This window comes from Caretta caretta, chromosome 1, assembly GCF_965140235.1.
Source record: "Caretta caretta isolate rCarCar2 chromosome 1, rCarCar1.hap1, whole genome shotgun sequence".
NCBI lineage: Eukaryota > Metazoa > Chordata > Testudines > Cheloniidae > Caretta > Caretta caretta.
Genome location: NC_134206.1, coordinates 194,584,318 through 194,872,675, shown reverse-complemented (window position 1 = coordinate 194,872,675; position 288,358 = coordinate 194,584,318). Strand labels below are relative to the sequence as shown.

Here is a 288,358-nt window from a genome sequence, read left to right as displayed (position 1 = left end):
GCCTGAAATGGAGTTCCAGCTTTCCCTCAGCACAGTAAATCCTTTCCAAACGCATGCTACTGATGCTCAGAAGATAGCTTCTTGACAAGACCAGACTGAAATGGTCAAGACAAAAATCTTTTCGTACTGAAAAGGAACAGAGCATGGAAGGAGTGTTGAGAGCGGACAGCCACTGTTAGAGGCTGTTGGTTTTGCTTTCTGGTCAACATTAAGAATATAGGGAAACCACATGGACACACCTGGGTTCCAACTAATCGTATCTACTAACTATATATAAATATATAGGCCTACTGCTCGGGTGAGGTTCTGGGGTTTCCCGCAATAGAAGACAGAAATGCCCACTAGAGGCATGGCATTTAAAGGGATACATATGTCCTATTCACTACAAAGGCATAATGTGATTTGATCTGTTACCCAAGGACATGTCTAACGGGAGAAGTTTCTACCTAAGTCCCATCTGTGTATGTGTGTGTGTTTGTGAGAAATTAGCCCAGCAAATTTAGTCCAATTTTATTTAGAAGTGGAATTTTTGAACAGAAAAATATTTTGTCATTTTCTACTTTTCAAAATTTTCCAGTGGAAACTTTTAATCGAAAAGTTGAGCCCATTGGCTATTTCATGTGACGTTGTTTTTGTTTTTGCCCCCTCCCCCCCCGCTTTCATTGCCATTGTGTAGCTACTGATTAGTCAGCTTAGTGACCTGATATCCCATGGTATCTGGCTGTTCCCTGAATAGATGAGTGTAATCATAATGCAAGGGGAGGAAGGGGGGTTGCAAGCAGAGGTTGTGATCAGTTCACTGGGTCTGCAGTTCAGGGAGGGGTAGAGCACCTAGGCCAGACTCTGTAGTGGTCTAGAGTATTATCCTTCCTTGCCTGGGCCATTGATGGAGGCCGTGGCCAGTTTACATTTCCAGTATGGCAAACGGAAAATTGCACGTAGTACAACGCTACTGTTCAGATCTCCAGTGCAGTCTTGCTTTGGCTAGAAGCCAGGCAGCCTGCCAAAACCGGGCACCCCTAGAGAAACAGCATTGTCCTCTGGGGCATCTGCCAGTGGCAGGCCAAGGGCTACAGTAAGGGAACTGCAGCTTCTCTGCTGAAACCAGAAAGGAGCCCTCCACTCCCCCTCCTCCGTGGCTGGAGTGATGAGAGCTCTGCCTCCTGGTTCAGTCTGGTAATCTGCTACCAAAGAAACAGCGGTCTTTGCTACACTACGTGGCAGAGAGTAAGGAAGCCAGAGACGGAGAGGGGGAAGGGAGCCTACTGAGTGGAGAGGAAGTGGTGAGGGTCACAAGTGCTGAGAGGAGGAGTACGATCAAGCTAGCAGAGCACCTGTCAGTCAGTGAGGGGGGAGGGGGCCATGGAGGCCTGGCTATGGAGCACTCTTGCTGTGGCTCAGCAGTGTCGCACAGGAAAGTATGCCTGTTGCCTCTTGGGGAGAGGGAAGCTACCACTCACGTAGCAAAGGGGGAGGGTGCACAACGTTCCTCTGGTCCTGGGTACTTTCTTTAACCTTTCACCTATGCAGCAACCTGCCGAGCCCACTAAATAGCTGAAGCACACGTGATGGGCATGCAGTGTTTTGACCTGGGCTACAAGGATAAAACCTGAGTAATCTGTCAGCTAGGAGGAGCCACTTTACGTGAGGAAAGGGGAGAGCCAGGGCTTCTGTCACCTGATTGTTGTTGCTCTGAAGTGGCAGGTCCCAAGCCTGCCTTTCCTCTCCCAAACAGGTCGTGCCAGGGTGGCGAGAGCTTCAGTGAGGCAGGGCCTTTTGAGCTGCAAGGGTGGGAGCTATGCTTGATCACAGACAAGCTGCAGATTACAGGCCAGTGGTGTAACTTGACGTTGACTTCCATGGCGCAACACAAAGTTATGCCAGCAGAGGATCTCGTCCTACTTCTCACCCTGGATGGGCCTGGGCTGCCATAGCAGTGTGATCGTTTGCTGGCAGAACACACAGGGACTGCTGAGAAACAAGACGTTGCCAGCAGTACATTAGAGAAACCAGAGGCTGTCACTAAGGAGTGGGTGATGCCCTCCTCTCTCCCTTCCCCACTTACTTTGAGGCCCAGAGAGATTAAGTGATTTTCCCAGGATCACACAGAGAAAGAGTGGGGAGCTGAATTCAGAGCTCCCAAACCTAAAGCCAGTGCCTTAACCACAGGATCATCCTGTCACTAAACTGAGCTGGATGAATGAATTGAACCCCTCCCCCGCAATAGAAATGTCATGCTGTCTGGAGTGACTCCACTGGGAGTAGCTACCTTGGGGCAGACTGTCAGAAACAGAGCAGACACCCCAAGCTGGTGGTGTGTTCTGTAATTAGATTTCATCAAGTCAATAATCAATGTGAACGTCTGGATTACTATATCAGTCTTATCATAGAATCACAGACCGTCCCCTTAGACTCTCCAGCCTACCTTGCCACCCGGGCAAACTGAACTTTGTGGTGATGGTTATTTAAACCAAAAATCATATCAGATTGTTCCCAGTCCCAAGAGACCAGCCACTTACCCCAGATCAATTGGTACCCTAGATCTTACAGCAAAGACAACACTGACAGCCAATTCTATAGTAAACTAACAATAGAATTTATTAGCTAAGAAAAGGAAATGAAAGTTATTGAGAGGATAAAGCAGGTAAAGTATAACAACAGGTCAGTGACCGTTTGTAATTCCAAATGGTGGCAGTGCTATAATAACCTGCCAAGCTCCCAAAAATCTTTTTTAGGGTACCCAGATTGTCTCTGGGCATCTCTGCTTTGCATCTGGTGCACATCCCTGTAAGAGTCCAAACAGTCCAGAGATGAAGGATCTTTCTTGGAACCCATTCTTATAGCATCTTCTGATAGAACACAGGTTGACAGTGTCTTCCCATGTGGGCTTTTCCCTTGATGATGGTAAGTGAGGAATGCACTTAGAGACTTTGACTTCCATCATCCCAAATGCCGACCACTTGCTTTGAAATTAGTATTTTCTGTTAACGTCCCTCATTAGCATTTCACAAGATTTCTCTGATGGGGTATAGTTAAGGGGTATATAGACCATGTAAATGTTTGCTCTTACGTTGTAGCAGAAACATCAGTGAAAACAACACAAGAAACATTCCACCAGTTTTTGTGAAGTTTAAACACCTGAATACACTCTAACATTTACACTCATTTTGCTCTATCCCAATACACAAGTGAATTGTCCTGTTACCCTGATCTGACCTGGTCTGCCAGCAGCACAAGAGACATCAAACTATCAATGTGGTTTTAGGAGAGTTCTGCCAGAGGAGGGAGATGGGCAGAGCAGCAGCCTAGGAAGATGAGATCTGGGGTCTGTTCCTGCCTCTACCCCTTTATAAATTTGGGCAACTCATTTGTTCTTCGTTGTGTGTGTTGGGTTGTACCATGTTGGTGATTTGCCTCCAGATGAGGATAGGAATGTGTCTACTCGGGGGTTCTGCTAGCAGCTTTAGATTAAAGCAGAAACTCTGCAGCAACGCTGCTGGCAGAGGCTACCAAAAAAAAATCAGGGCCTCCTCTGACTGCCTTCAACATATGGCCCCAAAACCCTAGATAGCAGACTTGCTTTTTGGATGACACCTGGCTAAGGTGAGGTTGTCCGAGCACAAGGCAATGGCATCCACTTACTGGCTGCCATTGCACCTTGGTTTATGCTGGCAGTCCGTGTAAATCAGACAGAAAGCCAGCCCCTGGGTAGTCGTATTTACCCACGTCACAGGATTCAAGTTTGTGAAGCACTTGGAGATCCGTGGATAAAAACAGTGCGGAAGTACAAAATACATCATGCTGTTGTGTCTTGGCAAACACACAGCCCAGCTCTCTGTGGTGAGTACAACTGGTTGCAACTTGGAATAGCCAGTCCACAGGAAATTCCAACACTAGCAAGAAAATTGTTCTCAACTGGAACCAAATGTCAAAATTTTGAAATTCCCAGAGAAACAAACTTGCCCGGGGGGGAGGGGGTGGAATTGTTGCAGGTTGATTGAAAGGTTTCATTTCAATAAAATTGAAATTGTTTGAATTTCAGCTTTATTTTATATTTTAAATTAGGGTGTAATCATTTTTCAGTGATACAATACTATAATATAAAATAGTGATTGGTATTGTCATTTGTATTCTAAATGGGAATGGGTAATAGAGTTTGTAAGTGACAGTTGGTTTGCTCATGGCTGGTAACTGCTATTTTAACTGGGCATTCGTAATTGATATTGTAATTGGTTTGGTATTGTAACTGATGAAAAACTGAAACATTCCATTCCAAAAAAGGTCAAAATGGCATGTTTTGAACCTAACAAAATGTTTCATTTCAATTTTTTTAATGAAGTTTCATCAGAGTCAAAAGGGTCCCATGGTATGTGTAGCTTTTTGACACAATATTTTTTCTGCCAGAATAATGTTCCACTGGAAAACTTCAGAGGCGCTCTAGTGGTGAGCAGTGTCTCCCCTTTGAAGTTTTCTGACCCTCTATATTATCATGTACTAGAGATACAGGACTTCGCAACTGAACTGTGATTTGCACACAGTGTGCTATGTGGGATGACACCATCCCTCGCCCTTGCTGAAGTGCTCTTCTGAGAAACATGCAGTGGGCTTGGTGTGAACAGAACTGCATGCTGTAGAAGAGAAGACACCTGGCAAGAGCTCTATTCAGTGCAAACAAATAGTTTCTGATTTAAGTTTTCTTGCTATCGTGGGGGGGGCAGGGGGTGCGCCTGTGGGATGTAATGAAGGTTTTTGACATGGTCAGAATCCACAAATTCACCCTCCTTCTGTCCCTAGTTAGAACACACGCAAACACAGAAAATCAAGGACTTTGTACTGTGTGTGCAAACTAACTGAGATAAATGCTCCGGTGTGACCCTTTTATCTCACATAACCTTCCCCTTTTATAGTTAAGGATTAATAGCAGATGGGGAGGCGGCGAATTGGTAAGTGGGAGGTTGCTTCCTAGCAGCTCTGTGAACAAACCACGTTTGAGTACTTAAATGTCAAGTCTATCTGTTAAAAAATTTCAGCCTTTCTAGTTCTGCCAATGGAAAGGTTGTGTGATTCATTTGGCTTTAGCAAGGCATTCCCTGCAGTTATTACTTTAACATTTTTGTTGCTGGGTCCCTTGGAGGCCACCTAAACCAGGTCCCCATTATGTTAAGCGCTGTACAAATAGAGAGTGAATAACAGCTCCTGCCCCCTGGATCTTAGTCTAAAGAGGAGATTTTCAAAGGGCTGATTTTCACTGGGAGTTAGTCACCTAACTGTTGTTTGTGCCTTTGAAAATCTCCCCCTACCAGATTGAGTGTCTCAAGAAATCCAGATTGGAAGAGGAGCAATAATTAATTGAAATTGATTTATATCTGAGCACTACCATGTGGATAAGAAATTAGCCAAAGAACTGTAAACAAATAATTTGACCTCCATAGAGACTAATGAGGAAGTCATGGAGTCCCTGGAGAAGCACAGGTGCCATGCATCCTGAGGAATAGATGTTATTCAGATGAGGGCCCTGAAAGAATGCGATGCTGCCTTTTTTCTACTACATCTGTACAGTGCCTAGCACAATGAAGCCTTGATACCTGCCTGAAAGGGGCTTCTGTGCACTGCTCTAACACAAATGATAACAAGAATCATTCTAATGACTAGGCTGTGGAACTGACTTTCAAAGCAGAAACACATTCCACATAAAATAGGAGCCAAATCAGAGCACAGGCCACTGAGCCTAACCTGAAGACTGGGGAGATTGTCAGATCTTAACGACAAAGCACCTTTCGGCCAAACTTTTCCATTTCTTGCTTTCAGCCCACTTCAACTTAGCTTTAAGCAATTCTTATGAAACAGAATGGCTGACCTTTAACAAATAGCTGTTTAAGGGGAATTGAGCCCAGCCCAGCTGTGATTAATCAGTGGCCTCCCAGCTGATGCTGAGAGGCCAGGGATCAGGTAACAGCTTGAAGATCCTCAAGAAGCCAGCAACCAGGGTCAGGGAGACGAGCCAAAAGGGAGTTCCCCCACATGGACGTGGCGGAGGATACCTGCAACAGCAGAAGTCCTCTGAGGCAGGGACCATAGGAGAGGGAGGTGGCAGGACCTGGTTTACCAGTTTTGATTGATGCTGAACTCTGTGTGTGTTTGAGTAACAAATACATCCTTGGGGAGAGGGATTGAAATACCGACACCGGTAAGAGCTTCACTTGATGCACAGGCTAGTGAGTTGCCCTGTCAGCTTGTACAAGAGAGGGGAAACTGAGGTAGAAGCTGCATCCCAGGCTGGAATGGGGAGGATCAGCTACACTATTCCTCCTTGTTGTTAGTTATCAGAGGGCCAGTTCAGGGTGGATTTGATTTAAATCACTAGTCAGGAAGACTCGATTTAATCATGGTTTTCTGCATAAAAGTGTATTCTTGTTGGTTACTATAACCTTAATACATATTCTTCACAACTCAAAGATAGATGTAGGTTTTGTTTTTAGAAGGTACACTCTATATGTTTTTAAACAGTGATTTATTTTGAAAACTTTTCAGATGAGTTTTACAGCTATATCAGAAAATGAATGATTGTTTGGTTATTTCATTTACCAAAGGTAATTGAAGCAGATATTTATGAAGTCATTGGGAGGTGAACTATCTCCAGTTTAACAGGTTAATCATTAATATTTGGAGGATTTTCTTGCCATGCTGTACTAGGAGGAAAACATCACCAGAAAGACATTTAAATTGTTTTATTTAACTAAAACAATAAAGTTAAGTATTCTGGATTTTTTTCTTCAATAGCAAACATAATATTTAAAAAAAAAGAATATGTCCTTTGCTTCTCACATTTATCTCCAGACTTCTCCTTGTCCAGATCTATTCCACCCCCAGCAATCTTCTAGTCATTGAACTTTTTGAAACTTCTCACTTTTAGAGAGAGGTAAGGGATTGACTGTGTACACAAATTTGCAGAAGGACAATAGAGTTGAGGTCTGTTATTTCTCACTTCTATATATTTATTTAAAACATTTTTTGCTGTTAACAAGCATGTTACCTCTGGAGACACACATCCACAGTTTGAGAACTGCAAAACTTAGCATCTCTGATGGTATCTTCTAGACTGAGCACTGAGTCCCACTGGGTAGATAGAAAGATTAACCTAAATAATAATCTATACAGAAGCCTGTGGAACCCCATAAGATTGGGTCCCTAATCCATGAACTATTGGAACTCATTTACAAAACTTTTCTTAAACATTACATGAATATATTGTCTCATACTATAGAATTAGAATTTATAATCCCTATTCCATGATGAGATATCTTTGAGCTATAATGTATCTTAATTAAAACTATCTTTAGATAGGTCTTTTCTTCAAAAAGCATTTTATCAAAAATATCCAATTTAAATAAAATCACTGATTTTTATCCACCCTAGGCCCGTTATTTGTCAGTTAACCAAGCTACAAGGTGCAAGACAACAGCGAATCAGGTCCTCCGTGCCCACTTCTCCATTTGTAAAACAGAGCTAAGAAAACTCACCATAGTGACCTCAGAGTGATGTCCTGGGGCTTGTTAATGGATGCAAACTGATCTGAAATCTTTGCATGGCAGGTCCTCTCTGAGAGCTGAGTTGCTATTAAGAGCATAAGTACAGACTAGAGTGGACTTTCAGTAAAGCAGTCTGTATGAAGAGATGAGGTGTTCTCATTATGTGGAAGGCCTTTTCCACTAGGAGCCATTGGCATCTTAGAATGAAATCCTGCCCCCAGTGAAGTCAAAGCCGTAATTCCCATTGACTTCAGTGTGGCCAGGATTTTACCCTTCATGCAGAGGGGAAAGAGATACTGTACCATATTGGGGGCAGGTTGCTTCCTGTAAATGAAGGCAATACATTAATACTTGAGTACCTCTTGGGGGGGGTTGAAGTTTAATTAATGTTTGTATAATGCTTTGGAGATTAAAAATACTATATATTAATATTATAATGGGCTTGAATAATCCAATATGAGGCCTGACATCACTGAATCTAAATGGTTCTGTGAATTCAAGACAATTGCTCAGTTCTTACTGGTACCTCTCCAGCCCCTCTCCACAGAAGAAAGGGAAAGAAAAATGGCTCCTTTCAATCCTTCCACAAGAAGTGCCTGGGTAAGCCTCTGGCCTAAACTCCTGAAGGGGTTCAATATTTGGAGAGAACTAGAAAAGACAATATTATGCAACTCTATTTTAGGTGTCATTTTCAGTACTTTTTGTGGCTAGAAGTGTCAAAAGACTTGTAGCTAATTTTCTAAGCTTTACTTGTGGTGAACTATTTTGGACAGTGAGCTCTCTGGAAACTGGTTATTCTGTGGTTGGGTGTGCAATGGGTTTGCATTCTGCTAAGAGGCTTCCACTCCCCATACAAAGGACATTTGCTTTGCTTTGAAATCAACAGCATTTTTTTATTGTGCAAAAAACTGAACAAGAACCTTTCACTTAGAAAGATGCCACAGATGTAGTTTGTCTCATTCTTATTTTTACCTGCTGGAAGAAGAGTGAGGCTTAGACTTGTGAATGTTCAGCCCCTCTGAAGTTTTTGTTTCTCTACAGCATCTTTCCCCTGAAAACAGCCTTATGACTTGCAGGGCTCCGAGTCAAAAGCAGCACCCCAATATAATGGAAGAGTTTTGACCTGATCGAGACTATCTCCTGTTTGGCCCTCATGCAGGAATTTGGGAAAAGTCTGGTGGCGAGATGATTCCTTGTGTATTGATCTTGCTGCCACACGAGACATAGAGATCAGTTCACTTGCTGCAGAGTTTGCTTGAGATGAAAAAGAAAGTGGGGATCTAATAAGTAACTTGCTTGGTATATAACAAAGGCGGGCCCTGAGTGATGTTTATAATTGTAGCTCTAAAACTTCTTGGACTGAACTATGCCATCTCCTCCACAGTGAAGAGCTGAGGTAAGTGGTGTCCCTGAAGTATTATTTAGTTTGAAAAATTCTTGAAGAGCCTTCCAGTAGGATTTGTGGTGGCAAACAACCTAATTAGTTTTAAGATAGAGCTTGATAAATTTATCAAGTGGGATACTGTGATGGAGGTGAGGTTGGGTTCGGTGGCCCAGGGATTCCCTTTTGGTCCTATGTCTTCTGTTCCTAAATCTCATGCTTCAGGGCTTCAGACAGTCACCTGTAGGGGTCAGGAAGGAATTCTTTTCCCTCCTGATGTATTCAGGATTAATTTTTTTTTTTTGCCCTTCCTCAGAAGCATCAGAGATGGAAACAGCTGGAGATGGGACAGTGGAGGTGGGCCAGTGCTCTGATGTAGTACAAAGAATTCTCTTTCTCAGGTGCTTGGCTGGTGGGTCTTGCTCACATGCTCAGAGTTGAACTGATCAGTGTTTTCAGGATCAGGAAGGAATTTTTCCCCAGGTCAGATTGGCAGGAAATTTGGGGTGCTCATTTTTTTTTACCTTCCTCTGCAGTATGGGCTTGCTAGGATCATCTGGGTATATCTCACCAGATCAATTCCCTGCCATTGCATGGGCCTCGGGCATTGGCACATCTCAGTCACTCCTTTTCTCTGCAATCGTTTACTGTCTTGGGGGCTGTATTACTTTTGTTTAATCCAGGTTATTGGGCTCAAAACGGGTAACTGGGCAGAACTTAGAGGCCTGTGATGTGCAGGAGGTCAGTCTAGAAGATTTGGTGGTCCCTTCTGGCTTGAAACTCTGTGACTCTAGATGAATGGGAATCAGTGAGTTTCTACCAAATTTCAAACCTTGTTTTACATTGGATCCACTCCTTTCCTACGTTGGGTCTAGCACATTGTTTTTCAAACTGCAGGTCATGACCCAGTACTGGGTCGCAGAATGTAAGGCACTGGGTCACGGCAGCTCTGGTCAGCACTGCCGACCAGGCTGTTAAAAGTCCCATCGGCAGTGCTGTCTGGCTAAGGCAGACTAGTCCCCACCTGTTCTGACACTGCGCTGCACCCTGGAGGTGGCCAGCTGGTCCGGCTCCTACATGGGGGGGCACGGGGCTCCACATGCTGCCAATGGGAGCTGGAGGGGGCGGTGCCTGTGGGTGAGAGCCACGCGGAGCCGCTTGCTCACCTCCGCCTAAAAGCCAGACCTGCTGCTGACCGCTTCCAGGGTGCAGTGCGGTCCGCGGTGCCAGGACAGGCAGGAAGCCTGCCTTAGCACCTCCGCTGAGCCGCTGACCGAGAGCCACCTGAAATAAGCCTGTGCCCCAACCCCGTGCCCCAGTCCCCTGCCCCAGCCATAAGCCCCTCCCGCAACACGGAGCCCATTCCTGCACCCCAAACCCCTCATCTCCGGCACCAGCCCAGAGCCCTGACCCCCTCCTGCACCCCAACCCTCTTCCCCAGTCCTGAGCCCCTCCCACACCCCAAAGCCCACATTCCCAGCTCCGTTGGGTCATGGGCATCGACAATTTTCTTCAACTGGGTCACCAGAAAAAAGTTTGAAAACTACTGGTCTAACGGATCCCCAAGAGGGTACAGTTTCATCAGAAATGTGTGCACCAGGTTCCCTAACCTTGTGCCATGTTCCCCTGACCCATATTGATGCTGGCTGCAGCAAAGGTCATTTGGTACTGCGTGACTCCCTGAGGATGTGGAACTGCTAAACAGATGGCCGGCTACATGTGCAAGTGCAAACATTAGCAGTTAGGGGGCTACCGGGATTTGGGACACCGCTAGAGAGTTTTCCCCCTTATACTGCAACAAAGGTTGTTGCTAGATGTGACAGATGAAATCCTGCTCTCGCTTATTTCAGATGACAGGGCCTGAATCTGCTCCCATTGAAATCAAAGGCAAAATTTCTTTTGAAGGAAGTTTCCCATCTAAAGGGAAACAGTGCCATTTTCCTCAGGCCAGGCTTCTCAGTGGTGTATATTATACAGCAGTATTCTGTGGGCGGACATCACACAACTCATTTTTAGTCACCCCTGAGTGTTCAACTTACAGTCCTTTCTCTTGCTGTGCATAGATCTAGGTATTGTGAGACTCAAATTTGTCGTTTAAACTTTCCTGCCACCCCACAGTTGTTCAGCAAGGATATATTCCAGTCTCATTCAATACAAGATAATATATTCTGTGCACCCAGTGTGTACTTTACACAGTCAGCATTCAGTTGTCTGGAGAATACTTATGAAACTTAATTTGGTCTCTTACAAAACAAACACATAGATGCCAAACATGAGATTCAGATATGGGTTAACTATGGATTGAACATTCAGCTCATATTTCCGAAGTGCAGAACTGTAATTTCTTCTTGGCCAAATCTACCCTATGAAATCTACATTCAGAGACAGGGAGGATTTGCAAAGTAATGAAATGTATAAATATTCACCCAAATTCAGAAGTGACATGCAAAAGTCTCCTGGCTGGCTGAAGTCCTCATTCAAAATTCTTCAGAGGTATATGAGTAATATTGTGATCTGGGTTGCATGGAACAGATGAGCAACGCGGCTTGAAATTAAATCTTTGGAATGAAACCATTTGTACAATCATATCTTAAAATATTGAGTTTCTATTATGATTTAGCTGCCTTGAAAACGCTGGTACTGTCAAGATGAAAGCAACAGTACATCTAAATCAGGAAGTTACATATTCAGGATTCAACTTTGCAACAAGGCAAGGCTCATTCTTGTTTAATACAGTCATGCGCTAGCCACATAGGGCTCATCGGCAGGAGCTCTGCTCCCTACCGCTCTTATTCTTAGGATAATGTCAGGAATTCCAGCTCCTCTATTCCAGGTTCTGCTATATTGTAGATGTCAAAAGGTTCTAAAGGCAGGAGACCTCAAAATGCGTGATAAAAAGCTCACGATCTCAGTCATTAAACCACGGATGAGCTGAAAATAACACCCAGTTGCAAGAAAAGGTAAGTTTGCAGTCACTCATCTGTCTAATGGGGTAATTGACTCCCAGCTTGAACGGGCTGTACTTTACTTGGCTGGTGTGTCAAGTTCATTAGCAAGCCAGTGCAATTTCTACAAGAATGCTCTAGTGACTGAAAATTCATGATGGAGGACAACAGGGAATGAATACGGTGGAAATGGTACGGAGGCGTTTTCTTGCTGTGACTTTGTGCTTGGATGATAACATTAATGCTGAATCTGAATTTGGATGTGAACTATTAAGAGGGTAAGTTAGAAATCTGAATCCTGAAGTCTAACTTTAGCAGCATTTTGATCCACATTTGTTAACTGCCAGGTCCACCCAGCTCTGGTTACAATTAATTTTGGAACAAAGAGAAGTGAATGTTAAAGAGAAAAGGGAAACAAAGAAAAAGCCAAGCAGCAGGAGCAATTAGATGAAGTCCATCTGTGGCTCATAACTGAGTGAGTTAGTTCTTCATTCTCCTTCGGATTATTCATCTAGCCAGCATATTCATCTAGGTGTCACAGGTTTGGAGACAGGCTGGCAGTGACCTGTTCACTTTTCAAATTCACTAACTTTATTTTTCTTCATGTCTATGCCAGGCCATTATAACCAACTGAAAATGTTATTTGGTTGCTAAAAGGACTGAAGGATAATCTTTCTGTTAAAGTTTAATACAAACACCCAACATATGTGTCTACAGCCGATGAGACCCGGGGTCTATGCTTGGGTGGCTAGCCCTTCACATGTGGCTGTACTGTCATTTTAAGTGACCTGGCTCAGGAATGTCTACATACCTCTGACTGCTGTGTAAACATACACCTAGTTACCAGCATGAAGAAAATTGTATAATGTCTTTGGGCCAGAGCCTCAGGTTGTGTAAATCAGCGCGGCTCCATTGAGCTCAATGGGACTGCCCTGCTACACAGCCGCTGAGAAGCTGAACCTTTTATTCCCACAAGTTTCGGGTGTGTGATTTTTGAGAGAAAATTTTTTAAAAAGAAATTTCCTGTTGTCTGTGTCAAACTCGATTAACCAAACAAGAGAAGAAAAAGATATGGCAGATAATTTTGAAGCTTTAAATCCATACGCAGTTTGGGTATCCTTTGCTTTACCCAGGAGGTAAGGTGGTATTAGTATGAACAGGTATTCCCATTCTTGGAAGTAATAGAATCTCTTACAATGGGGACTACTCACATGTAAGTGTGATACTAATAGTAAAATAGATTTTGTAAAAAACCCGCTAAAGGCTCCCAGAGGATTGTAAAAATGTTCATAGGGTTACACAAGGTAAGACTCGATCCTGCACATTGTGACTAATTCTCTGAGTGGTCTCATGAACTTCACAATGCACAAAGTTAAGCAGGTGCTGAAGTCTTCAAAGGATCAGGACCTTAATGCACATTACCATTTGCTGTGGTATTGTGAGATGATAAATGGTGCAATTCAGGGCCACACAAAGACAACTTTAACAATACTAGGTTTTAAAATATTAGCTTTGTACCCTGTATGCAGAGCGGTTGTAGCTGTGTTGGTCCCAGGGTATTAGAGAGACAAGGTGGGCAAAGTAATATCTTTTATCAGACACATAGACTTTAAGGTCAGATGGGACCACTGTGATCATCTACTCTGACCTCCTGCACATTGCAGGCCACAGAACCTCACCCATCCACTCCTATAATAGACCCAACAACCTTCTGTTGTTGAGCAAGACAAACTAGAGATCACCTCGCCCACATTGTGTCTCTCAGCTTTGTATCTTTACAACAATCGGGAGGGGTCTTCTTCTTAGAATCTTTCTTTACTTAACTTTTATCTGGTTGGTTTACCTCTGTTTGTCACAGTCACAATAGGAGCACAAGACATGGATCCATCAGACCATGCTAGTTCTCAAGGAATAGGAGATAATCTGTATTAAAATTGATTTGCAAAGAAAAAGAAATTGTGGGGAAGTTTCCCCCTCTACCTCCCACAAATTTTTCTTACATTAGAAATTCAGATCTTTCCCACCCTGATTTCCTGGATCATTCTAAGGATAGCGGTGTAAATGCCAGTCCCTGAGCTTTCAAACCAAAGACAAGATGTAACTAGGGGTAGTGAAACAAATGAGTGGGTTGGTTGAGGGTGGGTGCAGACTAGAAGATGGAGTAACAGTCATAGGATGTTTTAGCATAAATGAGAGTTGTGTGCACAATTAATAAGCCAAACAGTAACAGTCATCACAACTTAACACCCACCTAAACTGTGAACTTCAGCAATTTGTATTTCTGAGCAATTGAATTTTATTTACATATGTTTCAATCATTAAAAATTCAGTACCCTACGTGCTTTCAATTAAGGGCAGAGAGAACTCAGTCTTCATCTGAAACCAACAAAAAGTCCTCTAGCAAATTTTAGGAAGATCAGATGAGACACCTGATATTTTTCTTATTTTTTTTTAAACCTGCCAGGCATCATGAAGAAGAAAAGATACAACCTCCTTTTTGTTCTTTCTGGCAGGTCACCCTTAAGTTACTACCTAAAGTCTCATGGACAATAAGACATTCATTAAGTTACAATATGCTGTTGCACATAAAATAGCCTTTTCCCCCATTTTACTTTCTCGAAAACTTGGCACACAGGCAACTTGGATACTCATCTTGGGCCCAGAAGTGATCAAGCAATGTAATCAAGTCTAGTGTTTTTCAGCATAGGTACAAAATATCCTCCTGGCAGTTAACTAAGTATATGCTAAATTATTTATACAACCAACTGCATTCCAAAGTATATATGTCATTAATTATCAAAGTTGGGATCTTGTAGAAAGGTTTGTGTGTTTGATTTACAATCACTTGATTAAGAGTGGTAGGTTAGCATGTAATACTGCAAAGTAACTATCCGAAATGAACTCAAGTTGTGTAAAGATTAATTTTAAGGGCTATGTTGATATAAGTGGCTAAGAAGGTCCCAAAAGTTGTTACCAGGATAACTTGTAGTATACATAATAGGAAGTTGAAAAATAGGGGTGCTAAATTAAACTGTACTGGAGTTGGAATATATAAGGCGGTCAGAGAACTCAAATCTGCTTGTCGTATTTCAAGGCAAAAGCCATTCTGTCAGTCTTTTAAAAAGAAATGCATTTTCTATCCTATTGGAGAAACAGTGTTGTGTGTTTTGGAATCAGGAAAGCTTCAGCTAGGAATGAAAAGAGGAACATCAAATTTAGGATGAAGTCCTTTTTTTAAGCATTTTACTTTCATAATTGCTTAACTTCCTCCTGCTAAATTGAGAACTATATGCTTCTGCAGCTGAATTATGGATGTGAACACTTCTGTTTTGACTGAGCAAATAAATCAACATTGTCATAAACATACAGCTAAGGGTAGCATAAAATCCCTCCTTTACCTGTAAAGGGTTAAGAAGCTCAGATAACCTGGTTGGCGCCTGACCAAGAGGACCAATAAGAGGAGAAGATACTTTCAAATCTGTGGGGGAAGGTTTTTGTGTGTGCTCTTTTTTTTTCTCTTCTGGACAGCGAGGAACCAGGGCAGGGAAAATACATCTCCTAAAGCGATACCTGAACTAAGCATATAAGATTACAAATTGTAAGCAATAGGAAGGAAATGCGTTACATTATCTTTTGTTTTAGCTTGTGAATTTTCCCTAGGCTAAGAGAGGTGCCTAAGGGGGAGGTTTATTCCTGGGGTTTTTTTTGTAACTTTAAAGTTTTGCCTAGAGGGGAATCCTCTGTGTTTTGAATCTGATTACCCTGTAAAAGTACCTTCCATCCTGATTTTACAGAGGTGCTGCTTTTACTTTTTCTTTATAATAAAGTTCTGCTTTTAAGAACCTGATTGGTTTTTAGTGTCTAAAAACCCAACGGGCTGGTCTGTTCTCACCTTGTTTACTGTCAAGCCTCCCCAGGAAAGGGGGTGAAAGGGCTTGGGGGGATATTTTGGGGAAACAGGAACTCCAAGTGGTCCTTTTCCTAAATCTTTGTCTAACTCACTTGGTGGTGGCAGCGATACTGTTCCAAAGACAAGGAAGAATTTGTGCCTTGGGGAAGTTTTTAACCTAAGCTGGTAGAGATAAGCTTAGGGGGTCTTTCATGTGGGTCCCCACATCTGTACCCTAGAGTTCAAAGTGGGGAGGGAACCCTGACAAACCTCAAAAACTGAAGCTATAGCATTTGTTAACCTTTTGGCCACATTGCAAAACCAATGCTTTTCTGCGGTCATGTAAGGAAAGGGGGGGAGCTGAAGAGTTACAGCATTGATGGATTATGGTGGTTGTTATTTTTGTTCCTGAGGGGACTAGCTTTATTGTTGCCTATATGACAGTTATGTGCATGACAAGTCTTTAAATTATTGTGTGAAGTATTGAATTTTTTTGTAAAGCACTTGGAGCCGCAGAAGTGTACTGGGGGAAAAAAGTCTAGTCAGAAGTATTTTCTCTCTGTGTGTTCTATATAAGTCTAGTATCTGCTAATATTAAAGGAGGAAAAAGCATGTGGTCTTCATAGTTCTAAGGTTTGTTTTACAGAGGTAAAATGTGTTTATGCAGATGTTTAATAAAGGCTTTTTCCTCATACCAAGTAAGTAAACTATCCGTGCTTCCATAACACTGGGTATGTCACTTTACCTCCATTGACACACAGAAATATGAGTTTTGACAGCTTGTCCAAACATGTCATTGTTTAAATTTAAGGCTTAAGCTATATCCATGCATAATATAAAAATAACAGGACCTCCTACTACCATGAGATTACACACACACACACACAATTTGATGCTGCACCAAGCACTGCTCCATGCAGCAGAGAACTGTCAGGGAGCTGGGAATTGTTGGTGCCCTGTTTGCTTCAGACAGGCTCCTTCCATGCACCCTCTCCTAGAGCTGGCAATAGGAATTGGTATAGGAGCTGATTAGGCTATCTCTACACCAGCTGAGGACTCTCCACAACAGAGGAATCATCATCAGGGAAGATCTATCAAGTTTCCATCCCTTTTGCACCATCAGAGGACATAGCCCAGGGGAGAGAACCTGTCCCAGTGTATTTTATTGATCAACTAGTGATGAAAAATACTTTGACAGAGCTTCGCTTTATCAGTGTTACACAATGTTGTTAGTGTGATCCAGTGGAGTTAAGGCCCAGTCTGCACTAAATCTTTTCCAGGGTTCTCAACTAGACTTGGATCCCTGGTGAAGAAGCCTTAATCAAAGGATTAGGGATAGGTTTGTTGCATGAAATCCTGACCCCATCAGAGTCAATAGGGAGTTTTGCCATTAACTTTAATAACACCAGGATTTCACCCATTAACTTCGAGAAAATTTTTCTTTTGCAGAGTCTCTTTTCCTCCGGTCTCGAGCACAGGAGATATTTTCTTCCCGTGACTAAATTAGAGTTTACTTTGGTAGATGTCTTGTTTCTCCCTCTCCATCCCCTTAATAACCATGCTCAGATTCAAATGCCCCCTGGTACGTCTCCATGACAGCTGCCAGCTTGGCTACATGCTGTAGACCTCCAGAGCTAAAAGCGTGAGCTGCTAGAGCTTGAGCTAAAGAGCCAAGGTTCTTCACTGGGGCTGTAACAACTCATCTCCTCTGTAGAATGGTGCAGATGGCCACCTGGAGCACATGTGCATAAGCAGGAGTCACTTCAGTTTGTTGTTGTTATAATTCTTATTTATTTGTATTGTGCTAGCATCTAGAGGCTCCAGTCGGGCATCATAGCCTTGCTGCCATAATGTCAGTTGGGCATAACAAATTTGGCAAGCATAAAATGAATGCATCAAATTTAGGTACTAATCCTGCAAGCACTCAGTGGGGGTGAGTGACATTACTCTGATGAAGAGTCCTGTTAAAGTCAAAGGGACTATTTATGTGGGTCAAATTACTCATGTATCTGTTTCCTCTTAGAGAAAATTCAAGGTAACATAATCTGCTATTACAGAATTAAATAAGATCTGCAAATGGAAGCCTTCTGGGTGTATTTAATACTATGAGACCTGAAAAGCTTTTGATTTGGTCAATTATATATATTTCATCACTTATCAATGTAGTTACCTCCTTTATTGAACATTAGTACCTTTTTATTCTCTATTGCACCAGCCAACCAAAGTGGTTTGAGGGATTGTCTACACACAGAGTTGCATCAGGTTAACTTAAGAAGTGATTTCAAACTGGTTTAGTTAAACTGGTACAATAGGCTGTACAGACACACTTATTTTGGTTAAACCCATCTTTAGTTTGTTTCGATTATGTTAGTTAGAAACAGGCTTAAGCTAAACTGAAATAAAAAGATTGTGTGTCAGATAGTGCGTCTCAACCTTAACCGCAGCAGAGTTGCTGCTCCATGAGAATAAGCCATTCTGAAACCAAACCAAACAGGAGTGGTGTACCTGTCTGTCTAAACAGGTGCAAGTTTGTGTGAACACAGCTCCCCAGCCTCTCAATGGAAGCTTTCTAACAGCATTCCAGTTATCCCATGGTCTCATAGATCATTAATTATGTTGTCCATAGAAAAACTTACCAGGATTATAATAAAACTTACACCTATCATTTAGATACATGACTCCTTTCAATCAGAGAGATGAACAATATCTGCAATATGCAGAAGCATGCACTCTGCTCCTTATTAGAGCTATTCATAAAATCTACCATTATCTCATGTCATTTTAATGTATTATATCAGTTTTTTGAGCATTTTTTGGAAATACTTGCTACCCAAACATACGAACTTGTGCTTACTTTCATAAAGTTCATTTTAAAGAAAAATAATACAGAATGGGTCACACACAGGCCCAGATCCTGCCATCAGTTTCACACAGGAAGGCCCCTCTCTCTGCACAGAGCTGACACATTTCATCTGGGCTCCACAGGTGTGCAGGAGTTCACCTCAGCAAGCTCACTGCAATACCAGGGCCTTAGTTAAAACAAGCAGTAAGTTCAGTTGAGCTTGTCCAAACCATTAGGACAGCTGCCCCACACCAGTAGAGGTACTGAGGGAAGCTGTGTCTGACATGCCCCTCCCCAGTTATTGGTTTCTTCATTGCTAATTGTGATTGATTGTATATAACTAACCAGACCAATCTTTTCATTTTTGAAAATTTTCATTTGGTTGAAGATAAATAAGTTTAAGGCTACCCTAGACTGGTGTTTCTCAACCTTTTGGATACCAGGGACTGGCTTGCTGCCTTCCTAAACTGTGTCAGGGAGATCTCTGGGAGCAGCACCAGTCAACAGCCCGGTCATTGAGAAATACTGCTTAGACCGGGGTGGGAAAAATTTTTGGCCTGAGGGCCACATCAGGAAATGGAAATTGTATGGCAGGCCACGAAGACTCACAAAATTGGGGTGGGGGTGAGGGCTCTGGTTAGGGTGTGGACTCTGGGGCGGGGCTGGGGATGAGGCGTTTGGGGTATAGGGGGGTGCTCTGGGCTGGGATCGAGGGGTTTGGAGAGTGGGATCAAGGCTGGGGCAGACATAATGTCTGACATTATGTATGTGAGAAAAATCAAACCAGTTACACCCACCATCCAAATGCTCTTTCCACGGCCTGTCTTAATGAAATCCTCCTCCGTGCTGGGCTCTAATTGGTGTTTTAAAGTAGCCAAGACTTTTTTTTAATTTACTTTTGACTGTAGCTAGTGATTGACAAGCACAATTACATTATTTTCCTCCTTGTGAAGGGAGAGGAAGTAAAACAGATGTTTGGGGTGGATAATCGAGGCACTCTCTTTTGAACTATGTCCATCTGTATGAAGAAGAATACTTAAATATCTCCTTAATTTCTTCCTTGCAACCTGACACTCACCTAGGAAAAATTATTACTGAACCAACCAGTTCAAAATGAAAAGGAGTACTTGTGGCACCTTAGAGACTAACCAATTTATTTGAGCATGAGCTTTCGTGAGCCACAGCTCACTTCATCAGATGTGTACCGTGGAAACTGCAGCAGACTTTATATACACACAGAGAATATGAAACAATACCTCCTCCCACCCCACTGTCCTGCTGGTAATAGCTTATCTAAAGTGATCAGCAGGTGGGCCATTTCCAGCACAAATCCAGGTTTTCTCACCCTCCACCCCCCCACACAAATTCACTCTCCTGCTGGTGCTAGCCCATCCAAAGTGACAACTCTTTACATAATCAAGTCGGGCTATTTCCTGCATAGATCCAGGTTCTCTCACTTCCCCCCCACCCCCATACACACACAAACTCACTCTCCTGCTGGTCTAAACTGACCACTCTCCAAGTTTAAATCCAAGTTAAACCAGAATATCTGGGGGGGGGGGGGTAGGAAAAAACAAGAGGAAACAGGCTACCTTGCATAATGACTTAGCCACTCCCAGTCTCTATTTAAGCCTAAATTAATAGTATCCAATTTGCAAATGAATTCCAATTCAGCAGTTTCTCGCTGGAGTCTGGATTTGAAGTTTTTTTGTTTTAAGATAGCGACCTTCATGTCTGTGATTGCATGACCAGAGAGATTGAAGTGTTCTCCGACTGGTTTATGAATGTTATAATTCTTGACATCTGATTTGTGCTGCCCCTCACTGGAGGGTGAGGCATGGAGCTGCCCCTTGCCCAGCATGGGGCAGGAGAGGTGACTGCAGGTGAGGGGGCCCTGTGCTGGTGGAGGGTTCTGCTGGAAAAGGGAAGAGTCCTTCCATCCGAGGCAGAAGGGCAGAGTCAGGGTCAGCCTGCCCTGGCACTAGTGGTTGGGGGGGCTCTAGGACCCTGCGGTGGCAGTTGACGCCAGGAGCCGGCAGAGTGGAGTGCAGGCAGGGCAGTGGGGTGGGAGGAGGTATTGTTTCATATTCTCTGTGTGTATATAAAGTCTGCTGCAGTTTCCACGGTACACATCTGATGAAGTGAGCTGTGGCTCACGAAAGCTCATGCTCAAATAAATTGGTTAGTCTCTAAGGTGCCACAAGTACTCCTTTTCTTTTTGCGAATACAGACTAACACGGCTGTTCCTCTGAAACCAGTTCAAAATGGATCCTATGGTTCGGCTTCTATGACCATACCTAGGTGCCTAATGAAGTGGCTGGATTTCCAAAAGTGCTGAGTATGCCCTGGCTGCTTTGACACCCAGCAGCATCCATTTAGGCTTTTTGAAAGTCTTGGGGCCTAAAGTAACAGGCAGGAGGAACTAAAAAAACATGCTCAAAACTCTGTGAAAGCATCTCCCAGAGACAAATGCCAAATCCCCCAAAATAAGATTTCCAGATAAGGGTGAATATAAATGAAGAGCAAAATAAGGAGAGCCCCACAAAGCTCACCCAAGCCTGTTCCAAATAAACAGGTGTAATCTAGGGCTACCATGTTATGGGGGGAACCCCCAGGGAGAAGAGGAAAAAATCATGGAATGAGGAGGATAAAATACGCCCTGTAAGCCCAACGTCATATGGACCAAATGAAAAAGACTGTATTACTTTGTCTTTTGCTCTATACACAACAAATGTAATATGAAGGGAGCACATGGGTGTAGTGGGGTCCAGGCTCCAGCAATATTCAGGGCCCGGGGGCCCAGCTCCACCAATGTTCAGGGCTGCGGGTCTCTCCCCCAGGCCTGCCTGCCGCCCCCGAGCATCCCTGCCTGCACTCCACTCTGCCGGCTCCTGGCGTCAACTGCCACCGCAGGGTCCTAGAGCCCCCCCAACCACTAGTGCCAGGGCAGGCTGACCCTGACTCTGCCCTTCTGCCTCGGATGGAAGGACTCTTCCCTTTTCCAGCAGAACCCTCCACCAGCACAGGGCCCCCTCACCTGCAGTCACCTCTCCTGCCCCATGCTGGGCAAGGGGCAGCTCCATGCCTCACCCTCCAGTGAGGGGCAGCACAGCAGCAGGGGAAGAAGCACACACATGATGGCAGCCCCCTGCCTCACCCACCACATGGGAGGCGAGGGGGCTTCCTGGACCTGAGAGGGACCCTAGGAGCATGTGCAGTGACAGTGGTGCGAGGTGAGTGTGCTGCTGGGGGGCAGAGAGACTCCCTCCCCCAGAGCTCGCTGCTGCCGGCAGGGAGAGGGCTGGGGAAGTCCTCCTCTCTTGCCCCAGCCCCGGGTCAGCCTGTCTGCACCCCAAACTTCTCATCCCAGCCCGCACCCCGCCCCAACCCCAACCCTCTACCCCAGCCCTGAGCCCACCCCAACCCTCTGCCCGAGCCCCTCCCACACCCCTTATCATCAGCCCCACCCCAGAGCCCTCACAGTTTTACATTATTTTAAAAAATAAGTATCTTCTTACAAGGCAGGTTTTGGGGGGCAGGACTTGGACCTGTTCTGGGCACCACCAAAAATTATACAACCCTGCGGTGGGGTCCAATTAACCACGTTTATTAAACATATGCAACAGGCCAGGCCTAACTACATACACACAGTGCTGTTCTGGCAGGGCTCTGGTGGCTTCTGAAGCCTAGAGGGCAGAGAGGGCCACTAGAGTGCTCACATTCCTATACACTAGGCTATATGGCTGCTCAGAGGCTGCCTATCATATTCCTGCTCCTTTGCTAAGCGGCAGCAAATTTCAGGGCTTTGTATGTCAGACCAGAAATCGATGATGCAGAGGCAGGTATTTTCTTAGTGTAATTTGTCTTTGTATAAAGTATACGCAAGTCTCTTCATTGAACCCATCTGAAGATGACTGCCTTGGTAGTACAAAGCAGCTGTCATGGGCTCCTGTCTCTGTGACGCCCCAGAATCTCAGAACTTAAACACGCTGTTCTCTGTCCCTCCCTTAAACCCTGGGTCTTCTATCTAGGAAGCTTCCTAATTCGCACTCCTCACCGAGGATCACATGGCCTTAATGAGTAGCCTGGCTTTTGTGTAGCTGGTCTGCAACCCAAAGGGACCTCGGAAGGGGGGAACTTGCCCATCAGAGATACACACAGTCCCTTTAACATCTGTCTGGATTCAGTTGCCACGTGGCATTTTTAACTCTTTCTGTGGGGAGTGTCATCCTAGGTCTTTGTGTGCCTCAGTGATGCATGATGACAGAACCTCTTGTCAATATCTGAATATTAGCAGGTGGAGATTGGTGTTTGACTAGTTGTCCTAATATTCATTTCTATATTAATCATTCCTTTCTAGGTTCTTAATAATGATGGCCTCCCGCTGGCTTGGCTGTGCAAAGATCAGCATGCAAATTGCTCAGCTCCACCAAAATCCTCTACACTTGTTATTCTTTATATTACCCACTTAACTTTGAAATTTCCTTGGAACTTGCCCTGTGGCCTCTGAAATACTAACATGTCTGAGATCCAAAGAGATGCTTTTAATGATGATAAAGACTAGCACCTTGCAGGCAGGCGCTGGTTAACTCAACAGTGTTTTGCAGATGCTGCCCACGGAACTTCAGCTGCCCAGAAGAGAGACTAAATTACTGGTGTTTCTAATATTCATATTTCGTCTTTGGCACTCAGGTAGGCACACAGATTTGTAGTTCTGTTCAATATCCTTGTTCCCAGAGCTGTGTGTGTTCTCCCTGGGATGGTGGTTGGGGTGAGGTAGGGGCATATCTTCTCCTATATTTATTATAAAAATGAAGGGCCAAATAGATCCCTGGATTTATCCCCACTGACTTCAGTGGAGTTTGATTGAGAATGAAATTGGCCATCTAGACAGAACTCTCTTGTCACCTCAATATTTTGAAAACACTCCTGCCTCTTTCCAACTGGCTTATTTTAAAGCACTACGGATTCCATTATTTTCCTGTGTGGAATTGGTCATGATGTGAACCCTTCAGAAATGTCAGTGCTCTTATGGTTGACTCTGCTTCTCTGAAGAGGTGAATCATTGAAAGCTGCTGTTACTCAGTTTCTTCACTGATTAATGCTGAAACCAAACTGTTCTGACTTTCCTTCACCATTTTCCACTCCATCTACCGAAGCTCAAATAAGGGATAAAAACTCAAAATAAGAGACTTGAAAAAATTATAAATGCAGGAAGTTCCAAGTGAAGGAAAAATAACTTCTTTAATATAGCTTCTGTTTCAGGTATTCTCACTTTTCATACTTTACAGCAATAAAATCAAGATGTAGAGTATGAAATTTGGGCTGAGTTTTGCAGGTAGTTACCTGACTGTAAATACAGAGTAACTACTCTAAAGCCAGTGGAGTTACTCTGGATTCATTCCAAAAGAACTGAGATCAGAATTTGGTTTTTGTGTGCCTAAAGCAAAACTAAGGGACAGCTGAAAGGTATGTCCCTAACCTCAGATGTCTGCTACCTGATCTTACAGTATAGAGGTATAGAAATAATCCACAGCCACTTACAGTATTCACGAGCAGATTTAAACCCAGACATGTAAGGGGCTTCTATCCACTTATAAAAGAACAATCATTTGCCTCTTAAAGGTGAAGTAGATTTGCCAAAAATGACTCTAATAAATCCAACTTAAGATGCAAAACTATTTATGAACACTCTTAGTGTAATAAAAGGTTAACATTTTCCCCAGATCCGCAGGCATAATCCTAAATGAAGACCTCCATTCCTGTAATGGAGCCCACATGTGGCCTAACCTCCCTCCCCACTCATCTCTATTTACAGAATGTGAAGAAGCTGTCTTATTCTTTAATATATGTGTAACTTACCTGTTCCATTTTCCTTTCCCATTTAGGGTCAATGATCCAAACCACATCCATTGTACTGAGTCCAAAGATGGTCTCAGCATTACAGGGTGAAACAGTGAGAGCAGTCTGTGCACAGAAAATTGAAGAAACGGAAGGGTTGGCTATAACTCTGAGAAGACACAGCAGCTCTGCTGAGCTGTGTTACATACAGCTTGGAAATTTCACCATTTGGAGCAGAAATTGCACAGACCGTATAAACCTAGAATATAATAAGCCAACAAAAGAGGGCTATGTTGTTATGGAGAGAGTCTCTGTCAAAGATTCTGGTGTTTACAGCTGCACCTTGGACAAGACAATCCCTCCTCCTGTGAGAACGCTAAGCCAGTCTCACATTTGCCTCACAGTGTCAGGTGAGCCAGGACTTCTCGGTGTTCCACATATCCTAAACGCTGCAGTGCTCTGATATGTGGGTGAAAGGACGGGTTGAAATGCTTGTGTGACGTTCACGGCTGTGGAGTGTGGGCTGCTTTGTGATGACTAAGCTCTGTAGTGACAATCTGAGCCAGTGTGGTTACTGGGCTGGCTTTCCATTTATCATAGCCCTTGTGGGGGTGCATCAAAGGCTCCCTCAGCTCCTGTTTAACAGATAACACCTCATTCCCTGGTGCTCCCCATGAACACAGACACCAGTTCTGTGCACATGACCTATTTCCCCCACTCCCACCCCTGAGACTGAGCTGCTCTCGCTGGTATGGCAGAGCATTTCAGGGCTGTTGAGGAGGAAGAGGTGGCAGAGCTCTGACCCTTGAGCCACGCCACTGGACCCCAGTTGAATGGGTTCACAGGGGACCCCCTGATTTATGGAACCCAGCCCTGGGCTATCCTGCAATGTCCCAATTCACAGTGACCAGTAACACCTATGGGGCATTGTACAGGTAAAGCGTTACAGCGAGCAGTGACTAGCCACCTTCCCTCTCTTTCAGCTCTTCCAGTGGTTGAGGTTTCTTTGGCCTCTTCTTCACCCGTTGACAAGGAGACTACGTTAACTTGCAGTGCTTGGGACTTCTATCCTGGAGACATCCAGCTCTCCTGGAGTAAGGACAGCCATTTGTTCACTAACTCAACAAGGAATGACTCTCTGTTCCACAATAGCAACGGGTCTTATTCCTATAGAAGTAACCTTGTTGTTTCCAAAGATGACTGGAATGAATTTGCCCAGTTTTCCTGCCAAGTGAATCACTCTACACTGAAAATGCCTGTTGTGAAAAACCTCACCCTGACCCAGTCTGGTAAAGGTAAATGTGTACTGTGCATTTTCAGGTTGTTTAGTAGCACTGGCTATTCAAGATGTTCATCCATGTTTGTGTTAGGAAACGTATTAGGATTCGTTTGTATACAGTGAAATAAGCCCTTTATTTTTATTGTTTACGCTGAGTGTGCTGAAGTTGACACTTGTTGGGAGAGCTCACAGAGATGGAGTAATAAGACCAAGGCCCACATATTTAAAGATACTTCCACATTATGGTGCTCTGCCTTGCAACAAATAACTGATTTAGGAGCCTAACTCTCAATTTCAAAAGGGATATAGGCATTTAGAAGCCAAGATTCCATTGACAGTCCATGGGATTCACAGTCAAATGCAATTTAAGTTTTAGGACAATACTCTGCCTCTAAATAGCAACATCTTTTAGTTGTTTAAGTTGCTATTATTTGTAAATGAATAGAAGCTGGGTCTCCTGAGTCCTACTCCAATGCTTTCTCCAGCAGGCCCTTGTGAAATTAAGGTCCTCAGTGTTTATCATTAGTGATCCGACTTTTTGTAAAGAGTAGCAATGATAACATTTAACTGGGTAATTACTAAATCTGATTGAAAAATTTTAGCTAAAAAGTTTTCTTGATCAAATATGAGATTTTATCCTAATGAAAATGTGTTTGCAGGAAAATGTCAATTTCAGTAAAATTTTCCAATTTTTTGAAGGGGAAAATTCTAAATCAAATGTTTTAAATTGACATTTTGCAATGTCAACACTTTCAATGTTTCAAAACAAAATATTCTTGTTTTGATTCAAAATTTCAAAACATTTTGTTTCAACATCATGGAATCTATTTTTTTCTGAACTTTTGTTCCCCTAGAATTTCTGATATTTTGATTTTCATCCCAATTGAGGATGAAAACAAACATCAAACTATCAGAATTTCTCACAGGACAGAAATTTCTTTTCCCTACCAACTCTAGCAAATACATCCTGCCTTCCTAAATTCCCCTTGTAATTTTCTTCAAAAAAGTAGTGTTTGTTTCCTGAGGTGGAACATCAATGTGCACTCTTGAATAGCTTCTGAGCTTCCTATTGTGTAATTTACCTGAGTTTTGTTTTCTAAAGCATCTTCAGATTACAACCTGTACTGGATCCCTGTCCCACTGTTTGGTCTCTTAGCAATATTGGCAGCAATATTTGTGGCAAAGTCTGTGAAATTAAGTGAGTATTCAGTTGTTTGTTTAGTCTTTTTTATTTACAGTTAATGTGATATATGCTGATTAATTCTAACACCATATAGGTGGCACCGTTGCCTTCTGTTTGAGGGAATCAAACAACTTTAGTGTTTGTGGTTATGTAGCCTTCTAATGACTTGAGGCCTACCAAGTTGATGTAAGCCTTAATACTGATGCAAAGTCTTGCTTAACTCAAGTGATAGATATCTGTGTATTTAGAGCTGAAGAACTGAAATAGAAAGAAGGTAAAAAATAAATAAAGATAATATCATTTTTGTTAGAATGGTGGTTATTGGTACTCCTTGGTGCTCTCCTGCTCTGAAGGACTGAATTATCACTTTTTCACTTCAGCAGTCGGCTGCCTGCTAAATACCGGAAATACCATTTCCGCAAACGTCCCCTAAAGGCTTCCAAAGCCAACAGGCTGCTGTAGAGCTTTAAGCTGGGAAAAGCTTGGTTATTATGAAACTAAGGATGTAATACCAAAATTTAAAGAAACATATATAATATACAGGGAATGAGGTGGATAATGGGATATAGAGAACCTTTCACCTCTAGGTCACCAGTCTCAATTCATCCTTGGCCCAAAGGGACCCAGAGTTTTTTCCAACTGAAAGGTGACCTGTGTGAAATGAGTTGTTGGTCTCAGTTCAGTTCCCAGTGGGTAAGTGTTCAGATAATAAAAACGTGGAGTACTTGTGGCACGTTAGAGACTAACAAATTTAGTTGGGCATAAGCTTTCGTGGGCTAAAACCCACTTCGTCGGATGCATGCAGTGGAAAATACAGTAGGAAGGTATATATACACAGAGAACATGAAAAAATGGGTGTTGCCATACCAACTGTAACTAGACCAACACCTTAATTGATTGGTCTCGTTAGAGTTGGTATGGCAACACCCATTTTTTCATGTTCTCTGTGTATATATACCTTCCTACTGTATTTTCCACTGCATGCATCTGATGAAGTGGGTTTTAGCCCACAAAAACTTTTGCCCAAATAAATTTGTTAGTCTCTAAGGTGCCACAAGTACTCCTTGTTGTTTTTTTTTGTTTTTTTTTTGCTGACACAGACTAACATGGCTACCACTCTGAAACCTGTTCAGATAATGAAAATCTTCCCTACAGTTGGTCTAATTGATACCATTGTTGTCAGTCTGAGCAGAGAGGCCAAGGTCTGAGTAAGCATGGAAACTCAATTACCCTTTCCCTGCAAGGTCGGCATGGAGGTTCATTGACAGGGTAGTGTAGGGAAGTTTGCACTGCTGATGTCCCTGGTGTCTGGTTGAACAAGGGACTCCATGCCTTGGGCTGCCAGCCTTGCACATTTTATCATCGCTAAATTTGGGTGCTAATTTTAAAAGAAAAAATTGACAATGTATCCACGATATGCTATACAATCGCAGCACACATCAAGTGTTAGTGCAATAGCTTTCCCAGCTGTGTGTCACTTATGCATTATAAAGACATACACGTGCACAATGGGTGGAATACAAATTGATGTTGAATAAAACAGTCCCCTCAAAAGTGCTTGATGCAAAAAGATATCTTCTGCTGGGGGCGAAGTACGAGCTTTAGTTCCATCTAATAGGGGGACTTAATTGTAGAGTTAAGGTTTTGCTTCGCATTAACATTAGTGAGTGATGAAATTATACAACCTTATAAAAATAAAACTGTGTTCCTATCCCAATAAGAGGATGTGTATTATCCCTCTGTGCAAAAAGCTACTGTATGCATTGTGTTTTATGAAATATACTCTCTCTTGTGAGCAAATATAACCCAACATTAACACAAATGTATCTCTGTTCTGGATAAATTAGAATATAATTTGTTAAAATACCAGTGACACTTAGATCAATAATCAGTTCCACATTCCAAAACTGTGTTTTATGTGTATAAAATGTGCTGTCTCTTTTGGAGCTAAGCCCAGTATTATCCACTGTTTTAGGATTCAAGTCCACATCACAGAGCTCCGCAGGAAGAGGATTGCCAGAGACAGCTGAGACACATGCTCCGCAAGAAAGCCAGAGCGATACAACCTATTCATTGCTTACTCATTATCCAGGATCTGCTTTATGAGCTGCTGTCAAGTGTAGTACGTGGGCTCTGAAATATAGAAGAAGACAATATTGCATTCCACTGCATTCTTCAGTGTCGGATGTGCCTATCGGATTATTACAGACAGGCGCGTCTAGAGAAACAAATAATGACTTGCTCCTGGTAATACTGAAACCTAGAGCTGTTAAACAAATGGAATAAAAGCAGGGGCAGAGCAGTTTGCTGGACACTCGTTGGAATTCTCAGAGATAAGACAGTATTATGAAACAAGAAGACAGACATGTAATCTGGCACATAAAAGAAATTAAAACACCCAAAGGATTTTTTAAAAGGTGCCCAATCTGAGTGCCAGGTTACTGTCTGCCTTGGGGAGATGATGCACTTGTCTGGTGGTGGAGCATTATGGGCATGACCATGGGGTTAGGTAATTGTATTCATCCAACAGGACTTGATACTCTTCCTCTTGAGTCAGTATTGAACCAATATTCCATCAGAACAGTAAGGGGATGTTTTTGTTCAAGGTTCTGCTTTTCAGTTGTCATGTTAAACTTAGGTACCAATCACTTTTGATCATTACTTACCAAATACATCATATGTAAGATAATGAGTGTTCTGGCTATATTCCTGTGTAACAGCAGTCTGTCGAAAATTCCGCATCTAGTTTAATTCAGATACAGCATGATGCGTGCTGTCACACATCTGCCTTATTCCACCACAGAGGTGGAGGCATTTCAGTAGCTGGCGAAGTGATCCTGCATGCAGTATGTAGTTTGCAAACCGCTTTGTGAGGTGCTTGGGAAGCTTTTTGGATGAAAGAAACGCTAAATAAATGCAACGTTTTATCACTGAGTGAAATCACCCTGCACTTATTGTCTTTACCAATGTTACACAAATCCTTCCTCTCACCATATCTGAGTGTATTACTCTTTGCTTCCTCAGCCATAGGGACTTTATGAAAGACACTGATGATCTAAGTTGTTGACTTTCATAGAAAAAACTATCACCATGCAGCAATAACAATAGCTATATTTTTTTACTATATTCTTACTAATCCTCAGTTCCCTGTGTTTTTACCCAGGACACTGGAGTATATTAATGTATTGAAATGACAATATCTGACATTTCTAAACGTGAGATCAAAATGGAGGTGCTATTCGGAAGAAAATGGTGTTGAGGGTGAGGGCTTTCTGTTAAGTGTGCTCACTTGTCCATAGTTTTGTTCTCATGTGTCAATTGTATAACAGTTTAAAAATCATTAAAGATATTTAACAATGAAAGATAGCTAGAAGGATGGATAGGGAGCCTAGATATCTGTTTGTGTCAGACCCGATTGTTTCAATTTTGTTTTTAGTAGGTTTTCCAAAGACCACTACAGCTGAAGTATTAATTCAGGTATGAGAAAGAAAAAATGGAAAGAGGGTGAAAAGAGCTAATCAAAAGTGAGGGGGTTTTGTAGGCAAATTGTTAGCTGCTCATAAGGTTCTGAATTAACAATAGAGCTGGGTCAAATTTTGAAAGCTTCCTTTTAAACCATAATGGATGGGATTTTAACAGCTGACTTGACATCCACTCCTGTTACTTATAATGGGATTTAGGTATCCATGTCTCTCAGGCAGCTTCAAAAATCTCAGCTTTAATATTGTTTTCAAATGAAAGCTTAGAGCTTGGCCCTACAAATACTTACCATCAAACGTAGTTCTTATCTCTGTGTTTAGTTCCATTGGTGCTAGTTGATTTAACACCAGGGTAACTAAGATCAGAATCAGGTCCCAGAGAAATAACACAAGGAACACTATTGACTGTATTGTTAATTTTCAGCTATATCTCCATTAAAAAACACCCTCCTTTTTTCGATTTATTTGGCACTGTCGCTGAAATTTCAATGTACCACAGAATTCAGAATCAACTGCACTACACAAACCATGGGCCCAAGAACACAGTTTAGATCCAGCAGGGTACATGGGGTGGGGGGGCCTTAATTAAGCATAATTTCATAGAAGCCAATGAATTGTCTTAGATGTAGTGACTCTCAAGCAGCCAGGGCTGAATTGGAACCAACCAGCACTCTAGTGGGGAAAGTGTGTTCGTAATAGCAATTTTTTATGCCACCCATTTCCCCTGAGTTTCTTTCTTTACAATCAGGAGGCACAGAACGCATTCAGTTGGCAAGCTATTCAGTAAAGAAACATTTCTAACTTACTTAGAGATCAAAACTAATTCTAACTGGCCCACTATCCCATGGTACCAGTGCTTTCAAGTTCAGCATTATGTTTCTCAACTTTCTAGAAACAGAAAGCTAACTTTAATGGGAGTCATAGGGATTGGTCAATTAGGAAACAAACAAATAAAAAAAAACCCCTAATCTATATCCATCTTTGCAGACAACTTCCCTAACAAAAGGTACGGGGGAAAGGACCAGGGTAGACAAATTACCCCCAGAGGAATGGGGTTTGATCAGGAAAACAGAACCATCAACCTCAGTCTATAACCTATAAAAAGAAAAGTTCTTTAAGATTCTGTTTCAATGGTAGCTCACACCAGTCAGGTTAAAAAAAAAAAAGATTGAATGGGGGGAAATAGTGGAGAAATTGCAGTGAAAGAGGACATTTTATGCATGTTTCGTGGACGGGTCCAGTCACTAGAGAATACTGGGATGCAGTTCATGACCAAATATAATTTATTGGATATTTATTACCAAATGACCCTTTGCTAATCTTCTTGGGGCTTCTTGGTAGAAATGTCACACAAAAGGAGGTGAAGAATTGATCTCTCGCTGTTAGTAGTTGCTCAGCTAATGACAGCTTTTCATAGGAAAAAGAAAAAATAGTCCAGCCAGAGAGGAATGGTTCTAAAGTATATTGGAGGTGGTTGTTAATGCACCAAATCTGTACTCGGCAAAATACCCAGATGACAAATAGATACTTAGATATTTGGTTACCATTTATTTAATATTCGGACAAAATACGCTCATCTGTTTAAAACAAAAAATCAACACATCTGTCCAATTTTTTTTATATTAACATGTGATAGACATACCTGGACTGTTTAAATACGGGTAATCAGAGATTTCACTCAATTTAATAAAATCACTAGAAATGACATATCATTGACATTGTAATGATGCTCATGCTGTACTAATACCCTGTTAAACAGAGAGATCTGATTACTATATTCCTGTAAAATGTGTCTCTAACCAAAAACTCACTGTTGTAATGACTATCATTTTGTTTCTGATATTTACATGGCAAGGATTTGTAAACCTGCCAATACTTCCTAAATATAAAAGTTAAAAAAAAAAAAATTCAAGGGGCTCAGAGTTCAGCCTTGGCCAGTCTGCACAAGGACAGTCATCTTTTTCCCTGACAAAGGTGACTTAAAGACAAAACAAGACAGAGTCTTGTGGGGACCACAAGATCTAGTGATGTGTACCTCAATTTCTTGTTTCACATTTGAGAGCAGAGCTCACCCCATGCAGAGGACCATGCACTCCTTAAGTACTTGAGAAGGGGGAAGGACTTTTGGATTGGACCTCAGCACAATGGTAAAATTCATTGCAAAGCGGCAGCAAACAGGTGAGGGGAGGAGTCATTGCTGGAGGTCTCATAAGGCCAGACTGAATATTTATTCCCTGAAAGGTTGAGTGCAAGATTTCATACCAGTATTAAGGGTGACCTGTTATTTCTTAAATATGTTGATCTACCTGCTCCCCAAAGGAACATATTTTTGTGTCTCAAATGGCAGCACTATGTCAGCAAAACCTTACATGACCCTTACATGTAGGAAGCTGTTAACCTGCAACAATGTTCTGTACATGATACTTATAAAACATAAGGTTTAAAAAGTGTTGACAATGCCCCTTCGCTTGTAATCTGTGTGATGTACCTGCCCCCGGGTTTCTAGGATGGCTGGCCAAAAAGATTCTGCTAAAAATATTTATGACAAAACACTGGGTTTTTGGCAATATGAAAATTTTTGTGAAAACCCAAAACTTTTCAGGCAAAGACTCAAACTGTTTTGGGCATTTTCTGATTTGTTCATTTTTTCACAGTGTGCAGGGCAATGGGGAATCAGGCCCTCCATCTTTTTTCAGACTGTATCTGCAAACCTATCTTTTCATGCCTGTCAAGAACTGAAAGGGAAGGACACAGCCCAATCTGCTTGGAGTGGGTCTTCTGGTTCATGGTTTGTGTTATGAATCATGTTTGTGGTATTTCCCCAACATAATGCCGCATTGTTTTCTCTCTGTTATTAAAAGGCTTTTGCTTAAAAAAAAAAAATCTTTTAATTGCTCTTTCCCTCTGCTATTTATCATATTATTCCTTAGCTCTATAGGTCTGCTATTTAATTCTGAAGCATACTTTTATTGGCAAGACCATAACCAGTGTTGGGCTCTGATCTTGTAATAGGATCTGTGCGGGTGGTCTCGCACACCTGCACAAAGTCCCATTGAGATTAATGGGGTGCCTCACAGGCATGACGGGCCACCCATGAGAGCTGGATTGAGGAATCAGAGGCCTGAAATTGTCTTGTAGCCTCACACTGTACATCAAGGAGGTTTATTTTATCATCACTTTCAAGAACAAGAGGCATTATGTTACAATCTGTAGAATAAGTGAAGTTCTTGAGCCTAAAAATTACAGTAATTTCACACCGGAAGAATGAATATTGGGCATGGGAAGATCTTGGCTTATGCACAGGGGCTACTCAGATGTTACAGAGTTGATGTTAACAACAGGTGGTGGTGTTGTGTTGGTATTTTGCAGAGCATTTGCTATTCTTCTCTCTCTTTCTCTCTCTCTGTCAGATCTCTCTCTTTGGTCAGTGTCTCGGTCACAGGGCTCACTCCATCTCTGTACCTTCTCTGGGCTCTCTGAGCCTACCCCTTGAGGCCTCAAGCCTCATGCCTTTACCTTGCCTGGGCTGGAGTCTCACAATTCTCCCACTCCTTAGAAGAGGCCCTGAGCTATGGCACCAGGCCCAACAGAGTTCTGCCACCTGAGGTTCTTCCCTTTGGGAGTCTGTGACCAGTGCTGAATGCAGTAACAGGGCAGCCTTCTCAACCCCAAGTATTGTTTGATTTTAAGAGTGGGAACAAAGCTTTTGGAGAAAAAAAGATTTAAAAAACAACAGTCAGCCTACACATATCTATCTTACCTAAAGGTTACCATCCCTTGATGGCTATGTAGGCAGATCTACCACCTTCAGACAGGCTTCAGTGTCTCATTTTGGTTCCCGCAAACAACTCCCCCTCCAGTCCCTTGAGAGTGTGTTCCTTTTTAAACCTGCCAGGGTTCTTTTGAGCTCCTTTGTTCTCAGGCTTTTTCTCATCCTGGCATTGTTTCTTAACAGCCCTCAAGTGTTTGAGGGGAGGCTTATCTTCAGTCATGTTTTCCTTTTCTGCTTGTTTTTCCTGTCAGCCACCTATTACACTAAACCAATATTTTCATACCACAAACATCCCAGTAACCAGGTCAACATACACTATCCATAGATATTTCAGCACAGCTCCACAGCCATCACCTTGTGTCAACTCTGCACTCTTTATAGTTTTGGAGGTAATCGTTGACAGATGTCTATTTCACAGAAATAACGCGGAGTCCTTGTGGCACCTTAGAGACTAACAAATTTATTTGGGCATAAGCTTTCGTGGGTTAGAATATGCCCAAATAAATTTGTTAGTCTCTAAGGTGCCACAAGGACTCCTCGTTTTTTTTGCTGATAAGACTAACATGGCTACCCCTCTGAAACCTGTCTCTTTCACAGACACTGCACTTGGAGGACAATGTTATCGGTAAGCATTTCAACTTCCGCCTTTTTACAGTACATTGAACACCAGCTGGAGACTCCATACTCCTACCCAAGCCAATATGAATCTGCCATGAGGTGATGTGTTTCTTAGGGCTTGTCTATAAAGAAATTGCACTGGTTTAACTAAATGTGGCATGTTAAACTCATGCGACTTTGTGTGTGAATACTCCTATTTTGCTTTAAACCTAGCTTATCAGTTTAGCTTGCGCTTATGGCCTTATCTACATGACCAAGATGCACAGGTTTAACTAAAGGTGTGATTTTTAAACGGATTTAGTTAAACAGGTGCAAACCCCTGTGTAGACATTCTTATTTTGGTTTAATAATATCTTAGCTTAAATCGATTAGGAATCCCTTTAAATTAAATCACAATAAGTCATTCTTAAACTGAAATCAGTGTCTACACTGGGGTTTATTCTGGTTTAATTAAAATTAGTTGAAAAATTGATTATAGGTTTAACCAGTCACATAGAGTTAGATAAGGCCATAAATTACATGTGCAAGCTAAACCCATGTAAGCCAGGTTTAGTAGCATCTACACAGCAAGTTGCAACGGTTTAACTAAACCAGTTTAATGTCACACCTCTATTAAACTGGTGCGACTTTGTAGACCAAGCCATAGAAAGAGCTAATGGGCCAATTCCTGTCTTCGTACCTCATGACATGCCATTGACTTCAACAGAGTTGCAGCAGACTGAGACCAGTTCTGGAGTTTCATGATAAGGGCTGTATTGTGGCACCTACGTGAGATTCACACATCTCAAATACACAAAGCGCTTTAAACCAAAATTGGTGCTATATTGCTCATTTGCTCAAATTATGTGAATTAAGTGGGAACCCTTCCCAAGTGTTTGGTGTGGATTTCAGGAAGCTTGCTGTACAGCAGGAGGGGAGGTGCCAACAATTATCTATCAGCAGGAAACCAGGATCCAGTGACAGCTTTCTATGCATAACATGAAAGCTAAAATAAAAGGAGTACTTGTGGCACCTCAGAGACTAACAAATATAAGTGAGCATAAGCTTTCGTGAGCTACAGCTCACTTCATCGGATGCATGCAGTGGAAAATACAGTGGGGAGATTTTATATACACAGAACATGAAACAATGGGTGTTACCATACACACTGTAACAAGAGTGATCAGGTAAGGTGAGCTATTACCAGCAGGAGAGAAAAAAAACCTTTTGTAGTGATAATCAAGGTGGGCCATTTCCAGCAGTTGACAAGAATGTGTGAGGAACAGTGGGGGGGAATAAACATGTGGAAATAGTTTTACTTTGTGTAATGACACATCAACTCCCAGTCTTTATTCAAGCCTAATGTAATGGTGTCCAGTTTGCAAATTAATTCCAATTCAGCAGTCTCTTGTTGGAGTCTGTTTTTGAAGTTTTCTTGTTGAAGAATTGCGACTTTTAGGACTGTAATCGAGTGACCAGAGAGATTGAAGTGTTCTCCGACTGGTTTTTGAATGTTATAATTCTTGACGTCTGATTTGTTCCATTTATTCTTTTACGTAGAGACTGTCCAGTTTGAGCAATGTATATGGCAGAGGGGCATTGCTGGCACACGATGGCATATATCACATTTGTAGATGTGCAGATGAATGAACCTCTGATAGTGTGGCTGATGTGATTGGGCCCTATATGGTGTCCCCTGAATAGGCATGTGGACACACTTGGCAACGGGCTTTGTTGCAAGGATAGGTTCCTGGGTTAGTGTTTTTGTTGTGTGGTGTGTGGTTGCTGGTGAGTATTTGCTTCAGGTTTGGGGGCTATCTGTAAGCAAGGACTGGCCTGTCTCCCAAGATCTGTGAGAGTGATGGGTCGTCCTTCAGGATAGGTTGTAGATCCTTGATGATGCGCTGGAGAGGTTTTAGTTGGGGGCTGAAGGTGATGGCTAGTGGCGTTCTGTTATTTTCTTTGTTAGGCCTGTCCTGTAGTAGGTAACTTCTGGGTACTCTTCTGGCTCTGTCAATCTGTTTCTTCACTTCAGCAGGTGGGTATTGTAGTTGTAAGAATGCTTGACAGAGATATTGTAGGTGTTTGTCTCTGTCTGAGGGGTTGGAGCAAATGTGGTTGTATTGTATAGCTTGGCTGTAGTCGATGGATCGTGTGGTGTGGTCTGGATGAAAGCTGGAGGCATGTAGGTAAATATAGTGGACAGTAGGTTTCTGGTTTAGGGTGGTGTTTATGTGACCATCGTTTATTAGCACTGTAGTGTCTAGGAAGTGGATCTCTTGTGTGGACTGGTCCAGGCTGAGGTTGATGTTGGGATGGAAATTGTTGAACTCATGGTGGAATTCCTCAAGGGCTTCTTTTCCATGGGTCCAGATGATGAAGATGTCATCAATGTAGCGCAAGTAGAGTAGGGGCGTTAGGGGACAAGAGCTGAGGAAGCGTTGTTCTAAGTCAGCCATAAAAATGTTGGCATACTGTGGGGCCATGCGGGTACCCATAGCAGTGCCGCTAATTTGAAGGTATACATTGTCCCCAAATGTGAAATAGTTATGGGTGAGGACAAAGTCACAAAGTTCAGCCACCAGGATTGCTATGACATTATTGGGGATACTGTTCCTGACGGCTTGTAGTCCATCTTTGGGTGGAATGTTGGTGTAGAGGGCTTCTACATCCACAGTGGCCAGGATGGTGTTTTCAGGAAGATCACTGATGGATTGTAGTTTCCTCAGGAAGTCAGTGGTGTCTCGAAGATAGCTGGGAGTGCTGGTAGCGTAGGGCCTGAGGAGGAAGTCTACATAGCCAGACAATCCTGCTGTCAGGGTGCCAATGCCTGAAATGATGGGGCGTCCAGGATTTCCAGGTTTATGGATCTTGGGTAGCAGATAGAATACCCCTGCTCAGGTTCTAGGGGTGTGTCTGTGCAGATTTGTTCTTGTGCTTTTTCAGGGAGTTTCTTGAGCAGATGGTGTCGTTTCTTTTGGTAACCCTCAGTGGAATCAGAGGGGAATGGCTGACACCATTTCTGCTAGCAGCACTTAGTTACTGATTTCATGACAAAAGGTTTCGCTGAAGTTAGCAGCACCGTGCTGTTCCCTTTCAAATTCTAAATGCTGCTTTAAAATGGTTGTTTTGTGGCAACCCACTTTCTGTCCCTGCTAGAAACTATTACTTTGACATGTACATGGGAGCTCCCGCACTGGGAAGAGAGACGGCCGGTTTAGCCCTAACTGCATGATGTCTAATGTGGCTATTGAAACATCTACTCCTTATTTAGGTTGTAAGCTCTTTGGGTCTTTTTTTGCCCTGTGTTTGTACAGTGCCTGGTCCATGACTAGGGCTCCTAGGTGCAGAGCCGTCCCTTGGGTTCAGCGAATCAGGGCGACTGCCCCAGGCCCCACGCTTTGGGAGGCCCTGCACTTCGATAAAATCTTGAGGAGGCAGGCAGGGAGGGGAGGCGGGTGGGTGAGCAGGGTGAGGTGGCAAATGGGGAGGCAAGCGGAAGGTGGGCAAGGGGGTGAGGAGGAGCCCCCCTACCAGAACCTCCCCTCCCCCAAGCACCTCCTGCCCGCTGGCAGGCCCCGCCGATCAGCACCTCTCCCTCCCTCTCAGAGCCGACTGTGGATCAGATGTTTTGTGGCATCAGGAGGCGCTGGCAGGGAGGGGAGAGGAGCGAGGGAGCAGAACTGCGCTAGGAGGAGGTGTGGCGGGAAGGGGAGGAATGGGGGTAGGAAGAAGCGGGGTGGGGCTTTGGGGGAAGGGGTGGAGTGGGGGTGGGGCCTAGGCGGAGCCGGAGGGGGAGCCACCCGCCCTCCCCCCGCAGATTAGAAACTTGGCGCTTCTGTCCCGGGGCCCCACATCCCCCTAGGGGCAGCCCTGCCTAGGTGTTAAGATAATGCATATTTAAATAATATTACTGACCTCAACGAAAACCAAGGAGCTCAGTACTGGAACTTCAGCATAATTCTGATCCAGATGTCAATTTAATGGCTCAGGTTCATTTCTACTAAACACTGATCATTCCATATTTCAGCTTGTTGAAGGGACACAGTGAAGGGTTAGAAAGGCCCCAAATTTGACCAGCTTTGTTATTCCTGTTTTGTTGTTGTGTGATTTTAAATGTATCTTTATTAAAATCATTGAAATAATAACAAAGAAGTTTCTTTCCAAGGACAAATTGCAGGAGTCAAATAATACTTCCAATAAAGAGACATTATATAGAGGGGAATACATGACAATCCCTGCTCAGGAGATACAACAAAAGAGGTTTATGCTTTGAATTTTAGTTGGGAGAGGATGAGGAGTGTTATCACTATTTTGTTTATTAAAAAACGTTTCCATCTGATTTCCTGTTAAGAAAAAGATTCGTATTAATCAGAGACAAGAGACAACCCAGCTCTCAAGAGAAACCCTACAAAAACAAACCTGTATTCAGGCAAGAGGAAAAGAAAAATTTGCGGAGGGAAAAAGTTTGTTTCCAGGCTTTTAAGGGGCTTTTCTAAGCAGGTGAGATAATCTACCTCAATATGAGGAGAAATATTTTAAATTAATAACCCTTTTGATACACTGAGATCCTTCCCTGTGGATTCTCAGATAGGATGGGCAGCTTCAATAAAACTGTCATTAAGAGAACAAGGATATAGGAGGGAGAAGATAGTCTTGTGATAGTTGCCTTTTTTAGTTATACAGTCATATTCAAATGCAAAATCCCTCCTTGCTCTGCTTACTGCAGTTTGCTTTGTTCATATTCATGTGTTAGTATACTGGTCATAACCAGTGGCTCATACTATAAACCACAAACTATGTCATTAACTTAGTCAGGAACTTGGTTCTTCTTCCTGTAGACTCTCTAATGTGCAAATATCTTTAAGGTGCTCACTCTTTGTTGCATTTTGGGAACTTTTTTCTTGATAAATTTTGTTTTTACAGTTTAAAGGGAAAGAAACCCCAGTTTGTCTATTATTTGTTTGCTGAATTTTTTGACTGATGAATGGATGGAAGGGCAAAATACAATGGAAAATCATCCATGAAATGAAATCTAATTAATAGAATGAAAGCTTGAAACACAAAAAACAGCTGTCACCAGAGAGTCTGGAGGCCGTAGAAGCCAAGACACCAATTATTTGGGGGACCTATTGTGTAAGGAAATTAAATTGTGGTGCTTTTTCTGTGCTAAATTTGTAATAGGTGTTGGTCATGATATTGGAAAACCACACAAACTAGAGAGTTTGATGAAGCTTGTATCGTAAATGTTTGCTTTCATCCTAGACCATCAAAGTTTTTGAAGTTTATTTTCTTTTAGATGTTCAGGCAGCGAGAGGTTTTAAAAGGCCTCAAAACATAGCCTTGATCCCAAATTGCAATTTGTAATGTGTGGGCCTTTTTCCATCTATGACTCCACTGGGACTCTGCACGAGCACATGGGTTTGCCCTAGTGATCTTGATGAAGGATCAGGGTTCATATGCACATCTGAGCAACCCTATTAATGTCATCAGTTTATTCAGTCCATACACAGCAGATTAAACGTGAGAATTCTATTAACCCTGTTTTGGTGTAGCCGGTTTTCAATACACCTTCTCTGTTTGAAATCCCCACTCCCCAGTACACATACACAACACACACTTTCTCTCTTCTGGTATAATCACCTTCTAGTTTAAACGCAGCTATGTGCGACCACTTGAAAAGTGACACGCCCGGTTGATGTGAATAGCTTGATGAACTCCTGAGGGAAGAGTTCATTTGGAGAATCTAATAAAAAAATGGAACTGGCTGCAGTTCTGAGTGTTCCACAGCAACTTGCCTTCTACACTGCAAGACCGTGGGTGGGTGAGTTTTTTCCTAGGTGAATTTATGTAGTTGTAAGTCTCTAGAGCACCATCCTACAGCTGTGCAAAAGTGCTGAATGTTTTATATGAAAATGTTCAGAATTTTGATTTCGGTGATTTTTGTGCTCCCCTAAAATGTCATTCTTTTCTTGAAATTCAGGGAAACAACTCTTTTCAAATTGAAAACGATAGCTTTCAGCTTTTTGAAGCAAAGCCGCCTGCTCTTAACCAAAAATCAAATTTCACTCAAAAGGTAAAATTCACAATTGTTGAATTTTTTCATTAAAATAGCACAATTTTCATTGTTGTAATAAATGGGGGGGGGACCCTCAAATTCTGTGTGGTTTTCATTTTGTTGCCAATATTTCAGAAAGTTCTAATTACCTTGATTGAAACTTTAAAAAAAAAAAAAAAAAGAGCAAGAGCACCTCACACGAATCTGGTAGCTCATTTCCATCATGTTGAACGGGGTGCTTTAACTTCCCTTCACATTCACTTCATTGATTTTGCGTTAGACACAAGCTATTGGTGATACAGCAAATGGCATGTTTACTGCTGAGGTCTAGCCTATATTAGAAAGGGTTTGCCAGTATAGCTCTACCTCCTAATGAAAGCACAGCTTATACTAGCAAAAGTGCTTTTGCCTGAGTAGTTAAAACCACTTTCCCAAACAAAATAAGCTACACCATCAAAAGGGCTTTTTGCTGGTATAACAGTATCTACAATTAGGGCTTCTGCCAGCATAGTCTGGTCAGAGTTATGTGATTTTTTTCCCTATTCCTAACAAACATAACCTATGCTTTGAAACATTTTAAGTGTAGATTCAGCCTTCGTCAGCACTGAACCAACGCCCATGTCACATCAGCAGTAGCTTTGCTCAGATAAGCCTGGTCTACAGTTAAAAGCTCTATTGGTAAAAGCAGTGACTTTTCCTGGTGTCTCAACTATACCAGCAAATCCTTTCTACCTAGGGTAGACAAGACCTAAGAACCGTTGAATTTGGCCTGATGTTAACACAATGTTAAAGCTGAGATCTGAATTGACAGGAGAGTCAAAGCTATCACTCCTACAGGACTTGTAACACAGTCACATTGCACATACATGTTGAAAAAGAAGAGTTATTACCTCAAGCACTCTGTAGCCAGCTCTACCCTGGGAGATGTCTGCGTTTACGAGGAGCCCTACTGAAGATTCACTTTGTTGTTCAAGCATGTGAAACAATGCGTAAATCAGTGGGGCTCCCCCCCAGTGCAGGCCTGATTGCAGAATGAGACCCAGAGACAGTAGCAGAAAGTGCAACGTATGTGCAGGGGGAATGGAAATCAGAACTTTAAATTTCATAAATTTGTATAGGTCTAAAACTCAGTCATGAATTTCTATTAAACATGATCTGCAATGGGGAAAATATATTTCTGACTTTGTTTCTTTATGAAGTAGAAAGAAGGCCTAACAAGGTGTTTTGGGGGTTGTACTGGGGATTTTATTTTGTTTTTTTGTTTTTCTTGTAGGGGAGTTTCTACTTGTTTGGGGTTTTTTAACTTAGAGAAATAGCAGGAATATCAAGTCTTTTCTTTTCCTGTTTTGCTGGAGGTTTCCCTTAAAGGTCTCAGAGAAGTGGATTAGGATTTTTCTGAGACCTAGTCTACACTAAAAATGTAGGTCGACCTAGCTGTCGCACTCCAGGGTGAGAAGTTCACCCTCCCAACCCCGCGCATTGCAGCTGTGCAACCTAAGTCCCTGTGTAGGTGTGACTAGGTTGATGCAAGAATGCTTCAGTCACCATAACTAGCGCCACTCAGGGTGGTACATTGCACACATGATGGAAAAAATCCTTCTTTTGCTGTAGGTGCTACAGAGGCATAGCTATGGCCTCAGCCTTTAATTGAAGGTACTGTAGTGTTGAATTATTAATAAGAACTTTTATGTTAATTGTTAGACATCCATGTTAAGTAGCTGTTAGCACAAAATAAAGGGCCTGATTCTTCACTACATTACTGCAGTTTTACACTGGTTTAACGCCCCTGAAGCTTTGTCAACACATACAATTTGTATCACTTTAACTATCATACCCACATAAAGTGGTACAATCTTTTTTGGGCATTATAGTGTGCCACCTATAAATGTACTTATACCAGTACAGTATATATCTGTGCACAAAGTGCTTTATACAGGTATCGTTTAACTGCATTTACACTAGGAGTTATGCAATATAATTATACTGGTAAAAAAAAACACCCCAGACCCTGCAGAGACTACTTATACTTACTGGTACGCACACTCAGAGGTGAATCAGGCCCAAAGAGTTTTAATAATTGACTAAAGATAACTTTCTTTCTCATTTAATTAGGTTTCACTTGTTTGGTGTCTGTGACATCATAACCCTACCAGTTCTCCAGTCATCCAGAGAGTTCCATGAAAACAGGGTAGGCAGCACCTGAATTTCTAATGTAAAAAAAGGCAAGAAAAAATTAAAACAAAACAAGAGCTTGTGGCTGGAATTTTTCACAGCACACTAAGAGAGATAGGCAACTGACTTTCAATGAGATTCAGCAGTCACTGAGCTCTGAACTCGCTTAAGTACCTTTGGAAATCTCAGTATGCAACCCTAAACTACCAGTGAAATTAATTTCATTTAATACATTGAAATAACATTTTAATTTAAAGTGAAACTACCTCTTCCAAATTTTAATGAAAATTATAATTGAAATAAAGGCTAAATTTCTGCATAAATAGATGGTCCAAGTGGTTAGTGCTCTTGGGAGACCCCTGGGTTCAAGTCCCTGCTCTGTCACAGATTTCCTGTGTGGCCTTGGGCAAGTCACTTAGTGTCTCTGGGCCAAATATGCAAAGGTCTTTAGACACTCAAAGATGCAGATAGGCACTTACTGGGATTTTAAAAAGTACCAAGGGACTTAACTCTCATTGCCTAAGCACTTTTGGAAATGCCAGTTGATACCTATCTTCCCCTTCAGGTGACTAAATGCCTTTAAAAATCTGGACTTCTGTGCCTCAGTTTCCCAGCTGTAAAATGGGGATGATAATAAATGAAATCTCCACAGGAGTGTTGAGAGGCTAAATACATTTAAGATGGTGAGGCACTCAGATGCTATAGGGATGGGGGGGGGCATATAGTACCTACGATACCTACTTAGGACATCAGCTAAAGTGTTATTTTTACAAAAGCAAAGATCTGTGGAATCACAGAAAGGCCTTGTCCTCATTAGAGAGCTGTAGCAAAAAATCTCAACCAAATCAGCTATAGGTACAATTAGTATAGTGATAAACATGCTGGAAGCCACCAGAGCCCAGCTTACTAATGCTATCACTGGTGCAACTGAATCAGTGGGAATGTCCGTGGAAATTGCAGACAAGGCCACTGGGCAAATTCTGCTCTGCGTTACATTGGTGTGACTTCAGCTGAGTTACACTGAATGTACACCAATTTAACTGGCAGCAGAATTTGTCCCCAGAAGAATGGTTCTAATGCTTGATATTGTCATAGCCAATAACCCACATTCCCCTCAAGCTCAATCTTGACTAGACAGTAATGTTTGTGCTTTTTCTTTCTGTGTCACTACTCGGACTGTCAAGTATTTGTGAAAAAGAAGAGTTGGGAAGAGGGTTTATGGAAGGAGATTATCAAGCACTGTAAAATGCTACTTTGTGTCTGTTTTACAGAAGCAGGCCCTGGCAATGTAGTTTCACAACAAAGATGATATTATGCTTCATGTACTTGCTTTGGATATCAGGTAAATATGCAGGGTTTATTCCAGTTCATTTCTCCTTAGTGTACAGAAATGGAATTTCTTCAGCTTAATTAATGAATTTCATCTTAATAAAAAGTATTGGAGTATTGGTTGATCATAGGATGACTATGAGCCGCCAATGTGATATGGCCGTGAAAAAAGCTAATGCGGTCTTGGGATGCCTCAGGAGAGGTATTTCCAGTAGGGATAAGGAGGTTTTAGTACCGTTATACAAGGCACTGGTGAGACCTCACCTGGAATACTGTGTGCAGTTCTGGTCTCCCATGTTTAAGAAGGATGAATTCAAACTGGAACAGGTACAGAGAAGGGCTACTAGGATGATCCGAGGAATGGAAAACTTGTTTTATGAAAGGAGACTCAAGGAGCTTGGCTTGTTTAGCCTAACTAAAAGAAGGTTGAGGGGAGATATGATTGCTCCCTATAAATATATCAGAGGGATAAATACCGGAGAGGGAGAGGAATTATTTAAACTCGGTACCAATGTGGACACAAGAACAAATGGATATACACTGGCCACCAGGAAATTTAGACTAGAAATTAGATGAAGGTTTCTAACCATCAGAGGAGTGAAGTTTTGGAATAGCCTTCCAAGAGAAGCAGTGGGGGCAAAAGATCTATCTGGCTTTAAGATTAAACTCAATAAGTTTATGGAGAAGATGGTATGACGGGATAACATGGTTTTGGTAATTAAATATTCATGGTAAATAGGCCCAATGGCCTGTGATGGGATGTTAGATCGGGTGGGATCTGAGTTACCTGGGAAAGAATTTTCTGTAGTATCTGGCTGATGAATCTTGCCCATATGCTCAGGGTTTAGCTGATCACCATATTTGGGGTCGGGAAGGAATTTTCCTCCAGGGCAGATTGGAAGAGGCCCTGGAGGTTTTTTGCCTTCCTCTGTAGCATGGGGCACGGGTCACTTGCTGGAGGATTCTCTGCTCCTTGAAGTCTTTAAATTAGGATTTGAGGACTCCAATAGCACAGATATAGGTGTGAGATTTTTTGCAGGAGTGGTGGGTGAAATTCTGTGGCCTGCATTGTGCAGGAGGTCAGACTAGATGATCATAATGGTCCCTTCTGACCTTAGTATCTACGAATCTATGAATCTATAATAAAAATACATCCATCCACTGCAGTAGGTGCATGTACTCCTAACGCCCTAACCTATAGTCTGATTAGCAGTTTTGCTTATATAGGACAGCGTCCTTTTAAATAGTCTGTGAGCCCTCTAGTGGTACTCACTGTGTTATATGTTCTAGCAGCCACCAGAAATCAGTCATAGCAGCAGTATGTAGGTAACTTGTCCTTTCATGTGTGCGTGTAGTTCATAAGCATGGTTATTTATCACCCAGCTGTGTCTGTGTGGTTTCTTCATATTAATTTTTTTGTGTGTAGAACAAAAACCACAACAACTGTGAATTCAAGAAAGGTAGAAATGTGTGTCTGGAAAGGGAATGAGAGTCAAATGGAAGGAGATTTGGGGGGTATTTAAAGGTTCTTGAGTTTTTGTTGGAACAGCCTATCTTAACCTGTTATTTTAAGCAAGTTGGGTTAAAAGGACACAGCAATTTTGAAGCAAATTTTTTTTTAGTATCTTCTTGAAAGCAATTGACTCAAACGCACTGCTCTATTTACCATGGTGTAGTGTTTTTTGTTTTTTTTTTTTTGAGGAAATGGTAGCATAAGAGCAAAGTGCTTCCGTTCAAGTGACTCATTCTAAATGACGACAGGTTTCAGAGTAGCAGCCGTGTTAGTCTGTATTCGCAAAAAGAAAAGGAGTACTAGTGGCACCTTAGAGACTAATCAATTTATTTGTTAGTCTCTAAGGTGCCACAAGTCCTCCTTTTCTTCATTCTAAATACACTTCCATAGTAATTCGTGGAAACAAAGCATAGCTAAACTCACTGAGAGGTAATTAACCACAAAGAAAAGCAGGGGACCCTAGTATGAACAACATTGAAATACATTCTATATTGCTCTTTTACGAGCTTATCTGCTTTAGTACTGATAAGCAGATACAATCCATGTGCATGACTTGGGGGGCTGGGAAACTGTCCACTTGTTTCAGCTCATTCAAGAAAATTGTCTCCTCAAGGAAGAGAGGTTCTCACTCTTATAAGACTATGGCCAAGATTAATTGAATTGTAATTCGCACCAGCCTGCTCCTCAGGGCAGCATGACCCTGTATTCCTGGAAATGGGAAATGTCCTTGTTTTCAGGGCCAGACCCAATGTCCATATCAGTTTCACAAAGGGAGTGTTTTGTCTCTGTTTTTGTGAGCCCTGCAGATAAGGACCATGTGTTTGCTGAGCTGTTACAAAACCCAAAAGACTGACCTAGGCACAGGTATGTCCTTGGGAAACACCACTCATTGGGCCATCACAGGTTGGCACCCTACCTGCCCCACCCCTATCAGACTTCCTAGTGAGCTCTTCCCCATCCCATCTGCATGAGTACTCAAGTCAGTCTTCCTACACACAGTCAAATCCACATGGAGGGAGAAGGACAGGCAGGCAACCATTTTTTTCCCCCTCTTTCATGAACCTCAGCTGCCAAAACCTTACCTCTCTGACCCCTTAGGTCTCACCTCTCTGACCCCTACCAAAATGGTCTTCCTTTCCGGTCTTAGCATGACAGAAAGTTTTTCTTGCAGCATGAGGCCCAAAAATTACAAAACACTTCCTCAAAATTTGACAAGCATCTTTTTTGCAGATCTCTTCAAATGTCTTCTAGGTAGAGATGAGCAATGAGGCTGTATTTTGGCTTTGCAAAAAAAAAAAAAACCTCAGACCAGCGGAGACTTGGATCCATATTCTTCATCATCCAAAGCCTCAGGAGAGCTCAGGTGAAAAGTTCTTGTCGTGGCCCATCTCTACTTAGTTGCCATTTACTCTGTTGGGCAGCTAAGTCTATGAACACACTAATGTGACATCCAAACGTTTTTCCTTTATGATCTCATTTCCACTTTCATGAGTCAGGCCCCCACCCAAAATCATGAGATTTTAAAAATAACATTTCTATCTTTTTATTCTGCCATTAGCCAGCCTACTAGCTTTTAGGGGTCATATTTTCAAGTGTTTCTCCACAACCCTATGGGAAGAAACTTTTTTTTTTAATAAAAACGAAGAATCTCACATAATCGCGTGACTCCAGGAGCTGGGGCTTTAGGAAAATATATCAAATACTATGAAACTTCTGAGAAAATTGTGAGAGTTGACAATGCTGCAGTTCCAACACTTTTTTTTTTTCTCAGACCAGCAACCACCAGTTTCTTACACTCTGCTTTACATTCCTTGGGAATGAGATCAAGCAATAGCCTTTCTCTGAAGAGAGAGGAAAGCACATTTAATGTTACACAATACGAGTACATGCATCTAGATAAGGTCAGATTTGACAGTGGATAAACAGACAAATAAAAGTTTAAATAGTACATTACACCACAGCTTGTCTTGATAAACAGAAGTAAGTTAGCACTGCATTCCGCAGGCAAGAAAAGACAAGACATGATATAGAGGAAGTGATTTTGCCTATTAAAATCATGACCAAACTGTAATTCTCACTATTGCCAACCTCAAGCTTTCAAACATCACAGGTCAGACACCAAACAGTCATGGGATTATTTTAAAAATACAGGATTTTTTCAAAAAACAATACATTTGGGGGTGGGGGGGTTGTCTTTTGTGGGGCTTGCCTTCTGGTTTCTGAGCCATTAAGCTGCACTGTGGCTATTAGGCTGCACTTTTTCAAGCTTTTCTCCACAACTATGAGGGCTAGAACTCATTTTTTTTAAAAAAATGAAAGCTGAAAGTCTCAAGAAATCTCTTGCTTCCAGCCATTAGTGGGGGGGTTTTTTTCTTCTTTTTAAAGCCCCAAATATCAGGAAAGTTGACAACATTGAATTCGCTCTTCTGTAGTGCTTTGCAGCTCTACTCCTGCTTTTCTTAACAATTTAACTGACGGTTCAATCCATTTTATAGTCTTAAAATTTGCCGATCTTTTCATTTGAGTTATCATTACATATTATTTGATGGTGATTACAGGTATGCTCGGAACTACACAGAAAACACAAAGACCAAATCTTGGTGCTGTTCTGCCAGGAAACAGGAGGAGGAGATAATGCTGAGGGCCCAAACCCAGCAAAGGGCCCCTATGCAAATGGCCCTGGCCTCCCTTATCCCTGATTTGGGGGCCAGCGTGAGAGAGAGAGAGAGAGCAACCCCCACTTCCCAACAGCAAAACTGGATTTCACTGCATGAGAAAATTTAATTAAGAAATTCTTCAGCCACTTGGAGATTTCCTTTCTGTTTGTTTTCTCACAGAAGTGGGTGGTCAGGCCCGCAAGTCATCACAGCATCTGTGTCATTTGTAGCAATTCAAACAAAGTAGAGTGGTCAATCCTGAGACAGGAGTACCTCATTAGTGCTTGTGCTTCTTCATGGAATAGTTCTCTCATGTGCTTTCTCTCTTCTGTGCATTAGACTTAATGAGACTTCATCAGGGGACTGGTAATGCAAACAACCTTGGACCTAGGCTCACATAGCTTTTAGGTAACATTTGAATGTAAGAACTAAGCTGTGCCAGGACAATGCCACTGTAATCTTACCTCTCCTGACCCACGGAGATCCCAGAGCAGAGATAGGCGTCTTCCTACTTCCCCCTCCACAAGCGTGTTGGTGACTGGGCGGAGCTACCATCAAGACTAGCAGAATGGCTTTCAGTAACTAATACACCATTGGACTGATTCCTCCTTTCCTCCTCCCCTCCAGCACACCCATACATAACTATTTTTGTGAGGTGGGTAGGGTGGAAGAGAAACATTTGGTCCGTACTGGTGGAGATTGTTGGCTGAGGAACCTAGACTGAGGGATGGAGTAGAGGACTATTTCAGAGAACTATATAGCAAATGTAACTAACAAGATATGTACCTTGGGTATGTTGTTTCTTGGTTGTCTGTCTTTCATATGTCTGTGTCCTCTACTTGGAGTGTAAGATCTATTTAGACTGTAAGCTGTTTGGGGCAGACAGTCTCGCTTTTTACATGTTTGTACAGCACTTACCACAACGGGGTCCTAATATTGACTGAAGAATCTAGGTGCTAGTACGATACAAATAATGAATAACAGTAATGATGATGATAAAAAACAACAATTGTGTAAATCATCTGTTCTGTTTTCCTTTTCCCATTTAGTGCCAGTGATCCAAACCACACCCATTGCACTGAGTCCAAAGATGGTCTCAGTGTTGCAGGATAAAACAGTGAGAGCAATCTGTGTGCAGAACGTTGAAGAAACAGAAGGGTTGGCTATAGCTCTCAGTAGACAGAGCAGCTCTGCTGAGCTGTGTAACATACAGCTTGGAAATTTCACCATTTGGCGCAGAAATTGCACAAACCATATAAACCTAGACTACAATAAGCCGACAACAGGGGTTTGTGTTGTTATGGAGAGAGTCTCTGTCAAAGATTCTGGTGTTTACAGCTGCACCTTGGACAAGACAATCCCTCCTCCTGTGAGAACACTAAGCCAATCTCACATTTGCCTCACAGTGTCAGGTGAGTCAGGACTTCTTGGTGTTCCACATATCCTAAACGCTGCAGTGCTCTGATATGTGGGTGAAAGGACGGGTTGAAATGCTTGTGTGACGTTCACTGCTGTGGAGTGTGGGCTGCTTTGTGATGACTAAGCTCTGTAGTGACAATCTGAGCCAGTGTGGTTACTGGGCTGGCTTTCCATTTATCATAGTCCTTGTGGGGGTACATCAAAGGCTCCCTCAGCTCCTGTTTAACAGGTAACACCTTGTTCCCTGGTGCTCCCCATGAACACAGACACCAGTTCTGTGCACATGACCTATTTCCCCCACTCCCACCCCTGAGACTGAGCTGCTCTCGCTGGTATGGCAGAGCATTTCAGGGCTGTTGAGGAGGAAGAGGTGGCAGAGCTCTGACCCTTGAGCCATGCCACTGGACCCCAGTTGAATGGGTTCACAGGGGACCCCCTGATTTATGGAACCCAGCCCTGGGCTATCCTGCAATGTCCCAATTCACAGTGACTAGTAACACCTATAGGGCATTGTACAGGTAAAGAGTTACAGCGAGCAGTGACTAGCCACCTTCCCTCTCTTTCAGCTCTTCCAGTGGTTGAGGTTTCTTTGGCCTCTTCTTCACCCGTTGACAAGGAGACCACGTTAACTTGCAGTGCTTGGGACTTCTATCCTGAAGACATCCAACTCTCCTAGAGTAAGGACAGCCATTTGTTCACTAACTCAACAAGGAATGACTCTCTGTTCCACAATAGCAATGGGTCTTATTCCTATAGAAGTAACCTTGTTGTTTCCAAAGATGACTGGAATGAATTTGTCCAGTTTTCCTGCCAAGTGAATCACTCTACACTGAAAATGCCTGTTGTGAAAAACCTCACCCTGACCCAGTCTGGTAAAGGTAAATGTGTACTGTGCATTATGACCTTCTTAGGTGGTACAATCTACTCACTACGGTCACCTGTATCCAACAGAAAATATGGGTGTAAGATAAAAAACATGACAGAAAACAAGTGGAACATTTTTATATTTTGGCTTCAGTACCTTGTTTTAAAGACTCATACAGATCACCATTGGGTCTTTTCTTGTGGGAATCCTGACTGAGAATATGAAGCAGTACACAGTGCAGAATAGCTCAGAGATACAGAAAGATTATTGTTGAACTGATCAATGAAATTGTTTTTAATTGTTCACTTTATTAATATAACTTCATAAGCAAAGTTTTATGAATGAAACAACATTCATTCATAAAACCGGTTACCTCAATAACTGGCTAATTAAGTTTCACTTTCAATCCAATTGCTGCTTAAATCCCTGAAATTTACACTGTTTCAACAGTGTAACTTCTGCTCACTGTTTGTCATTCATTATACTTGTCTGTATTGTAACTCAAACTCCATTTTAACTTGTCCCAAACTCCATTTTAAAATGCTCACTTCATTTTGTAAAAGCTTGCTGTAACCTTCATTTTTGCAAAACCTTGTTGTAATCTTAGTTTAGTTTAGTTCAGATGTGTGAATGAGGTACATATGTATGGATGATGGAATCAACCTCCAGCCCCAGCCTGTCCTGATGAAATAAAGCGTAAACACCCAAGGGCTGAAGATGCAGACAACAGCCCTTACAAAGTAAGAGGAGTCCACCCCCAAAAGAAAAGAACAAAAGTACAATTGAAGAAACATCAAAGCCAGGTCCTAGGCTGAAAGTCATGTCTGCAATTGATGGGTGATCAATCACACTGGACCCAGAGGCAGCGTGACACAGCCAGACCTATAGACTCTGGATTCTACAAAAAGCCTACAAAAAGGATGGGTGAGATGGAAGTCTTTGGAGGGTAACATTCTGCTGCCAACATGGAAGGGCATCGGTGCATGCCCAACAGAAACCCAGCTCTTTCCTTGTGCCCGGCTTTCCTGGCCAGTTAGCCACCACAAGCTACGAACCCAAGCCATGAACTCCAGCTACATTTGGGACTGCTAACTATACAGCAGCTGCAGAACCTGTGTGTGTGTGTGTACATGAATGAACGTGTGAATGAACGTGAAATTGAGTGGAATGTTATAGCTATAACTGACTGCCTACTATGATTCTTTTTGTATTCACAATAAATGTGACATTTTGTCTTATCCCCTTTAATAAGATCCTGCTGGTTTTTCTTTTATTGGTATAACATTATTACGTCTTATTATTTATTCTTAAGACAGTGTAATAGGAATTGTACAGCCATAGAACCAGATAGGACTCTGCTCCAAGAACATACTATGTTAGGGAAGATTTTGAAAGTCAATGGGAGCTGGGTGCCTCTTGTGCTTTGTAAATCTTCCCCAAAATAGACATTCCAAAGGGAAAGAGTTATAAATTAATGCTTTGTACTGCTCTATAGCAGCATATTCCATGCAGGACTCATTTCCCACTCAGCACCGATGTCTTTTTTTTTTAAATGCGAAGTGAAATTGTAGAACGGTCCTCTAGTATCATTGAGTTCAATATGTAAAGTTACTTGAATTCATGAAGGTTTTTGAAGGACTGGAGTCATGGCTGTGAGCACTGATCTCCCTAATGAGCTGAAGATTTCTTACCTTGGGAGATTTCAATAATCTACTAAACCAAAAAGAGAAATGCAAGGACAGTTCTTATTTGGGGCTTATATAGTTGCTGTAATGTTGATTGATTAGAGGTAAAAGTGTCTCAGCTTTATGGAATGGAGCATAGATGCTCAGCACTTGTTAATCTGGAGAAGTTAATGTGGAAAAATAAGGAACATTAAAATTCATAAATTTAATTGTTTATAGTTTGGTTAAAGGAAAGTAAATGTGCCACTTGTCTGCATGTACTTCTCTTCTGTATTCACAAGAGAAGTTTTTCTTTTTAAAAAAATAGTAACTTTGCTGTTTTAAAATAACACTTTAGTAAAATGATATTTTCTATCACAGCAAATTCTGAAATGTCAAGGCCATACCTATGGGCTTTTATCATACCTAGTATGATGCTGATGCTAATATCATATGTTGTTCTGAAGAAGTATACGAAGCCATGTAAGTTCATCAATTTTACTTTACTATTCCAGTGTTTGTATAGCATCTTGCACTAAATATTTGATGCTCAGTTTTCATTGGTAAATTTGTGATTTCTCTTTGCAGATGGTTGTGTAATTTCAGGTGACAATTTGTTCATCCAGTGCAGTTCTAGGACTCAGTCCTGCAATGTGCTGAGCACTCTGGTTCTGATCCCTCAAAGCCTTCATGCTTAACTTTAAAGATGTGATAATCCCAGTGAAGTCAATTAAACTATTCACATGCGTAGTGTTTGGTGCATAATTAAGTACATGAGTCTACTGGGACCTAGTTGAGGGAGATGAAGATGCTGGGCAAGCCCCAGGAGATGTGCAGCACCTCACACGATCAGACCCTAACTCTTCAAAACCAGTGAAAAAACCTATTTAGAGGAAATGAACATCATACAGGACCATCTGTCCTATTTTCCATTGTCACTTTAGCTCCTTAAGTTCAAGGAGACCTTCTTATCTTTGCTCCCTTATCCATTTGTTTGTGCTTATGTACCCATTAAGCAGACACCTTTCCACTTGTGCTATGCAGATCTTCGCACATGTTCCATCTCCTATGGCATGTCCCTGTACGGCTCTCTTTCTCTCCTTGTGGGCTCTCTCATGGCTAAAGATTTCTTTTTTAAAAAAGTTGGTCACTCTTCCAAGGCTTCCCGTGCTGCCTTTTCACTTTCATAAACTCCATTCTTCTGATTTCAAGTATATGTATTTGAAGGCAATGAACGACTCAGAAGGAACCCTATCTATGTCAAGTGGCCCAGGTCAACTTACTCATTAACATCTCCTAAACCTTTCCCATATACTGACTTTTATCTTTTGGACACTTGGATTGAAGAACATTTCTGTACATAGTCTGCATTCTTTATTCATTGCTTACTTCTGTGTCCTACCAGTGGGCTTATATGCTTAACTTGTATTCCAAAAATGCTGATGGATGCTGAAATGCCTAATACAAACAATGTTTGTGTTTGTATAGACAGTGTCTTTGCTGATTCCATAAGCCTATTCATGCACCTGCTACAAATGTTACTGAAAGGGAAATGCATGTGATTAAATCAAAAGCACTGAAATTTATGATGATTGTGCACAGCTGTAATAATTTGAGATGCATTAATCAATATTTCAGAAGCAAGCTGTACTTCCCAGCTTGGCAAAGTAATGAGGTAGTGGAAAAGTGCCAGTGGGGAACATCAGAACACTCAGCAAATAATCAGCTGAAGACTACAAACCCAAGGCTGTAGAGGAGTTATTTAGGGCGGTATGTGAGGGTATAAGTAGGAATAATGGAGCAAAGTTAAGAAAGGGAAAATATAGACTGAACAGCAAGGCTTCCTGACAGAGAGATGCATTAGGCTGTGACACAGTCTCCAAGTGAAGTGGTAGAAACCCTATCGCTTCAGACATTTTGAAGTAGACTGGGTAAAACACTGGAAAATACATTGTAAGAACATTCCTAGACTATCAGGGATATGGACTGGATATCTTTAATAGGTCTTTTGCATCTCTAGCTTCTATGATTCTTGAGACTGACTCCAACCAGACGTCATTCCAGGTCTTTTCAGGTAATCCCTTGGAACAGCTCCTCACCATCAGCATGATGTAGTGGAAATAGATTTCAAAGAGTTAAGTTTTCTTTTAAGTGTATCTTTGGTGATCTTTGAAAATCTAATAAAGCTACATTTCTAGGGATGATGGTAATTACCACAAAGTGCGGTGAGAGCATGTGAAAATTATCATGGTGCCGTGAGGTATGCAGTCTGTCGTTGTTGCACACAATTGCTGTGCTCCTACCTTATGTTACGCTGGCCACTATCGTACTACTTTAGAAGAATGGGTTTTAGTGAATTTCTAGAGAGCTCAATGTCGTGTTTATGGAAGACATGATGAGGTTGGGGACCAGAGTCATTGGTACATTCCAGCTATTTTGTGCTGCTTCAGTGATATAACACAGCCTTTACCCATCTTAACTAGCTGGTTAAGCCAGTTTTATTATTGCTTTTGGCCACTCAAGCATCACAAAATAGCCAGAGTACACTGGTGAGTCTGGTTCTGTATTTTTAAGAGACTTCTGTAGTGTCACATTAGAAGATTTACCTCTAAAAGACCAGAGGCAAGAATTCATAGGCCAGATTTTTAAACGTATTTAGGTACCTAAAAATGCCCTAGATGCTTTTGAAAATCACACTAATCTGTGTCTTTAGGTGCCTTTGAAAATCTGGGCCAACAAACTGAGAGCTTGTCAACATGAACATTTAGTTCATAATGTGCTTTGATCTAATCCCATTTCAAAGAGGACTAGGACTCTAACACTCTAACAAACTTAGTGAACATCAGCAAGGTCAACGAGGACAGTTGGTGTGCAGAGGTGATATAGTACAGGGTGAATTCACATCCCAGTCTGCCACGACACTCAATGTTCTAATTCTCCTCTCACTTCAGTGGAGTTGCTCTTCTCTTCAGCTGACTTTTACTAGCATGAGTTCAGAATCAAACTCTGATTCACCACTTGTGTACAGCAAACTATCTGTTCTGATAATGAACAGTTAAAGAAATGCTCATACATCTGTGGCATAAAACCCAGCCATAGATTAACTGGCACAGAAGAGAGTAAGTAAATATTTAGTAACACTAGGAACATGTTGCTGCTTCTTTAGTTCATTCATACAGCATTAAAGAGCAATAATTTCTAGAACAAAATATCAAAAATTCTTCTTGGGATCAGGCAACACCCAAGTGAACGGCTGCCAGGTCTGCTAATTATTATATGACTATTATTCAACTTTCATATTTTGCAATTTTGGGGTGTAATTCACCTCTGTGCATAGGTTTATTTACCACTTAAATCCTCAGTATAGGACTACAGTGGGATTCAACTGACGCCCAGTCCTTGTGTTCACCCTCTGCATAGGGCTGACTTACACCCTCAGTATATTGCTCTACTCAACCAAAAACACCAAAGTGATTTAGAAGCACTAGTTCCACAAAGTGAATGAGATTTGTGCTCCTAAATCACATAGGGTTTCCGAAAAGCCCACCCCTAGTCCGTAGTTGGAAGGGATAGGCCCTTCTTAAGGGTAAGAATGATCATTTTATGGTGAAATTGTGGTTCTCAAGGACAAAGCTTTAATGTAAATGAAGATTAAGGTTTTTCTCACTGTAACTAAGAGGCTTGAGTCACCACTGTATTATGCTGCTGTATCTTCAGTGAAATAAATGGAGTTATACCAGTGTAAAACTGGAACAATGAAGTGATGAATGAGGCCCATAGTCTGTGAATGGTGAAATACATCACCCCTTAAGAGCTGTCTCAAACGCACATGGAAAATCCATCTTTGCCCAGAGAATATGCATTCTAGGAAAATTTCAGTTCCCGTGACTCTTTTTGGGGCTTTCCAGCAAAACACTGTGAGATTCTGTTTTTTGTCCAATGTCTTCTCTTCGCTACACTCCTGGGGCCAGATTCTGCTGTTCCACTGGTGAATAGCTTGTCACATCATTCACAAGCTTCAGTGGATTTACTCTGGATGTAGACCAGTAGAACCAAGAGCAGAATTTAGTCTTTGATTAATTGGCTCAAGTATGTGGGGTTGGAAAAGTGTCTTATTTTTTCAGGTAAATAGCAGAGAGGTGTCTTGTGTCTCAAACTTTTTTATTACAGTGAGTTGATTGACCTACATTTTTATTCTTTACAATTTTCCTCCTGCCTTTTTTACTTGCATCATTAAATCCTGGAGGCCGTCCAGCAGTCATCATCTTGCAGTCACCCATGTGATAACATTTAACTGCATCACAAATGCTCCTAGTTAGGATAGACAGAAAGCACCTTCAGAGTAGGGACCATTTCCCCTCTGTTCAGTACCGTGATGGGCACAATGATGGCCCATAATAGTTCTTCAACCATAATTTGCTCACTGTTGCTATGGTTAGTTTCTTTCACACTCAGTGTGTTATTAAAAGCCATTCACTTCCTGATGTAGAGTACCAGCCTTTCATTGTTGTGCCAAGATTAGTAGCCCAGAACTCAGGGTGAGCTGTTTATTCCCTTTTTGCTGATTATCACTCAATTTTTCTTAATATACTCCCAAAAGTCTGCTAGGAACATTAGAGATTGTGTAGGAACCAGGACAGCACAGAATCTAGGTAGTTCAGGGTGGAGGAAGTGGTCAGGCACGGGCAGAAGAGTAAATAGATTGGGAAATTAGACTGGTGAAAAGGACAAGGGCCAGGAAATGCTCATAGGTGACTTTGGTAACAGTAGTTTTAGTTGCATGTAGATGGCTGATGCCAGACTGGAGAGGATGAGGGGAGATACAGGGAAAGAAGGCACGTAGGTGAAGGGGCCACAAACACAAATATTTTGGGTAAAATTGCAAATGCACCTAAGTCACTCTGGTCCAGATCCTCATCAGGATTTAGTCACCTAACACCTATTGATGGGCCAAGCTGTTATTAAAAACAAGGATGGATCAGTGGAATCTCTCCACAGCTACTCTATCCCCTTTAGAAATCCTGTTGTAACCACAGCACCAACTAATTCACTCCATACCTGACTATTCCCAGCTTTGGGAACTGGTGGGAAGAAAGGGAAAATGGGGCTGTGGAAAACATCTATATTCAAAAAGATGCCTGTGAAATTTCTGGCCTTGCACCAAATTCCAAGATACATTTTAGGACAACACTAAGGTTCTCATTGCGACTGTGAAACCTGAAAGCATTTGATGCAAACTTTCCATTTTATTAATACCAATAACTTGTTCTAGCCTGAAGAAAGCCTCTAAGGTGTTCATTGTTGTACTGACCATGGGTGGCGGGTATCAAAGGCCAGGCTATGGCCCTGCCCATTTTCTACCCCAAGGCCTCTCTCCCTTGAAGCCGGTGGGGGCTCAGGCCTGCCAGTGGCCAGGGGCTTGGGCAGCTCGGGCCAGCCTGGGAGGGGTTGGGACAGCAGCCTGAGGTGGTGCTTGGCCCATGGCCAGTGGCTCAGCGCTGGGGCTAGGCCGGCCAGAGTCCCTCCAGCTGAGGGGTTAGGGAGGACTCAGGGATCTTATGGGCAGGGCCTCAGGTAGAATGTTTAGGGCCGGCGGGCTAGCCTCCCCAAAGAGGGGGGTTCACCTACTGCCCATGGTATTGACACAGCACTTGCATCTATTGCAAGTTGTACTTTAATGCTTAAATTTTCCATGTTTTGGAAGGATTTAATTGACCCTTTGGCAAACAAATCCATCAAACCCCATTCTCAAAAAATAAGGGTTCAGCTTCCATTGACTGCAGCAGGAGCTGTGTGCACTTAGCCAACAGCAGACTTGAGCCAACTGTGATTATACCCTCATTTGCCATTCATGCCGGATAGAACCCATTTTTATATTCTCATTAACCCACAGTGGTAGAAGCATAAACCTGGCAGTAAACGTTTGAAAGGAGTTCATGATTTATTTTTGATAGTCTTTTAAATGGCTGAATTCTCTCCTTTCTGTGCAGCTCAAGAAATCATGGAGGAGGAATGGCATCTTTAGTTTTGAGTCAACTCCACTCACCTTGTTGTGCTCAACCTTGTACTGGCACCCTGACGAGATAAAGGAAACACCTTAATAGGTCTCTTTGAACAGCTGATCTTTTTTGTCTGGGGACATGACGAATTACCAGCGTGTACTTCTGCTGCTGCTTTGTTCTTGAGTAAATTTAACCAACAACAAACAGAGAGAAAAATTGGGCTTCCCTCAACATTAAAAGCTGCCGTTGGTAAAGGCCAAATTATGCCATTGGTTCTGTAACTCCCAATGCCTTCAAGGCGGGTCACGCGCATGTAACTGAAGGGTGAATTTAGCCTCGAGACTTTGTTCATGCTAAACTGAGATCAGTTAAACTGACCATATATAACTGCTTGTTTTCTTAGCTGCATTTTTTTTTATTACTTACAAGGGTGGCCAGAAACTTGAAAGAACAGAGTCAATTTTTTCCAGACTAAGACATGAACTCAAAACCTTTCCGTGGGATTCAGTGCAGGTAAGGAGTATACACCAGATAGACCTTCTAAATTGAGATGTTTTACCATCTCATTCTACAAGATTCCTAAAAGGGAAACGAGCCTTTTCCAGATTAGACCATTGTACTGATCCCCTCTAACCAGTCAAATGGGAATAGATACAGCCATTTCTGAAAGTACTAAATTTGCCTAGTCCAGCACTAACAAGGATGATTGAACCTTTGCTTCTCCTGATCTTGGGTTATACAATTCAGCGAGCAGGTTTGGAACAGTGCATGAACCAAGACCCAGTCCTGCTGTAGATACGGCCTTTATGCCCATGGAACAGAGGTGGGCAAACTATGGCCTGCAGGCCACATCCAGTCTACGGGACCGTCCTGCCCAGCCCTTGTTTGGGGAGGCACAGACTTCCCTATCTGGCCCTTCATACAGTTTCGCAACCCTGCTGTGGCCCTCGGGCCAAAAAGTTTGCCCACCCCTGCCATGGAATGTAACACTTCACAATTCCAAAAAAATTCCAATTTTATCCTCTCAGATCTCCTGCGAGGTCGGGAAGGGTTGTTACCCACCCTGGAGATGAAGAATCTCCTCAGAAAGATTGCCTCAGACAGCACAGGAATCACATGGCAGACAGGGTGACTGAATCCAGCTCTCCCAAATCCCACTTAATACTTTAATCACAGGAGAAGACCTTCCTTCCTCTGATATCAAAACTGCCATGCCAGCATAGACCAATTGTTTATCTAGGTTGGTATCCTGGGTTTAGGATGTTTCAGAGGAAAGTCACAAGGAAAAACAGGCAGTTTGGATTGAATCAAGTCAGAAGCACAGAGGATGGGAGGGAGCAAGAGAGAAATTTGAAATAGCTAGGAAAGCTTGAGAAAAGACATTTGAGTAATGACAGCAAGTTTAAAAATTAAATGAAACTAAAGTCCTCAGAGCTGACTGCCATCATGTTAAAGCCTCAGAAGATTCAGCTAAGAGCTTTCTGTCCTGGATAAATTTCAGTTATAATTTACCGACCTAAAATTTTCACTGCATACAGGTATTAGCCAGTCTTCCATGATGAACTGGCCTGTTAATTGCAGGATGCTCTTAAATTACTGCTATTTTCCATACCACTGGGCTGTTTCTCTGGTGAGTGAAGAGATTTCCAGATCTATTTTACGAAGATAGTGAAATCTTTGCAAGAAAAGTGCTATAACAATGTCTATTGCCATTATTAATGCTTGAATAACTGTCCTTATGAAGAGATGAAATAAAGCTTTTCTATCAGTTAATGAAAATTTAAAGAGTACCTGTTTTTTAAAAAAAGGGGTTAAGCAGCTTGCAGGCAAAATGACCCAGATTCAACCTTTAGAATGGCCCTGATTACCATTTACATACTTTTCTAACATGTCTCTATGTTCGAAAAGTATGAACTTTGAAATGTAAACAGGTATTGTTAAAGAACTGAAAGAAGACAGTGATTGTAGTAGTTTGTTTACCTATAGCTTGTTAGAGGTTAACAGTATAACCAAACAGTTCCTGTCAATTCAGAGATCAAAAGGAAATATTAACATTTAGATGAAACTTGTGTGTAATAACTTCAATGTCTCTATGTCTCTTTAAAGTTAAACAGATAAATTACCTTATATTAAGCCATATAGTTAATGTTTGAGAAACAGGTTATTTCCAAGGACTCTGTGCTGAACTGTATAAAGGACTCTTGGGACCTGATCCTTTCATCTCACATCTGCTTGAACTTTATTCGGGGGAAGTTGGAGATATCAGTCTTAGGACTCAAATTTAATTTGGATCACCCTGGTATAGAACATTGAACTGAACCTATTGACTAATTCTAAGAACTCTTTGCAACTCCAAAGCTCACTGTCTCTATTATGACACTGATTCAGAACTGTACTCATGTCTGTATGCATAATCTTTTAACCAATACTCTCTTTTTTCTAATAAATTTTAGTTTAGTTAGTAAGAATTGGCTGTAGCATGTATTTGGGTAAGGTCTGGAATATTCATTAGCCTGGGTGGTAATGTGTCTGATACTTTGGGACTGCTAGAACTTTCATATTTGACTTGACTGTCTGGGAGGGAACCTAAAGGCTGGGTTGCAGCTTCTGTGTAACCAGTAAGATATGGTGGAAGCAGCTTTGGGAATTGTCTGCCACATTCTTTGCAGTTTCCCTAATTGTATAACCTCAGTGTGCCCCCCTGCAACTCCAGTCACAGGTTGTTTTGAGAAACGTGTACCTTTGGCTCTAATCAGGATGATCGGGGAGCGGCCCAATAATGTCCAAATGATTTCACTCACCTCTCAATTTCAATATTGTATGTAGCATAGTATGACTTTAATGATAGTTATGAGCACTCAGCACCAGGTACTTTCAGGTTGTGAAAGCTTTGCCAGTGCAGAGGGCAGGACAGTTTACACTGTGAATTCTGCAGCAGAAGTCGTTGTAGCTACAAGATAATTAAATTGCTTACCCAGGCATGGCTTAAGACTTTAAAGGGCACGAGACTGTGGTATCAAAAGTGCTACTAACTTTTCCTGTTATGATTTCAATATAAAATAGGTTTTGTTAGGGTATACTGGAATTACTTACTTGATTCAACAGTGTTTTTCACAATTTACATAGCTGCTGTTATGGAAAAAGCAGGCCAACATTCCCTGAAATTATGTCTTTAAAAAGCAGTTACACCAGTAGTTAATTGTGGCAGGAATAAAGACTCACAGAAACAGTTTAACATAGTTTTATTTTAAGTATAATAGTACACTATTTACAAAGTTATGTTAATAAATAACACTTGGGTAAAGACTGCAGAAATCCAAAATGCCAAATCATGAAAATCTGGTTTATATATATACACACACACACAAATCAGTAATTTAAACAACTTTGGTTTTTACTGGCGGGAAGGTAGTATTAAGTGACTTTAAGAAATTAACTAACCCACTTTTAACTGGTGCCCAAGAGAAACCCAAAGCAGAGCCTTTGCATACAGCAGTATGATTAACAGACAAGTACTGGGTACTGAATTTTTTGGGTAATATTTTATTAAAGGAATTTGACTTCACAACAGTGGCTGCTAAATTCCAGTTTGCTGGCAATTGATTATAAAGCTATATTAAGAGTAAGGCAAAACAGAATTTCAAAGCCTGCTACTTCGTGGAGCTGCTATAAACTACTAGAGGGTATCAGTAACTAGAGGTGTGTAGATGAGGAGCCCCATGCATAAATGCTAGGGAAGTTCTGGATTGCCTCTTATTACTGATTCATACTATCTCCCACACCTTACTTGGGCTATTTTGATCAGTCCTTTGGTTAAGTCTCCCCCATTAATCTATATGGATTTCAACTCTCTAGGAATACCCTTGTTGAGATACCACATTCCAAAACCATACATCTTTAAAAAAATAAAGCAATACTAATTAGGTCCTTACAAAGCAGACAGGTTTCAGAGTAACAGCCGTGTTAGTCTGTATTCGCAAAAATAAAGGAGTACTTGTGGCACCTTAGAGACTAACCCATTTATTTGAGCATCAGCTTTCGTGAGCTACAGCTCACTTCATCCAATGAAGTGAGCTGTAGCTCACGAAAGCTGATGCTCAAATAAATGGGTTAGTCTCTAAGGTGCCACAAGTACTCCTTTTCTTTTTACAAAGCAGATACAAACTTATGGTCCTCAACATTTACACATCTGAATATCCCATTGTCTTCTGTAAGAGGGCAGCTTGGGTTAGCTGAGGCGCTCAGCCCTGCAGTCCTCACATGGGGCCTAATCATGTGAGTGTAGGCTGTAGGCTCAGACCCCTCCCCCTCCCCCAAGTTAATTCCAAGGTTCCTATATCAACCTGCATCATGGCCCTGGCTGTCTAAAGGAGAACATTGCTTTCTTACTAGTTACAGTGGGTGAACCCTCAAAGTACAGCTGTTAAAAGCACAGACAAGGCCTCACAGACTACACAAGCATGAAGAAATTATTCTAATTAGATTTTAATAAATTTTTATATGTAAAACTTCAATACACGCAGCACCTGCATTTACTTATTCCCTGTTTGAAAAAGCCTGAGACTGGTTTCAGTATGACAGACTGAATTTGGCTGAGGGGTAAGTAATTTTTAATCAAGACTACAAAGAGGCAAAAAGCCCAGACTAAAATATCAGTAATCAAAGCACACCACACAACTACCATATATACAAGGAGCCTATTTAGTATGGGGGGGGGGGGAAGAGGGGGGATGGGACGGGCCATGGGTAACCATTAAAAAAAGCATGAGAATCAAGGTTTTGTTTATGCAGTTTTTTTCAATGTGGTAAGTGCCTCTGTTTTCGATAATACATACATTGAAAGTGGAAAGAGGAACATTTGTACAACATCCACTTCCTTTTCATACCATTTAGGCATTAACATATTTTGCCCATGCAAACACAAAACCCCACCAATCTAAATGTAATTACAACTTATATCATATTTAACTTCATAGTAGTGACAGTGGATTTTTTTTTTAATATTTGAGGGGAGAGAGGGTGAGTCAGGAGAGAACAGTGTGGCATGTTTTATGCAATACCAATTTGTTTAAGTTATCACAAAGGCCTGTTCCAGTAGCACAGTGCTAGTATCATTTGGTCACGGACCTAGCCCAGTTTCCAAGCGATGACTGATGTTTTTTGAAAAGGGTACCACTACTAGTGACACTATAACGAAATTGTGTGGTCGATAAACAGTGCTTTTTTATGCTCTCACTCACAACCTTCTCCAGGAAAAAACCTCTCTCTCTTGAATGGAACTACCGCAGCTGTGACTATAAAATTACATGTAAATCATTTTAGCATTTTTTTTTCCAAACGTGCAAAACAGCTAAGTTCCTGATTTTCTTCTCTTTGACTAGCGCACCATCAAAGGCCACAGTGTATAAACAAATGTATTTCTTTTCACCATCTCTGTAGCAGATTCTATCACTCTCACCAGTTAGTTACCCTGGAAAATTACAAAACAAAACTATTATTCAAGAATGTTTTGATTAACATCACCCACATCCACCTACACTTTGTGCTGCATAACTACATTCAAACATTACAATTTTTTTAAAATGTAGACAAATTCTCTCATAAAAGCAAGAGTGGCTAGTATTGGCTTGAGCCAGGTACAGTAAAAACAACTGTTGTATAATTTCTCTACACAGCTTTGGCACCATATCTCAGTTTTGATGTTAAAACCCTTTACTCTAGGAGGTGATTTTTAAAGGTACAAATAGCAGGTGCCTAACTGACCTATGTGTTTTTAAAAGTCTTCACACAGTATCTACAAATACAGATATGATGTGAAGAATTTTGATAAAACAGGGCCCAGGAAAACATTGAATAATTCATTTAAAATTGTCAAAGCAGAATTCACCTTCAGAAGTGAAAGGTTGTTGCACTGCCCCATTTTGCTGTCTGACTTTATTGACATTTAAAAAAATGTAGATGACACAGTACAATGATCTGCTTGTGTTAATCATTGCTGAGGGAAAAAGAGTTTTGATTTCCAAAGTAGAAGCTATAGACACTTCCTCTGAAAGAGCCTTCCCCCACAGTCTTTATTTCAGTTATACCAAATGACTAACATATTTTATCACTCTGGATGCTGGTAAAGTTATTCATTGTATCATATGAGCACATACATTCCTTCTGGTTTAGAAAGCAGTCCTTATGTGTACTCAGATGAATCACAACAGCTTAACCATGAGTTACATAAATTCGGCAGTACACTGTACTTACTTACAAACTGGAATATTAAATTATCAATAAATTAGCATCAGCCAATAATCTACTGGCTGCCTCTAGTTCCATTTGTGCTCTCCACAAGTGGCACAACATAAAATTGGTTGGAACACCCCCGAGCCTCTAAAAATTTAGAGTTCTCAGGGTCTGGCAGTTTCCTTGAACTGGCATTCTCAGTATCCAGGGGCAGTGAAAGTAGAGTTAGTGTCTTCTAGCACTTATGTGGATGGCATGTGAGAACAGGAAATATGACATACTAGCGGGAAGGAGAAATACAAGGAGAAAAATATGTAGTCTACATGCAAGATTAGAACACAGACCATTAAAACAATAACTGAAAAGGGTGACAAACCCACAGAGCCAAGGAAATTCTCTACTGGACGAAGTCAAACAGTGCAGACACACTACGGAATGTCTGGTTTGCTATTACAAGTTTCTACAACAATGGGTGAGCATACATACTCAGGGTAGTATTTAATTGTGGAGCTCCTCCTCTAGTAGGGGTGTGTATTTCTTTCTTAAAGTGTTTGGTGGCTGCCTTAGCTCAAAATTTCTTTGCTAAAATGTGCACCTCATAAAACTAAACCAAAAAAAAAAAAAAGCTATTACCTGTATTAAAGCAATTTTGTCATTCTACAAGCAAGTTCATATTGTAACACAGCTATTCTCAAACTGCTACCATGACCACACTGGGTAAAGTTGCTAGATTCACCAGTGTGTAGGCATTAAGATATTCGTGTGCAACTAATGTATTGGGAGAACTGTAGCAATACCAGTCAAAGCAGATAAAATATATAGCCACCAGACTAGCTTAGTATTTAAAGTTAAATACTGTAACTATTTCAAAGCTAGTTTTTCAAATATATACATCAGTGAACAGAAAACTAAATGCACCATTAAATATTAATGTGAAATATTTTTTTAAAAATTATAATTGGTCAAAAGGCAGACATGAATATATTTTTTTAGTTTGACAAATTTAGTTTGATTATTACAATTGCTAGAGATTTTAAAATGACTTTAATAATTTTTTATTTAACTTCTTGGACATCATGCTGTTTGGATAGTCCATAGTAACCTTTCTGGATCTAATATACTATTAAAAAGTGATTGTTTTCATTTTAAGCATTCTCCTGTTTTGCTGGAAACCCAAAGTAGTTTTTCATTTCACTTTGTATATTCTTGAAAAAATATTCTGTTTTTAAAAAAGAAAAATCTTCAAAGCCTAAAAGTTGGGCCCACACTACTTGACAATGTCCCTTCAAATATAATCAGCAAAAGAGAGGAAAATCTGTGTGTGTGTGTCTGTCTGTCTGTCTGTGTCTTCTTTTTGGTGCATTATAGTCCATAAAGGAGACTGAAAGGTCTACACACATGGTTTCCCTCACAACCAGGGGAAAAAAGTAAGAACTCTGCTTGTTTTTTACATTATAAATGCTGTTCTTGGTTACCCTCTTTTTACTGGAAGACTCCATAGATGATAGGAGTGTTAGGAAGCTTATGACATCACAAAGTGGTAACAAAAAACACTTTCCCTTTCAGTTAATCAGGTAACACCTATTTAATTCACACACCTACCAACTGGTGGGGGGTCAGGGGAGCTCTTTTTTGTTCATGATTCAATACCTCTAGCCCTTTTGGTAAGAGATAAGAGAGGTTCCAGTTTGCATCTCTGATTGTTACAAAGGAAACCTACAACTGAACAAAGATGATAATACTTGACATTTCTGCTTTTTCCAAAATAAAAAATAGCAGAAATAATCCAGTATTTAAACAATCCTACACACATTTCACAGTCCTTCTTTATATCATAAAAAAAGGATACAAACACATCTGTCTTCAGGTCACCTCTAACATTCCAGTACAATGCAATATAACTTAAAGATTGCACCTTCCATGCAATCTGTATCCTATGCTGTATCATATATTAGCAGCTTCCTCGGTACAGGTGATTTTTAATTTCAAAATCCCAGAGTAAATGTTAATTAATTGATCAAAATCTACAGCGGCAGGCAACATTCGACTCACCATCATTCTAACATCACTCCTTTTGCATCTTTAAAAGTCAAGCAGAGGATTAGTAATTAACCAAGCAAATAATTAGAAATGTTACAAGATTAGCATTCTGATTAGTTTTAAAATTAGGTGTTGAGACATCACTACTTCCCAGTATGCCAACTAGTGAATTTCTGAACAGCCTAAGGAAGACAGGTTTCAGGGCCACCCTTCTTCCACTGTAAAAATCCCCCACACCAGGCATTAACAGTGTTTCCTTCCCATATAGTTTTACACCACCACCATGGGTCTTCCCAAACCCAAGAGACCACAGAGAAGAGGAGTTAGATTTTGCCTTACCCCACTGTGAAAGTCCCTTATCCCACTTAAATGCACCGCATAAAGAAGACTGGCTCAACAACGGCCTTACAGAGGAGCGCCCCTTTTCCTCAGTAAGAGGTCTATTTTTGAAAAGCGGACAGGAATATTGTTCCAACTGTGAAGCTACTTTTGTTCTAAAGCAGTCAGCAATCAATGGCTAGCAGGTGTAGACAGTACACAATACTCCCTTATGCCCATAGTTGCAGGCATCAAACCTCGGTGATACATCAAACTTTTAGTGGCTTAGGGAGCTGGATAATTTGAGACACCTTACGCAAAGCAACAGCACTCAGTGCTAAGCTAAATTTTGACCTATCTCTAAAAGGCTTTGTATAATCCCTTAAGTAAAAACATAAGATTTTGATTACCACCTACCATTGAGTGGTTCTTCTACAGCTTTCTGTAAAATATTTAAAAATATTTATATACATATATATGTATATATTAAAAAATCCTTCATGTCTATTTTTGGCTCCCCACAGTTAAATTACTCTAATTGACATATACAGTAAGTAGTGATTCTACAAAAATGAAAGAAGCTGAAGATTAGTAACTACGGCTATGAAAAACAAATCCATCAATAATTGCACTCTCTTCATGTTATCTCCAACCGCATCAGGAATCTAATTTTCCTAGTGAAATGTGTAGAGGCGGAAAGAGATACACAAGACACACTACTTGTAAGTGAAGCAGCAACGGCTTTTCTCCGCAATCTGATCACTGGTGCAGGAAACAAACAGCACCAAGATTAAAAAGCACGAGTTAATAGCTCTACAGAAGACATCCCAAATATTTATGCATTTTATCTGGTAGGGAACTAAGCAGAGGCAGAGTAATATGGACAAACAAGAAACTTGATAGATTTTAAAAGGAAATTGATTAAGGTTGACAGTCTCAAAAACACGCCCTTTTCCCCTGGGCCTCAAGAAAGTGTCAAGAGTTATTTTAGAAATATGCCCCTAATAAAAATAAATCACAGGTCTCTGAGTGCAAGGTTACCATAGCCCTTCGGTTATAAAGAATTAAAAAAAACCTTTTAATTTTAAAGGGAACTGTACATCTTTTTATAAACCCCTTTAACACACAGCAATATGTGCTGAATTTCTCTTGATGGAGGCAGGCAACCCTAAACCTGATTTTCAGACCAGAATTTCGTTGGGCCTCTAGACTCCTGTGTACTTTACTGCACCCACAAAACAATCTGTCTGTCTCTCTCTTTGGAATCATCCAGTGGCCAAATGCTGGGGTACCTAGCCACAAGTCCATCCAGTAATTAGACATCCAAAATTATAGGGATTCTGATTGCAGTTGTAAAAAGGGCCAGTTTGCATTTGATTACCCTTTGGAAAACAGGGTAACCACAATTTTAGGAAGCAACTGCACTTAGTATATTTTTTTAAAAAAAGGGCAGGCTGCAAAACCAGGATTACCTTCCTTAGAAAGATTAAAAAACATACACTTATTCTGCATGACCTAAAGATAACAGCCACTCTGCTTTCAGATGGCCTCTTCAATATTAGGGGGATTGTAAAGAAAATTATAAAGGGTATAACATTTGTGTACCTGGGAACCCAAAAAAGTGTTAGACCTTCAGTGTGAAAGAGACTGACAAAGAAAAAAAATTTGGGGGTGTGTGTGGGGGAATAATTTATTAAAGACAGACTGAAATCTTGTTTATTAAATGTTTACACATCTATTAGTGCCAACAAAGGGTGCACTGTCAACTGAAGGTATCCATTCGGCCACACAAAATATGCAGCATGGTCAGTAGAACAGCAAGCTTCCTTACACAGCCTGACCACCCAATGGCCCTTCCAACTCGAGTTGGATAGGGTAGCTCTGTTTCCATGTCCATTCAAATCCTTGGCCTGTCAGAAAAATTAGCCAGCAAGGGGACCAATTACAGAGATCTGGAAGTACATAATCAGGAACTAGACTAAGGCCACCAATTCAATTAACACAGACTACTGGACAGCTACCATATAGCAGTGACTTTTGCTTGCTACCAACCTGGTCTGAATTCAAACTAGTGGTGAAAGGCTCAGTATCTCATTACCATTCCTCATCTAATCACCCCAAATTTATTATTTCTAAGCTTACCTTTGGAGGTTGATCTTTCTTGCAGGAACCTAAAAATATTACAGAACATAAAAATGAGCACATTATTAGCTATACAAAAGAATTCAACTTTTAACTGAAGAAAAAGACAAAAGTTGGAGGAAAGCAACAACAGTCAGAAGGAATCACATCCTTGGTTATTTATCCCAAACTACTTTGTGCGATCTATACATTCTAGGAGACTGCATCACTCTTCTGTAGAGGGGATAAATGTTCCAAGCACAAGTGCTCCATGTATTAATTCAGCTAAAGCACTTCCAGATCTATGAATGAAAAACATTACACAAGAGCATTATTATTGTTACTATGGCACTCTTGTGCTGGGTGGGTTGGGAGCTATTGTTTCAACAATGATACATTTGCTAGGCCAGCTCACCGCATAAAAATCTACCACATGAATACTGATCTTGTAATGGGATTTCACTGTAATAACATCTACTTCCTATCTCCCAAAATCATATCTAATAAGACTGTAGCAGCATAATCTCATAATATAAAAACCACAAAAGTGAAGCTAAATAGTTTAGATCATTAGCATGTTGTACCAAAACCAAACTCTGCCCTGAGATACACACAGTGCCCATCAAAATCAATGGAAGTCGTGTTCGCGTTACTCTGTTGCCTAGTCTGGTCTCTCTCAGTTCACCCCCTCAGATGTCAAGCTCCATGCCTTTACACCTCCTGGGATGGAATTCTCTGATTCTCCTATTATTAGGCCAGGTCCAGAGTAGTATGAACCATGATAATATGGTTTTTGATACAGGTGACCAGATCAAACCATTGTTTAATCTTAGCAGCACAGTATACTATAAGAGTCAAAGAATTTTAACACAACAAAGGGGCTACATGTATTTCTGTTTTACCCTAATCCCCACCACCCTATGTTAATAGGCCAGGCATGTTTGCTTCTTCAGACCCCATCATGCAGAATGTCTGTCTGTCAGTCTTCTCTCAGCAAACAACTGCCTGGCAACTGCCTCCCCCTCTAGAGAATAACTTTTTACAGTTTAGTGTCCTTTTGAACCATTCTGGCTTCTAGCCTGAGCAAATTTGTAACTTTGGCTGGAGCCTTGAAGTAGTATCTTCCTAGTTCACAGCTCAGGCAATGTCACTTAATAACCTCCACCTTGCTTATGGGGAAGTGGTGTATCTAGAGTCAAACTGTGTTGCCTTCCTTCTAGTTTCCTAACAGCCTTGCTATTAAACTAAATCACCATCTGAATACAATAAACAGTTCAATAATCACATATAGCCATACAGTATCTATCCCAATAACCAAGTCACAAACAAAATAAAGAACATATTACAGATCAGCCCCACAACTTCCAGTCTGCACATATCCAGAAGCAGAATTTGTCCCATAACAACATCTGATACATAGGAATATAAAAATTTTTCTCCCAAATTAATCCCTCACACCTACCTCAATTCTCCTTCTGCATTTAAGTTTCCCTCCTGCCTGGGTCATTTTACCTACTCACTTTTTGGTCACCCCCTTGGGTCCACTTCCTAAAGTAGTTTGTTTTTTACACGTAATTTATTGTATATTCCAAAAGCACATCATTAGATTTTATACTTTTCTGATTACTTTATTCTGATGCCAGTACTGGATGAGGAGACCAGTTCATGGAATGAGACTGAAACACAAATCAGGCTATGTTAATAAGACCCATTCTAGAGTTATCTTGCTAGCCAGAGACCTTCCCGGAACTTTGGCTTTGAAAAAGCGTAAATGGGCCTCACTGTTCACTCCAGGAGTTCCCCTCATAAAATATCTACTAGATGTTCTACCCACTCATCATTTAAAAGGGTTTTTGGGGACAAGAGTTCACATGAGGGAGGGGAATATGTCATAGATCAATGAAGAAAAGGAAACTGGTGTCTGGAGTTAAGAGACCTGTATTTTTTTTAAAAAAACAACAACATAACATATCAGATCACATGCTATTTTAAAATACAATTATATTCACCTCCAAAAAAAATGAATTCAGGGAACAGTTCTTCTGAATATTCAGATTAAAACACCAGAAAAAAAGTAATAAAAATTACTAGGTGCTACTTACCCAAAGCAATCATATAAATTAGGCCAACAACTGCCATAAGAGCCATAATGGCTAACCCAGCAATCACGACAGCACCATTTTTCGGAGGGCATGCTGTTGAAAACAAATTAAACATTTATATTATTTTAAGCAGGTAAAGGAACATATAAAATGTATTTCAGAGTAGCAGCCATGTTAATCTGTATCCGCAAAAAGAAAAGGAGTACTTGTGGCACCTTAGAGACTAACAAATTTATTTGAGCATAAGCTTTCGTGAGCTACAGCTCACTTCATAGCCGATGAAGTGAGCTGTAGCTCACGAAAGCTTATGCTCAAATAAATTTGTTAGTCTCTAAGGTGCCACAAGTACTCCTTTTCTTTTTATAAGATGTAATTTCTCATTGAAATTTTTCTGTTCATAGCATGAGCATTCATTTTCAACTAGTAAGGGACAATAGCCTAATTTATCTGTTTTAACAATATGCAGAAAAAAAATCCTTGCAATTTTTGAAATGTCATTTAACATATAAAATTATACTAATCTGTTGCATTCTAAGGGCATTTTTAATTATTCAGTGTTTTTCTCCTTTAGAGCAGAACTTCTACTCCCTACTCCTTTACAATATTGCGCAAATTTAATAAAAAATAATTTTGGTGAGAGACATACTTAAGTACATAGTAAATGTTTTGGGCCAAATTCTGCTCTCCATTACATAAGTCTAAATCTGGAGTGGCTCCAAAATATCCCCCAGATTCTCCAAATATACATCAATAGAGCTGAGAAGAGAAGTTGGCTGTTAAAATCTAACCCAGTCCCCCACCAAAATGCCCACTCACCCTGGCCCCAATAAGAAAAGAACTTTAGTTTAACTTCAGTAGGGGCTACTCTAATCTGCTCAGAGTTAGGCATAGGCTTAGACTCAAGGCCTCTAATTTCTACTGAAATATTTAAATGTTGAATTTTTAAAAGATGTTGAACATAACATTCGGAAATATACACAAAGTCGGTCTTATGCTGTAAATGGGTACTGTGAAAGGGACACAGTTTGGGAAAATATCACTTCTGTTTGAAAATGTTGCACCTACTATAATAAAAACATCACCTAAGACTACGATAAATGAAAAAGATAAGCAAAAAAGTTATCAGGTTATTTAATTGCTGCATGACAGCATTTAGGCCATGATCCTGCAAACACTTACTTAAATGCTTAACTTCATGTATTTGTGTAAGTGTTGGAAAGATCAGGATCATAGTGTAGTCAGATTGACTCTTTCACCTCTATAGTCCGTTTTTCCTTTGCTAAAAGACCCTTTGAAAAACAGAGCAACAGAAAACCCTTATTTTTCCTCAAAGGAGTTTTTTGTTTGTGATATTTTTAAAATCAAGACAGTATTTAAAGGATGCTCTATCAGAAGCAGGATTTTTTTAAAATTAGGCAATTAAAAAAATCCAAGTTAACACAGCTTTAAGAACCTGCTTTCAAAAATTATTTGTAAACAGTTTTTGAGGCCAGTGCAAAGACAGTATTTTTTTCCTTTTTAAAGAAGATCAGTTATTGAAAACTCTCCATAACTTTTCTTCCCAACCCCCAAACACCATTTAAAAATAGTTACACCCTGTTCACACTGGCCAAAACAGCAAAGCTACTTGACACCATTTTCAAGATAAGTTTTTGAAACCGTTTCTTAACATGGTGCATTTAGTAGAACAGAGGCATAATTCTCTCAAGTCAAATTCACATTTATGCTTTCTAGGATAAGTCACTTCAAGACATCTACAAGAGAAAGTATTCTGTATGAACACAGTTCAGTGTTTTACCATTATTAGAGTCCTGCATGGATACAAAATTTGTATCTGCATCTGATCCGGGAGCTGCAAAAATGGTCCGCTGATAAAAAGCAGGTATCTGCGGATTTGCAGGGCTCTAACCATTATTCGCAAACACACTGCCAAGCTTGGCCAGCCCTAAATTTGTCCTCTCTTTCTTCTGAGATTACTTTGCTCTGTGTTTTACTCTTGAAGAAAAAAAGCTTCCATTTTTTGCTGGCCCACGAGAAAATAAAAATCAAATTTTAATCAGTACTGTATCAGAACACTGCAGGCATTCTTCCAAGTTTACTATTTAATGAATTCGCATTCTTGCTGAAGCTCTTGTGATTCATTTGCCTCAACGATACTGTTAAAACATACACAGCAAAAGCAAAGGTTTGACAATACACTCTACTGATTTATTCATTTAAACATCAGAAATGGATTCTGCCTCTGTGCATGTGTTCTTTTTAAGATTGTTGAACACAATCAAAACAACACACTAATGAGGGTCAATGCTGGTTGTAGGTGACTCTTTAGGGTATGCAGTACTGCAAAATAAGTAGTAAATTAAAGCAATCCTTTTTTTAGGCAACTGCTTGCAGGATGCAGCCATGCTGGATAGTCATACAAATGAAACTATAATATGTAACATAATGCCTTAAGGTTATTTTTCCTTCACCAGATACAACAGTAGTAACACAGCAGTTCTAGAATATATTTATAGCAATTCTATTGCTAAATCATGAGGCAGAAAAGTTACTTTACAAAATATTCCAGTGTTAATGTGCAAATAAACTGGTCCCACTAGGTACAGACAAAGGTAAAAAGAACAGATACAAAAAAGTATTTTGTGCAAAAGATTCTCATTATTAAACCAAATTGCTAAAATTAAGTATATTTTCTTTTAAAAGAAGGTATGTTGCTTACCTGTGATGCACAGGGCAAAGCCGATGACAGCAATCAAATAACCAAGTGATTCCAGAACTACCACAAGAATTTCAAACAGTAGTAGATTATTCTTAAAAACTGGAGGGAAAAAGCCAAATATTTTACTGTAGCTTTTGAAAGGACAACAAAAGAAAACATGTGAGGTTTGTGATCCAAACTGGACTAGGAACCAGAATCTTCTGAATACTAGTCCTGGCCAGCTTGTGTGATGACTAAAGAAATCCTGAGACAAACAGCTAGGCCTTTCCCTTAAAGGACAAGGGACACAATAAAAGCAAACAACGTAAGTGGAAAAGTAAACAAAAAATCCCTGAAGGTTGTGATTCAATCCAATCCTATGACCCTGGATGAGGAGTCTGAGCTACCCAAAGACATTCTACCCCCAACTCCATCTCCCAAGCAGACAATTCACAGTTCTTTTCTTGATCACCTAAGCCAGGTGATCTCAGGTTATTCCCTTGTTCACAGGACATTAGGAAGACCAGGACCGCAGCACACTGTCATAGTGCCTATTTATGAATGACAAACATGTAGGTTATGAGTAAAAAAAAAAATTGTGTTTCTAATATTAGACTGAGATGCTTTTAATGAGACAGTAAATAAATGAATCCTCACCTATCTTAAGCAGAAAATACTGAAGTGGCACTAAAATCACAGCAGGGAGTACAATTAAGCCAAGTCCAGCTTGATTCTTTGGCTCAAACCCATCTGTAAACAGTTGTACAAATTAGTAAAACAGAAAATCATGGCTGACATTAAGCACATGCAAAGCAAGTAACCTCTTGGGATCCTCACACTTTTAGGGGTCTGGAAATCCCAAGCACGCTCTGCAACTCACTTCCTGACCTTTGATCTCTTCAAGCAGTAGAACAGGAGGAAGAAATCAGTTTTTGGCCTAATTCTCCCCTTCTGCAGTTTGGAGCTCTACAAATCACAAGGCTGCCCTGGAGCAAATCCAAATGCAGTAATACATTTTAAATAAACACCCAGTAATTATATAACCCATTGAACCCTGGTGAAGATTTTGTACTCTTTTCTTTCACCTGGCCATGTTCAACCTGGAGGTCTGGACTTCTGCTGGGACTGTAAATGTTTGTTCTGTACATAAGGGAGTCTTTGCCCGAACTTGTTTAAATACCAGGTTCTGGAGAAAATAACATTCCTGGATGGGATATTCCAAGCCCAAGGTATAGGAGTTTTGTTTAATATACTGTGTTGTTTACAGTGATAAGGTTTGGTTCAGTTCTTTTCTCAGTCCTGTTCATTCCTCCTTAAAGAAAGTTTTCATTGCCTATATGTTGTATATTTAATACTACCTTGTCTCCCGATTCTTCCTTCTATGATAGTGGATTATCTTGGTAGTGAGATACACTAAGGTTTCGGAGTACTCCACACTCAGATCCTATTGAACTTCACTTAGATTAAAGACATTCTTCTATTTTGGTAAAGTTTGTGGCCCGGCCCGGCCCAGTCAAGTACTGGACCAGACCAGTTATGGGTTAGTCTCATAAGAGGAGGAGAGAGAATCTCTTCTAAGACAGCTCCATATATATTACCACATATGGGGCCAGATCCTCAGCTTCATCAATTTACAACAGCTCAGGATCTGATCCATTGTGTTGGATACTGATATTAATATGTTTTGATATTGCTTTGTACAGATTTGCATGTTGAACAGAGGTCTTCAGAAGGATACCTTGTGAATTTGATTGCAAATATGGACAAAGATTAAACTACTTTTTGAGCCACAGCTTATCAAAACTGAACTCCAGATATGAAATTTAAGCAAGCACCTCTTATGAGCTCAGAATTACCCATTAGGAAATCAAAATAGAAAGAGTACACATTTGAAATGGCATCATTACCAAGAATCAATAACTCCAAACTAAGTGTTGCTTTTATGTTTACTAGATTTGTTACTTAAAAAAAAAAAATCCAGTAAACAATAATACATTAACACTATACAATCTATACCACGTCAACGCATTTTAACAGATTTTTACATGTTTTTGGACTCAATCCTGCAGCTGCTCCTCATTCAGAAGTCCCACTGACATCAATTGGAATTCTTGGTGAGCGTGGAACAGGAATTAAAAAGCCCTTTAATTAAATCTTTTAATCTGCATATGAAATTGATTCTCTTTCTTTTTGCAGTTTAAAAATAAAAAGATTATTTTAAACAGAGGCAAGCCTCTACAGTATGTTTAAAGAATTAGAAATACTCTTATCCAATATTCCATAGTTTCTTAATGTGTAACTTTAATAACTTCCATAATGTGTAAGTTTAATCTAACTTTAACAAGTAGTCTTATGTGACAATTACCCTTGACTTTAATGAATAACTTTGTTCACATGCATCAGTGTTTGCAAAACCCAGGCTTCAGTCAGCACTTTGTAGCTGTGGAAGTTATACAAGCATTTTTTTCCTCCAGGATCTACATGGTCGCACTCAAATTTGGCATTCTCCTCTCATGAGACATATGGAGGTTGCTTTTACATTAATGGGAAAGACACACTAATAGCCTGAATTTACACAACTAAAGTCAATAGGAGGGCTATCATTGACTTTAATGGGAGTTCTGATTGGCTCAGTTCTTAAATTATGAATATTTTGACTGCACCCTCCAAGGAAACTTACTCTGCAGCTGATGGAATAACACTGCTCTACCCTGATCAGCCCTTGCTTCTGGATAGCACTGGGCACGTCAAGTAAATTGCCTTGCTCTGTCTCCCTGCATATGTGCACAGACAGCGATACAAAAACAGAAATCCATTAATTTCTCAACTGCCTTTCTCTCTAACCAAATTGAATACTGCAGAGCAAACACATATGGGTTACACAAGCAGAAGTCTTGGATTGTTGTTAGTTCTTTTATTTTGGGGGGGAATTCTGTAACAAGGGAAAAAGAGCAGAGCGTGCAACCAGAAAGGACGACACTGTGGGAAGAAGAGAGAACATTCTTCAGAGTGCAGCCTCTACTGCTGATTTCAACACCTGGTAACTGGAGCAAAAACTGCCATGCACGCAGGTCGTAAAAAATGCACTACTTGGGAATATTTTCACGAAATTCCTGTACCTCTGGATTAAAAAAAAAAAATGAACACATGCCAAATGCAAACAATACAACAAAAAGATGTAAGGCCTGGTTGCCAGAATGAAACATTATGAAAAATAATCCTCAGAAAGCAAAGACTTTGAAGATGATGATGTAAACATGTCTGAACCATCAGGATCAAATGGTTAATAAACTTATTTTTCCACCATTCTATGGACTGCCTATGATATCTTAGTATGCTAGTGAACGATAACTTAAATTACTGTCATAAATTTGTGTTTTGGGTGGATTACTTATGAATTTCAAAATGTTTATGTTTAAAATATAATTGATGTTAGTTATGGGAGTATTTATCAATTAAATTTTTATGGTTACCGCTGCACTTTTGAAATATTTTTTTATTGCTCAAAATAATCAAATATACTAGGCGACGATTTTCTGTTTAAAAGTAGTTTTATCAGGCATTTATTAATTTTAACATTTAATTTTTTTTTCAAGCTGTTTGGTATTTTTGAGATAAGCATTTAAATAGATATAGATAATCCTTATAACTTATTTTTACTATACAACTGCGTTTAGAATAAATTGTATAATTTAAACAGTGGTACAAACAGCAGCAGTAGGAGAAATCTTTCATTTACAATCTTCTATTTTTTAAGCAGGGCCCTGAATCACAGGGAGTGAGAGTGGCTTTTTTTTTTTACCATTTTATTTCAGGATCCAACTTATACACAAGGGGTTAAAGAACATCCATCATCTGAATGTCTACAACTTCACAGCCATCTGCTGGTAGCACCAGCAGTGCTGCAACTAAACATACATCAGACTATAAATTACCTATATTAAAAAAAAACCAAAAAAACGCCTTCTCTTCATCATCCAGTAAACATCATGGATGAGTTTGTAATCAGGACCAGCTAGTTCCATCAAGACTTCATCGATGAAAAGACTGCTCAGTTCATTTTTGCAACAAATTCTCCCTTTTGTCTTGTTAAGAATAACCATTTCAATGACATGGTTCGATGATTACGATGAGGTTCCACTCAGCAGAGCAGACATTACTGAAAGGTTGCTGGATGCAGTGTATGAGAAGGAAACTGAACAGCGTGCAAAAACATTGACAAGAAATTATTTAATCTGGGTCTTGATAGAGAAAGCAATGTGTACACTGATCCAATAATATGTGCTTGTGCGGCAACAAAAGATGGGGATGTCTACCTTATAGAAACAACTGGTACCGCCGAGTACTTAAAAGTAGCAGCAGCAAAAGCTATAACAAACTGATCAAAAATTCAAGTGTCAAGTGCATAGCTTTTCATAGACAATGCTGCAAATGTAGCACAAATGAGAAGAAATCTAGAAGAAGATAATGATAGGAACATGAAACTTATAATGTATGGGTGCATTGCTCAGTTGATGCATCTTCTATCTAGCCACAGACTTACGGACAATTCCAGCATAAAGGAAAATGTTGCTGAAAATTGCAAAATACTTCCATAACAAGCACGCCGCTTCAGCTTCACTGAAGAGAGAAAGAGAGCCAAACTAATTCTGCCCCAAGACGTACAACAGAATTCACTGGTTGACTTTTTTGAGCTATTTATCAAGAATTGGCCTATTCTGATGACAATTTATGAAGAAAATCATGACAAAATAGATGGAACTATCACAGTCAAAGAAAAATGTAGAAGATATGCTAGTTCTGTAGCCTTGGACAAACTGCAGAAAGATAGCTGCTGTATTGCTAATGCTGTTGAAATCTGGAAAGTCAAGAGACATGGTAGAAAGAAATACTCAGCAACAAAGTTAAATTTCATGCAGCAAAGAAACAGATGGATCAAGCACTTACTCCACCTCATTTTCTTACCAATATTCTCAATTAAAAAATGAGGAGGGAGTGTTCTGAAAGTTTGAAGGACAGTCGCAGTAACTTAGCCCTGGTCTACACTATGAGTTTAGGTCGAATTTAGCAGCGTTCAATCCATCTAACCCTGCACCCGTCCACATGACGAAGCCATTTTTGTCCACTTAAAGGGCTCTTAAAATCGATTTCTGTACTCCTCCCTGAAAAGGGGATTAGCACTAAAATCGACATCGCCGGGTCAAATTTGGGGTAGTGTGGATGCAATTGGACAGTATTGGCCTCTGGGAGCTATCCCAGAGTGCTCCATTGTGACCGCTCTGGACAGCACTTTGAACTCAGATGCACTTGCGATCCTGCGCGAGCCAGGTCGCTGTGTCACATGCACTCTGTGCTGTGTCAGCCTTGGGCGGGGGCATGACTGCTTTGTGAGCAGGAAGGCCATAGATATAGACATTGCATTAGGTAGCTTCTGTAGCTAGAGAAAACATTCCTGTGCATTCGGCAAAGTCTGTGGCAAAAAAAAAAAACAGAAGCCCCGTGACACATCAAAGTATTAATAATACACAACCACACGTTACATAAAGTATAACAGGGACCACGCGAGGGATACATTCAAGTTGGGTTTCTGTAGTGTAGTGGTTATCATGTTCACCTAACACATGAAAGGTCCCCGGTTTGAAACTGGGCAGAAACAGGTCACTGTTCCTTTTTCTGACTCCCCTCCTGCATTTTTAGCCTTAGAACAGACCGCGCTGTGAAATTTTACTTTGAATTATATCAATTATGAGTTAAATAATATGGAAGCTCTAATTTATAGTCCCGGGTTCCTTTCCCTTTCAGCTGCTCTGATAAATTAACATTTTTGTTGGGGGCGGGGGAAAATTTTCATGAAGCCTTTTATAGGGACTAAATGATATCTAGGACTCTGAAATAATCTTAATGTGGCCCACAGAGTGCAATCCTTCATTCTGGATTTGTCATTCCACAAATTGAACTGCTCCTTATTACTGTCCAGGCTTCACGAGTCTGGGGCAGGCTGGGGTAGGTGTGACCGCGCCATGCTGCTGGCTGGGAGAGCAGCCTGAGGCAGAAGCCTCCAGCTCGCATGATATTCCAGGCTGGACTGAATCTTCATGAGACGAAACTTAAAGAAGAGAATGACCTGGAGTCACTCCCATTAGGTGCTCTAAGAGGAGGATAGCCATGTCTGTCCAGGCACCCCTGATCGACCTCACAGAGGTCTGCCAGGACCACCCAGGAGATGTACAATGGCTATCAGTCCTACTGCACCGTCTGCCACGAAGGCAAGGAGCTGCTGTTGTGTAGCAATGCAGTACAGCTTTTGCCAGCAGCATCCAGGAGACGTACGGCGATGGTAAGCTGAGTGAGCTCCATGCTTGCCTTGGTATGGCAAGCATGGCAGCAGGCTGAGTGGGAGTCGGCGGCCGGGACCCCGGCTGGCAGGAGTTGGCGGACGGAGCCCCAGACCGGCAGCGGGCTGAGCAGCTCAGCCCGCTGCCGGTCTGGGGCTCCGTCCGTCGGCCCCACTCAGCCCCCTGCCTGCTTGGGGTTCCGATCATCCAGGATGGCAGTGGGCTGAGCGGGGCCGGGACCCCGGAAAAAAGGCGCAAAATGATTGTCTGCCCTTGCTTTCATGGAAGGAGGGGGGCCTGACGACATGCACCCAAAACCACCCGCAACAAAGATTTTGTCCCATCAGGCATTGGGAGCTTAACCCAGAATTCCAATGGGCAGTGGAGACTGCGGGAACTGTGGGATAGCTACCCACAGTGCACCGCTCTGTAAGTCGATGCTAGCCACAGTACTGAGGATGCACTCCGCCAACTTAATGTGCTTAGTGTGGACATACGCAATTGACTGTATAAAATCGACTTCTAAAAATCGACTTCTATAAAATCGACCTAATTTCGTAGTGTAGACATATAAGGAAACTACTGTCTCATTTTCATGAGACTTAGCCAAGTAGGAACTTAAGCTTCACTCACTTGGTCATATTTGAACATTTTTCCAGGCTGACCTGAAATAATCAGTTTAATTCACCGATTACAGTTAATCTCTTTGTTCCTTTAATAATTCATTTAGTTGTAAGTGTGAAACATGTTTTGATAAAAGATGTTTATGTATCCAAAACATTTAAGGTTGCTTTGTTAAATAAAAGTAATTTTATATGCTGTTTTTTGTTTAATTAAATTCCAGTTACCATCCTAATGCAGCTTGTCACAAATCATGAACAAAAAGTTAATTTAACTAGTAAATAAGCAATATATCATTCATCATTTTCTAACATACTCAAAATGTACAATTAATAAAGAATCTGAAAATAGTAAGCTATATAACTGCTTAAATCAATGTATATTGGTATAGCATACCCTAGGCAGCAAAAAGAACCAAATCTAGTGTAAATGCTCTATTTAGTTGTAAATCAACATGTTTAATGGTTATATGACCTAATGGGAATGCACCTTTCTTTAGAGAATAACTGAAGTACAAATGGAAAAACTGATTAAAATCAATTCTTTAAATTGAGACTTTCCATTTGGTGATTAAATTGTCTTGATTTAAATCAATCCACCCTGAATCAAAGAGTAATTATCAATGTTTCACTGTGAAACTGGGGGTATATGTCTAGTGGGTCCTCACAGGGGTCTGTCCTGAGTCCAGTACTATTTTATATTTTCATTAATGACATGGGTAGTGGAGTGGAGAGTATGCTTTTAAAATTTGTGGAGGATACCAAGCTAGGAGGGGTTGCTAGTACTTTGGAGGACAGTATTAGAATTCAAAATGACCTTGATGAATTGGAGAATTGGTCTGAAATCAACAAGATGAAATTCAATAAAAACAAGTGCAAAGTACTACATTTAGGAAGAACTAAAAAATGGGCAATAACTGGCTAGGCAGTAGTACTGCTGAAAAGGAATTGGGGGGGTTATTGTGGATCACAAATTAAACATGAGCTAACAATGTGATGCAGTTGCAAAAAGGATAATATCATTCTGGGCTGTATTAACAGGAGTATTGTATGTACAATACGGGAGGGGCAATTGCCCAGCTCTATTCTTCACTGGTGATGCCTTAGCTGAAGTATTGTATCCAGTTCTGGGGTGGCACACTTTAACAAAGATATGGACGAACTGAAGAGAGTCCAGAGGAGGGCAACAAAAATTATAAAAGATTTAGAAAGCCTGACCTATGAGGAGAGGTTAAAAGAACTGGGCAATTTCTGTCTTGAGAAAAGATGACTGAAGGGGGGCCCAATACCAGTCTTCAAATATGTTAAGGGCTATTATAAAGAGGACAGTGATCAATTGTTCTCCATGTCCACTGAAGGTAGGACAAGAACTAATCACTTTAATCTGCAGCAAGGGAGATATGGATTGGACATTAGGAAAAGCTTTCTAACTATAAGGATAGTTAAGAACTGGATTAGGACTTCCAAGGGAGGCTGTGGAATCCCCATCATTGGAGGTTTTTAAGAACAGGTCAGGGATATCACCTGTCACTATCACTATCACCTGTCAGGGATAGTCTAGGTTTACTTGGTCCTGCCTCAACGCATCAGACTAGACTAAACGACCTAAATTTCTATGGTTCTATAAGACACTTGAAAGATAAGCAGACTGGTTTTTTTACTGAGAAAATTTAAACATAAACTTTGAAATAGAAGGTAAAGAGGCTCCTTTGTGGTATACAACTTTAATTTATGATCCTCTATTTCAAGTAATTTTGGCTGTACTGGCAAAGGAAAATAGGTAAAACATTGTTGAGCAAGTGATCTCTCTTTCAGTTCACCGACTCCATATGAAATTCCTAGGGAACTCTAGTGAGTTCCACCTTTTCACAGCTATTGCTATGGCTCCTTTACCAGTCAACCTACAGAAACCTTGAAACATTGATTCTATCAAGAAATTTCAACTCCTCCTACCTTCCCATCACAAATTACCCATCTTCCCTTTAACCATTTTTACTGATGGTGCACAGAAATTCAGCATTATACCAACTAAAACACAGAAGAGTGAACTTCTGGCCTGATTTTCAGAGGTGCTGACAACATGCATTTCTCAATGAAATCAACCTTCCGTATGTTTATCACTTCCGGCCACTGATATGTTAGACGACAAATAATTATTACACTTACCTAGAACTAAAAGGATAAAACCAACAACAGCAACAACTGAGATGATGATTCCTGCAAGAATTAAGCCAATGTTCTCCTGAAATGTAGTTCCCTTTGATACTAAAGGAAAATGAAAGTAAGAGAGATAATTTGTTTAGCAATGAAGCATCATTTACAAGAATACACATCTTTTAAATTATGATCATGGTCAGAAAAAGGATCCCTTCAAGAATGGCATCTTGACGTTGTACATCTTTCCAGTTGTCCCTACAGTACTGACAGCAATAAAACTTGAGATCAGTATCCTAGATAAATTCCTAATTACAAATTAATTTACATCCTGCCTACCACAGGGCACAAGTCAACTTCCATAGATTTCACTGCAAGCTGGATCAGTTCCATAAAACCCTTTTGCCATTTCAATTAGATATGGTTAGTCTTCATTTATTTTTTTTTTTTAGTGCGTTATGAACTGTTTGTTCAGGTGATTAGGATGCTAGCCAAGGACATGGAAAACCTGCATTCGATTCTCTGTTCAGCCACAGACTTCCCGTGTGACCTAGGACATCTGACAGATTCATAAATTCCAAGGCCAGAAGGGACCACTGTGATCATCTACAGTCTGACCTCTTGTATAAAACAGGTCTTAGAACTTCCCCAACATAATTCCTAGAGCAGATCTTTCAGAAAAACATTCAATCTTGATTTAAAAATTGGCAGTGATGGAAAGTCCATCATGACCGTTGGTAAATTGTTCCTTTGATTAATTACTCTCACTGTTTAAAATGTACACCTTATTTCAACTCTCCATTTGTCTAGCTTCAACTTCCAACCATTGGATTGTGTTATACCTTTCCCCACTAGACTGAACAGCCCATTATTAAATATTTATTCCGCATAGGAGGTACTTCTAGACTATAATCAAGTCACCCTTTAACCTTCTTCTTCTAAAAGGTCTACACAAACTGGCTTCTACTTTCCATCTGATTTTTTAAAACACTAGATTCCATTTTCTGTTGCTCCATTTTACCCTGCTGCTTCATTTATGAAAATGATATTCGCACTAACATTTAGCATTTGTAAAGAACTGAAACAAAATTTAATACTTACCAGTAACGCCTAACTGAATCCAATAAAACAAAATAGCGCAGACCAGGAAGAGTATGATGAAAATAGATTCTACTTGTGGGAACCACGGCTCTGAATTGACACACAAAAAGAGGGAAAGGGAACAGTGGGGGACATAAAATTTGAAGTTATTGGGTTTACATTATAAGTGCTCATTTTAGCCTAGTCTGTAGGCTGCTTAACACTCTCTCTGCTACCAATTTTAAAACCTATAACTACAACCTTTGATCTTCTGATGTAATTGGGTAAAATATGACAGGCTGTTCCCTACTCATTCAAGATTCCAATTACTGTAACTCCCAATTCCAGAAATGTATTTTTCCCCCCCATGTTCCTTATCCACATCTAGACTAAGGAAGGCATTAGCAAGGTTTTTGTTCTTGTTTCACGCATTTTACCACCACTACACATACTGGTATCTCTGCATTGATTTCTACTCATCAATACGCTCTGATTTCACCTGTCTCTTGGTTGCCTTTCTCTCACTAATCTCTCATACCAGGTTACCAGCCCTTCCTCAACGGCTCTGGATGGGATCAGAGCCAACTGAAAGTTACATTACTTTTGTCAAGTGCATGCTGCTGTACATGGGCATAACATGCAAAACAGCAAGGAACAGAAGCAGAAGAGATTATATCCAGGTAAATTCATATGTCTTTGTATGACACCTTCTGGCATTCATGCATGCCAAGGGTTGCCTCCCAGTTACAGGACACAGCAATTTCGAAAATACCACTACTTTGCTAAAAGGCATGCATAAATTCTGGATTTCTGCACTCGGCCTTCTTGGTTTAAATTCATTCACCAAAGACCAAAGTCTACCTTTTCTATATTGCCCCGACACTTGTTCCTCTATTCACGCCTCTCCACTCAATGGAATTTTGCACTTTCAGCTACTACTGCTAAAAAAAGTTCACACCTTCAGCTAGATTTACACTGCTCACACACATCCCTGACAACACAACTCAACAGCCAGATTCCCAGCCCCAGAAGCAAATTGTTAAGTACAACTACACCAGCATTTTGTGGTGGGACAAGCTGCCACACTCTTAACACCATGCATTGGACTCCTCGTGGTTAGCACGATGCTCAGCACTTCACATGTATGCCAGTTTGGAGTTGCTAGAACCATTGCTGCACGGAAATAGCATAGTAGCAGGCTTGGTGCCTGATGTTCCCTGGAGGTATGGGGAGGGATGCTAGGAGAAGGGCCAGGATGAGGAAATCACAAAAGGGTTGAAGGACATGAGAAGAGAGTGTGTGGGGATCAGGGGAAGTATATCAACTTCCCTATCACAGCAAGAGGCCTGACATAGTAGGTGGTTTTATTGATGGCCCTTTGTTTTATCAATGACCATACGGCAGTGGGACAATCACAAGTGATACACCTTGGGATTTTTGTGGAGAGCAGTACAGTAGGGAGCGTGATGAAATACAAGGGTAATGTATTGTTCCACATGATCTCTCTGCCAAGAAATGTTGGACTGTCTTTTCCATGTAGCCAAGCACACAGGCTAGTGGATCTCAGAAGCCATTCCAATTTATCTGCCTTCCCATTTTGCCCCACAAATGCACACCGGGGGCTGCCCATTAAAATGTCTATCAGGAACAGGGCTACGAAGTCCTTCAAAAAAAAATCATAGCCAAAAAAACTTTTTTGTCAGTGAATATAACTGAGCACCAGACTCAGGTATCCACAAACATTCCCAGACACACAAAACATATCAACAAACCCAGGTACCGGGATTTATTCATTCGGTCATTCTATCTGTACTGCATGAGAGAGCATTACACTATTCTATCAAGAAAGTGTGGCCCAAAGGTCAGGAGTCAGGACACCCTGGCTCTGTCACTGACTTCCTGCGTGACCCTGGGGAAGTCACTTCATCTCTCTGTTGAACAATTTCCACCACTGTAAAATGAGGATAAGTACACTTTTCTATATAAAGTATTTTGAGATCTACCAACGGAGAGCACTATATGTAGAGATCTGAAGACAGAAGGGCCTGATCATAGTCTTCAAATGTGTTATGAAGAGGAAAGTGATCAATTGTTCTCCATGTACACTGAAGGTAGACAAAAAGTAATCTGTTTAATCTACAGGAAGGGTGATTTAGGTTAGATATTAGGAAAAACTTTCTAACGGTAAGGATATTTAAGTACTGGCTTTCAAGAGACGTCGTCGAATCCCAGTCACTGGAAATTTTAAAGAACAGCTTAGATAAACACTTGTCAGGGATGGTCTAGAGCAGTGGTCTCCAACCTTTTTAAGCACAAGATCGCCTTTTGAATTTAAGTACAACCCAGGATCCACCTCAAAGAAAATGTAGAAATAACAGTTTATTATGTTATATAAAGCTGAGATCAATTGCTTAATATACATAATTATACATTTTCCCTGCTTACTAAGTCTGACACTTGTGACTGCACATTACCAACCAGTGTCTTGAAATTCGGGTTGTAATTTGAAATAGTTAGTCGGAGGCAGTCCTGCAGATGTGCATCTGTGATGTGGGTGCGATACTTGGACTTGATAATCTTCATTTGTGAGAACGCCATCTCACACAGATTGGTGGAACCAAAGTAAGCTTTCACTTTTAAAGCACAGGACAACAGAAGGGGATACTTTTCTCGGTTTACGAGTCCCCAAAAATCGCTGTCCCTTGATCTGGCTTTCAGCTCAAAGTTATTCTGCATGATAATTAGCTCCATATAAACTCCATTACTTTGTAAATCAAACACCTGATGGAATGTCAGGGCCAACCCACCAATGTCTGCTGGAAGGAACGGATTTGAGATCTACATGATGACTGGCTCCATCATGTCTAATTCTTGAAATCGCCTCTTGAATTCCTCTGCTAATTTGGTCAGCTGTGCACAGAACTTTTCAGGGTGGAACCATTTTTCTTTGTCTTCAATTTTTTCTAGTATTTTCTCCATACTGGGAAGTGCTGCAGCATTTTATCCTTTAACTGGAAGGATTACAGACTCAGTTTCAATTTGAATGCATTCACCGCTCTGATTGTATGTGGTAAGTTTCTGCCCTTTCCCTGCAGTTCACAGTTCAGCTCATTCAATGTGGACGTTACATCAGTAAGTCCAGCAGCCATACATTATCTGAGAGCTCATTACACACTTCATTCCTTGATTTTAGAAAAGTGATGATTTCTGGCATTAGATCCAAAAATCTTTGCAGGACTTTCCCCCTGCTTAACCACCTCACATCTGCATGGAGGAGCAGCTCACCGTAAGTAGCATCCACTTCGTCAAGTAAAGATTTAAACAGGCAGTGCTGGAGGGCTCTTGCTCGAATTGAGATTACAATTCTGACAACGATTTTCATTACATGTGAGAAGTCCATAACTTTATTTGCTAGTGCTTGCTGGTGGATTATACAGTGGTAATTCACAAATGAAGGAAAATCTGTATCATTTCTGCAAAATGAAACAAAGTCTGCATGTGCGCCAAGCATGCCGGATGCACCATCCGTTGAGACTGAAACAAGTTTCTTGATTAGAATGATTTTCTCAAGAATGTACTTTTTGAATTCATTATAGATATCTTCACCTCTTGTTCTCTCTTTAAGGGACAAAACAGTCAGAAGGTCCTCTTTAGTTTTGTCATCCTTAAAAACCATTTGAACAAAAACAACTACCTGGGCTGTGTCGGTCATGTTGATCAATTCATCAAACTGCAGTGAAAAGCATTTGCAGTCATTCAAATCCTGCTGTAGTTGCTGAAAGTCGTCGTCGGGCAAAGATTCCACCCACCTTGCTACTGTGGAAGCACCAACTTATATGCTCTGGATTGCTGTCATCATTTCCTCTTTGTTTTGAAAGTCTTTAAATAAGGAGTCTGCTGCCACAGTCACTGCCTCTTTAAATACTTCTCCATCCGTAAGTGATTTATTGTGTTTTGCCAGCAGATGGCAAACACTAAACGATGCTTCAGTAGAGGCCTTCCCTTTTGCTGCTGGTTTAGTAAAACATGACTGTTGAGCTTTCAAAACAGCCTTTAATTCATTAACTTTCTTTGTACATAGTGGGCTAATCAAGGGGAAACTGTTCTTGAATTTGCTATGAATTGTTTAGTGGTGCTTTTCTAAATTCTCCTTTTTACTTATTTAAATACTTGTGTGACACAGAAGACACATGCACTTATCTTTCACTGTCGCGAGCAGAAATTTATTTTCCCATTCCGAATAAAAGTTGTAGGTTTTCGGTTTCTTTTTAGATGGCCCGGGTTTGTCACTCATTATTAATGCTAGCTAGCTAGGTATGTATTTTTTAGTATAAAAAGAGAAAAGAGGAGAGCACTAGCTACAACTATAGTCTAACACTTCTGAGTGGTAGACATGCGTGCCACGCATGATAAGCTTTTTTTCTTTTCTTTTTTTCCAATTCTGCACTTGCAACCAAAGGTGCCAAGAGTTATGGCGCCTCCTGGTTATTAGGAAAGAAGAAGAGAGCACCCCTGTACTTTGTGGAGATAAGACTGGTCATGCTGGAGCCTGTCTCTACCCCTGGCTCATGTGCAAAGAAGAAATAAAGTTTCAGGAAATTTAACAGAGATCTAAAACCCAACGACCTTCAATTAAAGGGCCCTCAAGCTTGGCTGTTTCTTTGCATTCATCTGTCAGGTCCAAGTGCTCAGATCTGACCAGCGCTGCGTGCAGGCTGCCCAACTCCAGAAGGAGAAAGAAGTCAGCTCTTTTGCTTCCCCCATGAACGCCTTCCTTCCTGAGCAAGCACCCAGGCCAAGGAGAAACCCCCTGCAGGGCCTGTGGGAAGCAGGGCTTTGCATTTTCCCCCTCAGCTCCCTCTAGCATGTAGGACAGCTGTCCCATGGGCTGGAGGCCCAGGGGAAAAGCCTGTGAGGGTTGGTGCGCCATGGGGCTTGGTGGAGATTGTTTGCTTGACCACAAGCCCTGTAACAGGGGGTGGTCTGGGCTGTCGCCTAACTGCGTCTGTGCTCCTAGCCGAGGAAGCACTTTCTCCTCAAGGCTCGCAGGCACCAGCCCCAACTTCCCATGGCAGCTGGTGAGCTGATTGTTTTAATCCTCCACCAGGGAGCTCCCTGCTGAATGCACACGGGCAATCAATGCCAGCAGCCTCGTCTCCCCTCCTGAGTCTGGGGGCATGGGGGGGGATGGGGGGCGGAAGGGGGAGGCCGTACTCAGAGAAATACCTTCTTGTGGGCTAGATCCACCACTTTCCACGGCAGCTGGACCAGCTCTTTCTCATGGAATCCCAGCTTAGCCCCCTGAGCACCAGCAGTCTTCCCGAACAAGATCACCAGGTAGTCAGGAGGAGAGGAGGCAGCAACGGTCAGGGGTAGCAGCAGGCGAATTGGTGGCAGGGGCAGCAAAAAGTGGGAGGAAGCAACAACAAAAGGATGAAAGGACAGAGGTAGGTTGGATAAGAGGCGGGAATACCAAACTGGGGTTGAGGCAGCTGCAGGAAGGACGAAAAGTAGAGGGGTTCCACAAGGGGTAGCAAAAACTGGGGATAAGTGGGTGAGAGGCAGCAGGAGACAGAGGAGCCAACAGCACAGGGAAAGGGAAGCCATATCCCAAAGGTAACGGGGCAGGAGGAGAAGCCACTTCCTAGCAAATGACAAAGTTGCCTATGACATCAACATATCCTCTAGAGCCCAAAGGAACTCAGCTGAGACCTGGCTGTTCAACCCCTCACTTGCTCTGCATGGTTATTGCATCGGCCCTTCTCCCTGCTGGTGACGTGTAAAACCAAAGAAATGTGAATAGCTATGACACCGCTTCACGATCACTAGAGTCCCAGTGCCATTCTCTCCTGGAGCTCCATGAAAGAAGGGAGGGTGCCCTGGTTTGTAGTGCAGAGAGAGGTTCAAGGGACATCGTGTCCACTGCCTATCCACCCCACTGCAGGAAGAAGAAACTCCATCACGCGCCACATTTTAAAGAAGCTCAAATCAACTCCACAGGGAAACCGGCTCTGCTGAAGCTTTGAATGTGGGGGAGGTTAGATGGGGAGTAGGGTCCAAGATGGGAAGGTGGATTGGCGGGGGGGGGGGGGGGGGGGGAGGGGGGTTGTGGAGCCAGGCTCCTAGGGAAGAGGAAGGAGATGATGACGAGCAGGTGAGGTGTCTTCTCCGCTGGGAATGGAAGGAAAGCGGCGATCATGTGGAGCGGAGGGATAGGATTGGGGCTGGGAGCGGAAGGGAGGCAAATGTGGGGTTTGCCAGTATAGCTTATTTTGCTCATAGGTGCTGGATAAGATACTGATAAAAGCGCAGTTTGGCTGGGATAAGCTAGTTTGGCTAAGAACTGCCATACTGTATAGCAGTGCTCTAGCTTCTAGCTAAGTGCTCCTATCATAGGTCTGGCCTCCGTTCCTTACACACCCACCTCTCCTGGCCAGTCATGCACCCTGCATGTGTACACAGCGTGCAAACCCCAGTCCATTAGCACCAACAGGTATCCCAGATACACTAGCACTGACATGCTGGTTGTGACGGTCCCACAGACAGCTCACCATGGTACAAACACATGCACACAGCTGTCCACATAATAACAATCCCAGTCACATGCTCTCCTTGCTCAAGGCCCCAGGTAGTGACTGGATTTTCTTCTGGAAGCAGAGGCACTGTCCCTCCTGCCTGAGGTTAGTGGAGCCTCTTCCCTGCCAGTCCCTTCCCGCCCTTCCTTCTCCTTATTCAGCATTAATGTCACCCCCAACAGCTCATTCATCCTCCCAAATTAGCCAAATGAATTGTGTTGTTATTCCAGTTACGACACTGAATGACCTGACATCAAAAACCATTCTGAATTCGCAGCGAGAAGGCAATCTATTATTTCGTTCCCCTGCCCGGCTGGGAGCACCAGGTTTTGGGCTGGAAACAGGCTCTGCTCCATTAATGGTATTTCAAAGCCCCAGTCAGGAGACTAGAGTATTTCATTTCATGCCATGGCAATTACCAAGGTGGCTGTTGTTGTTAACCCCCTGCAGCCTCTGACAGGCTAAGGCTGCTCTTTTGTTTGGGATGGGGTTGGTATACGCCTTGCATGTGTGTGGTTTAACCTGTGTGGGGCTGCTTGTTTAATCAGGGCTGTTCTCAAGCTGGGGCTTCCTTTGACTGGCAACACTGATTTCCTGCTCCTGCCCCCCCCCCCCCCGCCACTATTGAGTGACTGGGGATTTCCTCTCTGCTGGTTTCCCCCAGATGTAGTGTCTTCTGGCTGGGTGTGGCAAGGGAGCACCCATCGGCAGTTGCTGGAACTTGTTCTGTGCAGAAGCAGAAGCAGCAGCGCTGCGTTTCTGCCCAGGTTAGGAAATGGGTGATGGGCAGTTTTCTGCTGATGCCTTTTCAGGATCAGAGGAGAGAGCCTAGCAGCAATTCAAGGCAGTAAGCCCAGCCCTCTCAACACCTTCCTGTCCCTTTAAGCATGTTTCAAGGGTAAGAAGAAGGCAACACCACCCGCTGAGAATGCATCCACCAAATCAGCGCTGCAGCTACGCCAGCAGCATTGCAGCCTGTGGTTCGGGCAGAGAGCTGCATTTCAGCTGTACTGTGAGTTCTGCGGGCGCATCTGGGCTGCCCTGTTCCTGCAGCGTGCGCTTTGTTAAAGTGCCATCTGCTACTGGAAAACCACCACCTCTTTGGCTGAGAGTGCGATTGGGTGGGATGTACTCCCCTAGCTGGCTGCGATGCTGAAGGAGGTGACGGGACAAGATGGAGGACTGAGACTGGGATCGATGCTCAAAGGCTCCAGGATCGACCAGTTGGTGACCACTGGTCTAGAGCAGTGGTTTTCAAACTGTGGGTCACGACTGGAATGTAAGGCACTGGGTCAGGGCGGCTCTGGTCAGCACCGCCGTCCGGGCCGTTAAGAAGTCCCATTGACGGTGCTGCCCAGCTAAGGCAGGCTAGTCCCTACCTGTTCTGACACTGCACTGCGCCCTGGAAGTGGCCAGTAGCAGGTCCAGCTCCTAGGCAGGGTGGCCACATGGCTCTGCGCGCTACCCTGCCCCAAGCACTGGAGCTGGAGGGGAGGCAGTGCCTGTGGGCAAGAGCCGCTTGCACACCTCTGCCAAGGAGCTGGACCTGCTGCTGGCGGCTTCCAAGATTCAGTGCAGGCCGCAGTGCCAGGACAGGCAGGAAGCCTGCCTTAGCACCTCCGCTGCGCCGCTGACCGGGAGCCGCCCGAGGTAAGCCTGTGCCCCAACCCTGCGCCCCAATCCCCTGCCCCAGCTATAAGCCCTGCAAATCCAGAGCCCGTTCCTGCACCCCAAACCCCTCATCCCTGGCCCCACCCCAGAGTCTGCACCCCCAGTCCAGAGCCGTGACCCCCTCCCATACCCCAACCTCCTGACCTACTCCAGAGGCCTCCACACACCCTGAATCCCTCATTCCCAGCCCCACCCCGCAGCCCTTACCCCTGCACTCCAACCCTCTGGTTCGGTCCTGAGCCCCTCATCCCCAGCTCCAATGGGTCGTGGGCATTAACAATTTTCTTCAACTGGGTTGCCAGAAAAAATGTTTGAAAACCACTGATATATATTTGGATATATATTTGGTCCTGCCTCAGCTCAGGGGCTCAAGGAGGATGTGTGGACCACATGATCTCTCGAGTTCCCTTCCAGCTCTGTATTTCTATGATCTAGAAAATGGATCAGAATATACATAAACTAAAATGAGTGTGGCACAAATACCATATAGTCTGTAAAATCTAAATCAGGTGAAAAAGCCTCAGCATCCTTAAAAGTTAACAGAGACAATGCCAGCCGGCAGGCCCAACTCTTACTCATAGAAATATTCCCCTGGACTTTGATATAACTATGCTCACAAGGACTGCTCAGGTGAGTAAAGACTGGGCTTTATGTTCTAGGTATTTTTAATGGTTCATTTTCACATTTGTTATTTTATGTCCTCTCTCTCAAGACCTGGTTTGTTTCATTTCATAGCAGGCTTACAAAATCACATGACATCAACTTACCTACACGGTATATAAGTTCAATTACAGTTTCTCCTTCCCTATTCGATTCTGTCACTTCACAACTGTAGTTTCCTGGAACTGCTTGCGTTTTTGAAATTGACAAGGAGGCACTGCCCAGACTTAAATTTTGTACAGATTCTAACACAGCAGATGAAAAATTCTTGTTTCTGTGGGTCTCTTCTGTAGATCCGTCAAAACTGAAAAATTCATTTTTTTCTAGTTTCCATTTAACAAACATGGCTCTAATACCCTTCTGTGCTAGATTAGTCACTATGCAAGGTAGGATGACTGTTTTATTACAAATGGTTTTTTCAACAGACTTGATTGCATTGAACTGCAACTGGGCAGAACCTGGAAGAAAAAAAAAGTTTGATTAGACAGTCTTCCACAATTAATTTACCCAACACCTGAGCAACAAGAAAGCTATTGAAATATTGAAAAGTTCAATGGATGGCCAGACCTGATCATACACTTGAAACAAGCACAGATTAATGTTCTTCATTAGAGACAACAAGAGGGAAAACAAGAGATAAGAAGAAGAAAGAGAGGAAGGATGGATGGATTTAAAAAAAAATATTCCCCAAGAAGGCTATGCTTGGAAAGAGAGAGGAAGAGGCAAGAGGAGATTACAGCCCTTTTTTAGACATATTTACTGCTTCTTGATTCTTACATGATGTTTGGGAACCACCACAACTGGTGTCTTAGAAGTACCTAACATACATAAGTAAACATTAATACAACATTCTCAGTGCTGCATCTAACCAGACAATTCTTCTGGGATATTTTCTGTGTCTAGGGCCACATGGAGAAAACATCTGCACTAAGGCCCAATTTCAGCAAAGCACATGTTTAACTAAGTATATGAGCAGCCCCACTAAAGTTCGACTTTGACTTAAGGCAGACATGCATGTGCCTGTACCATCAGTTACTGTTGAGGGAATTGTGTGTGCAGAATTTTTAATTTTTTGGCACAATATTTTAAAATTCTGCAAATTTTATTTGTTAATAAATGTGGAGGCTCCAGCATGGCAGTGGGGAACACAGGCCACTTGGAGGTGGGAGATCACTATGCAGCTCCCCTCCCCTGGGACAGGGGCTTGGCGGTGAAGCTTCACCTGACCCTAACACACTGAAAGGGCCGGGTCTGAGCCAGAAACACGCCGGGGCCCTGCCCCACTGTGCCAGGCACATCAAGTGCGGGCAGGCCGACTCAACCCAGCAGGATCCAAGTGCAGAGGGCCTTAGTAGGGGGGATCCAGGTGTAGGGCAAGCTGGATGCAGATGACTCAGTAGGGGATCTCGATGCGGGGGGCTCCAAGTGCAGGGGCAATAGAACTCTGCAGGGGGGTCTGGCTCAGCAGGGGGAAGTTGCGGTGCTCAGCAGGGGGATCCGGCTGGGGCTTGTTGGGGTGAGGGTCTGGGTGTAGCTGGTTGGGGCTGAATGGGGTGAGGGTCTGGGGGGCACATCGGGATGGTCCAGGTGCAGGGGAGATGGGGCCAGTTGGGGTGGGGGTTTGATGGGCCTTCTTAACAAGGGAGCCCCAGCGGCAGCTGCTGCCAAGGGGACACCAGATGCTGGGCTCCTGCTTCCTCTATGCCCTTCTCTTCCCCATCCCATCGCCATTCCCTAATGCCTCTTGCCCCATCCCCGCCCCATTCCTCTCCCCACTGTCCCCTCTCTCTATCCCCCTCACACCAATATCCACCTCCCCCACCCTGTCCCACCCCCTTCCTTCCCCACTGCCTCTTCCCCCCACCCCACCAGCCTTTCCCATTTACCCCCGTCACCATTCCTGCCTTCCCCCACCGCAGGCACTCACTGTTGTACAGAAAACAGGATGGTTCCCAGTACACAGAAGGGGAACATGACAAGCACTAGGACTCAGGAGGCGGTGTTCAAACAGCACCCTCCTTCAGCCAGGCAGCTTTGCGCTTGCAGAAATGGGGGGGGGGGGGGAATGGAGAATTGCAGTGGCAGGTGACCCCGTGTGGCTCCCACCTCACCTCTGTTTGGAGGGACAATGCCCTCCCAAACTATGTCCATGGGCATCCCCAGCCCCTCCCCACGTGGCTTCCCTGTCACTTTCTGCAGGGAAGCAAAGAAATCTGCAAGGGGGGGGGGGGGTTTGGAGGAACGACGACATGTTTTCCATATACACGCATTGGCACAGAATTCCTCCGGGGAGTAATCAGTAAGGGACAAGCTCTTCTTCTGTAGAATTTTTCTTTGCAGCTGAAAGGGGGCTAAGGAGGGAAACAAACACCACTGTTGTTTCTGCTTCCATGCTCCCTAGAGAAGCATGGAAAGAATGAGTGATGGTTTGTACAAAAGTTATGTTTGTTATTTGTACCTCCTGTACTCGGAAGGTGGAGCCAAATCCCCTGAGGTTTAGAATTTACTTTGCAAATTATGACTTATTTTTGTATAGAGGGATTGCTCACCCCAAAAATATGTAGATCAAATAAGAGCATATCTTCTCATTTATTTAGCTGTATCTGGTCAGTAGGTCAGATAATTCAGAAATTTCAGGTGGTATTTTCCTACACTATGAACCAAAATTTATCAGAATTTTTAAAAACAGAAGGCTAAATTCTCTCCACATATCCATCTAAAGGTTATCTTATAGCATTTATTGCCATAGTATCTAGACGCTTCCCAGGTAAATGAGATCTGCATGGCAATGATGCCATTGGGAGGCAGGGCCAGGAGTGGGGCCACAGTCAGGGCTGGGGCCGCAGCTGGGCAATGGGTGGAGCTGGGGCCACAGCTGGGAGTGGGGCCATGGTCAGGGCCTGGAGATGTGGCTGGAGCTGCAGCCAGGCCGGGCCAGAAGCCAGGGGCTGAGGCCGCAGCTGGGGGCAAATCTGGGGCTTGGAGCAGAGCCGTGGCCAGGGGCTGAGGCCACCAGCAGTGGGAGCCATGGCTGGGCCAGCAGCCCAGGCCCAGCTGGGTGTGGGGCCTGGAGTGGGCACCAGAGCCGTAGCCAGAGCAGAGCTCGGCGGTGCTCCTTCCCTGCCCCCCATGGGGGAATGCCTGACCCCACTGTCCCCCCCAAACATTCCTCTATGCCCCGCTAGGGGGTGCACCCACAGTTTGAGGACCATTGATCTAAAAGCTTGGGGTGCAAGTTTTCTAATAGCATAAAACATTCCTTTTCAACCCTAAGTTCTCAAGAATATTGGCTGCTATAATGTCAGAAGTTTAAGTCAAATAGGGTGCCAGGAGAAGCAAGATGATAATCAAAATAATCTGATTTTACAGCACGAGTGTCTATGTTCAGTATTTTTGTTAGTTATCTACAGCTCAACAACTATAGTGGTTTTTTGTTTGTTTGTTTTTTTTTATTAAAGATTCACAATATCCAATTGCCTTCATGCCCAGAAGCCTCAAACTGGATCAAGAACTTCAATGTGCTAGACACCATATCAAGACCCGCAAATCCTGCGAACACTTGTGTGTGAAGTTAACCGTGTACATGAGTTACTGGGCATTCTGCACAAAAAATATAAAAAATTCTGTGCCAAAAAAAAAATTCTGCATACAATACTTTAAAATTCTGCAAATTTTATTTGTCAAAACAACACTACATAATCACACCAGTTTCAATTATTTTGATAATTTATTTCAAAATACCTGTCAGCAAGTCTGTAACAATACAGACAGACACACACGAATTCTCCCAGGAACAGAGATAAAGAAACCCCTATGACAACCCAGATTTCTGTTTCTCTGCCTCCTTCCCCCCAGGAGCCCAGCCAGAGGCCAGAAACATACAACCCCCCCATCTCCCGAGCCAGCCACGGTTGCCCCCCCCAGCCAACCTCTCCTCTGAGATACCCAACACCCCCTCTGAGCCCAGTCACGCGGCCCCACCGGCACAGATACCCACACCATCTCCTCCATGAGCCCAGCCGCGGCCGTCCCCCTTGCCCAGATACCTGCATCCCCTATCCCCAGAGCCCAACACCTGTCCCCCTTTCCCCCAAAGCTCAACCATGGCCCCCCCAGCCCAGACAGACACCCCCAGCCCAGGGATCCAGAGGGAGAAACAGCCTGATGCTTGGCCCCAGGCTTGCATGGAGTTTCTTGCATGCCACCACCTCCCTCTCTCAGGGAGTGCTGGGAATTGCAGCTGCTAGGAACCCTCTAGATCACTCCCCCTCTCCCCAGCAGCATCTTCTGTGTGCAAGCTGGGCTCTGCCGGGTCCAGTGGCCCCTAGTGGCAGCCAGCAGCACTGCAGCCCATCTCTGTGGGGGAAAGGAAATTCTGCATTGCGCAGTGGTGCAGAATTTCCCCAGGAGTAAGAGTAGTTCCAATTCCACTGACTTCAGTTAGATTACTAACATGTGTAAGTGCCTGCAGAATCATGACATGTATCTGACAACCAGCCATAGCTCGTAAAGCTTTTTTTCCAACTGGTACAGCTATTTGTAGTTCCAGTAAGCTTTTCAAAGCACTGGCCCTTGATCAATGATCACCTCCACCCCAAAAGCAGCTGATCCTTGAACTGTATTACTGTTATACACTGCCACTAATCACTGGGTTGGCCATTAATATAACAAGCATAAACAAAAACTTTATATATACTACAGTATTAGTTGGCACCTTGTAATGAAAACACGCACACACACACATATTGCTTTGGTCAAATAAAACAATCACTTAGCTTACTCACTGAACTTTCTTGACTATACCCTGAGAAAACCAAAACATAGTAAAACTGTACATAGAGCTATACACTATCAGATTGTATAAACTTTATTTTAAGAAGTCTAAGTTTATATTAAGCAAATACACACCATTAAAAAATGACATTGGTGCCCTAATAAAGTGAACAAATGACTCATAACTAAAATTTGTAATATTTCAGCTTAAGATTCAGATTTTTTTTTTAAAAAAGGTTCAACAGAGTTCACTGCACAAGGACAAGTTACAGCTTATGGGATGAGTTTGGGAAAAACATTATATGGGAAAAGCTAAACTCATACCAAAGAATGTAAATATTTTCCATTCTGACTTTAAAACTACAGTATAGGAAAGTAGGCTATTTACCAAGACTCATGAAACACACAAAATCATCTAAACCACTCAAAATAAAAAGTACAGTAGAACCTCAGAGTTACGAACACCTCGGGAAAGGAGATTGTTTGTAACTCTGAAATGTTCGCAACTCTGCACAAAATGTTATGGTTGTTCTTTCAAAACTTTAGAACTGAACATTGACTTTATAGAGCTTTGAAACTTTACAATGCAGAAGAAAAAAGCTGCTTTTAAGCACCTTAATTTAAATGAAACAAATACAAAAACAGTTTCCTTACCTTATCAAATATTTTTTTATCTTTTTTTTTTTTAGTAGTTTGTGTTTAACACAGTACTGTACTGTATTTGCTCTTTTATTGGTCTCCGCTGCTGCCTGATCTCATACTTCTGGTTCCAAATGAGGCATGTGGTTGACTGGTCAGTTCGTAACTCTGAGGTTATACTGTATTAACTTAAATGTTCCTTTAAATTAACTAACATAAAAGTCTTGAGAGTTATCACTTTGTCCCAAATTCAGCAAGGTATTCCAGCACAAGACAGTCCTATTAAGCTAAAAGGAATACTCATATGTTTAGATTTAGGCACGTTACTGAACTGGTCCCGTCTGTTGACTTCATATAGCTGATTCCTGGTTTCAGCTTTGAGATTTCTTTTCGTGATCCAAGGAAGATATACATAGAATCATAGAACTGGAAGGGACCTCAAGAGGTCATCTAGTCCAGTCCCCTGCATCAAGGCAGGACTAAGTATTATCTAGACCATCCCTGACAGGTGTTTGTCTAACCTGCTCTTAAAAATCTCCAATGATGGAGATTCCACAACCTCCCTAGGCAATTTATTCCAGTACTCAACCACCCTGACAGTTAGGAAGTTTTCCCTAATGTCCAACCCAAACCACCCTTGCTGCAATTTAAGCCCATTGCTTCTTGTCCTATCCTCAGACGTTAAGAAAAAAAATTTCTCCCTCCTCCTGGTAACAACCTTTTACATACTTGAAAACTGTTATCATGTCCTCGCTGTCTTCTCTTTTCCAGACTAAACAAGCCCAATTTTTTCAATCTTCCCTTGTAAGTCATGTTTTCTAAACCTTTAATCATTTTTGTTACTCCTCTCTGGACTCTCTCCAATTTGTCCACATCCTTCCTGAAATGTGGTGCCCAGAACTGGACACAATACTCCAGTTGAGGCCTAATCAGCATGGAGTAGAGCAGAAGAATTACTTCTCATGTCTAGTTTAGGACACTCTTGATAATACATCCCAGAAGAATGTTTGCTTTTTTGGCAACAGCATTACAAGGTTGACTCATATTTAGCCTGTGGTCCACTATGACCCCCAGGTCCCTTCCTGCAGTCATTTCCCTTTTGGTATGTGTGCAATGCACTGTTCCTTCCTAAATGGAGTACTTAGAATGAAATTTAATCAGGACAAATGCAATTTACTTCAGACCATTTCTCCAGTTTGTCCAGATCATTTTGAATTTTACTCCTATCCTCCAAAGCACTTGCAACCCCTCCCAGCTTGGTACCATCTGCAAACTTTTTAAGTGTACTCTCTATGCCTTTATATAAATCACTGATGAGGATATTGAATAGAACTGGACCCAGAACTGATCCCTGCAGGACCCCACTCATTACGCCTTTCCAGCATGACTGTGAACCACCGATAACTACTCTCTAGGAATGGTTTTCCAACCAGTTTTGCAACCACCTTATAGTGGCTCCATTTAGTTTGCATTTCCCGAGTTTGTTTATGAGAAGGTCATGCAAGACAGTATCAAAAGCTTTACTAAAGTCAAGATACACCACATCTATGGCTTCCTCCCTATCCACAAGGCTTATTACCCTGTCAAAGAAAGCTATCAGGTTGGCTTGACATGATTTGTTTTTGACAAATCCAAGCTGACTGCCACTTATCACCTTATTATCTTCAAGTTGTTTGCAAATCGATTGCATAATTATTTGCTCTACTGTCTTTCCAGGTACAGAAGTTAAGATGACTGGTCTGTAATTCTCCAGATTGTTCTTATTTCCCTTTTTACAGATTGATATGACAAGAGAATGTATTTATTTACGCAATTATATAATTAAGTAGTAGGGGGCCTCTGTGCATACACACGTCTAACAACCTACAAAGGGCTAGAACATGCCCGAAAACATTAAACATCGACGTTAAAAGCTAGCTTGATTTCTAACCGCCAGTGGCCTGCTCTTTGGGGGTCCCGAGCACCTGCTGCTCCCACGGCCTGCAAGAGAACCTGTGGGTGCTCAGCACCGGCCGGCCGGACCCCCTCCCATGCAGGAGCCTAACACACAGGTGGCGACATTTAACTTTGCACCCACAGAGGCTTGGGAAGATGGCTTACACTGCGCCTAAGGCAGAGCCTGGCACTGGGCTCGGAAGGAGCAGCCCCCCCCCCGGCTTGGTTCCCAAGACACAGACCCACACTCAGACACACCCAGACCCCCCCCCCCGGCCTCCTCCCCCGGACCTTTGCTGGGACCGGCGCCTTCAGCACAGCCCCGGGCCCCGCCCAGCCACGCGGCGCCCGGGTGCGAGGAGCCACCCCGGGCTGGCGGAGGGGCCCGGAGCCCCGCACCCGGTCCCGCCGCTCAGTGACAGCGCCAGGCCCCGCCCTTCCCGCCCGGGTGCCGCTGCCAGCGCCGGGGCTGCCGGATGCGCCGGGCCGGGGGCTCCAGGCCCGGGGGGGACGGGGACGGACTCACCCGCGCACACGGCGCCCAGCAGCACCCAGGCCCCCAGCGCCCACATAGTCCCCGTCCGCAAGGCGCCACTCGGCCTGGGGAAGCCGCGCTGCCTCCGCCTCGCCGCGAACCGCGCCGGCCACGGACCCGCCCGAACTGACGCGCTTCCGCCGCCAGCAGGGCGGGGCCGGCGGGTTTCGCTTTCGGTTACCCCGGGCGGGGGAGGGGGGAATCGGGGCGCGCGCGCGGACGTTCGCGGGGCGGGGTTGGGATCCCGGCGCGGGGGCGCGGAGGTGGGCGGGAGAATCCCAGTGCGAGGAGGGGCGGGGGCGGGGGCGCGTGCTGCGCAGTTCCATGTGTTTTGTCGGGTCCTGGGCTCGGTTCGGGGTCCTGGACCCTGTGGGGGAGGCGCTATCGTACTTGCAAGACACTGTATTGCCAGCCGCAAGCGTTAAACCCGTGAAGCAGCCCCTTCCCCCGCCAAAGAGAATGGGCTTAACATCACAAGTCAAAATTCACTTGGGGGACCTTTTTATTTGGCATCTGGTGTTTGAGGCCTTCGGCTGAACGCGGGGCACTTTCTAGCTTTTCTCCACACACTCAGAGACCTGAAGTCTTCCTTTTTCTTAAAAAGAGAAGGCTGGGATTCTCCTCGAATAACATGCCCCAACAAACAAGCATGCTCTGCTCAGGCTATGTCTACGCCGCCCACCTTTTAGCGACACAGCTGTGGCCACTACAGCCCTGCCACTAAAAGGTGCGCCGTGGGGCCGCTCTTTGTTGGCGGGAGAGAGCTCTCCTGCCAACCAAAAAACTCCACCCCCAGCGAGAGGCAGCAGCAGCAGCTTTGTGGCCGAGAGAGCTCTCCCGCTGACAAAGCACTGTTCACACCGGCGCTGTTCGTCGGTAAAACTTTTGTCCTTCAGGGGTGTGTGTTATCCTTGCTCCTTATCCTATTCCTTCATCCTCTGAATGCCCTCTCCTCCACCTCGCCTCAGCCCTGCAAAGCCTGTAAGACATCCCCTGTAGCTTGCAAGCGCTGCAGGGGCTCTTGTCATGGAGTCATTCACCAATGTTTTAAAACTAGACGGTCACCCGCTTTGTTGCTCATGCAGGCCGATCTGTGTATGTGTTATCCAACTTTTTAAGTGCAAATAGAGGCCTGGCTGGGGAGGAACTTGTCAGGGGGAGTGGTGAGGGACCCGGTTAGAGGCTAGCCTGAATGGCTGTCAGGAGCCCAGCGAGGGTGCAGGAAAGAGGAGGCAAGGACCCTGCTAGTAAGGGAGGGAGCTGGCTGCAGTGGGATGGGAGGAGTAAGAGACCCAACCGGGTGTACAGCTCACCCCACATAAGCAGTGATGTGCATGGCCCTCTAATAAGTGAATAGGCTGCTGCAGAGAGCAACAGGGAACTTTCTCTGCCTGCAGCACTCTGTAAGCCAGATAGTGGAAATCATGCTTTTCCTGTTTTCTGATTATTACCAGAATCAATAGGCTTCTGTCCATTGATACCTAGAACATTCCCTGATATGCTGGAATTGATTAGCTGCAGTTTTCAAAAGTAATTATGCTACATACATACAAATGCCACAGAGTTGAGAGTAGGGCCTCACTTCACTCCACCCACTAATTAAATACCTTAACTGGTAAACTTTATTAAATTGGAGTTAAGGTTGTAAATAGGGAGTGTAAGTTAATTGCAAGTTCACAGTTATTTTAAGGGGGGGAAAAAACCTTTATACTGTCATTTTTTTTAAAAACAAAACCTGGAACTTAGCCCGGAAAATCATCCTGCAAAAAGAGTTAGGAAGTATGGAATGGCAGAGCTGAATTCATCCAAGCAGCCTTAACTCTGTCCCTGTGTCACCTCCCACAAAACAATTAAAAACAGGAGAGAAAAAACGTGATCTTCAAACATCACTCAACATCATAACCAGTCCTACCTGCTTTAGGATAATACACAGCTGTCAGTAAAACAAATGCTCTGCCACGGGCCTGCTAGGTGACCTTGGGCAAGTCACTTCACTGCCCTGTGCCTCAGTTTCCCCCATCTGTAAAAGGGGGATGATGATAGTAACGTTCTTTGAAAAGCACTTTGAGATCTACTAATGAAATGTGTTACTGAAGAGCTAGATATTATTTTTATTAATTATTATTATTTTATTTTTATTATTGTTGGTGTTGTTTATTTGATGTCTCTTCACCAAAAGTGACCATATCCCGGACTATTTTTCAGGACAATTCCCTCCAAAAGTATATGCCATTTCCAGTCTAAAGATGTTCTATCCTGGGCACAGAGAGCTGCAGACTGGTGTTCTGGAACAACATCAGATTTGTGTACAGTTGTATAGTATGCTGCCAGTGAGAGAAAACTGTGTGCGCATTCCCTTTCTGCTGCAGAGTCCAGAGGGGTACAGCTGCAACACACCCACTCATCCCTATTGCCAAGGCAGCATATATAGCACACCCACACCCTGCTGCAAAGCCAGTGTATATAGTACACCCAAAACCCTGCTGCCAATGCACCATATAGAGCACACACTCTTCCAGCTGCCAGGAGGCCTGTTATTGCCTGTGGGAGTGATCCATGCTCTTAGTGTCGGATGTTTATCTGTAAACTACAATAGTAGTCTGTGTTGCTGAATCCCAAGGAAGATGCTGTGTGTACAGCTTCCCTGTGCCATTAAGCTGGGTGTGGATCTGCAACATGCACTACTGCCAGTCTGTACCAGAAGTCTGCAGTACTCCTCCTCCCTTCTAAGTTCTTGGGGCTTGGTATGCAGCATCCTCCTTTTCTGGTGCCGGTGCTTGTGGTTCCTACCACAGAAATGATCTACTGTTGTGCTGTCACTCCCTGCTGCAGGCTGTCAAGCACACTGCTTGTTACCAACAAGGCTGTGTGCCTGTTACCAAGTCCTCTTCCATCATCAGGGCACTGGATGCTAGTGTGACCACTCTCCACCGCTGTTGTCATGGGATACCATGTGCTTATGCTCAATTGGTTCCTGAGGCCCGTGGGGCACATGCAGCAGCAGTTCTCAAATGTGGAGACAGAACTGCACTGTCTATGATTTACATATTTAATGCACGGTTCTATAATAATGGATTAACATACCCATGTATGGTTGTAAAAGTGTACCTTACATACACCCTGCTTAGGAGGCACAATAACTTTCAATAGGCTATCTAATCTAGTCTTGAGTATAGCTACCAGTAGGTACTAATCTGCAATTTCAGATTCTCATTCCCTAGAGTGAAGCTGACCATTATATGTGGTCACATTGGAAATGGGTGGAGATAAGTGTCACAGACACAGAGAACTGTCAAGGAGGCAGCTGACTGCTGTAGCTGGTAGGAAAATTCAGAAGAGTAGCATAAATAGGCCTGCATGCCTGAAGCCTCTTCAAAGGCTACCCGGAATAACAATTTGTCAGACTGACAGGGTATGAGTGCCATTTCATTCAGCGACAAGAGAGCAGCCAGACCTCCATCTGTACACTTGGCATCTCCGCAATACATTAACCATAAACACTGTCAATTAGTAGAACACTCACATTAAAAGCACCATGTCCAGAAGCCATGGCACAGCATTATAATAATAAATAACACTTTGCACTCATCTGTAAATCTCATTGTCCTTTACAAAAGTGGATATCGTTAGCTCCATTTTATTGATTGGGAATCAGAGGCACAGAGAAGTTAAATAATTTGAACAAAGATACATAATGAGCCAATAGCAGAGCTAGGAACAGAACCCAGCTCTCCTGATTTTCAGTCTTCTGAGCTAACCACTGTCCAAGACCTGGGGCTATAGCCTAGCTATGTGACTATGCATCACAGCTCTATAGACTATGACTATAGTCTACAGAAATCTGATGAGGTTCAACAAGGACAAGTGCAGAGTCCTGCACTTAGGACGGAAGAATCCCAGGCACCGCTACAGACTAGGGACCAAATGGCTCGGCAGCAGTTCTGCAGAAAAGGACCTAGGGGTTACAGCGGACGAGAAGCTGGATATGAGTCAACAGTGTGCCCTTGTTGCCAAGAAGGCCGATGGCATTTTGGGATGTATAAGTAGGGGCATTGCCAGCAGATCGAGGGACGTGATCGTTCCCCTCTATTTGACATTGGTGAGGCCTCATCTGGAGTACTGTGTCCCGTTTTCGGCCCCACACTACAAGAAGGATGTGGAAAAATTGGAAAGCATCCAGTGGAGGGCAACAAAAATGATTAGGGGACTGGAACACATGACTTATGAGGAGAGGCTGAGGGAACTGGGATTGTTTAGTCTGCGGAAGAGAAGAATGAGGGGGGATTTGATAGCTGCTTTCAACTACCTGAAAGGGGGTTCCAAAGAGGATGGATCTAGACTGTTCTCAGTGGTAGCAGATGACAGAACAAGGAGTAATGGTCTCTAGTTGCAGTGGAGGAGGTTTAGGTTGGCTATTAGGAAAAGCTTTTTCACTAGGAGGCTGGTGAAATACTGGAATGTATTACCTAGGGAGGTGGTAGAATCTCCTTTCTTTGAGGTTTTTAAGGTCAGGCTTGACAAAGCCCTGGCTGGGATGATTTAGTTGGGGATTGGTCCTGCTTTGAGCAGGGGGTTGGACTAGATGACCTCCTGAGGTCCCTTTTAACCCTGATATTCTATGATTCTATTATTTTGTTTAGTGGAAAACTCAACCCCGCACCCTTATTATTGCTCTCAAACAAAGTTTGAGAACAGACAATTTTTTCTTACTCCTGTATAAGTGATTATAAGACGGGTCGTGTCTTGAGCAAGAGGTGGGTAAATAGGATCAAGGTCAAGACAGAGTATTCATAAATAATTACAGTCACACCATGATTTCCAAAAGAGAAACATTGCGGAGTAGGCAATGCTAACCAGAGATACAGGTTCTGCTTGGGCTTAGACTTGGCCTCTCCTGGTGAGCCCCTCTGTCTGCTAGCCTTGAGAGAGGACAAAGGGATACATCTATTTCAGTTTCAATTGACATATTTCATTAACGTTGACGTTGACATATTTCATTGACGTCTGTAAATATGTGTGCAACTCTGAGCACCAACATATAAAAGGTTCCATGAGCAGGTCAAGCCAGGTTCAAAATCCAACAACATTTCTAGAAGAACAGGTCAAAAATAGAAAAACAATTTGGCAGAAAAAATATTCACTTTCAAAATTGTTTCTGTTTCACAGGGATTGAAATGGAATAATGTTGAGTTTTTTTCCAGACCTTTTGCAAAATATTTGTTTGAAAAATTGAAATTTCAAAATTTTGTTTTCCTCTTTTATTCCCTTTTTCTACTTAGTACAATACAATGAATAGTGTCCAGTTTTTTAATTCCATTTTTTTATTATTATTTTTCTTTCAGATACTCCTCTCGGGGTTTGTCAAACATCTTTTTCCTTCAGTGGCTTCAGAGCCCACGGCAAACCTATACAATTAAAAGTCACCCATGTTCATAGGGCCACTGAATTCACTGAGAATTTTGCTATTGAGTTCATTGGATGCCTAATCAGATCCTTAATTAACTACTCATTTTTACATTGCAGAGCACGTGGGGGGGTTGTTTGAGGCTCAGCTTAAATAAAAAAAGACCTTTATGTCTGCCGGGGGAGTCTGACATCTTCTTCTTGGGTATCACTTAATCCCTGATCCAGCACGAGAGCTTTGGAATTATGGCACTGACAAAGGGCTCAGCCAAGCAACAATAGACTAGGCTTGACAAGCAGTTGTGGGCTGATGGAGATAGGCCAACATTCCTGAGTCTTACTTGGGACTGGTCTCCCCTTATACACAATTCCTATGGAATTTAAAAGGGATGAAACATGTAGGGTTCTATAAAAATTACCATATTATTATGGAAGTTTGCAATAGAAGATGATTGCCTCTCTATAGATGTTTTGAACCATTCTATAGAATTCTGTAGCATGGAAACAATCTTGTGTTCAGGTCTATAGCATGGTTAAAAAAAAAAAAAACTAAGGAAGGAAAGGAAAGTTAGAATTTTCTATTAAATTCACTCCAGCCAGAGAGGCAGTTTAAAATGAAGCACTGGCTGCTGTCTGAGCATACCTACAGCATTCACTGCCTGCTGCAGTGTGTTCGCCACGCAGCATTCACTAGTCACGCACATACTTATGCATGTTGTTACAATTTGGAGCATACTCTCTGCACATCTTGCACTTAGCAAGTCAGCCCTCCCTAGAGGCCCTTCGCAAGCCAGCCTATTCTGCCACTACAGGTTTTACAACCTGTCTATACAAGCCCTGGGCAACGCAGTGCCGTTGCCTCCTCTGTACTAATGAAATACGTAAAATGAAACAGAAAAGTAAATTTCTCTCTCTCCTACATCATGGCCAGCTGACTGAAGGGCTCTCAGGAGAGCCATGGTATAGCAGTAGCAGAACCTATGCCTCTCCTAGGTTAGAATCTCCTCTTCAGAAATTCAGAGTAGCAGCCGTGTTAGTCCATATCCGTAAAAAGAAAAGGAGGACTTGTGGCACCTTAGAGACTAACCAATTTATTTGAGCATAAGCTTTCGTGAGCTACAGCTTATGCTCTAATAAATTTGTTAGTCTCTAAGGTGCCACAAGTACTCCTTTTCTGTTCAGAAATGTTATCTTTTGGGAAGCCCAGTGTTCTACTAGGATTTCTCACAGGACAGGTACTCAAAATATGCAGGAAGGACAATCTGACCTCCTTTTAAGAGATTGTCTTAAAAGTCTTGAGTTTTTAAAAAAAATTAAAAATTGGGGTTTTTTTCCTTTGCCTTCTGGTTTGAGCCTTTATGGTTCACATTTTCAAGCTTTTTTCCCATACCACGAGGGCTAGAAATAATGTACTCGTTTTTTCTTAATGGGAGCTGAGACCTTCATATAATCACACTACTCCTGGCACTCAGGTTTTAACATAAACACCAAATATCGCAAGAGTGGATGACATTGGATCTCTGCTCTGAGGTACTCACAAGGTAAGGCAAGAGAACCTGAAAACTCCTTCCTCAGGGCTTGTGAAAGCAACACCATTCATATGAGCAAAAGAATGTTACACACTAGGTATAAATATGATGTGGATAACAAATGAAATCAAAAGCAGTCCCTTGAGGAATGACAGAATAACGATCACATTTGGCATCTGTAGCACTCCCCTTCATCTGAGGAACCCACAGGCAGGGGAGTATTATTATTACCACTTTCCAGAGGTAGAAACTGAGCCACAAAGAGGTTAAGTAACTTTCCCAAAGTCACGCAAGGCTAGACTGTGACTTGGACTACAGGACTGCAGAAGGGAGTAAGACTCTTCCTTAGTCCTTAAGCATATACCTACGCCACAGCAGCCTTGAGGGTGCTTCTCAGCATGGGTAGAAGATAGACATGCATTAGCTCTGCTTGAGCTAGCCCGCTAAAAATAGGAGTGCAAAGTCAAGAGTGGCAGCCTGAGCTAGTTTCCAAACTACAATCCCTCCTGACCCCCTGGGTGTGTACTCTGGTGGCTAGCCTTAGCCGCTGCCATGGCGCTGCAGCCACACTGCTATTTTTAGCGCCCTAACTTCTGCATGTGTCTATCTACTCAGACTGGGACGTACCCTCTCAACTGCTCTGTAGACAGACAGTGTATGGGCTACCCAGATCAGGGGTCCAGAGTAGCTGAGCCAGAGCGGGGTCAGTAGTAGTGTGTTCCTGTTAGAGGTCATAAGTTACTACCCCCCAGGAGTAAGCAGGAGGGTAGGAATTTTGACTCAAACATGTGTCTCTGAGCCACAATGCCTACTCCTTCCATGCTACAATTTACACAATGTAGCTCACAGAAAGTAGCTGAGTCACGAATTGAATTCCATAGCCTTTTACTCCCAGTCTCCTGCGCTAACCAATAGACCATGCTGTCCATGTGCTATGAGTTAATTGTCTGTTAAATAGGATTACGATGAAAACCCATTATCAGAACACATTTAATCTGAAATGCCCTTTTAGCTAAATATAGCTAAATATATTCCCCCCGTATGAATTACTCATTTACTTCTCCTGTTATCTGAACATGTCACTTCTGCATCCAAATGTTTTTGATACCCCCTTTTGAATGAATTGATTCTACCAGTATGTGTACTCGGAAAATCACTTAAGACTTCAAGCTTTTAAATAATAAATACGAAGCCAGACACATAAAGAGAAACAAAGAGGTGCAGGTGGGATAGCTGTTCCTTTTCTCCTAAAGTAGTTACTGATTAAATGTTGCATGGTACTAAGTTAAGGAAGGAATGGTAGCCTCAGGTTCATGGCATCCATGGAACGTGCATAAAAATAAAGGCAAATATTGCAGACATGATCACTGGTAGGTGGGGGGAAGAAAAGAGTTTAGAGATGTCAGGGAAAGCACTGCAAAAAATATTTCCCAATTATCTAGCTTTAAGGATTGCACACAGTTTCATAAACCATGCACGTATAGCTCCACAGTAACACGGCTGCTTCAGGGATGAAGTGTAGCAACCAAACCAACAGAACAGTGTGGTGAAAAGAGAAAAATTTGGCCAAGAAGCCCATAGCAAGTCCCCTACTCTTAAGAAAAGTGTCAAGAGATGTTTTACATCCATGCAGAGGAAAGGTTTTGAAGTGGGGGTATACATATAGAATGTTATTCAAACATACACACTTTTAACAAGCCTGCAACACTAACCTAAATGCTCTGAAGCAAAGACAATAGGTGTAGCTGCATTGATTTCAACTAACTCCATCAGTAAATTTGGCCCAGTGCATTAGTTTAATTGGCCGCCTGTTTTGATCTTTGAATGAGATTTTGGCTTATTCCAGCTTGATTTTTTTTAAGGAATGTCTTTCTTGGCTCCAAAGAGCTTTTACTGGTTAAGATTCCCCCTCTGGTTAAAAAAAGAAACTAGACTGATCTCTTTTGGCAGCTGTGAAAAGGTTGCATATTGTGTGTGTTTTGCTGGTTAGCTTGCTTGAAAGTGATTTTATTTCCCTTCCAGCTACTTTTAGAGCAATTTCCACACACAAGTATGTATCTCATTCTTACACGTCTGTGCAGTGCTGTTCATACCATTTTGTACATAATTTTCAATAATAATTATAGCTGGTTGAACAGTAAAGTTGATTGAAGAATATATTCACAGCTAAAGGCATAATGCTTTACTATGATTTTCATTAGTTATGAGTATTCATGGTCTCTCTCTTATCCCGTCCAGTGTGTTGAAAACTGTATTGAAATTGTGAGCTTTCACTTTAAATACTCAGAAGGGTTTTCTAGTCCTGCTTGCAGGCTAGGGGGCTTTGCAGGGATGTGTGCAATCTGGGCCTAACACTGCAGCAGTAGTCAGTCCACAGCCAGCAAGTTTAGAATAAGGTGGTGTGAGTTGTGACTCTCTGTTTTTTAGGGAGCAGCCTGTTTTCTCTCTTTCTCTCTCTCCCTGTTTTGGGTTCTTTTGTATTACTATTCTGAAGTCTAAGAACTAGTGTTATATTGCAACATTCTAGTAAGAGTATGTTTTAATCTAACTTCTCAGTGTGTATGCTGTGAACATAACACATCTCAGAGCCAAATTCAGGTTCTCTGTATAGACGTGCAGTTCCCACTGTAGATAATGTGAGGGTCACCAAATTATTACTTAGATGAATTTGATCATTACATTATTATTAGTCCAAAAATCATCCCAGAAGTGCATTATTCACCATTAGCTATTCTGATGTTTTAAAAGCTTCATTACCTAACCAGGGAGCAGCACAACCTTATATGTGACTTAAGTAGTTAGCCCCACTTCCCCAATAATAAATAACAAAAAAGTTGAAGTGAACAGTTCTTGAACAACTTATAGGCTGAACATTATATGTCCCGCTATTTAGTGAATACTTAGAAGTACGGAATATATTTGAAGATGATCAGGATCAATTTGTAAAAAATTCACGGACCATAAAAAATGGGATGGGGTAGGTGGGTGGGCTCATGCCCCCATCCTGCAAACACATATGCTGAACTTCACTCACAGAACGTAAGAATGGCCATACTGAGTCAGATCAATGGTCAATCTAGCCCAGTATTCTCTCTTCTGACAGTGGCCAACGCCAGATGCTTCAAAGGAAATGAACAGAACAGGGCAATCATCAAGTGATCCATCCCCTATCATCCAGTCCCAGCATCTGACTGTCAGAGGCTTACGGACACCCAGAGCATGGGGTTGCATTTCCAACTATCTTGGCTAATAGCCACTGATGGACCTATCCTCCATAAACTTATCTAATTATTTTTTAAATCCATTTATAGTCTGGACTTTCACCACATTCCTTGGTAACGAGTTCCACAGGTTGACTTTGCGTTGTGTGAAGAAGTACTTTCTTTTGTTTGTTTTATACCTGCTGCCTATTAATTTAATTGGATGACCCCTGGTTCTTGTGTTATGTGAAGGGGTAAATAACACTTCCTTATTCACTTTCTCCATAGCTGTCATGATTTTATAGACCTCTATCAATCCTTGCCCCGCTTCAGGTGTCTCTTTTCCAAGCTGAATAGTCCCAGTCTTTTAAATCTCTCCTTAAATGGAAGCTGTTCCACACCTTTAATAATTTTTGTTCCCCTTCTCTCTACCTTTCCTGTTTCTAATATATCTTTTCTGAGATGGGTTGACCAGAACTGAACACAGTATTCAAGGTATGAACATACCATGGATTTATATAGTGGCATTATGATATTTACTGTCTTATTATCTATCTCTTTCCTAATGGTTCCTAACAATCTATTCGCTTTTTTGACTGCTGCTGCACTTTGAGCAGATATTTTCAGAGAACTATTCACAATGACTCCAAGATCTTTCTTCAGTGCTAAGAGCTAATTTAGATCCCATTGTTTTGTATTCAGTTGTGATTATGTTTTTCAATGTGCATTATTTTGCATTTATCAACCTTGCATTTCATCTGCCATTTTGTTGCCCAGTCACGGAGTTTTGTGAGATCACTTTGTAATTATCTGCCGTGTGCTTTAACTATCTTGAGTAATTTTGTATCACTGCAAACTTTGCCACCTCAGGGTTACCCCCTTTTTCCAGATCATTTATGAACACGTTGAACAGTACTTGTCCCAGTACAGAGCCCTGGGGGACACCACTATTTACCTCTCTCCATTCTGAAAACTGACTATGAGTTCCTACCCTTTGTTTCCTGTCTTTTAACCAGTTACTGGACCTTCCCTCTTATCCCATGACTGCTTAGTTTGTTTAAGAGCCTTTGGCGAGGGACCCTTGTCAAAGGCTTTCTGAAAGTCTAGGTATATTCTATCCACTGGATCTCCCTTATCCATGTGTTTGTTGGCCCCCTCAGAGAATTCTAATAGATTGGTGGGGCATGATTTCCCTTTACAAAAGCCATATTGACTCATACTCAGCAATCGTGTTAATCTATGTATCTGATAATTCTGTTCTTTACTATAGTTTCAGCCAGTTTGCCTGGTACTGAAGTTAGGCTTACTGCCCTGTACTTGCTGGGATCATCTGAGAAGCCTTTATAAAAACTTGGTATCACATTAGATATCCTCTAGTCATCTGGTACAGAAGCTGGTTCAAGTGGTAGGTTACATATCACAGTTAGTAATTCTGAAATTTCATATTTGAGTTCCTTCAGAACTCCTGGGTGAATACCATCTTATCCTGGTGGCTTTTTATTCTTTAATTTAACAGTTTGTTACAAAACCTCCTCTATTGACACCTCAATCTGGGACAGTTCCTCAGATTTGTCACTTAAAAAGAATGGCAAGGGTATGGGCATCTCCCTCACTTACTCTGATGCAAAGAATTCATTTAGCTTCTCTACAATGGCCATATCTTCCTCGAGTGTTGCTTTAGCACCTAGATCATGTCCCCAGTGATTGTTTGGCAGGCTTCCTGCTTCTGATGTACTAAATAACTTTTTTTTTCTGCAGTTAGTTTTTGTGTCTTTTGCTAGTTACTTTTCAAATTTGTTTTTGGCCTGCCTAGTTATACTTTTACACTTGACTTGCCACAGTTTATACTCCTTTCTATTTTCCTCAGTAGGATTTGACTTCAAAATTTTAAAGGAGGCCTTTTTGTCCTCTAACTGCTTCTTTTATTCTGTTGTTTAGCCATGGTGGCATTTTTTGGTCCTCTTACTGTTCATTTTAATTTGGGGTATACATTTAATTTGAGCCTCAATTATGATGTTTTAAAAAAGTTTCCATGCAGCTTGCAGGCATTTCACATTTCCTCTTAATTTCCATTCAACTAGCTTCCTCATTTTTATGTAGTTCCCCTTTCTGAAGTTAAATGCTATAATGGTGGGCTTTTATGGTATTTTCCCCCCACAAGGATATTCAATTTAATTATATTATGGTAGCTATTATCGAGCAGCTCAGCTATATTCCCCTCTTGGACCATATCCTGTGCTCCACTTAGGACTAAATCAAGAATTGAGCATTTCATTCATTCATTCATTTCATAATCACCATCCTAGTCAGGTGGTCGGCAGTATATTCCCACTCCTATACTCTCATTATTCAAGCATTGAATTTCTATCCATGGAGATTCATTTAAGATTTTTTACTATATTTGACTCTATGCCTTCATTCACCTCTAGTGCCACTCCCTTACCAGCATGACCTATTCTGTCATTCCTATATATTTTTTATCCTAGTATTACAGTGTCCCATTGTTTGTCATCATTCCACCAAGTTTCTGTGATGCCTAGTTATCAATATCTTCATTTAATAGCAGGCATTCAAGTTCACTCATCTTAGTATTTAGATTTCTAGAATTTGTATTGGTTTCAGAGTAGAGCTCACGAAAGCTTATGCTCAAATAAATTGGTTAGTCTGTAAGGTGCCACAAGTACTCCTTTTCTTTTAGCATTTATATACACAGTCATTCAGATAAGAAGGAATATATTGCAGCATGTACCTAAATGTTTGCAGTATTGGGGCCTACATTTGTAATGAATACTAGCTACATAGAAAGGATGGGTCTAGAGCAGAGGTGGGCAAACTCCGGCCTGCGGGACCCTCCTGCCCTGCCCCTGAGCTCCTGGCCCGGGAGGCTAGCCGCCAGCCCCTCCCCCGCTGTCCCCCCTTCTGTGCAGCCTCAACTTGCTGTGCCGCTGCTGCAACGCTCTGGGCGGCCGGGCAGCGCAGTTGCAGAGCCGCGGCCTGACCCGGTTCTCTGGCAGGTGCAGGTGTAGCGCCGCCAGCCACCGGTGCTCCAGGCAGCACAGTAACGGGGCAGGGAGCAGTGGGGGTTGGAGGACAGGGGAGTTGGGGGTGGTGTCTGGGGGCGGGGGTGGGGATAAGGGGCGGGGAGGTCAGAGGGCAGGGAACAGGGGGGTTGGATGGGGCAGGGGTCCTGGGGGGGCAGTCAGGGGAGAGGGAGAAGGGGGTGGTGGATTGGGTAGGAGTCCCGGGGGGCCGTCAGGGGACGGGGTGGGGGTTGGATGAGGCAGGAGTCCCAGGGGGCGAGAAGCAGGGGAGGGCAGGGGTCAGTTACGAGAAGCAGGGGAGGGCTGGGCCACTCCTGGCTGTTTGGGGAGACACAGCCTCCCCTAACTGGCCCACCATACAATTTTGGAAACCCGCTGTGGCCCTCAGGCCAAAAAGTTTGCCTGCCCTTGGTCTAGAGAATAAGAGACTGGACTGGGACTCAAGAGACCTGAAACCAGTTCCTGGCTTAGTCACAGACTTCCTATACAACATTGCCTAAAGGGCTTAATCTATCCTGTGCCTCAGTTCCCCAATGGAAAAATGGGATACTGTACAGTTTTAAGCTAGACACTTCTCTTTTGGGGCGGTTTGTCCTCTGTCCAGTAATAAGAAAAAAACAGATGTGGTTTTGTCCACGGTTACAGCTGGGAGATGCTATTTTGAAGAGTATGCTGCTCCACCGCTGCTGGTGTGACCTTGCCCACCATGCATGCTCTTCAAAATGGTGTCCTCTGTGAGGCGTGACTTGGTCACACTGGAGAAGGTGGGGTCATGCAGGAGGGGACAGGCCCACTCTGTTCCTCCAAGTACCATAGTGTCCCGTGTTCTGGGGATGCATGAGTGACCACCCTGCAAGTAGATCTTTCGCACCTCACTGGCATTGTAAGAATAAAATCAGTTAATCAGTCTGAGGTGCTCAGATCCTATGGTAAAGAAGTACACTGTTAGATAATAATACTGCAAGATAAAGTAGCTGGAATTTTGCCATTTTCTTGTCCATAGCTTCACTGTTGGTAGTGACATTTTTGACTACCATAAGTCTAAGGGTTCTGTTTCCTCCTGAGATCAAAAGCCTTGGGGGAGGAGGGAGTCTCCTGGCAAGTCTCTTTCATTTTCCTCCCACAAGTCCCAAGGTCACAAGTCACCAAACTGGCATGCTGCTTAAGATGAAATAGGAGGAAGAACTTTTTTGAATGCAGTAACTTAATTTTGATTATTGCCTTTCATCCAGGAGAGTTGTATTTCCCGGGTGCTTTCCAGATTATCAGCCAAATTCCGTCCTGGTATAGCTGACTTCAGTGGAATTACTCCTGTTTACACCAGATCTGAACATTTACTCTGCAAGCTGAAGTCCAGAAGAATCAGGAAAATATCTACATTGCTATTAACGTTTGTGAATTGGAAAACATAAAATGAAGCCCTTTTTAAAAAAATTGTATTTATTGCCCAGGAAAGTTGCTGAACATGCAGCCCTGAACACTGAAAGCCTCTCTTTCCCAACGGAACAAGTAACACAGAGGCATAAAACACAGCTTGTGCCTCAGAATAAATATCCATTGCACTGGAAAGAACTATTGTAGACATTTTTTTGCCCTTTCCCCTTAGGTAAAAGGCAATAGGCAGGCATACAATGACAATGTTATTCTGGCTTGTAGACATTACAAATAGGGTCTTGCTTGTACGCTTGCATCAGCTTGCACTTCTCTTCACTGGTTCTTTGTGGTTGCAGCAGATATGTAATATCTCTCTGCATAATAACTGGAAGAGCTCCAGCTATTCAGGGAACAGAACTGAAAGAGCTACTAACAACTGAAGACTATGTGAAACACAGCATTATTACAGTGTCTTTAGCTCTCCAGGCCCTGCTTTCCTCTCTTTCCACCCCCTCTTCTCCTTCCTCCTTAGATATCCTTTGCTTGTGTGTCCAACTCTGATGTCTCCTAGCTTTCATCTTCATCTAACGCCCTGATGTAAACCATCTCGCTGCCCTAGTCCTGGCCTCTCTTGTGCTTTCTTTTTTCTTCTCCTGGGACCACATTCACTTCTGGCACACAGGGATGATGAGAGTCGCATCAGTGTGCAGAAGGGCTCAATTTGACTCTCACTTATCATTAATCTCTCTCTCCGCTGCCTCCTTTCACATCCTCCGTTAAGCAGGCTGTTTCCTCTTTCCTGGAGACCACACTCAACTACATTCCCCTCTTGGTCACTGAGACTTCTTCATCTCAAAGCAGATGTTCTAGTCCCTGTGCCAGGGCTTCTTCTCCGACTTCCTCCTTGATTCCTGCCCCTCTGGCTTCCACAATCTCCACTCCACAAGAACAGCCGCACTAAAGATACCAGAGGATTCTTCTTGCCATGGGTAAAGGCCACTTCTGAACAGTGAATCTTCTTGAGCTCTCTGCCAACTTTCACATGGCAAATTGCCCACTTCTGGAGATCCTCTTTTCCTTGGGCTTCTAGGTCTATCTTTTCTCCATGCTCTTACTTCTCCAATAGCTCCACGAGCGCTGCTTTTTTATCTGCACCTCACCCTGTTGGTGATTCCAGTTGGCCTTATTTCCTCCTTTTTTCACTCTGCATGGTCAGGTGACTTCAAGTTGCTCCTGTGGTCTGTTTCCACCTTCAAGTCCCTTTAAATTGTCTCAGAATGGGCAAGAAAAATTAATGAATCCAAAAACATGATGCTCTTGGCCATTTTACTAACACACTTTACTGTAAAACTAAATGACTCAGTATGAAAACATATCTGCTTAACATGAGAAGGTAAAATCAGTGCTGGAATTATTCCAGAGTGGACCCCAAGTAGCTGAGTAGAAAATCTGCTGGTATACCTCTTGGAAGTCAGACTTAACTGAAAGGAGACCTTGAGTTCTGGCAGCTGTATTGCAATGTGGGGTGAAAAGCTCCAGTGTGTGAACTCTAGTACTAACCTGACCAGCTACTGGAAACAGGAGGCTTTTTATTTTCACATGGCCAGTAAGAACAGATGAGCAATGTCACCATTGTCTGTAATAAATGTGTTTTTGCCCAGAGGAAACAATTAAACTACTGATTAGACAATAATCAATCACAAAAGGGCAACACAGACAATCTAAAGGGAATGGTATACGAAGCAAGGTTAAAAGATCAAAGTATGTATAGTGGAGCTAGATATATAAGACAGCTTGGAGAGGATAAGACCACTTTTTAGGATAAAATGTAAAAGTGAGGTCCTTACCATTGTATCCATGGCACCTTTTGCAATCTCAGTGTTTGGCAAAATTCCAGTTTGGATAATTATATTCTGCCCACCTCAATTCCTTTGTAATCCACTTGGATAGAGTATTATTCACTGTCCTGTCCTGAATGACACAAACTGATGTCTCATCTGAGAGATAGACCTGATTCACTGCTTGGTTACTGCGGTTCTATGCTGGGCTAACTTCACTGAAATGAAGGCAGTAATGCAGGGGGGAAACCAGACTACACACACCCATGCACTCAGGGGCACATTGCGGCAATCTGAAGGCCTAGTCACACCCTGACATGGGGCCCCTTGTAACTCCAAACTCATAGCTTTGCCACCCATGCTGTGGCCCTGCCCCACCTGGAGTGACAGTAGCAGGATACCCCACTTCCTTCCCAGAGAGGTAGTGATGTAGGAATTCCCCATTCCCTTTACTCCCAAGGAGTGGCAGCACGGGCCCTCCTTCCTTTAAGAGAAGTAATGGTGGCTGTATGGGTTCTCTGGTCTCAAGAGGCTGTGGTAGAACAGGGACGGCTCTCCTGTACTAAGCCCAGCAGCCACAATGTATCTGGTTCGGTCAGTGGGCTGGACCTGCTGCACTCTTCTCCTCCTGCCTTCATTGGAGTAGTGTTGGCAACTCCCGCCCAGCAGTGGGTCTTGGAGTTAACACCGCACTCAGATGCATAGGGTAGGTCAGAGCTATTGTTTAAGGTTGGCTGCAGACTCAGGCAGACCCATTGCAGCAGTTACATGCGGGTCCTGTTTTCAAGTTTTTCTTCACAACCATATGAGCTAGAAATTTACATGTTTTAATGAAAGCTGAGAGTCTGGTGTAATCATATGACTCCAGGAGCTGAGGCTATAGACATGGGACTTAATCTGGCTCTGCACATTATAGTATATCATATTCTTCCACTGAATTTGATAAGAATTTTGCCTGAGCATGGAATGCAGATATGGCCCATAAATTGTACTAACTGCCTTCTGGTTTGTAAAATGCTTTTGGATCCATTTGCAAAGAAGGCTTTCTATAGAAATGCAAGATCATTGTCATTAACTGCCTGTAATAATAGTATTTCTATAGCACTCGACATCTTCAAAGCGCTTTTTACAAACATTATCTGAAGGGAGTCAAACTCAGAGAGGGGAAAAAAATGTATTTCTGTAAAGATGTGATAAATAGAGGAATACCAGAAGAGATGAGTGGGATAATAATCCCTCAAGGAAAAGCTGTAGTAGTAAAGTCAACTGGACTATGGAATAATCTTTCAAAGGAAGTTTCTTGGGCTCCAGCAGTTGAGTCTATAATCCAGAAATCAATCTTGTACACAGAGTGAAGAACTAGGTGACCTACAATTGTCTCTCTTGTAACACAAGCATCTGTAAGTGTGTTATTCAACAGAAATTTGAGAAAATTCACACTTGCATAAATCCATTTGTATTAAGTAGAAATTATCAGAGGATTAAAGTACTTGTAAGCAACTAAACTATCAATCTGCTCATCTAGAGTTAGACCTTGCATTTTCAGTACAACAGCTTTTTTCCCTGTTGCTTACCTCCAAGAATAACATGAAAACAAGGGTGTTTTATCTTGGAACGCAGGTCACAGCATAGGTATTCAGCTGAAAGCTGTAATGCAATGGCTGCCAGACAGAGTACCGCAAACTAGTGAACAACTCTCTCAAGGTCACGAACTTAAAAGCTGTTGTGTGACATCATCTGTCAAGCAGGAAAGTCCCTCCCATCTAGAGCTGAGTGAACAATGGAACTTTCCAATTCAGTGGCTGCAGTCGAAATTAAAAAAAAAAAAAAAAGTTTTGGATCAACCCAAAATGGAAATTTTTAATTTTTTCTTGCTGAAAAGAAAAATCATTTTGGGTCAAAGAAAACATCTTGTCCAACTTAAAACATTTTTTTTTCCATTTCATTAATTAGGGTGGTTTTTTTTTTTTTTTACCTTTTTGTTATTTTTTAAATACATCTACATTTTTAAATGAAACACAGTTTTCAAAAAAAAAAAAAAGGTTGAAATATTTCATTTAGAAAATGTCAAAACAGAACATTTTGCCTTTTTCTAATTTTTTTTTCCATCTTAAACTATTCGCTGTATTTGATCTGAATTCCCAAATCGTTTCAGCTGACCTGAATTACTCCATTCTTTGGCAAATAAACTCTACATCTGAAAAATGTCACACAGCTGTAGTCCCGCCCCCACTCACAAGCTGCTGTTGGAAACTGTTTTCCCTTTGCAGTAGACAAGGGAAACTATGCTCACCACCAGTTATAAGAAAACTTGGCTGACACTTCTACACTGTTTTCAACACTGGAGTGGAGGCGAGCTGAGAACTTCCATGTTTCCCCCACAAATGTCAACGTCAGCGTCTCTCTCTCAGCCTACCGGACAGACTCCACACTCTGCCTAATGGTCTCTTTGTTCGCAAGGCTGAATGTGCTCATCAGCAATGTTCAGAGAGGGAGAGAAACACCTACAGTTTAAAAAACCTGAACCCCAGCGACATGGCAAGAAACTTGAACTACGCCAGTGGCAGAAGCTGCAGAAATAAACAAAAAATGTTTTGAATGAGATCACAAGGGTGGTCTCATTCTGAGGATATTTTGCTAAATGATTACTTTGTGCCTCTACAGCATCTTGCACCTGATAGCCTTAAAGTATTCCCATTCAGCAACCTTCACAATAGCTAGCTAAGTGGTATATAGAAATTACCACCAAATTTCAGCCACCTCTGGAGTAGAACACAGTAACTGTGCAAAACCACACTGTACAACAACTTAAGGCAGGCAGTGAAAAAAGAATACTGTATCCAGTAGAAACCATAGGAGTATTATGTAAGAGAAAAAAAAAGTAATTATCCAAGACGTGTCTGCCTAAGAGAAAAAAAACTCAAAACTCTGCTCATGTAAAAATTGTCCAGGGATAGTTTACCACTACACGTGATCAGGGCTGCTATTTTGCAGCTAAAAGGTAATACCTCCAGCAGCACAGCATCCTTAATACTCTCCTGAAATACTAACTTGATATCAACTGATATTGGAGAAGAGAAAGGGGATGGGGATTAGATGAAGGAAAGAACATATCTGGGAGAGGGGAGAAAGAACCAGGCTGAGGCAAAATGCAATATTTTGTTATATGAAGACACTATTTGGGCATGACCCACCATTGTGTGGGTGTCAAGACAACACATTTAAGGGCTTCCCGTCTTGTCCTCTGCTTCCTTGAACTACATGGTTCTGGTGTTGTTTGGGGACTTCCCAGAAATAAATGAACACAGGCAGTTTCTACTCACTTTGCAATCCTTCCTGGGGAAAGGCAAAGCGGATCAATCAGAATTACTATAATTGAAACACTGATGAGGAAGTGAATGGCCCAGAGGCTGCAGGAGTCAGGACACACGGTATTCACAGTCATGTTCTAAGCTGCCAAAGCACAAACTCCCCCTTCGCTAGTCTCAGCAGAACGGCAGGCGGGAGTATGTGCAGTGTGTGGGGGCATGCACGTGCACCTGCATTGTGCAGAAACATTGCAGCATTGACAGCCTGGAAGTGGGACCTGAGCCAGAACGAAAAGAAACAGCATCTCACTTATTTATTCATCTTAGATAACGTTTGTCACATTTGGAAACAGACCAGAGCTTCAAAATTTGGATTCAGATTTCAAACAGCCCAGAGTCTGGAAATGTTTACATCTAGGATTTTGATTCAGGCCCATCTCTGTTCAGATCCTTTACATGATACACTGTCATGATCTCTTAATTGCTCCCACCTTACCTTTTACTTAGCAATGTGCATGGTGACTTTTTTGGAGGCCATATAGAAAGGCAGTGGCAGAGTTGGGAGTACTCTTATAAAAATATGACTGTTTTATAGTCTATAGCTTTTGGGGGCTTTCTTAAGAAGGAATTTTTGCAAGGCCTCCTCTTACTAGGAAAAGCTTTTTATGCAGCAAGGAGAAAGAGAAGGAAGGCTTTGACCAGACCTGGGAGGTGTTTGTAACACTCTTTATGGGTTACATGGAATCACTTGAACTTGTGACATGCCTCCTTGCAGAACCCTGTATGTAAGAACCGAGAAAACACAAACTCTCAGTCAACAAATCCTGAGATACCTCAGTGCTAAGGGCCTATATTCACAGCTTAGAGTAACTCCTTTGCCCTCAAAGGATTTACATTCCAGTGTAACTGAGATCAGAATCTGTCCCCTGTAGTGCAGTTACTCTGCCACCCAACACGGAATGTATTACTCACACGCCGCTGTGGACATGAGAAGGTGTTTTAGCAAGAAGGAGAATATTGGCCGGGGCGTTGCAGTTATTGCCTACTCACTTTGAAAGCTGTTATCCCACCTACATAGTCACCAGAGACATGCTGAAGAGGCAGAAGCTTAACGGTGTATTCAGAAGAATGCATCTCCACTACCCTGACAGCAAGGGGAATGAGCCCAGATCCTGGTCTGACACTTGCACTCACAACATTCTAGCGTGGAACTGAGTGTAACCAGCTGAACCAAAGAGATGCTGTACACCGGATCATGCCAAAGACACTGAATCAGGTATTTGATGGGGCCCAGCAGGGCTTCAGAGCAGAAAGGAGCTCTAGGAGGATTACTGGCTAAGCCAGAATTGCTCCTGAGGCTTAGGGGAACAAATGCTGGGTTGTCAGCTCCACCACATGTACATCTCCCAGGGCACAACTCACAGATTCGTCAAGTTGTGATGGCTGGGCCTTGTCTGTTGGTGCAACTAGGGCCATTAGCGGCACTAGTCTGCAGAATGCTCATGATCACAAGGAAAGGATTTTGGCTCCCCTATCAGAGCACCCAAAGTGCGGTCTCTTTGTACCTCTCCTGCACCCCTTGCTCACTACTGCAAGTCTAAACACAATCTGTCCCTAGACCCAACATTCATTTCAGATCCTGATTATTCTAATTACACATTTTCTACATTCTGTTCTATTTCATGCAGCTGACGTTCATAACACGTTTGGGAAGAGGCGAGCTCTGCGTAAATGCTAAATATTAATGCTATTAATTATGCTTCTGCCCCCACAGTTATAAAAATCCCTGGAACATGGATAAATTGTATCCCTTTCCAGGACAACTGCTGCAGCTTCACAGAATGGTGCATTATTTGAGAGTGGAAAACGCCACCACCACATCTTAATTTTATTAGCTATAAGCACTGAATCTTTTGTGTTGGATACATGAACCTCATGTGAAGGGACTGATTTAGCTTTAATGGTGCTTCTGCTTCCTGCATTGATCCATCAGTAGAATAAATTACATGGCTAATTGCTTTTTTTAAGAGCAGGCTTTCAAGCTGCCAAAGGCAGAACTCCATCGCTATCCTTGTGCTTTTAGGAAGGGTGCAGTGACTACTCACTGACTCAATAAGAATGCCTTTAAAGCAACATTGTGCTCTCATTGTTATGCAGGCTTGGGCAGCTGTCTGCGCTGATCAGATGGTGATGTTGGGCCACATATCACCCGTGAAATATCAACGGAATTTCACATATAGACCAAAGGGCAAAAATAGGGCCCTAATTTTCATTTGTGAAGACACAAAAAAACAAACACAACCCACCTACACACAACAGTTATATTTTCTAGTTACTTTAGTATACGGATATTTTCTTGGCCCAAAGTGAGAGACACTCATTTTTCGTTTGTTTAAATGAAAACATCCTCACCAACATCCTTTCACCAAGATGTTGAGCTTTGCTTGTGGTGACAGGTTTCAGAGGGGTAGCCATGTTAGTCTGTATCAGCAAAAAGAACGATGAGTACTTGTGGCTCCTTAGAGACTAACAAATGTATTTGAGCATAAGCTTTCGTGGGCTAAAACCCACTTCATCAGATGCATGCAGGGGAAAATACAGTAGGAAGAGACACACACACAGAACTTGAAAAAATGGGTGTTGCCATACCCACTATAATGAGAGTGATCAGTTAAGGTGAGCTATTATCAGCAGGAGAAAAAAACCCTTTTGTAATGATAATCAGGATGGCCCATTTCCAACAGTTGACAAGAAGGTGTGAGTAATAGTAGGGGAAAAATTAGCATGGGGAAATAGTTTTACTTTGTGTAATGACTCATCCACTCCCAGTCTTTATTCAAGCCTAACTTAGAATCATAGAATCATAGAATATCAGGGTTGGAAGGGACCCCAGAAGGTCATCTAGTCCAACCCCCTGCTCAAAGCAGGACCAATTCCCAGTTAAATCATCCCAGCCAGGGCTCTGTCAAGCCTGACCTTAAAAACCTCTAAGGAAGGAGATTCTACCACCTCCCTAGGTAATGCATTCCAGTGTTTCACCACCCTCTTAGTGAAAAAGTTTTTCCTAATATCCAACCTAAACCTCCCCCACTGCAACTTGAGACCATTACTCCTCGTTCTGTCATCTGCTACCATTGAGAACAGTCTAGAGCCATCCTCTTTGGAACCCCCTTTCAGGTAGTTGAAAGCAGCTATCAAATCCCCCCTCATTCTTCTCTTCTGCAGGCTAAACAATCCCAGCTCCCTCAGCCTCTCCTCATAACTCATGTGTTCCAGTCCCCTAATCATTTTTGTTGCCCTTTGCTGGACTCTCTCCAATTTATCCACATCCTTCTTGAAGTGTGGGGCCCAAAACTGGACACAGTACTCCAGATGAGGCCTCACCAATGTCGAATAGAGGGGAACGATCACGTCCCTCGATCTGCTTGCTATGCCCCTACTTATACATCCCAAAATGCCATTGGCCTTCTTGGCAACAAGGGCACACTGCTGACTCATATCCAGCTTTTCGTCCGCTGTAACCCCTAGGTCCTTTTCCGCAGAACTGCTGCCTAGCCATTCGGTCCCTAGTCTGTAGCTGTGCAGACTAATGGTGTCCAGTTTTCAAACTAACTTAATGGGGTCCAGTTTTCAAATTAATTCCAATTCAGCAGTTTCTCGTTGGAGTCTGTTTTTGAAGTTTTTTTGTTGTAGTATTGCCTCTTTTAGGTCTGTAATTGAGTGACCAGGGAGATTGAAGTGGTTCTCCAACTGGTTTTTGAATGTTACAATTCTTGACGTCTGACTTGTGTCCATTTATTCTTTTACGTACAGACTGTGGTGTTTATCTCGCTCATCCAGCCTTCCAGCAGAAGCTACTGAGACCACCGAACCTTGTTTCATGGAGGTTTTCTCCATCACCCTTTGTTCATAAATGCAAGCTGGTTAATGTCAGCACAACGGGGGGGAGGGGTTGCGGGAGAGAAAGGGATGTGTGCTCACCCACCCACCCACCCCCTTTATGCAGTACAGCACATTCAACCCAAAAAGGATCTCAATGTGCTTTGCAGACTGCATAGAATGTGATTATCCACCAGTGAGATATAGACTTTTGAGGCATCATATGCAGCAGCAGCACTATACAGCAGTGGATTCAGGAGGGAAAATGAATGACAACTTTTCTAAATTAAGAAGAAACTGGGAAGATTTTGTAGGCAGCAAAAGAGGTTGGAAATTGGTTTCCAGTGTGACTCAATGGATTTCTGTGCAGTTATTTGCACAGCTAAATTATAATACTTAGCATTTGTATGGTGCTTTTCATCCATAAAACTACTCTGCAAGAATGATGATCCTTATCTGAATTTTTATAAATGGGAAAACTGAGGCACAGCATAGGTAAGCAACTTGACAAAGGATCCCATAGCAAACGTTCTGACTGACTCATGTGACCATACCACTGGATCATGCAAATATTATTAAACTGACAAGGTCACTTTTATGCTATCCTAACGATTGTGAAGGACACTGAATCATGAACATACTCATTGGCTGTATTTAATAACACTCTAACACCAGTAAAATCATTGGAATTATACCAGGGATGTACATGGTGCATACTCAGTACACAATTAACATTACATTATAGTGTACTTAAGAACGGGTAGTTATTTACTAAAGGGCAAGGCTTCTTTCATCACCTCTGCCATCAATTCCACTGTCCACCTCAAGCCCAACTTAGAGAAGGGGCATCTCTGCCGCTATGTTGGTTTACTCTGCATTTACTCCCTGCATTTCTCTTTCTGCTCCACACCCCCTAATTGGACATTGAACATTTCTGCCAATCAAGGGGCTTGATTCCAATCTCAATTACAATGACGTATATCAGGAATAGCTACTGAGGTAAATAGAGTTAGTCTGCATTTATGATGGTGTAACAGAGAGCAGCATCCAGCCTCATGCGTATTAAGGGAAAGCAGTGGTAAATGAGGGTGATCACATTTAAGAAAAAACACTACAAAACCAAGTGTTGTGTTTAATTCAGATGTAGCTGCTAAACAGTCCTTTGGGTGTTCTGAAATTTCAAAGGGGATGTGTGTTGGCCTTCTTTATGTTTTTTGAATGAGCCTCCAAAAAAGGATAAAGAACTGGAGAACAAGGTATATGCAAACCACAGAGGAGCACTCATGGAACAATCATAGTAAAAAGGAAGGGGTCATGTATCCACACACTCATTTAGGGCTCCATTGTGGCTTTGCCACTAGCCCAAAGTAATAGCAGTATATAGCTGGGCTGCCCCAGGATTAGGCTATGACTATCTCAGTCCAGTCCTTGCTTCCCCCATTGTTCCATGGAAGGAGTAATCTGTACTAGTCCTATACCTGACACACATTACTTCCTCCTCTGCAACAGCGAGGCTGTGCAGGACTGCATGTTGGGGGGTGGAGCCAAGGCTCTACCACAACCCACCCCTCTGAATGGAGGAAGCAGCAGCAACCCTGCATAAGGTGCTCCTCTCCCCGCCAGCCAAAAGCTACTACTGGCTACACTCTACTATATGGGTGTATAGCCAGGGTAATATTATGTCCTTATAGAAATAAACTAGGGGAAGTACTTATTTCAAGAACGAGTGCATTAGGAATATGCACCTGATCAAGACATCAAGGTCACAGGTTAAACTACTACAAATGTAGAGAAAAATAACTTTTCCAATGACATATGGCATAACGTTCAACCCTTAATCTAGGAAGGCACATCAAATTCAGAATTCCCCCAAATGGTGACTGACTACACACAGATTCGGTCTCTCAGAAATATCACCAATATGTTTCTTGAATTAAACAAACGTTAGCACTTTTCATCCACAGATCTCAACCACAATTGTAAGGAGACTTAGCCATTGTTATCACAGTTTTATAGATAAATGTTACTGATGCATGGAGAAGTTACAAGAACAATGCTCGGTCTCACACAGCAAATCATAGAATCATAGAATATCAGGTTTGGAAGGGACCTCAGGAGGTCATCTAGTCCAACCCCCTGCTCAAAGCAGGACCGATCCCCAAAGCAGGAAATCAATGGCAGAGTTGGGAAAAGAAGCAAGGTCTTATGCATTTTTCAGGTGCACTTGCAAGATGATACTGCCATGCTTATCAAAGTGAGGGACGTGTAGGTCCTGATGGAGTCATGACACTAACAGCTGCCTTGCAAAGTACTGAGATTTTGATTTACAACAGCCCTTCTAATCTCATCAAAACCTCCTCAGAAGAGTCTATCAATCATCCCCAATTGTGTCAAACATGGAGGTTATTTTGTTCTATACATAAAATTCAAATAGGGGCTGGGAGGGGACCAAACAATTTACTTTCACTTGTAGCCAGAATCAGATCTGACCCAGGTCTCTAGCAAGGGTAGGCGTTGTATTATTCCGATGTCAGCAATTAAATACTAATGTTAATCATATGAAAATGGGAATAAATAGCAGACATTTTAAAATTCCTTTCAAGCCTTCCACAAGTAATTTTCTTTCACCACACAATATCTAATCAAGACTTGAAGATTATAGGCTGTGTCAATAGACTTTTATACTACTTAACATACTACAGTGCAGTAGAAGAGACAAGTTAGTTAATGAGAATTTATTAATGTATTTATAAAATAAGTTTGAAAGCCTTTAAGTCAAAAAATTCAGCATGGCTCCATTTATAGAGCCTAAAGTGCTATGTACACATCTGCAACACCCTAAAATGCATGACAAGCATATTGTAAAAAAAACAAGTTATAAAAAAATTTGATTTGTCTGAAATACAAGTAAATTCCAAGCAACTTTAATAGGCACCTATTGTAGTTTCAGGAATCATAGTTGCATGCATATCTCTAGTCATATTTGATTTCTCCTTCAGCTTTGACTGGAGTAATGTGTGTTCCACTACACCAATCCGTATGTCCATCTGAACTGTTTCCTGCTTCAGTTTGGTTAAGGCCTGCTTAATTTTTACTAAAGGAGCTGTTTAAAAAAAAAAAAAGAAAAAAAAAAAGGGCAAACAGTACATGTGTTAGTCTCCTGTACATGAAAAGCATTACTTTTTCCTATAATTCACTCCCTTTGCTAACTGGAGAATGAACAAAAGGATGTTATATTCTGGAGACACGATTTGCCTGAGACATCATTTTTAACACACAAGACATATTAAAAATAGAAATAAGCAGTGATAATTTTGCTGCCTTCTTGACATGTTGGATCCGATAATGTGCATAAAAATGAGAAAAGGTTTTCCAATTTCATATTTTTTTGCACAGCAATAAGGCTCACCTGTCTACCTGAGGTGGAGTTTGGTGGAACAGGGAACAGTGAAGACACTGTCATCAACTCGCAGTGGAAGATCTCAGCTAGGAGAGGCTACGGCAGTGTTCCACATACCCCATTTCTTTTCCTCCCACCCCCTTTCACCTCTGCAAAGCAGACGCTGCTTCTTCACCCCTCCACACCACTCTTTGTGGAGCAAGGCATGTGGGGAAGGGCAGGGGGCAGCACAAGCTGCAGGTTCCAGGCTCTGGAGCTTGTTCTACCCATCACCACTGTCACTGGGCAGGAAGGGTAGTATGAGGCCAGGTGATTAACTCTGTATGGTGAGGGGAGGGTGTATACATTTTGCTTCCAGGGTGAGATAGCTATTGCAGCTGGTTTATCCCAGTTAGGCATCAGTAATTAAATAAAGTTGCAGCCCCTGTGTTTAACTCTATTAGGGTGTCTGCCTGATTCTCTCCATGTCTGCATCACAATTCCTTTTACATTTGAAACAGAGCAGGTTTCTCAGCTAAAAGAGACTTTAAGACAGCAAAACATATAGGCTTTTATGACTTTTAGAATTAATTTAAAATAGAAACAGTACAACCATCACAAGTACTAGAATGAATTTTTCTACTGGCTATAGGCCCAAACCTGTGAACACTTGCCACCAAACACAATGTTTACTGCCATGAGCAATCTGATGGTAGTAAGTGTTTGCAGTATCAGGCCCTACATCACCAGCAGTGTGTTAGTTATTTAGTTATTCAAATTAGAGAACCCATGAATTTTCTGAGATTTTTATGGTAAAATTCTCAAAAACCAAAATTTTGGAACCCAATGGGATTTAGACTCCTAAATGCCTAAGTCACTTTTGAAAGCAGGTCTTAGACTCCTAAATCACTTAGGCGCCTTTGAAAATTTTACCCCAATGTTTTCACTTATTTAGTAACTCATTTCTGCTTTTGTTTTGTTTATTTTTCATGTACCAGATTATTTTTCCATAACCTAGGCCTGAATGTGCACTTGTTTCTCAGGGAATGGGAGGTTTTTCCTGAGGAAGGCATGTACATACCTCCATCGGTCATACTGCTTCCCTTCTCTTCCATTTCCTGCTTTACTTTTTCTAACACTTCAGTAATCTGAAATTGATATTAAGTGTGCATTTTTGAACTTCAATTAAAAAAAATTCCGAATAACTACATTAATTTTACAAAAATGACTAATCTGTGCTCAGCACTGTAAATAGAGTAACAATATTTCTCAATGCCAAACTACTAATCCCAAACTGGATTTTTAATGTGAAAAAAAGAACAATACAAGTCATGCAACATGAATAACATTTTGGCAGTGACCTGGGTTTACTGTTTTGAAGAGTCTTTCATCATACAGTAATAATAATAAAAGTGATGCATTTCAGTAACTGATGGAAGACAAGAACCACTATTCTCTTAGGCCTGGTCTACACTAGTCTGTGGGGGTGGGGGGGAAATCAATCTAAACTTCAGCTACGAGAATAGTGTAGCTACAAGAATAGCATAGCCGAAGTCGACGTACTTAGATCTACTTACCGCGGCGTCTTCACAGTGGTGAGTCGACTGCTGCCGCTCCCCCGTCAACTCCGCTTGCGCCTCTCATGGCGGTGGAGTACAGAAGTTGACGGGAGAGCGCTTGGGGATCAATTTATCGAGTCTAGACTAGACACGATAAATCGACCCCCGACAGATCGATCGCTACCTGGCGATCTGGAGGGTAGTGTAGACCTGGCCTTAGAGAATGGTTGATGGACTAGCACTCCTGTCTGCATTACAACAGATTAAGGATCGCGTTTTCTGAGCTAGAAGGTGGTTTGCCAGGTGATGGTGGTTACCACAAAAAACAGGTTGGTTAAGGAATCCAGAGGGATGGTACCAGAATAAAAACATAGACAATGAAAGTTCCTGGGATGTGTACATAAAGTTCATTGGGATAGGTCTGTGTATAGAAGTAAGAAAAACTTCAGCACTGATACTGTATATTGAAAGGTCTGCATGTACAGTAGTATTGTGTCTGTAGCATGAATCGTGAAAAGGGAGCAATCCGGTTCGCTAATAAAGCACTTGGACCATAATATGGAAATGAATGGGTTGGAACCATTAAGCCACATTTACCTCCCTATTTCAATATGTTCAGAGAGAGAAAAACATTTTCACTACACACTTAGGGTGTATAGGTATGTCCCAATGGGCCAAGTGCTGATCACAGCTATACCAGCAAAAATCTGTAGTAGCACCAAATGTATCTGGCTTTACTTCAGATATGCACCAGTGTAGCTGAGATTAGAATTGTGTCCAATATCCACACACTTAGTCATGCATTATTCTTTATTAGTCACACACTAATTACCAAAGCATAAAAACATTATAAAGACTTCAAGTTCATACAGTGTTCTATTTTTAAAAATTACTTCTGCTTTTAGGATGGAGCAGTATTAAATGCAAGGTTAAATTATATAGTACAGTTTATTATTATTTTAAAACAGGCATAATTCTGCAGAGGTCCTACACTTCAGTAGACAGATTTGTACTATGAGAGATACAAGGTGGGTGAGATAATATTTTTTATTTGACCAACTTGTTAGTGAAAGAGAGTTGCTTTCAAGCTCCACAGAGCTTTTAGCTTGAAAGCATGTCTCTTTCACCAAGAAAAGCTGGACGAATAGAAGATATTATGTCATCCACCTTGTGTCTCTAACATTAAAAAAAAATCTTAATAAATGTTGTGATGATGGTTTGTGGTGTATTCTAGTAGTGTGATGAGATAGGGCTATTACAGAAGTTTAGTCTCTTAGTGGATAAGGTTTTTGTAACCTACATAGTAAAGTTAGTAAGTGAATGAAATTTCCATAAATTATTTGATTAGGAGTGTTGAAACAAAAGACTGACATTTGCAATCAAAACAAATTGATATTTTGAAACAAAACGTTTTGATTTTCCACATCAACATTGTCATAGAATCATAAAATCATAGAATACTAGGGTTGGAAGGGACATCCAATCCAACCCCCTGCTCAAAGCACGGCCAATCCCCAACTAAATCATCCCAGCCAGCGCTTTGTCAAGCCTGACCTTAAAAACCTCTAAGGAAGGAGATTCCAGCACCTCCCTAGGTAATTCCAGTGCTTCACCACCCTCCTAGTGAAAAAGAAAAGGAGTACTTGTGGCACCTTAGAGACTAGCCAATTTATTTGAGCATAAGCTTTCGTGAGCTACAGCTCACTTCATCGGATGCATACTGTGGAAAGTGTAGAAGATCTTTTTATATACACACAAAGCATGAAAAAATATCTCCTCCCACCCCACTCTCCTACTGGTAATAGCTTATCTTAAGTGATCACTCTCCTTACAATGTGTATGATAATCAAGGTGGGCCATTTCCAGCACAAATCCAGGGTTTAACAAGAACGTCGGGGGGAGGGGGAGGTAGGAAAAAACAAGGGGAAATAGGCTTGAATAGAGACTGGGAATGATTAAGTCATTATGCAAGGTAACCTAAGTTAATTGTATCCAATTTGCAAATGAATTCCAATTCAACAGTTTCTCGCTGGAGTCTGGATTTGAAGTTTTTTTGTTGTAATATAGCAACTTTCATGTCTGTAATCGCGTGACCAGAGAGATTGAAGTGTTCTCCGACTGGTTTATGAATGTTATAATTCTTGACATCTGATTTGTGTCCATTTATTCTTTTACGTAGAGACTGTCCAGTTTGAGCAATGTACATGGCAGAGGGGCATTGCTGGCACATGATGGCATATATCACAATGGTGGATGGGCAGGTGAACGAGCCTCTGATAGTGTGGCTGATGTTATTTGGCCCTGTGATGGTGTCCCCTGAATAGATATGTGGGCACAGTTGGCAATGGGCTTTGTTGTTCAATCTGTTTCTTCACTTCCGCAGGTGGGTATTGTAGTTGTAAGAATGCTTGATAGAGATCTTGTAGGTGTTTGTCTCTGTCTGAGGGGTTGGAGCAAATGCAGTGAAGAAACAGATTGATAGAGCCAGAAGAGTTCCCAGAAGTCGCCTACTACAGGACAGGCCTAACAAAGAAAATAACAGAACGCCACTAGCCGTCACCTTCAGCCCCCAACTAAAACCCCTCCAACGGATTATTAAGGATCTACAACCTATCCTGAAGGATGACCCAACACTCTCACAAATCTTGGGAGACAGGACAGTCCTTGCCTACAGACAGCCCCCCAAACTGAAGCAAATACTCACCAGCAACCACGTACCACACAACAGAACCACTAACCCAGGAACCTATCCTTGCAACAAAGCCCGTTGCCAACTGTGCCCACATATCTATTCAGGGGACACCATCACAGGGCCTAATAACATCAGCCACGCTATCAGAGACTCGTTCACCTGCACATCCACCAATGTGATATATGCCATCATGTGCCAGCAATGCCCCTCGGCCATGTACATTGCTCAAACTGGACAGTCTCTACGTAAAAGAATAAATGGACACAAATCAGATGTCAAGAATTATAACATTCATAAACCAGTCGGAGAACACTTCAATCTCTCTGGTCACGCGATTACGGACATGAAAGTTGCGATAATTCAACAAAAAAACTTCAAATCCAGACTCCAGCAAGAAACTGTTGAATTGGAATTCATTTGCAAATTGGATACAATTAACTTAGACTTGAATAGAGACTGGGAATGGCTAAGTCATTATGCAAGGTAACCTATTTCCCCTTGTTTTTTCCTACACCCTCCCCCCCCCAGACGTTCTTGTTAAACCCTGGATTTGTGCTGGAAATGGCCCACCTTGATTATCATACACACTGTAAGGAGAGTGATCACTTTAGATAAGCTATTACCAGCAGGAGAGTGGGGTGGGAGGAGGTATTTTTTCATGCTTTGTGTGTTTATAAAAAGATCTTCTACACTTTCCACAGTATGCATCCGATGAAGTGAGCTGTAGCTCACGAAAGCTTATGCTCAAATAAATTGGTTAGTCTCTAAGGTGCCACAAGTACTCCTTTTCTTTTTGCGAATACAGACTAACACGGCTGTTACTCTGAAACTTAGTGAAAAAGGTTTTCCTAATATCCAACCTAAACCTCCCCCACTGCAACTTGAGACTATTACTCCTTGTTCTGTCATCTGCTACCATTGAGAACAGTCTAGATCCATCCTCTTCGGAACCCCCTTTCAGGTAGTTGAAAGCAGCTATCAAATCCCCCCTCATTCTTCTCTTCCGCAGACTAAACAATCCCAGTTCCCTCAGCCTCTCCTCATAAGTCATGTGTTCCAGTCCCCTAATCATTTTTGTTGCCCTTTGCTGGACTCTCTCCAATTTATCCACATCCTTCTTGTAGTGTGGGGCCGAAAACGGGACACAGTACTCCAGATGAGGCCTCAACAATGTTGAATAGAGGGGAACGATCATGTCCCTCGATCTGCTGGCAATGCCCCTACTTATGCAGCCCAAAATGCCATTGGCCTTCTTGATAACAAGGGCACACTGTTGACTCATATCCAGCTTCTCGTCCACTATAACCCCTAGATCCTTTTCTGCAGAACTGCTGCCAAGCCATTCGGTCCCTAGTCTGTAGCGGTGCATGGAATTCTTCCGTCCTAAGTGCAGGACTCTGCACTTGTCCTGGTTGAACCTCATCAGATTTCTTTTGGCCCAGTCCTCTAATTTGTCTAGGTCCCTCTGTATCCTATCCCTACCCTCCAGCGTATCTACCACTCCTCCCAGTTTAGTGTCATCTGCAAACTTGCTGAGGGTGCAATCCACACCATCCTCCAGATTATTTATGAAGATATTGAACAAAACCAGCCCCAGGACTGACCCTTGGGGCACTCCACTTGATACCGGTTTTAAAATACTTGGTTTCAAAATAGTGCTTCAGATAAATAATAAAAAGTCACTGAAATTGACATTTTCCATCAGAAAAATTCAAGAAAAAACCAGGTCTTCTGACAAAAACCTTTTTATTGGAAATTTTTTAGCCCACTGTACCAAATATTAATTTTTTAAATAAATATAAATAATAAAATTTAGGATTTTCTCATCTTCAAAGCACTTTACAAACATTGACTGATTAATCCTCAATAGCCCTAATGAGACAGGTAAAATCCATATTTTATTTTATATATTTATATATTATTCTCCTTAGAGATGAGGAAAACTACGGGGGAGATCTTTAGTAGCTTGCCCACCTCACAGATAGAATCAGTAGCAGAGCTGGGATTAAAATTTTGGAATCTCTCTCTCAATCCTGGGCTCACAGTTCTAAACCACTTTCACAAAATGAACAAATTCTAAACGTTGATATGAAAAGTACTTCATATGAAAAAGTTTATTTCATACAATGGTAAACCCCAGTGTCAAATGACTATGCACAGTGGACTATTTTAAAAGTTAGAAAACAATGCATGAAAGATTGGAGCTCTTTTGAGAATTAAGACCATAACACAAATTATGTGAAAATATATTCTACCTCAGAAAGAGTTCTAGTCCTTTCTGTTACTCCTCCACTTCCCTGCTGGTATTTCTCTTTGGCCTGGAAGAGAGAACACTTTCTGTATTATTGACAAAACAGAAGCACACATACTGATTAGAGAATTTATTATAATAGTTGCTCTTTTAGATCCCAATTCTGGAAATCCTCATTCATGCATGCAGTGCCAATGAAATCAATGGAGTGTGAGGGAGAGTTTGCAATGTCTATCATTCAAGAATCTCAAAGCACCTTAACAAATGGCAATTAAAGATCACAACACTCATGTGAGGGAAGTAAGTTTTATCAGTTATTAACAGGTGTGTAAACAGAATCACAGAGAGTGCAAGTGCCTTATCCAGACCACAGTGAGTTTGTCAGAATTGGGATGGAACTCAGCAGTCCTGAACCCCAGGCCCTCTTTCTCAAAAGAGGAAATTAACCTGTCACCATTCTGGGTTTAACTGCACCTCTACCACATCCATGTGCTGGATTGGGCCCCGCAGGCAAGTTCACACAAACCACCCAGGGGAGGCAGGGATGAGGAGGAGGAGCTCTCTCATAACTTTAAGCCCTGTAGTTAGGGTACTCACCTGGAATGTGGGAGACCTCAGTTTGAGTCCCATCTCTGCCTGAGGGGGAGAAGGGGTTTTAACAGGTATGACACCCCCTACCCCAGGTGAGTGCCCTAACTATTGCACTATGGGATGTGTGGCTGCCTCTCCTGTTGAAACTGTAGCTTTGGATACAAATAATTAAAGAATAATTTGGGCTAGAGAAAGAGAGGGAATACACATAACATGACAGCATAAGCATAATGATGACTCTGTAGCCTGGTGGTGAGAGCACTGACCTGGGATGTGGGAGAGCCAGGGTTCAATCCCCCTGCTCCGGTTACTCTAATCATTGATTGAAAGACTGAGAGCCCCCCACCAGATTAGCCCAGAGCCCAATGGTCAGGGCACCCACCTAAGAGCCAACAGATTCCTGTTTAAATCCCTTCTCACCCTCCTCAGATGGAGGGAGGGGAACTTGAACAGGGGGCCTCCCACATCCTAGGTGAGTACCCTAACCACTGAGCTAAAATTTATGAGGGAAGTTCTAGTCCTCCCCTGGCTTCTTGCTAAAATGGCACAGGTGCCTAACTCTGGAAGATGGAGAATCATTAGGCACCTCTCTGTAACTTGGATTTGGGTGCCTATATTTATATGATGGGTAGGGCTTAGCATACATCGGCATCTACCATTAGTTAACATACTAGTTTTTATGGTTCAGTCTAAGATGACCCCTTTTCCCCCAGTCATTGCATAGGAACTCAGGCTTTGTTATCACACTGATTTTCTAGGTGCCTAAAAGTTAGATGTGATGCTCAGAATCACCATATCCAACTCCTTTTGTGCATCCAGGCCTTTGTCTTCTACCTACAGTCAGAGGGAGAAAGTAGATGTAGACTCTGCAGGCTGCACTTGATCCTTGGGCCATACTGTAGACAACTCAGCCCGACAAAAAGCAACAGCAATGGGTCAGTGCATTACCTCACTCAGCTGGGCTTGTGCTGTACGATATTCCTGAACCAAATGCTCCAACTGATTGTTGAGGTACTTTTCCCGACTGTTGACCTTTTCAAGGGTCCTACTGATTTCATTATGAAGTTTGTCAAGGTAACCCTAGAAAACGATATTCTGTGGGTAAGATTATATTTTGTATGTAATGTATGAACACAGTTAAAACTCCTCTAATTCAGAAAGGATATTGAAACATAGGAGTCTGAGATGGAACAGAATTACAAGATCACTTGGTCTATGGCTAATGCGGGACTGCACCTATGATAAGGTTTTCTAGTGTTTAGTTTAGCCCAGATTCAAATTTCTCTAGAAATGGTGCTTCTACCATTTCCCCTAAGATTATTCCAGTCTAATAAGTCTCACTGTCAGAAAGTTATTCTGACTACAGTATTTAGCTAATTTTTCCTTTTTAAAATTCTTTCTGATTATTAAGAAGCACCCACCACAGTATAGTCTTTAATAATTCCTCTCCATTTTCAGGATGTACCCACTTCAAATACTTGTTGTCAGCTATGTCCCCCATTACTTATCGTTGGACAAATTATACAACTTTACAATAATTTGTCCTTTGTCAATCCTGCCAGCCCTTAATCACATTTGTTGCATTTCTTCATAGTGCTGTAAAACAATCCCAAGAAAACTGAATCAAACAATTAATATATATATCAAAGGGTATGTCTAACACTACGAAATTAGGTCGAATTTATAGAAGTCGATTTTTTAGGAAGCAATTTTATACAGTCGATTGTGTGTCCCCTCACTAAGCGCATTAAGTCGACGGAGTGTGTCCACAGTACTGTGGCTAGTGTTGACTTTCAGAGCATTGCACTCTGGGTAGCTATCCCACAGCTCCCGCAGTCTCCACCGCCCATTGGAATTCTGGGTTAAGCTCCCAATGCCTGATGGGGCAAAAACATTGTGGCGGGTGGTTTTGGGTACATGTCATCAGTCACCTCTCCCTCTGTGAAAGCAACGGCAGACAATTGTTTCGCGCCTTTTTTCCGTGCGGACGCCATACTGCTTTAAGCAGATGGTGCAGTAGTACTGCTAACCGCCACCATCGAACCACTGCTTCCGCTTTAACTCTGCTCTCCTGCTTTCATGAATCCACCTCGCAGGTCCTCTTGTCGTTCTCTAGAAATATCTATTCTCGTGGCATCCGTCATCAGCCACTGCTTCTGCTGCAACTCTGCTCTCCTGCAGATACCATACCACGGCAAGCATGGAGCCCGCTCAGATCACAGCAGCAGTTATGAGCATTGTAAACACCTCGTGCATTATCCTGCAGTATGTTCAGAACCAGAACCTGCAAAAGCAGGCGAGGAGGCGACGGCAGCGCGGTGACGAGAGTGATGAGGACATGGACACAGACTTCTCTCAAAGCATGAGCCCCATGCAAATTGGACATCCTGGTGGCAATGGGACAGGCTCATGCTGTGGAATGCCGATTCTGAGCCCGGGAAACAAGCACAGATTGGTGGGACCGCATAGTGTTGCGGGTCTGGGATGATTCTCAGTGGCTGCAAAACTTTTGCATGCGTAAGGACACTTTCATAGAACTGAAGCGCAAGAATACCAAGATGAGAGCAACCGTTACAGTTCACAAGCGAGTGGTGATCACCTTCTAGAACCTTGCAATGCCAGACAGCTACCAGTCAGTCGGGAATCAATTTGGAGTTGGCAAATCCACTGTGGGGGCTGCTGTGATCCAAGCAGCCAACACAATCACTGAGCTGCTGCTATCAAGGTTAGTGACTCTGGGAAAAGTGCAGGTCATAGTGGATGGCTTTGCTGCAATGGGATTCCCTAACTGTGGTGGGGCGATAGACGGAACCCATATCCCTATCTTGGGACTGGACCACCTTGGCAGCCAGTACATAAACCGAAAGGGGTACTTTTCAGTGGTGCTGCACGCACTGGTGGATCACAAGGGACGTTTCACCAGCATCAGTGTGGGATGGCCGGGAAAGGTACATGACGCTCGCATCTTCAGGAACTCTGGTCTGTTTCAACAGCTGCAGCAAGGGACTTACTTTCCAGACCAGAAAATAACCATTGGGGATGTTGAAATGCCTACAGTTATCCTTGGGGACACAGCCTACCCCTTAATGCCATGGCTCATGAAGCCATACACAGGCACCCTGGACAGTAGTCAGGAGCTGTTCAACTATGGGCTGAGCAAGTGCAGAATGGTGGTAGAATGTGCATTTGGACATTTAAAAGCGTGTTGGCGCAGTTTACTGATTCAGTTAGACCTCAGCGAAACCAGTATTCCCATTGTTATTACTGCTTGCTGCGTGCTCCACAATATCTGTAAGAGTAAGGGGAAGACGTTTATGGTGAGGTGGGAGGTTGAGGCAAATCACCTGGCCGCTGATTATGCGCAGCCAGACACCAGGGCGGTTAAAAGAGCACAGCAGGGCGCGCTATGCATCAGAGAAGCTTTGAAAACCAGTTTCATGGCTGACCAGGATACGATGTGACAGTTCTGTTTCTTTCTCCTTGATGGAAACCCGCCCCCTTGGTTCACTCTACTTCCCTGTAAGCCAGTTGACCTCCCCACTTCGATCACCGCTTGCAGAGGCAATAAGTCATTGTTGTTTCAAATTCATGCATTCTTTATTAATTCATCACACAAATGGGGGATAACTGCCAGGGTAGTCCAGGAGGGCTGGGGAAGGAGGGAAGCACTGGGTGGGGTGGTGGAGGAGGAAAGAACAAGGCCACATTGCACTTCAAAACTTATTGAATGCCAGCCTTCTGTTGCTTGGTCAGTCCCCTGGGGTGGAGTGGTTGGGTGCCCAGAGGCCCCCCCCGCAACGTTCTTGGGTGTCTGGGTGAGGAGGCTATGGAACTTGAGGAGGAGGGCAGTTGGTTACACAGGGGCTGCAGCGGTGGTCTGTGCTGCTGCTGCCTTTTCTGCAGCTCAACCATACGCAGGAGCATATCAGTTTGATCCTCCAGTAGCCTCAGCATTGCATCCTGCCTCCTCTCATCACGCTGCCGCCACCTATCATCTTGATCCCGCCACCTCTCCTCACGTTCATTTTGTGCTTTCCTGGACTCTGACATTGCTTCCTCCGCGCATTCTGCTGAGCTCTTTCAGTGCGGGAAGACTGCATGATCTCAGAGAATATTTCATCGCGAGTGCGGTTTTTTCAACTTCTTATCTGCGCTAGCCTCTGGGACGGAGATGATAGGGGGAGTGTTGAAATATTTGCAGCTGCGGGAGGAAAAAAAAGGGAGAGTAGTATTTAAAAAGACATTTTAGAGAACAATGGGTAGACTCTTTCATGGTGAACCAAGCTGTTAACATGACACAGTACATGTGCTTTTGGTACAAGGTCGCCTCCTACCCCTCCCAATTCTCTGGGATGATCGCTTCACCCCTCCCCCCACCGCGTGGCTAACAGTGGGGAGGATTTCTTTTCAGCCACAGGCAAACAGCCCAGCAGGAATGGCCACCTCTGAATGTCCCCTTAATAAAATTCCCCTATTTCAACCAGGTGACCATGAATGATATCACTCTCCTGAGGATAACACAGAGAGATAAAGATCGGGTGTTGCTTGAATGCCAGCAAAACACCGGGACCATATGTTGCCATGCTTTGTTATGCAAGATTCCAGACTACATGCTACTGGCCTGGCATGGTTAAGTGTCCTACCATGGAGGATGGAATAAGGCTGCCCTCCCCAGAAACCTTTTGCAAAGGCTTTGGGAGTACCTCCAGGAGAGCTTCATGGAGATGTCCCTGGAGGATTTCTGCTCCATCCCCAGACACGTTAACAGACTTTTCCAGTAGCTGTACAGGCCGCAAACGCATCCCAAGTCTTCAGGGCAAATTAATCATTAAACACGCTTGCTTTTAAACCATGTATTATATTTACAAAGGTACACTCACCAGAGGTGCCTTCTCCACCTTCCAAGGTCCAGGAGCCCACCTTGGGAGAGTTGGGAGGGTATTGGCTCCAGGGTGATGAACAGTTCCTGGCTATCAGGGAGAATGGTTTCATCCTCATCTTCCTCATCCCCAAAATCCTCATCCCTGTTGAGTCAGACTCCCCCCTTGCAGGAGTCCACATACTGGGGTGGGATAGTGGTAGGGGCATCCCTAGAATTGCATGCAGCTCATCATAGAAGCGGCATGTCTGTGGGTCTGACCTGGAGCGTCCGTTTGCCTCTTTGGATTTTTGGTAGGCTTGCCTGAGCTCCTTAAGTTTCACGCGGCACTGCTGCAGGTCCCTGTTATAGCCTCTGTCCTTCATGCCCTTGGAGATTTTTTCAAATATTTTGACATTTCATCTTTTGGAACGGAGTTCTGATAGCACGGATTAGTCTCCCCATACAGCGATCAGATCCAGTACCTCCCGTTTGGTCCATGCTGGAGCTCTTTTGCGATTCTGGGACTGCATGGTCACCTCTGCTGATGACCTCGCCACGCTGACCAAACAGGAAATGAAATTCAAAAGTTCCCGGTGCTGTTCCTGTGTACCTGGCTAGGGCATCTGAGTTGAAATTGCTGTCCAGAGCGGTCACAATGGAACACTCTGGGATAGCTCCTGGAGGCCAATACTGTCAAATTGCGTCCACACTAACCCAAGTTCGACCCGGCAATGTCGATTTCAGCGCTAATCCCCTCATCAGGGAGGAGTACAGAAATCGATTTTAAGAGCCCTTTAAGTCGACAAAAATGGCTTCATTGTGTGGACGGGTGCAGGGTTAAATCCATCTAACGCTGCTAAATTCGACCTAAACTCGTAGTGTAGACCAGGGCAAAGAAGGCAGTTAAAAAAATGCTGGAAGACCAGTAGAGTACTCTGAATGTACAAGACATACCCTCGTCTCTTTTAAAGCAGATTCGATTCCATCTTTGTGCTGATGCATTTGATCTATGTGGATTCTCCAATCCTAACAATACATCAGAAAGATAATAAAATGCCTAGATTATAAATTCAGATAACAGCATAAGCATGAAAGAGCTAAAGAGGCTTGTATGTGACTCAAAGCTATTGTCCTACCTGCCCATATCCATTGAGTACTGTTGCTGTGTGCAGTTGCACAGCTGCCATATTCCATCCCTTCAGGCAGCTGCTTTATGCTGAAGTAATTTATCAGACTCTTAAATGTCACACTGTGACATTCATGTCCAAAACCAAATACTGAACATGTCTGAGGCCATACTCTCTGGAGTGTATTTGATCTTCATTAAAGTTCTTCTGCTACAAAACATTGTGATGGGGCCTTCCAGGCACAAATATTGAGACTATTGATTACAACTCCATGAACTCTGCTAGGTCTCCGGCAGAGAAAGAGGGCATAGCTAAAATGTCAAAAGACCTGCCAATGTTCAAATGGTCAGATCTTCCCTTTCCAATTCACCTCCAGAGTCATCAGGAGAAGAGAGGAAGGAAATGAAAAAGCAAGACTACCTAACCCCCTTCTTTGTAAGGGCAGGGGAAAGAAAGGGGGGGGGGGGGAAGAAAAACGTACGGATGACAGCAAACATACATAAGCGACATATAGATTTGAGAAAAATACCTTATAAAATATTACTCCGTTTTCTAAAATCCGCACACCAAACCATGGCCCAATGTGGCAAAATACTTTAAGCATGAGTAGCTGCACTAACTTCAATGAGAATACACGTGTGCTTCAGTGTTTTGCTAGATTGGTGCCTATATGAGATGAGACCAGCACAGATCACAGCTCTAGCAGCTGTTACACCTCTGAGGCTTATTGCCTATAATCTTGCTCATGTCCAACACAATCTGTTCAGAAATTAGGCAAAGGCTGCAAAAAGAAAAGATGAATTTTACACTGGCAGGTAGTAGAGGCTTAAAGTTTGGCAGCAGACCTTAGGTTACACATGTGTCTTTTTGTTGGTTTGGTGAAAATTGGTTGTGATGTCAAATTTACAGGATTGGGTTGTTTTAGTTTTTTGTTAAGAAGTACTTTGGATTTGCACATACAGTAACTCCTCACTTAACGTTGTAGTCATGTTCCTGAAAAATGCAACTTTATGCGAAACAATGTTAAGCGAATCCAATTTCCTCATAAGAATTAATGTAAATGGGGGGTGGACGGGAATTTAGGTCCAGGGACATTTTTTTCACCAGACAAAAGATATTATGTACAGTATAAGTTTTAAACAAATTTAAACAAACTGTTTCATATTGTACACAGCAATGAATGATTATGAAGCTTGGTTGAGGTGGTGGAGTAAGAGGGTGGGATATTTCCCAGGGAATGCCTTGCTGCTAAATGATGAACTAGCACTCGGCTGAGCCCTCAAAGGTCAACCACCCCCTGCTCCCTGACTGGCCCCCGGAACCCCTTACCCAGCCCTCCCCACTGCTGCCCCCTTACAATGCCTCTCAGAGCAGCAGGAGCTCGCAGCCCCACTGCCGGGATGGAGCCAGCCATCCTGGCCGTGCGCAGCGTCACTACAGGAGAAGGGGGACAGAGGAGGAGGGGCCGGGGGTGAGCCTCCCCGGCCAGGAGCTCAAGGGCCAGGCAGGACGGTCCCGCAGGCCGTAGTTTGCCCACCTCTGAACTAGAATCTACATCTCTCATGTGGCTGACACAAACATACCATCCAATAGCACTCCATGTGTTTGCTGTATTTCTGTAACTGTCCCAAAAAAAACTTTTATTACAAGCTAAATTAAAGGTTCAATCTGAAAAGTGTTTTCCATGTTTTAAAAGTTTCCACTGGAATTAAATTACACATTAGCAAATGACTGAAATGCTCTGATATTAGTACAGTATAAATTACTGTAGAATGTTAGAAAAACATTAAAACAAACAATTCTCTCTCTCTCAGATCTCTTACCGGGGACAGCAAGCTACAGGTAGTTTTGGAACATCTCACTGTAAACTATTCAGTGTTTTTTAAAGACTGGGATATATAAAAATGGCAGATATTCATCATAAACTGCTTATTCAATTCATTTATACCAAAACATACACATGCTCTTACACACCTTATTGTCAGTTCTGATTGTAACTTTCAGTTGTGGAAGAACACGTTCCACTTCCAGGTTCCACTCTGCTGCATCTGTTGTGGACTCTAAAATCTCTTCTTGTTTTGTGGATTCATTCATATCCTAAACAAACATTTCAATAGAAAACAATTGCTAGGTTATCAAGTTACAATGGCTTAAGACATTCAGAACAGGGAGAAATATTCATGGTTAGGAAAATTTACAACTATTTGATTTATATTATTTTATGATTTATTGTTGTTTCTTTGCACCTGTAAGTATTAGGATTTAAAACATCTTATCTGATTTTACTAAGTATTAAAATGAATGAGTAAAGCATTACCAGTAAGATAACAGACATGAAACTATTTTAGACCCAATTAAAAAAAAATACGTACATAGAAACAAGGTGCTATTTAAGTTCTTGGAAGCTGATTCTTCAAGATTTGTATAACTTTAAGAGATTCTGCAGTTTAGAAACCGGATGTATTTGTGTCTTTTAAAATAAGTTGGTCCTCTATAGTTAGTATGTTTTTGCTATTTATATTATATTAATATTTTCAGATGAAAATCAAGTGACAGACTTTATTCATAATAAATTGTAAAACCGATGTAAATAAGTTGTGGTTTAAGATGTTAAGATCTGCCATACTTTATCAGGGTGTTAATAGGTAATAACTTACTGATCTATAGGTTTGTGCCTTTAGAACGTTCAGATCAATAAAGTTCTCTTCATTGTCTGTCTCTTCTTCCTTAAAAGAAACGTTGCAAAACATTTCATTAGTAAATATTGCATTATTTTCCTTCAGCTTTTCCTGAACTGAAGCAGAACAAATAATATTTTTCAAGTTTTTGTAAAATATCATGTAGTTTTTGAAAGTACAGCTTGTGTTTATCAAAATTCATATAAGCACATGCAGCATCTTTGGGTAGTATGTTTCTTTTATAGAAGTTAGATTTTAGCTGGGATTTTAAGGGGAAAATAAGGGAGCTGGGTGTTCAGTTCCCAAGACTCTTGAAAAACCACAGCCTTAATTCATTTGTCAAACGGAAGTTACATTCCATTCAGCTCAACAAGTGACACAATATCTTACATTAACATACACAAGGCAGATCTACTCCAAGGATCAGTTTCATATTGGTGCAAATGACTAAATCTACACTTCACACCAGTGCAAAATTTGGTCCTTAGGCACAATCCAGTTACCTTTAAGCTCTGCCAGGCAGGGACTGTTTTTTGACATATATTTGTACAGCATGTAACACAGCGAGGGTCTGGTCTGTGACTGAGCACTACCATAATATAAATAATAAAAAATAAATAATAATAGTTGTGAGACCCAAAGGCTAAACTGGGGTTTTAGGATCGACCAGCTAATATTCCCCAAGGAGTCTTCACCCTTGTTACTTATTAAAAGAAATATGATTCAGTACCAGTTTTATAAATTTTATTAAAACGATTACACTTAAAATCAAGAAAGCATATCACTAAAACTAAACTATTAACACTACTAAACTGAATTAAAAGTTAAAGTATATTGGATTGGAATTAAATCATTACATTAATACAACAAATATTCCTTATAATTCCAAAAAGGAATCAAAGGAGGTGGTTTTCCATTGGTAAAAACCCCAACTAAGGAGTTTTACCATTGGCAATGAAATCAAAATTTAGAGCTGGCTGAATATTTTATAACTGAAACCAAATTATTGATTAAAGTCTTCTAAACCACAACCTCAAAGTCAAATATAAGATTCCTCCTTAGATTTCAACTGTGTGGTATTCCTCGCCACCAACATAGATCACACAACCTCAACAAAATACTCTAGTGAGTAGAAGTCTGACAATTCTTAACAGTTTACAGCTGGCAGGTTAAGTTTCTTAGGATTCTCAGACACAGAACACACTTTTACTGAACACTTAGGAGACTGAGTTTAGGATTTTTTAAAATCTGGGGAACTTTCTTTCTTGTGCCTTCCCTGTGTAGATTTTATGGATACTCATACACACATGCACCTATACAACCACACTTTCCCACCTTAAGATTAAAAGAAGGTAAGGCTAGGATGTCTCCCAGCTAATAAAAACAAAAGGAAAAAAGAAAGAAAAAAAAGCCATACATAAGACAACGGGGGTTTGCAAACTCTTCAACTCTTGCAGTCCTCTAGACTCTTCTGCCATAGGAGCTGGGACTGCAGTCAGTCAAAGAGCCATATGACATTACTAACACAGTACTTCTCACTAGTTGGACCTTGTCCTCCGGGGGCAGGGAGACTGGCCAAAAGGCTTCCATAACACATTAGTCAATATCTTGACTTCCTCTCCCTAAACTGCCTGGCCTTACGTCTCAAGAACACAAGTCTTCCCTCAGGTGGTTTGTTGACCCAACAGGGAAGGCTTTTTTACTTTACCCTTAATTATTTTGGCTTGTGAATTGCGCTTACTCAGCCTAGCCTGGCCTCACCTCCCTCCAATGCCTTTTGACAAATCAGGTGCCAGGCTAACACATGTTTGAGTTAGGTCATGTTTAGCTAGCATCATATTTGGGAAAAGTACTCCTTAAGCCAGCAATTAAAAAAAATATTCAATGTTTGCATGCCACAGAGGCTGCATATCCATGACTCCGAGAAAATCAAAAACACAGACTGGAGGCCACTTTTGAAGATGCTGACATGATCTCATCCAGATGAAAAGATCCTGTGATGATGTCATACCACCAGTTTATGGAAAATTAGACTCAAGTCCTATAAAAATATCTGAGTGAAAAAGACCTTTAGCAACCAAACAGCCACTCAACATCCATCCATCAGAAGAAATTAAAAATACATTTGTACATCTTAAGTCCAGGTGTCACAATCTTTTGTTAACAATGCAGCCTTACAATAATCTTTATATTTAGGAACTAGGCGATAGGAATTTTCCATCTTAACCGAAAAAGAAACACCAAAGTAAATCAGCATAGAAACTATTTACAACAGAAATAATTAAAATGTACAAGGCCTACCTCTGTATGCACTGTTTTTCTTTTTGAGTACTACTAATAATTCAAGTCTGTGGAAAGACTTCATTTGGAGTTGGATTGGACTCAGGTTGCAAATGCTTCATTCAAGAAATATATCTTGTTCCGTAACTCACATTTAGGTTCTAGACTATTTGTGTAAATAAGGGTTTTAGGATTGGGCCCTGCATTTGTGAAGTGGTGTGTGACTTTTTAGCAATAGGCCAGTTCCTGAAGTCCTTGCTCAAACAAAAACTCCAATTAACATCAATAAGAGTTTGCCTCAGTAGAAAAAAAGCACCTCAGGATTCAGTCCCATAGTAAATAATGTATTTATTTCTATACCACAATAAATGTCTATGATGCTTTACAATACTTGTACATGCAGATAAAGACAGATGCTCTGCCAGGTTTACAGTCTAGAGCACTATGCTCTAAATTAAATTAAATTAAATTAAAATGAGAACAAGAGGAAGTAAAGAGGAGCTGACAACACAGGAAAGTCTAGGGAAAAAAAAAGATGAGGGTGTGGACAATATCAAAACAATAAAATAAAGAACACTAGAATAAAAAGCTCACCGTTGAGAAGTATAACTGGAAAAAATCACATGGACCTACCTCAATTTCTTCCTCCAGTTTATTAAGTGTCAATTCTGCATCATCTTCTGTTATTGCTTCTTCTTCTAGCTCCTCTGTTGGGTATGCTGGTCTGAAACAACATACATGTTCTCAGAACATTACAGCTTTCAAAACAAACAATAAATGTACTTCTCAAGAAGAATTATAAACAAACAAAATTATTAGGAGAGAGTTATGGATGCTGACTATGCCCAGGTATAATGAAGCACAGTGATGAGGAATTTACATAGACAACACATTACAGACTTGACCTGAAAAATTTTCACTAGTCTAGCCTTAGAACTCAATACATGGATTCACTATTGTGCCAAACAGTACAGTTTCTCTCTTGTGAAGACACCTAGGGATTAGGTTCAGATTCATTTTCACTTGTGACTTAATCTTACAAGCTTCAAGCATGAGTCACTACAGATTAATTTTTGTCTTATTGACAATAAATTTAAGCGATACATAATAGTAAACAGTATATGTTAGTCATTAAATTCATTTCCTCTGTACCATTTCAGAGCCAAACTAAGGATTTTTTTTTAAGTGTTTTTAAACAAAATTTCACTTCTTGGAAATTCCTCTCTGCTCACCTTTCTCCCAAATTTTCCTTCTCATCACAATATGTACTGATCTTATTGTTTAATTGCATCTAGACACTAAAGTTTACTTTACTTACCATTGAAAGAGTCAGAAATTAGGTATTGAGAGGTTATAACAAGACATCAATCAATAGGTCACTACCCAAGTGTTTGACTAGCAAAAGATAATACTATAGAGGAAGATAAACGAGAGCATTTAAACTAACCCAGCTAATCTAATCTAGTTAAATGAAAGGAAAAAAAAATTGTCCAAATTCAGCTCTGGTGTAACTCCACCAAATTGAGTGGTAGTGCATTTGGAATTCATTTGTCCTACTGTTACAAGCTTGACTGAACTAATCTTTTGAACCTGTGTAACTACAAATAAAGATTTAACACTTATTTGTTCTGGCTTCATTAATGTACACGAGGTCTGTCATCCTGTACAATTAGCATTTGTTCATTTGAAAACAAGTCATACAGGGGGATTCTTATAAGTACACTATACCTTTTCCAGCTAAAGTCAGTATGTTTCAAGGCTTCTTCAGCTAAACAATCAAGAACATAACATGCTTGCTCTCCATAACCTGCCTTTAACTTTGAAGGAGGAAAATCCACAGACCTCCCCTAAAACAAACAAATACAAGATCACTGGCCAGCAATTATGAATGTTTTCTTTCAGACAGGTAACCAGATTTTCTTGACTATTACCAAAGTGTTCACAGCATATGGTGCTTCTACAAATTTCTACCCACTTTTATTTAACTATTTCTTTATTTAGGAAGTTTTAACAGGTTTACAAATTCTTGTCATGTAAATATCAGAGACAAAACAATAATTATAATAAATGTGCTTTTGTTTAGAGAAACATTATTCTGTAATACAATCATCAGATCTTTCTATTTAACAGGGTATTACCACATTACAGAGTGAGCATATTTACAGTACTCCACACTGTTTCTAGTGATTTTATTAAATGATGTGAAATCTCTAATTACATATATTTCAAAAATTAGGCATGTCTATTGAAAAAATTGGCCAGGTATACTGGGGTTTTTTTTGGCAGATGAACACACGGAGTATTGAATAAATCTAAATAGCTATGTACCCTCTGTTTTGAGGGGTACATAATTCATACATTAATTTTTCCATATTTTTTGAACAATTCCTCTAGAGTTGGACGCACTATTTTTCTTTTTCCAATGAGAGGCTATCAACAGCTGAGCAGCTACTAGCAGATGAGAAATTAATTCATTCCCTTTTGTGTGACCATTTCCACCAGAAAGCCACAGGAGCATTAAGTATCCAACAAGTTGTAATATTTGATTATGAATCACATCCCAATACTCTCTAATGACTGGACATAAAATCTCTTTCACCACAATTTCTCCAATATAGATATAAAGATGGAATGGGGATAAATTTTTAACCTGACTGGCATGTGGTACCATTCAAACAGTATCTTAAGAAACTTTCTTTTATGCAACAGAGCGAGAGTGACAGTCCTCTTTTCCAGCTCAAATCTCATTCCTCTGGGGTAATTTGTCTTTCCAGGCCCTTTCCCCAACAGATCATATATGGACATGTTTTTGTTAGGAAAGTTGTCTGCAAAGACTCATGTAAAATTACCGGTAGTTATTTTTATGTTTCCTAACTGGCCTGACTCCATCACTTCTATTCAAGTTAGCTTTCTGTACATGACAGTTTTTCTAGAAAGTTGGGACAAATAATGTCACACTTGAAAGTAGTGGTACCATTGGAGAGTAGGATGGTTAAAGTTAGTTTCGATCTCTAAATAAGTTAGAAAAGTTTCTTTGCTGAATAGCTGGCCAACCATATGAAGTCAATGGCTTCCCCATTCTTTAAAACTCTCTGCAAATATCCAGATCTTGAACCAATGGGTGTCATTGGTGAGCGAAAATAATTTATTTATAGTTCTATCCCCAACCCACAGAATAACTGTTGCTATTTTTGAAGGGAAAGAGGATATTATTTATTAATTAATTATTATTAATTAATAATAACAACCACCATAATCTGTGGTACTCTAGAAATATTTATAGTGCTACAATTTTCTTGTTCCATAAAGATCCTGTGTTTGGCTGAGTTTGAGCATCCCCAACCCATTATTGCTTTGAGATGGCTGGCTTGACAGTACCATCAGAGAGTATTTGGAACAGCTAGGCCACTCTGTTCAATGAATTTGCACAAAGTATCTGCGCTCACTCTTGGTCGTTTCTTATTCCATATAAATACTAACATTCTTTATATTTCTGTAATCTTGAAACAGGAAAGAAATCTTTGGCAAAATATTCATTTTGATTGTGATTATTTTTCCCAAACAAGAAACTGCATACTTCCCCAAGCACTGCAGATCTTTTTTATTTGCTGAAATAGTGGTTTGACATTTAAATCATAGTGCTCTAGGTTGTTTGAGATTTGAATTCCCAGGTATTTTATAGATATTTTATAGAATTTGTTGTCCATTTGTACCCAAATATCTTCTGGAAGGACTTCAGAGTCTGGCAAATATATAGATAGCTAGCATTTCAGATGTGACAATTTCCTTTGAGTCCAGACGCTTTCCCGAAGTCATGAATTTCTTTAAATACGAGTTTTAGGGAAATGTTTGGGTTAGATAAAAATAATTTCATATCATCAGCAAATAAAGCTATTTTCTGATGTGTTCCTTCAAATTCTATTCCTGTGATAGGAACAATAATCTATCTCCTGTTTAAACAGCTCCATGGCCAGCGAAAAAAGTAAAGAAGACAATGGACACCCCTGCCTAGGCCGTCTGTGTAATTCAAAGAGGGGAGATTTAGTCCTATTAACTCGCACAGTTCCTTTTGGGCTTGTGTAAATAGCATTTATCCATTTAAGGAACTGGAGGGCCAACTTCTATACAGGACATGGCTTAGAATAGAGTGTAACCGTCCGTTTCTAAAGCTCGCTCTCTGTGTCAAGTGATAACAAAACAAATGGGGGATCTTGTTTTGATCTGGAATTACGGATTATTCCAAGGACTCACTGAATAGCATCTGAATTTGTTTATCTTTAATGAATCCAGTTTGATCTGGGTTTACATAAACTGAGAGCATGGACTGCAATCAGCTAGCTAGTATTTTTGCTAAAATATTTACGTCATGATTCAGCAGTGATACATGGGCCTCTAAGAGCTGCATAAGGTAAGGCTGTTGCCAATTTTAGGGAGAACAATGATAGGAACTTCCACAACTTATGAAAGAAACTAACAGAATGGTACAGAAGGAACCCCTCAAGTGACCACACCACCCCCCACATCCTTGGGGAAAAAAATCTGCAGCCAAATGGGGAGGGAGAAATCAATAGCTAATGAGAGGTGGGAGTCCTGGGAGTATCTCTGAGAAGGTAACAACGATTGTGGAGAATCAAGAGCAGCAAGGCAGCTAAATGGGCAAGGAGGCAGGTAAGGGTAAATGAGAAACAGGCAAGGAACAAACAAACAGAGCAGAAAATAGGGTATGGGAGGAGAAGCAGCAGGTTCTCACCAGCATACTGTCTGCTCATGTTCTTGTTTATAATTTTTCTGTTTATTACTGTCCTTTTTGTTTATGGAAGAACATCCTTACCATTCCAAGGAGATGCTCCATTATTAGACGTTTCCATAAGATGTCGTCACTTTAAATATTTTAAAACAGAGTATTCATTATATAGTTTCTCTTTTTACAATAGGTTTTGAATAGCTGTTGGTTGTGGAGTATTGTCTGGTTGTAACCCTCCTGTAGTTGCTGTCCATGGAATATCTATCCTCATCAGTTTTCTTTTAATTCAATTTTAATTCTTTTAATTTAATTCCAACTTTGTTGGAAAAACATTTGCCTATAGTTCCTGTTAACAGAGCAGTTTGTGTCAGACTTTTATTCCTTAATAGAAAAATAAAGAACTCCAAAGTATGAGCCTAATTCTGAATCACTAACATCAATGGGAATTTTAACCATTGATTTCAACAGGAGTAGGAACATTAACATTTGTACAACATTTTTTAAGAGAAAAATCTTCAGTGTGTATATAACAGTGTATTTCCCAGGCATCTTTTGTAGCAATGAAAAAAGTAAGTCTGATTTAACCCATTTTACAGAATGCTAAACTCAACTATTTTTGCGGAACACTGGTTCCTCTTCTACTGAGGTGGAGGCCATCCAAACTTCAGCCCTCTCTCCCCTTAGAAGATTGGCTAATCTCCTGAGGGACAAACTGTCTAGCAGGGGGGCGTTAAACTAAAAACAAAAGGGGAAGGTTAAAAAGAGGGATGATATAAACACTCACTTAACACAAAGAGAGAGTTTGACAACAAAATTTTTCAAGGAAGCAAAGAACATGAAGAGAAGAAATTCCTGAATTGCCTATACACCAATACTAAGAGCCTAGGTAACAAATAAGAGCAATTGGAATCACTCATTTAATTATCATAAATTTATTCTAGCTGGTATTACTGAAACCTGGTGCAGTGATTCACATGACTGCAATGTTAAAATCAATGGTTATTGTGATGCTTGCAGACCAGGTGCCAGCTTGTGCCATGGCCCCAGGCCTCCCTGAACAGTTACAGATGCATAGCTGGAAACCAGTCTTGCTTACCTGCGTGTTAGCATTACTAAAATAGATATTAGATGTTAAATTGCTATGGATGTGTTTAGACTTTATAAGTGATATATATCTATATATATATGCATAGCATTTCATAATCTTTATGGCCCATGGTATAAAGTTATCTTGAGTATTTGCACTGTAAACCTCTGTAATTGTGTAACTCACCAAACAGGAAAAGGAGCACTGATTAAGGTAAAGTGCTCATCCATTGCCCACTGAAGGCACATGACGTATCATGTAGCATCAAAGGACAGAGACTTTGCTGATTGCATTCCATACTCCCTCCAGGAAGGAGAGACCTACGCATGAACTCATCTCATCAGTTTGGATAAAAGTCCCTGACAAGGAGAAATTGAATCTCTCTTTGCTGCTTGAGCTCTCACAGGGGTTGAGCTAAGAAACAAAAAGCAGAGACCCCCACAGGGTCATTCTGGGTTAGCCCTAAAAACATTCAGTGGATAGATTACTGCATCTCTGTCACCTTTTGGAACCATAGACTGTGACTCATTTGTGCTTATATGTTGCCTGCTTTAAGCTGTAAATAACTCTCTCTCTCTTTTTCCTACTTAATAAATCCTTAATTAGTTTACTATAGAAATGGCTACCAGTGTTGTCTTTGGTGTGAGATCTAAGGTACAAACTGATCTGAGGTAAGCGATCGGTCTCTTGGGACTGGGAGCAACCTGAATATTTTGTTTTGGTTTAAGTGACCATTTATCATTAAGTCCAGTTCGCCTGGATGGCAAGATAGACTAGAGTGCTCAAGGGGCTGTCTGTGACTCCATGATAAGACTGTTACAGTGATCCAGGAGTTCACATTTGTAACTGGGTTGGTGAAACCTAATTACAATGCACACCATCAGTTTGCTGTGTCTGTCCGGCTTTGACAGTCTGTTCTGAGGATGGCAATCACGGCTGTGAACCACTCCAGACAGCATGACAGTTGCAAACTATTTAGGAAGGACATATATAAAAGGGGAGGGAGAGAGGCATTCTAGGTAAAAAATGGCATTAGCTGTTTCCCAGTCACTGATAACTTGGAAGAAAATGATAGTGAATGCAGATAAAACATGAGATGGGGTATTAGTTGGTGTCCGCTAGAGAACACCATATCACACAACGGAACAGAATGACCAGCTTCTTACGTGCCTAACTATAATGTCTTGGGGAAAAAACCCTATGTGATCATGGGAACTTCAATCAGAGTGACATATACTGTCCTGGTAATAGAATATCCTTGGAATTTCTGATTCAAAAAGTGTTGCATCCAACATGCAACCAAAGACAAACACTGGTAGCCAATTCTATAGTAAACTAATTAAGGGTTTATTAAGTAGGAAAAAGAGAGAGAGTTATTTACAGCTTAAAGCAGGCAACATATAAGCACAAATGAGTAGTGGACCTTGTCTTGACAGATAAAGAGGAACTGATCATAGAACTAAAAAATTAGTGGTAACTTAGGTACCAACTAACTTAATGTATCTTTTTGATGAGATTACAAGTTTGATGGATAAAGGTCATAGCACTGATAATATACTTAGGCTGATGACCGCTCTGCCTCTTTGGCGACAGTGACCTTAATAATTTGTGTGTGTTTACAGTGAGGGACTGGAAACTGCAGGGAAATGTTTCTGGGGAACAGAGAAACTGGGGTTCACTGATTGTTACCTGCAAGGCAAGGTTTGGACTGGCAGAGTCTCGCGGAGTTTGCTGGCAAGGCAGATAGACTGGAGTGTCAAAAGGGAGCTGAGACACAGTTTAGCAACAGCACAGCTCTCAGTTGCTGTGGCAGAGGAGTAACACAGGATATGTTTACACTGTAATAAAACACTCCCGGCTGGCCCACGTCAGTTGACTCTGGCTTGAGGGCCTTGGGCTGTGGGGCTATAAAACTGCAGTGTAGACATTCAAGCTCCAGCTTGAACCAACAGTTGCTTACAGTTCTGGGTATCCTGAGGAGAGCAACAGATGTATAACAAGACCTAGTGTCTGGAAGCTGAAGCTAGACAAATTCAGACTGGAAAAAAAGGCATTAATTTTTAACAGTGAGGGCAATTAACCATTGGAACAATTTACCAAGAGTCGTGGTGAATTCTCCATCACTGGCAATTGTTAAACCAAGATTGAAGGTTCTTCTAAAAGTTATGATCTAGGAATTATTTTGGGGAAGTTCTATGGCCGGTGTTATACAGGCACTCAGACTCACTAGATGATCGTAACAGTCTCTTCTGGCCTTGGAATCTATGAACTACTCAGAGCTGCGTGTGTGTGATAATAGCAATCAAGGTTAAGAGAAAGCTTACTGTAGAATGAAGCCATTTTTGCAGTTCACTACAGGGAATTAGCGGCCCCAGACTTTATAAGCTTCATGTTAAGTTTCATGGTATGAAACTTACAACTAACAAGAGTCTGTCAAGTCTTCAGAATTGTAAGCATAGAGATTGAAGAAGCAATTACTACCATTTCTAAAGTTTATAAGCACATCTAACACACCTTTGAAAACACAAAAATATTTTCAACACTTACAAATGATCGCAACTCTGAGAGTATGTTTGATATTGTTGCGTTGGGGTCATCATATTCTTGTGGCTGTTCGAAGGGATGTCCTGCTTTAGTAATCAGCCAAGCAGCAAGAGTGCAAAACATGTAGAACTGCTCGCCAGGATTAATGGGCAATGCAAAGTAGTGCCTGTTTAAAAAGGGAAAAAAGTTAAATATGGGATTCTCTGAACCTTAGAAGCCTCAGTTACAGGGCAACACAGCATTGGAAAGCAGTTTCCTTAACAAGTTAGTTTGTGATAAGCTATTCACTTTTAGTAGCTTCCACTATAAATAAGGTCACAAAATTAGACCACCCAAGCCACTAGTATCTATCATGTATGTGACACACATAGAAAGAAAGACTACAGGTTTTACATGCAGTTCACATCTCCTGCCTTTAGTGAATGAGCAACCAACAAGTATGTCTTAATGAGCAAATAATTTGAGAGTGTTTTTGGAGTCCTCTGTGGAACCAAACAGACCTTGGTCCTCCTTCTCCACCTGGCTCATGCAGTTTCAATTACTCTGAATTGAGCTAGCCTCTTGCTTTTTATAAAACCCCAAATAACTCTTCTACAGCACTCTCAGACCCTTAAAATAGTGGGCTCAATTCTCTTCCCCCTTCCTGCTGACTTCCATGAAATCAGAATCTGGCCCTATTATTCCAAAGACATCACCATCAAGTGATTACCTTGAAAGGGTCTATGCAAAATGTTCCTTCCAACAAATTGTACACAGAATAACATTAATTTGACTGATGGTAGATTTCTAATGTTTCACTAAAGGAAAAAAATGCAGTGTGAAAATAATTAGTTTCAATTCCCACGAGTGGCCAAATGAAAAAAATTGGTAATAAATCTATAGAAAAACAATAAGCAAAATAAATAAATAATCAATATCAAAGGGCTGTTAACCCTAATTTAAAAAAAAAAAAAAAAAGTCAGGAAAGAATTAATTCCAAATTTAAATATAAACCCATCTAGGAGAATACTAAAACAAATGGCTAATTTTCAAAACTTACATTCCTTAAAAAGACTTCCTTACATTTATCAGGAAAGCTCATTAGATGAAATATTAGACATTTGGAAGAACTGTTCGTAGAGGGGCCAAGGAAGAAGCCCAAAGAGGAAGAGGCAATGCAGAAGGACCCAGTGCCTGGCAAGTGGAAGTCACATTCTTTGTTATTATAATAAATGGGAGGCATTTTGGGCTATGATCCATTTAACTGTTATTTCAGAAGATATTACATGCAGGAGGTTTATTTAGCTTCTGTTGAGAAGAGAAGCAATGCCATTTCTGTGGCGCCATTTCCCTGCTCCCCAACACCACATGGGATCCAAGATAGAGTCCCAGAGAGGAAAAACAACTGAGATGCAACTAGCTTTGTTTAGATTAGCATTTACTAAAGCATGCTTATTTTACAAGATGCTTATTGTTACAAAAAGGGATCTGGGTAGCAGGCACAAGTGCATATTTCAGGAAGCTACCTGTCTGTTTGTAACGGTCATGCTGGAGCGCTGTTTTGAGTTTCACTGCTGTTGGCGTTGCTGTAGTGTCCTAGGCTGCTTTCATTACAAGTCCCAATGGCAACAAAGCTCCCTGAGGACGGCTATATTTTCTTAGGCCCCTGTTTAGTCGCAGTATGCTGTCTGCGGTGCGAGAGGGAGGCTGTCAATTCTACAGCTATATAGCACGCACACCCTAGCTCAGCATATTATCGATTTTTTTGCCCAACTTTTCATCCACGCCAGGCTGGTCAAGCTTGAAAACCAGGTGGTAGAAACTCCAAATGATCAGCCAGATTCTGGAGCAGGGCATAGTTGTAGTGCCCACCTCTGTAATTCACTAGCCGTCTCCATTCATTGTTATGCTGTTCAGTCACAAGCCTCTTAAAAAAATAAATCTATCTATGCAAAGGAGGTTTTTCAATGTTACTGTAGTATGCTTTGTTCTTAAACTGTTTTGGTTGTAACATAGGACAAGTCCAAGTTTTAGAAAAAGTTTCATATGGATTCAGATTCTCTAATAAAACCTATCTCCATATTTAAGCTCAACCGCCTACAAAAAATATAACTGGGAAACATTCTTAGGGCTTCCAATTTTAGGTTTTAACTAGGGCTGCCAAGCGATTAAAAATTTAATCACGATTAACTGCACGATTAAACGACAATAAAACATTTGTTTAAATATTTTTGAATGTTTTCTACATTTTTTAATATATTGATTTCAATTTCAACACAGAATACAAAGTGTACAGTGCTCCCTTTATATTTATTTTTGATTACAAATATTTGCACTGCAAAACACAAAATAATATTTTTCAGGTCACCTAAGTACAGTAGTGCCATCTCTGTATCATGAAAGTTGAACTTAAAACTGTAGAATTATGTACAAAAAATAACTGCATTCAAAAATAAAAGAATGTAAAACTGTAGAGCCTATGAGTCCACTCAGTCTTGTTCAGCCCATCACTCAGACAAACAAGTTTTTTTACATTTGCAAGAGATAATGTTGCCTGCTTCTTGTTCACAATGTCACTGAAAGTGAGAACAGGTGTTCATATTGCACGGTTGCAGCCAGCGTTGCAAGGTATTTACATGCCAGATGTGCTAAAGATTCATATGTCCCTTCATGCTTCGTCAACCATTCCAGAGGACATGTGTCCATGCTGATGACAGGTTCTGCTCGATAACGATCCAAAACAATGCGGACCGATGCATGTTCATTTTCATCATCTGAGTCAGATGCTACCAGCAGAAGGTAGATTTTCTTTTTTGGTGGTTCGGGTTCTGTAGTTTCTGCACTGGAGTGTTGCTCTTTTAAGACTTCTGAAAGCATGCTCCACACTTCATCCCTCTCAGATTTTGGAAGGCACTTCAGATTCTTAAACCTTGGGTTGAATGATGTACACATTGGTACCTGCTTTGTGTTTTGTCAAATCTGCAGTGAAAGAGTTCTTAAAATTAAAATGTGCTGAGTCATCTGAGACTACTAGAACATTAAATATATTGCAGAAATTGGGTAAAACAGAGCCGGAGACATACAATTCTCCCCCCAAGGAGTTCGGTCACAAATTCAATTAACGCATTATTTTTTTTAACTGGTGTCATCAGCATGGAAGCATGTCCTCTGGAATGGCAGCCGAAGCATGAAGGGGCATACGAACGTTTAGCATATCTGGCACGTACATACCTTGCAATGCATGGGACTTTTGTAGCCAGCATTGATTTGTTTTTGAGTGCAGTTATGTAACACACACACAGAAATCTACATTTGTATGTTGCACTTTCACGATAAAGAGATTGCACTACAGTATTTGTATGAGGTAAACTGAAAAAATACTATGTCTTTTATCATTTTTATAGTGCAAATATTTGTAATAAAAAATAATCATAAAAAGTGAACAGTGTATACTTTGTATTCTGTGTTGTAATTGAAATCTGTATATTTGAAAACGTAGAAAAACATCCAAACTATTTAATAAATTTCAATTGGTATTTTACAGATTAACAGTGTGATTAAAATAGCGATTATAATTAATTTTTTTAATCACAATAATTTGAGTTAATCGTGTGAGTTAACTGCGATTAATCGACAGCACTGGTTTCAACTGTTTAGACGCCCTCCAATACCCCCCCCCCAAATAAATGCATTGTTTATTCAACCACCACCGCAAAACCACCAGAAATGGTTACTCAATTCATGCTGACTTCACCCCTTGTCCAGGGCAGTATGTTTATACAAGCAACCGAAACCTCAGTATACTGCCAAGCCCACATAAAATATAGCAATGGCACATACATTTCAAGGCTCATAACAGTTTACAAACATCACACCCCCTCATCTACATCACCACGTGAACCTAGCATGAGGTTACACAAGGCGTGTCTGATATCCTTTGCCTACCTGGATCCAGCCCCACTAAAGACAGGTGCACTTTCTGGTTGCTGTATTGGGCCTGCAAACCAGCAACATTTACAGTCCACTCCAAGCAAAGATGCTCTCCTCGTGCCTCATAGGTGTTGTGCAGTGTGCAGCACGCCACAATGATATTGGCAACACTGGGAAGGCAGCACAGTCTTTCCCTGAGTCTTCTGCCAAATGTGCACTCCATCCTCATCCTACAATCACTAAGCCTGAAACTGAACCTTCTTTTGCCAGAGCTTCTGAAGTCAGGGTATGGTTTAATGAGCCATGTCAGAAAAGGGTAAGAAGGATCCCCTAAAATTAGTGGGCACAGAGACCCTGTCACTTGGAGGGACTTGTGCATGCTTGTCCAAAAAGGGACCAAAGTCACAAAACTGCATTAAAAATAATAAGATTTAAAACCAAACCAAAACAAAAACAGAGTTCTTTTTATTTACCTTCTGTGTTTTGAATGTTTGCAATGTACTAGGATCACATTTTCATACTTTATGCCTGAACAATAAGGGCTAGATTATTTTTATATAAAAACAAATGAAGAATCTCATATTCCCATGACTCCAAAGCTAGGGCTTTAAGGAACACACCAATTTTCATGGGACTTCTGACAAAAATCACGAGAGCTGACAACACTGCAATCTGCCAATGTACAACAAGTTGTAGGATTGAGACCTTAGATTGTAAACTCTTCAGGGCAGGAACTGGCACATCCTCTTAGATGCAATTACTTCACACAACAGTATGGGTCCCTGATCCCACTGGAAGCCTTTGGGCGCTAATACGGTATAAGTAATAATTTCACTAGTTCTCCAGTCTCTGTAGTTATCCAAGGCAGATGAAACCTGAATATCTCATAATACTTATCTTTAAAAATAGACACAAACTTCAAAGAAAAAGAAACAAGACTTTTGGGAAGTTAATAAACTTGACAAGAGTTAGGGCTTGTCTACACTTAGGCTATGTCTACACTAGCACTTTTGTTGGTAAAATTTTTGTCGGTCAGGGGTGCAAAAAAACCCACACCCCGACTGCCAAAAGCGCCAGTGTGGACAGAGCTGAGTCGGCAGGAGACACATAGCTACTGCCACTTGATGGGGGTGGTTTAATTATGTCCTTGGGAGAGCTCTCTCCTGCTGGCATAGGGCGGCTACACAGGAGACCTTACAGCAGCACAGCTGCAGCAGTTCAGTTGTTGTGTCATAAGGTCCCTAGTGTAGACATAGTTTTATAGTGCTGCAGCTGCAGCACTATAGGGCTTAATGAAGATGCTACCTATGACAATGGGAAAGTATAGCTAGATTGGTATAACTATGTTGCTCAGGGTGGTGGATTTTCCACACTGCTGAGCGATGTAGTTCTACCAACTTAAGGTTGTAGCATAGACCAGGGCATAAGTAGACAGCTTGCGTACTGCAACCAGTGCCAATCCTGCTAACGAATATCTTGCCCTTTCCTTGTGCACCCCGTTCTGTCTGAACCCGTTCTTTCCCACCTCATGCTTAGATTGTCAGCTCTTTGGGAAAGGGACCATCTTTCTTTTCCTGGGCTGTACAGGGCCTGGCACAACAGGGTCCTGGTCCACGACAAAACCCACTCCCGTCCAAGAAGCGAGCAACAAACCACTCCTACTCTCCCCGGTGTGTGTGTGTGTGTGTGTGGTGCGGGGGGGGGGGCAGTTGCTACCAAGAGGCCCACATACATCCCCATGCCCCACGCACCCAGACTGTGGAGGGGTCAGACCCAGCAGCCCCCGTGCCCAGCACGGAGAAGAGGGTGAGAGACAACCAGGCCCCCCCCCCGACGCTGGCAGAGCATAGCCCGTCCCAGTGCTGAGCTGCGGCTGCCGGGGGCGGGCGCCGCCCCTTCAATCCCAGCAGGCCCCGCTCCCGGGGACACCGTCCCCTGCCCCTCCCCCGCGTGTGGGTGGGGCGGGAGAAGAATGGGCCCGAGTCCCGGGGCGGCAGCGGGGGTCAGGGGTCACCGGCCGGGTCAGGGGTCACCTGGACAGGGGCCGCAAATGGTGGCGCCGCAGCGCCGCCTCCTCCTCGTAGTTCAGCAGCTTCAGCTTCTCCAGCAGATCCTCCATCATCGCAAACATGTGATAGGCCGCGCCCGGGCCCCGCTCCGCCGCCGCCGCCTCCAGCTCCTCCCCGCCGCGGCGGGCGCCCCCGGCGGCCTCGTCCGCCATCAGCAGCCCCCCACCGCAGAGTCGGACCCGCAGCCCAGCCGCGTCACCGGGGAAACAAACACCACCCCCTGACCAATCACCGCTTCGCCACGCCTCTCCCAGCGGCTGCCGCTACTCTGAGCTACCAATCATTTCCCTGCTGTGGCTCAGGCCGCGCCATGGAATATTTTTCACCAATCATCTTCCCAGACTCTGGCACAGGCCCGCCCCCCCCGCTCACTCATCCAATCACCTCTCAGAGCCCCGCCCCCTCATCCTGTGATGAAACGGGCTTCAGGCTCGGCTACGCATTTTGCGTGCGTCACTTCCGCTCGAACACTAGAGCAAAACTCTGGAGACTGGGCTGCACGGATAGGTTGCAGAGCAGTCACTCCCCTGTCTTCCGGTGGGGGCAGGCTTCGCTTCATCTCCCCCGCCCACTGATTGGCTGAGCGCAAAAAGGGGAGGGAGGAGCCGTAGGAGCGCACAAGGGGGCGGGGCTGAGTGCCAGAGCCGAGAGGTGATTGGAGGAACGGCCAGAGGGCCGCCCCCGCCCCTACTCCTACTTCGCAGTCTGGCCGGTGGGCGGGTGACGCCTCACCCTTAGCCGGGAGGCTGGGGCGCTGGCAGCGCCACGGGCCCCCACCGTGGGGAGCAGGCGGGGGACCCGCAGCAGCCGCCCCGCCCACCCACGGAGGAGCGGGCGGGAAGCGACCCCCATACGCCGTCCCTGCTGCCCACGCTCCGGGGAGGGGGCGGCGGACGCCTTGGGGGCGCCGCCCCTTGGCTGCAGGGCGGAGCGGAATATGGCTGAGCTGAAGCCCGAGCCGTGGCGTGGTGACGCGACTGGCTGCGGCTGGGGGGCAGCTCGCGCCCTTGCTGTGCCTGTGGAAAGAACAGGAGGACTTGTGGCACCTTAGAGACTAACCAGTTTATTTGAGCATGAGCTTTCCTGAGCTACAGCTCACTACATTGGATGCATAAAGTGCAACGTACAGTGAGGAGACTTTATATACACACAGACGGTGAAAAAATACACATTGTAAGGAGCGTGATCACTTAAGATGCGCCATTACCAGCAGGAGCCTGGGGTGGGGGGAGAGAAAACCTTTTGAAGTGATAATCAAGGTGGGCCATTTCCAGGAGTTAACAAGAACGTCTGAGGAATGGGGTGGGGGGAGGAATAAACAAGGGGAAACAACCTCAGCCTGGACCAGTCCATACAAGAGATCCACTTCCTGGACACTATGGTGCTAATAAGCGATGGTCACATAAACACCACCCTATACCGGAAACCTACTGACCGCTATGCCTACCTACATGCCTCCAGCTTTCACCCAGACCCCACCACACGATCCATTGTCTACAGCCAAGGTCTCCGATACAACCGCATTTGCTCCAACCCCTCAGACAGAGACAAACACCTACAAGATCTCTAGCAAGCATTCTTACAACTACAATACCCACCTACTGAGCCAGAAGAGTATCCAGAAGTCACCTACTACAGGACAGGCCCAACAAAGAAAATAACAGAACGCCACTAGCTGTCACCTTCAGCCCCCAACTAAAACCTCTTCAATGCATTATCAAGGATCTACAACCTATCCTGAAGGACGACCCATCACTCTCACAGATCTTGGGAGACAGGCCAGTCCTTGCCTACAGACAGCCCCCCAACCTGAAGCAAATACCAGCACAGATGTCAAGAATTATAACATAACCAGTCGGAGAACACTTCAATCTCTCTAGTCACTCGATTTCTGATCTCAAAGTGACTACCCTTCAACAAAAAAACTTCGAAAACAGACTCCAACGAGAGACTGCTGAATTGGAATTAATTTGCACATTGGATACAATTAACTTAGGCTTGAATAGAGACTGGGAGTGGTTGAGTCATTATACTAAGTAAAACTATTTCCCCTTGTTTATTCCTCCCCCCTCCCCACTGTTCCTCAGATGTTCTTGTTAACTCCTGGAAATGTGCTGGAAATGGCCCATCTTGATTATCACTTCAAAAGGTTTTCTCTCCCCCACCCCACTCTCCTGCTGATAATAGCTCATCTTAAGTGATCACTCTCCTTATAATGTGTATTTTTTCATGGTCTGTGTGTATATAAAATCTCCTCACTGTACTTTCCACTTTATGCATCTGATGAAGTGAGCTGTAGCTCATGAAAGCTTATGCTCAAATAAATTGGTTAGTCTCTAAGGTGCCACAAGTACTCCTTTTCTTTTTGCGAATACAGACTAACATGGCTGCTACTCTGAAACCTGTCTCTCTGTGACGCATGGAGTTAGTTTCCCAGACCTGAACCAGAGCTGTGGGTAAGCTGGAAAGCTTTGGCTCTCTCACCAGCAGAAGTGGGTCCAATAAAAGAGGTTACCTCACCCCCCCATCATCTCTGGGGTCTGGCAGGGTTTCGGTGTTGAGAGTTGGTAGAGTTTTAAGAACAAGGATGTGTGAAGGCTCCACCCCTGTGTTTTTGGGAGGGTAAGTCTAGGGGTTTGGGAAGTGGGATGGTTTCCACTTGCTCCTGAGGATAAATTTGGCCTGAGCCTGTGCGTTTCCCATTGTCAGTGTCAGCTTGGTAGCACCTCGCTTTTAGAGGATGAAATTCATCTGCTGCTCCATGAAAGGCACAAACCCAGCTGCATACAAGGGTACTACCAAATACCTACTGGGAACAGATTTCTCCTGTCCCCAAAACCTTTCAGCTGCAGTAAATGAGTTTGGTAATTTTAGGTTTCAGAGTAGCAGCCATGTTAGTCTGTATCCACAAAAAGAACAGGAGTACTTGTGGCACCTTAGAGATTAACCAATTTATTTGAGCATAAGCTTTCGTGAGCTACAGCTCACTTCATCGGATGCATACTGTGGAAAATACAGAAGATGTTTTTATACACACAAATCATGAAAAAATGGGTGTTTTATCACTACAAAAGGTTTTCTCTCCCCCCACCCCACTCTCCTGCTGGTAATAGCTTATGTAAAGTGATCACTCTCCTTACAATGTGTATGATAATCAAGGAGGGCCATTTCCAGCACCTGTGGCACCTTAGAGATTAATGCATTTATTTGAGCATAAGCTTTCATGAGCTACAGCCCACTTCATTGGATGCATAGAATGGAACATATAGTAAGAAGATAGATAGATATGTACATACATAGAACATGAAAAAGTGGAGTAAGAGGCTAATTAATTAAGATGAGCTATTATCAGCAGGAGAAAAAAAACTTTTGTAGCGATAATCAAGATGGCCCATTTGGACAGTTGACAAGAAGTTGTGATGATATTTAACATAGGGAAATCGATTCAATGTGTGTAATGACCCAGCCACTCCCAGTCTCTATTCAAACCCAAGTTAATGGTATCTAGTTTGCATATTATAAGAACAACAAACTTTCAGTCCTAAAGTCTTAATGGTATGGTTCAATAGACTTTTGACCTCCAAGGAATGTGGCTTACCCCACCCACCTCTTTTTATAGAGAGACATAGTTCAGTTTTGAACAACTGACTTTGTGCTTCAAGGGGCAGCACTGATTTCGTTTACTGTGAGTACCATTTCTGTAATTTAGACCAAATGCTTAACAAAAATAAAAGTACAAATATGATTAACTGCTGTTAAAGATGAGGAAATGTGAGTTGTGCTATTTTTAGAATGGATTTGTTTGGTCAGTAATTTAACTATGTTTGACTTCTTAAAGTACTTTCAAAACTAAAATGCCATAGTTATTGTCATATTTATTCCTTTAATACATTTGTTTATGGGTTTCGTACTACTTAGTCTGTTGCCTGAACTCAGGCTCACAATTCTTTGTCTAAATTTCAACACTGAATCTGATTTTTTTATTTACTACCATTAAGTTTGACTTGCTAACAACTTTTCAAAGCTAATGTGAATTCAAATATCAGTCAGTCATTAAGAATATATGCAGTGTAGTTGTAACTCTGTCAGTCCTATTCTTAATATACAGTCTTAATGGAGAGACAAGGTGGATGAGGTAATATCTTTTATGGGACCAGCTTCTGTTGTGTTTTTGTTTTCATTTCAGGTGGCTAAATTTAGGAACTTCCATTGTTCTATACAGTGTAGTTGTAGTGGTGTCTGCTGCAGAATATTAGAGGGACAAGGTGGCTGAGGTCCAAAAAAAATAGACCTCACCCTCTTTGTCTCTCCATTAAGATATACTCACAAAATGTTTAGAACCTCTAACAATTTGAAGAATATTACACTAGGTCAAACATGGCTTTGTTCTATAGATCCATCTCAGCCAGTATACCCACTGATTTTTATCGAGTCTATCTTTTATTTGGGCTAAATGGCAGGAGCAGTTAAATGCCCCTTTGTGTAGTGATAGCTGAAGCAAGAGGAAGCCAGCACACAAGGCAGGGTGCCACAGGGCAAGCCCAATCAGAAGCTAAGCCATGTAAGTAGAAGGGTTTACCTGGGGACTGACTGGAAAAGCAGAGACTGGGGGATTGATTGGTTTCATTTCTGTTGTGTGTTTGAGAGAGTGAGTGAGGCAGGAAGCTAAGAGACAGAGCTTCTTTTGAACACAGAACTCACTAGAGAGGCAGGTTCAGATTTCTGGGTACGGAAAACGCCTCTTGTTTAATTGGCACAGTTCAAGGCATCGGCACCTGTACTCCCTCTCTGTGGTCCAGCAAGTGCACCTGCTCGAGGCTTCTGGCTTCCTAGCTGTTGCCGCTGTTTGGTGGAGATAGGAGTCTGTTTTTCCGACTGCGGTATTTCCATGCTGAACAGTTTCCTGACTATACTGCAACCTCCCCAGCATCAGCCAGACTACCTAAGCAGGCTTACTTCATTTCTCTCCTTATAGATGTATACTGTGTAATTGCCACTGTTAACTTACCACACAGCTCTTTATAGCAAGCACATTTATTCTTAAGGTGAAAGCATTATAGAAAACATTAAAAACAACAAAAGAACAACATGCATGCTAATATGCTTATCAGAGATCACCCCATCACTCCCAAAAGGGCTCTGGTTGGTGATTAGTTCTTCAAACCCCACATAGGGATCTCTCCTGTGGTCACAAAATCATCACAACTTCAGCTCAGAATCAGCACATTCGCTCTTTTGGGGCCTCAGTAAGCCAAAGCCATTCCAACAGTTTCCTAAGGAATAGGGCCCTCTGTGAGTGGGAGATCCTGCCTGTTTGCTGGATCAGGTAGAAGGCCTTGAGTCAGTTTAAACTGAGGCTATTTATCCCAAAATCCTTTGTCTATTCGTCCCTGGAGAATCCAGTTTCAACCAGTATATGCAAGCCTCTCTCTAGGTGGTGGCAGCCAATCATCATGGCAAATTCCAAAGGAACGTAGCCTCCTTTCACATTGAAAGCCAGCCAGGTTGGTCTCTAGCTCGGTCTTTAAGACAGTCTGACTGGATGTTCAGTCTGTCTGTCATTGGTGATCTTACTCTGCCACCAAAACTTTTGCTGACCCCCTGATTACTGACCATGTCGTGGCATTCCTTAGTAAATGCATTCTGTAATTTGTTGGTCTTCCATCCTAATAATATGTCCATACCAAGAAAGCCACTGAAATTGAACTAATGCTGATGGAGGAAGTTGCTGGGTTCAGCTAGCAATACCCTCATGCTGAGGTTATCCTGCCACTTAATATGGAGCAGCTGGTGAAGACAAGGAGAATCAAAAATGTCAGTCTGCTACTCTTCATCTTTCCTCACTGCCCACAATACAGTTGGTATAACCATGGTTCTGTAGAGCCACAGCTTTATAGTAATGTTGGTGGCCCAATGTCTCCCGTGATGCCACTGAAGGGCCTGACACGCAGCAGCAACCATGTAAGAGCACCCCCATCTTTTGAGCATCCTCCAGCACTGTCTGTTGCTTCCCAAGTACAGTATTTGACATTTACTAGCTGCTCGATATCATGTCTGCACAGGTTAATACTGCACTGGTGGTAATCTGGAGCTGGAGGCTACTTGATGGTAATAACCAGTGACTTAGTTGTATCTGGATTAATAACCAGACCAACGTGTGCTGCATATTGCCTGACCAGACTGGCCATCAGCTACAGCAATTCACCAAATTGAGCCAACACAAAATAAAAATGGAAAGAGAATGGTGAGGGGAAGAAGGTGCCCCTGACACGAGGGGACGGGAGGAGAGGCCACACAGACACTCTGCCATGGTGTGGAAGGTGGGAGCATAGAGAACCCCTGAAATAGAGGGAAAGTGGGCATGCAGTTCAGTGTTCATTGTTATCAATTCTACTCCATATCATCTGAATTAGGGATATGAGTTCCAGGTTGTAAGGTCTAGCTGACATTTAAGTTTTGCTGCTATGCTGGCAAAACCCTTCTAAGTGTAGATGCAGCTTATACCTCCAAAAAAAGTGCTTTTGATTGTATAGTTTATGCTACTTTGGCGAGCAAGATAAAATATAGTGGCAAAAGCCCTTTTATGCCAGGGTAACTGCTTCTACTAGGGCTTTTGCTGGTTTAGAAATGTAAAACACACACACAAAAAAATCACACCCTTAACCAACATTGCTATACCGGCAACATTTTCTAGCATAGACCTGGCTTCATTCTAGGATGACCAGATGTCCCATTTTTATACGGACAGTCCCAATATTCAGTGCCTATTACTCCCCACCCCCTGTCTTGATTTTTTTACACTTGCTATCTGGTCACCATACTTCTTTCTGACTTTTAAGCCACTTCTGCCTTTTTATTAAAGGAAAAAAATTGCAGTGTTGGCATATAATTCTTTATGAAAAAACTCAGTTCCCAGTTAAGTAAAGTGCCCCCCAAGAAGAATGGCGCCAAAAGAAATCGCACAAAGAACATATTACAGGATCCCATAAGACTTCTCAACTTTTGGCTACTTCTGCTGAGTTGCTACATACATGCTGGTTTCTGATAATTTCTGAAGTAACCCATATAAGAATCCACCATTGTAAACTGAAATTATTGAGTTCTGGAACACACAGCAGCATCACGTTGCCCCCTTTCAATGCCGGCTTCTGAAATAAAGAGACAGCATACAAGATAAGGGGCTTCGAACATGTAAAATAGGCCCTGGATTTCAAAGTTGGAGGTGGAAAACATCTAGGGTTTGGCCTCCTTGAGCTAATGCAGGTATTTAACAGTTTATAGACTGTAGTCATGTATTCATTTTTGTGCAACAAAAGTCATCTGGACTAATATGGTGCTTTGGCTATCTGCTGCTTTCCAAGTTCGCTTTACTTCCTTATTGGTAGAAGCATTAAGAGCTTTAATTCTTGTAAGCACTTACACATACTTTTAAATCAGCTGTTGCCAGGTTACAATCATAAAGAGAGAGTAAATGATCATCTGAAATGCTGTATGCTAAGGAATAAATAAATCCTTGTTCTGAAACCAGACAAGTTTTATAGGGTCAAAATCTGCTTTTATTTGTAAAAAATAAGAGTTACTCCACTAGGAGTGTCACAGATAAACTATCTGTTCAATCTTGTATTCAGTGGTGGTGCTTGTAGTACCTTTCCCAGAACTGAAGAAGAGCTCTGGATGGGTCAAAAGCTTGTCTCTCACACCAACAGATGTTGATCCAATAAAATATATTACCTCATTCACCTTCTCCCTTTAATATCCAGGGACCGATCCAGTGGTGGATCCTTATACAGCGACACTGCATGAGCAACAAAACGGCAGATGTAATTAAACAGGGATAAATGCAAGTAATGCATCTTGGAAAACAACTACACATATATAATGATGAGTTTGAAATTAGCTGTTACTACTCTAGAAAGAGATCTTGGGGTCTTTGAATAGTTTTCTGAAAACTTCAGCTCAATGCACAGCAGCAGTCAAAAACGCTAATGGTATGTTAGGAACTATTAGGAAAGGGATAGAAAATATCACAATGTCACTAATCCAGTCAGTTCAGTTCCCTGGGCTACATGGCCACAATTTCAAACCAGCCTTCTAAGATCCAGTTTAGCTGTGAGTGCCATAGTTTTGATAAGGGGTGGGTTATTGTGTTTTAATAGCTCTATAAAGAGTCCTACTGGCTTGATGCTAGGTTATTTTCAGGTGTTTACCATGGGCAGCCAGTGAGCTGGCTGCCTGGTAGAGGCTAGTCCCCAGCCCCTCCACTTCTGCCCTCCCTCCCCCTCAGTAGCCCAGTGCACTCCCACTGTGGTCTCTAGCCCCAGCGTTGGGTGGCCGGGCGGTGCAGCGGCAGCACGTCAGCCCCAGTGCACCGGGCGGGGTGGTCCGAGGGCCAGGTGGGCAGCGTGGCCCCAGCACCAGCTGCCCTGAGTCCCCTTGGCAGCAGGGCCGGCCCACGACATTTTGGCACCTGAGACGGGGAGCTCAAATGATGCCCCCATGCCCCCTCGCTTGGGCCAAAGCTGTCTTCTTCCTGTTCTACTCCTCTCATGGTACTGCTCTGCTACCTACCCCAATAGAGGAGAACTTAAAATGCCTTGCTCAAAAATTTTAAGTAACACTTAACTTTAAAATGCCTGAACAGCAAATGTAACTTTTCTTGCCTGCATAGTAAACACTGGCATTTTTATCTGTTTGAATGATCAAAGTGGTGCTTTCCATGCCTTCTTGGTTGCAAAGATTTGAACTGCTTCCTGAAGGTCCAGTCTGGGCCAGCTCATGGTCAATTGAGATGGCTGTAAGGCTGACCAGCCTCTCCTGTGTCATTTTGGAGCATAGATGTGTTTTTATTAACTTCAGCTTGGAGAAGCTGCGTTCTCCACTGGCAACTGTTATAGGAAGTGTTAGAAGTATGTGCAGAGCAACAAAAGCATTTGGAAAGAAGGTGGTCATCTTATTTGTGAACATATATTCCAGAACAGCCTTTGGAGTTGATCCTGCTGAAATGTATCTTGAAAGGGCTTTCAGTTCAGCACCTAAATCACTCGCATCAATATCATGCATGTCATCATGTGTCAACATTGTCTCTAGTGCCCTGCATTGCTGGTGTCGGTCTTCTTCAGGTATAGTGAGGAGTTTTGGAATATCATACAACATCCCAACTATACTGTTGTGTTCCTTGAGCTTCATGAAATGTTCTTCAACTGCCTGTATTGCACAATCTAGCACCTGGTTAAAGAATTCAACTTTGAATTGTTGTTTGGGGTCTCTTATGGGATTATCCCGTGTCTTGTAATCAAAATGTCTTCTTCAGTGGTTCTTGTATTCTTGAATGGGTGGGAAAATAGCTTCAGTGTGAAGTTCCTCTGCCAACTTCTGTGCGCTCTTCAGAACATTTTGAAATCCCTCATCTGACTGGTAAGACTGTAGATATGACTTTGCTTCGTCCAGTTGTTCCATTGCTCCAGATATATCAAGGTCAACACCTTGGAGTCTCTTGCTTACAACATTTATTTCAAACGGTATGTCATGCCACAGCACTAAGCCACACAGAAATTGAAGTTATGTATGGTTCTGGTGATTTCATTTCCCTCTGCCACTGTTCTCCCACAAACAGTTCCTGTCATAGCATTATCCTCCATAATGGCAACTATGGCATCATCTCTCTTCCCAATTTGGTGTTTGAGAGGCTTAATCGCCTCCACTCGACTTTCCCATTGTGTGGCACTCAGTGGTTTCAGGGTCAGAGAGGATGTTCCCAGATGTTGCTTCAAAATTTGCCATCAATGAGTTGATGCACAGAAAAATACATAGATGCTTTGAATTACATTAAAAAATTCAGCAGCCTCACTAGAAGCTGATGCTGCATCACTGACTGAGTTCAATGAATGAGAACTGCATGGGACAAAAAAAACTCGAGGGTTTAACTCCCAGATCTGTGTTTGCACTCCTCTGTTCTTTCCTCTCATGTTGGCACCATTATCGTAGCCCTGACCTCTCAGGTCGGCTATTGCAATTCCCGTATCTTCCAGCTTCTTAAGAAGCACATTTATCATACCAGCTCCTGTTGTATCATCAATGTCAATACATTCTAGAAAATGCTCTCTGACAGTCACCATTGCAGGGACATTTTCACAAGGTTCTGTTGTTGTTACAAAACGTACCATTAAAGTCATTTGTTCCCTATGGCTGATGTCAGGTGTGCAGTCCAGAATAACAGAGTAATATCTTGCTGACTTCAGATCTGCCACAATCTTCTGTTTAACTTTTGTTGCCAGTAACTGTATGATCTCATTTTGAATTATTTTTCCAAGGTAGTGATGTGTGTACGTTTCTTGGGTGGTGACTCTTCTGAGATGCTCCTGGAGTACAGCATCAAACTCAGCCATCAGCTCCACAATTTTAAGGAAGTTTCCACTGTTCAGCACATACAGCTGATCTGAAGTGCCACGCAGTGCTAGGTTTTGGTAGCAAGCATTCTCACAATGGCAATGAGCCTTTTCAGAACATTTTGCCAGTAAAGACTCTGATGCAGTCTTCTCTTGATGCTGATCATCTAGGGTGGCCTTTAACCTTAGTCTCATCTGAAGCACTTTCCACCTATGGAATGCTCTCTGGTGATTTGCTGCCTTCTCATGGCATGCCAGATTTCCAGCCTTATTTTTCCAGTCCTTTATTCCTGTAGAACCCAATGTGGCTGGAACATTAGACTGGAAGAGTTTGCAACAAAAACAGTATGCAGCATTCTGGGTTTCTGAGTACATAAGCCATGGCTTCTCCACTTTGTCACCATTGGGCACTTCACACCAGTAATGTGTTGGATGGAAACTTCTATTTTCATTGTCTTTGGGGAACTTGACGTTTTTCACTTGTTGTGGCCGATGCAGTACAAGGAAGTCCCTCAGGCTTCTGCTCAAGTGGCTCCACAGTCCTAGATCATCTAGACTTAACGAACTAAACTCAGCAGCGGCTGTTTCTTGCACCTCCACCACACTCTTCTGTGATCTACGCTTTTCTTCAGGAATGTGTATGGTTACATCCATTTGAGATGGAGATATGGATGTTAAAGTAGCTGCCAGGTCACTGGCACTCTGACTAACTGGAAGATGAGGCATCTCCTCACCACTCATATCCTCACTGTGGCCGGAAGTCTCACCCGTGAACATTTGTGCCTATGTATCTCAGAAGAGCTCCTTTCTGCTTAGATAGAAAAGCTTCCTTTTGCTTTCTTTCTTTTTCTGAATGTTGCCACAGAGGGACGTTTTCTTCTTTCACTCATGACTGCTGTTCTGTGCCAGCTATAGTGGCTCTCAACACTCAATTGAAGGGACAAATAAGCAGGCTGGTAGCAGGGGGTGGAGCCACCCTCTTTCTCTGTGTCTTGGGTGGACCAGTCCACCTTACTACAAGGGGTTAAAAGCCTTTGTTATGCTGCAAGATGTTAATGGCTGCCATCAAGCAGATCTTTGATCTGTAGACCATCAGAGACCTTGTTAAAGTTGATGGATGTACTAAGTACTTTTCTTTCAAGCTAAATGGAAGGAGGAATTAAATACCCCTTAATGTAGTGATAGATAGCCACTGCCTAAGGCAATGAGCCACATGGTAAGGCTGAATAGAAGTTAAACTATGTGGACTGAGGGGTTTCCCTGGGACTGATTATGAAACACGGTGGTTTGACAATTGATTGGTTGTAGCTGTGTGTATGAGAGGCAGAACGCAGAAGAAACAAGTGTGAGCAGGGCTCCTGGGGAGGAAGCCAAGAGACAGGGCTTCTTTTGGGCTAAAAGGGTACACTTGGATTTCCGAGTGAAAACTACCTGCTGTTAGGTCCTACTGTGTTCAGGAAAACAGGACTTTGTGTACATTGTATGTAAATAAACAGGATTGCTCTGAAGAAATACCTGACTTCTCTCACCAATTTCTCCTCCTAAGAGAAACAATCCAGCAAAGGCCCAAGCATTAGCGAGCAAAGGGGTAACAGCCATAACAGTAGTGACTAATGGAGGATGATTTTCCTTTGGCTCAAATGATAGAGGTCTGTGTTCCTAAAAAAGGAGGCTCTAGCTTCTATAGCTCCCCTGCACCTCCACATCTGTATGGGCAGTTTAATTGGCAACCTTGATTTCGGTATACACGTGGCCATGAATTAATTTCAGTTATTCTCTATATAATCAAAGTTGACTTGCGAACTTTCTGGATGAAAGATGCTGCAGCACTGTAAATTATAACATGGAAGCAAATGAGATTAAAATTGGCTGGAACTCTCCAAGGGTCAGTTTTTCAGGTTCTACAACCTGGACTTTAAAGGATCTGTTCACATACATTGGCAACAGGCTGACACCTGACCGTTTTGCTTGGGATTATCAACTCTATAGCTTTAATTTCTAAGGGGAGCTCCCCTGCCTTCCCTCTTGCTGCTTCTCAAGGCCCCAGCCAAACTCCTAACTTAACCTTTGCTGTCTAATCATTTTATATGTGATTTCAGGAAGTGTTGGATGGCTGCTTCGGGTGTCTTCAGAGGTGACTTCCAGGTAGGGACACACTGTTCTACCGCAAATCCATCAGGGTCTTTCTGATGGCAGGAAACACCTGCCCCCAGCCATAAAGGAAAGGGTAGTAGGAAAACACTTCCATTCCAGCAGCTTCTATAAAAGCAGCAGTCAGATAGTGCATCGCATTGTATGTGGCTACAGAACCAACTATTTTAAAAACGTTGACAGTATTGGACTCTGAAACTTAAATACAGTGCTTAATTTGTAATGAAAGAGATGCTGGGGCTCAGGCAATCTTTTTTTTACCTTTTAACGGATGTAGCAAGGCAGAGGTGCCAGGGCTGTGAACTGCCACGCCTGGAAGTGCTGGGGCTCAGCCCTGGCACAAATTAAGCCCTGCTTAACTACGGGCTGTATTGATATCACAAACACCTCAACTAAGGGAGAGATCGTTCAAGCCATCAAATCCTTAAAAAATGGGAAAGCTCCTGGCAAGGATAACTTGAGTGCAGAAATGTTCAAGGTAAATCCGGATTTAGCAGCATCTGTCCTGGCCCATCTATTTACATCAGTCTGGGAAAGAGAAAAAGTGCCCGAAGAGTGGACCAATAGGGTTATAGTGAAGATACCAAAGAAAGGAACTCTTGGTGATTGAAATAACTGGTGTGGTATCGCACTTTTATCTGTGCCAAGCAAAGTATTGTATAAGATCATAGTCCAGCGTCTATCAGAGGCAGTTGATAGTGTTCTCAGAAAAGAGCGAGCAGGTTTTCAGAAAGGGCATGGATGAACAGACCAGATCTTCACTCTGTTAGGTAAGAAAAACTAAATAGGAGGCAGTTATGCCAACTGAACCTAAGTCAGGCTAAGAGAGGCTGCTGAAAAAGTCTCTGAAAGTAGAATGAAGGAATATTTGTTTAAGTTACAGAGAGTGGGAAAAAAAGGGGAGGCCTGCATTCTGCATTTTTGTATCAGATGTGCTGGGAACAGTCCTTGAAATATAGAGGCGCTGTTTTCTACTCCCTACTCTCTGCTCTTGTGTTATGTCTGTTTTAACTCCTCGTCTCCTGGTTGACACCCATACCGATAAGAAAGTTAGTAAAGCACTACAATTTGCTAAAAGTTATCTACAATAAGGGGGGTAGATGTGCATGCATATAGAGAAAGAGGATTTTAACTAATATAGAGGAGGGGTGGGCTGCTTTATAAATAAATCTGTGACGCGATGGGACTGTCTATAAAAACCTATGAGTTTTACTTAGAGGCTGGCTGGTTCTCTTTGGAGATGGGCTGCTCTCTATTGTTGTGTGCACTCTTCAATAAAGAGCTTTGAGTTCGGACCTTGCTGGTGTTGCTTGTCTCTCTCCGGTCAGACAACGAACCATGCCCGTCTGGGGTTCGAGACCTCGACAACTCTATGAAACATAATAGAACAATGCTTAGAATGGCAAGAGCAGCTCTACATAAATTCATAGACTTTGAGAAGGCTTTTTTGATAGCATTCACAGGGCCAGCCTATGGTGCATTCTGGAATGGAATTCCCTCTCCATATAATCATCATCGAAAGCTTTTATTCCTACTTTACGTGTAGTGTTGATCACAGTGAGCTCAGGTTTGAAGTCAAAAGAGGAGTACATCAGGGGTGTGTCATGTCTGCAATCCTCTTCAACACTACCATCAACTGGGTAATGTGGCGTACAAGATCATAAGACATGCCAAGAGGCATTAAATGAACACCTTTCTCATCCCTTGAAGACCTGGATTTTGCAGATGATGTCTCTCTCCTGTCACATTCGCAACACCATATACAAGGAAAAACAACTTAACTCAATGCATTCAGCCAGCAAATTGGACTGAAAATCAATTGAAATAAGACAAATGATATGACCTTTAATATTGCCTCACCATCACGGATAGAGGATTATGTTCTCACGAATGTAGAAACATTCACATACTTGGGCAGCACCATCAGCCAGGATGGTGGAAGAAACCAGGACATACAGAACAAAAATAAAGCCAGTAACACCTTCAGGAGCTTAAGTACAGTCTAGAAATCATCAAAAATACAACTCCAAAACCAAACTCAAGATTTATCAGAGCTATGTACTTTCAACATTACTTTACAGTGCAGAATACTGGGAAATGAGAAAGTATGACATGTCCAAACTGTCTTCATCCATACAGCCTGCCTCAGAAAAATCCTCCGTATCTTTTGAACAATCTCAAACCAAGATCTAGTGACACAATGCAGCCAAGAGAATATGAGCACCATCGTTGCCAGGAGGCATTGGAGATGGATTGGCCATGTGCTTCAGATGGAAACTGATTCCATCACCAGAGTAGCAATAAGATGAACACCTGAAGGCAAGCGAAAATGAGGCTGCCCGAAAACAACATTGTGAAGAGCTGTGGAAACCGAGCTGAAAAACCTGGGGCACAGATGGGGACCACTCAAAGACTTGCCAGAAACAGACAGGAGTGGAGGAGCTTTGTCGCTGCCCTAAATGTCAGAAGTGTAATGGGAACATGATGATGATGATGATGATGATGAATAGGGGCAGAATTGAGCTGTTAGTTTAAATCTCACTGTTCTCTGAAGTACAAAGACAACCTGTTAATTGCATAACTTTGCTGCATACAATAATTATTCTTATCACATTTGTTTAAAATCAGTTTTTCTTTAATGGATCCTCACAACAGATTAAAGACTGGTAATTTTCTTTTATGTGATATTATCAGTTTTCATTTTTGTTAAATCAAGTTTCTAGCCCTCAAAGTTGCAGAGAAAATCTTGAAAAGTTAAGCGCCGAAGGCCCAGAAACCAGAAGACAATTTTTTTCCCGTTTAAATTGTGATTTTTAAGCCCCTTATGATTTTGGGGGCCTGTCTCCTGATTTTTGAACGCTTGGGATTAGCAGTGGAGTTCTCTGTACATTTCCTATTTAGGTCCATGATTGGAAAGCTGATCGCTGTGGGCACACCCCTGCATTAGCCTGGAGCCCTGTTAAAGTCAATGGGGCTTCGCAATGGTGCAAGAGTTCACACACTTGCAATGTTGCAGAATCAGGACTTTAAACTCTTGATAACAGACCTGTACTATGTCTAGAAAGGCCCCTCCACATCTAGAGGTATATAAAAAACATTATAATAATTGTTGATTGATACAGTACAATAGGATAAGCATTTTACAGGCCGTAAACTGTTTTTTTTCTCCTCTATGTTATCAGTTAGAAATGAAACTACTGTGAATCAAAGAAGGCATGAAGGTTCAGAAAATACTCATCTTTCTGTTTCATTTGTATGCTGTAGTTTCAGGTAAGTTTGAGCTGTGTGTTCATGGACATGATAAAGAAGTTTTTTTTTTTTTTCAAGAGGTGAATTACTTAAAAGAGGCATTGTCGAGATAATACTCACGGTAAGGAATCAACTTAAGGCACTCAATTGATATAAGGCACTCAAAGCAAAATAAGGATGTCCTTGTAAATGGATTGCATTGCAGCAAAGGAAAAACAAACTCAGCAGTGCTCTTTTTTCCTTTGATATATGAAGGTAGCTTGAAGCACAAGAAAGCACCAGACTAAGAACAACAGGGTTTCTTGGGTAGGTAGGTCTTTGTATGCTGGAACTTTCTGTTCTAAAGCATCAGCCCCTCCCACTTGAGAATCTTCATTATCTGTAGCAGGTCTGTTCTCCTCTGTACGCTGTAGCCCTTGGAGTACAACATGATGATGATATACTCTTGAGCAGGCATGATGTTCCATTCAATAGCCGTGGTTAACATACAGTCACCCTAGTTAAAGGCAACGTTGGTCGCAATTCCAAATATATCAGTGAGGCACCAATTTGTAACAATTCTCTGGTTATACTGACAGTATCAATTATTAGCTATTCGACCCAGTGTTGCTCCCCAGGTCTTCAGGGTAACAGCAAAGAGAGCACAAGGAACTTTAGCTCCAAATCAACAGGCTCCCTACCATGTGAGATAAAAGAACCTCAAGTAATGCTATGTTTAGTCTATAAATGATAGAACAATATAAAGGGCTATGGTTAATTAGCTAATGTTGGTACAGCGTACTGGAGCTGTAAAGCTCTATAGTAACTCCTTGCTTAACATTGTAGTTATGTTCCTGAAAAATGCTACTTTCAGTGAAACGATGTTAAGCAAATCCAGTTTCCCCATAAGAATTAATATAAGTAGAGGGAGTTAGGTTCCAGGGAAATTTCTCACACACACACACACCCCACTCTATAAATTTTAAACAAACAATTTAATACTGTACACAGCAGTGATGATTGTGAAGCTTGGTTGAAGTGGTGGAGTCAGGGGATTGATCTAAGTTACACCACTTCAGCTAACTGAATAAGTTGATGTACTTAGATCTACTTACTGCGGTGTTATCACCGTTGAATCAGTGGGTAATGTAGACAAGCCCTCAGAAAGTGGGATATTTCCCAGGGAATGCTTTGCTGCTAAATGATGAACTAGCATTCGGCTGAGCCCTCAACGATTAACACACTGTTGTTAACATAGCCTCACACTCTATAAGGCAGCACGAGTGGAGGGAGGAGACACAATAGATGCATGACAGTGGCTGCAAACATTCCCTGCAGAAACTGAATGTGAAGATGAACCCACGCTATCCCACTCAAGCGCACCACTCCCTCCACTTTCCAAAGTGTGGAGGGGTGCATGTGTGTGTGCATGTGAGAGATAGAGAGAGAGAGACACACACACACACACACACAGAGTGTGTGTGTGAGAGAGAGACGGAGACACAAATTGTGTGTGTGTGTGTGTGAGAGAGAGAGAGAGATGCACTGCCCCTTTAAGTATGCTGACCCTACTCTAAATACATTGCCCTTTTAAATAGATCAGCAAGTTGAGACAGCAGCTGCTGCCAGGAAGTTCCCTCAGTCCTGAGCCTTGTTGTGTCCCGCCCGCTCTGTGGAGTTGGGGTACAGAAGCGGGGAGAGGGGGACACCCTGACATCAGAACCCCTCTTCCCCCCCACCCCATGCACAGCAAGCAGGAGGTTCCCAGGAGCAGCACGGGGCAGTGTGGGAGGGACAGCTGAACTGCCCGGCAATTGATAGCCTGCTGGGCGGCTGCTGCACAGGGAACTTAGGGGAGCGGATGGGAGGCTGCTGGTCCACCCTGGTTCCAAGCCCCCACCCACTAGCTCCAACCGGCTGCTCTTCCTGCAAGCAGTGGACAAAGCAGGCAGCTGCCAAACAACGTTATTAGAGAGCATTGCACAACTTTAAATGAGCTTGTTCTCTAATAGATCAGGAACTAAACAACGTTAACAGGGACGACGTTAAGTGAGGAGTTCCTCTATATATATCCCAATTATTTGGGCACTGGAAGACTGCAGTCTAGAATGTTAGTGATGCAGAGTTGAGTATGTCTGAACATGAGTGTCATGTATTAGAATACTGGTGTACTGGAGTAAGGATTATGTGACTCTCATCCCACCCTCTCTGCTCAGGGAGGTATGAGGGTGACATGAAATTATAACAATGGGCATATGTTTAAACAAATGGTGGGAGATGTGCACCTGTTAGGGCCGGAAGATCAATTCAGCTGGACTGCAGTTGTGATCTTATTTGAGGGTGGAGGTGGGGGAAGGAACCTAATGGACTTACCTAATTTATTTTTAGTAACCCATTCAGAAATGTTCATGCATTTATAGTATGTGCATTGTGTTTTCAAGGTCTTGAAGAGGTAACAGGGCGATTTTTCGAAGATTGTATCCTTCCTTGCTCTTTTGCACGTGCTGAAGGTGAAGTAATTTACTGGAAGAAAGGGAACAAAAATGTGCACAGCTACTACTATGGGAAGGATCAGCTAGAACGTCAAGACTCTGAATACAAGGGGAGAACATCCCTTTTTCATGAGCAAATTCCCAATGGAAATGCCTCCTTAAAACTGAGTAAACTGAGCCTGAGTGATGACGGCTCCTACAGCTGCTATGTGGGGACAAATCAAGATAAAACAGATGTGAAAGTCAGGCTGCACGTAACAGGTCAGAAGGATATTTAAAATACCTGAACTGCACAGGTAGCAGATCTTATTCTCTTCCCTGTCAGCTGAAATTGAAATACCTCAGACCAGTAGTAGCACCAATATCTTTCCAGTCTATCAGCGCTAAAAGGCAACTCTATACTTCACTGTTGCATTTCAGCTGTAAATAGGGTGACCAGACAGCAAGTGTGAAAAATCGGGACAGCGGGTGGGGGGGAGGTGTAATAGGAGCCTATATAAGTAAAAGACCCAAAAATCAGGTCTGTCCCTGTAAAATCGGGACATCTGGTCACCCTAGCTGTAAAAGAAATAACCTGGTTCCAGCAGAGGATGAAAAGCTACAGTGCAGTGATTTCAGGTTAAAAATCACTGCAGGTCTGTGGAATGCAATTGGGTAGTGGGTGAACTTAAATAGTAAGTGGGAAGGGTGGATTCTGACAGAAGTTTGGAAACTGATCACTGATAATGGGGCAAATGCAACACTGTAGTCTGAAATAAACACAAATAATTGGATGTGACTTCTTCTGTGTTCCACAGATTTTCTCCTGTATTATTCCAGAAGACAAATCACGCCAAGTTAAGCAGAATGTTGAAAGTACCAGACTTTTTTTTTTTCTTTGTCTTTACAGTTTCCCCATCTTATGCAATGGAATATGAAAAACGAGACACAGAGAGACTGTTGAAATGTCTTGCCTTTCATATTTATCCCGAGCCAAACATAACGTGGTCAAATGATAATACATCTGTGCAAAACACACAAATGGAAGTAACCCAAGATGGCCCTCTCTATTCAGTTAGAAGTGAGAAGAACATTGCAAACAAAGTTTCTTCTTACCAGTGTCATGTTCAATTTCACAACCAAAACTGGACTGCTGAATGGAAAGTGGAAGGTAGGATTGAACTATGCTCCATCCCTTAAACATGTATAAAGTCCAGGACAGCTGAGCCATAATGAGTGCATGCATCTACATTGTGCTGAATTGGTAGAGAGACAATAGATAAGGTTACATAACCTTCCGTAGAACTCAGTTGATTATAAAACTAGCTAGGCTGAGATGAGTGAAAACCCCTCAACATTCACCCCCAAATTTCAGAACTGTGAAGTGCATTTATTTTGTGTGTGGTAGCTTCATACTTAGGTTTTGACCATGTGGGTTTTGCACCTCCCAAGTTGCACAACAATGAATTTAGAACTATTTCAAACTCACGGAGGTTTCCTCAATAGGTTTGTGAACCTTATGACCCTGGCTGGAGTTTTTAAACACAACCATAATGTGGTTTGGAGTGTCATTGCAAACCTATCGCACAGCACCACCCAATAGTAAGACTTGCCTATAGCCAACTCTAGATGGCTGTGGCTCGGCTTGTGCCCATTTAATACACTGGGGCAGCTAACTTTGTTTGGTACACATATTAATTTTATATTACAGTAGCACTCATATAGCACCCAATAGCCTCAGTCTGGATTTGGGATCCATTGTACATATTACTGTAAAGATCACTTAGTAAGAGATGCTCCCGGCTGCGAAGATCTTAAAATATAAATATTGTTCATATGTTATGCCTAGACAGACAATGTAAGATTATGTCCTTTTGTCATTTTGTTTTTTAAATTGTCCCAATCCATCCCCCACCTCTTTCTCTCCCGTTGTCCAGGTGACCCAGCCAGACATTACCTGTGGCTGACCTAAAGCATTCTCCTTTCACCCTGCCTGCGCTGCACCAGTAGCAGCACGCAGATGGGAGAGGGGAGGAAACTGTTCCTCCTCTAGTGTTCTAGACCAATCTGTCCCTAGCTCAGTCCATTCCCTGTTGTTTCCTTGAGTCTATTCACTACCATTTGTCTTCCCTGTCTCCTTTCCGCCCCAACCCCTTCCCCAGATCACATCTCCTTACCTCTACCCAAACCCAAGGGGCCTAGGGGAAGGGGAGCGGAGCAGCAGCCAAACAGACTGTCCAGATTCAAATAACAAAATACACTTGGGCAGAAAATAGATGGTATCACTGCATAAGGAAAACAGGGCCACTGAAATTTAGCTCTCCCCTATGGTCTATTTACTCCTGCTGCTTCAGGCTTTTTTTTGCATTTGCTAGAAATCCATTTCAGCAAATAGCCATTGCTTTCCTGAGACTCTTTATCTCTTCAGAAATATTTCTTAATTGAAGCAACAGCAATGAAAGAGCAAAGTTTCCTGTCAGATCTGCGTGATTGACCTTGACTCCACTACTCTGTGCTCCCTACAGCCCATGCACAGGGCTCATAGTTCTCAATCCACTGTGCACTCCGCAGAGCAGCATTTTGTTCTGAATGTGTGTACAGTAGCATATTAACGTAGCTCATTAATGGAATCCCACATCTCCCCATCATTAAAGGTCACCTGGTGCTGAGTGTTATAAATGCCTCACACTGGCTAGAACTATATTTCTGGCTGCTTACCTGAACCTTTTGAGATCATGCAGCCTTCTGCTAGCCAGACGAGAGGCAATGTGGGGTGCAGTTCCCTCCCCCCCCTCCATTGGCCCTCAGAATCACTCTCCGTATCCCCTCACTTCAGCCACATTTACACTATGAGCTGGAGATGCAAGACCCAGCTTGTGAAGACATACTTGTACTAGCTCTCACCTGAGTAGTGTAGTGTAGTCGCACGGGCAGCGATGACATGGGCTAGCTGCCCCAAGTCTGTACTCAGGGATCAGGTGGGTTTGTACTCAGGTCAACTAGCCTGTGTCACTTCCACCCGTGCTATCATGGTTACGCTACTGTTTTTAGCATGCTAGTGTGAATGTGTGTACACGAGCTGGGAATCATGCCCCTTGCTCATCGTGTAGACCTAGCCCCACACACCAGGCATACTAATGTAGTGTAGAAATGTTATGGCTTCCTGCCCCTAATACAAGTTGCCAGACATCCCTCTCCATTCATTTGTGCCTATTGAGGTGAGTCACTATTCTCAGTCATAAACTCTACACCTAGCACTGGTTGCAATATTTCATCCCAAGGCACTGTGAATTTGTGTGAGTGTGTGAGAATTTCTGTCCTATTTAACACCTTCCTTTGACCACTACTAATCTGTAAGTGTCCTTTAGGAAGCCTTTTTTCTCCCTTAAATAAAAGAGGGGAAAAAAAACAGTAACACTCTCTGAATGTTAATATTTTCCCTCTTCTAATCCTTATAGTTGAGGACTCTGTTCCACCACTGTTGTTTACTTTAGGAGCTGTGTGGTAGTACTAGATTTTATTTTAGGCAATTAACTAAGATGAAATGTTAGGCACCGAACAATTGTGGTGTCCAGATATTTTCCTCCCTTAAAGGTAAAAAAAGAAAATGATATCTAAATGTAATTTCATATTTTAAACTAGTACATTAATGATGAAATTTATTTCGAACCTGTGTTCTAAAAACCTTAGATCTTTAACCAAAAATAAATGGAGTCTAATTTTGCACCTTTTATGCTCTTTACTTTTTGGACTTCATGCAGCTTAGGTAGTAAAAATAAACTAGGTGGTGCCTTTTGTTTGCCTAAGAGTCAGAAAGCAAAGCTAACACAAGGTTACAGAGTTAGTAGAGATGACTCAGTAGGAAAATGTTCACATCAATGCAAAGAGGGTTTTTTCTTTGGCATAAACAAAAACTCATTTAATATAAAGCAATTGCCACCTCTCCGCACCTTCACCCCTTTTTGTTTGTTTGCTTAAACCAACTACTAAGGCTGAACTACAGTGTCTGAAATGGCTCTTTCAAGAAGTGGTTTCTGCAGTCGGATGTCTTGCGAAGCTTATAGTGAAGTATCAGTACAATTATATCAAAAGATTGCTTCAAAAGTAGTGCACAAAAAGTCTGAGCATCCTTCACACTAGCTTGTTCAAACCATTGCTTTCCCATTAATTGTTGCTTTTTAAATTGTATATTTCAGATCAGATTTTTAAAAAGGAAGGAGATACCGTTTCAATCCCATGTGAATTTATGGCTCAAGGATCTCCATATACTAAAGACTTCATAGTTACTTGGACAATAATCAGAAATGCATCTACCTTGGTTCTGGCATCCTCTGCTAACTCATCACAACCCCCTGAACAGTTTAAAACTCGATTCTCTTGGGAGAAAATCAATGAACAGGACTACTCAGTAATCATAAGGGATCTTACTCTGGCAGACAGTGGAGAATACATGTGCAATATTTCAACACCACACTATACACAACTCACTGTAAGAATTTTGCAAGTTGGTAAGTTGCTGCAATTTCTACACTGCAGGCTGGGGAGAAAAAGGTCAATTCAAATCTGCAAAATGTCAGGAACAATGACTTCAAGTCCTCTGAGAGAAAAGTTGAAATTAATTTAACCATAAATTCCTTTATTAAACCCAAAGACGTAATGCTATTTATACAACTGCTCTAAACATGCCTAAAAAGCTGTTTACTACATCCAAACAGTAACAAAACATTTATAGGCATTTGATCAAGAGAATTACAAATTGGCTAATCCCAAGGTTGTTTAAACCCATATTGGTTGGCTCCAACTTGGTCAGACAGATAGTAACAATGAACCCTTTAACTCTTTTATACCCTTTAACAAACAAGTGATGTCATTATCAATTGTCAGATCTTAGCTAAGGGCAGATGGAGTTTTGTATACTGTATAGCCAATTCTTTACTGCATCTGGTACCCTATTAATTATATTTTATTTCTATTATTTTAGGCCAAACCTTAAATAAGATAACACTGGTATTTTGAAGGGTTGCTACAAGTGTAACACAATTACTCTTCCTTATTATGGTTTCATTCTTTTTGGTTCCATGCTTTGGACCAATTGTTCATGCTAATATCCCAACTCATTTTAAAATCATAGTTCACCCAAATCTAGTGTGGGCCTATATTCATACAGAGGTAGGTAGAATATTGTGGTATTTTATTAGAGAAATATTGATCTGGACGAGAAAAAAAGCAAGTTTAGACTTTTCTGAATATTGAGATTTATTTACTTGAGAGATTTGGACTTTTTTTCTTATATCTAAAGCTGATTCTGTACACAACCTTGTGAGGTGCTGAGTGTCGTCAGTTCCCGCTGACTTCAGCTGGAACTGAGTGTTCAGCAATTCGCAGGTTCAGGCCCTAAATACTGTCTGTTGTTGAAGACATCTCGGCACCAACTGCTTTCAGACATATGGTAAACTCACAAACCGCACTGGTGGAAAAAAGATTCTCTACAGTGCCAGCAGATAAAGAAAATTAATTGGAGATCAACACAGTTACGTTGTATTTTTTTTTTAGTGTTATGCCAAATAGAAGACTTTTATTTAGACTTACAAAAGTGAATTTTTATATGCATGGCTAAACTTTGAGAACTGTAGTGGATATTTAGCTGTGAGACTTCTTGGCTATATTTATCATTGTAGTCCCTCCATTTTCCTGGGGACTCAATGAATAGCTTATCCATCTCTTTCTAATTCTCTTTCAGTGAAGATCAAATATACTCACCAACTAATTCAGTAATCAGACTGACAGAGCCAACCGCACAGGGTCAGTTCTTACAAATGGTAATTGCAAGATTAAAGGAGGCAGTTGTCTGTTTTGCTCTAAACCCCAATTGTAGGATCTTGCTCCTGGCAACTACACTGGCTGAACGTCTCAGGGCATGGCTACACTTGCAGTTGTAGAGCACTGGGAGTTAAACCAGATTTCGGAGACTGCAGCAGGGAAAACGCTGCCCGGTGTTTACACTCTCAGCTGGAAGTGCACTGGCATGGCCACATTAGCAGCTCTTGCAACACCACAAAGAGCAGTGCATTGTGATAGCTATCCCAGCATGCAAGTGGCTGCAACATGCTTTTCAAATGCAGGGGGTGGGGTGGAATGGAGTGTGACAGGGAGTGTGTTGTGTGTATGTGGGGGGAGAGAGAGTGGGGTTTGGGGGGGGGGGCTGAGAGCATGTCACCGTGCTGTCTTGTAAGTTCAGACAGCAGCAGCTCCCACTGTCCCCCGCCTCTCTCTCATACTCACAGCAGCAACATTCCTCAGTAATGGCTGCTTTGTCCCGGAGCAGATAAGCATGCCCGCTGTCGGAAACGGAGCTTTCAAAGGGCATATCCACATTCCTACAGCCAAGTTCAAAACAATGACAAGAGTGGCCACTTAATTTAAGGAGATTATGGGATGTTTCCGGAGGCCGATCGCAGAGCAGTAATGCAACACCCGGGCGTTTCAGCCGAGGCGCAGCAAGCTTTATGCTTCTCGTGGAGGTGGATGACCAGGAGCACTCCAGTTGCAGAGTCCAGGCGCTCTAAGTGCCTTGTCAGTGTCGATGGGTCGGGAGTTAGGGCACCCGGGGTTGCTTTAATGCGCTCTAACTCGCAAGTGTAGCCAAGCCCTTAGATTGAGAATCAAACTTGTTTGCCTCTTGGCACTCAAAGAAATATTTAGCCTCCTCCCAACATTCCTATGTGGTTAGTGACTTACTGTTGGCTTTTCCCTAGTCTGTTTACCCCACTTGGATAACATAGCAGCTCTTACTTCCATTTTATAGAGCAGTGGGGTTTTGCTGTCCTCTTTGACTACCTGGCATCAGGGCCACCCAGAAGAGGGGGCAAAATGGGCAGAGTGTGCCCTCACTGAGTGGCACTGCAACCCCAGGTGCCAGATCACAATGCTACTTGATGAAATTTGACTCTGTGGTTCCTCTGTCACAATTATAAACCAGGAAAAAAAGGTTGCTTAAGGAAAAACAAAGATTCACTATTTGCTTGTGTGGTCTTCAGAGTCAAGAATGCAGCTTGTGGTCTCTGGTTAGTACCTCTCACCATCATGGTCTTCTGGGCAACTTGGCTGGTCAGGCTTGTGTAGCCTGTGGTTGTCTTTGTCCCCTCTTTCTGTAGGACCAGCTTTTGAAAGCAGGGATATTAGCCTTTGTTGGTGTTGTGGTGGTCCAAGAACACACATTCTTCCACCCGTAACCTTCAAGATTGCAGTTCTAGCTTACTGCACCCTATGGCACTTCCCTAGAGGTTTTCCGAGCAACTCAGGGCACCGTTGCATGTCTTGGACCCTCATGATGTGGTCCAATCTTGAGCAAGCTTGATCCTTGGTCAGTTTGGACATCCTCCCTTTAACTGGCAGTTTTTACAATAACCCATCATTAGGCCACAAGCATGTGTACTACAAACATATACAGAAAGTGAGGTAAGCAGGAGATGATTCTAAAGAAGCGATCTCACCCTGAAGGAGGAGAGGAGGGGCTACAGTTGGAGGATGCAGATGGCCCCAAGTTCCTTAAAAGGCCGTAACACGTTCATGAATATAGCTAATGGCCCAACAAACATCTCCTTCTCCTTTCAGGCAGGCAGCTGGGAGACCGACAATTCTGTTTTGGGGCTCCTGAAACAATTTCTTTTCTTTAAAACCCTTCCTGCAAAATCAATCAATCATGGTTTGAGGTTTCATCCTGATCTGAGACTGTTCTTCTTACAGAAATGCAAAATGTGTCATGGGAAGGGATTTCCATTTCCCAGCCATCTGTACTACCAGGTATAACATTTACTGCTGAGAGGTCCCGTTGCAAAGCAGTGGGGCTACTCATGCTAGTGAGCACTATATCTGAAGACAGTGTTTACAGGATGGGGCCAGTTGACCTTGTTTTTAATTAGACTGTTGTGGAAGTAACCAAGCCTTACCCCGCCGCCCCATAAAGCCACACATACAGGTCTGCCTTGAGACTGTGGCAGTAAGCAAAGGAGCATTTTCAGCGATTTGGGTTTCAAATGTACTTACCGTTTGAAAACTTATATTCTCTTAAAATTGCAGGATCTTAAAGCTTTTATTTAAAATTAAATTTCAATTTGGCGTTAAGATTACAATCATGTTAATTGAAAGAAAAGATTAGTTCCCAGCTCAGTTAGAAGTTTATGAATTATAAACGGGAAAGAAGTAATAGACTGATGCCCATTGTGGACTGTTGTGAGTATTAAGTCAAGCTTGCACTGCTGTGTATTTCACTTAGAAGGAGCACATAGGCTTTAAACCTTCTGAGACACTTGAGAAATGTTAACATCTTCTGTTTGTTTGAAATTAATATGAACTATGTATTTTTAGAAAAATCCTCACATTACTACTGGATAGCTATAGTGCTGCTGATCCTTATCATTGCCTTTGTATGCTGGGCTGTGAAGGTATGTATTGCTTTAATAGCTGTTTTTGTAAAATCCCCAAGAACAAGATGTGTGTAAAAATATAATTACTACTACTAAGGTCAGAATTTGGATGCTTGACACGCATATTTAATTTGGTTTAGTTAAGAAGCTGGCGAAAGACTGAAAATATAAAATCATAGGTTGTAACTAATATTCCCTGTTTCTGCTACTCCTTGTGGTTTATAGGCGGCCCCAGTGCCCCTATAGATTGCAAGCAGTGTCTGTGTTGCTCTGTCTTTTAGATGGTGGTGTTGTTGTCGTTGGTGGCTGAGTGATCCGGGGTAGGTCCCTTTTGCTCCACATATACCTAAGGTGTTTTTCTTTTCAAGAGCACACTGCAGCAAGCAGATCTAAAAAACAATCCCCACGTAGTCTCTACATTGAAAGAGAAGCTGCATGCAAGTATATCTAGCCTTAAACCTGGTAAAAACTAATCTAGATCCATCCAAGCTCTGTTACTGAAATGAAAAACCAATTGCTTGCATGCACCTCTACAGAGCTTCTCTTCCCCCGAACTCTTTCAAACCTTTCCTCACCCACAGATCCAAAGCTTTTAGGGATCCATAGGGATTGGGTTTGGTTTGCTGCAGATCCCAAGCCATCTAAGGTTATAGGCCCCTTCTCAGGGTATGTCCGTGCTACAGTGGTATAGCTATAGGTAGCTATTGGTACAGCTGCTGTAGTGTAGACATTTCCTACATAGATGGAAGGAGGTTCTTTGTCATTGCAGGTAATCCATCTCCCTGAGAGGTGGTAGCTATGTTGATGGAAGAATTCTTCCACCATCCTAGCTGCATCTACAGAAGGGGTTAAGTCAACCTAACTAAGTCACAGGATGCAAAATTTTTCACAGTGCTAAGTGATGTAGGTCGACTTAAGTTATAGGTGTAGACCCCGGGCCTCACTGTTTTTGTATTGCTTTATTCCTTTCCATGTGTTTAGTGCAATAAAGGAACCTGCAGGCTTCAATCCCTAACTCTCACCTAAACCAAATTCCCTTTAATATGGAATTCTGCTGGCCTATCAGGGAAAGATATCTTCTTATTACCTTAATTCCTTTTGTAAACCTTGTCTAACACAATCACTCTGCATTTCCTCCATGACAATAACTGTGGTGTATTGAGGACTGCATTAGAATGGTAAGCAATCACTTCAGGAGCCTGCTTGCAGGCTAGGGAAGGTCTGTAACAAAGTATGTGATGGGAATCAGTTTGAAAAGAGCCAGTTTAAAGCAAGAAGGGGTGATTTGTGCCTCCCTGTCTTAGAGTGCAGCCTGTTTTTTCCCTCTCTGGTTTCGGTTCTTGTGTATTATTTTGAATTCTGTGAAATAGAGCAGTGTTATGTTGCAACCTTCCAGCAAGATTATTTATGTTTTTATCTAATTTCTCTGTGTATCCTGTAACATAGTGGAGAAGAACGGTGTGCAGAAGATCGGGGGGGAGCCTATAAGAGAGCAAAGATTAAATGGCTGCATATGGACAGTTTACAGTGTAATGAAGGAGAAGATTTTGCAACATATGCTCAGAGTCTTGAACAGTATTTTTATGCACATGCTATTTCTTAACATTGTTTGTGTAAAACCACTTTTGTAACGCTTAAAAGTTTTCCTCAAGAACCTGATGAACTGGAATATAAGGACATAAAAGAGATTCTAAGAAGCATTTTGAGCCTCTCAATGTTTTTAATAAAAGGATATGTTTCACTTCAGAAACCAGATAGAAGGGGAAAGTATCTCTGAATTTTTGGCAACCCTGAAAAAAACTGTCCACTACTCATTGTTTTGGTAATGTTCTGAAGGAGCTCTCAGATGAGTCTGAATTAAGAGAGGTTGTTGGATGTTGTGTGTCACAAGGAACTGCCACTAGATGAAGACTGCTCTATTTGAATCCACACAAAAAAGTGCACTGAAATTTGAAAATAAATTGGCCTCATCATGCCAGGCTGGAAACATGGCCTCAGCAGTGGATTAAAGAAACACCACCACCAGTTCAAACCTCTCACAGGAGCCAAACAGAACAGAGGGAACCCTATTTCTGCTGTTTAGTGACACCACACCTGCAGGAGCAGCATTTCCTTAATAAGCTGCAGAGCAAGAAGTGTTTGAAGAAGGGACATGCCAATGGGCAGGCCACAGTGCACCAGACCCAAAAGGAAGCCACCAGTGTCTACATGTAGGAGCTACCATCCTAGTTAGGTGCCTGTCAGCTTCGAATGAAAGGATGCGTGAGCTATACCATTTCACAGAACTGTATGCGGTGGGAAAGGACAGACATATTATCCCCTATATTATGTTAATGTAAAGGTAAATGACGTGATATACAGGAGTGGCCATGTCTGTGATCTCTGGGGGTGGGAAGGTGGTTAGCAAAAAAAAAAAAAAAAATTCCTGGGTTAAGAGCAAGAGAAACTAATGTGCTTTGATAGCTTTACAATTAGGGGCAGAAAGGAGTGTTAGGCAGCCTCCCTGTCACTGTAGTTTAGATAGATATCTGTTCACCATTAGAGTTAATAGTGAGTGAAGGAAATGCCCCCTCCCCACCCCCCCATTGATGGGCATAAACTGGCTATACAGATTTAAATTGGATTGGAGTGTGATGCACCACATGCCAGAAAGAGTGAGGGAACTGAAAAATACAAAGCTGTGGGCTCAGAAAGAGGCATAACCGTGAGGCTGGTTGTGACAAGGCCTACGTTTCTGAATGTTAGACATGTGCCATATGCCCTGTGCAGGAGCCTGTGGAGAAACAAACAGTGACAAGCCCCCAACATAAACTTCCCAGTTTTTTATGCCAAGGGCAGTGATGGTACAAAATTACAGGGGAGGGATGAAGTGAGGGGGAAAACGTGGTAAAGAAGATATTGGACCTAATGGCACATTTACTCGAGATAATGAAGAGGTACATTGACTAACTCAGTATGATTACAGAATGTGGCCCCTGAAGCAAGAAGAGATTGTTTGGGTTTTTGTTGGCTGGAAGAGGAAGAATTGGTGCTGGAAGATGGTGGCCAAAAGAGGAAAAGTGCTCCTGCTGGCACGAGGACAAAGTTTGGATGGCCCTTTCTTTCCCTGACAGGTACCACTGGCCACAGCCTGCAGCAAAATGGCAGACCCTGCTGTAAGGTTAAACTTGTAATTTGGTTTTTATGGTTGTGTTTATTAATTAAGGAATTTACAGGGGAGGACTGTGGTGTTTTGAGGACTGTGTTGGAATTGCAAACTATTGGTTTAAGAGCAGGGTGAGGGTGATGCTCTTGTCCTGCCTTACCGTATAAGGGGGCTCTGTAGCAAAGCATGAGAGTGGCTTGGAGTCACTTTGAAAAGAGCTAGCTTAAAGCAAGGTGGGGAGAGTTGGGCCTCCCTGCTTTAGGGAGCAGCCTGTTTTCCTTCCTCTCAGTGTTTGGGTTTTTGTGTTGTCGTTCAGGGTTCTACAAAACACTGTTATGCTGCAACCTTTCAGCAACAGGATCTGTGTGTTTTAGCTACTTCCCTGTGCGTAGGCTGTGCACATAACAGAAATCAGGCTTGGATTTCTGAGCAAGAAAACTGTCTGCTGCTGTTTGCTCCTACTATATTCAGGGAAACAGGACGTTGGACCACACTGCTTAGAATTCAGAATGATAGCACATAAACTGCAAACCAACCCTAGTATCAATAGCAGTGTGGCTGTGGAAGCAGCGGAGTAGAAACACTCCTGAAATTGAAGGGTACATGCTCAGCTGTCCACTCTACCCCAGCTACACTGCTATTTATAGTGGCACTAGCTCTCTTTTAAGCTACTGCAAGGATGTATATGTGAGCAGGGGAATCACACCCCTAACTTGTAGTGTAGATTAGCCAGAGAAAGAGAAAACAGGCGGCTTGCCGAGGGCAGGTCTACACTTAAAACGGTGCAGCTGCACCGCTGTAGTGCTTTAGTGAAGAGAGTTCTTCTGTTGGTGTAGTTAATCCACTTTCCCGAGAGGGCAGTAGCTATGTTGGTGAGAGAAGCCCTCTCGCTGACCGAATGCTGTCTACAATGGCACTATGTCGCTAACGTAGTTCTACCAAAGTAATTCTGCAGTGTAGACCCGACCTTGCTTTAAGGTGGTGCTTTCCAGACTGCCTGTGGGAAGGTTGCCATGCATTGCTAAAGAGCCCCTTAGCCTGTAAACAGGACAAGGGAACCACTCAGCCCTATCCCCCACGCTCCCACTTTTACACTGATCGTTTACAATTCGAACACTGTCATCAATATAACCCTGTCAGGCCTGTGCCCCAAAGAAGGTCTCTTTCTTAGCTTCCTCCCAGGGCCACGTTCACTGCTTCATTCACTTTCTGGGCCAATCTGCTTCTGACACACACACACACACACTGGCAGCTCCATCACTCAATCCCCTGATTTTTGTAATCAGTCCCAGGGGAACCCCTCTTGTTCTGCCTGAGTTACTTCTTTCTCAGGCCTTCCCATGAAGTCTAATGCCTTGGGAGGTGGCTTGTATTGTTTCAGCTCTCCCTAAACCAAGGGACATTTAATTGTTCCCTCATTTAATGGGGAGGTGGGTGGACGAGAAGACCCCAGAGTGTTTCTCCATCCTTGTCATCTATGATTTTACTGCACTTGGCTAATAACAGTGGAGAATGCTTGCTTCTTCAATGAGACCTATATGGGCATTTTTGTTGTCGTTCCCATGCCAATTGACTAATTTTATATATCACGAAGTGTGGTAAACATTGTATTTGTTTTGACTTTCAGGACACAAATAATCAAGGAAAGAGTCTCTTGGAAGACTGTGTAAAGCAAACTTGCTCAGGAGAGGCAGAATAGTTGTCTGAGGTTTCAAATAAATAGAAACTTAGAACCAAGGCGAATTCTTTGCATTCACTTTTAGGTACGATGTGTACAGTTGCACTAGGAAACAAAAACAAGGAAGCACTTTAGCTGCACTGAACTATTAGCAACAGAACAAAACATAAAAAGATGGTTGAAAAGAGAGGAGTAGCTTGTGAGTGTTTTCATACAGACTCACTCTGGCATGCAGAAAATGTGACTGTAGTAGGTGTACTCAAAAACTGGCGCAGTTCTCAGGAAAAATGTTTGTCCATGCAGCAAAACAGCAAGAGAAGGCTGTGTCATGGTACACTGTATATTTGTAAATACTGACATTAACTAAGCCCCTTGTGGTAAATCTGTCTTAAAAATAGTTGTTAATTAGTGCTAATTAAATGTACTAGGACTGACAGCTTTGAAGACATCTACAATTGTATAGTTTAGGTATGCAAAGAATGACCATTAATTTTCTGAAGACCTACTAAATACAGCCATACATTTACACCTTACCTATTACTGGCTTAAAAAAGCCCAAAGAGGTGATGGAGACACAAATTATCTGACCTAGTCTCCCTGAAAAGGGGTATAGGCATCTCCTCAGTCACTGAAAATCCTTACCTGTATACTGAATTAATAATACTTTTGATGTTTTTAAGGGTGTACAGGTGGGGTCCTGTTTGTGATGCCTGTGACACAGAAATGGGAAACTATTGTCTTGAAATTAAGAGAGCCCACATTTTTAAGTCAGTTGTTGGCACCAGCACCATGTTGCCTTTACCAGCACCATTTTTTTAACACATTAGCATTTGGTAACTGATGTTGGTGACCCTGTATATTATTGTAATTCTGCACAAATCCAGAGCTAGGAGAGGCTGGAAATCATGACTTTTGCACATTTGATAAGGTACACTTTCCAGTGTTGGAGGCTAGGCTTGTTTCAGTTTATTTAATTTCTTGGGAATCTACCAGTAGTAGGAACTCATTTGTACATAATACTGCCAGTAATATCTTGTCATGAAAAAGTCAGAGGTTCCGTGCCTGGCACGTATATAATAGTGTAACATCAGAACCAGGTTTAACCCAAGATACCACTTTCCTGAAAGGCTTTTTGAACCCTGTTAATATTTAAATGAAAAACACACTCTGAGGATTGCCCCATATGCATCAGCACACACAAAGGAAAGTTTTCTGACATGCAGGGCTGCCTGAGTGAATATGGGAAGCAAAAGTAAATTATAACCTGGTAAAGGAAAACATTAATGGAAACCTAGAATTGGGTTTAAAGTCGAAACCTTAAAAAAAGCCACAAATAAAATTTGGTATATTACCCTAACTGAGGAATTAAAACCCAATTTTTTAATTTTAGATTTTTCTGTCTGCCAGCTAATTTTCAATGCACAGATGACACCAAAACCCCTCTCTCATTCTTCCTAAAACAAGTCCAGCTGAGGAGTCACATTGCCTTTTTTCCACGGTACACATCTGATGAAGTGAGCTGTGGCTCACGAAAGCTCATGCTCAAATAAATTGGTTAGTCTCTAAGGTGCCACAAGTACTCCTTTTCTTTTTGCGAATACAGACTAACACGGCTGTTCCTCTGAAACATTGCCTTTTTTCTGTCTGCTATCACTGTAGACTGTTCTAAAAAATGCAGGCCAATCTTAGTTTTGGAGCCATAGGTGAATTGCCCTATATAGGTTCCCATACAGTTTCTTCCTCACCTCTTCCCAAGATCCCACCACCTCTGTATACCCATGGATGCTTCCCTAGCTCAATTACCTTCTGTCCGCAGTCAGTTCATGGTGGTTTCCCATCACAGCTATGGTGAGCCAAGCCTCTAGTGGCCCATATTCCAGACATGGGAAGTCAACATGGTGAGCTGTAGCTCAGCTTTCCAAGAGGAGAGCAGGGGAGGGAGGGTTAGGAGGTTGTCAGTCTCTGCTCCGACATGAAACTAGTATGGGACTGCGGCTGACAGGCTGGATGTGAGTAAGTGGCTTAGGGCCATAAATGTGGAAGGCTGACCCCTGCACATGGGTAGTCTTGGTCACTTTAAAACTCTCTGTATGAAGAATGTTAACTTCAGAAATGTGAATGACTTTGTGTGTGTGTGTGTGTGTGTAGTTGCATTACTGACAATTAGGCTTTGTTCCAAGATAATGAGCAGGGCAGTCAGCAGGATTCAAGCAGTTTTTTTTTTTTGTTTTTTTTTTTTGAGCTCTGGGACCAGGCCTCAACAAGTGTAAGGGAAAGAAAAACACTGCAAAATCTGGTTTGGGTTTTCGTTTCATTTTTATTTCTTAAGGTGCCTATTCTACTGCTGCTTTCAACTGTGTAGCTCATCAATTAATATGAAGCATCAAACACTGTTCGGTCTTCAGTTACTCAGCGCACAGTGTATTTACTCCTCTTCATGAACCTGAAATGTGATTTTTGTGAGAAAGACAGTATAATTCAATTAAGAATGAAAACATTTACATCATTTCTTAAAGAGTAAATTCTCAAGTATCAGACAAAAGCTTCTATTCCCTTTTACCTATTGTATTAACAAATTCTCACTGGCATAAACATAAACTGGTTTCGCTTTCTTGAAGTCAGTGGTGCTATTACTGATTTTCACCAGCTGAGAATACTGCTCAGTTTCTTGTCCTGATACTATGTGTATGTTATTAACAGCTTATGAGTTTCATGCAGCACTGTTAGGAGGTACACCACAGTTCTGTGGTAATATAGCCCATTCTTTTGAAACTGTTCTCGCTAAGGGCTTGTCTATATGAACACTTAATTTGCAGCAAGCCGGGCTGTATATGTATCCATCACTACCTTCCTGGGCACTAAGTGTTTGTGTGGACCCTGCTGCTGTGCACTGAAAGGTCCCTAGTGCTTTTTGATCTTTCCCGCTGTGAAATGGGAGTAGGTCAAAGTGCACTAGGGAACTTTAGTGCAGGTAGGGGCACCAGTCATTTCAACCATGTCACTCCCCTCTTAGAATCCCTCTACTGCTACTGCATATAACTCAAGCTTAGCAGCTTCAGTGTTCCACATAACGCTGCCCTGTCCTACTTATCTGAGCTTGTCTTGCTGCACGGTGCCCTGCTGTTCTACGAAGGTTCTTATGGTGCACGGCATTCATCACAGGTGCTCAGATGCTACAATCAGTAGTTCAGTAAGCAACGTGACTACTGGCTGTCACATGTTTCTCTCATCCTCTCCTGAGGGAGAGAAGCATGCGCAAGTGGAAGCATACACTGCCTCTCTTCTGCTGGTGTTCCCACCCTCAGCCACCCATCTGTCAACTTCTCATATGAGCACCACCATGCCTTTTTCCACATTGCCTCGCTGCATGGCACAGACTTTCTGAGCTTATCTATAAGGCCTTTACCCTCTCAGCATTTAAGTTCCGCTTGAAGATCCACATTTGCCATGTGCCTTACAGTGAATTGGCTCACAAGGAAAACTGTGTACCCCATTCTCCCAAACCTCTATTTTAGACTGAGCTGCTTAAGGCAGGAACAAGGTACTTGTCTGTCAGTGGCTGATGAATGCAAACAATGGATGCTGCTATTAATAATTAAATTAAAATGTATTTGAGTTGTATTAAGAGAAGTTAGGTGTAAAAGTGTAAATTATAATAATTTATAGGATTAAATGAAATACAAGATGGCGTTTAATAAATCTATGCAACAGCTTGGCTTTGTGTGTAACATGAATTCATGGGACTGGAAGAACTTGGACATTCACCAGAAAAATGCACTTTCAGAAACTAGCAAGGGAATAAAAAAACCCCAAAGTTTAATTTTTTAAAAAAAGCTACACAACATTGAGGGAGCCACATTTTCACCCATAGTTCCAGCACCAGTACAGGGCCTAAAGGTATAGAAGGCCAAATCCTTAGCTGGCGTAAGGCAGTGTGGCTTCATCATCAAGAAAGGTATATCAATTTACACCACTGGAGGACCTAGCCCCGTATGATTTATTCTGGTGTGGGCAGGCAAAGGAAATTGGAAAAATCTTGCCATACAATGGATGTCATAACAGAAAGGAGAGGGTGATTGGATAAAGTCTCCTTTTTAAGTTCTGGGGAGAGAGAGAGAGAGGTTTTCTTTGTGCCATCATGGCTGGGGTTGGTCACCCGACACATGCATTTCTAAAATCTTGAGCCTCAGAGTTTAGATTATGCCTCTAAGTCAAGTGGACAAAGATCATTCCAACTCCTTGTTCAATGCCTCATATGTGGATGAGGAGCATACTTGCACCTGTTACGATTTGGGTAATCAAAGGCTCTCTCACTCTTTCAACTGCAGGTCACACCACATCCCCAAAGGTAAGAAATTTGGAACCTTTATTCAACAGCTTGGTGGTAAGTTCCCTTTACTCCAAATGCAAACCCACATACAAATATTAATAAAATATGAATGACGTAGAGTGCCTATACAGCCAATCACTAACACCCCAAACTGCAAAAGCTATCACCCTGCACTGAAAGCGCAGTTTCAAGATGAGGGTGAAATTGTGTGTAACCAAAAAATCTGCCAGTGCCATAATCCTCAGGCTGCACTGTGTTGTGGAAGAGGCCCTACAGGACAGGTAGAAATCCATGGTACATTGCAAGAGACGATGCTTTTGAATACCCACTATCAAAGAATAATATTTGATTATGTATTGGCAAAAACTCTCTTCGAGTTACAGCTGCTCAAGTAACAAAGTTTGTATTGGGATATATTAAGGACATGTTTCTTTGGCAGGTTATAAGGTTCAGGTCACTCTCCCAAAGTTTTTCTGTAATGTAAAAAAATAGAAGGCTGCAATAAAAGCTCACATTTCAATCTGGTTCAGATTTATGATATGGAATAATTTTCCTATCTCGTATAGTACTGATGTAGAGCTGTGCTGATCAGTTCTCCTTCCTCTGCGTGTATGTGTGCACATGTGTCAGTGTGCAGAGACTCACTTATTCTGCAGAATAACACCATACCTTTTTTATCCCAATATCTCTTGTCTTGGTCCTCAGTTTATTAACTTGAGATTCAGCTATTTCAGCCCGTTCTTCAGCATCATCCAGCTCATGTTGCTGCTTCCTGTACTTTGCAAGATACTGATTGGATTGTGCTTCCTGGTAAAACAAAGGATTAGACAAATTTTTCCCTTGTAGATTTGAAAACGGTGATCTTCAGTACCAGGCAAGGTTCAAGTGTGTGAGACTAAGCGGCAAATATCTGTGGGGCTTAACCAACCTTTGCGATGCAAACATTGAGTCAAATGCTTTGCTGGTTCCACCATTACTCCCCATTTTAAGGGAAACTTTCAGGATGGGGAAAAAACCCTTCTAACGTGGAACTACGTTATAGTCATTTTTCAGTAATCACCGACTTAGTGGGTTAACAGAATGTCATGAAAAGTTTCACTCTGGTTGATCCAAACCCCTTGCCCAGGATACACAGAAAGACAGCTCCGGAAAACTATATCCATACACAACACCAAGTGCAAGCTGCTTAAGATGGAACGGGTAGGGAGTGTACAGTGTAAATCAGTACTACATAGATCTTCAGCTAAGCTGAATATATTTAATAAAACTGCTAAATGATTTTTAGTATATGAAGGCCCTGAGACCCAGATCCTCAAAGGTATTTAGGTACCTAGATCTCATTGGTTTCAATGGGAGGTGCCTAAATGCCTCTGAGGATGTGAGCTCAAATGACCAAGGATGCAATTGTCAGTGAGGGCATTACTTGATTAAATTTAAAAAAAAAAAAAATCCATGTCACAACTGTTCCTGTCACTTACAGCTTCCTCAGCTTGATGCTTATAGCTTTTCACTTTTAACTGCAGCTTATCGATCAGCTCCTGCATCCTGGTCAGATTCTTCTTATCTTCCTCTGCCTACATCAAGCAAACAGAAAAAATGCTTTAATGGTATGTATAGGCAGAAGGTATGAGTATGTCACAAACTGAGTAAGTTTTGTGAGGCAATTATTTCTATCACATTGGAAATTTAGGACTTTGAAACAAAACAGTTCAACTAGTATCACTATGTATAGAGATAAGAAAAATATTCTAGTGGACTGACCAAGGGTATGTATTTGTTTCAACGGTAAAAGCAACACAGAGCAGTGGAAGGAACTATCAGGAAATATATTTAGAAAGTATCAAGCATAGTGATACAGACTCCCTAACGAATAATGCAGAGATGATGAAGGACATTTCTACTCTATAGAGTAAAAATGGTACCCCAGTGCATATCTTCTCCCTGTGCGTGTGGAAGTTTATCTTTTTATTCCAGTGACAAAAGTAAATTTAATCTATTTTATTCTGGTTAGTAGGGTCAATACCTGAGTGAGAGAGCTGGAGTCTCCTTCTCATGCATCAAGAAAAATGGTACCTACGGATGCTCCTTGACAGGTTTAAATAGCACCGTGTTAAAAATGCTAAAGCTCCAACTCCACTAGATTAACAATTGTTTAGGTTAATTGAGGGTAGCATTGGAAAGTGTTTTTCTAAAATTCACTAGCACAGACAAAGCTTTTGGCAGTGCTCATTTCCACTGGGAGAAGGATGCAGCTCAACACTGTATTTGAAAGAAAACATTTCCTCCAGGGACCCACAGTTTAGTATAATACTTAGAAGGACTGGGGTTTTTGCTACAGTACCTGATAAGTCAGCTCCTTTATGCGTCTCTCATATTTGCGGACTCCTTTCTGGGCTTCTGTATTGCGACGAAGTTCATTCTCTAGATCATTTTCCAGCTCACGTACCTGCAAGAGAAGAAACATTATGCAATTCCACATGTTTAAACATCAAATAGTTTAATTTACAGTTTAAGTGATGTTCATCTTTGCAGGACCCTTTGTCACATATCTCCAAGTATGTGCTTCAGCAGTAGACCAAAATTTCCATGTAGATGTTGGTTTTCTACCCAGTTTATTATGCATTTTTATTACATAATGTTTATATTGCACTAGCAGTTCCAATCAGGACTGTAACCCCAGCATACTAGAAACTGTACAAACATACAAATACTCCAAAGAGGTCACAAGCTAAGCTGGAAGCATAGAGGCTTTTCCATTTTCAGACTTTATGCCTTATTTTAAGCATGGACTTCATCATATACTTGGTGTTGGCTACAACAACCACATTGCTATGCCAACCAAGTCAGGTGATAAAAGGGAAAGATGGGTCCATGTGGACCTCACACCTGGCCTAGGTGTAACTCTTAAAAGAGTTTACGCTTAATATAATCTCTAAAGAGTTCTTTCTACTTTATAGATGGTCCCTAAGCCAAGGTCAGAAGTGACTGTGTCCAGAGCAACCATATTGTCTGAGTTTTATGAAGTATCTTCTTCTTTGGCAGGCCTATAAACAGGACAGAAAACCTACCCTGGACTCCAGCTTTTGGATCTGCTTCTTGCCACCTTTCAGTGCTATTTGCTCTGCTTCATCCAGTCTTTTCTGTAGATCTTTAATAGTCTGTTCCATGTTCTTTTTCATTCTCTCCAAGTGGGCACTAGTATCTTGCTCCTTTTTAAGCTCCTCAGCCATCATTGCTGCCTAAAATACAGATAAAACATCACAGTGAGGCCTGTTGGACTGTGGAAGAGGCTTGTAAGAGAAGTGAGGGAAGCCCCACTGCTTGTATCATTTACACTAGACTGAACAAAGTACCAGAGAGTACTCTGTAGAGAGTTGTCCTTCACAAGCAGATTTGATGGACAGACAATGTGACCTTGTCATAAATATAAAGGGAAGGGTAACCACCTCTCTGTATACAGAACTATAAAATCCCTCCTGGCCAGAGGCAAAACCCTTTCACCTGTAAAGGGTTAAGAAGCTTGGATAACCTCCCTGGCACCAGACCAAAATGACTAGTGAGGAGACAAGCTACTTTCAAAGCTGGTGGGTGGGGACAAAGGGTCTGTCTGTCTGTGTGATGCTTTTGCCGGGACCAGGTCAGGAATGCTCTTCAGAACTTCTGTTAAGTTAGTAAGCAATCTAGCTAGAAATGTGTTAGATTTTCTTTTGTTTAATGGCTGGTAAAATAGCTGTGCTGAATGGGATGTATATTCCTGTTTTTGTGTCTTTTTGTAACTTAAGGTTTTGCCTAGAGGGATTCTCTATGTTTTGAATCTGATTACCCTGTAAGGTATTTACCATCCTGATTTTACAGAGGTGATTTTTTACTTTTTCTTTAATTAAAATTCTTCTTTTAAGATCCTGATTGCTTTTTCATTGTCCTTAAGATCCAAGGGTTTGGGTCTGTGTTCACCCATGCAAATTGGTTAGGATTGTTATCAAGCCTTCCCCAGGAAAGGGGGTGTAGGGCTTGGGGGGATATTTTGGGGGGAAGACGTCTCCAAGTGGACTCTTTCCCTGTTCTTTGTTTAACACGCTTGGTCGTGGCAGCATAGGGTTCAAGGACAAGGCAAAGTTTGTACCTTGAGGAAGTTTTTAACCTAAGCTGGTAACAGTAAGCTTAGGGGGCCTTTCATGCAGGTCCCCACATCTGTACCCTAGAGTTCAGAGTGGAAGGAACCTTGACAGACCTAATAGGTCTTTTCCATCTCTCTCTTCTAATTCTGTGATTTAAGATCTAGCTTCCTACTTCAATACCTGTATATGGCTTTTCTGTTGAGTAAAACTGTGCCATTTGTTACACACATTTTATACAGGCTGTACTAAAAATGGTCTAGATGCAATGCTTGTGAAAGTTGCTGGGCTAACAGGCCTGAAAGACCAATTCTCTATTTATCCATAGAATAGGTAGAGTCTGGGCAGTGTTAGGGAAGCTTCCCCAGTCTGTGCCGGCAGTGACTGTGAGGTACCACATCTAGGGACGAAGAGTTCAGAGGCCATGCCCTATTGTGTCTTGGGTCTTTCTGCTGACATTGCTAACAGCGGTGCAATGAGTCTATTTCTGAACAGACAGATATGATAACACCAAGGTCCAGCTACATATTTTGGATAGGTCACTGTACAGCCATCAGAAGATAAGTACTGTGCTGGAGTTGAACTGGTGACATCTCCCACCTCCGAAGGAGATAGACCAGCTGAAGAACAGTTGGGAAAAAAATACAGGAAGAACTTCCTCCAGGAATTCTGGGTGTACAACACATAGGGATTCAACACTGTGAAACCTGGGTCCCTGAATTTCACATTGTTTGCTGATATAACCCTTCTGGCAACATTGATTTCTCCACTTCTGCTGGAGCTGAAACAACACTAGCTTGACTCCTCTGCTCTCCAAGAGAGGTCTTCGATCTCTCTTCTCTTGACCATAGTCTTGTGCTGAGAGTAGTGTCATGTGGATCCCACATCTCTGGCCGGCATCTGACTTTAAAATTACTCTTTTGGGAATCTGGAATGTCCCCCCTCCAATCAGAGCCTTTCTTGTGATCTACGCAGCTGCCAAGTGGAACTTGGAGGGTGGGCTCCCAACTGTCTCAGCTTGTCCAGATGCAAAGATCTATTTGGAGGTGACATGACCCAACCCAGAGTTTCAGGATCAGCAGATGTGCCCCTTCTTGGAGAAGAGAAATTGACCAAGGAGAAAATGTTTCTCTTTTCCTCCCTCCAACCTTTTCTGCACCAGGGCAGCATTAACCCCTTTCAGCCAGCTCTGGAGCCCACTGAATAAACCGTTCCCCCTCCACCCCACCCCATAGCCACAGAAATGGAAATTCAGGGGGCACGAAGTGTTGTCAGAATATAGTGCTATACCTGCAAAAAGGGAACAAGCAGCCAATCTACTTACATCGGTGATAGCTTTCTTGGCTTTTTCTTCAGCATTCCTGCACTCCTGTATAGCCTCCTCTACTTCATTCTGCATCTGAGAGATGTCAGTCTCCAGCTTCTTCTTCTGATTGATAAGGCTTGTGTTCTTTTTGTTAAAAAAAGGAGGGGAAAGATTATTAGGGACATAGATAAATTGTTGAAGTCCTACAACAAACCTATGACCACACGTCTATTTTTGCAGCTCCCTAGACTTCACAGGATACAGTATCTATTAACATGGTATGGGCCTGACTTTATTTTTTAGACCATCTTTAGATTGTGTGTATTTTATCTTTTTTAAAAAAGTTCCCAGAGCTCTGAATATCCGTATTTAACAAACAAAATGGAACTAAACAAAATAATTCAGCCAAACACTGAAATAGGGGACTGGTGCAGTGTTTTCAGCTCTGGTCAATGAAGGTCCCATATTCAGTTATTCTAAAAGGTGATTAAAGTGGAAATCCAATATTGTGGCTGCAGTTCAGGAGGTAGCACATAATGTGTTAGCAGCACAAGTTTTGCTAATGCATGACAAGCTTTCATAGCCTGCTGGTATTTAATTATTTAGAGATGGGCTCATAGGGGTTTGGAGTGGACATCCTAGTCTGTGAAGACACAGCCTCCTAGAACCTGCTAAGAACTACAGTCTCCACTTAAGGAGGTAACAAGCAACAAGGGCAAATCACTTATTTTATCTGCTCTCCCCATCCCAGCCCTCATCAGCCTACCATTTGATGGCCCTATATTGATGAAGATCTTTGATGTGGTATGGAGCCACTTGCTGCCAGTTAAAATGTACTGTCTTGCTCAATGTAGCTATACATAATGAATGGATTTTGCATGTTTTACTGAAGGCTTCTCTAAGCAGCTTGCATAAAAAGGTCACACATACCACTTCCCCTGACCCCCCCATCAAAATAGCGTCCATACAATCCACAAACCCAACTGGGTTTTAACATTGCTGCGTGTAAACACTAGTAGTAAGATAGTCTGAAATTCTATGACACCCTGTGAAGAAGGTAAAGACCCAATTATCATCTGACTTCCATCTTTACCCTTTCTAGGAAGTGTTTATTATAGCAGGCTAGATCACTTCTGCACTGATATCATGATGGGAATGAAGTATAATATGGGGAGAGAGAGAGAGAGACTGACTGACTCATTTTCTTTAGTGGAATGAATGAAACTTCTCTGACAAATGATGGTCGGTGGTTATGGCATTCATATCCTTCTGGCATGTGCAATCCTTAGGTTTCACTACTGCTGCTTGTTGAGACTAGTGTACACAGCGCTTAGGAAACCGCTCCCCTCCCACTCCTTGAAATCCAACCTGGGTGTGGAGAAGGTTCACACGTTCAGTGGCTTCCAGTAGCTCTTGCTCCGCCAGCTTACGCCCACGTTCAGTCTGGTCTAGCACGGCCCTCAGCTCATCAAGCTCTGATTGGAGAAGATTGTTCCGCCTGTCAGTGACTGCCAGCTGCTCCTTCAGGTCTTCATTCAGGTGTGCTGAATCATCCATCTGCACTTGCAGGTCCTGGAGCAGAAAGAGCAGCATTCTCACACACTCGCGTGACAGGACTTGAGCGTAGGGTGACCAGATGTCCCGATTTTATAGGGCCAGTCCCAATATTCGGAGCTTTTTCTTATATAAGCTTCTGTTATGCCCCACACCCTGTCCTGATTTTTCACCCTTGCTGTCTGGTCACCCTACTTGAACTCAAGTCTTTGCTGTTCAATGCCAAAGCCTCTGAAAGTCTGTCTGAACAATGCGGAATGGAGGCTCATCCAGGAGGTCTCGAAGCTGGTTTAGCTCCTGCTTAGAAAAGTACTGCAAAGACCTTCCTCCCTCCATGTTGTGATTCACCCCGGCCTGCTGTGTTGGGGGCATGAACTGAATCTTCCAAGTCAGTGGTGGTTTCAAGTGGGGGTATTTTGTGGATTCATCCTCTGGGGAGCGCAGGTGAGGGATTAAGGAGTCTCCAGGAAATCTGACTTTATGCCCTGACTAGGAAACTATGTGGCAGAGGCTTCTGGAGAATTAAGTTAAATGAAGCTACACAGATAATCTGGCCATTCTGACTCCCTGTCAAATGGCTCCTCCTTTCAAGGACCCATCAGCTGGGGACAGGAAGTCCCTTGTACTGCTGCTTTTCCCCCTCACAGAGGGCTGTCTGTTCATCAGGACCCTGTGACCCCAGGGAAGAATCTGATTAAATTTTTATCAAGCTCTTTGAAGATGTTATAGGCTAAGAAGTACTTTATAGCAGACACACACCCAGGACTGGCCATGCGCTGCATGGCACGCGAACTGCACCTAGTCTTTTGGAACACAGTCTCAGTTTGTACTAATAATAATTGCTGTAAAAGCACTTGCTCTGTGTGTGTGTGTGTGTTTTCTGTTTGAATTGCTACATATTAATAAAACCCAGCCCTTGCTTGTGGTTGGGTAGTTCTGAGTAGCAGCTCGATGGGGTACCTTTATTTGTGCCTGCAGGATACGTGCAGTCTTTGTTGCCTCTGAGGCATGCCTGTTGGCATGGCTGAGCTGGATTTCCATCTCGTTGAGGTCCCCTTCCATCTTCTTCTTCAGCCGGATGGCCTCATTTCTGCTCTTGGCTTCAGAATCAAGGGTGGACTGCAGCGAGTCTATGGTACGCTGCTGGTTTCTCCTAATTTTGGAGTAATATTCAGAAGACATTATAGGGGTAAGGAAATCTTTCCCCTCCCTCCCCAGAAGTTTTAATTACCTCCAGTAACATTTTATTTCCTGAAAGAGTTGCATTTTCAGGAATGAAATCATATATGGATGAGTGTATACAGCAGTAGTACATAATGACCCATTGTGATCACTAGTTCGGTCTGCTCCCCTCAAAAAGCTCCTGATCATAGTCAGAGTTTAAGGCCAGAAGAGACCACCAGATCCTCTAGTCTGTCCTCCTCTATATCACAGGCCACCTATACCAATCAGCACCCACACACTAAACCCAACATCCAAAATTAGACCAAAGTATTACAGCCCAGAGGAGGCTAGACTATTATGTGCCACATAGCAAGCCACATCATTCCCCTCTTCTTCCTCCCATAAATGTCCAAATAGCACCTTTGAGGCTATTACACTGGGGAGGGTCACAAATTCTTTCTTCTGGGTTTGAACGCAACAAACAATACTTAATTCTTGGCACTACTTCAGTGCTTTACATCTGAAGCTCTAGACGAATTTTGTACCATTTTGTACAGGCATTAACCATCAATCAATACTCACACCTCTGAGAGGTAGGCAAGTATTCCTATTTTATATATGGGGAAACAGATACTGAGAGGTATGTAGTTTGTCCCTTGCAATACAGTGAGTCATTAGAACTCAGGAATTCCTGATTCTGAGCCATATGCTTTGAGGTTTTGGCAGGTTCTTCATTATCCCCTCTCTCTACCAGGAAATGATTCAAGGAATTGTAAGTGTCTGATATTTGCTGAATTTTTTTAAAGGGCTTTTGGCAGTTACTATATTGACCCATAGTTGGTCTGTTTCCTGTCCTTTGTTATACAAAATAAGTGCTGAGATTCATATCACTCACAACAACCCCAGAGTTCTCAGGAACAGCCCAGCATGTCTGGGAATTGTTCCAAGTCTCACATAATCAAAACACCAAACCATTATTCAGACATATCAGGGATGGAAAGCACCTGTCAGAGACCTCGGAGACATTGCAGGACTGTTCCCTATAGCACATTTTCTAGAATTTTGCCCAATTTACTTCTAAAGGAGAGGTTTCAAAGTAGCAGCCGTGTTAGTCTGTATTCACAAAAAGAAAAGGAGTACTTGTGGCACCTTAGAGACAAACAAATTTATTTGAGCATAAGCTTTCATGAGCTTCATGCATCCGATGAAGTGAGCTGTAGCTCATGAAAGTTTATGCTCAAATAAATTTGTTAGTCTCTAAGGTGCCACAAGTACTCCTTTTCTTTTTTCTAAAGGAGAGTAATTCCTCAGTCTAATAGGGCTCACTCAAAGGGGAAAAAAATAACCCAAGGAACAAGAAAACCCTTGCTTTCATCTCCTTGCTTCCTGTTACATCCCCCTCAATTCTCAGATAATCCCTTGTCCCCCTTGATAAATCTTCCCCGTTCTGTCTCTGCTGAGCCAAACTGCACACCTTTGCTGGTAGCTCTTCATCTGCCCTCAAAAGTCAATTCAGCATTTTTAGTGCTTTTTGTATAAACTCACGACACATGGATCTACGTGTTGCTGGCAGCGGGCTGCCCAGAACTAAAGGTAGTGTTGCAGGTGTGGGCATCATGGGGACCTAAAAAGCACAGGCTACAGTAAGGGAGAGTGGGATGAGTGCAGCTCCCCTCCCCCCCTTCCGCTAACAGCAGAGGGAGAACTCCCCGTCCAGTGCTCCTCTCTGGCGGCTTTGTCTAGAGCTCTGGCTCCTGTCTCAATCTATTTTAACCACTGACAGAGGAACTGTCACCTGCCTACTCTGCAGTGTGATGCCTCTGTGTGACCTGTCCAAAAATCACTCTCTAATGTCCATATCACACAGCTGACTCAGTCACGCCCACACTTCTAAGGTTTCTTCCACTAGAACTGCTTTCCAGGCTTCTCCTGCCCACTGAATATGTATTGCTGATGATAGCTCTTCTATAGCGCTTTTCCTCAGTAGATCTCAGAGCACGTCACAAAGGGCAATGTCATTACCCCCATTTTACTCATAGGGAGACTGAGACTTACAAAGGTGAAGCAGTCCAATGGCAGATCTGGATACAGACCCCAGATCTTCTGAGTCCCACTGTGGTGCACTATCCACTAGGCCACCCTGCCTAGTAGTAGCTTTTTATTGCACACCACATCATTTCTGTTTTCATTTACTAGCTATGTTCCTTGATTTAGTGCCCTCCGGTTGCTCCCTGCTCTCTTTTTTCCTAGTAGTCCATCCAGCTCACCAACCACATTCAGATCCTTATGTCATTATTTCCCCTCCAAGACAAGGTCCCTGATTCTATTCATTTGTGGGCCGTACTTTTAGGAATGTTCCTCAGAACCCTGTAGTGCTGCTTCCAGGCATGTACCTGGGGAGCCAGCACAAAGATTTCCAGGGTGCGTTTTGCAACTTTAAGGGCCTGCTGCTTACAATGGAGTAGAACCCCATGGGGAGGGGAGGCTGCGATGGCAGACACTCCACAGGCAGAACAGTAATTCAGTGTAGGCCTATTGGTGAACATGTCCACAGGGATCTTAGTTAGAACCGAACAAAATTTTTTCAACAAAAAATGACCGGTTTTCAAAATCAACCACTTTTTGTGAAAAGCTTATACTTTCTCACAGTTTTTTGGTTTTTAATCAAATGCTGAATTTTCAACTCTTCCCCCCCACCCCCCGGTTTCTTCCTTCATTCCTCTTTGCTCCCAAATATGACAGAAAGAATGATTTCTAGATGGATTTTTTCCCCCTTTTGCCACTAACTTTTCAGAACGTCTTTAACTTTGGGAAAATTACAGAATTACAGGAAAAATGAAACTAACTCTAATTTCTAATTTCCCAAAAGGGTGGAGAAGCTTTTAGAAGTTGCAGGGTGGCAAAAGGAAAAATGAAAGCAAAAAGTCGAAAAAAACGGAAAGAAATCTGGATATCAGACACTTTCTATTGCACTGAGTGGCAAAAAAGAAACAGGGAAAACACTTTAAACATGTCAGAAAAACTTTTAAAAAAACCCAAATTGTTCCATTTTGAATCCTGCAAAAAGGAAACAATTTAGAAGTTTTGAAATGGTTTTTCCATTTTTCAACCAGCTTTAGTCTCAGTGTTGTAGCATCTTCTCAGATGTGGCACCATAAGCAGCTGCCTACTGTGGGGCAGTTCTTGGGCGGAGTGTTGGAAGGCATTAGTGTAATAGCAGCCCTTGATGCTAGTGTTGGAAACAGACTAGTGATGCACACTACAGATTCTTTGACTTAGTGGCTCTCAAGGTCTGCCTTATACCCCCGCTGAGTTGTGTTATTACCACCACTACACACACAAATGATGGATTTGTGTCTGTGGGCAGGTGTCAGGGAGCTTTACCTTGTGTTAAGTTGCTAGTGAAGATAAGCCTTTGGCCTATCACTAGGCATGCCCTTATATCTATCAGGAGAATGTGTCGTCTTTGTTTGGCTAATCTACCTGGTTTTCATATGCTCTCTTACTGCATTCTGAGTCATGATACTGCAGCCAGGATTAATCCCTCTATGGAACACCCTTCCCTTTTAGGTAAACGGAAGAAACTGTAAGTATTTTTAGGGATGGCCAAACTGGTTAGAAAAAGTGGACTGCATCCAACTCTGACCCACACATGACCCATTTAACAGAACAACTGTTCAACGGTTGGTTTTGTTTTTAGCTTTGCACATCTCTGTGCTTCCTTCTTTGGCCAGAGATGAAAATACCGAAAGCTTGCAAGAAACTTTATTCCAGCCAGATTTCCAGGATGATCAGAAAAGCTGGCAGAAGCCTTGAAGAAACGTCAGAACTTCTGAGTTTCACCAATTACAAACCATTTTCTCACTGTATAGTACCTAATGTTTTCCATTTCCTCCTCCTTTTCTGCCAGTTTTCTTTCAAACTCTGCTTTAATCTGAGAAATTTCAAGTTGAAAACGAAGGCTCTTGCTTTCTTCATGCTCCAGGGCTCCCTGAAATAAAAGGCACACAACTGAACAAGTCTCTTAGGCCAGAGATCCTTAGACTTTTTCAAAGTATGAATTGCAACATTGAGATTGACCCTGGACACCACCTCCTCGTTCCTGACTGTCTCCTCACCCATCACCATCTACCTGTGGCAACTACAGTTGCTTCTTGAGAAAAGTAACCTGGCTTTCCTAATGTGTTTACCTATCTTTTAATGCCATTTGGCAGCTGAAAACATGAGCAGTCACCTCTTCAGACTACACATGGTCAAACAGTTTGAGAACTGATGTCTTAGGCCTTGTCTACTCAGTTTTTGTACCAATACAAAAACTGTATACAGACAAGCTTTACACAGTAATGGTAAAAGGGCTCCATCCTGCTCCCACTGAAGTGAGTGGCAAAACTCCCAAAGACTTCAGTGGTAGCAGAACTCAGCCACAGGATTGTTTGCAAAACCTCTCTAAATCTGTCTTTCCCCCCCACCTCCCCATCAGCCTTACATCAATAGGTACATGTGTTTGCTGAAATTAACTATCCTCATTCACATGATCATCAATACTATACTCCTTGCCAAATCTTGTTCTAGAAGCATGCATGGCTCCCATTGATGGCAGTGGGATCTGTGTAAGTGAATCTCTAACCTGACACCAAAAGGAAGGGAAGGATGAAAAGTATCAGGTTTTCATGACAAAATATGTAGCTATCAAGATCTTCCCCTTTTCCATTAAAACCTGTAAGGAAACTATCTGGTAACCTCCTATTTTAAATCCCATGACTTTTGTTTTTGTTTCCCCCCCATAAATTGCGATCAAGAGACTTTACGTAATATGGTTAAATACTAAGGCCCCAGACTTGCAGGTCTTACTTAAGCAGAACTCCCATTGAAGTCAGTGGGAGTTCAGACTGATTCCTGACTGAGCCAAAACTTCCTCTGATTTAAACAGGCAGATTAGCTGGGTAAGGATTGGGTACTTGTGAAGAGAGTAGTCACTCATTGATCTACATTTGTCTCAAGAGATATCATCAATAGAATAATGACATACAAAAGACACAGATAAGCAAATTATTCCTTATTTCTGGTCACCATGCACCATCTATATTCATTTTAACAAACACGCCACACTAATAAACCACCAATGGTAACAGCACACAAAAGTACTGCACATTAAAGCAACAGCCAGCAGCCGAGATTCACAAGAAAAAACCTTATTAAAAAATATTGCACTCCACAACTGATTTTTAAATAAGATACATCATCATTTTGGGGATGTAACACAAACTTTCCTTGCACTCATTAGCCTGATCTGCTCGCAGACTTAGAATTCTGGGATGTATTCCACATAATTCATGAAAGTCAGGTGTGTCATTATAACCCCAAGAACGGATGTATTCTCTCTCATGAGATAAATATGTACACTGCACATATAATCACTCTCAGCACCCCAGAGCTCTGGAAAAGGATGCTATTTTCTCCGCTCTGATTTTAACACCTGTCTACATGGCCATGAAATCCCTGCCAAGTATAAAACATCCTGTAACAGACCAAAAAAAGTTACACATATTTAGTGTATTAACATTTTACAGTTATTTGGTTAATTTCATTTTTGCAAACATTGTTAAGAGGAGGGCAAAAAAAATATTGACACAAAAAATTCAACACTTGACTTTAATGAAAAATCCCCCGCCACATGCTATATTAGCCATCAGACACTGATGCACCAACCTAGCCCCACAGTGTACCAAAACCTCAAGAAATCTACAAGCTGACCTTTTAAATGAATAACCAGGAGCTGATTTCCACCTGGCCTGTAATGAATTTTGTAGTGCTGGTTCACTCTCAGAAATTGAGGTGGGTCCTCCATGTATGTATGCATGCCTGTCACTGCAGAAAATTACTGTGATTTTTACCAGACTCCTTTGGGATTTAAAGATTTTCTAAATGGCCTCTTTTCATTTGGGTTTATGAGACTGCTACTCTTGCTTAGCAGACTATCATTGTAGGAAGAAAGCAGGGCACTAATCTCAGTGCAATCCACAGTGAGACATTATTTACAATAAAACTTCATAAAGTTTATAGCTTTTAATGCTCAAAGAGGAAGATGAGAGTTACGAATTTGCTGATGAATACAAGATATTTGGCATACTCAGTAAGGTGTTAAATTGGATGAACAAAACCACCACTCGTGGCAGCTTGCATTTTAAAAAGTGACTGGGAATTTGGATGCTCCAAGCTGAGCTGCTTTGAAGAGGCCTGATTTTCAGAGGAAGGGTTTCTTGCAGTTTCTGAAAATCAGGTCACTATAGAGGTGTCTCAGTTTGGACACCCAAAAATTGAAGCTGCCAAAATCATGTTACTTTTGAAAATTTAGGCCAGCAAGATTGGTGTGTAAATACAGAGGAGCAGAGAAAGATCTCCTAATAATAAGCAGTAAATTTTTGCTGTGTGACTGAGAAAGTGATGCAGCAACAGACAAACCTCCTTCCCTCCCTTCCTTCCTCTTACCTCAGCTTCTTCCAGGGCTAACTGAACTTCTGACTTTTCTTGTTCAACCTGTTTCTTGATTTTTTCTATCTCATGAAGGCTCTTGTTTCCTTCACTAATCTGATCAGTCAGATCAGAAATCTCCTCTGAAATGACAAGAAGAAGAATTTAGTATCAGAAAGTCCCAGAAACATAGTACTGTACATACAAGTGTAACATTATGATTTTACCACCTGGCACAGAGAGTGATTACAAAAATCACCTTCCAAATAACTTGCTAAAGGTTTGTCTATACACAGAAGTTGCACTGATTTCACTTAAATCTGTTTAATTAAAGCAGTGCATCTTTTGTGTGGGGACTCTCCACAACTCGTTTTAAACTGGTTGTAGCAGTTTAGCAAACTTGCTAGTTTCTGGAAGGGCTCTATGGTGGCAGATGACAGAACAAGGAGCAATGGTTTCAAGTTGCAGTGGGGGAGGTCTAGGTTGGATATTAGGAAACACTATTTCACTAGGAGGGTGGTGAAGCACTGGAATAGGTTACCTAGGGAGGTGGTGGAATCTCCATCCTTAGGGGTTTTTAAGGCCCTGCTTGATGAAGCCCTGGCTGGGATGATTTAGTTGGTGTTGGTCCTGCTTTGAGCAGGGCGTTGGACTAGACGACCTCCTGAGGTTTCTTCCAACCCTAATCTTCTATGATTCTGTTCACCAAACTTCAAATGTCCCATGCAGCAGTCCATCTACATTCCTCACTCCTATTCCAAGTAGCACCTCTAAACAATGACAGAGTACGTTAACTCTCCACCCCCATTCAATACTTGTGCTCACTCAAGTGATTGCCAAGAAGGACAACAGTGATGATTGGGGTTATTTTGTGATGTGAACTCCTCTGGGCCTGTATGAAGAACTGGTTGGATTTCCTGTGAGTAACATACACCCGAGAGTTCCTTTATGATTCCATGATCTTTTGAAATAGGACCTACTATTTTAAGACTTTAACTCTGGTCATAAGTGTCAGATGGATGGTACAGCTCAAAACAAAATTCTAGACAACAAGCCAATAAAGTTGAAGAACTTAGTACAGTTCCATTAAAATTTTTCTAATTACATGGGACTGGATATTTCAAAATATTTGCTAAGGGATTGTGGCCAAAAATCTATCACAAAATGGCTGTTCAGAGGCCTCAGTGAAACTATTTGTCTCTCATACACTAGTGGAGAAGTGTTCCATGTTACAAAAAGCACCATAACTGGTACCAGTTAGGTCCTTTGTCGGCAGGCTCAGCAGTTGGCCAGTGATGGAAAGGGTTTGATTTCTTCTTTATCCCATGAAGATAGACCCTGCTACAGGGTACAATTGGGGTACTTTGGCAGGTTAGTGTAGAAAAGCATGCACTAACTGCCTGTATGTTGCTCCTGTTCCTGTGGATAAATGCTGTTAATTCAGCATTTTTCACCAGCACCAAATTCGTTTAAAAACTGGATGTAGAGAAGGAAAATAGAACAGATTTCAGTGACAGAGGGAACATCCACTGCTCCAGTGCAGTAGTGAGACTAATTTTATCCCACTTCTACAGGGGCACCACATCTCAAGACAACCAGGTTCTCTCTTAACTACTGCTGAGCCTGTTATGCATGGCCTACCTTGGAGGTTCTTGTTTTCCCTTTTCACTGTCTCCAGATTGTCCAGAGTTTCTTCGTAGGCATTCTTCAGTTTAAACAGCTCTGTGCTCAGGCTACGGGCTTCCTTCTGGGAAGCTTCAAGCTCTGCTTGCGTCTCCTCGTACTTCTGCTTCCAGTCACTGATGAGCTTGTCAAAATTGCGCTGCTTCTTGTCCAGGGCTGCCGCTGCTGAGTTAGCCCTTTCTAAGTCAATCATGATGTCCTCCAGCTCGTTCTGCAGCCTGTGCTTTGTCTTCTCCAGGGAAGAGCACTTGGCATTGGCTGCCTCAATTGCTTCCTCAGCTTCCTGTAGGCGAGCCGCTAGCTTTTTTCTAACATGGGGAAAAATGGGGCAGAGCAGTAAGACAACCATGAACAGGCCTGATTAGGCCTCAGCTGGAGTATTGTGTCCAGTTCTGGGTGCCAAATTTCAGGGAAGATGTGGACAAATTAGAGAAAGTCCAGAGGAGAGCAACAAACATGATTAAAGGTCTAGAAAACATGACCTATGAGGAAAGATTGAAGAGGTCTGTTTAGTCTGGAGAAAGAGAAGACTGAGGGGGGACAACATAACAGTTTTCAAGTACATAAAAGGTTGTTACAGGAGGGGGGAGAAAAATTGTTCTTCTTAACTGCTAAGGATAGGACATCAAGCAATGGGCTTAAATTGAAGCAAGGGAGGTTTAGGTTGAACATTAGGAAAAACTTCCTAACTGTCAGAGTTGTTAAGCACTGGAATAAATTTTGCTTAGGGAGGTTGTGGAATCTCTGTCACTGGAGATTTTTAAGATCGGCTCAGACAAACACCCGTCAGGGATGGTCTAGATAATACTTAGACCTGTCTTGAGTGTAGGGGACTGGACTAGATGACCTCTCAAGGTCCCTTCCGGTTCTACGATTCTATGAATAGCTCCCAAACAAGTTATCAAGTAAGTGTGGCTCCTGATTAATGGCAAGAGCCACTTGGAGATGGCAAACACAACACAGACAGAGCGTACATTCATCTGACAGTGTGGAAACTACTAGCACTGTAATCCTCTTATTCTGTATATTTCAGTGTGGTTAAAAAATGCTATGGAGTGCAGTTCTCCCAGTGGAGTACAGGAAGAAGGCAACGATAATAGAAACCACTTACTTGGCTTCTTCTAGCTCCTCAGTTCTTTGAATGGCATCAGTTTCATATTTAGTCCTCCACTGTGCCACTTCTGCATTTCCCTTGGACAGAGCCCGCTGCAGCTCTGCCTTGGCTTCTTGCTCCTCTTCAAACTGCTCCCGCAGAAGATCGCAGTCGTGCCTTGCAGCTTGCAGTGCATGAGCAAGGGCGTTCTTGGACTGCAGGATTAATAGGTTACATCGTTATAGTCAAGGATGGCAAACCAGTCTGGGACACAATAAGCCCCAACCAACAGGTCCCCAACAATCCAAACTGAGCCTTTCTAGGTTACAAAAAGTTCAGTTCCTTTTCCTCTTTGTCTTCGAGTGTCTGGCCACAGCTGAGGGGAGGGGAAGAGAACAAGAAAGGACATTCTCAAGGTATTTCTGGTCCAAATGGAAGTAAGAAACACCCTAAATGCCACGAGAAAGCCCGTTTCCCGTGTCATGTCCAGCCCAGCATTGAGACCAAACATGTTCTAATTCATTCGCATAAGCATCCAAACATTCAAATTAAAATTCTAAGATTTATCAAACACTTTTTACTGCTTGGAGCCCCTGTTAGAATGATTCTTTCTAGAAAGAGAGAGTATAACTAACTCCTCTTCCCCACCTCTCTGACTTGTCCTGGTCAGATGCAGAAATTCCTATTAGTACTGCCATCAGAATGTTTAGGCTCAAATGTCTGGTTTTAGTTTTCCTCCTTGTTAAAAGTAAACAAATCCATTCCCATTCATCTCAGTCAACAAGCATTCCAGCCATCTCACCCTTTTTTTTTTTAAACTATAGCTAGTGAAATGTATCATTGTCAAAAGCTGACACATAAGCAAATGGGGTGAAAGAGCCAAAGCATTACCTTTGTTTCCTCTTCCAGCCGTCTTCTAAGTTCTTCAATCTGCTGAGTGAATGACGTCTTCCCTCTGGAAAGCTGACTTATCAGTGACTCTTTTTCTTCTAGCTGCCTTGCAAATTCACCTGCCATGGGATTTTAACCAAGCAAGATTGGAACATTAGTTGCTTGCTATCCCACTGGGCCAAATTCAAGGTTTAGTTACAACCCTCCAAAGAGAAACCCCACCCCTCCCCAGTGAATATGGCTGATCTCTTGTTAAGAAAAGCATCTGAGTCAGCCTTCTCAGATATATGCAAGGTTTCTTTTAGTTTATTTACACATGGCATGTACAGTGGTACATTAATTTTAGTTGGACTCTTGCATCATTCACTGAAGTAGACATACACTAGCTTCCATGTGCAATTACTGTTTTTTTCCTTCATACTTTTTATTACTGTACATTGTACTTCTATAGACCTTTTCCCCAATGTTGCAAAGCAGTTTAGAAATATCAACTTCACAACTCCTACGAGGCAGGTCAGGAGAATACATGGGAACACATTAGCCACCACGTGAATACAGCCAGTGTAGAGATGGTATGCAGCAGCCATTTAACAGTGCACAGCAATGCTGCACACTAGTTTAGGACAGGAAATGAAAAACATAACACCCAAGTGAAAATACATAGGAATGTTGGTTAACAAAACAGTGATCAGAGTTGGAATTTGGTCAAGATGCAGAGATTAAAACTCTGACTCTGGCAAAAAGTGGCATAGGATCGTGAATTATCACTAATAAAACACTGGTTTCATGTCTCACTGCAAAGAATGCCTGTCCAGAAGCACAATGCCCTAACACCATGTTGGGGCATAGCACACTCACAAACAATAATGCCGCCTACGTGAGGTGTTCCTTGTTCAGGGTCTTCACAGCTGAACCTTGCTCAGCATTGCCCTGTTTAGCTGAGATGATATGATGGCAGCATGGCTCAAGGGTAGCCTTAGGGTAAGCTTATTCTTTTTAAAAAGCCAGGTGTATTTGAGTGAGCTTCTACTTGCACACATAGGTGTCACTACTAAATGAGACCTGTGAAAGGCAGGGGGGATGCTCTTTGATTAAAAAAAGATCCATCTGGACTTGTTTATAACCCAGATGAAAGGATGTGAGGCAAGGCTCACCTGTGGTACCACACAGGTAGTATCTAACTAGGTGTTTACTCTTCACTCAGCTACCTGTATGCAACAGAATTCCAATTCCCTGCAGGGTCGAGCACATTCCTGCAATGAACTCAAAGAAGCTCACTGATGCTGCATATGCCTACCATTCTCAGTTTGCAGCTTTCCTTTTTGGGTGGTGAGGTCATTCATTAAGCGAGTCATTTCATCCAGTTTAGTCTTTGTCTCATTGAGGTTGTCTTCATATGTGCGACAAAGTTTTTCTGCATTCGACTAATGGAATTGAGAGAAAAGATACACAAAGCTGCAAACTTCCCAGCCCAGGTACATAACTATCTGCTTTACCCTACAATACAAGCCTTCACAATAAAAACACTAATGATATTTTCACCCCAGACAAGTAGAATTTTGGAAGGCAGAAGTTAAATCTTCTGTTCAATGAGCTTTGGAGTGAGAAGACTTGCATTGCATTTTGTTAATATTATGCTTATAAGCAAGGAGTTTACTTAGTAAGATTTTTATGCTGTTTGCCAGTTTTATACATTCTGCCTCCGGTTTTCTTCAATAAAAGTTTGCCTGAGTAAAACTTGAATAATGACTTTAGGATTTAGCTCAGATTTTAAGGTGACCCAGAAGAAATGATCTCCCCACAGACTTTTTAAAAAATTAAACTCTTAAAAATAAAGTTAGTGCAAGGTGGTGATGCAAGAGGGCAGAAAAATAGTTATTTTCTTTAATGGGAGCCTTGGATTCTGAATGGAAATAATGCAGTAGTAAGCTCCTGCAATGATTTCAAAAGGTATCATATGCACAGGTGAAAGTTTCTTCAAACGTCTTCTGAATTGCTGGATAGGATTAACCACCCAGAAGACTACACCCACAATTTATCTACCCACAGTAACAGTCCAGGCAATGGCTGTGTAAGCTACCTCCCCCCTCCACACTTCCCTGCTGAGACTCAAACCAGTGATCCAGAGGGACTTCTTTGTGAGGCGGAGGAATAGTTCAGTCTCCATCACCCCCCAGCTCTTGGGTGCTCTTCAGAGAATGCTAAGAGGGACCCCTTATCACAGTACTACTTTGTGAGATAAGGGCCTATGACTGGTAAGGCCTGAGCTGCAGGACAAACTCATTTCAAATAAGCCACACAATAGCTATCAGAAGGTTGTCACCAGCCTGGGATGGAGTGAAACAAATGACCTAGATGTGAAAGTCTCCAAACCCTTTCTGCAAAAAGAACAGGAGTACTTGTAGCACCTTAGAGACTAACAAATTTATTTGAGCATAAGCTTTCGTGAGCTACAGCTCACTTCATTGGATGCAACTTTGAGACAAACCCTTTCTATTGCTCTCATAAATCACCCAACCCCCCTCTGCCTCTCTGGAAACTTTAAAACGAGCCCCTGTTTGCGTGTTTGTGTACGTAGTCTCAGAAGCCCTACTTTTCCTTTGACCATCTGCTCCATGTTGGATGACAGGTCGTCCACCTCCAGCTTCAGCTCGCTCTTCTCTTTCTCTAGTTTCTGCTTGACACGCTGCAGGTTGTCCACTTGCTCCCCCAGCTCCGCCATGCTGTCTGCATGCTTCTTCCTAAGGGTGGCAGCTGTCGCCTCATAGTGCAGCGTGGCCTCCTCGAGGTCCCGCCGCAGCTTCAGGAACTCAGCCTCCCGCTTCTTGTTCATCTCCAGCTGCGCTGCAGTGGCTCCTCCAGCCTCTTCCAGCCGCTCACTCAGCTCCTCCAGCTCTCGAGCCAGATCCGATCTTTGCTTTTCCACCTTGGCTCGGGCAGCTCTTTCTGCTTCCAGCTCCTCTTCTAGCTCCTCTATACGAGCCTACGAGGCAAAGACACACATGCACGTAACACCCTTCACCTTCATAGCAATTGCCATAGGAGCTCAAAGCACTTCATAAATAAATGACCCTTCACAACAGCTCCATGTTATATGTACTGCAATTTATAAATAGCAAAACCAGGCCACAGCAGTGTTGGAGCTGGAATAGGACTTAGCATTGTATCTCCTACTAAAACCACTCAGTGCTTTCTCTACAAACTTTAGTCCAAAGTCTGCAGACCAGGAATATAAGAAAAGCAATTTATTTGGAAGTGGAACGGAAGAGTATCTCTTCCCCTCCCAATCACTGTTCAAGAAAACTGTAAGAGGCTCTTTCCGGTTATTGTAATAGCCATTGTGTAGCAAGTACTCTTCAACCTCTGCCTGGGATGTGAGAGACTGAGGAGTGCCTGGGTAATGAGCTGGCCGCATGGCCTCTTTCTTCAACTCCCTCTCTCACCTCTGAACTGGGACAATCAGAGCTATTCAGTCACAAATTTTTCCCTGGGAAGGAGCCAATGCATAATTAGTGCAGCATCTTGTAAACTCCAGAGAAGCACAGGAAACAACCTTGGCAGATACAGAAAGCAGGAGAGTAATGGAGCTTCCATAGATCAGCAGCATTTATTCTGGAATGGACTCTGGGTTTTATGTCTTAGTGATCATTAGTGACAAATTCTAGCTATATCACATATCACTGCAGTTTGTATCTCTCCTTTCCTTTATGACACAGTGTGTCATTTCATGAACATGCAGGGCTGTGACAGCCTGTAACTCAAGATCTGTGAGCCAGATTCACAGTCTAATTCTTCAGTTTGCACCAGTGGAATCCAGGCTTTGAGCCTTCTGATGCCCAATTTCCCTTTTTATGTTCTCCTGCACCCACTCTCATGTAGATTTCCTTCTCAGTCTCCCTCCTCATTGCCTTTCCTGAACCCCCATGTCATTAGTTAACCCGGGGTCCCTCTAGTTAAGCCTGGGCTTCTCTGTCCCCTGTGCTTGAGGGTGGCCTCCCAAAATTGCTTCTTCTTCGTCAAACTAGCCTCAGGCTCCTTCTCCTTGCTCCAGGCTTGGGGATGGTCTTCTAAGCATAAATTCTTCTCAGATGGCTCAGTCTCCTTTATTACGGTCCATGCTTCAGAGTAGTCTGCCACAGCATTTGTGCTTCAGGCCTACCAGCTCACCCTCTTCCTTCTCTGTGCCATGTATCCAGGGCAGAAACATCTGAGATCACACCACTTCCTCTCTCTTCCCCTCACTCTCCATGCTTCTCTATCCCCCGCCAGGGTTCATTCCTGACACAGAAGAAGTGAAGACAGAAAAATTACCTGCAACTCCTTGATCTTCTTCTGGAGTTGCATCACTATGGTTTGTTCATCCTCAAGCTTGGAGTTCAGCTGACTTATTTCAAATTCTTTCCTGTCAAGGAAAATAAAGTTCTGCAGTGATAGATTTACCCTACCAGCTGAAGCAAAGATTTTCTAAAGCAAATTTTTATAGTCTGCTTATAAAGACCTGGGAATAAAAGTGCTGACTCAGTCAGAGCTGAAATGGGAAGAATGCTGCTGTTGTAATATCACTAAAACTCCCAAACTCACCACCACTGGTTTGGAAAAAATACAGTCTTCTATCAGAATAGTATTGTCCAAGCTAAGACCATCCAGACACTCATATGTTGTGCTACTATATGTAAAGTGTCCTTACCTTGTACAATATCAGTGCTGGCCGGACTTCTGATATTATGAATAACTATAGGTGAGAACTTCTTACCTCTGTTATTTGCAAAAGGTCACACAGAAATAAAATTGCTTGTCAAACTCAGTGGATAGGTACATTTAACAGAGCTGAGGTCTTACAACTGTACTGTTAGCAGATTCGATGGGATAGACACCTTTTTTAGATTTCTGTAAGCCTTTTTCTCTGGACAGCTAAAGGGCTCACAAATATTCATCTTATGCATATGAAGATGGGGATCAATCAAATCTCATGCTTCAGGGTACATACTGCAGGCACCAGGAAGGAATTCTCTTATCCCTATTCAGCACTGGACAATATTCTTGAGTCACCTTCCTCTGAACTGGCATTCAGTGTCTGCCACTGTAGCAGGCAGGATTCTGGGGTTAATGGGCCTGGAATGGCAAATCCCAGGTTCCTGTATTATTCTGTACAATACAAACAGTATCTTACTTCTTCAACTTTTCATCCAACTGCAGCTTATCATTTTCCAAATCCATGAGACTCTCCTGGGTCAGCTTCAAGTCCCCTTCCAGTTTCCGTTTGACCCTTTCCAGGTCCATCCTTATTTTCTTCTCTTGTTCTAGTGAGCCCTCAAGCTATGGGAATGAGAAACCAGTCGTTAAACATAAGGTCCAGTTTTGTGCTACACTCTAATGAACGCTGAAGCAGAAGAGTTAAAGTACCAGTATCCTGTTTTCCATTTTTTCTTTCTAGCTGCCATCAGCCCAGTCAAGAACACAAACTGGGATTAATATGATGTAAGGGCCACTCCATGCTTCCTGTTTGTGCAGGCATTACAGCCCTTTCTCTCCAAGACAGCTCTGTTGGATTACAGGTTAATTACACTGCAAATACAAACCAAACGGATTTTCTCTTGTTATTGTTATGTAACTCACACACTTCCTGGGTGTGGTGTTCTGTCCCATCTAGTGGCACCGAGACCACTTAGAGAGAAAGAGATTTGTCAGTTGGCTTTTGGCTCATGCACTAAGCTCCAGAGGTCCCAGGTTTGATACTGCCTGCCCATGACCGGGGTCTGTCAGCATTACAAGTGGGGGGCTCGTCTGGGATTTCAACTGGGAAGTCCTCTGAAGCTTGGGATGCACTGCCTCAGCTAGGAGAAGTATGTAACCCACACACCTTCTGGGTGTGGTGTTCTGTCCCATCTAGTGGCACCGAGACCACTTAAAGAGAGAAAAAATGAGTCTGCTCTAGAGCCTTAGCTAATAGCCAGCTTGTTTTTAGCTCATGCTGTAGAGACTCATGCACTAAGCTCCAGAGGTCCCAGGTTCAATCCCACCCACTGACGAGCGGGGTCTGTCGGCGTTACAGTTGTACTTTATAAAAGGTTAACTGTAGAGGAAAATAATACACCCTCCCCCTTGTGGTTTGCACTTTTACATCCAAGTTAGTCTAGCTTCCCAAAAGCCATAAGCAATGGAGAAATAAGTATTATGTAAATGAAGAGAAGGATAAACTCACATCATCTACTTGCTGTTCTAGTTTCAGTTTAGTTTTGCTCAGTGTGTTGACCTTGTCTTCCTCTGCCTGTAGGTCATCCAGAGCTTGCTGGTGAGCTTCCTGCAAAGATTTCTTCTCTTTAGTAAGTTTGCTAATGGTCTCATCCAGAGATGCCATTTCTTCTGTCAGATTTTTGACCTGTGTGGTAGAAGAAATGCAATAGCAGTGACAGATGTGCTTGTAAGTAATTTCAGCCGAGGATTATTGTAACCTGGCCTGAGGGAACTGCCTAGACCGTACTCATATTGGAGAATTAGAAAGTAGTTTATACTAAATCAGTTGGAGATGGATATTTTGTAAAAGCAGTTAACCTGGCTATTAGGATGATACAGTGAAGGGGGAGTTCATTTTAATTCTGGGTTCTCAGCTGACACTGCCAATTAATGCCCGTTCTTGCAGTGGCTTTGTTATGGGGACATCTGCTTTCCAACTCCACCAATTTTTTTTTCAGCATCACTGGGGAAGGTTCTAGTTTTTTGTTCTCTCTGGGGAAAAAGGAGAGGAGAAGTTTTGACTGTGCAAGAGGAAGAGTTTAAAGAACTCTGGTTAGTTACAAGCTGGTTATTTATTAGGGTAAAACCAGACACTATTCTCTGGTTTAGTAGCAGCAAAACTCACTTGGGAAAGTGGAGATCCAGGCTCAACCTCAACTGTGTATATATTCTGATCTTGCAGGGTGGCCTTTACTATACATGCCTTTCAATTAGCAGAACTCCAACATCTCCTCCATAAAGTAGCCCACCCTATGTATAAATTCTCTGTGGAGATGTATGGCCAAGTTCTAATGGTACCTTATTTTCAGTAGCATGTTTTTCTTTCTCTACTTTTGCCAATGTTATTTCAAGGTCATCAATGTCTTTCTTCAATTCAGAGCACTCATCTTCCAGTTTTCTCTTCTTGGAGGTCAGCTCAGAGTTCATCTCCTCTTCATCCTCCACCCGCTCTGTCAGTTCTTTGACTTTTGCCTCCATCTGGATCTTGGATTTAATCAGCATGTCGCATCGTTCTTCTGCATCTGCCAGTGTGTCTTGCTCCTGGCATAATATAGAAAAGATGACAACAATGCCTGGGAGTTACCAACTTAATTATTTGCATTTATTCCCCACTCATTTAGTTCTCGCAGAACCCAGACAAATACACGTTAGTACAGCAGATCACAAGTGTGTACCAGAACAGCTCTGGAAATGTTTCAGAGTAACAGCCGTGTTAGTCTGTATTCGCAAAAAGAAAAGGAGTACTTGTGGCACCTTAGAGACTAACCAATTTATTTGAGCATAAGCTTTCGTGAGCTACAGCTCCATCCGATGAAGTGAGCTGTAGCTCACGAAAGCTCTGGAAATAAGGTTAATATGGGCTAACTCTGGGTCTACTCCTTCTCTCATTTGATGTCAAAGACAAAACTCCTGATAAATTCAGTGGAAGCAGGATGGAGCCTTTAACGTTGGGCATGCCCACTCATGCATGCAATCTGATTAAATATAATTCACAATATTAATTAGGACATTAATATTTCCTTGAACACCAGAATTTTTGCATTGGCAAACCATCAGCTTGCGCTCTCAAACATGTGAATTTATATCCATTGTAAATTTAACCTAATTTCCTAGCCAGAGCAGCTACATAATTTAAAACTGCTTGTGTAAATACCTAAAGCCAAGTCCCCTTTGACTGCTTGGTTTGCAAGATGTCATGTCTGAAAGAACATTAAATAAAACACGAACCAAAAATAGCTTTGCCTACTCACTGCCTGCAGCTGAAGGAGCAAGTCATTCTTCTCCTGAACCAGAGAGACTTGCTTTTCTTCCAGTTCCTTCCTCCTGGCTTCAGATTTTTCCAAGGCCTCCTTCAGCTTCAAGAATTCCTCTTTCATATTGGCCATTTCCTTTTCAGTTTCTGCGGACTTCAGAAGGGGCTTGATTTTGAAGAAAAGCTTCATCCAGGGCCAGTTCTTCACAGCCATGAAAGCTCGAATGTTCCACTGGATCACGAGAAGGGCATCCCTGGTTTATAAAAATTTAAAAAAAACAAAGTAAACCCAGCCTGCATTGAGGGAGCTATATACATTCTTTGAGCTTGTCCTCAGATCAGTCATACTTTTGTGCTCTGAACAGCATTAGGAACTTGTGCTAACACAGGCAAAACATTTGATTATGGCTGGACTGCCAGAGACACTGAGCATCTACAACTGACTGATTTTAGTTGAAATTGTGGGTGATCAATATGGAACTACTGTTGTTGTAAATCTATATTAAAACTACTCTGTGTAATCCTTCATTTATGTCTAGCTAGAGACTTAAGTACTACTGTAAGGGCTCTATTTAGTCATCAAGTGAGACAGGAGTGGTTTCATCCCCCAGACTGAAGGGAATAATCCAAGATTGCCTGTACCTTCGCTCCACTATTTTTTGGAACTCAATACGCATCAGTTTGCCTCGTACTCTTGCTTGGATCATTGTTAGGATCTTGGATAGTCTCTGATCCCTCATTTCTTCCAGATGACCCAGGAGACCAGCCTTAAAGAATACCTAAAATATAGGCAGATGTCATTTAGGAACAAGCTCAGAATAATCCCATCTTCACGAAACATGGAGCAATGTAAGTCCATTTTTATTGTAACAGCAGTGGTCAAGGGAAGACTGGTAACAGAAGCAGAGTGATGGCTAGGTAATAGAAAAGTCTGTGTCAGGGGATTGTGTTATAACATTATAATGACCCAATCACAGTACGCATCATAGTTTGATCTCACCTTTTTCAAATGTGCCAACCTCATGTAATAACCATGCTACTAATCGGTGTTAGACCCCGGGAATGTTTTTAACTTTTTTACTTGGGCGCACAAAATAGGAACCAATCTGTTGTGGTATCATTGTTAGTCTCCTGAGCCTTTTCAAGCTAGAAAATCAACCACCCCTTGGTAAAAATGGGTGCGTCTGAACTGCTGCTAGTATCCATTTCACTGCCAGTGTAGACAGGACAGAGTTAGTGTTTAGCACCATTTCACAAACTGTAATCAAGACTTGCTCTGTGTAAATAAGACAGCTGAAATGGTGCTGATCATGGTTTGGTCCTGTCTACACTGGCAGTTAAAGCGTTAGCAGCATTGGTTCAGCTACACCTGTTGTTGGTAGCATTATTCCTGTAGAAAACAATATGCAGTGCTTGAGCCACCTCTGTTGGCTTATAAAGCAGAACTCCTCTGTTTTATTTTTTGTACTGGTACCTTAAGATTAGAATTACTTGTGCTGCTAGGTCTCTCATTTTAATCGCACTCAGGTTCTAGTAACCATAACCACCGACAGCTGCGTGGTGATTTACATGCAAAAAGATTTTAGTATCATCCAGGAATTAGATGGACTAACAAGTGTCCCCACAATGCCACCACAGACCAACTGCACTACTCCATCTATCTTACAATGAATATATACTGCCATTAGAAAGCACGTTTAAAATGGTTGCATCAATATATAGACTACTTCCTGATGGAAATGTCAATATTTATGACAGGAATTTACAGCTGGGTTTTTCTATTTTATTAAGCAGTACCTTTGTTTATTCTCTGTTTTCAAATGTGGGCTTTGGTATGGTCATATATCTCTGTATAAAACATTATCTTCAGCAACATTTAGATCTAGATCTGAACCCTGCAACTCTGAAATCTTTGCTTTCAAAAAGGAATTACATGCTCTTTTCTGGTTACCTTTGTGTGTCCAAAACGATACTGGGTTTGGTCAATATCTAAAGAACTGAGCAGTTTTTCAGAAGCTTTTCTGCTGTCCACAAACTTATCTTCTGGAATGGCAGCTGGATTCAGAATACGGTACCTGTTAACAACAGGTGAAGAATGAGTAAAGGGGACCAGGATGCTGGGCCAGAGTCTGCTCCCATTAAACTGTAATAAGTGTGGTGTAACCGCAGTGGAACTACTTCAGATTAAAACCAAGGGTAGAATACTGCCCTCCAATTCCAGGCGTTTTGAACTGAAAATTAACCTGAGGAAAACAAAGAGGGGAGAAAGTACCCTGGCTCATTTTTATAGAGAAGGCTACGATGATTCTGACTGGAATTGGATCATGAGAAGAAACGTGACCTGTGTCTGGGACTGGTCTCTGTGTTACCTTTGTTTAAAGTCAGCGTAAAGCACTCTGTTTGGAAATCCCTTACGGCAAATACGGATTCCTTCCAGGACACCGTTACAGCGAAGCTGGTGGAGGACAAGGTAAGCATCCATTGCACCTTAAAAAAATTCAAGAACTTAATTAAAATCAGATCGTTCCATGAGGATTTAACCTTCATTTTGCTCAGTAGGTGAGAAGAGTTGGAAGTAATGTCTCGAAACGACAGCTAGTATTGGAGGAAGAGTACAATCAAATTGCTTTTAAGTGTGGGCTGATGACTTAGAAATGGCTTCTGGGATAAAAATAACAGGATTAAAATGCAGATAGAACAACAAATTGCTGGATTTTCCATACCTGGAGTTTTAGTTTCATTGGGGATAATACAGCGCACAAAGTGAGGAGCTGTAGATCTCAGGTTAGTCATCAGTTTATTTAAATTTTCCTAAAAAGGGTATAATAAAAAACAGAATTAGCTAAATCATTAGAACTTAATATTGTACTAAATGTATATGAGCAGCAATGCTATAAAATATATATTGTCTAATAAGCAGAAAATAAGGCAGATGTACAGGTGGATATTAGCACCAACCCTGCAGACTATTCAGAGTGAATACTCTGCATATGTCAGTGCAATCATGTCTTCATAATGACTGTGTTGGGGGAGATTCTCAAAGGCACAATGGGCATTTAGGTGCCCACCTAAAGAGAGCTTGGCTGCAGGGGGATAAGTCTGAGGGACTATAACAATTAGAAAGTCACCAAGTTGCCAAGGAAGGTAATTGACAGAATAAAGAAAAGCCAATACACCTCACCAACATAACCTAAACTTAGGTGACATTAAAAAGCCACAAGAATAAAAAATTGCAGACAGAAGTCCAGCAGCAGGATTTGGGCTACCCAGTTTATTACACCGAGTGCAACAAATATGATTACCTGCCTCATGGGAAGGTGGCATATGTGTCGTGCTGTGCAAGCAATCCAGGGCCCTCAGAGACAGAGTATGGGCTCTGGAGACCAGAGTGGCTGAACTGGCGGAGCTAAAGGAGACAGAGGTACATGAGGAGACTTTCAGGGACATAGAGCGGTCCCACCTCCTGTCCAACAGCCCTTGTGCTGCTAAGGAGGATGAAAGTCCCGGGGCAGGAACCAACAAGCTGGAGTAGATGGAAATGTTCCCATAGTTGGGACCCACCTTCTAGATGATGTCCTGATATTCTCTTGCACCTAGGGGATATCCCTCTGGAGGAAAAGACCCCCGTTATTAGGAAGAGACAGACAATACTACTGGAGGATTTGATTATTAGAAATATAGATAGCTGGGGGTGTGATGCGTGGGAGAACCGCATGGTGAATTGCCTACTAGGTGCAAAGGTAGCGGATCTCACAAAACATACAGACAGACTTATGTGCAGTGTTGGGGAGGAGCCAGTGGTTGTGGTACCTGTACATACCAATGACATAGGGAAAGGTAGGAGAGAGTCCTGGAGGCCAAATTTAGTCCGCTAGGTGTAAAACTAAAGTCCAGGACCTCCATTGTAGCATTCTCTGAAATGTTTCCAGTTCCATGGGCCAGGCCAGAAAGACAGGCAGAACTGCAGGGTTTCAATGCATGAATGAGAAGATGGAGTAGGGAGGAGAGAATTAAGTGTATTAGGAATTGGGGAACCGTTTGGAGAACGAGTGGACTATACAGGAGGGAATGGGCTCCACCTAGATCAAAATGGAAACAGACTGCTGGCACACAAAGTCAAAAAGGTTGTAGGGCATTTTTTAACTAAAGGCTGGGGAAGACCAAGAGGGGTGGAGGAGCACATGGTTTGGGCAGAGATGTCCCTTAGGGATGAATTTATTAAAGGGGGAACTCTATATCCTAGTAAAGAGGATAGCAAAGAAGTTGATGTAGTACAGGTAGGAGATAGTCAAATGAACAGGCAAATGAAACAGAGTCCCAATTAAATATAATACATGAAGGCAAACAACGGAATATTGACAAAATGTACGAGTGCTCATATACAAATGCTAGAAGTCTGAATGCTAAGATGGGTGAACTAGAGTGCTTGGCATTAAATGAGGATATAAGAGGCATCACAGAAACTTGGTGGAATGAAGATAATCCATGGGATACAGTTATACCAAAGTATAAAATACATAGGAATGACAGAGTAGGAGTGGGTAGTGCTAGTGGGGGAGTGGCATTAGATGTTAAAGGAAGCATGGAGTCAAACCAGGTAAAAATCTTACACGAAACAATACTACACAACCCCTATGGATAGAAATTCCATGCTTGATTAAACAGAGTATAACAGGAGGAATGTACGACCAACCACCTGACAAGGATGATGACAGTGTTTGGGAAATGTTAAGGGAGGCTAGAGAAGCTACAAAAGCAGAAATAACGGGTGATTTAAACTATCCTCATATTAGCTGGGTAAATGTCACCTCAAGATGTGATACAGAGATACAATTTCTAGTCACCTTAAATGACTGCTTCTTGGAGCAGCTAGTCCTGGAACCCACAAAGGAAGAGGCAGTCCTTCATTTAGTCTTAAGTTCAGCATGGGATCTGGTCCAAGAGGTAACTGTAGCTGAACTGCTTGGTAATAGTGACCATAATGTAATTAAATTTAACATTCTTGTGTGGGGATACTATCAAACCGTCCCTTCACCTACTGTAACATTTAACTTTAAAAAAGAGAATTACACAAGAATGAGGTTGCTTGTTAGATAGAAATTAAAAGGAGTTGTCACAAGGGCTAGTTAAATGCCTGCAAACATGAGGACTATTTAAAAACACCATAACAGAGGCTCAGACTATATCCCAAATCCAAAAAGACAGTAAGACAACCAAAAGAATGCCATTAAGGCTCAACAGCAAAGTAGAGGAGGTTTGTTAGAGGCCAAAGGCATACTTTAAATTTTGGAAGTCAAATCCTTATAAGGATAGTAAGAAGACGCACAAACACTGGCAGAGTACGTGTAAAAGTATAATAAGGCGGGCCAAGAAAGAATTTGAGAAGCAAGTTGCTAAAGATGCAAACACTACCAGTAAGAATTCTTTTAAGTACATCAGAAACAAGAAGCCTGCCAAACAGGCAATGGGGCCACTAGACAACAAAGATGTTAAAGGTACACTTAGGGAAGACAAGGCCATTGCAGAGAAGCTAAGTGAATTCTTTGCATTGGTCTTCACTGCAGAGGATATGGGGGGACATACCCACACCAGAGCTATTCTTTTTGGGTGACGAATCTAAGAAAATGTCCAGCACTGAGGTGTCAATAGAAGAGGTTTTAGAGTTCAGAGTTAAACAGTAATAAGTCACCAGGATCAGATGGTATTTACCCAAGCGTTCTGAAGGAACTCATATATGAAATTGCAGGACTACTAACTATGGTATGTAACCTATCATTTAAATCAGCTGCTGTACCAGATGACTGGAGGATAGCTAATGTGATACTAATTTTTAAAAAGGGCTCCAGAGGCGATCCTGGCAATTACAGGCCAGTGAGCCCTACTTCAGTACCAGTCAAATTGGTAGAAATACAGTAAAGAACAGAATTATCAGACACATAGATGAACATGATTGGTCGGGGAAGAGTCAACACAGCTTTTATAAAGGGAAATCATGCCTCACCAGTCTATTAGAATTCTTTGAGGGGGGCAACATGTGGATAAGATTGAGCCAACTGATATAGTGTACTTAGATTTTCAGAAAGGCTTTGACAAGGTCCTTCACCAAAGGCTCTTAAGGAAACTGAAAAGTCATGGGATAAGAGGGAAGATCCTCTCATGGATCTGGGCAAATGACAGGAAACAAAGGGTAGGAATAAATGGTTAGTTTTCACAAGGGAGAGAGATAAATAGCTGTGTCCCCCAAGGATCTCTACTGGGGGACACAGTCCAACATATGCATTAATGATCTGGAAAAGTGAATGAACAATGAAGCAGCAAAGTTTGCAGATGATACAAAATTATTCAAGGTAAGTAAGTCCAAAGTTGATTGTGAAGCGTTAGAGGGATCTCACTAAACTATGTGACAGGGCAACAAAATGGAAGATGAAATTCAGATGTGATAAGCGCGAAGTATCACACATTGGAAAAAATAATCCCAACTATACATATATAACGATGGGTTCTAATTTAGCTGTTACCACTCAAGAAAGGGATCTTGGAGTCACCATGGATAGTTCTCTGAAAATTTCAGCTCAATGAGCAGCAGCAGTCAAAAAGGCTAACAAATTGTTAGGAACTAGTCAGAGAGGGATAGACCATAAGACAGAAAACATATTAATGCCACTATATAAATCTGTAATGCACTTACACCTTGAATACTGTGTTTAGTTCTGGTTACCCTTTTCCAAAAAGAATATAGTGGAACTAGAAAAGGTGCAAAGAAGAGCAATAAAGATGGTCATGGGTATGGAACGGCTTCCATATGAGGAGAGACTAAAAAGATAAAGGGCTGTTTGGCTTAGAAAAGAGGCAACTAATAGAGGATATGTTAGAGGTCTATAAAATCATGAATGGAATGGAAAAAGTGCATAGAGAAGTATTATTTACCCTTTCCCACAATCCAAAAAACAGGGGTCACCCAAAGAAATTGATAGGCAGCAGGTTTAATACCAACAAAGTGAAGTACTTTTTCATACAACATACAATTAACCTGTGGAACTCATTGCCATGGGATGTTGTGATGGCCAAAGCATAACTGAGTTAAAAAAAAAGAACTGGATAAATTAATGGAGGAGAGGTTCATTAGTGGCTATTAGCCAATATAGTCAGGGATGTAATCCCATACCTGGGGTAATCCAAAGCCTCCACTGTCAGAAGACAGAGTACTAGGCTAGATGGAACATTGGTCTGACCCAGTATGGCAGTCCTTATGTTCTTAACTCCAAGAGAAAGTCAATGAAATTGGGCACCTTGCTGCCCTTTGTGAGTTCTTATCAATTATCAAGCTGCAGTCTGTGGAAATTTGCTTCAGCTATCTTCACACTTCTTTCACCTTTGTCTACACTGGCCAAAATAGGACTCAGTTCACCACTGATTTCGCTCTACTGGCAGTAGCTCTAAGCAAGATTAGATGACATGGCGGGTAAAAACCACTCAAAGCTTGCTTACATTACAGCTTCCTCCATTGTTATCCCAGGTGGAGTTGCTCCAGTGGTGAATAACTGGTCCTATTTTTGCCAGTGAAGATATGGTCTTTCTGTCCACCTTCCACAAATAATACAAATGTATTTCAGTTTTATGAGCATGGATGGTTGCAGAAAATGAGTTTTAAGCTCCAGTACTCACGTAAAGCAAATTTTACATTGGGTTTCCATGAACATTCTAACCATGGAGCCTGATTATAAGTAGTACACTCATCCAATCAGGGAATAGAAACAATGTCATGTGACCATCTCCATTTTCAAATGAGTATGAAACAATAACCAGAGAGTAAACAAAAATAAAAAAAGTTCAAAAATTGTGAATAGTCTGTTCAAAACGATTAAAAAAACCCAAATTTGTTCAATGAACATTGAATGAACAGAAGAAGAGAAATTAAACAAATAAATAATTTGCTATGCATTAGTCAGTTTTAGCCCTTATCAACACCTAAACCCAGACCCAAATTCAAACATTCAATTTCAGTTTGATTTGGTCTACTAAAGCACTTGTGGTTCTTCTTTTTGATTACAATGGAGCCTCATAGTTGAAATTACACGGAAACATTATGAGCCATTTAAATAAAAAAATTAAAATTACTTTGTGTAGCGATGACACTGTTTGGAAGGAAGCTCCTTTCTTGCGTTTCTTTTCTGTACTGTGATCAACTAAAAAAATTAAAATAAATGAAACACATAAAGAACAGCTCAATCAAATGTAGTATTCAGGTAAGAAACAAAGTCAGTAAAAATATTTCCAGAAGTACAATGTAATTAATATTTGGAATCAAGGTAAAATTAAAGTCATGTGAGTCTCTTTGGTCCTCAAGTGTTGTAGAAAAGAAATCCAGTATTCTCACACTTTAAATATTATAAAGGATATAGTTCTGTGTTAGGCTTTTGGTGACTCGTGCTAAAGCACTCTCTTCCTTTCTGTGGTTTTCATCAGAAACCTTCATAAATTTACTGCATTATAGTTCCTCTACAGTTGTATATGGTGTTAACTATTCATTTCTGTAACCATGCCTCATAATAAGGGCATAAAAATGAATTTCTGACAAAATATTAAGTAGTTTGGGATTCATTTATTTTTATTTCATACAATCAGATATATCCAGAAAAACATCAGACGAAAGAAAATGACTAACCTGGTTACATAGCATGTGAACTGTAGAGAGTATATGGCCTGGAATTTGTCTCCTGAGAACAGCACAGCCATGTCAAGGAAAGTGAAAAGTACCATGTGTTTGATGTTATTCTCAAAAATACGTCTCTCCTGACGGTGACAGTGCCAAGAATGGCTATTTCTTTTGACTGGCACGGTTTGCAAGACAAGGTAGCACTCCTGGGACTGATGCTCTGTGGCAGATAGGCACTTAGCTACCTGCAACAGTTTGCTAGAGGCAGGCTTTTTGTTATTTTTATTCTGCTCCATCTCTAATCCACATTATGAAGTCTGCAGTTTCTAATTCTTTCATAAGGGATCTTATGATTCATGACAACTACATCTACATAAATGAGGTTTGTAATAAATAGGCTATAAGTGATTGTGACTTTAGGACACAACAGCTACATCTCTGTAATGAGTGCCAGTCCTATTTCCTTAACATCAATTTTATGGAAGCTTGTGACTTGCCTTACCTCAAATAAAACGGCTCAGTAAAAGAGAGAGAGTTTATTTCAGAACTACTAGAATCCTCATGAAAACCTATTCTTGCAAGTTTTTCCTACCTAATTTTGCAGACTTTAGAGGTTTGGAGAAGCACTAGACAGGTATCATTCAGTTTGTCCATCACTAATCCAATAACATTTTGATCATATGAACTTTTCTTATCACAGCAAGTGCATTCTCCTAAATGTTAAGTGTCACTTTAGTTTAGACACTGTTTGGAAGCTTTGTAATTCAGCTAGAGAGAGGGCCATAATTTGGAGACATGACCTGTTTTTGTTGATAAACAATCATTTATACATTTTTGTGTGCATCACTTGCACACACAAGTGAGACTTTGCACAGTTCAATCCCCATTGGCATGCTCAAACGGAGTGCCAATATACATATAGGATATGCATGCAGAGCTTCCAGCATTTGTGCACACAAAATAGTGTGCCAAATTTGCTCAAAGGAATACACATACAAAATGGCAGGCACACAGACAAACAGGGATAAGGCTCCTTTGAAAATATTGTGGCACACTAGTATAGATGCCATGCCCATTTAATTAATGAGAAAATGCCTGATTTAATGTCAGTCAGTGGATGCCTATAGTATTCTTTTGTTTTTTAAATTCCTTTCCAAGCATGTGCCCTGGAAGTGAAGGAAAATCCTTGTAAGCTTATTCTACTTACCAGAGTCAGCACTGACGTAGTTTTCAAATAGGCTTCCCAGCAGTTTGTTGGCAGATTTTTGAAAAATGCCGACCACAGTTTCATTAAGTGGGTCTTTGTTTTTCTCAAGCCAGCCAATGATGTTATAGGGCACCTAAGAAAGAACCATGTGGTCCAAAATGTAAGAAAAATAAACCATGTCAAACACTTTCCCCAGTAGTCTATGTCTCACACTTTCTTCCTCACAAGCAGCTACAGTTCTTTACAGCTTGGTTTGAAACTAATGGCACAAGCTTTATCCTGTAAAACACTTCATAGGGACTCACTCTCATGAGCCATACCTGCCGTTTAGTCTCCAATTCTCTGCTTTCTGATCCCTGGCTCCCACTCCCAACAATTCCCCATCTGAATCCTCTATATCCCTTCCCAATCTTGCAATTCCCTCATCTTTCCTGGGTCTCAATGTGTTCTGTGGCCCCGCAGGCCACTAGAAAGAACCCCATGTGCCCCGGGTGGGTATATCTTGAACCATACCTTGAGAACTGCTAATAGAGCAGACAAGTTATGGTTTTATATTACAATAGGCCCTTTACTATTCCACAGCTCTCGATTGGATTTTCTGATGTAAATCTCTTAACTGAAGGCTCTTAAAGATACAATTCCTGGCTCTGCCAATGGCCTACAGGGTGACGTTAAGCAACCCACAGCCACCCGTGCCTCAGTTTCCCCACCTGTAAAATGGGGATAATGATATTGACTCCTTTGTAAACCGCTTTGAGCTCTCCAGATGAAAAGTGCTATATTAAAGCTAGATATTAATTATATTATTATTAAATATACAAGTAGGTTAAAGTTCAATGGCACTCTGAATAGTGAGTCTAAAAGTGGCCTCATGGGGTGCCTACATTTTCTCAATGACTCCATATCAGATTTGCTCCATTTGAGTAAAAGATGCTTTTTCTTCTGCCATTTCTGCAAACTCAATTCAGAATGAGAAACCGGGTTCATTCTGATTCATGTATCACCTTCACCACCCATCCACAACAGATTCTGAAGTTAGACCTTAGAATAATCCGGTTGATTGTGCAAGGGGGAGAACAGAATTCATCTTACTTTTAGCTGTGTTGGCTCTGCAGCACTAACAGGAGTAAAAAGCAGTAAAACCTTGGTTTGGTTGCCAACATAGCCACATATGACTGAATTCATACAGGGAATCCATATGTCAACTAAGATGGTAGCATTTTTATATGGTCACTTTTCTGAAGGTAGGTAACTTAGGGTGATTTCACAGACAAGACTAGAAACACCTTGGCAAATCTTCACTAAACCACCATGCGCCCTCCTTAACATGATCTGTTCTATCCACAGGTTTCAGAGGAACAGCCGTGTTAGTCTGTATTCGCAAAAAGAAAAGGAGTACTTGTGGCACCTTAGAGACTAACCAATTTATTTGAGCATGAGCTTTCGTGAGCCACAGCTCACTTCATCAGATGTGTACCGTGGAAACTGCAGCAGACTTTATATACACACAGAGAATATGAAACAATACCTCCTCCCACCCCACTGTCCTGCTGGTAATAGCTTATCTAAAGTGATCAACAGGTGGGCCATTTCCAGCACAAATCCAGGTTTTCTCACCCTCCACCCCCCCACACAAATTCACTCTCCTGCTGGTGCTAGCCCATCCAAAGTGACAACTCTTTACATAATCAAGTCGGGCTATTTCCTGCATAGATCCAGGTTTTCTCACTTCCCCCCCACCCCCATACACACACAAACTCACTCTCCTGCTGGTAATAGCTCATCTAAACTGACCACTCTCCAAGTTTAAATCCAAGTTAAACCAGAATATCTGGGGGGGGGGTAGGAAAAAACAAGAGGAAACAGGCTACCTTGCATAATGACTTAGCCACTCCCAGTCTCTATTTAAGCCTAAATTAATAGTATCCAATTTGCAAATGAATTCCAATTCAGCGGTTTCTCGCTGGAGTCTGGATTTGAAGTTTTTTTGTTTTAAGATAGCGACCTTCATGTCTGTGATTGCGTGACCAGAGAGATTGAAGTGTTCTCCGACTGGTTTATGAATGTTATAATTCTTGACATCTGATTTGTGTCCATTTATTCTTTTACGTAGAGACTGTCCAGTTTGACCAATGTACATGGCAGAGGGGCATTGCTGGCACATGATGGCATATATCACATTGGTGGATGTGCAGGTGAACGAGCCTCTGATAGTGTGGCTGATGTTATTAGGCCCTGTGATGGTGTCCCCTGAATAGATATGTGGGCACAATTGGCAACGGGCTTTGTTGCAAGGATAAGTTCCTGGGTTAGTGGTTCTGTTGTGTGGTATGTGGTTGTTGGTGAGTATTTGCTTCAGGTTGCGGGGCTGTCTGTAGGCAAGGACTGGCCTGTCTCCCAAGACTTGTGAGAGTGTTGGGTCATCCTTTAGGATAGGTTGTAGATCCTTAATAATGCGTTGGAGGGGTTTTAGTTGGGGGCTGAAGGTGACCGCTAGTGGCGTTCTGTTATTTTCTTTGTTAGGCCTGTCCTGTAGTAGGTAACTTCTGGGAACTCTTCTGGCTCTATCAATCTGTTTCTTTACTTCTGCAGGTGGGTATTGTAGTTGTAAGAAAGCTTGACAGAGATCTTGTAGGTGTTCGTCTCTGTCTGAGGGGTTGGAGCAAATGCGGTTGTATCGCAGAGCTTGGCTGTAGACGATGGATCGTGTGGTGTGGTCAGGGTGAAAGCTGGAGGCATGCAGGTAGGAACAGCGGTCAGTAGGTTTCCGGTATAGGGTGGTGTTTATGTGGCCATTGTTTATTAGCACTGTAGTGTCCAGGAAGTGGATCTCTTGTGTGGACTGGACCAGGCTGAGGTTGGTGGTGGGATGGAAATTGTTGAAATCATGGTGGAATTCCTCAAGGGCTTCTTTTCCATGGGTCCAGATGATGAAGATGTCATCAATATAGCGCAAGTAGAGTAGGGGCTTTAGGGGACGAGAGCTGAGGAAGCGTTGTTCTAAATCAGCCATAAAAATGTTGGCATACTGTGGGGCCATGTGGGTACCCATAGCAGTGCCGCTGATCTGAAGGTATACATTGTCCCCAAGCACAAGATCAAATCCGCACAGATACACCCCTGGAACCCCGACCTGGGATATTCTATCTACTACCCAAGATCCATAAACCTGGAAATCCTGGGCGCCCCATCATCTCAGGCATTGGCACCCTGACAGCAGGATTGTCTGGCTATGTAGACTCCCTCCTCAGGCCCTACGCTACCAGCACTCCCAGCTACCTTCGAGACACCACTGACTTCCTGAGGAAACTTCAATCCATCGGTGATCTTCCTGATAACACCATCCTGGCTACTATGGATGTAGAAGCCCTCTACACCAACATTCCACACAAAGATGGACTACAGGCCGTCAGGAACACTATCCCCGATAATGTCACGGCTAACCTGGTGGCTGAACTTTGTGACTTTGTCCTTACCCATAACTATTTCACATTTGGGGACAATGTATACCTTCAGATCAGCGGCACTGCTATGGGTACCCACATGGCCCCACAGTATGCCAACATTTTTATGGCTGATTTAGAACAACGCTTCCTCAGCTCTCGTCCCCTAAAGCCCCTACTCTACTTGCGCTATATTGATGACATCTTCATCATCTGGACCCATGGAAAAGAAGCCCTTGAGGAATTCCACCATGATTTCAACAATTTCCATCCCACCACCAACCTCAGCCTGGTCCAGTCCACACAAGAGATCCACTTCCTGGACACTACAGTGCTAATAAACAATGGCCACATAAACACCACCCTATACCGGAAACCTACTGACCGCTGTTCCTACCTGCATGCCTCCAGCTTTCACCCTGACCACACCACACGATCCATCGTCTACAGCCAAGCTCTGCGATACAACCGCATTTGCTCCAACCCCTCAGACAGAGACGAACACCTACAAGATCTCTGTCAAGCTTTCTTACAACTACAATACCCACCTGCAGAAGTAAAGAAACAGATTGATAGAGCCAGAAGAGTTCCCAGAAGTTACCTACTACAGGACAGGCCTAACAAAGAAAATAACAGAACGCCACTAGCGGTCACCTTCAGCCCCCAACTAAAACCCCTCCAACGCATTATTAAGGATCTACAACCTATCCTAAAGGATGACCCAACACTCTCACAAGTCTTGGGAGACAGGCCAGTCCTTGCCTACAGACAGCCCCGCAACCTGAAGCAAATACTCACCAACAACCACATACCACACAACAGAACCACTAACCCAGGAACTTATCCTTGCAACAAAGCCCGTTGCCAATTGTGCCCACATATCTATTCAGGGGACACCATCACAGGGCCTAATAACATCAGCCACACTATCAGAGGCTCGTTCACCTGCACATCCACCAATGTGATATATGCCATCATGTGCCAGCAATGCCCCTCTGCCATGTACATTGGTCAAACTGGACAGTCTCTACGTAAAAGAATAAATGGACACAAATCAGATGTCAAGAATTCTAACATTCATAAACCAGTCGGAGAACACTTCAATCTCTCTGGTCATGCAATCACAGACATGAAGGTCGCTATCTTAAAACAAAAAAACTTCAAATCCAGACTCCAGCGAGAAACCGCTGAATTGGAATTCATTTGCAAATTGGATACTATTAATTTAGGCTTAAATAGAGACTGGGAGTGGCTAAGTCATTATGCAAGGTAGCCTGTTTCCTCTTGTTTTTTCCTACCCCCCCCCCCCCCAGATATTCTGGTTTAACTTGGATTTAAACTTGGAGAGTGGTCAGTTTAGATGAGCTATTACCAGCAGGAGAGTGAGTTTGTGTGTGTATGGGGGTGGGGGGGAAGTGAGAAAACCTGGATCTATGCAGGAAATAGCCCGACTTGATTATGTAAAGAGTTGTCACTTTGGATGGGCTAGCACCAGCAGGAGAGTGAATTTGTGTGGGGGGGTGGAGGGTGAGAAAACCTGGATTTGTGCTGGAAATGGCCCACCTGTTGATCACTTTAGATAAGCTATTACCAGCAGGACAGTGGGGTGGGAGGAGGTATTGTTTCATATTCTCTGTGTGTATATAAAGTCTGCTGCAGTTTCCACGGTACACATCTGATGAAGTGAGCTGTGGCTCACGAAAGCTCATGCTCAAATAAATTGGTTAGTCTCTAAGGTGCCACAAGTACTCCTTTTCTTTTTGTTCTATCCACGTTTCGATGCACCTGGATCCCTATATCTCAATGTGCTGTAATACCTAGGGCACAGGGGTTGATGTTATCCTTATTTCTGACCAGTCCTGTTTTTTTAAAATTTTAAGTATAACCTTTATTTTTTTGGTGGCTCTCGGATGAATCCATTTGTAGGAATTCTAGTACAATGTCCATCTCTGATGATACTAGAAACTTACCACACCAGCATAATGAAGAAGTTCAAAGTGAGCTTCATATTTCCTTTTCTTGTCAATCCGAGGTTTCTGAAGGTTGGGTGACTTGCCAAGATGGTTGTCATAAAGTTTGGCTTTGAATGTCATGTCCGTAGCCTTTGGGAACATGCACTCCTCTTCCAGGATAGACAGGATGCCCAGTGGCTATTGATCCAAAGAGATTTTAATTAGAAAATCTTTAGGATTCCATTTTTATGATTAAGCAGATTTTAGTAGCTGTGTCACAGCTAGGCTTGACTTGATGGAATTCCATATTCACAGGGTTCCTTGTCATAATGACTGGGCAACTCATGTTTATTCTGTTAAATCAGCAAGCAGACTTTTGACAGCTCACTATGACACTTCTGCTTTGGGAGGTTTTACACTGACTTCTAATAGCATTTCATACAGACTTTCAGATTTCGCTTTATTAACTTCCAAGGCATTTGACTGATATTTTAAAGTTGGTCATTCTGGACCTGATCCAACTCAAGCTAGCTATTGTGTAACTTGATAATTTCTGTTGGTTCCATCTCTCTCTCTCTCTTATTTAGGCATTCGAAGCATCACACAAATTAATCTTCCTTAGATTTTGCTTATACTGCAGCAAGGAGAAGAACTAGAGCTTTTGTTTGTTTTGCTACTCACACTAAGCCTACTTTAATGTTGGAAATAAAAACTCTCCAACGAGAGCATTATGCATGAAAACAGGTCTGAACATACATGCCTTTGTGCTCCTGTACGTACCTTTTCAATTAGGTCAATGCAGGCCTGCAAGTCCAAGCCAAAATCAATGAATACCCATTCGATGCCTTCCTTTTTGTATTCTTCTTGCTCCAAGACAAACATGTGGTGATTGAAAAACTGTTGCAGTTTTTCATTTGTGTAATTGATGCAAAGTTGCTCAAAGCTGTTATACTATGATGCAGAAGGGGAAAAGAGAAACAGTCAACAAAATTAAATATGAAGGGGTCAGGCATGGAAGAAATAGTCTAAATCTAAAACTATGTATCAGGTAACTGCCAGAGAGGCTATGGGGGAGTTTCTCAGGCTAACTGCTTCCTAACGTGCAGTACATAGGAACATGAGAATTTCCATATTTGATCAGACCACTGGTCCATCAAGTTCAGTATCTTCCTCTGGCAGCAGTTAAAACCCAGTGCTTCCTAGGAAAGCAAAATCAACACATAGGCCAATTTGTGAAGCACTGTGCATGGGAAGTAACATTCCTTCTTGGCCCCTGTGGTAATCAATTTACTTCCTGGATCAGGTGATTTGATCACTAGAGACATTTAGCATCTCCAGTGCTGCCAAAGCACCAAAAATATACACCAACATTCCTTTGACGTGAGCGGCAAGTCAATAGAAAGCAGCACCATAAAGAGTCAAAGCAAGGGCTGACAAACCAGGCTGGCAAAATGAGTTTACATTGACCTGGCAAATAAACAAAGAACTATTGCCATCCACAGTCTCAATTAATTTCAAGCAGACTTTCTACAACCAGGTGTTTCTGAGTGTCAATGGGTACAGGACCATTATCTGGTCTGCAGTGAACAAGGAATTAAGTCCAGTTTAGCTCCCCCACCCCCATTGTATAGGTGTCCCTTGAAGACAAAGCAGGAAAGGATACCAGTGGGAAGGCTGGGCTCCACACCAGCATTCCTAGGACTAGGCTGAACTCCAAGCTGGGGAATCTTTCAATATATTTTCTAGTTATGTTGGCATATATTGAATTTCCTTCTTGCAAACGCTGCCCTCTAGCCTTCAAGAATACATTTTGAGGAAGAGGCCTTAGCAATCAAGATGCTTTACTCTCACACTTCAGTTTACAAAGACATTATAATGAAACATGAGCAATATCACAGAACATAATAAGATTCCTCTCTAAGATGAAGACTCCTTGAAATAAAATACCCTAAAGCACACCTTATTCCAGTCAACTTCAAATGCATGAGTCAAGAGCAGATGAGACAGAAGTCCTACCTAACTTTTGGAGCTGCTCATCTTTATCAAATGTCCCAAACCTCCCCAATTCAAGCATGAATTGCATGCCCGATCTTGCAAGGTGTTGAGTGCCACCAGTGCCCACTGATATCTCAACAGCTTTGCAGATTCTTGTTCATGATTCTCTCTTCGGTCACGTTTGTTCTTTACCCTACTGTCCTTTCAGAAGAAAGATGAAACCCAAGAACTATGGCTAAGTAGTATTTGGTGACCTTCAGCTGAGTTCTTACCAACCAATACTCACATCAAAGATTTCAAAGCCAGCAATGTCCAAGACCCCAATGAAGAACTGTCTTGGCAGCCTAGTGTCCAAGGTCTTGTTAATACGGAGTACCAGCCACTTGAACATTCGATCATACACTGCCTTGGATAAGGCCCCAACAGCATACACAACCTAAAGGACCGGTTTCAAACGCAGTTATCAGATAATCAGAATGACTGTATGCCTTTACAGTACACAATACTTTTCATCTCAGGGCATTTTAGCTATTAAACCTCTGCTTGTAGTTTGAAGACAGTTTCACAGTAATCCTGACTCTGAGTGATGAATGCCTAACGAAATTAGGAAAGCTTTCCCCATAAGCTGTGCTGCACCTTATTTCTGTAGCACTAGCAATAGTGTATTTTATTAAATCTATTTATCTGGGGCCAAATCCCAGCCTTACCCCACTCCTTGCTGAAGAGCTGGGCAGCACCTTGCAACTTGGGATAACATGGCAACCCTGGAGTGTAGCCAGAATCTGGAGAGGGACGCAGACTGCCACTGATGGCTGTGCACCCTTCTACTGACTCATGAGGGTTCTGTATCCCAGACCCATGGTGGTGAGGTCAAAGAAGCCTGCTATCTCCCTGAATGCGGTGGGAATTGAAGAGGTCCTCCACAGATGCAGAGGATCTGAATAGGCCCAAGTTTACCACTGGCTAACTGCTCCTTATGTTTTGGAAAGTGCCATGGTCCTCAAACTTGTATCTGTGATGGCTAACTGTCTGTGATGGAAGGGACACTCAAAATATTAAAGCAACCCAACACAACTAAACACACTAAACAGCACCAGGCAATGCTTCTTCATTATCCTCTCAAATAGCCAACTGTGCCAACAGGAGAGGATGCACATAATATCTGATGGTGCTCTGATTACGAATCCTACACCAGTCCCTTGTCTTCAGAGACCCCTTTTCATTGTAACCTAAACTCTTCAGCACCATCCATGCTGTTACGACTCCAACTTTTCAGAGAAGCAGCAACACTAACTTATTGCTGTCTTTACTAGGTAAATTAAGAGATACTAATGCGTGAGGTTGCTCTGATCCAGACTGGGGCCTTTGGGTTCTAAAATTATGTAAGTGACCAATAAATAAATAATAAAAATCCATGACTCAGTTCTCCTAGGTGACTAATTCAGGTCCAGAGTTAGATACACTGACCTGTGCAGTTTACGCAAGTGGTTTCCTAGAGTGGGTGCTGCTATTAAATAATGGAAACAATGCTACTGGAAAATCTCCTCCTTCCATTATTCCCCTGTAGCCCTGCCCTTGGACTCATTACCCTATATCACTTTTTTAAAATAATTAATGGCAAGAACCTACTCTGTGGCCCAGATACCAACAACAGTGCAGTGAGAGGCAGAGTAGCACATGGCAGCAGCACAAAGCAGACTGCTGGACTGAGCCCCTTACTTGGGAAAGAGATCCAGGACTCAGGAGTAGATGAAAAACAAGAGTCCAGCTGGGTGAGAGAGTCCATTGTACGCCCGGACAAATGGTGAAGAAAGGACCAGGTGGGAAAGCTTTTTAGAGTTGCCCAAAGTTTTGACAGAACTGGACCCAATTCAGTTTTAAATCTACCCATGGCCAACACAATTATTAAAAAAAAACAAACATGGGTTTTAGTACATGATTGAGATGCCATTTCCACAAATCAATAAGTTGTCCGCACCCAGGAAAAAATTGTTTTCCAGGGGAAAAAAAAACCCTTTGAGATAAGATATAATTTTGGATTATAAAGAGATAAATTAGAAGAGAGTCCAGTGCTTGTATAATGCACAGAGACATTACGTTAATATTTTTAGCTATCTTTTCTTTGTGTAAAATTCTACAGCAAAAAGCTGTCAGCTTGTAGAGCAGACATCCAGTCTGTTGGATCAAATGCTTTGAAAGCTTCTTCTCACCTGTTCGACACTTTGACCTTTGGTGACATACTCATTTCCAACTTTCACTCTGGGGTGCAACAAACCCTTAGCCAAATCAGAGGAGTTAAGTCCCATCAGGTAAGCAGCTTTATCAGTACCTAGTCCAAAGAAACAGGATTTCAAATTAATTTTAATTGATACTTGAAAACATGCCTGTACAGGAACAGGAATTAGGTCTACCAATTTCTAAACAGAGAAACTGAATAATGGCTTCTGAATTATTCTAGGTTTGCCTTACTTTCAGTGCCATCAGTCTCTGCTTGCTCCTCCCGGGGTCTTTGTTTAAATTTCATGTTCCCAAAGTGCATGATCGAACCAGTAAGCTTGTAGGCACCATACTTTTCATCTGGACTAAATCCCAAAATGTCCATGGCTTGCTATCAAAAGGAAACACGAGAGAATATTTTGTTACTTGCCTCTTCGATAACACCAGCATCTTACAGTTCCATAAGGCATCCCTGAATGGCCGGCATTACAAACTGTGCTGGAGATCCTCTCTGAAACAGGAGCTATAGTAACAGTCTTGAGATCACTCATTGCAGGGGGCATTACCTACTCACACCGGAAATCCACATTCTTCTCAGTGTCTCCACCCCACGGACCTTTTATATGAAAGCAAAGAGGATTTTGTGCCCAGGAACAATACTTGCCGATGTTCAAGCCCAAATTGTAAGGATTATCAAATCCCAGGTTCATGGTGTGAAACAATTAACACCTGGGCTCCACTCCTGCTTCCATTTACATCAATGGTCAAAATCCCAATGAGAGTAGAACTGGGCCACTGACAGTACTTTTCCCTCAACACACACACTCATTTAAGGTATCAAGCAAATGCCAAATTAACGAGGTCTTACATCTGTTGCCATCAGCTCTTCTCCATCATCCAAATTGTCCACAGTCACTGCCCCTTGTGAACTAAAGTGGAAGTCATAGGGATTCGTAGATACCAGCAACATATCTGCAAAAGAACCACCATAGTCAAGCAATGCCACTCCAAATGGCCTGAAACTGATTCAAGATGAAAAAGAATCCATTGTTTGACAGCTCTCTTTCTCTCTCTCTCTGTACAACTTCACATGCACTTAGAGCATGCATCTGCTGAAGAGACAGTTGTTGTTTTAAAAAGGGGAAACTAAGGCTTTAAACATTCAGAAGTTACACCCTGTTGGCATCTTCTACACACAGGTAATCAGATGGTACCCTCTGGTAATCTCAATTCCACCAGGCAAGAACATTGTTTTCATTATCCATGATTGACTGCTGACTGTAAACACAGCTAGGCTATGCTAAAATACCTTATTTTGGTTACCCCATCCTTTCACCCAGTCCCCTGTGCTTGTTTCATTCACCTTTTATTATTGTCTTTTAGACTGTAAATTCTTTGGGGCAGGATTAACTAGATGTTCGAACAGTGTTTGGCCCCAACCTTATTGAGGCAGTAAGTCAGTGGCAGGGCCAGGAATCAAACCCAAGAATCTACCGTCTCAGTTCTCATTTCAACCACTGTACCCTACTCCCTCTCTCAGACTAGAGACCAACAGTTGGAGAGAGAGCAAGAATAAAAAAGTGTCGTAAATACAAATCTATTACCCAGGAAGGCTGTTTTGGAGTACGTGAAGGTCATTGGTCATGCATGTGGATGTGTGTTTTTGGGCACATGCCCACAGGACATCTTTAGAGATAATAGGACCCATACACATACAGAAGAGCAAATATCTCAGCATGATCCAAGACAGGGGCGTTGGACAATAAATAAGGTAGAGGACCAAGTATGGGTTTTCTGTGCTCTGACATGTTTCCAAGATACACTCAGAGAATAATGTATTTTAAGAATCCTTGGGCTGAGTTGTCCTTCGCTAGCCTGTTGTTTTAGGGGAATTCTCACTATCCCGAGGCGAGTAGAAAAAATATTTCACACAGTTGTCAATTAACAACAGTGCAACTAAGCTTCTGCTCTACTGCTTCCTTCTCTTCCATAATGGAAAACAAAAATTAAAGATACATATTATAGAAAGTATTTGCTCCGCAAACGTTTGTGGAATTTGCATCGTCTGAAACCAATGCGAACACTATACATTTGGGCAGGAGTCTTGCCTAATGGCAGAAGCAGGGAATTGGGTTATCTTCCTGCCTTTACTACAGATGTCCTGAGTGATCTTTGGCAAGTTCTTTAAACTTTTTGTACCTTGATTTCCTCACATTTAAATGGGGATACCCCCCAAAGCTTACTACCTCAGAGGGTGTTTTGAGTCTTATTGTTTCTAAGATGCTTTGTGATCCCTGGCTACATAAATGTTAAGTATTATTATTTATTGTATATAGTAGAAAACAAAATATTTTAAAAATCCAACCTGGGATTCCATTCTCCTATTCTAACATGTAACGCTTGTTAACATTAGCGGGCATTCTGTATCTGCATGTCAAAATGAAAATTGTCCTTCCTGTTGCTGCTATCAAAAAACCCTCATTTTAAAAGATCCACAGATTAATGACATTTCATTTTGACAGACTCCATTTTTTTGACAAGTGGAAGCATAAGGATCCTCTTGAACATAACAGTATTTTTTTTCCTTTGGCCATTTACCCAATCAGATAAGGCCTGGCTTTTTGCGCTCACCCACCCAGTATTTTAGGCTTACCTTGTAACTCTGCTTTCTTTCCTGACACGATTTGGTAGAAGATATGATAGGATCTTTCACCTGGCTGCTGGAAAATCACTCGGGATTTCTCCAGCAAATCTGGGCAGATAATAAAAAGTTCAGTAAGAGAAAGTTTCTTCTCTGAAGTGTCAGACACAAATTTGTGATTCTATAGCAAGGAGAACGATTGTTGCTTACAAATTTCAATATCAGCAGACGACAGCTTGCCTGTGGTTCCAAAATGGATTCTGATAAATTTACCCTAATTTTGCAAAAGAACATTCTAATTACTTCAGATAAACTGTAAAGAGGCACAACAAATGTCAAAATACAATGCCTGCATGACAGTCAGACCGCTTAGGGCTCTATTAGCTTTCTGATGTGGGGAGAGGGTATTTTCCAACAAGATATGCTGAAGGTACCAAATGTAGTGCTTAACAGTTTTCGAGGCCTAAACAAACACACACACTGACGCACACGTTTGTTCAGGCTTTGAAAACTGTTAAGCACAATATAGAAGTACGTTAATCATAACACTTAGTAGTTTTTTTTATATTTTACACACACACACACACACACACACACACACACACACCTGTGAGGAGGCAAGAATTATCGTACACATTTGACAGACTAAGATACAAACAGGCCCACCTAGCAAGGCTATGTAGTGTTCAACTGCTCGGTGCATCTTCACATTTTCCTTGGTTTGTGTGGCTATCTAACTCAGGTGGAGCAGTCAGGCCATAAATGGTAGTAGCTCTCTCCTGACCAGCGTTCTTCTTCCATTTCCCTGTTACTTCTGGTCTTGACCTTACATCATGCTGCCCAACCTGTTCTACCCACTAGGTTATCAAAACAGGGCTGTTGTTTTTGTGGTCCCTTGCTCTTGGAATTTGCCCAGATAATAGGGCTCAATAGCTCATTAAATTTTACCCAAATTATTTACACTTCAGCTGATGCATGCCCTGTTTAATCATTTTCAGTATCTGTGTTGAAAAGAGCTAGTATATGCGTACTCCTCTCTCTTTTTAAGTTATGTTCTTTGGTGTGGCTTTTTTTTAATATCGTCAACAGTATTTTTTTCTTGATTTGATCATTGTTAGTTATACCTCAACCATGAAGCAATCCAAGCACCTCAGTGGAGGAAATGAGAGGCGTTTTATAAATAGGATGAATACGTTATTATTAATTATTATTATTATTACTACTACATTACACATTATTATTATATATGTTATTAATAAGGGCAGGTTAACAAGACATTGGAACGACAGACTGGACTTACAAAACGTGAGGAGTTGTCATTTCTCAGGGTTTTGGCATTCCCAAAGGCTTCTAAGGCAGGATTTGCTTGGATGATTTGATCTTCCAAGGTTCCCTAAAAATCCAAGGGTTGAAACAAGGTTAATAACCATCAGCATAGAAACCACATTATACAAATCTAACTCAGCATGTGTACAGGTGTGACTTAGCTCACACCTGTAGCTAGTACAGCCTGGACAGAGCACAAAAGCAGGATTCTCAATATTCTAAAATCCTTGAACTCTAACTGCGGTCTTGTAGATTTCATGCCTAATGGCAACTGAAAACAAGTAAACCAACCATGTTTTTGAAGTGCTATAGCACAGGTGTATATGGAAGTGTGTGTATGTATGGGAGGCAATATAGAATAAAGTGAGAAGCACCGGCTAAATAACAGATACGTTAGTATTGGTTGAAGGTACTCAAAATTCCTAATGGGTGAGATTTTCAGTCGCAGCTAGAGTAGACCCCCACAGAACTCCCATTAATTTAAATTAGTTTATGACTATGTGCTGAAGTGAACTTAATTTGAATAGTCTAGGCTCAGGGGAATATGGGATTATATCAAACAGAGGCTCATGACCTGCCCTTGGCAAACTAAGTACCATTTTCAGATTGAAAATATATGACAAAATAGCAAAGTCATCTACTTACCCCAGTCCTGGTGGCTGGTTGCTACCAAAGGAGCAACAACAACAACAAGAAAGAAAGAAAGAAATTATGATTACTACCATGAAGGAGTTTATGAAAGATGGAAAGGTTAGCAAGGATTAGAGATCTAGTCAGCACAAACCAGGCAAGCTCTAGGCATATACAGTGTGTGAAGCTCACACATTTTGTGTGGGGTGGGGCTCACTGACAGCACCCCCTCTCCCAGTGCGTACTGCTGGCCTCCCGCTGCTGCTGTTACCCCCTGCTCCTGGCACATCTTGGAATAGGAAAGTGTAGGTCCAACCTTGTTTGTTCCCACAATCCCTTATCCAAACCAGCTGCCCCAATGGATTCCAATCAGAACAACAGACAAACTGGACACACAGCTAAGACATGGCATCAGAGAACAAGAGAGAAGGGATGCAAGCAGAAATAGACAAGCTTTAGATAACTGGATCCTGTGGCACCTGAACTTCTGGAGCTGTAATATCTATTATTGATCATGATGAAGACAATGGAGGTAAAGTGTTACCTCATTTATCAAACTATGGCCGCTCTTCCAATTTCAGTCTCCAGTCGGCATGACTCAGTGTGTATGCCCAACTGACTCCATCCCTCAAAATCAGGCACCCACCTGGTTTGCAGCTATAAGTTTGACTACTGGGCACTCAGCCACCTGGTAAGCATTTTGCATGCACAAAATGAGTGCATGCATGGTTTCGTGTTGTCATCAGTTACATGTACAAAATCAGGGACTGACTGACAATCGGGCCCTGTATATGCAGTATAGAGGACTCACTTAATCCACCACAGAAGTGTATTCGGTTTAAAGGTGAAATGAGGCAACGGTTGGTTGAACAGCTCACAACACAACAAAATTCAAATGGAATTCCAGGCAGTGATTACAGGCAGAATGTAACTTACCAAACTGGAATTTAGGAGAGCTGGTTGAATTTTTTTTGTCAACATTCTTTTTTGACAACCCCTCCTCCCCACCTCAAACAAACTATAAAATGTTTTTCAACAAAACAGAAGTTTTGGTGAGAAATTTTCCAAGTTTTTGACAACCAAAAACATTTCTATGGTTTTGTTTTTTTTAAAAAAAGCAAATACCCAAAACATTCAGCAAAAAAAAAAAAAAAAAATTAATTGAAAACAAAAAGTTCATTTTTATCTAAATTTTTCACGGAAAAGAAAAGATAGCTTTTGATCAGCTCTAGAATGCAGTCAGGACACCAAGGCTAACAGTTCCTGGAAAAAAGTGCCATGCAGTCTTTAATAATCACAAGTGGCAGAAGCCTTGGTTTTGCTGTCTCCTCTGGAATGCAGCAGCTTCAGCAGAAGCTATGTCCCTACCACCATGTTGGGGAAGACTAGTGCTGACTCAGAAGGAGAAACGCCACTTATTGAGTCATTAACACCTTTTCCCCAAGCACCCAGTCTTTTCCTTTTGGACCTCCTGTCCAAGTGGTGATCATGTCCACAGCTGCTTAGCATGTGAGAGCTGATGTTATGGTTACAGACTCATCAGGTAGGTTTCCCACAATAGGAAAATCTTGGCTGTCACAAAATAGCCCCTTGCATACTCACACTCTTTTTACCAGGTTCCCCGAGTGCTGCGACTGTGGCAAAATACTGAATGACACGCTTTGTATTCACAGTCTTGCCGGCACCAGATTCTCCACTAAAAGCAGAGGGATAATAAGGACACTACTAAAACCAGCCATAATCAGTCCTTTCCCCCTCCAATCCTGCCAACTCTTCATTCCTGACAGGCTCTTCTCAGCTGCTTATTGTGCTCCTACTGCTGATGCTTGGACTTCTGAGTGGCAATTCATACCACTGACCAAACGAACTGGGATGAATGTTGGCAATAGCAATAACTAACTATTCACCTGACTGGGCTCAGAAATATAAGAATAATTTGCACTGTGTGGTGACTTCCATCTAAGTACAGTGAGCCGCATTACAAACGTCAAGTCTCAACACTTGAGATAGGTGAACTTTACAGCGGCAAGGTAACAGATCCAGAAAGGCAAAGTTACTTGCCCAACATTACACATCAAGTAGCTGGGCTGTGAATAGCATCCAAGCACCAGGCTCGCCAAACTGTGCTCTAGCCACTACTCTAACCATACCCCCTGCTTTGATTGTCCTGGTTTGCTCCCTCCCTGCACTTGACTGCCTAGTCAAAATGCCTAGATTAAATACATTTTGTGCTGGTGAAAGGTGCCAAATTAGCCACTTTGGGAAAAGAGGTCTTCGATCTACCCATAGGACAGATAGAGCAAGGGCAGCAACAGCACACCTTTCTTCTGTGCTGCCTTCCCAGGGTGCCTTGTGCTTGGACTGAAAGGACCACATCTAGTTGGTTAGAGAAGAGGTCACAGTCCGTTAAGGCCTGAGCTACTCATTTCACACTGGCTACAGCACAGCCATCTGATGGCAACAACTTCCAATCACCAACTCAGACTCAGACTTTAAGGTCTGAAGGGACCATCATGATCATCTAGTCCAATGCTCTGCAACCTTTTTACGCCCAAGATCACTTTTTGAATTTAAGAACAACCCAGGATCTACCCCGCCTCTTCCCTGAGGCCCTGCCCCATCCCCAAAGCCCCACCCCACTCACTGCATTCCGCCACCCTCACTCACTTTCACTGGGCTGGGGCAGGGGGTTGGGGTTCGGGACGGGGTGCGGGCTCTGGGCTGGGGCCGAGGGGTTCGCAGTGTGGGAGGGGGCTCTGGGCTGAGCCTGGGGCAGGGGGTTGGGGTGCAGGAGGGGATGAGGGGTGCAAGCTCTGGGAGGGAGTTTGGGTACATGAGGGGGCTCCAGGCTGGGGAAGAGTGTTGGGGTGCAGGAGAGGGTATAGGATGCTGGCACTGGGATGGGGGTCTGGGCTGAGTCAGGGGTTGGGAATGCAGGAGGGGATGGGGGTGCAGGCTCTGGGAGGGGGTGAGGGGTGGGGTTTGGGGTACAGGATGGGGTTTGGGGTGCTGGCTCTGGGCGGGGGCTCGGGGCTGGGGTGCGGCCTCCCGCTGGGCAGCACTTCCCTCCAGTGGCTCCCGGTTGGTGGTGCAGCGTGGCTGCTGCTAAGCAGGGCCATGCTGGCTGCTTCTGGGAGCAGCATGGGGCCAGGGCAGGCAGGCAGGGAGCCTGTCTTAGCAGCAGCCCCGCTGTGCTGCCGGAGATCATGATCGACTGGGAGATCCTCTAGGATCAACCAGTTGGTTGCAATCGACTGGTTGGTAACCACTGATCTAGTCTGATCACTGCAGGCCACAGAACCTCCCCCACCCATTCCTGTAATAGACCCCTAACCTCTGGGCTGAGTTACTGAAGTCCTCATATCATGGTTGAAAGACTTCCAGTTACAGAGAGTTCACCATTTACACTAGTTTTAAATCTGCAAGGTCAAGTTCAAAATGGTCACTCTAGCAGTCCAAGACTGTGTACTCCATTCTTAAGCACATTGAAACTGGATTCAAGGGTTAACTGAGTTTCTGTCCCACCCATTCTCAGACATTGCATTTCAGGAGGACTCTTCCCCCCCAGTAACAGATTCTCAAACCAGATGAAAAATAAACACCTACGTGATCAGCATAGACTGGTTCTCTCGATCTAAGGAAAAACAAAAGGAGAAGAAAGGCAGGTCATTAAAAGTATTAGACAGTAATAGGAAACAAATGGAAGGATCCAATCTTTAGAGGTCACTGTAAGGTATAGCACCACACTGAATGCTCCGTGCTTTGTCCAATCCAGTTTTAAAAGTCAAGTGATGTTCATTCCGCCACTTCCCCTGAGAAACTATACCATAATGTAAAAGCAGAATGGTGCTCCTGTTCCTCCTAAGCATAGCTTTGCTCACTTCCAGTTGGTTCTTCTGCTCACGCCTCACTGGACCACCGTGAACTACTCCTCTCCCTCCTCGATGTTGACACAGAGATGGTTCTTTTATATGTATAATTACTGTAAGTACACTTGGAGACCATACTACATTAATAACTCAAGTTTCGTTGTAGACTTTAAAAAAAAAAGAAAAGAAAGACAAAAAAAGAACTTAGCCCAAATTTATCTTCGTTTTAATTCCACTGGCCTCAATGAGTTACACCCAGGATTTATTTGGTCCATTCTGACCATAATTGTGCCATTAGCTGATAAACCAACTTCTTTTCAGAGCTATGTTTTGTCAACATCTCTGTGTTCTCCACCCCCTCCCATTATCTTCCAATTGTTAGTCCCTTTTTGAGAGCAGGATGAGACTCCTGTAGTTTCTAAAAAAAATGCGTTAAAAATCATAGCTCCAGTAATTGCTTTTTTGCATTTCCACCTGTACAGATTTCCTTCGAGTAGCTGGCATGTGTGAACCGTCACTGCCCTCTAATGGAAGGAATCAGACTTGATGAAATATTTATTGCATTGTTTCTAGTGCAGTGGTTCCCAAACTTTAACAACCTGTGAACCCCTTTCACTAAAATGTCAAGTCTCACAAACCCCCTCCTAAAAATGAATATTTCCAGGGATTTTCTCCTTTACCCGAGTATAAATTATAAAATCATTGATCTTGGAAATATAAAATTTGTTTTTATGACATGCTTATTACACACTATTTATTATTAATTATTATTGATCATTACAGTATTTTTATTACATTATGAAAATGGCAACACTTTTCCAAGATCTCACTTTCGTCACTTGTATCACTTTGAATAAGCCTGTTATAAGACAAGGCTCCTATGTTTCATGAAGGAGCATCAGATGTGAAACAGCATGAAGGTATTTAAGAAGCCAACTCAAGGAGTTCCTCCTACACAAGCATTCATGTCTTGAGCAGTCCAGGCAAACCACGCACGTTACAACAAAGCTTAAACTTGTTCTTCATAATAATTCTAAAAACAATACTAGCTGCCTATTTAATTTTAAAAACAGCAAAAAATATCATGGAGCAGGTCCTCAAAGAATCAATCCTGAAGCACTTGCATGAGAGGAAAGTGATCAGGAACAGCCAGCATGGATTCACCAAGGGAAGGTCATGCCTGACTAATCTAATCGCCTTCTATGATGAGATTACTGGTTCTGTGGATGAAGGGAAAGCAGTGGATGTATTGTTTCTTGACTTTAGCAAAGCTTTTGACACGGTCTCCCACAGTATTCTTGTCAGCAAGTTAAGGAAGTATGGGCTGGATGAATGCACTATAAGGTGGGTAGAAAGCTGGCTAGATTGTCGGGCTCAACGGGTAGTGATCAATGGCTCCATGTCTAGTTGGCAGCCGGTATCAAGTGGAGTGCCCCAAGGGTCGGTCCTGGGGCCGGTTTTGTTCAATATGTTCATATAGGATCTGGAGGATGGTGCGGATTGCACTCTCAGCAAATTTGCGGATGATACTAAACTGGGAGGAGTGGTAGATACGCTGGAGGGGAGGGATAGGATACAGAAGGACCTAGACAAATTGGAGGATTGGGCCAAAAGAAATCTGATGAGGTTCAATAAGGATAAGTGCAGGGTCCTGCACTTAGGACGGAAGAACCCAATGCACAGCTACAGACTAGGGACCGAATGGCTCGGCAGCAGTTCTGCGGAAAAGGACCTAGGGGTGACAGTGGACGAGAAGCTGGATATGAGTCAGCAGTGTGCCCTTGTTGCCAAGAAGGCCAATGGCATTTTGGGATGTATAAGTAGGGGCATAGCGAGCAGATCGAGGGACGTGATCGTTCCCCTCTATTCGACATTGGTGAGGCCTCATCTGGAGTACTGTGTCCAGTTTTGGGCCCCACACTTCAAGAAGGATGTGGATAAATTGGAGAGAGTCCAGCGAAGGGCAACAAAAATGATTAGGGGTCTGGAACACATGAGTTATGAGGAGAGGCTGAGGGAGCTGGGATTGTTTAGCCTGCAGAAGAGAAGAATGAGGGGGGATTTGATAGCTGCTTTCAACTACCTGAAAGGGGGTTCCAAAGAGGATGGCTCTAGACTGTTCTCAATGGTAGCAGATGACAGAACGAGGAGTAATGGTCTCAAATTGCAGTGGGGGAGGTTTAGATTGGATATTAGGAAAAACTTTTTCACTAAGAGGGTGGTGAAACACTGGAATGCGTTACTTAGGGAGGTGGTAGAATCTCCTTCCTTAGAGGTTTTTAAGGTCAGGCTTGATAAAGCCCTGGCTGGGATGATTTAACTGGGAATTGGTCCTGCTTCGAGCAGGGGGTTGGACTAGATGACCTTCTGGGGTCCCTTCCAACCCTTATATTCTATGATTCTATGATCTACCTCCCTTTCCATTTCTTATAAGGAGTCTTGAAGTTTAAATCTCCTCAGTGTGATAGATATGCTTGCTTTGATCTGCTTAGCTCTTGGAAGTCCAGGGGCTCCGGGTTGCTGGCCCCATGCTGCCTGGGATCCCTACGGACAGCTCTGTCCGCCATTTGGGAATTTTTCCCCGAGAGCCCCCTGTAACGTTTTACGAACCCCAGTTTGGGAACCACTGTTCTAGTGGATATAAAGCCTAATACTACTAACTGCTAATGAGATTTTCCACTAATTCAAGAGGCAGTGCATATCCAGCTTTCCTTCCTCCATGACTAGGTGTTCAGATTTCACAGCAATTAGTGTAGAATAGCTGGACAGATGATGCATGTATAGTTTAGACCAGTGGCTCTCTCACTTATTTGATCATTTCCCCTTTCTTCGTGTCTGTAGTAGGTTATGCCTCCTGGCCAGACAAGTACATACGCTGATAAAAAACCCACCATGCAACTCTCACTAATATTAAAACAGTAAGGCATTGATTCAATCCGAGCCAATGATCCATTGTAATAAGAGCAAAAGCAAAATTGTGATTGTGGTTGATGCTTACAATTAAATGTGCTCGCCACACTTAATTGTAAGCACCTGTGTAGTAACAGCCATTGATTTGTGGCTCTCCCTCATTTTTAGCTCTGGTTTGGTTTCCCCTCAATTTGTTAAAATCCTCTGCAACCAACTACGCTTTGAAAGTGAACCAGCATTTCCCCAACTACAGAAATAGTAAGGCCTTCAGGAAGTAATGAAAAGACAGACAGCTCCGAGTTCTGAGCCAAGGATTTCAGACAGGTTGCATCAAAACAAAAAAATCAGATACTTATTTTCACATAACATATTATGAAGGTAGGGTTGCCAGCTTTCTAATCACACAAAACCAAACACCCTTGCCCCACTCCCAGCCCCACCCCTTTCCCAAGGCCCTGCCCCTGCTCACTCCATCCCTGCCTCCCTCCGCTGCTTGCTCTCCCCCATCCTCACTCACTTTCTGTGGGCTGGGGCAGCGGGTTGGGATGCAGCAGGGGATGAGGACTCTGGCTGGGGGTGCAGGCTCTGGGGTGGGGCCAGAAATGAGGGGTTCAGGGTGCAGGTTCCAGTTGGGTGGCACTTACCTTAGATGGCTCCCAGAAGCAGCTGGCATGTCCAGTTCCTAGGAGGAGGGACCAGGGGGCTCTGCGCCCTGCCCTCACCTGCAGGCACTTCCCCCGCAGTTCCCATTGGCCAGGGTCCCTTTCTGACCCGGCGTTCTGGTCAAAAACCAGACGCCTGGCCACCCTATATGAAGGTGCTCATGAATCTAGAGTTAATTTCCATTTTAACTCCTATTTTTCCTCCTCCTCTATCCCTCATTGGAGTAACTGATTTCTTTCCACATGGGGATTCTTAAACTCGAGGATAGGACACTTTTTTACTGAGAATTTGGAAGTTGCAAGATTGAAGAGGTTTATTCCCTACTTAATTGAAAGTTACGTGCCTTGTATTTTTCCTTAGGCCCTCATGGCTTTTTTTTTTTTTGGTCCTCATCTTTTCAGCAGTTGTAGATTTTCAAAGCTCCAAGAAGAAAAGGAGTACTTGTGGCACCTTAGAGACTAACCAATTTATTTGAGCATGAGCTTTCGTGAGCTACAGCTCACTTCATCAGATCTGATGAAGTGAGCTGTAGCTCACGAAAGCTCATGCTCAAATAAATTGGTTAGTCTCTAAGGTGCCACAAGTACTCCTTTTCTTTTTGCGAATACAGACTAACACGGCTGTTCCTCTGAAAGCTCCAAGAGTCACACAGAGATAGCTCTTCACACACTCCTCACAGGACATGCTTTTGGAATGTTCACGATTAGGGACTGGAACCACAGAGAGTATAGGAGGAGATCAAACTAGTTTAAGCCAATTTTATTACCCTGGAACCTATTTGTTTTCTATCCCTTGATTGGATAAGCTTATTCTTCTTATTAGAAGACTTGAAGAAGTCACTGGGGCTCTGTATCTCTATGTTCTCAAGTCTAGACCCTTTTGTAGAGTACTGGGATACTCAGTGCTAGTAGGTTTCACGGTTAAAATTCGATCCAGTTTAAAAAAAAAAAGGTCAGCATCAATCCCGTAGGCAAAATAAAGTAAATTCAGGTTTGAAAAGCAAACGATGGTACTTACTGCGCAGCATGTCATTGTATGCGTTATCTGCAATGGAGAAGATGTGAGGAGGAGCCTCTGACCGCCTCTTGCCTTTGTATGCACTAACCACCTCCGGGTTGTAGACTGGAAGCCATTTGTAGGGGTTTATAGTCACACAGAATAAACCTGAATAGGTCTAAAAAAGAACCCAAGATGGGGAGTAAATGGCCTTTATAGAGAGTGTGATTTAAGACAAATTTATCATTTCTCAGTTTTAATATCAGTCATCCATTAGCTCTTACATAGTGCCTTTTGGCCCAGATTTTTAAAGGTATTTAGGCGCTGCTACACTCCGCATTAAAAGGCCTAGGTGACTAAGTCCCATTTTCAAAAATTTTCACAGGGTATATGTACACTGCAATTAAAAACCCACGGCTGGCCCATGCCAACTGACTTGGGCTCACAGGACTCGGACCATGGGGCTGGTTAATTGAAGTATAGATGTCTGGGCTCAGACTGGAGCCCAGGCTGTACGACCCTGTGAGGTAGGAGGGTCCCAGACTTCAGGCTGCAACCTGAGCTGGAATGTCTACACTACAATTAAACAGCCCTATAGCCCAAGCCTGAGCTAGCCGGCAAGGGCCAGCCACAGGTGTCTAATTGTAATGTAGATATACCCAGAGGAGCCCAAGTCTCACTCAAAGTCACTGTCCTTTATCCATTGATATTAAAGGGCTTTACAAAAGGAAGATAATAAGTATGATCCCTGGTTAACATATGAGAAGCTAAAGGACAGAGATGAATTCTGCTTTGAAATATGTACATACAGCTTCCAATGATTTCAGTGAGAATTGCATATATCAAGCTGAGGAGAAAATTTGTCCCTTTTAAGTTAGTTGCTGTTGAAGCTTGTCCTTGCAGTTGATAGAAATTGATCTTTCTTTTTGGGGAGCTACAGTACCAGGGAAGGGTTTAGAGCCAAACAAGATAGACAGACAGTGAGGCTGCAAACAGGAGAATAGAAAGCCAACTTCCCTCACCCTCATGTGCCGCTCCCCCCATGTCCCCAAAACCAAAAAAAAGTTACGCACATTTTAAGCTTGAGCCACTGATGCCTAAAACTAGGAATGTCTACGGAGGGCCCTTGATTAGTACTGGGAGCAGTATAAAATGAACCAGTTCTCCAGTGTTTGGATGAGCAGAAAAATATCCTGTTGTCCATTCTGCTGCCCCACCCCACTCCTTGAGACGAAAACCACTGCCTTTGTTTATTTGCTTTTGTCTTTAGCTTAGTGTTCAGACACAAAATAGCCACCTCCCCCAACACATTTCCTTCCTGAAAATGTGTGAATTAACCCCCATTTTAGGGTCAATCAATGTTGGAAGTAGAATATGAAGTACAGGCAAAATTGTTAGCATCGTGGCATTTGCGGAATACATTTCTGAACACATACGTTGAACCAACGACCCTTACATAAATCATCCAGTGGCTATAACGCCTGTTCAAATTGTGCAACACAGATGCCTCATTAAGGTGGGTCAACATAGCCATGTCCTCAATCATGTCAAACTTCGGGGGGTTCATCGGCTGAACATCATCTTCTTTTACAGTGATGGTCTGCAGAGACAGATGAGTACAACATTGCTGGCAACTACTGTCACCTTGTCTTTCACACTGCCTACAGTGTGACGTTAAAAAAGCAACAAGTGAGCTGACAACACACCTTTAAAGAGATGCTCATATGTATTGAAGAGTCCACTTGGGGATGAATTGACTATCGTATTTTTTAACCATAGAAAATAAGCATTCCTGTTTTTTTATTTATTTATATTCTGATACCACCCAGAGGCCTGAACTGAGATTGCAGCCCCATTGCCCAAACACAGGGGGACCAACAGTCCATGACCCGATCTAATTACACAGGACAGGCAGGGAAAACTACACAGGGTCAGAGGGAGAACAAAGGGGGGGATGCAGCTTGACCAAAGGTCACAGAGGAAGTCAGTGGCAGAGACAGGAATAAGACACAGGTCTCCTCAGTCCCAATACAGCACACCCTGCACATTATACCACACCACTTGCCTGGCAGGCTCTTTTACTGAAATTTCAAGTGACTCTCTCAGATCACACACATTTCTGATTCTTTCGGACTGCAGAAGAAATTTTCCCAGCATGAGGAAACTCTTCAGATCAACCTGTACTACATACATGATGTTGTTTATTGTTATGGGTAACCAATGTCAGATGAGCACGAGGCAGAAAAACAGGGAAAGACAGACAGAGGTGGTAAACTATGAAGCTGTATGATCTTGGAAATCATGAAGTACAATGCAGTTTAATTTTTTTCCTCTGGGATAAGATTGGTCAGTTGCATACTTTGTTCTTCAATGCCAGAAAAGTGGAAAAATGTACCAAAAAACCCAAACCAAAATAATAAAATAAAATAAAAAAACCACACACATGGCCTGTGGTTATTAATTGGTTTGATTCTGTTTACACCAATCATCGTGCATTGATAGACAAATGGAAAAATGTTCCATACCTTTCCAGCCACAGTCTCAACAGTGACTTTGCCACCGCTGCTCTCTTTAATATCACCTTCAATATAAGCTTTCTTTTCATCAGGAACCCAACACCTCCTCTTCCCTATAGAATCAAACAGGTAATGATTCACCATCTTGTACGGCTATTGATTAATAATTGCTAAGATTACTTCCATACCGCAAGCATGCTGAAACCCGTTAGGCCATATCACACTGTCAAACCAAGTGCTTTACGTCCATCAATAGCCATGGGAGCTGCATGTGTAGTTGTGGGGTATAAGGTCCCTTAATATTACTTCTATGTTTCCCATTTTCAAATTCAACTTTTCCCTTCTATAGATCCTTTCCTCAGGGTAGGCAAAACATTTCACAAACATTAATTAAGTCTCAACACCCTTGGAGAAAGGTAGGCTCCTTTCTGTGCCCCCAACTTACAGATGGGGAAACTGTGGCACAGATGTTAAGTATCTTCTCCAAAGTCATACAGCAAACCGCTATCAGAACCAAGAATAGATCCCATGTTTCTTGCTTCACAGCCATGTGGCATAATCACTGCCTGTCTACTACTGTTTGCCATGTAAATCATTAATAGTAGTAACAATGTGTATCCAGCTACACGCATCTCCTTTCTGGAGCTAGGAGTAACTTGACTAGCTCCAAGATGCCTAGAAACTATTACTCTTTACTATGGAATAGTACAAACAATTTATTGATATACACTATAAATCCCTCCCCCTTATCTATGTATTTATACTCTGACTCATTACTCTACCTCAAGATCCTCTATGAATGGGGTGCAAGAAAAGTAAGTTATGGGAAACAAATCTTATAAAGTGAGGCCTGCAGACTACATTCAAATCATACACTGTTATTAAAAATTTAAGTCTGTGTATACAGACTAGATTTCAGGTGGGTATGTAGACAATAGAGATACAATGTACAGGTAGCGTAAATACAGATGCATTAGTCAGACCAGGGAAATTAATGTTTTTATTATAGTAGTATCAGTGTGCTACACTTTTTAAACAGACAAATATGAAAAAGTCCCTCTCCTGAAGAACTTACAGTTGCAATGTTCCTAATTTGTAAATCCAATTAAGTATTCAGTTCACCAACTATTTCAGGTTAACAGGCCAAGAGCACAGGAAAACATATTCTGTCTTACCATCAAATGCCACTGTTTGTAATACCATTATCTCCTTATCGCTCTTCCTGAGGAAAGGTGCAGCCTCCCCGAATTCCGATATGTCCATCATCTTGGCGAGTTCTCTAGACAGTGCAGCCCAAAGAGAGAAGAAAAGGATCTAGTCTACAAAATAGAAAATACTTCCATTTTGCAACAAATCTGAGTTACGATCCAAAACATACAGAACAAAATGACAGGGATTAAAGCTGTCAAGGGTTCCTGTAATAAGGGTGGCTTCAAATTTCAAATGCAAATTTGATAAGTCAACCAAAGATTGTGGGCCACATTGTGTCCTTAGTTAACCTCTTCCCTTGCAAGCTCTTGGAAGTCAATGGAGTAGTAGCCATAGTTGTGGATCACAATTTTTTCCATGGGAGAATTTGGTCTAGCCTTTTTTTCCTGGCACAAATGGTAAACTATCATTTTAAACCAAAGTTTAGAAGACAAATGGACTTTATGTGAGCTCCTGCATGTGAAAACTGATGCACTTCAGCCCTGCTTGAGTCATTCACAATCAAGTTGGGGAAGGGGAAGATTTTCAAAACCACACTATGTTGCCAAATTCTTCTCCTGTTGAAGTCTGTGGGAGTTTGCTGAGCTGTTTTGATTCCATTCCATCTTCCTAGGATTGCTTAACTGCCAGATGTTCCAAGTATGGTTCCATGAAAATGAATTTTCTTGACATGCAGATTAAATGGGATTCAGTATTTTATTGTTCAAGCACATTTTAAGGCAATGGCTTTATGGTCTTTCTGATTCAGCCTAGTGGTCAAGCTTGGTTTTTTTTGTACTTTTGTTTTCTCCAGTGCCCTCTGCCAAAAAATGTGCAATGTGGGGAGCCAAACAAACACGTGTGTCTTATCCATTTTGCTTCTCTAAATATTTGTTTGTCATTATAAGTCTGAAGATAAATCCTGTAGTCCGTGCTCAGACAGAGTTCTAACCGGGCTGAAGAGGAGTTTTAACTGAGCAAGAACTATAAGGTTAGACTGTCCGTGAGAGTTCTTTTGCAGACTATATTAGAAGTATTAAGGAAGTCAAGGAAAAGTCATTGGGGATTGAAATGACCCTAACACTGAAAAAAAGACAGCATGTGAGGTAGGTTAGTGTGAAAGAGACTAACGGAAAACACAAATGTGTAAAAATAATGCAAGACGCTTAGAAGTTAATTGGATAGCCCAGGATATCTCTGCCATTTTTATTGCTGAGATAATGTTAGTCCCCTCAAGTCAGCAGCACTGATATAATGGAAACCTGTTAAATGTTCCATGTTAGAGCACACAAGTGTCACCCTTTAAACAGCATTAACACATTCAAACAACAGTTCAAAATGTTTTAGAAATAGTGGGCCAAATGCATCTCTGAAGTCAACGGAGTTGCACCAGGGGTTAGTTTGTTCCTATATATGTATGGTTTACCTTTTCATAAAGATTATATCTCTATCTCTATTACAATAGCATGCCTAGGCCCTTCTAAGATTGGGGATCTATTGTGCAGCATGCTGTACAGACAGACAATAAGACAGTCTATTCCCGAAAAGTTTTCAGTCACATTTAACAGATTTTTTTCTCTCTATTTTCTTTTACTCAAGATGCCAGAATTATACACTTTTTTTATGCCTTACAGTTGATTCTCGCAACAGATATTCGCTTCAGAAGTTTTATTGATTGTGCCAGGGCCAGAAGCTAAAGAAAAATTTGCTGGAGGCATAAGTTAAGCAAGACTATCTTTGCAGTTTCAGGGTTTTTTTAATTTTTGCTTATTTATTTTACAGGATTCTTATGAAGCCAAAATGTCTCCTCCAAGCAAGAACCAGTCTCTGGATACGTGCCTTAAACACCAAAATAACCAATCATTTTTAAACACGCAAAGCAATACAAACGAGGCAGCTGTGTCTCCAGAGCTCTCAGTTCTAGCTGGCATACAGTAATCCATCTCTTTCTTCTGAAACTAGCCTAGGCTCTTGTAAAGAATCTGAGCCCACGTAGACTTGACTGCTGACCATTACTTCAGTGTCACTCTGAGCTGACTGAAAAGTCCTGCAGTGATTTAACTTCAGCATTCTCATAACACCATCTGAATTGCTAGGACCTCTCCTCACCAGGGAGGGGTGCATCATGGTGGCAGGAAAAGACCTCTCATGGCACCATGGGTATGTCTACACTGTAATTAAACACCAGTGGCCGGTCCCTGTCAGCTGACTTGGGCTCCTGGGGCTCAAAATTGTTGTGTAGGCTTTGTGGTTCAGGCTGGAGCCTGGACTCTGGAACCCAGGGAGGATCCCCCAGCCTGAGCCCCAAAGCCTACACAATAATTTTCAAACCAGCAGCCCAAGCCCTGTGAGGCTGAGTCAACGGATACAGGTCAGCCACAGGTGTTTAGTTGCTGTGTAGACATACCCCAAGAGACTCATGAAACAGAATTGTGACAAGAGTATGTGTGTGTCATTCCATGTTAAATGTGTGAATAGAAGCGTGGCCATTTCTATATTAGCCCAGTATATGATTCTATAAGTCTAAAATCTAAAAATAAGCTATTTCTATACCAAATTCACATTATATATTTTTTTTGTTACCAGGCTTCTTTCTTAGCTCTTCCGTGCACTATTGAGCTACACCCTGCCAACTCTTAGTAAATACGGGGCAAGCACATAACTTAGGCATTTTACACTATTACAAAGCAGCACTGCTAAAATTAGGGGGCATGTGTTGGGTTGCCCTCAAAGTTATATAAGTATAATAGAATTATAATTATGTAGTAGTAGAAATAAAGATAGACAAAAGAGTATATAGGTATTGTAAAAAGGTATGAACATCAGTTCCATGAGGTTGAATTTCACTCTGTAACAAATGCAAAGCCAAAGTGCTAATTATTTCAGGCCGGTACAGGACAAAGAGTCTGTGCTGGAAAGTGATAAGAACTTTGAGGAAACAATGCTGTTCTTTAAAACAACACCCAGATGCTCTTCCCCCGCGGGGGCCCCTTGTCATGCCTATGTAAATCTTGGTATCCAAACAGGGAAAAATAGATAGTGGGATAAAACTTGTTAAATGAATCAAGAGTCATAGATTGTGTTGTTAAGTAAAAGAATGAATGATGAGTGCATGGAATTGAGAGCCTGAAGCAGGGAAATAATTGGTTAGTAAATGGTGCCAGCCTAATCCTAAGAATTTCAACCTTGATATCGATGGGCTGAAGAATATGCAAAGTGGAGATAACCGGATGACCCCCGGAGGGCAAACCGGAATCCACCCAAAACACATCAAGGAAGAACAAGAAGATAACACCTAGCCATCATGGAGCCGTCATGGATGTACCACCTGCTGATTGAGCTGATTGATGGTCATCTCAATTGTAAATTCAGCATGATGAAGCAACTTCCATAGACTTGTACTGAACCAGAGACCTATAAAAATTGGGTCCAGGGACTGTGTTCTTTGAGTCTGGTTCTACTCAAAGAGCATCGGATGCGCATCTGACAACGACTCGGCTCCACTCTCGTGTCCAGGCCACCTGGCCAGTGACTTGGCACGAGCAACATCTAGGCTGGTAACTATAACAACCTTTATGTAGAACCTGTGTGTGAATGTCTGTGTGTGTGAATGGATCTATATAGAAATTGCATATAGGAATATTTTGTTGTATTTACAATAAACGTGACAATTTGCCTTGTCCCTCTTTCAAGATCCTGTTGGTATCATTTTTATTAGTAAAAAGAAAAGGAGTACTTGTGGCACCTTAGAGACTAACCAATTTATTTGAGCATAAGCTTTTGTGAGCTACAGCTCACTTCATCGGATGCATGAAAGCTGATGCTCAAATAAATTGGTTAGTCTCTAAGGTGCCACAAGTACTCCTTTTCTTTTTGCGAATACAGACTAACACGGCTGCTACTCTGAAACCTATTTTTATTAGTGTAACACATGATCCTGCAAGACATCTGTGTGCGAAGATCCCATTTACTATACTTTAAATGGAGTTCTGTGAATGGAGGGCTTGCAAATTTGGGCCCTTGTATGTATATAGAAGGCAACATCTTTTAGGAGTCTACATGAAAAAATCATTATAAGACAAGAAATTGAGGTTATCGTTCAGCCCATTGCATGTACAAAAGTATTTTTTAAGTTACCATAACCAGCAAACGTTAGCTTGAAACAAATACTCTGAAATCTGGGAAGCCTAAATCTCGGTCCATCCTAATCAGTAATAAAATACTACTACTACTTCACACTTGTACCTTTCATCTGAGGGACTCAAAGCACTATATAAGCATTAGCTAAGCCCCCCAAACCCCTTGGAATTCAGTTATATCCATTTTCTAAATGGAGTAACTGATATACAAAGAAGTTAAATCATCCAATATCATCAATAAATCAGTAGCAGAGCCGAGATTAGAAAGCAAGAGCATTAGTTTACCAACCCTGCCTTTGCTTTAGCCACTAGACTACACAGCCAGTGAAGACTGATTTGCAGGAGCAACGAAGGCAATCAGAATATACGTCCGAAATGGTACCCAATGATTCTCAAAGGATTGCAGCTCAGGTCAGTCTTAAGAATTCCTTGGGTAGCTGAGCTGCTTGAAAGTTTGAACAACATAATTCATAATCTTCCTGGGAACATGGAAAATGTGACTTGCATATAATAGCTGATCCATCCACCAGCTGCATAATAACAAGGAACCTGCAATTTTGGCTCTTCCAGTTGGCTAAATGAATAAGCAAACATTAGATAGAGAACATTTCAAGAGCAAGACATGTTTGCTACCTTACCATTAAGACAGTATCCCAGGGTTATTAATAGAGTGCTGTGTATTTATTGACATCACTACTAAAACCTTAAGCTGGTAGCAGCATAAAATCCAATGATACAACTGTAGAGCATAGCTGACTATAAGTAAGTACACTTAGCAGTAAAAGAGATAGGTACCTACCCTGTAAAGCAAAGAAGAAAAGTATGAGGATTCTGCTTGATGCAGACTTTTTATACACCTTCCTCAAGGTCACTGGTGGTGATAACAATTTAAAGGCATCAGTAGTTTTCCTTTGTTTCTATATTTGTCTACTGGGTCCTGGAAGAGGCAGCAGTGTACATGTGAGGGTATGATTCTGGAGACTGAGGGGGAGTGGCATGCTATTGAGTTGCTTCCCTATCCACTCCATTCTTGCTAGATGACTTCATGGAATAACTCCTATCCTTGCCAAACTGCCTGTATTTTAACAATGGCAAGTGCTACTTTTTCTGAGAACCAAATTGCAGTTGGCTAAAAAGAGAAATAAGAAAATTCAGATGTCATTACTTTGGGAAATGAATTGCCCACCTTTCTTATACAAAAGATAAGTGATCAGAAGGTGCTTTAGGTTCTTTGTGCTTCCAGTGACTATGGAACAAATATACACTGTCCACAAATAACAAAGCTAGGAACTGATCCCAGGTCTTCTGAGATCTCCAGTACCTTAAGCACAAAACAATCCTTCCTCTTACTTTGATGGCCCCAGAGCATTAAAACCAAGCCCAAGGACCTTGCAATTCCCAATTGTATGCAATGGCTAGAGAATGAAGATGGTGGAGCATATAATGTTCCTATCTAAAAAGTTAAACAGCAGATAGTACTTAAAACAGCCATCATCCTTGGTAGTGTAGAAATTAAGGGTGGATGTTGAGTCTTGCGCTTCAAGAAATAGTCCAGGATCAGGCCTTCTTGTGGTAAACTCAATTCCTGGGCAGTGAAAATAGCCTAACAAGTCGAGATCTCACTTTCTTTCAGCCCATAAATAACTAAATGAACCAAAAATCCCTGCCAAATATTGAGATATCCAGGTTTATTAGGTTCACCAGCATACTAAGTTATCTTCGGGTTCCAGTATAAGTTGAATGTATATACTAGTGGAATGTGAAAGTTGCAGATAATGTTGGTTGACTACAAGACAAGTAGTAATAATAGGGCTCTGAAGTGTGTTAGTTGGAAAACGGAATTCCAAGAGTTAAAAAACTTAGACAAACATCCAATGTTATATTCCTAGATTTACACTGAGGCAATTATTTTTGTCTATAATCAGACTGGAATAATGACTTACAAATTGAATCTGCTTCTTTTAAAGCTGCTGTCCTGATGGAATGGACAAGGACAGGTTACAAAGACAAGGGGAACACATGAGAAGAGAGAGGCTCACAGAATAGATAAACTAATAGAGGAGATGTTGATGTGCTATGCTTTGAGAGGGTGGATGCTTTAAAGACAGGATATGCTGAGTGTTCCAGGACGGGAGGGGACATGACATCAACCCATACAGGGGAGGTTACCAATACCAAGTGATACAGAAGCAATATTCCTTAACTAGAAACTATGTCCAGTTGGGTTAAAGGAGTTAGGGAGATAAAGGCAAAAGTTTCAATATGCTGTTCAATTTGGTTGCATTCATACAAGCAACATGCATTTGAACACAAAGCTAGCTACGTGCACCACGTCCCCTAAAGTCCAAGCTGCTGGGGCAGATGTGTTTTTCACATTTCCATTGAACCAGTTTCATTTCACTCCCTCTCTCAAGCCACTGCTCCAGAACTAGTTAGCACTTTTCAGCATGAAAACACTGATACATAATAATCCACACCACACGAGGGGGGGATAAGAAACTTGTCTAAGACCACAAAAGAAGTCAGTGGCAGAGCTGAAAGAACTTATCTGTTCCTGCTCCCATTCTTGTACCTAGAACACTTGACAACAGTTTACTACAGTTTTTTGCCCTCCAGATCAATCCCATACTCTAGCTATCTCGTGCTCAGGCCTCAAAAGATTTGTTCGAAAGCCCTGCACTTCGTAATTTATTGTTTTATATCTGGCTTAGAACAAACAGATTTGATTGTCTGGATTTAGACTATTTAGGTGAATAATGAATGAATGACCCTGTAAAACTTGATTGGATGTTCCTGATAGTGCAATGCAAAACATGATAGATTGCATGCATGGCCCAGATTAACGTTTATGGGGATGCTCTTAATCTGCTACTGAAGACTGGGAATGCTGTAGCATTTCACATCACTCATGGCTGCGGGTGTAATACACACATGCTCTTTCCTCACGTCTCCTTTCATACTCTGTTAGTAACTATATTTCCAAACCTGGAATTAAACACTAACAGCTTCTTATGTTAAAAAACACCTTTTATAGCCACCGTATTATTTTTTCATCTTCTGTACTGCACATATTCATCCTCCTTACACCCGTGTTCAAGAGGAGGACAGACAAACGGCTGTTTCAGCAGCTGATGCCAATGCCATTTCATGGTTTGTGTCACTTGAAAGTGGCGTAGGTAGCACTGGGTCCAGCATGATCAATCTGTTTTCCTTGCAAATGCTGACATGGTTGGTCACTGCTCATTTGTTATTCTTGCCTTGTTGGGCTTCTCTCTCGTTTTTTTACTACCCACTGGAATAGACAACTTGATTATGATTGGTAACAATGACAAACAAGGGCATTAGCCCCTGCACAGCTACATTTAGAAAGGTTAATACTGCTCACTATTTCTTTAACAGATGGTTAGGTTTGGAAAAGGAGGAACTTTGATAAAGTGCACTTGTGACTAACCTATTTTTAATAACATTACATATTGGAGAAGAATGCAATGCCATTTATCTTCTCTAGACCCAGATAGTGTCAACATGGATGGCATGGTCTTACTTAGAGAGGTTGTCATCTGGTTTGTGTAAAAGCCCATTTATGACACCTTACTGTTTTCTAAAACACAAAATGCATCTTGTCAAGGGCTAGCTGTCCCTTAAAACATGACATGCATAATAAAGTCTGTTCTTTAATAGCATGCCTTGGAAATAAAATAGCTTGTACTACTGAAGAGAAGTTAGAGGGATGCTATTGCTAATAAACAGATATTTGGAGACTTTGTCTTTTGATTCCCGATTCCTTGGTCACTCCATAGAGTAAGCTGTAAAAGAGTATCCCTCAGTGAGGTGCATCATAGCTGTATCTAAAGAGATTTAGAGCCCACTGTTGACCCAAGGGCCCAGCTAGGTCATTGCTCATTGCTGCTGGTGCATCCACAAGTGAGGGTTGTTATATTAATTTAGGTGGAATATATGGGCCCAAAGAGTCAAAGGTGCTGATATGACCTTCTCACCGTCCAACACGAAACAGTTATAAACAAGGATTGGCATTCAAAGACCTCAAGCTGCTTAGTATCATGGCAAACACATTATAAATCAGAGGTGCTGGACCAATTTCTCCTGTGAGGTGTTCAGAGCCATGGAACCAAACTGTAAACCCTGTATGTGATGGAAACCACTTCAAGGGCAGCACCCTTAGTTCCAGCACCTATGTTATAAATCCTTTTAAACTTTTTATTAAAGATACAGGAAAAGAAGAAAAAACAGTGAAAGCCTTTGAAATGTAAAGTGTTAAGCAATGCTTTCGTTTTAACATCCCTCATTCCCTTTCACTGGAGTAAATTTTTAGAAGGATACCCTTTCCCCTGGTTTGACAGTCTTTTAGATGGTATTACCATTATAAATATATTATATATCATATGTAATGGTAATACTGTCTTTGGGGAGAATAGAAGGAGATAGTTGAGATGGGTTGGAGCTGTTATTGTTAAAGTCTGATTCCATTTCCTATAAGACAAGAGAAGACAAACAGACACTAGAGGGGAGAGAAAAGAACAACAAAGACAGAAAATGCAGTTTCTGTCCCTGGTGTTGATTTTCACTTGCAACCTCACTTCTGGAGACACACAGACACAGCACACAGCCTTATCCAGCATTCTGAAACGTGGCACACTTGAACCAGCATCGGGCTGTTGAGGGCATTGAAAGTAGCTGCCTTTCTGGTCACAGGTTCACAGCAGTGCTGCAAAATATATAGTCTTAGCTGGCTAAGCCAGACTTTTCTTAAACAGAAGGAAAAAGGAGAGGGATAGGAAAGAGACACAATAAAGGAGGGAAGAAAAAAAGACAGATGGGGTGTGTGGGGAGAACAACAAAGTCTCATGTCCCAGGTAGCGTTTGGGATTTAGCCAGAGCCGGTGGAGATGGTGATGTCATCCGGGTCTCTCTCATGGCCCAGACTAATCAAGACATCTCTGAGGATCAGGACAATGAAGGCCCAACAGCGTTACAGTAGAACCTGTGGTCCCTGGAGAAGGTGGGGCTGACAGCTACCATGACACAGCTCACTCTCTTCCCCTTTTCAGTCAGTCACCATTGAAAGAGTGAGCTTTTCCCCCAAGTCTCTTTTTGAGGACCTCAGGAGGGAGTGATGGGTGAAATAGCCCTCTCATTATTTTGTCCTCCAGTTAGGCCTGACTTCCAACACACCCGTTTTGGTTCATTGATTTCCAGTCCCACTCTTCTCTTACTTACCAGACATGGTCCTAACACAGTCCTTCAGTTATATCAGTGGGCCTTTTTTGTTTGGACTAGTTCAATCTGTTCCCTTTTTGCACCTTTCCCCATCAACATGTGTTATAGGCTATTGTGACACTTTATAAACTTTTATCCACTTTCCCACAGTTAGGCTCACAAGTGGGGTAAATTTGTAGGCTCAATTATTACAACAGGGGACAAATGAGAAGAAAGAGATCAAATGAACTAGAGTAGTTTGGTGTGCTTTTTCAGAGACAAAGGTCATCTGCACAGTAGTCATTCCATGGGGAGAAAAATGTTCAAGTCACATAGAGAGGGAAATTCATGGGCATTATGTATGGACTGGACCTCTTTCCTGTTATCCAGAATCTTGGTTAAATTCTTTAAGGATTTGTGCTCTTTAAGATAGTTTTGGGAAGGGACAGTAAGAGGAGTCAGAGATAAGACTGTCTCAAAAAGTAGAAAAAAAGCTAGCTATTATTTTAAGTGGGTTCAGGAGCTTACACAATTACACAGGAGCTCTGCCTACACAATTATGCTCTGCTACACCAGTAAAATTAAGCATGATAAAGCTGACATTATTACACACACAAAATTAAATTACAAAACAGGATTGTTGTTTTAGGAATGTGTAAGACAGCTAGATCATATCATTAGCATTGAGGGGTTTCTTTGCACACCTCCCTGAATTTCATCCAGAGGAAGCAGGCATGCTAGATAGCTTTCTAGGAGAATACTGAGTCAAATGGTTGCAATGACAAGTACCACCAGTTCAGTTTCTGCCCACTATAGAGAAATAAATTTCACAATACTCATTTCTGAAGAGTTTAAATGGTATTCATTTAAATTGTGTACAACATTTACAACTTTGCTGCTAACTAGATCAGTTCTCTGGTGCGCAACAAGCAAGCTACTACTGAGAAATATATCTGCTCCTGCCCTCAAATTTATTCAGGCCCTGCCCACTGAGAAACAGTACCTCAGGTTCTGGCTGTCCAGTATGGGACCTTTCTGGTGGATAATATTACCTTCCCCATCTGTTCCTGTTACTCAAGACACAAAAAGCTAGATTCCAAACGCTAAGCAGATCTGAAACAGTGCTCTGCTGTGGTTGCCAGGCTGCTCAGTGAGGGTCATCTGCAACAGCATCCTTCTTTGAATGACCACATGCAGCAAAGGCAGATTACAGCACCCCATCTAAAAGGTTTACTTACAACTGCCACTGTCAAGATCCACCACCTGCACTTGGTAACACCCAAACAGCTCATCAGAATAATGTATAATTTCAAAACAGCTGTAGACTCCCTGCAATGCCTTAAATGTCATCTCACTTTTTCCTTGTACCTAATGGATGTAGCTGAAATCTACATCTTTGTATGGAGTGAACTTTCAATAAGTTGCACAAGCTCACATTCTGTCTAAGGACTTTACCAAATAAAAGCAACTGAATCATTTAAAAAATTACCTTTCATTAAAAAATATATATATATGCCGTTAGTTTACATAGCATTTACAAACAAAAATGAGTTTTCCTGCCTTAATGAGCTTACAGCTGAAGTAAAAATCACCAGTACCCTAAGAAATACAGTATCAAATGAAAATATGAAACCTCAAAGGAAAATAATCTAACAATATATCAACTTCATACCACAAAAAGGTATTCACAGTCTCTGTTGTGTTTTCAGAAGACCACAATATCTGGCACATGATAATGCACTATGTTTCATACGGAAGCATCATGTGTGCTCCAATTCCATCCCAGGCTAAGATAATATATTACATTTTACATAATATATTACATATTACATAATATAATACATTTCAAAGCTGTCATTATGCTTTCCCCCTTGCTGACATTTGATCATTACGGTATCTTAAGAACTTCTAAATAGGTCATGCCTTTAGCGGGAGAAATCAGTTTCAGGAAGTGAGGCTGACAGTTCTTAAGCCTCTTACTAGTGATTACTGACATTGATGGATCCATCTGAGATTCCAGTGATGGACTTCTATACCCATTAGAGAAAGTAGAAAAACAGGAGCCAGCTAAACAAATGGCTCTCAGCTTTTTTAACTCTGCCCACTACTCCAAAAGGAAGGACTTTATCACATTCCCTCTTTTTGATCTTATTTCTAAAAGCAAAAGCTGTCCTCTTCCCTTAAGTCTCTCCTCAGACAAAAGCTTTTCCATGCTTCCAATCATTTTCATTACCCTACTCTGAAGGCATATTTTGCTCACATGAGACCAGACATTAATTTATATAATGACATATTTTTAGAATTATTCTTTAAAGCTTTCTTAATAAAATCTTTTTTTAAAACACCATTATATAATGAGTGTATTTTTTTTTCTTGAGCTGTCAATTTAGGTTCTAAATTAATTATGATCACCTAAGGAAAAGACCTATCAAGGTGTAAGTCGTTCAGGTTGTTTTTTTCATTATTCATTATTCGGCAAATGAGATTTTATGGAGACAAATGCTATCATCTGGCCCATTCACCAGCATTTGTAGGCCCTGCTAAAGTTCTTCAGAGCCTGACTGTCTTCTCCAGCCTTGACTAGCCAATACAATGATGTTACCTACACATTTGGCCCAAAAGTTTTCATTCTACGATCTACTTCATAACACAGACCATCTCATTATCCTTACCTCCACCCAGCACCTTGCTTGTAACATTCTCTCTGCTCAAGTAGTTCAAGCACCATCTTGTGATAAGAGGCTCCAGCCTAAAATACACGTACGCCTTCAAACATGAGAGATATTCAGCTGAATTCCTCTCAGTGCCAATATCTGCTGTGGCAAACTCAATTTGGCTTTGCTTTTTATATCAAGTCATCCCCTTCATATGGGGGCAGAATTAGGGATGGTCTATGCTGGTCTCCTGGGTCTTTTTGAACATAACATTTTCAGGTTTATTCCCTTCAGACACTCCATATCAAGGAACAATCTTGCTAGCAAACAACTTTACAGGTTAGTTGGTAGCTATGTCTGGTTGAAGCTAATATCAGACTGTACTACACATTTAGAAAAAATAAGCAGGGACAGTTTAATCTGTGAAATAATGTTTTTATCAGGATACTTTGAATACCTTTGCAAGTGCCAGAAAAACAAGGCTTACATGACTTAGGTTGAAATTAGACATCAAGGAGAAGTAATAGCAGGAAGCAGAGAGAAACAGATAGTTTTTCCTTTACGTGTACTCTGTATGTAAAGGGAGGATTCCGCCCCCCCCCCCCCCCCCCAAGATAGAGCTGTGGTGAGCTGTCCACCTTGTCAGGAAGCTCAGACAGTAAAACGCCTAAAAAGCAAGTCATCCTATATACTACCAGAAACCTTGCTTTTCACCAAGAGCTTGAACTCCTCCTCTGCTCTTCTAGGATATTCTGAAGATCTCAAAAGTGGTTTTACAGATATTACCACAACAACCTTCATGAGATAGACATTATGGACTTTTTACAGAGAGAAACTGTCACAAAACAAGCAGGTGGTATGAACAGGAAAGGAACCAGGGAATTTAGTGCTCTGACCAATAAAGCACATTCCCTGCTAAAATATCATGCTTATAGAGTCAGACTAGGTACAGTGAATTCGCTGATCCATAATCTATGTGCCAAAGGGCCTTTTACATTAGAGAATTGCTAGCTATGAGTAAGCAGTTTGAGCTGATCTAAAGGCCAACCCATATGCTGACCTTCAGTGCAGTGCTCAGCTCTGCTTCAGTCACACTCAGATATGCCCCTGGCCTTGCTTCCAGAGAGTGAGTAATGAAGACGAAAAGTTGCACCTCTAAATACGAGTTAACCCAACAACCAGCAAAGCTCCTGAACTGCCAGAGGGTGTTCCAGACCGAATCTGTGGAATCAGTTTCTTCTGAATGGAGTGTCTATATTCTCCTTCCTCCCTTCCAGCTGTGCATGAATATGTCAAGTCTGGGGCTAGATTGGTGCCTGTATTGAAAAGCCAGGGAGAAAAGAGAGGTAAAACAGGTAAGATAGGCAAGGTAAGGGTCAGAAACAAAAGAGGTATAAATTGAACTCCAGCATATTAAGATACTAGACAAGTCCAATTTAGCATAATTTGGCTGCAGAACAGAGTGGAGAAAAGAACTATACTGTCTGATGGGGTACACGATAGGTTAAGAGGCTGAGTGGAACATCAGGACTAAGTTGGAGGGTATTGGGAATGGGTTTATGTTGACATCAGACACACAAAATCCCATACTTACTGTGCATGTCTGAGATTGAGCCCCACTTTGAAGGTTTTTTTGTTAGTGCTCTGATCAGAGATCTACTCTGACTGGACATTACAGCTACCGTCAGGTAGTTTGAAGTCAAGTTACCTTTGCTAGAAAGGAAAGCAACAGGTTAGTTTTCCAGCCACATTGGAGTAGGATGTGTAGCAACTTCTACAGTTGAACAGTTCTACAGCAGAACAGTTTGATTTGATTTTAAATGTATTCTCATCTTTGAAAGCTTAAAAAGATACTCAGAGAAAACAGATCAAATACTTGAACATATATTTGCACCAAGCTACAGTAACCACCATTCTGATGGAGTCATGTACTTTGATCCCATACAATGATCTAGTGACAAAACACAATTTGTCCTTGTATGGCAATGTACAGAGTGACCCTCTGCTAGACCACTTTACACACATGGCGAGAGGATGGAAAACAGAGTGTCTACTTCAGTGATTGCCTCTAAAATTGCACATAAATACCACCGCATCCAAAACCAACCATGCACATGCATGTAGAACAAAACTTTATATCTAAGGGCACCTGAGAGCTGGTTGAAAGTATTTTCATTAAAACTTTTTTTAGATGGAAAACTGGGTTTCTGACTAAACAATTTTTTTTTCAGGAAAAGCGTCTGCCTTGTGCAGAAAACTAACACTTTTCATCACAAACCTGAAATATTTCAGCCCAAACATGAAAACATTTTGATTTGCAAATGCTATCGCAGTGCTTCCCTTGTAGTTTGGTTGCTTCATGTCCTGGTTCTCTTCTATGGGCCACACTCCCCAGCTGGATGACCTCTCCCATGACAGGCTGGCTTCCATCTCCAAGAGAATGAGAACATGAGGTACGTGAACTACACCTTCCCTGAGGAACTGCTGCAGCAGGACTTCTGCCTAAAAAAAAATGTTCCATGGAGAATTTTGATGAAAACTCTTTATTTGAGTCAAAAATTTCCATGGGAGAAACCCAAACATTTTTCACCCAGCTCTAGCCACTTGCCTTTCCGGACCTCTTGCTCTTGGTGGAAACATTGTTATCATTGTTTCTAGCACTGCAGTTGTACACTGTGGCTTTTCCATAATGAAATTAAAAAACAGGCCTCTCCCTTACACATGTGCAGCAAAACATACTCCAAAACCTCAGAGACATGTTTATAGCCCAAGCAGAAATGTTTTCCAACCCATCAGGGCATTATCCATCTTAGGACAATTATATGGCCTCCATTAAGGTAGCACCTCAGCGTCTCACAATTTTTTAATGCATTTATCCTCATAACACTCCTGTGAGGTAAGGAAGTGCTATTATCTTCATATTACAGATGGGCAACTGAGGCCAGTGTCTCAGGCACATCTAGCCCAGGGGTTCTCAAAGTTCATTGCATCGTGACCCCCTTCTGACAACAAAAATTACTACATAACCCCAGGAGTGGGGACCAAAGCCTGAGCCCACCCAAGCCCCGCCACAGTCCAAGCCCCACCACCTCGGGCAGGGGGACCAAAGCCAAAGCCCAAGGGCTTCAGTCCCAGGCAGGGGGCCTGTAACCAGAGCCTCACCACCCAGGGTGGGCTTCAGCTTTGGCCCCGGGCAGTGGGGCTCGGGCTTTGGCCCCAGGTGGTGGGGCTCAGATTTCTGTCCCAGCAAGTCTAATGCCACCCCTGGCGACCTCACTCAAATGGGGTCACGACCCACAGTTTGAGAACAGCTGATCTAGACAGTCAGTGGTAGCCTGCAGCAGCAAGCCTACCTCAGGCTCATGTTACCAGGCTAAAAATAGCTGTGTAGACAGATCTTTTTAGGTTGGAGCTTGGGCTCCAGCTAAGGCTCTGACACCCACTCCCATCTATAGGCTTCAGAACTTGAGCTCCAGCCCAAGTAACAACATCTACACAACTACTTTTACTGCGATAGCATGAATCTGAGTTTGTCAACCCAGGGCTGGAGGCTTGCTGCCATGGGCTGTGTAGATGTACCCTAAGTGACTTGCCCAAGATCACACAGGAGGACCAGGAATAACCCCCCCGCCCACCACACAAACAAACAAAATGGACCCAGTCACAACAAGTACTCAACAGCAGGCAACTTTAGAGGAAGGCTAGACTGCAAGATCACAATTAGATTTGTAGCCAGATGGACATTATTGCAATTTTTACTTGAATTGGAAATAAACGTTATTATGTAGTCTCATTTCTGATTCTCAGACTAGCGGTGGCAGAGTTATCGTAATTTATATTGAAGCCAGGATAAAACTAAACATGTCAAACCAGGGGAGTCAGACAATTAAAAAACTTGGCACTATAGTCCAAAAGCAGAACAAGAAAAATGCAGAAAAATGCCATTGCATAATAGTAGCAGCCACTATGTTTCATTTCGAAGTACGTGAAAGAATGAGATGTAGTCAGAAAATGTGGGCCACATTTAATCAGATAACCAAATTTGAGGATTTAGCCACCAAGTAAATCAAAAATAGCCCCAGCGTGCACTTGTGTTTCTAAGAGGTTTCATCTTCTCTTATTGATGTACACGCGGAAATTCCATTAGTGTTTCTGGGAGTTGCAGCTCACATGGAGTACAAATGCCCTAAGGGAGGGAAGGGAAAGAGGAGCATGAACTGAGCTACAAAACAGCATTTTATAATTTATTGCAACCTTGAAAGGCAACAGAGAAGGATTAGGAAGCAGCTCTATGGATTTAATCTCTAAAAACAATCAGCACAGAAATTCTGTTTAACAAAGTCTCTAGCACCTGGAAAGGACCCTATTCCATAGATATTTCATGCATACAACTCCCATTGACTTAATTACATGAAGTAGGTACGGGATCTGGCATGGCACAAGAGGTGAGCAGAGAGCAAAAGGGAGCATGGCCTGAGAAACAAAACATTTTATAACACCAATCTCACAGACAGAAATGATGCCGTGTTTCAAATTCTGACTTTAAGCTTTCTGATGCCTTCTAAAGAATACCTTACATGCTTACCTTACATGCTTTCTTCCTTCAGACGATTTATTTCTCTGCTCAAAAGCCAAAGAATCCAAGACAGGCTCTTGCTCTAACTATTAGTCAATACTCCCTAATATGGAAAAATCTTGAAAGTGAAATTTCAGAAGAGCTCCACATGAGTAGAGAAAATAACTTCTCATCATTTCCAGCTCTCTACTCTATTATTCCATTTTATATGCCGCACTTTAAAGGCCATTTGTCACATATTATTATGGCCAGGGTGTTACATTGGGTTTTCAGAAGATTGAGATTTGTGCCTTTGATATTACTGCCAATATATTTTGTTCAGGTTATCACATTACTTTAATAATAATTCATTCTGCTTAGTTTGATCAAGACTGTTTCATCAGAACTGCCTCGGTGCATTTTACAGACAATAATTCACAAGAAACATTTTTTTTTCATTCTCTTTCTTCTAAGCTAAAAGAAGCTACATCTCCTTTATGAATTTGATTTGCCCTTTGGCAAATTGAAATTATTTCCATCTGTAAAGTCCCCACTTTGAAAACCTTTCAAACCCTTGGGCACTGTAAACTGTCTTATTCCAGTTGCTCTAAAAAATAGACACTACACAACTGTTGTGATAATTGGGCCTTCAAATTTACCCTAATTGTGAGCTCAACAGTAAAAAGTGAGTAAAAGTTCATAGGGGTTCACAACAACTTATAATAATAAATATTGATGGGAACAGTTGCAAAAGGAAGACTGAATGACTGAATTAGTACAAACAAAAAGGCCTTCTGATATAACTCAAGGACTGTGTTAAGATCACACCTGGTAAACAAGAACATTGAGAGACCAAGTATCGATGACCCAAAACTGGTGTTATGGAAATGAGCTCTGTTGGTGGCCAAAGTAATGAGGGGATGGGCTGCTCCGCCCACCACTTCCTTTTGGATTTCTTAAAAAGAAAGACTTTGGGAAAAATATTGGCTCCAGAGTGAGCTTCACCTTCGTGACTGCCATCCCTAGACCTCCATCATCCTTATCCTCAGAGATGCCCTGACCAGACTGGGCCAAAGAGAGGGAACCGGATGACACTGCCACCTCTATCGGCTTCAGCTATATATTCCAGCCACCACCTGGGATTGGAGACGGTCTTCCCTCCCTTCACCCTCTCCCCGGTGTCCATTTCCCTCCCTAGCTTATTTCTTCTTTCCTATCGTTCTCCCTGTGCCTTTAGCTGGCCAAGACTGTATATTTTACAACACTGCTGTAAGCGTATGAGCAGAAAGAAGCAGCTAAATGCAATGCCCTAAAGAGCCCCAAGCTGATACAAGTTTGCCAGGTCTGATAAGGAGTGGCTGATAAGTCCGTATGCTGTGCCATGTGTTTTTCCATCGCTGACACTGCACGGGAGTCAACACCAGAGACAGAAGCGGCGTTTTCTTTTTTTCTTGTTCTTTTCTCTCCCCTCGTGTGTGTTTGTCTTCTTAACTAACTACTTCTCATTTCCCTAAAAGGACAGTTATTACCATCTTTAGTACAGCCTAAAGACTATCAAACAAGGCCTTTTTCCTTCTAAAGGCTCTCTACAGCTAAGAGGGATGTTAACAGGAAAGCCTTTCTTAATGCCTTACCTTTCAAAGGCTTTAACTGCTTTTTCTTCTTTTTCTATCTTTAATACAAGTTTAAAAGGATGTTTAAGGGGGTGTTTGCCATGGTACTGAGCAGGCTGAGCCCAAACCTCGTTTAACACTGTTGGGCAGTGACTGGGTTACGTTAACACCCATTAGCCCACATAGTCCATCTAAATTCACACCGTACCACCGAGGAAGTCTTCACGAGGCCTCTGAGGCCATTTGCAGGCTGATGACTAAGGCAAACAGTACAGGCTTCTGGAGCTAAAAAATCCATCATTGCCCATCATTATTAGAGCTCCCCATATTACTACCCGCAGCTGGAACTGAAAAAGTGTTAGCATGGGTAGGACATTTTACACAACTGCCCGAGTTTAAACAGGACTTCTGCAGCTCCTCTTTTTTCCAACAGTGCAGTAATAAGCGGAGGTATGGCTCAGAGTGGCATGCAGCGAGAGAGAGAGCGCACGAGCTGCTGCTCAAAGGACCTGAGAGCCAGTTCAAGTTCAGGGAAGAAGCTTTTCTCTTCCCTCCACCACTTCTTCAGCAAGTAGGGGAAGAAGCCCAGTAGCAACTGTTACTTAGTAGGATGATGATTTAATTCCCCCAGGTGGCAGCTCATTTCTCTCTTTTCTCCCAGTAAGGGGTGGAGAAACCCAGAGGCAAAAGGAGAGCACAGAATGACTTCACTACTCATAGCAATGCATTTATTTATTATATATACACACACACACAGAAAGAGGGGGGGGGGCAGAAAAATTAGCTGATTCCATTCCCACATGGCATCCCCCTTTTTTCATCTCTGCTTTTAAAAACAATGAACACATCACGCTGGATGTTTTCACTGCTGATCAGTTCAATAAAAAGCTTTAAAGGTTGACGTTTAACTTGTCAGTGTTTGGTTTCAGCATTAACACTTGCCCACACCTGTCAGAGCTACTTTTCAGACTGGCTGCAGATTTGAGGGAAGAAAAAAAAAAAAAAGAAAAAAAGTCCGGCATCTAATAGTAGTGGCAAGTTAACTACCTTCAGAACCATGAAGGACCTCACTTTTAAAATAAAATCCAAAGCTTCAGTTCTGCAGAAACTGATTGGAGAAGAGTGTTCCTGTTAAAGTTTGAGGGTGTTAAACCACCATCCCCATTTACAGAAAATTGTCTCTGCTGAATAGATCCATGTAAACCCAGCCTGGTGCTTCATTATATAAATACATATTAATACAGATAAAACTACATTAAGATGGAGTTATGTTTGAGATTATGTACCAATAACATAAGTGTGGAAAAATTACATGGATGTTGTAATTATCTTCAAACTAAAAGTATCTCAAACCCAGGAAATTCAGAGACAAGGTTACACTCAAAAGAAATCCAAACATGTTAGAGTGAGAAAGGCATAGTTAAGGCCCCCAAACAACTGTAACTCTCCTGCATAGCGATGCCATGCAATAACTGTATGATCATGATTAAGGCATTTTAGTATTTGTGGGCCCTGATCAGAATAAACTGATTTTTAGAGACATTACATTTTAACCCCATGTTTTTCCCTTAAGTGATCTGTACTCTCAAGCTCAACTTTGTCTTAACAATTTTTTCTCTGGGACTTTCCCTAGTTTTTTTTTTTAAACTAAAAAAACCTCATACATAAACACTAAACAAGAAACTCAGAATACTACGAGGTGATATTTCTAATGGTTTGAAGGTATGTAGAATCAACTTGAGATCATGTTGTAAAATGTATTTATTTAGTTAGTTAGTTCTAACTTTTAAGGGCAGATTCACCAATAGGCCAAAGAATCACAGAGCAGCCAGCACCTACTGGTCAGTGAAATGGAGTTGACCACTGTTTCAAGTTGCTAGAGCAGTGCAATCCGTGAATCTGGCCTTTTGTTTGCAATTGACTTATTGGCTTGGAGGGCTGTGTTAGTGAGACCAATGCTATGTCCAGGGAGGGCAGAGAGAGCCCAGTCCCTGAGCCCCAACAGCTCTGAGTTTTAAGGGCTCCCATGTGCTTCTGCCCCAGTTCCCCCAGTCGTACTCACTCAATGGACAGTGCAGTCAATGCATCCATGCCCTGGAGAGCTTTGATGCCCAAACCTGCATGTGGCCATGGACGCTTTAAAGAGCAGGGACGGTTGAGACAGTAAATCTACCAGTGAGAACTCTTGATGCATGTGCTCTGTGTCCCTCATATCACTGAGTCATTACAGCCAATTTGTTGCATGGAAATTTTATGTAGAGGAAGGGGGTGATTTGATTAGTTGAGTTACATCTGATGTCATAATGGACCCACTTAAGAGTTATTTGAGCCCGTCTGTAGCCCATATAATCACAACAATTAGATATAACAGTTGCTTATAACTTAATTATAAACTAAGTTCTTCAAATACACCCCATGCACAAGATTTCAATTAGTTTTAACTATATGGAAAATGTCAAGTGTCTGTGCTATTCCATTTTCATTCAGAACAAAGAAAACAGTGACAGATCTAAATTTATTAAAGGATCCAGTTTGGAATGTATTTGAACTCACATTAATTAATGGAACTGTAAATTCTCAGTACATTTAATCAATTCTCAAAGAGTAAGTGCTGTAACTTTTGGGATGCTACCCTTTATGTTTCATACAGGAGCTAGAAACACAACGATATGTATAACACTTATTGATACAAAGGTCTACAAATATTCCATTTGCCCATAGCTTCTGGAACATCTCAATATAATAGTCTGAAGTCTCCATGCTTCCAATGTCTCACATCTGTCACATCTCCCCTCTGGAAACGATCAGTGACAATAAGAAGCAAAAGAAGTTAACCCTTTCATCCTGGTAGGTAACAGTATGTATCGCGGGGTGGGGGGTGAGGGAGGGAGAGAGGACCAAGTACATGTATTCTTTCATAAAATATAAATCTGAAGTTTTCCAGTTCTCTACCCCTGGCAGCAATCTATTTGCATCATGAAACAGATCCGATTTCCTTTCTGTTTTGGCATATACTACTGAAATAATCCAACTGGTTTAAAGAACCTACTTAATTAAAAAAAAACTATGAAAATATTAAATCCTTGACTGCAGTGACCAAAGTCACATTTTTACCCATGACAGAACTTCTTGAACTAGCTTTCAATGAGATCATCATATCAAAATATGTATAATGTACACCATGATTTATTAGCTTGCTGTATCAAGTTACTGTGAACAATGTAGATAGCTACAGGAAGTAACAACCTCCTGCCATTGTGTTTTACATTTCTTTAGAAGACATTCTGTTTACACTAGGAATTTACGGAAATCAGCTGACTGAATTGCAACTGTAATTATCCCAACTGGAAGAGTAAGCATAAGAGAGAATTGGGTTCATAGTCCTGCAACACCCTGCCTAAATGACATGAAGTGACCTTGTCTATTGTTCTCTAAGTGGTTTTTCCAGAATGTCACATGCATCTATTACCCACTTAACCCACTTGAGCATATAGAAACCAGCCAATGTTCTCCTTGCTACATATGGTTATTAAAAATGCAGTATCAATGTGCATTCAGTATCTCTAAACAAAATTCCTAATCCATATACTGTAGAAATATGATCTTAGATTAAAAACATCACAAAAAATGTTTCACCTGAAAATAATAGTTCTAGAATAAATGTTTATATGTAGTAATATGCATCCAAAGGCTTTTAAGCTTTTAATGTTTAAGAAGTGAGCTTCAGAAAACCACTCTGACGTGAGAACTTTAGCAAATGTCACACAGGGAAACTGAGGCAGAAAGTCTAAGATTTAGCCAGGGTAATACAGGAATTGTATGGAAAATCTAAAAAGAAAAGGAGTACTTGTGGGACCTTAGAGCCTAACAAATTTATTAGCGCATAAGCTTTTGTGAGCTAGAGCTCACTTCATCAGATGTATGCAGTGGAAAATACAGTGGGGAGATTTTATATACACAGAGAATATGAAACAATGGGTGTTACCATACACACTGTAACAAGAGTGATCAGGAAAGGTGAGCTATTACCAGCAGGAGAGTGGGTGGGGGGCAAGGAACCTTTTGTAGTGATAATCAAGGTGGGCCATTTCCAGCAGTTTGCAAGAACAGTAAGAGGGGAAATAAACATGGGGAAATAGTTTTACTTTGTGTAATGACCCATCCACTCCCAGTCTCTATTCAAGCCTAAGTTAATTGTATCCAGTTTGCAAATTAATTCCAATTCAGCAGTCTCTTGTTGGAGTCTGTTTTTGAAGTCTTTTTTGTTGAAGAATTGCCACTTTTAGATCTGTAATTGAGTGACCAAAGAGATTGAAGTGTTCTACGATTGGTTTTTGAATGTTATAATTCTTGACGTTCTGATTTGTGTCTGTATGGTAACACCCATTGTTTCATGTTCTCTGTGTATATAAAATCTCCCCACTATATTTTCCACTCTATGCATCCGATGAAGGGGGCTGTAGCTCACAAAAGCTTATGCTCTAATAAATTTGTTAGTCTCTAAGGTGCCACAAGTACTCCTTTTCTTTTTAAGGATACAGACTAACACGGCTGCTACTCTGAAGCCTATGGAAAATCTAGGAGCTGAACTCCTTAGTGCCTCACCCTAGTCTTTATTAATTTATATATTTTCCAAAGTATACTAGAACAAACACACCCTGCCCCTTGTTTTCTTAGTGCAGACTCATGAATAATGAAAATACCACAAATGGGGGAAATGCAAGGGTGAGAGGTCTGATGGTTAAAACAAATGGTTATAACAAAAGGACTTGCAGTTACTTTGCTGAGTTGCCTGCATATTAAATGGTTGTGTTTATAAACAAATTTAAAAAGCTAGATTGGGCTACTTTCACCCATGACAGGAAATAAAGCGGGGCGGGTGAGGAAAGGAAAAGAACCCTCCCTCGCCTGCAGCTGTATGTGGACTACCCAGATCTGGGGTGTGGGCATGACAGAGTAAGCAGGGGAGCTAAGGAGTGAGAGGAATGAACCACCCCTCTTCTTGCTCTCACAATTTCTTTGCAAGGGTGTTTCTGGAGTAACACAACTACATGTCCCTTAATATGATCAATGTCCTTGGAACATAGTCTAGCCCCAAACTGTTTTTATGCTTCCAGTTGAAGTGATCACTAATTTAATATTTCAATTCATAACATATTTATGGGAATTAGGTTGATTGCCGCTGTTTATATTTCATGAGTCTGGGTTAAATCCAAGAAAATGTTACCACTTCACAACAGTCCGAGACTAATGCCAGACTTTAGCTACCTTATTTAAAACTTTATCTCACTTCTCAACACTACAGTGAATGGAAAATACTTACCAAAGATTAACACCACTCCTTGCAATCTGACCCTTTAGTTACTTAAATGAATTTGTACTGTAGGTACTTTGAAGCAGAAGATTGTAGGAAAAATCTATATGGGGTGGCCAACCTATCGCTCTGGAGCCACATGCGGCTCCTTGTACAGGCACCGACTCCTGGGCTGGAGCTACAGGCGCCAGCTTTCCAATGTGCCAGGGGGTGCTCACTGCTCAGCCCCCGGCTCTGCCACTGGCCCTGTGCCCACTCCACCCCTTTCCTCTCCCCCGCCCCCCGAGCCTGCCGTGCCCTCACTCCTCCCCCCCTCCACCCCCCAGCTTCCTGCATGCCACGAAGAAGCTGATTGGGAGGTGTGGGGAGGGAGGGGGAGGCGCTGATCGGTGGGGCAGGGGCACTCGGAGCGGGGGATGGGGGGAGTGAGGAAGCTGATGGGGGGCTGCTGACATATTACTGTGGCTCTTTGGCAATGTACATTGGTAAATTCTGGCTCCTTCTCCGGCTTAGGTTAGCCACCCCAATCTATAATTTTACTGTGCAGGTGATCTGACATTTGATAGCCTGTAAGAGAGGAAACATTCATATCTACTGTACATCCACAGCAGCCATGCTACAGAAATACTTTCAGTCTGCAAGACATTAAAAGTTTCTATAGAAATTCAGAACATTTACATTTTAAAATCTCCTCACCCCCAATTCTTTGGGTCTTATTCATGTAGAACGACAATATTTTATGTCTATGTAGGATCATATTAGTAAGAGACAAGAGACCTATTGAGAATCCAACTTCCTACAAATTCAGGATACAGCCTTCCTGGAAAGATATAATGTAACAAAATTGATCTTGGCCAAAAGGCCTTTTATTCTAAAAGATCCGAGTACAATTTAAGCTATAACCATATAGCACTGCGCTGGAGGATCACTCTGCTTTTATTGACTGAATCAGCTTCTTCATGGCCCCCTTGTAGTGGATGGGTTCTACAGGTTCTCATCAGCCACCTCTAGTGCAAAAGCTGCTGGTGCACCTGAGCCAGGCAGGATACAAGGAGCATGATCAAGTAGGGAGACAGAACTGGAATTCTAGCGCATGGGGTAGATGAACTGCTTTGGTCTCCTAGTATAGCTGGAGCTCCTGGCAGGTGGGGTGCTTTAATGTCTTGCGACTGGAGGGGCTGCAAAAATGTACCGGGTTGGTGTTATGCCACTGGCCCTGACTATGCTGTGGCAGGGGGTAAGAGCCACAAAGAAAGGCATTTTTATTTCTCATCAGATATATACTGAAGAAATTGACAATTTTTCACAGTATCAAATAGGTTCATTGTCTTCCACTTTTATTAAGTGGTAAAATTGTATTATGGCCAACATAACGAAACCCCCAATACATGTGGAGTGTGGCATGTTGCCACATCTCAGTGTACCAGGATAGTAATAATTTCCATAGCAACTTGTCTAAAAAAAAATTCCTATTTAAAATAGAGCCTTTCAAAGCTCCAGTACTTAGTACGGTGAACCAACAGCTTCATTTAAGGTTACTTGCTTCTGAAGGTTTTACAACTGGCCTAGGGCTTGTAATGGCACCACCACCAGATGTCAAAGTAAAATGTTGAGAGATCAAAATGAACATCTTACATTTCCACAGCATTTTTTCACCCTAAAATACATCAAAGCACTTCAAAATTTATTATCGGTGGGGAGGGGAGCACCACTTATTAAGATGCCTAATGCTTCCCATTGTAACACCCTATTTTCAATTACTTATAACTTTCCCCAACTTTAATGGCTTGGGCTAAAATTTTCCACGCTGAGTGACTGCCTCAGGCAGAATTGGTCAGGGGGTTTCCTGTGTGTTTGGGTTTTTTTGAAAGTTTTGCTCAAAATGGTTTAGCCTTTTCCCAAAATTAGGCTGAGGAAAAACACTTTATTTTGCTATATAAAAAAATTCTGGCCACCTTTTCTTTGAGAAGCTCCATCACCTCTATGCTTTGGATCAGGGACTTAAATTTGGAAGGAGGTGGCCTTTGTGGCAGGGATGTGTGTCTTTTGCTGTTCCTGTGACAATCCACCCAAATTTGGCCTAGTGGAAATATCACACTTCACACATGCTTAGTAAAGACTTTAGAGGTTTTAGCAGCTAAATTCTTCAAAAGTTCCCTCAACACTGAGCATGCTCCATCGCCTCAGAGCTCCCAGTGCTGACCAGACTGAGCATGCTTCAAGCCCAGGGCTATATGTGCAAAACTGGACATTTCCTGTAATTGCTGCTCCTGGCTTGTCAAGGCCAGAGCAGGGCCAGGTTTCAGAACTGAGAGCAGGGAGCATGTCTCTCTTGTACTCCCAATCATCACCCAAGCTGGCACCCAGGCAGCATAGAGGAGGAAGCCACCTGACTCGAATGCACAGGGGAACAATAGATAGAGCAAGTAACTTCTCCCACATTGTCGAAGGCAAACTGTTTTTTATATACTGATGCAGTCTGCTTCTGAAAAGCTGTGAAGGTTACAATCCCTCATTGAGAATTCCTATTATTTTACAAGGCCACAAGAACAAAAGAGTTATATTCAGAATAGGAGAAATCCACACAAGCAAGAAAATTCACAGATATTTCATTGTAACCTAGATTTCAGGTTGGATATGGCATAAAAATAAACCAAGGATTCGTCGAAGCCAGTGGTTCCCAAACTTGTTCCGCCGCTTGTGCAGGGAAAGCCCCTGGTGGGCCGGGCCGGTTTGTTTACCTGCTGCGTCCGCAGGTTGGGCCGATCGCGGCTCCCGGTGGCCGTGGTTCGCTGCTCCAGGCCAATGGGGCCGCTGGAAGCGGCGGCCAATACGTCCCTCAGCCCGCGCAGCTTCCAGCAGCTCCCATTGGCCTGGAGCAGCGAACCGCGGCCACCGGGAGCCGCGATCGGCCAAACCTGCGGACACGGCAGGTAAACAGATCAGCCTGGCCCACCAGGGGCTTTCCCTGCACAAGCGGCAGAACAAGTCTGGGAACCACTGGTCTAAGCTATATCCTCAGGAGATAAAAAGAGAAACAATTAAGGCACTTGATGTGACACAAATAAGCAAGCAGCAATGGCTTTTGACCTTTTTTCTAAGATAAAACAAAATATACTGTAACTGATCAGTGTTGTATTTTTCCAGGGCTTACCATAAGCCTCTGGATTTTTAAATTACAGCAGCTTTATACTTCCTTCAAAGGTCATAGGACTTTTTGGCTGTCCAGTAAAACTCAGTTGAAATGCAACACTTGAATACCAACATAAACAAACAACACACAGATACAGTATTCGAAAGTAAAACCCAGCCAAGATAACAGCTGCTTACTAACAAAATTAGTTTTTAATAACATAATCCAGTGTGAGACCCCAAAACACATTATAAACTCACAGTTACTTTGAAGAAGAACTTAGCCCTTCATGAGGTATTTGTCCGCTAGTATAAAGACTCAGTTTATGTTTGCAGAAATCAGTGAAGAGGATTACAATTCCTGAGTAGCCATTTCTGCTATGTGGAAGATCCTAGCCCTATATAGAATCTGCTTTTCATGTTTGGGTAACTTTTTCCAGAGATGATATGCTTTGTCTTGAGGGAAAGGAGCTGCAGAATTTAATCTGCATGTATTCAATGACAACCCATTGGATGGAGTCAGAACAAAGACAACATATTGGGATTAGGAGACAATCACATTAAAAGAAAAACACAGCTGTCAGTTATTATGCTATTGCTAATTTAATTTAATGTAGCCATATCCAAGGAAACCTGGGACTCTTTTCTTCTATTTAGTTCCCCTACTGTGAATCCCTCCATTGTCAAAGAAGTGTTGCTATCTAGAGCCAGTTGGGAACTTTGTGATGAAACATTTTTGCATTAGAAAATGCAGATTCATTGGGAAGCTTTCACAACTCCAGGATAGAAATTCTGTTCAGAAAATGAGAAAGACCCACTCCAGAATAGCCAGTAGCCTGCTGGTTAAGGCACTCACCTTACATGTGGTTTTACTCTTTGGGACTGGGGCTTTACCAGTCTTGTGAAGCACCTAGCACTTTTCTGGATGCTCTTGAAAAGAGTATTACCTATCTCCTGCCCCCACACATGCTAGAAGTGAAAATCCTGCCTTATCTTCCCTCTTTGCAGATGACTGAAGGTTCAGCCATTAACTTGCTCCACTTCTGACCTATCTGGATACATATATTGTTCCCATCACAGTTATATCCTAGAACCTGTGATAGCAATGAGTTTGTCCATGCAGAACCTTCATTTTACATTGAGGGAACAGAGACATGAAATTCAAGAGACTTTCTCAAGATCACACAGGCAGTCTTTGGTAGCAGAGCTGGAATATGAACTCAGATTTCCTGAGTCCCAATCCAGGGCCTTAACGATAAGAGCATCCTTTTTCTTCACAAATCCCATTGTGAGTAAGCATGAAGATTCAGCTACAACATGGAAAGTGTAGCAGCATGCAGTCAGTCTCCTCAAGGGTTAATGGTTACAATGAGTTTCTCCTGTAGGTGGCTTCTGCAGAAATCTTCAAGTTGAAGGGCAGGAACCTGAGGTGGAATTTCTGGTGAGTTTAAGTGGATGATGTGGCCCTGGGGTTTTTTCCAGCATGGGGTATGGGTCACTGGCTGGAGGATTCTTTGCACCTTGAAGTCTTTAAACCATGATTTGAGGACTTCAATAGCTCAGACATAGGTGAGAGGTTTATTGCAGGAGTGGGTAGGTGAGATTCAGTGGCCTGCATTGTGCAGGAGGTCAGACTAGATGATCATAATGGTCCCTTCTGACCTTAATATCTATGAGTCTATGTCTACGTGCTTAAGTAAGAGAGAGGTGCATAAATAGCACCATATTATTATTGAAAAATATTGTTAGACTTTCAACCCTACACAATAGAGTTTATATTTTCAAGAAGTTCTTCACTGGGCCTGCAGACATGAGTGAATTGCAACCAAATTCTTGATTTAGTCCTAAGTGTAGCGCAGGATCTGGTCCAAGAGGTGATTATAGCTGAACCACTTGGTAATAAGGACCATAATACAATCAGATTTAACATCCCTGAGGTGGGGGTTGGGGGCAAATATCAAAGAAGCCCACCACAGTCGTATTTAACTTCAGAATGGGGAACTACACAAAAAATGAGGAAGCTAGTTAAACAGAAATTAAAAGGAACAATCCCAAGAGTGAAATGCCTGCAAACTGCATGGAAACTTTTAAAAACCACCATAATAGAGGCGCAAATTAAATGTATACCCCAAATTAAACATAAGAGGATAAAAAAAAATGTATGCTACCGTAGCTAAATAGCAGAGTAAATGAAGCAATCAGAGGCAAAAAGGCATCCTTTAAAAATTTGAAGTCAAATCCTAATGAGGAAAATAGAAAAGGAGAATAAACTCTAGCAAGCCAAGTGTAAGAGTAGAATTAGGCAAAAGCCAAACCAGAATTTGAAGCGCAACTAGCAAAAGAATCAAAAACTAACAGCATTTTTTTAAAGTACATCAGAAGTACATAGGAATCCTGCCAAACAATCAGTGGGGCCACTGGACAAACTAGGTGCTAAAGGAGTATTTGAGTAAGACAAGGCCATTGCTGAGAAGCCACAAGAATTCTTTGCCTCAGTCTAAATGGCAGCTGATGGGAGGGAGATTCCCACACCTGAGCCATTCTTTTTAGGTGACAAATCTGAGGAACTGTCCCAGAGCTCTGAGGGAACTCAAATACGAAATTGCACAACTGTCACTTAAATCATCATTCTCCCTTACTGCAGATTAAGCCCGTTACTTCTTGATCTACTTTCAATGGGCATGGAGAACAAAGTCCTCTTTATAGCAGCCCTTAACATATCTGATGACTGTTATCAGGTCACCCCTCAGTCTTCTTTTCTCAAGACTAAACATGAGCAGTGTTTTTTAACCTTCCCTCATAGGTCAGGTTTTATAAACCTTGTATCATTTTTGCTGCTCTCCTCTAGAATGTCTCCAATTTGTCCACATCTCTGGCACCCAGAATTGGACATAGTACTCCAGCAGGGGCCTCACCAGTACCGAGTAGACCAGGACAGTTAGCTCCCATGTCTTACATACAACGCTCCTGTTAACACACTCCAGAATATTAGCCTTTTTACAACTGCACCACATTATTGATTTATATTCAATTTGTGGTCCACTATAAGCTCCTGATCTTTTTTCACCACCTACCCGCTTATTCCCCATTTTGTTGTTGTGCATTTGATTTTTCCTTCTTAAGAGTAGGACTTTGCACTTGTCTTTATTAAATTTCATCTTGTTGATTTCAGATCAATTCTTTAATTTGTCAAGGTCATTT

The 288,358-nt window shown here is 42.1% G+C and overlaps 5 protein-coding genes and 2 long non-coding RNA genes across 15 annotated transcripts; 2 read left to right on the top strand and 5 right to left on the bottom strand.

Moving 5' to 3' along the window:
- Positions 1-11,673: 11,673 nt before the first annotated feature.
- Positions 11,674-29,823, top strand: LOC125630167 (tyrosine-protein phosphatase non-receptor type substrate 1). The gene is made up of 6 exons (XM_048835737.2): positions 11,674-11,870; positions 23,194-23,278; positions 24,475-24,837; positions 25,411-25,722; positions 26,809-26,904; positions 28,865-29,823. Exons 2-6 carry the CDS (start codon positions 23,194-23,196, stop codon positions 28,993-28,995), a joined length of 987 nt encoding a protein of 328 aa, XP_048691694.2. The 5' UTR covers positions 11,674-11,870; the 3' UTR covers positions 28,996-29,823.
- A 33,062-nt stretch (positions 29,824-62,885) lies between these two features.
- On the bottom strand, positions 62,886-101,075 carry CD47 (CD47 molecule). Of its 5 annotated transcripts, none has more exons than XM_048870775.2 (11): positions 100,895-101,073; positions 93,129-93,479; positions 84,137-84,226; positions 83,048-83,146; positions 74,584-74,676; positions 73,948-74,046; positions 71,229-71,321; positions 69,148-69,176; positions 67,423-67,447; positions 66,250-66,369; positions 62,886-63,886 (listed from the first exon to the last, which is right to left on the bottom strand). In XM_048870775.2, the coding sequence occupies exons 1-10, from the start codon at positions 100,938-100,940 to the stop codon at positions 66,284-66,286; spliced, it is 1,011 nt and encodes a 336-aa protein (XP_048726732.2). In that variant the 5' UTR covers positions 100,941-101,073; the 3' UTR covers positions 62,886-63,886; positions 66,250-66,283. The 5 variants fall into 5 exon arrangements, with proteins under 5 accessions (XP_048726732.2, XP_048726741.2, XP_048726754.2 ...); XM_048870784.2 differs by lacking the exon at positions 66,250-66,369 and adding an exon at positions 66,700-66,727 and having other exon boundaries at positions 100,895-101,072; XM_048870797.2 differs by lacking the exon at positions 74,584-74,676 and having other exon boundaries at positions 100,895-101,075.
- A 26,120-nt stretch (positions 101,076-127,195) lies between these two features.
- Positions 127,196-160,439, bottom strand: IFT57 (intraflagellar transport 57). 2 transcript variants are annotated; one of them, XM_048870732.2, is made up of 12 exons: positions 160,211-160,291; positions 155,774-155,935; positions 154,272-154,434; positions 147,622-147,740; positions 146,527-146,617; positions 143,593-143,661; positions 142,910-143,032; positions 140,763-140,834; positions 135,896-136,027; positions 134,361-134,423; positions 128,936-129,002; positions 127,196-127,578 (listed from the first exon to the last, which is right to left on the bottom strand). In XM_048870732.2, the coding sequence occupies exons 3-12, from the start codon at positions 154,389-154,391 to the stop codon at positions 127,400-127,402; spliced, it is 1,035 nt and encodes a 344-aa protein (XP_048726689.1). In that variant the 5' UTR covers positions 154,392-154,434; positions 155,774-155,935; positions 160,211-160,291; the 3' UTR covers positions 127,196-127,399. The 2 variants fall into 2 exon arrangements, with proteins under 2 accessions (XP_048726689.1, XP_048726679.2); XM_048870722.2 differs by lacking the exon at positions 155,774-155,935 and having other exon boundaries at positions 160,211-160,439.
- On the bottom strand, positions 138,520-140,756 carry LOC142068654 (uncharacterized). Its single transcript, XR_012664553.1, has 2 exons — positions 139,828-140,756; positions 138,520-139,148 (listed from the first exon to the last, which is right to left on the bottom strand). It is a non-coding gene; the product is annotated as an uncharacterized LOC142068654 (long non-coding RNA).
- On the bottom strand, positions 156,484-160,183 carry LOC125645386 (uncharacterized). The gene is made up of 2 exons (XR_007359296.2): positions 158,193-160,183; positions 156,484-157,226 (listed from the first exon to the last, which is right to left on the bottom strand). It is a non-coding gene; the product is annotated as an uncharacterized LOC125645386 (long non-coding RNA).
- A 2,827-nt stretch (positions 160,440-163,266) lies between the features above and the next one.
- Positions 163,267-195,446, top strand: HHLA2 (HHLA2 member of B7 family). 4 transcript variants are annotated; one of them, XR_012664546.1, is made up of 8 exons: positions 163,268-163,931; positions 172,731-172,776; positions 175,965-176,052; positions 178,452-178,763; positions 179,392-179,652; positions 182,678-182,989; positions 186,849-189,248; positions 189,873-195,446. XR_012664546.1 is itself a non-coding variant. In XM_048870763.2 (8 exons), the coding sequence occupies exons 3-8, from the start codon at positions 175,998-176,000 to the stop codon at positions 188,393-188,395; spliced, it is 1,059 nt and encodes a 352-aa protein (XP_048726720.2). In that variant the 5' UTR covers positions 163,270-163,931; positions 172,731-172,776; positions 175,965-175,997; the 3' UTR covers positions 188,396-195,446. The 4 variants fall into 4 exon arrangements, 3 of the variants coding, with proteins under 3 accessions (XP_048726712.1, XP_048726702.1, XP_048726720.2); XM_048870763.2 differs by having other exon boundaries at positions 163,270-163,931; positions 186,849-186,925; positions 188,354-195,446; XM_048870745.2 differs by having other exon boundaries at positions 186,849-195,446.
- Positions 194,028-263,602, bottom strand: MYH15 (myosin heavy chain 15). The gene is made up of 43 exons (XM_048870696.2): positions 263,472-263,602; positions 258,521-258,664; positions 257,355-257,458; positions 256,286-256,429; positions 254,851-255,007; positions 249,998-250,025; positions 247,994-248,087; positions 246,407-246,427; positions 245,736-245,828; positions 244,646-244,709; positions 244,448-244,546; positions 242,663-242,766; positions 242,047-242,185; positions 241,788-241,906; positions 239,864-240,013; positions 238,363-238,533; positions 237,601-237,780; positions 232,188-232,320; positions 230,443-230,510; positions 225,048-225,135; positions 224,694-224,811; positions 224,276-224,399; positions 222,967-223,103; positions 222,323-222,578; positions 221,370-221,612; positions 220,540-220,716; positions 219,508-219,653; positions 218,649-218,739; positions 216,931-217,320; positions 215,635-215,761; positions 214,338-214,456; positions 213,465-213,661; positions 212,312-212,661; positions 210,689-210,813; positions 208,075-208,190; positions 203,996-204,188; positions 202,850-203,053; positions 201,500-201,625; positions 199,129-199,299; positions 198,402-198,506; positions 197,539-197,634; positions 196,730-196,867; positions 194,028-194,173 (listed from the first exon to the last, which is right to left on the bottom strand). Exons 2-43 carry the CDS (start codon positions 258,609-258,611, stop codon positions 194,156-194,158), a joined length of 5,814 nt encoding a protein of 1,937 aa, XP_048726653.2. The 5' UTR covers positions 258,612-258,664; positions 263,472-263,602; the 3' UTR covers positions 194,028-194,155.
- Positions 263,603-288,358: the final 24,756 nt, after the last annotated feature.

Excerpts from the sequence above, each read along its gene's own strand:
- IFT57 (XM_048870722.2), bottom strand. The coding sequence starts at position 160,398 with ATGGCGGACGAGGCCGCCGGGGGCGCCCGCCGCGGCGGGGAGGAGCTG. Across the intron at positions 143,033-143,592 it reads AGGCACAAACCTATAGATCA|GATATGAATGAATCCACAAA; the intron begins GTAAGTTATTAC and ends ATGTTTGTTTAG. Across the intron at positions 129,003-134,360 it reads GGACTAGAACTCTTTCTGAG|ATTACTGAAGTGTTAGAAAA; the intron begins GTAGAATATATT and ends TATCAATTTCAG.
- HHLA2 (XM_048870755.2), top strand. The coding sequence starts at position 175,998 with ATGAAGGTTCAGAAAATACTCATCTTTCTGTTTCATTTGTATGCTGTA. Across the intron at positions 178,764-179,391 it reads AGTCAGGCTGCACGTAACAG|TTTCCCCATCTTATGCAATG; the intron begins GTCAGAAGGATA and ends TTGTCTTTACAG. Across the intron at positions 182,990-186,848 it reads TGTAAGAATTTTGCAAGTTG|AAAAATCCTCACATTACTAC; the intron begins GTAAGTTGCTGC and ends ATGTATTTTTAG.
- LOC125630167 (XM_048835737.2), top strand. The coding sequence starts at position 23,194 with ATGCTGCCCACGGAACTTCAGCTGCCCAGAAGAGAGACTAAATTACTG. Across the intron at positions 23,279-24,474 it reads ATTTCGTCTTTGGCACTCAG|GGTCAATGATCCAAACCACA; the intron begins GTAGGCACACAG and ends TTTCCCATTTAG. Across the intron at positions 26,905-28,864 it reads GGCAAAGTCTGTGAAATTAA|GATTCAAGTCCACATCACAG; the intron begins GTGAGTATTCAG and ends CCACTGTTTTAG.
- MYH15 (XM_048870696.2), bottom strand. The coding sequence starts at position 258,611 with ATGATGGACATATCGGAATTCGGGGAGGCTGCACCTTTCCTCAGGAAG. Across the intron at positions 248,088-249,997 it reads AACCAGTCTATGCTGATCAC|TGGAGAATCTGGTGCCGGCA; the intron begins GTAGGTGTTTAT and ends CTCTGCTTTTAG. Across the intron at positions 219,654-220,539 it reads TAGAACAGCAAGTAGATGAT|CTTGAGGGCTCACTAGAACA; the intron begins GTGAGTTTATCC and ends TCATTCCCATAG.
- CD47 (XM_048870775.2), bottom strand. The coding sequence starts at position 100,940 with ATGTGGGCGCTGGGGGCCTGGGTGCTGCTGGGCGCCGTGTGCGCGG. Across the intron at positions 93,480-100,894 it reads GCTGGGCGCCGTGTGCGCGG|GTTCTGCCCAGTTGCAGTTC; the intron begins GTGAGTCCGTCC and ends TTTTTCTTCCAG. Across the intron at positions 84,227-93,128 it reads TGAACTTATATACCGTGTAG|AGCCGTGGTTCCCACAAGTA; the intron begins GTAAGTTGATGT and ends GTGTCAATTCAG.